The sequence below is a fragment of the Nyctibius grandis genome, chromosome 25, assembly GCF_013368605.1.
Source record: "Nyctibius grandis isolate bNycGra1 chromosome 25, bNycGra1.pri, whole genome shotgun sequence".
In the NCBI taxonomy this organism is placed as follows: domain Eukaryota; kingdom Metazoa; phylum Chordata; class Aves; order Nyctibiiformes; family Nyctibiidae; genus Nyctibius; species Nyctibius grandis.
The window spans coordinates 6,335,605-6,582,983 of NC_090682.1; the positions used below are offsets into that span (position 1 = coordinate 6,335,605).

Here is a 247,379-nt window from a genome sequence, read left to right on the forward strand (position 1 = left end):
CACCTGCAGAGATGAGCCCAAGCTTCCACCCCTCAGGAGACTCTCATTCCTGTTAAATAAAAGCCAGTAAAGGTCAGTGCTGCATGCCAGATTAGTTGGGTTGGAGACTGCAGGATTTTGCCCAGGAGTCAGGAGTTGACTTTGGGTCGCCTACGTTTGAGGCCAACATCCCAGTCCAGGCTTTTCTTTTATTCTCTGCTTTAAGTTTTGTTGAAACTCACAGTTAAACTGTAAAAACCTGTATATTTAGGAAAAAAACATTTTCTCAAGAATGTTCCAACCATTTCTATTTGCTGATTTACTAGCAAAGGGTTTTTTCACGAGATAGTAAATCAGTTTTAATAGGCAAATTGGTGCTTGGAGATTATCTGCACATTTTTTTTCTTTTATTTTGCATTCATGTCAGGCTTAACCATCGAGTCTGCAGAATGTATCACTGCTGCAATCAGAATACTTATGTTATTAAAAAAAGAGAGGGATTTAACTGCTAATTGCACAGAGCTATTCTGCAGTGTGCATCTCGCATGCAATTTAGATTAAATCAGCAGATAAATACGATAATAGGCTGTTTTTTATTGAACCAACAATCAAGAAAAGTCTGTCTTTAGGAGCTGGCTGCAAAGCTGTGTGAGCAGTCAGTACTCACTGGACAAGTATTAACCTGGCTGAAAATTTTAGGCAAGCCTCCAGAAATTCTACGTGAGAGTGTGCTATTCCTTGCTACTTTGGACATGTCTTTCTAGGTGTGACAATTTCTTGTTGCAGCCAACTTTATTTCTTCATGGTGTTAGCATTGTTGTTATCAACTGGGAATGGTGGAACGGGTGCCAGGAAGAGCTGCTCTTCCTTTGGACTCCATGGGTTTGGGCTCTCAGTGAAGGCTCAGGATATTTATCTGCTGCATGATGTTCCTAGGTGTACTGGGTACCACAAGAAGTCACCTTCTGCTGATCCCTGAAAAACCTTCCCTCACTCTGTTTACAGAAGAGACCAGCCAGCTTTCAGCTCCATTAGGTGAGCGAGATGCTCATGTTAGAGAGCTCTTTGGTAGGTGATTTCATACCATTCATTATCAAGGAGTAGGTGCTTTTGTTTAGAGAACAGGAGATCTGAGCTGGTTTGAAAGTCAGTTCCCAGCTCTGAGGCTAATTTCACATGTGGTGTTGGGAAAACCAGTGTCTCTTCAAACTTTTTGTTAAAATAAGACGACGGCAATAATATTTCTGCCCTTCACTGCAGGCCTGAGCCTACAGAGACCCGGGCAGGAATGATCCCACTGGAGGTCTATCAGTGCTTAGGCGCAGTAGGAGGTTTGGTGCTTTAGACCGCCGACTCTCTGTGAAATGGGCATCTTTTCCATTGTGTGTCTGCGCAGCACCCTGTGAAATGAGGCTTCAGTTTCCGCTGGGACCCTGGGCACTGCTGTTGTGCGACAGTCTGTAAATAGTGCAGAAAGCGTCCGTCTTTGTAAGGAACTCGTCTTCCATCCGCAGGGGAAGCTGCTACCTTTATTTTAATCCTGTTCCTCTATTAAAACTTCCCTGGTGCTCAGTTTGTTCATCATCAGCACCGTTCACCGTCGCTAGCAGGGCTCCTGTCTGGCTGCTAGGGTCTAATAAGGGAAGCGGGAGATGCTCTCAAGTAATTTTGCAGCACCCAGGATATCTCCAAGCATTCCTCCCTGTCTGCAACCTCTCGGGCTGCCTGTTCAGTTCACTTCACTGAAAACCAAACCAAATCCCCTTCCCCTGTTTTCTTCTGTCTCAGCTCTGCCTCTCTGTCACCTCCTCCTGCACCTGGGCTGTGGCTGTCAGAAAATGCCATTGATCCTAGAATCGGTCAGCAAATTAATCTACAGTGATTTCAATACCTTAAGCCACAGTCTGGGGCAAGTAGGATTGGTGCCCTGCTCTGACAGAGGCTTTTTCTGTGTTCTCTGCCCTGTCACTTAGTCTCTCTGTACCTTGGTTCTGCATTGGTGAAGTAACGGCGACGATCCTTTGTTCCTGCTGTAAGTGATGTGCAGATGACAGACAAGGCTGTGAGGCATTGAGATGCTATGGTAACTGCTGGATAAGTATCAGAGATGAATGAAAATTGCTTTAGCGCCGCCATTATGTGTTGGGAGATGAGATGCTCTATTTCTACTTTCCAGGTGTCCCTTGCCCATATATTCTAAAAAGAAATCTCAATAACATTGAACAATGCACGTAAGAGGCTACATGAATATTGGTAGCAGGTGTCAACGGGCTTCATTAGAGACGTACTTTTCTCTCAGATTAGGACTCTAAACTAGGGACTTTTGTTAACCCTGCCACAGTCCATCTCCACTCAGCAAACTGAGCAGGCCATCAGTGAAAAAATATCAGCTTGTTAAACCACTAATGTAACTAGTTCTAATTATAATTGCTGAAATGTGAAGCCGTCCTGCATAAGCAGGGCATATGTATGGTTTAAAGTCATCAGTGACTGCTTAGGGCACTTCTCTGCAGACACGTCCCAAACCACAGGGAAAGCAAGGAGGCAGCCCTCGAACCCCTGTTTAGTAAGTGGCTCTTGCTTTTATCGGTGGACTGTGGCACTGCAGACTGTGGCCCTTGACTCACCGGCCAGCTGATGCAGCAAGAAAGCGGAAAAGCCGTCAGATTTCACCAGCCATTTCAGAGGAAAGTGCAAAACCCTCTGCAATTGCAGGATTATTGAACCAGGGAACGTTCCTCCTCGCCCTGCTGGTGGAAGACTGATGTATGTTGAAGCAGAGAGGTTGCTATCCCTTCTAAAGCATCCAATTTTTCAATCGATTTTCAGAGTAAGGAATGGTGCTCCTCTGGACACATCATGTAATGTTCATTCTACGGCTTTGGCAGTTCCTGTTTCCCTCTTGCTCTGCTCGTCCTGGATGTGGGTAGTCCAATAATAGTTGCTGGTTTTTTTCTTTATCTCCATTTGGCTTTCCAACACCAGATATAAAAATCTCTGGCAGGATGGAAAGGGAACTAATCACTTAACAAGACCTAATTAGCAAGGGATTCTCACAGGGAAGTCCTCCCCCGGGTAATTGCTACTCATTTTGAGCTGTGAATACAGGAAGACAAAATAGTTTTAAGAAGCTTAATCAAGTCCTTGCAAAATACTGCTAGCACCCGGTAGCTGAACCACACTTGATCAGGGCTTGAGTGGAGAGGGTGAAAAGAAAGTACTTACAAAGAGTTCTTGAAAAGCTCGCTAAGTATTTAATTAGACAGATTTCCACTAGCAGCTCTCCCAAGACCTATTTTCTGGTCCTTTGGTAAATATTCAAAAACCAGCTGAGCGGTTTCAGCAGTTGCATTTTTGGGCAAGTTTCTTTCTTCTCCACTCCGTGGGGAGGATCCTTCTGGACAGAAAATGCCATCACCAGAAGCTTCAGGACTGCAGTCCAGGAGCCGTGGGGAGCAGCCTCCAGTCTGACCGTGGCTGTGGGCACAGAACAGTGCTGGGGAAAGGGCAGTCCTGCAGCAGCAATAAAGGTACCATTGCACCTGGAGCGTAAATGATGCAACGGCTGCACACGGAGCTTGAAGCTGGGTTTTGTCTGCTCTAATCCCCGATCTCAAATACCAGGCACCAAAGAGGCCGTTTTGGGGTGCTGGGCAAGGGCTACTGAAGGATTTTCCTCTGGCATCTCTTGCCCTCTGTGCTCATCGTGCAGGTGCCAGATGCTGCTGCGTGCTACAGCGTCTCTGGTGCTATAACACAAACCCCTTTTGTTTTGAAATGTCGCAGTCCGAATTGAACTAGCACCAGGACTGCTCCTGTCCTAGCATGAACCACCCTCCAAATGCCAGAGAGAGGCAACTGTGGGGCTGTATACAGTGTCTGGCACAACAGAGCCACTGACAGCAGCCAGACCTTTCCTGTTTGCTTACTGAGATAAGATATCCCACCTTTAAAATATTTCATTTGTGCTTCTACTCCCCGCAGAACAAACGCAGCAGCGTTACAGCTGCAAAAGGCATGTGTGCTCCTGCAGCTCATGCCTCTAACCCTGTGAGCGACTTATTCTGTTAGCATGATAAACACATGGTGTAGAGGCACAGCACTAATTATGACCCTGTCACCTTCATCAGCTCCCCCCTAATTGTTTTGCCTTTTTTTAATCTCAGTGCTTGGAGATGAAACATGATGTTTGGTTCTGAAAAGGGGTTGAAAAGAGAAGAAAGAATTGCATTTTAAAATAGAAGCATCAGGTAGAACTTTCTGTTGGATTTGAAATTCAAATGACAGAAATTATAACTATTTTTTGTGTTATTAAAAAAAGGCATGGGAATTTTTTTAGACCAGTATTTCTTGTACTGCCCATACTGACTCTTAGTCCATGTTGTTTTGTCCTCATATAGTGTTTCCAGCCCAGAAGAAGGGTTCTCTGTGTCATGACATAATAAAACTTTCCCAAATCTCTCCAGGCATTGTCAGGTAGTTGAGAAACCTTGCCAGCAATAACTCTCTTCCTAGGTTTTGAGGGTGAAAGGTGGTATCTACTTGTCATGAGCTCTGCGGATCTAGGAAGAGCAAGGATTAGGATTCAAGGCTGCAGGAAAAAACGCATCTTTTGTTCCTTCAGCCCCCCAAAATAACAAGTCAATGGAACGATCTCTGAATGGGGGGATACCTTTCTTCTCGAATTCATTGGCAAACAAACATTAATCTGGAGTTGAAGGTGCCTCTCAAGGCTCCTTACTGACAGTTTTGAGTCCTCATCCTTTGCAGCCATTGAGCACTGATTTAATGTATAGGTGTGCACTGCCACGATGCTGGGGTTTCATTTGCAAAGAGCAGCAGAGCAAACGTATCAGAGAAAGGCACGGCTCCCTCCGCCCTCGTGAGATTGAGTGTGGCAAATAATGACTTAATTGGTACGTTCAGGTCTTAGTACAGACACTTACATGTAAAAAAGTGCGAAGATGCCCATAAAGAAATGAAGCCAACTATATAAATTATGATGAAAAGCATAACTGTAATTGCAACCACTCGAGGGCCTGATTTCCCGTGGCTGCCTTGACTGGGTCCCACAAGCAGTTGCTTCAGTAGCCTGTGAGAGAAACTCTGCTCCATAAGCAAACCCAGCGTTATGCTGTTGTGTACGTTTCTGTTTTACCGCATGTTTACAGTCAAGAGGAAATGTTTATGTCTAGTGAAGTTTGCTTTGCAAAAACTTGCCACAGAGTTACCTGTTTCAGAAGCTCTTCCCCCTAAATGGAGGATGGGGATGAAAGGAGAGCGTGTTTCCTCTCCCAGGGATCTCGCAGTAAGGGGCACAAAGGTAACACGTACGAAAACGCGCTGCGCTACTTGTGCTGCTCTGATGATTTGTTACACGCAGGGCTGAGACTGGTTGTTTTTAGCTGTCGCAAGGTCCGCAAACAAAGGAACATGAGGATGTTGACCGGGAATCAGATGTGTGTCTCTGGATCAGGATCAGCCTGTGCTTCACGTGAGTTGGGGTGGTTTGGAGGCAGTCATGCATATACATGATTTGCTCTGCAACTGACGCACAGCAATCAAACGCAAACTCATTTATATTTTAAAATCCGGACTTTAATTGCCAGCCCACGTCTATCTGTGTGTGTAGGCAGAAGGGAGAACTCTTCACCCAGCTGCTTTTGGATGCTGCCTTTTTGGGAGGGAAAGAATTGCTAAGCGCTGCCTGCATCTAAGGCCAAAGCTGTTTTTACACAGAGGCTTGTGCAGAAAAGTCTGATGCCTAAAGGGAGCTCTGGTCTCTCAGGAATAATCTTCCATCTAGCTAATCCCCTTGCTCAGGCCATGAGCTATTTCGTCATGCCTCTGACTTTAAATACAGATTCACTGGCCTTTATCTCTCCAGTCAGTATCCCAGGCTACCTTGTCTTAAGGATTTATAATCACTTTTCCAGTCTTTAAGTCCCAGCACACACGTGCATTGCCCTTCCTGTCGCATGTGAAAGTATAATTCATCTGCTCTCTGTCACACACGTGTGCATGTGCACACACACTCTTACTTCTTCCTCCAGAGGCTCAGACGTCCTGCACTACGTAGACAAAGCTGGTTTCATGAAGCCGTTCTGCTAGAACCTGCCTGACACCATGTCGCCATCACCTCACACAGCCCAGCTCCAAACCAGTCTGAATCATATTAAACCCCAGGCCCATGGGCTTGAGTTGTCAGTAACACGAGAGGGAACTTGCAGACCCCGAGGGCAAGGGAGAGATTGAGTCATTCATGATTTACCATAAGGGGAAGGTTTAGAAATGACAGGAAACTGTGATAACTCGGGGGGAGACCTTGTCAAAGACTGATTACTAGAAAAGCGAGAGAAATAGGGCCCTTCAGAACATCACGTGCATTGTTAGTGCAAGAAGAGGTTCATTCTGCCCTGGAGCTCAGCTGGTTTTCAGTCTGATAGCAAGAGGTGGGTTCGTTTTCAAAGTGTTCATTAAACACTGCCAGGAGTTTCTCTCTGACCGTACTGCGCAGCCCCTCTCTCGGTCAGCACCATGGCTCTTGGTGCTCTCAGGCACCACCGAGCTCCCTTTCTCCTCCCCTGCTCTTGTGCTGGGCTTGCTCTGGCCAAGCTGTAAGACAAGTGTTAAATTTTGTGGTCACATATTTATATTTGTGAATGCACTAGAGATTTTGCTGAAGCTTATTCTTATGCAATGGCTCCCAATAGCTTGTAACATTACAGCGAGTACCTGAAAATTAACTTCTTAGTCACAGCCCTAAACCACAACCTGGACTTTTCTCTCTGGCTTATTGTTAATATTTCGGCAAAATATCTGAGCTGCCTCTCCCCAGCCTGCTTCCCTCTCCCTGTTGGCTCCTGGCAAATCAATGTGGATCTGCTCAGCACCGCAGGCGAGCCTCAGGGGGAGGGGAAGATTAATTGAAGACCTCATTTCTTCTATTTTCATTTGATTAGCTAAGTGGAAGAGGCATGAGTCCCTGCTTCTGTGCTACTGGAGGCCTCGTGTCGGCCGTGAATCACAGCTCCCAGCTGCCACAGTCTGGTTGCACGTCAGGTTAATTATGATGTTGTAGTAAATAGTCTTGCAGGCAGAGCCCATCAATTATAGCCCTCCACACGCAAGCTGCACAACTCATTTTCCATCATCCGAGACAATGCAAAGACGAGAAAAAGGAGCTCACATAAAAGTGGGCCGGGTCAGGGGTTTAGGAACGTGTCTGGCCAGAGGGCTGGGAGATAGGAACAGATCTGAAGGGTCCAGTTCTCCAATGGGCAGCAGCCAGCTGGAGCCAAAGGAGCCGAACACATTGGCCAGACTGTCTTGGGTACAGTACATAAATCCACGTTAGCAAGCAATCAATAAAATGAAATGTACTTGCACAAAGTCTTAGAGCAAAGCTAGATAATCCCAAACCTGTGAGTGACCAGCAAATGAGGAAATAGATTTTCTTTCTCCTCAGTCCTTCACTGGAAGAGCGTTGCAACCCTCACTTGAATTCAAATCCTGGGGGAAGGCAATGAGCCCGTACCCGCTCCATCCCTGACGAGAAGGCAGGGACTCCAGCTGGCAAGAGAAATCCAGGCTGAGAGCTGCCTAAGGCTTTCTTGGAGATTCGGAGTAATTACGGGGAACCAAAACCTTCATACTTTAAAATGTCAAGCAGTGTTTATCTGAAAGTCTTCCCAGCTAAGGGGAAATGAAGGAAGGTGCAGCAATAAAAAGGAGGAATGTCAAACCCGGCGGCCTGGAAACGCATGGGCTGGACCGCCAGGCTGCCAGACTGACCCCTGGGGCCCTGATCCACGAGCACCATCCGGCCCTCCCTGGGGTCACAGAGGGCCATCAGCACCCCGGCTTTCAGGGAACACCTGAGAGTCAGCGCTCTTACAAGTCTCTCTCTGCCTCAGTTTCCCTTTTCTGTGTGTGTAAGGTCAGAATCCCCCATTTATCCACCGGCATCAGAAAAATGAACATCTGTTTATCTGGGGTTTGCGAGGCGCCTGAGCTCAGCATTGCCCAGAGTGTACAGCAAGAACTTTTTAAAATGGTATTTATGTGGCAGGGGAGGTGGAGAGGATGTGGTGTGCGCGCATCACAAATTGATTTGATTTTTCTTTAGCAAATGTGTTTAAGTGCCGCAATTACGTGAATGCACTTCCTATGACTGTGCTCTACTACATGGGTGCACGTCTGGGAGAGCTGTACGTTCCCAGTACAGACACTTCGAGAAAGTCACGTTTGCTTCATTAACAAGACCATGAATTTCAAACTTGCACAAAGGAACGTTGCAGTTGGGATCCTGCATTTATTTTGTTTTATGTGAGTAATCTGAGTGCCAGGTGATTGGATTTGCACACACAGCAGTACATTGTGTTTTCAGCAGGTATATTTGCGTACGCAGCTGAATTAAGTGTAAGTGCAGCGATTACTGTGTGATCTGGCAGCGCGTTTGTCTCTACCTAACAGAATTTCAGGCTTCCTATCTTGTTGAACGGATCTAGCTGCTACAGGTCACAAGGAAGCAGTAACCAGATAGTAAGGTGGAGGTGCATCATTGCGTAACGGCAGCACACGAACACCTTGTTGAGCAAGAGCCCTGTTTGGTCAGGCGCTGCCAACACAGGCGTTTTGAGGCAGCCTGAAAGACAGGGAAGAGACGAGCCAGGGAGAGATGCACAGGAGTACAGCGATAAGCAGGAACAAACAATGGTTTTCTCTCTAAGTCTAAGGCAGTGTGGGGAGGAGAGTCAGTCTCTCCTAGCTGCTGTCACAGCGTGACCCAGGCCGCGGGTGCAGGAGTGCCCCTGGTGCTGCAGAGCTGGGCGAGGGCACGAAAGGCAGCGCGACGCCTGCGAGCGTCAGCTCCCTTTGTAGGCATTATTAGATGCTCTTTGTTAGGTGATTATATGGTACGGTATTTCTTAACCAGAGAAGATCTCATTCCCAGCACTGCCTGCATCTTGAATGTATAACTTTGAGAGCTCGATCATATTCTTTTCACAATGCCTTATGGTTTATATATATTTGGGGTTTTGTTGCTTTTTTGTGTTCACTCGTTTAGCTGTCAGTTTCAGCTTAATATTATTAAAATTGCTCTGGTTCGCTCTGCTTAAAATTCTCCAGTTACAGTATTTTTTAGAAAGAAGTGCTAAGTCAATTTCTTTCTCCTATTTTTTGTTTGTCTTTAATGACTCATTAGATTAGCACCTTTGAAGCTGTCAGCAGGAAGTAATCAGCCTGCTCTCAGGGAGAGTCGCGCAGAAGCCAGGGGCAGGGAGTTTTGCAGGTTCAGGGCTGTGCATTGACCTCTGGGCCGGGGAGCTGATCTTTTCTCAGGACACAAACGCACTCCAGAGACGTGTGACATAATGGGGTTCCTGAGGAGATGTTCCGGGGCACAGGCAGTGGCGGGTTAAAGCCAGCATCCCGCAGCCTCTCTCCTTGCACAGGGAAGGGCACAGGCTTTTGCTCTCCTTGCAAGGGGAAGGGGGTAAATCACCACTAGAGCCCCACCACCTTGCCCGGGGGGATCCCTGTGTTACTGTCAGGACATAAGGGAGCAACTGTGACTTCTGAAGGGAAGACAGGCAGGAGAGAGCAGCAAATGCCTGCAGGTGAGGCAGGTGGAGGGGCTGCTGGGATGCTCATTGCCCTCAGCTGGGGCAGGGGCTGTCCCTGGGCCCTATAAAAGGGGAGGGGGAAGAGCTGCTTCTCTTTTAGACGTGGGCTGAGCTGAGAGCAGAGGTGAGTGCAGGGGCTGTGGTGGTGGGTGCTCTGCAGGGCCGAGGTGGGTGCGGGGTCCCGCTGGGGGTGTGGGGGGCAGCAGGAATACGTAGTCGTACAGGCTGTGGTTTCTGGTCTCCTGGAAATGTCTTTCTTCAAAGGGTGGAAATAACAGCGTTCCTGTAACACCAGCTGCTACCTCTTTCCCTGGGGTGCTTGGGGCAATACCCAGCTCTGGTCTGTGGAAAACATGACAAATGTCAGAAGTCTTTGTTCGTTGCCTCCTTTTCATTTCGCAAACATTAACAAATATTGTTAGAGTGAAAAGGAAGGAGACGAATCTGTTTACAAGTAAAGGCAGCTCTGGGCTGCGGCACCGAAACCCTGCTGAAGGCAGAGTGCCAAGGCAGAGCTGACCCTGGAGCGGAGGCGTTGTGGTGGCACGCTGGCGTGGGTGGCAAAGGGACAGGGGCGGCCAAATCCATCTGTGCAGCTGCCTCTTTGCTGCACGCTGCCCCGGAAAAGAGCAGCTCCCAAAGGTGTCTGTAAGAGCAGATAAGGAACTTTTTTCCTTTCTTGCCTGCGAACATGGGGCTGGCTCATCATATCACAGATGAGAAAAGCAAAAATTTCCCTGGCTTTGGGAAAAGTGATGTTTTCTTGCATGTGTGAGCTGTCTCTTTGTAATGCTGGGGATTCGGTAAGAAAAACAATCTCTAGGCAGCAATAACAGCCAATTTGTTCCAGTGTTTTGTTAGGGGTGATGTATTGGCAAGCTGCTTTTCCGAACTTAGTGTCTTTACCGCGTGAGTTAAATATGCGTTCGTTAGCATCTAATTAAAAGGCGAGCCAGAGCTGGCAGCTGTGGTAAGCCGGGCACCCTCTTGGCACCGAACAAAAGCTGTTCGCTGCCACAGAGGATTGCCCCCTCCAGCCGTCCTGCAGTAGCGCCCGAGGGCTCCCGTCTCGGGTCATTGTTCCTTTGTTATGTGAAACAAACCGGGAAAAAGAGGATGCTCACAGGTGTAGTTTGGTTTCCTCCTTAACTCAGTACTTTTTGGAGTAATTATACAATAATTATTTGTTAATATTAAAATCTGAAAGAGGTTTTTAGTGCAATTGTGGTGTCATTACTAATATTGGCGGAAAATCTCAAATATCCGTTGTGGAACTATTAGTATTTTCTGAGGTGATGCGTTCCCTTTCCGCACCAGAAAGCGGTGTGAGGAGAGGCTGCAGAATAACACGCAGTAAGCCCTGGACCCTCGGCTCCTCCTGCTGAATGCTGTCCCTCGCGTGGTGTTTAAAGCAGAGGGCTGGTCCTTTTTGTCAGCCCGAGGGAGTCTGACTAATGGCATCTCATTTAAATGCTTAAAATCTAACTGCTCATCCAGCTCTAACTCGAGCCCATTTGCAAAGCTTTGTTACCAAACTCTGCCTGGTGAAACAAAGGTGCTAATTAGCCACGCTGGAAATAGGGTGGAAATAACAGCCCGTTTTTTCCGCGCTTGTGCTATTTCTGCCACAACAATAACTCTGCTTTGCTGCGAGAAAAGCTGAGGGCGTGTTATTGTCTGGACTGCGGCTTAGTGTTGCGGTGATGGCAAAAGATGTTTAAGATAAACAGCGGCTCGTGGTGCTAAAGCCAAGATGCAGATTGGATGGGGCTGGGAGATGCTTCACCCTCCACCCCCGAGACGCTTCTGATGGTGATGAACGTGTTTGTTCCCAGGGGAGTCAGGGAGGGAAGGGGAAAGCTGCTCATTGTTTATCCAGGGCTGTAGTTTATTGCTAATATTTGCCATCTGCATCTTGACTATTCCTGTCTCACCCAGATGTATCACTTAATAGCACAGACTCCACTTCAGCGTGGAATAGAGGGGCTCAGCTGCAAGCAGATGCAGCCGTGCACCTCGGGTGGATGGGAGGTCAGCAATTAGTCACATCCACGAATTGCGTGTTTCAACTCCAGACCAATTTGTTGTATGAAGAGTTTCCAGCTGACAGAGTTCAGTTCCTCATCCTCTTCTAGAACGATGGGCTTTTTTATCTCTGAAGGCTGTGTGTGATACGATTTCCCTTTCCCCCCTTAACTGTGCAGTGAAAAGGGTGAGGTGGGTGCCTCAGGAAAGGGGAAATATCCTGTACAGATTCCTTGCTGCAAACGAGTGCTTAGGAGCACACAAAGGGGCAATTCAGAGGGAGTCTCTGCCTCCAGAAGCCATCAAGATGGAAAAAGTCTAACAAGCAAAAGAAAGATAGCAATAGGAACTGTGAAGGCACATGGAGGTAGCCAGTGCCAAGGATGTTCCTTTGCGTAGAGAAACGTCCTTGCTTCCTTCAAGTCTTGAGCTTAATGAGAGCACTGACCTCTGCATAGTATTTTTTCTTTTGGAAAACAGCTGAGTCCTTTGTTTGAGAGGAGTAAATTGGGTTGATATGCATCTGATTTAATAATTATGTACTGCAGAAGCTCCAAAGTGAACCCCTTTTTTTTCCTTTCCCAGCTGGCACCCACTGCTCTGCACAGTTAATTCCCGAGCTGCAGAAAGCCTGCTTGCCCTGAGGAAGGCTGCATTTGCCAAGCTGCTGGCATGCAGGAGAATAGCAAGAGACAAGGGGCATTTTTTGCTTGAGTTTTAGGTGATCCCTCGGGGAGGAATGAAGGCCACTGCTTTACAGCAAAGTGCTTAGTAACTACCTCATATGGATTTATGTGGGGGAAATAAGTAAGGAAGGTGAAGGAAAGGCTACTTTGAAATTTTACTCCCCTAAATATCATGCCTTGGAGCATTGCTCTGGCCCTAGCACTGGTAAATGCTCGCATAAGGAGGAGCTCATTTCTGTGTCTAGATGCATTAGAGGTTTTTCACTTTGTAGCCTGGACAAATGCAGACCAAGGTTTTGCCAGGTTGTCTGTGCCCCCCAGTAATGCTCCTGGGCTCAGCCCAGGGGAGCAGACCCTGCTGGTGCTGCCAGAGGAACAGAGAGCACAGCAAGACCTGTCCTCACCATCTTTCTGTCCTCATGCCTGCTGCTTGCTTCTTCCCTCAATGCCACGTGGACTCTTAGCTGTGGGAGGACCTTGGGTTTCCTGGCTTGGCTGTTACTGAGTGGACTGGACCCAGGCAGAAGCTCTCTGAAGTGGTTTGCTCTTTAACTGAATCTATCCCTCAGAACAGCTTCTCATAATTTTGTAATTGCAGTCAGAGTGTTTATTTACAGAAGTAGGGACTGTAATTACAGTTAATTAAAATGTATAATTAGTTAATTAAGATCCATAATTTGGATTGAAAAATAGGCTGTATGAGTGAGCTTCAAGGCAGATGTGTTTGGTTAACAGCACTGGCCATGCCTTTGTGTCCCTCTGTTGTGGAGGGGAAGAAAATAATCCTGAGTGTAAAACCAGGAAGCAAGTACCAGAAAAATGATGCTGCTGGCTGAGGGAACCCTTTTTTTATCTTTTCCTACAAAGGAAGTCGGTTTTAGTAGCCTCTGACATCTTGCAAGGCAAGGCTGGCAGGAGTATCCGCCTGCTACCGGGTACACCTTTTTCTTGCTGAGTGAGAGGCTGCTGAGCTGAACAATGAATGATTTACACAGAATTCTGTCAAGTTAACTGCACAGAAAAAGTCACAGCTCCCCTGGAGTGCACGGAGTTAATTTTATCGGGTGTTTAGCAGGCTCTAATGAGAACCAAGAGACCTATACATCTTTGCAGGTGGATAACTTTCTGGCAGGACCTTGATTGCAACTAGATTTTATACCTTATAGACCCAAAGCCCTGCCAAGGCTGTATCCCCAGGGAAGCACAGGATGCAAAAAGGTTCTGCAAATGCAATACTTCCCTCCTTGGTCTTTGTAAAGAACCAGAAGCACTAAAACTAAGGAAAGGGAGAATGAGAAGAGTCAGGATTGCTTTGGAGACTAAAATCTGCTTACTGGTATGACATTTTACATCTCTGATGGCTGTTGATGGGAGAAGTCATGAGTTGTGTTAAATACAATCCAGTGAACTGGCAAAGGGCACTTTAACCTAATGACTCTCAACTGCCCCATCTCTTACACTGGGAAAGATGTTTAAGCATTTGCAGCCCACAAATGAGCCATGCAGTTGGCACAGTGGGCATCCTCTTCTTGAGAGAGTGGGAGTTGTGAGCAAGGATTCACCGAGTCTTTGTGCCCCTTATCTGCGCTTGGGCACCAAACAAAAGCAGCAGCCCACAGAGACATCTCATGCTGCTGGGCCAGTGACCCTCCTCTCTGCCTGCAATTTTCCCCTAGTCCCAAAGCCCACAAGCACAGAGCCAAGTGTGTTCCCTTTTTCTGTTCATTATTCAAAACATATTGATTCAACTCTTCAGCTTTGCTTCCTTGGGCATTTAAATTCAGCTCTCATGGGGGTATGTTGGATGCTACACATGCTTGAAAATCCATTGAAGGGTGGAATTTAGGGTGTCTGAAAAGAGTAGAGAGTTGAGTAATGACATGGAAGACACTGGAGATGGAAGGATGCAGCTACTGCTGCTGTGGGATTTACTTCTTTAAAATTGCTTAGATTTCATGACCTTTCTGCTGGGGGTGAACTCATGGTGGAAAGAAAAGGGTGGAAATTCACACTGGTGAATCAGTGTGGAAAAATGAACGTGCTGGAGAGGGCTGGGCTCTGAAAGAATGGAATCAGTCGTTGTCTGATTGCACTGAACAAATCTGACCCAAAAGGAGAGTTTTCAAAGCAGGTTTAACATATGGTGTCAGAGTCCGGGGGTACAATTTATGAGATTACTGCAATCTCCAAGTTTGTGGAGGGCATCTCTTCCTCTGTTAAAGCAACAGCAGGGAAAATAGAGCCAGGATGAGTGATTTAAAGGAATACTAAATACTCCCTCGCCTCCCTGAGCAATTGAGCTTCAGGAGGAAATGAAGCTATTTACAAATCCTGATCAAATTCCGGAGATAATTTTGGTCGGAGAAAAGAAAAGTTCATGTATTTAGTGACTAATGTTTGCAGTAAGTGAGGAGCTCTCAGTGGGTAAGAATAGAAGTGCAATGGGCTGTGAAAAGTTGTATCAAGCAGGATTGTCCCAGAAGATGCTAATAGCCTTGAAACCTCGTTGGACTAATGGGTCATTCATACTGAAGACAACGGATTCAACCTGGAAAAGAAGGGGGAGGAGGAATAGTCTCCTCTAAGCCTGGTGTGGTTTAGCTGAGTAAAATGAAAGCTGAGAGGAGAAATGATTGCAGGTTATAAATGCACTTAGAAGGACTAGAAGCAAAACAAATTCCACAGAGAGGAAAAACTCCTTGAAGGAAAAAGCTGTGCTGACACAAGTACACTCCAGAATAAAGCGTATGTGAGAAGAAAATTAGGATGTTAGGAAGCACCAGAACTCTAAGGCTCTGCTGCAGCTAACTGGGAGTCTGGGCAGTCAGAAATGTATCAATTTAAAGATGGTATTTGATAAAGACAGGAGGAGGATAATATGCTGATTAGCAGAGATAAGGCAGGACTGCACCTGAGCATACAGAAGGTGCTTTTCAGTCAAACCTTTCTGAAAGAAAGGCCTGTGTTGACCCCAGGGTGTGAGCAAGTTTCTTCAAGAACATTTTGTCACTCCTGTATCTGTGTTTCTATCCCTAAGCCAGGCATGTCTGCAATCTTACACTCCTTACCTCCTGTCAGTGCAAAGGAACGGCGGTATTATCAGTGCAGAGAAAGGCACTCCGTGCAGGCAGGTTCCCACGGCTGAAACTGCTCCTGCAGCCTCCCAGGAGCCTAAATTACAGCGTGCACAGGAAAGGAAAAAACCAGTATATACAATCCTAGTACTGCAGACAGGGGGGTTAAGGATGCTTTTAGGATCCAGATAAGTACATGTGATTGTTTAGCTGTCCTCTCCTGGGACAGTAGCACATCTCCAACTGCACAACCCATCCTGCTCCCTCATGGCTCTTAGTGCCATCTTACGAAAGGGTTTATTAGCTACACTCTGTCCTGCTGTAGTGTCCTTGGCTGTGCTGGGATAGCTGCTCTGTAGGGGACTTGCACACATCTGGGTTTCCTCTTCAGTCTTCTGCAAACCTTGCCAGGGCAGAGCGTGAGGATTACTTGTGTTTTCCCTTGGTATACCTCAGGCTAGTCAAAGTCTAAGAAATTGCTGAAAACTTCAGAGTTGGGGTGTTTTCTGTTGTTGTGGGGGTTTTTGTTGTTGTTTTGTTTTTTTTTCTTCCAGGGGAAGGAGTTGGCTAGAACAGGTTCAGCTCCCTGCCGCAAGCAAGACGATAGTGCTGTGCCGCAGCGGGCGAGACGCGGCAGCCCTTCAGCCACCGTTACATCAGCTGGTGACTTCATCTGGGCCGCCAGAAGGGAGCAAGCGGGCGCCGTATGTCACAGCGCGCGTGGCAGGCTCTGCGTCTGGGCCGGGCTGCTGCCGCTGGCTGGGACGCGAGGCCAGCCCGGGTCACGGCTCGTCTCTGCCCGGGCTCCTTCTGGTTCCCTCTCTCCGTGTCATCTCCAGTGGCAAACTGCTCCAGCTTGCAGGTGGAAATTATTGTGATGTGAAGGTAAAGGACTGTAAGAAAGCGTCCCTGATGTGCCTTGCTGAGCCAAACCGAGCACGGGCTGCTTTGGCTGGGCTCTGGGGGACAGGGCTTTCCATGCTGTGCTGTCACCCCGGTCCCTGTAGCGTTCCTCGAGCTGCCAAATCGGGTTCATCGTGCAAGAATCACCCAAAAAAAGAGTGGAAGTGAGGCCAGACCGTGGTTCAGCCTCTGGCACCGGTTCCTGCGTGGTTGCACAAATGCAGCGTAGCCTGATGGCCCGGCAACAGCCGAGCTCACGTTTCCCTTCTGCCTGCCCTGTCTCTGTGCTCCAGGGCGTCACCAGCAGCAGGTCTTCTGGTTCAGGAGAGCTCAGACCACAACTGAGGCGTTAGGCAGCAGCGAGGAGACCGGCACAGGACCAGCTGAGGGAGAATCGCCATCGAGTCTCCTGAAGGTGTCTTGCCCTTTTCTCTTCCTGAGATTTAGTAGGTCCTCAGCAACTTGCAAGGGCAGAGAGGCGGCCGACAAAGTGACAAAATGAACTATGTTTGGGAATGGAAAAGAATGAACATCATAATTATGCTCCTTAACAATTATTCTTCTTTGATTCATCTCCAAGAAGAAATCCCTTGGGGTATCTTTGCACTGGAACACGATACAGCTAATGAAACCGCTTTAACCCCGATGTCTTTAAATTCTACATTTACAAGGTGATTGATGAGAATCCAGGGCCCAGCCCTCTTCTGTCAGTCCTCTGAGGAAGCACAAAACCACAAGTATCAAATGTGCCAAGTTTAGAGTAATAACTTTTTACTCCATGGAAATGTCTAAATCGGGGTGGACATTTCTATGAAATATAGAAAGATGTGTGGTTCCATTAAACCGGGTAAATACAGGATGTAAACGACCTTCCTTCATGTCAATACATCCCACTGCCCGAGGTTAAAAAGAGTCTTGGTGAGTAATTTCCCATTACGAGGTTTGGGATATCGGCCTCTCCTGGAGACAAGGTGCGAGGTGAGAGGGGTGGTTGGTCAGATCTGGTCTGGCAGGTCTCATTTCTTGTGATGTGAGTGCGATGTTTCACGAGTCTGAGATTAAGCTCTGCCACAACTGCAGTGGTAGGTCTGGGGCAAGCTGGTTTACCCTCCTTCCAGAGAGATCTAAATCCTGCTTGAGGTGGTAATAAATGAGGATGGGGACAGGCAGAGAGTGGTGAAAAGGGGTTAGGAAGCCCTGGGGGGTGTGGGAGTTGAAAGGCTGTTTGGGAGGTTATTACTGATTTTTTTTTTTAATTTATTTTTTTATTTTATTTTTCGCCACAGCATCACTGCTGGGAAAACACAATCAGGCTGTCCAGGAGTCATTATCCGTTATGAGATTTGATGGCCTGCTACCAGGATTAGGCAGGTTTTAGGCTGCTGCTTTTGGCCATTTCTCTCATTACAGTCTTACAGCAGCTGCCTTATCTCACGGAGAAGCACTTTTATTAGATAGGAGACTACAGGGAGAAAGAGAAGAAATCAGGTAAGGAAGGAAAAGATCCAAGAGAGGGCAAGAGGCCCGGACAAAGTGATGTCGACTGCAGGTTGTCTCTTCCTGAGTTCCTCTGGGGTAAGAACAGGGTTTTTTTCAGGCTCCCAGGGTTTTGGCATTGGTAGTCTGCAACTTCACACTTCAGTGCTTCATATGTAAGAGCTTAAACACTGGATCTCCCTCAGAGCCCAAAACAGGAGCTCACATATTGGCTTTCAAAAGGCGAGCTCTCGTGGCACCTGGTAAGGAACAGGCACCTCAGCATGGATGCAGTCGGAGGCTTTGAATCCAGCAAATATCGCTGGGAGCTCCCAGCAGTAATTAAAAGCGAAAACCTGTTTTGTTCCTAGCAGGGCTGTCCATCTGTGACAGTCTGAACGGGAGAGCCCAGGGACTGCAGGAGGGATTTAAAAACGCCTCCTTGAGAAGAGGCAGAACCTGTATTGACAGGAGAGACGCTTTAAATCCTGATGAGCGAAACTGATTTTTTCCTAGCACTGGTTTGGAGGCTTAGGGTCCCTCTGGCTAAATCCCCAGGGAGGAACTCAGCTTATGTGTGGGAGAGGATGGACAAACTGCAGGCCAGCTCCTCACATGGCTGTGCGTACCCATGGCTTCCTCAGCTTTGGTGTTAGAGCAGCAGGAGCCAACATCTGGCTTGTTGCCCTGCAGCTGTGCTCTGCTTACTGCTTTCAGGTGGGAGAGGGAAGTGTGTTTCAAGGGGAATAAGTTAGAAAAATGACAGAGGAAATGTCTTATGCTCCACAGCATCTCTGCTGCCTGTCAGGTACTCACATAACACGGGCATTTCAGCGGCTGTCAGTGTCTGTGATCACTGCTGCTGCTTTTCTGGTTGATTTTCCTGAAGAACCACAGAGGAGTGGTGAAAACCAGGAGGAAAAAGCTACAAAGCTGTTTTCCTTCCTACCTTTTACATCTGTGTGTCAGTGTTTAATTTTGAAAGCGCTCTCACTTTAGTCGCTGTTTTCTTATTGCAGGCGAGCAGAATGGATAGAAATATTGATCTTCTTTTAATGACTTAAAAGAAAAAATGAGTGTGACTCAGCACAGCGAGGTAGGATAGACTGATTGATGTGTCTTATTTTTTAACTGCCAGCCATGTATCTGTTTGGAATTTGCTGTGTTTTATTGTTTTTTTCCCTGCACAGACTGATACGTGCTCGTTGTGTGGTTGCTTGCAGGGAAGGTGTTTGTGTTTCGCTGGCTGTGGTCACAGCCTGCATCTTCATTTAATTTATGCAAAGGTCGCCTTTCCAGCAGCTCCAGGGCGTGGGATGCTCGGAGGGGAGATGACCTGAGTGGGTCCTGCAGTGACCTTGGGCTGGTGCTGGGTAGCAGGGAGAGGTCTGGGTGAGCCCTTGCCCTCTGCTGAGCCCACATACAGGGCAGCTGCCAGCAAAGGATGCTCAGGCTGGTTCCTGCAGCCTCTGCTGCTGCCTCACGCTTCCCACCGGTGCTGCCTAGTCCTCCAGCACCATCTACAGCCCTCTGCAGGCTGAGCAGATGCTCCGGTGCCACCGGGTGCAGCCCAGCCGTGGCAGGGAAGGCTCAGGCGCTGAGCCAAGCATGTGATTTGGGGGATATTTGCGGCCTTGTCCTTTGCCTCTCGGCTTTCTGGCCTAATCGCTAAATGAGACAAGGGGTTTGGAGGAAAAAACCATCCAAACCAACCACCCCTCCCAGGTTTCACACCAGCTGAGTGGTTGCAAGGCACCAGGCTGTAAAAGGAGCCTGACCTCAACGAATTGCAACCGGCACCTCAGCACACTGAGATTGGTACTCTCACGTCTCCTGGAGGGGAAATTAAGCTTCTCACTCACTGAATTGGAGAAGGCCATCTTAGTGTTGCTGGATGGGGTATAGTCAGCTAGAGAGACAGCCAGCACTGCCCGTGAACTGCCTGCAACACAACCAAGGGGATCCTGGCGCCATCCCTGCCCAGTGCAGCGAGCCAGCAGAGGACCAGCAGCACTTGCCAGCCTCGGGCGCGATGGCTGCAGTAGAGGGTCAGAGGAAAAAGAGTGGATGCAGCAGCACAAGCGACTTCTGTTCCCCCTCTGCTGCAAGAGCTCTGTGTCGGTGAGAAAAGCACCTCATGCCCCAGCGTGGGAGAGCCAGCACCCAAGCCACAGGCTGGGAAGTCTTCCCTTCCCGCAGGGTGCCAGCCAGGCATCTGTCAGCAACAAGAAATTAGGTGGAAAATCAGAAGCTGGACTGAGAGCTGCTGTTTGACCTTTATTGCTCTTTGTCTGCTACAAAGACCGCAGGGAAAATGCAGCACCCTGGGAGGTGGGGCTGTGTCCCTGGGGGTCTTCGTGCACACGGGGTGGGGAGGGCCTCGCTGGGTGCCCACCAGCCCTGGCCAGCACATCCCTGAGGCAGCTTGTGGGCAGGACAGTTGTCCTTCACACATCACAGCTGGCAGGCACTTGGCTTAAGGTGTGAGGGTATAAAAGGCAGCTGCAGCCTGTCTTTTCTGACCTTGTCCCAGCTTAGGACACTTTGTTCCCCAAGGTTTTGTCTCCCTGAAGGTGTAAGGGCTAGAAATCAGGCAAGGAGGGACTTCACAGAGCAATACTGAATGAGTCAAGGACTCGTTCATACTGTGTTACTATAACCCCAACAGAATCCCCAGGCAACACTAGAAAACAAGCTCAGTATAAATAGTTTATTAAAGAAAACAGCAAATTACATTTCTGTGAACAGTCCACATGGGAGAAGTGGTGTTTTTCAAAATATGTGGGTTTTTTGGATTGCTGTGTGTGAAGGGGCAGGGCATCCCATGAGATGCCAGTGTTACGGGAACGCTCTGAGCCTTCAGATACATTCCTTGGAGGGAAACAAAAGGAAAAGCTAGTGTTTGAAGTGGCAGTCAGATATTGCTTCAGTATCTTCCCTCCTTGCTGCCTTCCCATGCGCTGGGCTCGGTCTAACTGCCAATGTGACTGCATTTGCCCCCGCCCTGTGCCAGTTAAAGCCAGAAACGGAAGGGTCTCCTCACCCCCTGCCCTGGCTGTGCTCGGCTGACCCAGGAGGTGGTTCAGTTCTGCAACGACTTCGGTGCAACGTGGAAGCCAGCTGCGATTCAGGCCCTGCACAAATGCTTGGACGTGACCAGAAGTCAGACAGAAGTGCAGATGAAAAGGATACAACAGTAGGTAACGGATTATACCATTAAACTCTGTGACTGAAACTTCTGTCAGCAGGTTGTAAGCATGGTAGGAAATACTTTGTTCCATGTGTGCAGCAACTGGCACTTTTTGGCCTCTGGGCTGTGTTTTAACAAATGCTCTTGGTGAGTTTTTCAGTTAAAAGAAATGTGCCTTTCTCAAAGTCTCAAACACAGCCTTTTGTAACTTAAAAGATAATGCTAGGAGTGCACACTTTGTTCCCTTTTTATATTCGTTTATATTTCTCTCATTCTTAAATGACAGAAAATTTACTACCAGAAGGACAACAATGCCAGACCTACCTAGTTCACACACAACCAAAAGGTGAAGGAAGGAGCTGAACTGGCTTCTACAGTTGGTAAGGTGAGACTGAAAAATTCTAAGTCAGTTCTAAGACCTTTTCCATGAGAAATAAAGCCGTGGGGAATTTTGCCACTTGTGCAAAACCCTGTGACTTGATAAACTGTTCACTCAGAACAGGATCTCCTCTCTCGCCCCCCTGCCCCTAAATTTTCACTCTCTTGAGGTCTGTTCTTCAGGGAAACCTGAGGTGGGAAAGAGCAAAGTTTGGCACTGCAGCATCCTTAGAAGGATATCAAAAGCTATCAAAGTCTCTGGGTTTCATATGTAATTTGCAGGGACAGAAGAGGTAAGACAGAAAGGGGCTGCATGCCCCCTGATGTAAAACTGCATAGATAAGATTCACTGCTGAGAAATAAAAATCCCTCTACAAGACCCTTAAGCAAGCTTGAGATGACATTATACAGCACCTTGCATGAGAGGCCCACCTGACAGCAGTGCCTGTTCTCACAAAGAGATGTTGGATACAAGATTTGATTTATTTTCCCATGCTGGGCTTAACAGGGAGACGAAATCCTAGAGAATGGAAATTAGCAAACATCACAGGAAGCATCCCCTCTTCACCAGGACTGTACACCTGCCAGCTGAGGAAGGAAAACTTGGATCTGGGCAGAATACCTCTGGGGAGCAGGCAGGAGATTGAATTTTCAAGCCCAAGCTCCGTCTGCCTGGCAGATGGAGCATAAGCAGTTAGTGTCCCTGTGTTACCCACCTTTGATTTTCTGGTCCCAGGCTCACAGAGCCATCCCCTTTGCCCGACAAACATTGAGCTAGGAAATGTTTCTTCTCCCTCAGTCAAGCCTCCAGGAAGCACTTACCTAATGCTAAGCTTTTTTATTACCAGTACAAATAAGAAGGGTCAAATCCAAAAAACATTTGAAAGACTCGGTTTGCTCTTGCTTTAACAGAAGATGCAACACGTAGGAGTAAACAGAGTTACTTAATTTTGGCCAGTGCTGCTGCTCTCCTGTCTGTGTTCTGGAACAAGGCTCGGATCAGACTCTTCACTTCAGCTGCGGAGAACTCGGCTGCGAGAGGCCCCTTCCCATCCGCCCACCTACGTGGGAGAGAAAGATCTTTATTTAACCAAACTGCACAGAAAGCTCATGGTAAAACAAGCCCTCCAAGCACTCATGACAGCAGTAGTAAGTCTGAAGGCAAAACAAACCCAGTTAACAGCCTATTAGCTGTAGGCAACTTGAGTCCAGAATTGTTTAATTAGGTACAGAAAGCAACAGGCTGTGAGGTGATTTTTGCACTCATTACAAACTGTCTTTTCCTTCTATAAAATAAGCCTAAAGCCTGTCTGCAAAATTCCCAGTCGCCTCCCAAACAACAGAAGAAAAAAATAAAGTGGTTTATGTCCAGGTGGAAGCAGAGTTGGGAACCTTTGGCGTCTAACACAGTTCCAAGAGCAGCAATGAGCAGGGTACAGAAAAGGAACTGCCTTCCTCTGTGCTCTCTCCATGCCTGGTACCTTTTCAGTTCAGCCTGCTGAGGACAGTAGGTTTTTCTGCCATTCAGACATATGTGCAAGGCAGCTGTGATCAGGGAATGTCCAGCTTCTGACAACTCATGCCAGCTACAGTAATAGAAGTAATTATGCAAATCCTCACGTAAAATTCAGATGAGTCCCCCTTGCCAGTTAAAAGAATCAAGAAACAGCATCCAAAAAGCAGAGGCCAACCATAAGGAACGATTGCAGAAGCAAGGCACAGCTAACATCCAAAGCAGCAGGCAAAATGCCAGGCTGCTTACTGTGAAATGCTTCTGAATTTAGGGCAGCCAAGGGGGATGCACGAGCACTCTGTGGTTGGCTCTCCCATGGCACTTCGTTTTTTTACTGTTGCCTTTTCCTTTGCAGGAGGCAGCTGAATATATGAGCAAGCTGGAAATGGACTATAAACACAGAGGCAAGAAACAGCCCCAGGAGCAGTTATCTGATCCTTATTAATGGTCATTGCCTTTCATCTGAGCAGAGTCCCCTGAGTGCAGCGCCCTGCTGCTGTCAGACCACTGCCCAGCTCCCTGTTACTGGGGTGAAGAATGACCTGAAAAGGACGAAAGAAGACACCTACTGATCTACTATTTCTTGGAGGTTGGCTTGCAAGATGATCATCAGCTCTTTGAATGTCATCCATTTCTGCACATAGACTGGAACTTCCTCTTGGTATTTCTTATTTCTGTCATCTTCAGGTAGTGGGGTGAAAACTTGGGGTCCTTCCTCCACCATGGTCCTGCAGAGGGAGTACAGCCTGTCTGCATCTTCGGCCGAGATATCCTGGAATTGAATCGTTAACAGGGGAGCAGTCAGATACACTTTTGGAGTGCCAAGAAGTAAGTGAAATGAAAAAAAAGTGGCTGTGTGCGTGAAGTTGAAAGCAGTGGTTTAGATCAGAACACTCTTTGGATGTAGACTACAACCAGAACAGATGCACTAACATGTTTCTATCATTTGCTGTGAAAACTTATTTTGATTAAGAAATATAAGAAGATAGTTGTACTTGACCCAAGGTAACCTGACAGTCACTTAAACACAGTACTGGGAGTCAAAGGGAGATTTAAACAGATAAGGATTTCAGTTTGAAATGCCCGAGGTATTTCAGCATCCAGTGCCTAGGTAGCGTGGAGAGGTTCATTAGAGATGCACAGATGGAAAATGTGTCAGAACAGATCGGGTTTGAGACCCAGTAACTCCTGTGCCCTGAATGAAGACAGAGAGATTGATTCACAAAACTTCTATCGTAGGAGTGACACACCTAAATCCAAATTAAGATGAAATCACAGCCACTTCCCTGACTCTCCCCTTGACTAGAGAGTCATGGAATTGCTGTAAGATCATATATGGTCCCAACTGGATGTGAGTTACTGGTACCTTGAACATTTCTCAGAGGCAGGACCACAATTCTAATTTTGATGCAAGATAACTGTTCCCCTGAAACCTGATCTCGGGAAGAACTTCTAGAGGTCCCAAATGCTACCTGTTCACAGCACCCTATCCCTGGCACGTCCATCTCGTGCAGTTACCTCTAGGGCAGCGATCCTAGTGACAATCTCCGTGAGAGCTGTGTTCAGCAACGTCCCCATAGCCTTGCAGTACACGTTCACTGGAAGGACATCTTGCCAGACTTTTCCCAGTCTTTTCAACTGATGCAACACCTGGAAGGTAACAGATATGTGTTATCAAAAAGAACACTTGAGAGAGGCACCACATAAGGTAACTACATACAGTCAGAAACTGGTTTGAAAGAAACAAAAGGCAATGCAGCATCCTGCTAGCGTAGAGAGCAGAGTGCCTGGGAAAAAATGCAATGTTTTCAGTGTGCATTAAGGCTCACCAAAAGTGTGACAGAGCTTTTCCCTGAAAAACGTAAAACGTTATAAATGTGCTATACGCAAAAGTTAAAGATTAAGAAGCTTTTCATTTCAACTTGGAGCAAGAGGAGCTGAACGCAGCATCCTTTAATTTTACAAAAAGACACAGCCCGGGGTGGGTGGGGGAAATCATGCCTGAAAATTGTTGTTTTGAAAAGTTTCACTCTGCTGAAACGCTGCACTCAGCTCAGGACTGAGATTCCAGACTGTACTTTCCCAAGGACAACATCTATAGGCAATGTGGATATTTAGCTTTGACTGCCTTGCTTACCTGCCTTATTGCTTTGTTTGCTGCACAGAAATTTTCCTCATCATCCATATTAGAAAAATTCCTGGCACTTGACAGCCTCTCCAGGATTTCTCCTTTCTGTACTCGCATCTGAGCCAGGAAACACTCCATCCCTTTAGGAGCAAAACCAAGCAGACAAAAGCAATTAGGCAATTACTAATTTTGCTCTGCCAATTTAGAGATTCTAAATGCTCAGTTATGACCTCACTATAAAAAGCAGAATTAACTGTGCATGACAGGCTCCTATTAGGCTCCTACAAGCTTCTCTCAGAATTTGTTTCCGTAGAATAAGCTAAAGAAAATATCAAAGGACTGAGCAGCAGATCCCAAAATATCTGAGCGCTGGAACTATATGCTGGACAAGAAGAGCTGGGTTTCAGAGAGTCAAGCCCCAAACAGCCATCTTGCTTAGAGCTGTAGTGCTCCGTCAGACTTCCCAACCTAGAACATGTCCTTGCTACTTGTCCAAAACTCTTAAATACCAATCCGCTGCTCGAGTCAGTAGCCACACTGACATTCAATCATGCAGCAATAAATGCCAGGATTAATTACCACGTCATCCATCGATACATTTCAATACTGAAAGGTAAAATTACCAAGTCTCCGAAACCCAGGTACCAGATCTACAAAAGTAGCTGCTCCGTCACACAGGATGTTTGTCAGGCGGTATCGGAACTGGTGTCCCAGGGTGAGCAGGTGGTGGGCAATGTACATGCAGTTGTTGTGGTGAATGGCTGCCAGCTGGGGGAGTTTCTGAAGGTTCTCCCTGTCCCGGGAAGGAGGAAGAGAAAAGGAAGAAATGTATTTATTTAGACCTGGCTCTGTTAAAAAAAATTCACCCTCCAGACACTCACAGTCTGTCTTGGATGTTGTAACTAACAGGGGGCAATGCCTGACAAAGACATCAGTCAGAGTGAAAGCACTTCACCTCCTGTCATACCCACACAAGAACTCACAGGAAAGGAGTTCCTTAGTTAGTGACATGGCACTGCAGGGTTCAAACCATGTGTTATATCCGCATTGTTTCAAGCAATGCACTTTCAAACAGGAGAGGACTTTGTTTTAGCGAAGCTATGGTGAGGAAAAGAGAGAGCAGTCCTTTTCAGTGACACCCCAGTGCTCTCTGACAGAACTGTATACCTGCAATCTTCATTACTGCTCTTTTTTACAGGAAAAACATCATGAAAAATCAGTGCATCAGACCTGGGGGCAAACTTAGCGTCTGGATTCAAACACAACTGTTCCCAGAACTGCACCTATCTCCTTGGGCGCAAGACGGCCAGCTCAGAAACTCTCCAGCACCTACTGTGCAGCAGGTACGATTTAATAATAGATTAAGAGCACTAGCTTTCTGCCGCTGGAGGAAGCCCTTAGTAATCTCTGGCTGTGGTGGACAAACTGGGAACAACTGGGGCTGTTCCCATAGCATTGCTCTCTCCCCATAACAGGCCCTGGGTGATACACACAAACACTTACTTATGGTATGTTGGCACCACGTCACAGAACAGCTGGAATATGTTCCGTACAGAGTAGAAGAGCTGTATACAGCTGCAAGGGAAAAAGGGTTCACGTTAGTTTGTCGGTGGAATTAAAGCCCTGTTCACAAGTGACCCTCGACTTTCTCCAAAATGAGGTTTTATGAGTAGCGAGGCACTGGCAGTGAAGTACTGGCACAAAGAGCAGATTGTCAGGATCAATTACAGCGATGTCAACAAAGGCAATGTTCTGGAAAATTTACAAAGGCTGTGATGACCTTGTGAGTTCAGTGGGGTAAAGACAAGCTTCAGACTGCATGTCAGAAGGGGGACACATGAAACCCTGGGAACAAAGGGGACAGTGTCCCTTCCCCACCAGCTGCGTGCAAACAGCCAGCCCTCTCTCTGCCACGGCACACTGAGGGGCACTCAGTACCCAGGCAACTCTCCTCCTTCAGGGTTGTGGTCTCCAGTTTTTAACGCAGACTGTATGTGGTTCCTCAAAACGTCTAATTGTTCTCTTGGAAGAGCCCTGCCAGATGCAGAGCTGGAGTTCTTTGCGTTCACCAAGCACAAAGCAAGCAAGAACTCCTCTCAGAATGGGTGCCATCACTGATCATTTGGTTTGAAGAAAAGAGATGGTTCTGATTTTTCTAAAAAAACTGACAGCTAACAGACGATAACACATCGATGTGAACACTGCGGTAACGGTTCTCCCCCCTAAAAGGCTGAAGCCACAAACTACATTGTGCACACTGGAGAGTTTACCATGGATTCACTGCTTTAATAGCTAAAATACAGTAAGTGTACCTGAAAGTTCCCTGAAAACATAATTCCAAGTGGCTGCTTAACCTGAGTGTTTCAGGGAACATGGTCCGCAGCTGTTCCTGCTGTACCAGTCTACTGCACGACCCCAGGGGTGCATCCTCCAGCCAAAACAGAGTAACTTTAAGGATTGATTCCAATTTTTAAGTATCTGCTGTACTTTTCAAGTTCTTTTAAGCTATTAATAGATGCTTGGTGCTGCCAAAGTCAGTAAGTATCTGACACCCAAGAGAGTTACCCACTGATATGCAATTCCTACCACTGATCTGTGCTGGCTGTAGCCTCCAACAGCGTCTGATAAGCCAGCTCCATCAGTTTCTCCACTGATGAACTGATGCGGCACGTGGGCAGAGAAAATGTGTACTGGCTCAGTTTAGTCTCATTCTCCAAATTCACCATGTCGTTACAGAGAAGTTGAGAAGTTTTTTGCATTTTTGAGTGATCTCTTGCCCCAGGATCAGGAAGCTTTGGTAAGGCTACACAGGAATCGGGTGTGATCTAAGGGAAAACAACAGAAAACATAATTTAGAACCCACAGAAAGGAGAAAAGCCTATGCAAGCAAACCTCGAGTAGGTTAAGAAACATCTTGTTAGGGAAATAACCCTCTTGAGCGCTACTGAAAAAGGTTTTGAAACTGTTGTTTGCCAGGATCCCCAAATAATCAAGAGTATTTAGTGCTCCACACACAAAAAGGACTCAACTGTTCTAGACGAGCCCTTCAACAGCTATTTTTCCATGCAGAAAAAGTGTATTGCAACAACAGTCACCTTTACAGTGTTGTGTATTTCTGAGGTCATCAGGTTTCTGGCTGCCACGATCACATCCTGGCACTTCTTGTTAGCAAAGTGGGAGTTGACATTACGGGCATATTTCAGTAAATCAGTTGTGTCTTCTTTCAAAAACTGCATGTTCTTCAAGGCTTTTTCAAATTCCTCTGTGGATTTAATCACCTGAGAAGAGCAGATGCATATTCTATATTAAGACAGTTTCCTAAAATCAAAGAACAAAATTGAAGTTGGGTATAAACCTTTCCTCTCAGCTGAAAGCAAAGGATGAAACTAGGTTTTAGAGGGCACAAACCATCCAACAGCTTTTCAGCAATCTTGTGGAAAAAGCTGGCTCAGCTGGGGGCCCTGATCGCACAATAATACAGTGTTTGAACTGCAGGTTTGTCCCCACTGACTGTGCTGGCAACCCAAATCAAAACCCAGAGGAGCACAATGATCAAATTTCATTACACTAGACTACCTGGGGCAAGGGGCCTGGGAGGTTTATCCTACGACTGCTTTTGTTTGAAACAGCTCCCTCCCCAGGAAAAGGAGCGTTTGGCATTCTTCGCTAGCAGTAAGTTCTGGTTTATGTATGTAGTTTTAAAAAAAATTACATGGCCCTCGCGGGAAAGCCATGTGATCATTGACAACAAATACAAAGATGACCAGAGCAATCGGTCCTCAGGAAGCCAGCTGGGCAAGCAGCACTGCCACGTCATTACCTTCAGCCTCTGGGTCTTAGCTAAACGTGGCCCAAGTTCCACAGATCAGAGCCCTTGCACGCCTTACATAACAGCAAACACAAGCCACAGCTTAACTGAGAGAAATACACAATTCTAGATGAGCAAAACACAGCTCTTTGCTCAAGCTGGCCATCTGACATTTCTGCCACATATATCTGAAAGAGTTTTGAGACCTACCTCTATATACTGCTCTAGTTTGCTGCTATTGGTTGGGATTGAATTCACCAGACAGTTCTGAATGAGGTAGTCAGATAACTCTTCCCATATCATATCACCTAGCAGTTCTGCGAGTGTAACTCTGCCATCCTTTTTGTCTTCCGCAGGCTGCTCAAGAGGCACATCTGAATTCAAGAGAACAGAAATGGATTTTAACACACCTGCTCCCTGGACCAGACCCTTCACCAGTTCATCCAGTCCTTCCTGTCAGCACAAGGTACTGATCCTGGTCTAATTCCAAAAGGGAGAAACTACCTACTCAGCAGATATTTGTGGAGAACTTCCAAAATAAGCTTGATCTTGTCAAAAACCTCCATAGGAGAGGAATGATCCAAGCTAGGCTCCTCGGACTTAAAACGCAGGATGAACACGTCTGACTGTTCCTCCGTGAATGGCTGAAGAGACGGGTAGGAAATCAGCGGCTTGAGGACGTATTTCAGCAACAACTGGCCTGAGAAATGAAAAAAAGATGTTATCCAACAGCTGGAGGCAGGCAGTTTGCTCCAGTCAGGCCCCACCGTGCCTGTTTTGGATGCAGAGATCCTTTGCATGAAGTGGAAGAAACACCCTCTTGATTAGCTGTATCAGGGAAGAGCTAATGAGGTAAAAGGCCGGGTTTGGTTTCACTAAAGACTATTTTAATCATGTAAAACGCACATGGAGGTGTAACGAAGAGCAGCATATTTAACGTAAAGTGAAAAACAACTTAAACAGCTGGAAGCTTAAAATCCTGTCCTAGTATCTGCCATACTACCTAGGTATTTTTAACAACACGTGAGAATGCTGAAGCCCAGAGACTGCCTGAAACCAACAGTCTTGCTCATGGTAGATGAGGAGGCTGTAACTGGAAAAACTCTTTAAACGTCAGACCATGAAGCCACAGCACCACAGATCAAAACAGCATACTAGAGTAAATTGACAGCAAAGGATAAACAACTCCACATAAATAATTTCCTATTAATAAGAAACAGAGCATTCACCTCACGCTGAGTGGGAAACACAGGCCAAGAGAGAAAGAAGCCTCCTAGTGTACTGCTGAAGTGAATTGGATCTCGATATCCACCTTAAAACAAGTCTGAACTCACATCCACTTGGGCTACTAAAGCTATGTTTATGTGGATCCACAGTTTGTCTTACCAAAAATTTTAAGCTTGGTGTGCAGCTCTCCTAGGACAGCAAATGCCTGCAGCACAGAAGCCACAGGCGGGCCAGCAATCTCCTCCTCTTTTGACGGCACTGTGCGTAAGTGCAGTTCTGAATGCATCGCTGACTCCAGGCTGCTGCTCTCTAAAGAAAGAGAAGAACCATCTTTCTGTCAGAGTGAGGTCTGAGATACAGCAGATCTGAGAAGCTACTGCATTCCTCGGGTAGCAGCTAAAGCAATATTCTCCCCCTCCCCGTTTCCACAAGACACAGTTCTTGTACGAGAGCGTCAGAAGCAGGCACAGTTTTCCTTGTGTTACAGTGCAGGACAATGGAACGAGACTCAGTTTCTTACAATGATCCAGAAGTCTCCTTTCAGTCACCTTGCAATTGAATGACATTTAGTGACAATTGCTTTCCTTCCCCTCTTCTCCCCATTTCAAGTCAAATCCAAAGGACAAGGTTTTTTTCTTTTCCAAAGGAAACTGTGAGTACCTTTGGAAGGAGGAAGCTTCCACACAGCCAATTTCTGCCATTCCTCTCCTAGATGATAGAGCAAGTTCTGTGTCTGCACTGTGAGCTCGGTGCCCAGTGCTTTCAGGATCTTCAGCTCAAAGCCCCTCCGGGACTCCAGCATTTTCAGGCTGCTTCGTGCCTAGCGGCAAAGATCAAACAAAACATGGGTAAGTGTTGCTCCTGCTAACGAAAAGCATCTTGTACAATTTGTTGAAAGTATATATGAACAATATTGTCATATGCTTAAGAAGTCATTATTACCTTTTCTAGCTGTTGAGCTGCTGCAACATACTTCTTTTCCAGCAATGCAGTATTGTACTCTTTAATAGCTGTATCAAACTGTAAGAAACCAATAGATTCACGTCACTGTCTATCCGCAATTAGACTACAATTTTTTACACAACATGAGAGACGGGAGCTCTAGACAGTTATTTGAAAGAGAAGACCAGAATAAAGCCAGAGACTGAGGAGCAGAGAGGATGACTGACGCTTAGTAACTTTAAGCTGCTCCCCCCCTGCTCCTCCTCACCTCCTGTAGCTTTTTCAGGATACTCAGAACCAGCGTGTCTCGCTCCAACTGCTGCTTCAATTCAGTAAATTCGGCAACAGCAACATTTAGGTCTCGCTGAACCTAAAATAACAAACTTTCCAGTTCATTCACAGCAAGTAAATGTTATCAGACACATTTCCTCTTGGAAGTGGTAACAATACGAGATTTAAAGTATTTCTGTTAGTAGAATAATTTGGTGAGGAGGAAAAAGGCTCCACGTGTTTTACTCCTTGCTAGGAAGATCCTTATAAGCATTGGATACACTTATAAACTAGTTTCTCTTTTAATACATTACAGGTTTTTCTACGGCACTGTAAGGAAACAGTCTCAAACGGCAGTCGAAAGGACTTCAGTGTTCCATTAACACAACCATCGAAAATGTAAGAACGCTTGAATTCAGCGGAAAGTTAATTCTCAATTAACATTGTTACAGAACTCTGGATGCTGGAAGATCAATCAAAGAAGCAAAAACCAGAGGGTGGGTCTGCGATCCAGCCTGCAGGAGCTGCTCACATTCATTCTCCTTAAAGACTTCAGTGAAGGTGCACAGGTATGATTTAGGCTCCCATTCTGCCTGAAATCCCTGTGGGACCAACACTCAGCCGGTCCATTAGTGTGTCACACCTTACCGCAACATACAAGGCTGATCCTTCCCTCCCTTCCGAAGGAGACACGTGTGACACGCTTTTCTAACTGCGCAACAGAGAGCAAACACGGCCGATGACAGCTTAATGACAGCTCTTTACTTACACCCTCGATGCGACACGCACCTCTGCAGCACGTGTCACTGGAAGGCATTTTTTTGGGGTGTATCACCCAGTGTTCTTAGGCAGGAGCCCTTGCAACACACCGAGATGGGGCGGGGGGGCTACGGGTTTGGGAGGAAACTGGCATGTCCAGCAGCCCCCATGGAAGCCCACGCTGTCACCTCGTTTTCGATGCCCGCTTTCAGCAGGTCGATGTTGCTGGAGAGCCCGTCCACCTGCGACACCAAGTCCTCGGCGCTCTGCATGCTGGGCAGGAACTCGTTGTACTTCTTGTTAATCATGTTGCAGACTTCTCCCTGAAGAAGGGGGACCGTCGGGACGCCGTCACTCTCGGGTGGGCCCCCACGAGCAGAGGTAAGAGACCCTCCCAGGCCACAGACCCTGCCAGGCCCTGGGGCACCCTGGGCCGAAACCGAGCAGCCGGGCTGACCCGCACCCTTCGCCCTGTGCCTCCCCCGGCCCGAGAGCGGCGGCTCCGCTCGGAGCGGGGCGCGGGTAACCCCGCAGCAGCGCCGGCCCCGCCGCCCCCCGGCTCTGCTCCCCGCAGCCCCCCGCCCCGTCCCCGGCCTTGCCTTCAGCTCCTCCACGCGGCGGGAGAGCCGCCCGATGCGGGTGCCCAGGTCCTCCTTGTCGAGGCGGCCCGAGTGCGCCAGCACGGCCGCCACCAGCGAGCCCGCCGGCGCCGCCATGGCCCCGGCCCCCGCCCGCCGCCGCGGTGCAGCACGGGGCGGTGCTACGGCGGCCGCCGCGGGACAGACTGCGCGGGGCGGCGGCGGCTGGCGGGGGGGGGGCGGGCCGGGGGTGCTGGGGCTCCACGGCTGCTGGGCGGGGATCTATGGCTGCTGGAGGCTCCCGTGGCTCATGGGGATCCATGGCTGTGGGAGGACTCGTTGCTGTAGGGGGACATGTGGCTGCTGGGGGTCTGTGGCTGCGGGAAGACCCCTGGCTGCTGGGGCACCCCTGGCTGTAGAGGGATGCGTGGCTGCTGGAGGTCCCTGGCTACTGGGTGCTCCCTGGCTGCTGGGGGGACCGCAGCTCCAGGGGGACACGTGGCTGTGTAGGAAGTTCCTCAGCTGCTGGGGCTCCGTGGCTGGTAGAGGCGCATGGCTGCTGGGGGACCCACTGCCTCAGGTCCAACTGTCCTCCCCTGCCCTTCCATGGGCGTCATGGCTGGGCCTGGGGTGAGGAGGCAGAGCCAGGGCACCTCAGACATCCCCCAGCTGCTGGGGGAGGGAGGCCCCAGCCCCCGGCATCCGGTACCTGACAAAGATCTGGGGGCGGGTGGTGCTTTTCGGTGAGGAGCTGTCTCCGCATCCTTTCCTCTGAGCAGGGGAAAGAGCCGCCACTGCTTTGTGCCATGTGGAGGGGAAGGGCCCTGGGCGCCTGGGCGCTCCTCGCCAGCCTGGCCGTGGCCAGCTGGGGTGTCCGAGGTAAGTCCCTGGTATCAGTCTCTGCCCGTGGGCTGCTGTGGTGCTGTGCCCCGTGGCTGAAATGGGGGTGGCGCGGTGCAGAGTGGCATGGAGGCCTCCGGCGTGGTGAGCCTGAGGGACCCCACGCAGACGGCGAGGCTGGGGCTCATCCCGCACGCTGCAGCGGGTCAGCAGCAGTGCCCCTTGGGCACTTGCCGTGGTCCTGAGACTGCCACCTGTATTGCTTATGCTGTGGGCATCTCTGTGGTGGCGGGAGGGTGGCTGGGAAGCAGGGCCCCGCAGCTTGCTGGAGCTGGCCATCGCAGCACCGTGGCGTGACGTTTGTCGATGGGGAGAAGGGAGCGAATGCGGGATGAGGGTCACGCTCATACAGTCTGAATGGAGTCCAGGTAGATGCCCGATTCCAATTAGTTTTCACTCTAAAGGAGCTTGGATCTCTGAACTCCCCAGAGCTGCATTGATGTAACCACCAGTTGAACACTGGACTGCTTTTCCACTGAGTACTCTGCTTTTTGCAGAGTAGTTTGTTTGTGGTGTCCTTTCTGCTGCTCAGGGGCCAGCCTTGTGTGATGCTCTCCACACTAGCCGTCTCTGTGAATGAGGTCTGTGAGCTCTGCACCACTGTGAGGGTTGAGAACTCCGCTGTGGAGCTCTCTCCTCTCCTTTTTTTTACAGGACAGAAAGTAATCGTGAAAGAAGCTAGTGGGAAGGTATTCCTGCAGTGTGTCACAGCCAGCCAACGGGAAGTTGAATGGCTGAAAGATGGGGACGTGATAGGAAACACAACGCTGCTGGACTTGGGTGCAGTTTACGATGATCCTAGAGGCACCTACAAATGTAGAACGGACGATGGAAAAGAAAGCCCTTCCCTCCAGGTGCACTATCGAAGTAAGTGCTACAGACATGGTTCTAGAGACAGAATTGCTTGGATTTTTCACTCAGGCAAATTTTTGAGGGAACTACTGATTTCCCAGAGTTTGAGGGTGGTTCCAGCAGTTTCTGGAAGTCCTGACAGCTCCGATGCTAGCCTGCCCTTGGGAACAGCCAAGCCACACGTTTCCCTGCACGTGGTGTCCCCAGGAGAGCTCTGCAGCCTCACTTAGTGCCATAACCTGGCACTCGTACTGCCTCATTGCTAGCCGCTCGCTGGCCCAGCTGTGGCCTGCCCTGAGTGCTGGGGACACGTGGCAGCTTGTGCCACTGCCTGGGGCCACACAGCCAGCCAAACTTCATCCCTGGTCTCTCTCGCCCTGGGACTGGAGCCTGGCAGAGCTGGCCGAGTGCTTTGGGCTCAGGCTGGCCCGGGCGACAGGGTGGAGGTGGCCAAGGGGCAGCGTCCTGGTCATGGCCCTGCTTTCACTGTTTGTGTCCTTTTGGGCTTCCAGTGTGCCAGAACTGCATCGAAGTGGACGCTCCCACCATCTCGGGGATCGTGGTCGCAGATGTTGTTGCCACCATCTTCCTGGCGGTCGCTGTGTATTGCATCACTGGCCAGGCCAAGGGACGCATGTCACGAGGTGAGGGAGAGCCCCGCTGGCTGCCCGCAGGTGGGGGTGGGATGTGCCTGGGCATCTCTGGGGGCTGCGTGGTACCGAGGGACTTTCCATCAGTGCCCACAGAGCTCAGCCTGCAAGCTGCAGGCAGCGCACAGTGTGTCTAGGGCAGGGATCCACGTGAGCACTCTGTGCACCCTTCCTGCCCCTAGCTCAGCTTCCCAGGAGAAGCCATCAAATGCACAAGGTTCACCAATACATCATCCCAGGGACAGCAGCTGGTGGCACAGGAACATCTGAGGCCTTGCAGGCGCTTTCCACCGAGCCTCCCAGAGGAAGCAAAAGTAGAGGGCTGAAAGCAGCCAGCTGCTTGGGTGGGTTTGCAAATGTTCACCATGCTGCCTGTGACTCCCCTGAGCCTTGACCGCCTTCTTTCTTCATTTAGCTTCTGACAGGCAGAACCTGATTGCCAACGAGCAGCTCTACCAGGTGAGTGTGGGCATGCATGGACTTTGGCAGGTCTGCGTGGCGTGGGGCTGCCTGGCCGTGGCGGTACAGCTGCCTCAAGGCACTGCGCCGTGTTGGGGCTTGCTCTCTGCTGGGGTGTTGGCAGCTGCCTCTCCCTGAGTGACCCAGAGGATGGGGCAAGCTCAGCTACCCCCTGCCTCTTGCTCACTGGTGTTGTTAAGCTCTGCGCGGGTGGAGAAAGCTTGGCAAAGGGAGCGCTGGGCCGGCTTCCCCCGTACCCTCCCTCCTAGGGCTGGACAGACACAGTTGTAGCTCATCTCACCTTTTTTTTTCTCCTAGCCCCTTGGCGAGCGGGACGAGGGACAGTACAGCCGGCTGGCACCTGCCAAGGCCCGCAAGTGAAGCGGGAAGACGCTGAGACCTGCATCTCCTTCACACCGGGAGCGACATGACAGCAAAGCCACCGCCACTGCCTCAGAGCACCGGTACCCTGCCCTGGCACTGCCTTTGTAAGCTCACAGCTGGCAGAAGGCAGTGTGGATTTTTGCCTAGAGAGCCCCCCAGCTCCTTGCCCAAGATGAGCTGCTTGTACACTCTGCTCTGTCCACGACCTCTTGCACTTCTGTATCCCTCTCATTAAAGATGAGCCTATCTCATAGCCTCCCTGCTCCGTCGGTTGTGTTGAGGCCTGGGGAGCCACGCAGTTGCTGGGGAAGGTGCGTGCTGGATGCAGCACTGAGCAGCGCTGCGTCTCCCCACACCATCCCAGCTCCTCCAGGCACGGTCCCAGCTCTGAGCAGAAACAGCTAATGTGGGCGGACTATGGCCAAAACGGGAGGCAGATGAGGCAGGAACAGCCAGCAGTTAGAAACCTCGGAAACCAGGTCACCCTCTGTGTGCCAGTTGCACACACCTGTACGTCGTGTTTTCCTGCTTTTCTAAGAATTTGGGTGACAGGCTTTAGAGAGCACCAGGCTGCGAATGGACTTGTGACTCAGTGGTATAAAGTCAGCACCAAAAGAGTCAACACTCAATAAAAGCTGGCCACAAATCTGTGACAGGTCTGACAGCAAACAACACACAGGCTGTGCAAAGGTGTTGGTGCACCCTGCGTGCCCTTACAGGAATCAGCGTGTGATCAGCCTTGCGGACAGCGAACAAGAAAATGACCTGTTTTCCCCTGGTGTCGGCTCTTTACGCAACAATGTTTTGCTCTTCACAGGAGCAGAATAATGTCTTTGTGGTTTTTCTGCTCCAGGCTGCTCCAGTGAAGGGTGAGCCTGATGTGGCCGTCGCAGGTAGAATATGCCAACACCCGCCTTTGGTCTGCAAAGGGATCTGGGTAGAACCTTATAAAAAAATGGCCAGCCGACTGCCTAGTTGGTAGCGCTTCCATCACCATCAGATCTCAAAGCAACGAGCGAAGGTGGCTAACCGCACCCAAAGAGCAGGAGATGCCCGGAGCAGAGTGGGTGGGTGTGCTCTGCACAAAGCAAAGCGATGGCAGAGGCAACATTTACAACTTGTCTATTTGCGAGAGGCTCCTCAGCACCTCACCCTTGGGAGGACAAAGAAATATTTCTGTGGTGCAGGTAAGCACAGAGGTAGAGAGGTGGTGTCACTGGATGGCTGCGGATCCCACTGAGATAAGGAGAGTGTGGGGTGGCACTGGTTGGGGCAAACAGTAGGCAAACGTGCAGCCCCATGAATGGTGGTAGAAGCACTGGGGTGGAGCTTGAAGCAAGATTTAGACCTTGTACTCCCAGAGTGGTCCAAGCTCACACACCATTCGTGGCAATGGGCTGTATGGCTGGGCTGAGCAAGCATCCCTGGAGTAGTGATGTTTTGCAGAAGCTGAGAGCGTGGCCCAGAGTGGTTTTAGAGCTGGTGGGGGTTAGTGCTCTTTTTATCTTGTAATCTCCCTCCTAGATGTGTAGCACCTTGTATGGTAAACCCAGCTGTGCTGCCTTTAAAACCACATCCTGCAGGGTAAGCACAGCAATCCGAAGCGTGAAACTTGTTGGGTGTTCATCTCCCCACACTGAAACTCAAGGGTTAAACCACCCCCCGCCCCCCTCGCTGCTGCTGTTTCCTTCCTTCAGAGCTGTTGCTCTGCAGAGCAACAGAAATGTGCCTCACTCAGCTGCTGTTAGACCAGAAACGCTCCCAGGCATCGCAGCATCTCTTGGGCCCTTCTTAAGTTACTCCCTTCTTAAGTTACTCCATTGCTGCTGCCTTGGAAACCACATCTTTTGAAATCAGGCAGATTTAAAATCTGTCTGTGGAGCACGTGGGAGCTCAGCTATCTCACTTGCCCCCCCCTAGGCAGCAGCCCCAGACCCACTCCCCAGCAAATGTACTTGTACACCCCTTAGGGTACAAGACACTCAGAGAAATGTGTTTATCCTAGACTATGCTATAGAATATAAGTGAAAATGGATACCATGAAGTCCCTAGGATGAGAAGGACGGCCTAGCAAAAGGGTTTGATGCTTTCTTGGATTTTGTAGGTCCTGGGCTTTATCTCTGTGGCCCCAGTGCATTCACTGGGAGCAGAGAGAGAGAAGAGTGAGGAGAAAGGAGGCCAGGAGCCACGAGTGAGGCTGTAGTCCTTTAATGAGAAGGGAAACGTCTCTTGCCAATGTGCTCATTTGTTTCTTCTCCCTAACGTCAAACCGAAGGCTGGAGGAAGATGTCAGGGTGGGACAGCGGATGGCAGCAGGGCGCCTGTCCTGTGTAGCCGTCCGGCGTACCCCAAAAGGCCCGGGCCTTGGCAGGCCTGCAGAGAACCGGTGCCGAGCTGGACACAAGTGCTTAGCCCCTCGGCTGCTGTCTTCCAGCCTGCCATCGTGGGAGTTTCAGAAGCCCCGGGGTTCCAGGCCTGCGTACACTTCCCGCTGGCCCTTCCGGATGGGCTGCGGGAACAGCAGAGATGTTAGTTTGGGAATCCTCATTAACACAGCCTCAACCAAGGCCAGGGGCTTGGTCCCCACGATACGTGGAGAGACCCAGAACAGAAAGAGCAGGTGCAGTGCTGCTCTGGCAGCGTGCACAAGGAGCTGCTCCCAACTCCCCGAGACAGCACCACGAGAAGGGGCTCCACCCTCATCACCCTCTTCCTCGCTCCCAGAAAAGCTTGGAGGTTAACTGGATCCTTCTTCACAGAAGCAAAAAGGATAAATGCTGCTGATTCCCAGATATCCCTCCCCAGCCAGCAAAGAGAGATGAAAAAAGTGCGGGTTCTCCATACCTCATAGTCCGGGTTTGGAACAGGGGGAGGACGCTGCATCTTCTGACCTGCAACAGAGGCAAAGAGAGGTCATCCTTGGTGGTGATTAATGTAACACAGCACGAGGGGCTTTCATGGACATAATCCCAGGGTAACGCATACCATGGGTCAACTTGTGTGCCTTTATTATGAGCTTAGAGCTTTTAAAGACCCAACTGCTGCAGGCAGAGGGCCTTAGGATCATCTAGGAGGAAATCTGCTTTCTTTTGGAAAGAAACCATGGCCTCAGAAGCCAGAAACTGAAATCTATACTTTTAATAACACCACGATTTCTAATCATATGTTCTGGGCCTGATTCTTGGTCTTCGTGCGAGACAGCAGCTGAGTGGGCCAGGGCCAGGCTGGATGTGCAGCTACACTTGCAAGCTGAGCATTCGCTGTACGGAGTTTGCTTCAGCCCAGCCTCAACGCTGCTGCACAGCAGCCTGTGAAATGGCTTCCCATGGGCCCGAAGCTTTTGACACAGCACGGCAGCTGCACCCGTCCTGTACAAGGAGGCAGCCCGGAGCAACAGATGGGGCGAGCAGGAGCATCGTTTGGCGAGGTCTTGGAGGCTTGGAGTGCTTAATTTAGTGCTTAGCAGACAGCAGGGAGAGCAGAGATGCCTGAAGAGGCTCTTACCTCGTGGCCGGCTGCCAGCACTAGTGCTTGCTCTCCCCTTCCTGTCTTTGCTGAAGTAATAGACCAGAATGAGCACCCCGAAGGTGATGAGAAGGTCCGCGGTGATGATCCCTGTCACTGCCAAGGCATCCAGCTCCTCACAGTTTGCACACACTGCCAGGAGGAGAGATGGAGGTGCTCTGAGATGGGCACCCTTCCTTTCCAGCAAGGAAAGGCCAGGCCTCGCTCATCTGCTTAGTGCTAGCAGAAAGGATGCAGTTCTGGGTGGGAAGGAGAATAGAGCAAATGGAAAGGAAGGGGGACAGCACAGGCCCTTCCATCTGCCCCCCCATTTCGGTCTGCAAACAGACACAGACCAGGGGCTGGTGCATGCAGCCTCCTTCGCTATCCTCTGCTGTTTGCATGGCCGGAGCCAGAGGGTGCAAAACATCCCCTAGATCATTGCCCCCTGCCTACGCTGGACTCTGTGTCCTGAATGCAGAGCAGCTGCCCAGATTTCAAATGGCTCCGACGCTTAAATCACTCTGCCAGGGTGGAGGTAAAGTGCCCCTGGTTGATGGGTCACAGAAGCCAGGCTGTGTGCTCTAGATGGGCATTTTCCACTCTGCAGGGTAAGAAACACCTCTGGCTTTTGTGACAGACACTACTCTCGCCTTGTAGCATGGCAGAAGCTGTATGATAAAAGATCACGATCTGTATATGTGGGGACCACTGACATGCAACCAGCCCGAGGACAGCGGAAGGGAAAGGCGCAGGGAGATTCTGTTTGCCAAGAATGTGCTCTTGGGCTCATTTACTGCCCGTACAGAGTGGGAAGGACCTCAGCAGCATCGCATTCACCCAGCCCAGCAGCACTGAAGATCAGGTCTCAGCTCCTAATATCTGTCGCTGAAATGTGTAGACTTCATCTTTAGCCCATAGACTGCGTGCTTTCCCACTTACCTCTGGCATTCAGGTACATTTCATACTTCTTATCGCCTGACGAACAACTCACGTTGGCAGGAGAGCTGTCGTGGTTCTCTATAACGTACTTCCCCTCATCGCCGGCAGGTTTTGTCCCAGTTAACCCCCAGACTATGCTGCCTTCAGTCAAGGGACACGTGATGGTCACCGTGGTTCCGGAAATCTCCACCAGGAATTCTTCATTGGAAGGTGGGTCAACGAGAAGGGAAACCAGCATTACAGGCGGCTTCTGGGCAGACTTCCCCCCGCCCCGATCCCACCATGACAGTCTGCAGTCCTTATATCACGCTAAATAGTTAAGAATGCTGGTAAAACACTTACCCCCCTGGGCTTCAGTATCGTCTGCAAAGGAGAGAATAGTAAGTGTTAACGTCAGCCTGCTGTTACCTTACTGATTGTTGCTTGGGGATTACTAGCAATAATTAGGGACGATTCATGACAGCCACCTTTTCAAATCAGTGAGATCAGTAACAGTTAATGAACAGAGTATTTTTCCTATTCCGTAATATTTGCAAAATTCAAGTATTTCTATTTGACTTTTAGTCCTCAACTGGGAGCTGTAGTTGCTCTTTTTATGGTACTAAACAGTTAAGAATGCTGGTAAAATACACTTACCCTGCTGAGCTGCGGTGCCAGCTACAAAAGAAAGAAACAGAAATGTTAAGCAAGGTAGCTGCTGATACCATACACCTCTCCTACTTCAAGGATATCCTTTCTGAACTCGCTGCTTGGAATAGGTGCTTATGCTCCCGTAGTTGTGCTGAACGTACCAGAAGCATTCTGTTAGCTAAGACAGGATGTTGTTTCAAGATGAACTCGTTTCCTTCAGAAGCCATTTTTAACACAGACTAATGCAGAATGGAAATTGGAACAATTTTCCGACCCAGTTTAGAAAAAGGGTTATTGCAAGCTGTACAGTTTTGATTTATTATGATGGACCAAAGACTGCTGGAAAATCATGCCTGGTTGCTGCAGTAAGAACCACTGTCCTCTGCGAGAGCGTACTCGCTGGAGGATTGGACCCTGACGCTTGATTTAATGCTATAAAGCAGTTTATCTATGTGATTTTTCTCTCTTGGTAGGAAACAAGTAGTTCCATTGAGATCTCTGGAGCTGGAGTATTATAGAAACAGTTTTTAGGAGGTCTGAATCAGGCTTGCGATTTGCTTTAAAGACATTTGTTGATAGAAAGTAACATAAAGGAATGGCCTGTACTCGTGTTCAGCGCAGTTGTCCCATCCCTGGTAACGCTTTACAATAGGAGTATTTGTAATACAATTGTAGATCTGCAATTCCACAGGCGTAGGGCTTGGCTGGAGAGAAGGTGATTCGATGCTTTTTTCTTTATATAAGATGAATTTAAATTTGAAAAAAGAACAAGCCATTGCTAAGCCAAATGTTTTCAGTCTTCTCAAAGAATAGCAGTTGGTATTTGCAGCACACTGGCAGAGCAGCTGTAATCTTATTGTAGTATCTTTTAATTATCTTTCAAACTTGCATCTCATAGTTGCCAGTTTCTTTATAGTCTTTACAGATACTCTGCACTTCATCCTAAACCAGCTTTCTAACTGCTGGTCAGTTCAGACTGGTGACATGGAAACTGCCACCACTCCCATGCTATCACAGTGAGCCTGAACGGAAGCTATTTACCCATGATCACAAAACGGTTTAAGAAAAGTGCATGAGTACAGCGTAAAAATAAAATTAAAACCAGAGACCCTTCCAGTGCACACTGCTGCAGAAAGCAGTGCATCAAGCTCCAACCCTGCTGCACGGAGTTTGGAGACCAGGTGTCTTAGCGAATTGGCTGGTAAGCAAAAATTCTGTAGGGACCCGGGGTCCTTTTCTCTGCCTGAGAGGGCTGGATTCCCGTTCCTCTGTCCCTGCGACCTGTGCTCTGAAGGGAACGCTCCCTCCGGAGAGCAGCAGCTCCGTAGGCACCGTACCTGCCACTTGTGGAAGACGTGGCTGCAGGTACTGTGCAAAACCAGCCGCTTGCCCCTGCGCTTTCTGCTCCACACCCCCGGGCAGGCACCCTCCTGGTCCCCGTGTACTCACCCACACCCAGCAGGAGGCCCAGAAGAGGCAGGGACCACTCCAACCTCATCCTCGTGGTCCTCCTCTTGCTCTTCTCTCCCACGTCAGATTGGCATCGCTGAGGCTGGCTGTGAGGGGAGAAAGAACACGTCGGCTTTTCAAGTTCTCGCTTACAAGAAAGAGGCCCAAGATTTTTTCCCAGAACTGGGTACAGCAACGAGCGGAGCAGAGCTGGGGAGACTCACTGTTTCCAGTGAAACCTGCAAGCAGCCAAGACAGGCGCAGAACACGTATGGCAAAACAAGCCCGTGTCAGGAAGTGCAGAGGCTCAAAACGTCTTCACAGAACGTCATTGGCAGCAAGGGGTGGCCTCCCTAGATGTAGATAAAGATGATGTCTTCTTTCTTCAAGACGGACTAGTTATGTCCTGACGGAATGTATCCTACGTACATCTTTAAGAAATTATTGAGTATAGATGCACCAAGTAAATGTTCTACCACGAATGTGAGTTTCACTACATCATCCTGATGGGCTGTATCCTACATCCATCTTTAAGCAGCTAGGAAGTACCAGCACACTGTATCAAAGGCAGACACTAGGGGGAAGGCTGGCTGTTCGGAGGAGGCTGCCATCCCTGCGCTGCTGCCATCCCTGCACCGCTGCCATCCCTGCGCCGCTGCCCCAGGCACTCGTCCAAAGCTGACACTGCAAAGCCAGCCAGGGCTCCCTGCTTCCACAAGGGTGGACCTGCCACACGCAGCTCAAGGGACTTCTTTTGATGCCTGGAAGGATGGAGCTGGCTTCTCGCTCCTTCTCAAGAGCTCACCATTTGATGACATGGATAATCACAACGCTGTGGGCCCTATCTCATTTGTTGAGGTGCCCACACGGCGGCACAGCAAGAGTGCCCTCGCTCTGCTCCGTAGCTCTGAGCTGAAGGGAGCCCTTCCAAACAGCCATCTGTTAGGGCATCTTCCTGGTCCCTGCCACCACTGCAAGGAATGTCAGCGTCAGCCACAACGAAAGCTCATGACCTGGGATGACTTCTGGGAACTAGGCTGTGCACCAGACACAAACACAGCCAGCAGCAGGTTCTGCTGTTAAAGTGATTTACGCTCTTCAAATGCAAACATCCTTATTTTGCCAACACGCGTGCAGAACTTGGTTTCGTGTTCTCACAACTGCCACACGCCACCAGGAAAATATTTTGAGTTGCAGTTCTACTGCAGGATGGCTGCAACCAAGGAACATCAAAATTATCGCTTTGTTTCACTGGAGGTATCTGCTGCCACAGAGGGTCTGGTTTGGGCTGCTGCTTTCGGATTGTTTGCAGGTTTTTGCCAAACAAATGGCCCACGTTCCTTCAGGCTACCTACAAACACCTTAAGGCAAATTTTATTTTAGGAGCAAAATTACCTCCCACAAGAGGGGAGTGGTTTCAAGTGGAAGCTGGGAGGAGGGATGATTGCAACACAAGAGAGCACAGGAATATGGGAGGCAGAAGAAATCAGTCTTGCCTTGGAGATCTCCCTGCTTTACACGCAGAAGTGATCTGTGCTGGCCGCACCTTGCCTTTCAGTGCAAGGGCAGGGAGTGCTCTCTGACTCAAGCAGGAAGGAGCGAGTCCTCCTCCGGGGACCTGGGAGAAAGGAATTTGCTCTACGGTGCCGGGAAGGCTTTGAGAAACTCATCTTTCATCTGGTTACCGAGAACCTGAAACGAATTTGTTTTCCCGGCACTGCTCAGCTGGTGGAGTACGGATTTGTCTCCCCGATGGCCGGCCCCAGCTGGCTGGGTGCTGTGCTCTTCCTTGGGGTGCAGCTCCGAGGTAAGGAAACCTGGTACTGCCTGGCCTCCGCTGCCGTCTGGACTTTGCTCTTCTGATCCCTTATTATCGTCCTCATTAAGGCAGCGGCTTTATAGGAGTCTCAGATACCTGATGTGGACGGTCGCTGCGATTCTTTCGGTGCGGGCTCACTGCGAGCGCCACAAAGCGATTGAGTTTCTTCGACAAACAGGTTTAGGTGTGTTCAAGCGGAGGAAGAACACTGATCTCATTCTCAGCTCTGGTTACACATCGTTTCCTCTCCTGCCAGGAATCTGGACTTTACTCCTAGGTGTTTTTTTCGCTGTCTTTGTTACTAGACAATCAAAGATTGTTAAGCAGCACTGGGTTTAGATCCTCTATGCAGCAATGATTCCAGACTGAGAAACTCACTTGAATTTTCAGTAGTTTACGTCAATATAGCTGGAATCCAAGAGCACCATTCCCAAATGCATCAGCACGTGGATACGCTCGGTAATCTGTCTTGAAAAAAAGAATTTTACACTTATTTCCCACAGTTGTTCTTTTAAAGGAGTTTAAAATGAAAAGATTTGATACCAAATCTTTAGATGAGAAACATAATCTCTGCCAAGGAAGTTTTTCAAATGTGAACACCTTCTATGTTTTGGCATTTCAAGTATTTGCTGCTTTGAGAAAAGAAACTATTTGGCAAGGAAGTCTTTGGTTATAAATTATTTTCAAATACAGGAAACGTATTGATTGTCTTTGTTATGAAGCCCTATTGTACAGCCCCAGATAAGCTTTTTTTTTTTTCTTGAATCACTCTGGGGTGAATGATTCACACCAGCAACCCTTCGGTTTTCCTATCTTTCATTTTTCCTTCTTGCTGTGTCTTGATGCTCACTTGCTGATGGTCTCTCTTTCAGGGTAGCATCGAGTTAGCGACGCTAACTTATTTTTAAAGTGGCAGCTGTGGTGGTTTGGTTAACAGAGGATGTTTCTTTGACAAACAAATGCTTACAGATTTACCTCGAGGTTTTCCTGTAAGGTTCCTCACCCTGACTGTATTTGACTATAGTTGTCCAGCTGGGCTGTCAACCTTCGAACAGGCACTACTTACATCAGTAAGAGCAGTTTTCACCATGGTGTGCATGGCACGCAGGCTGATAATACAAAGTGTATAAAGGAATGTCCTAGCATGGGGAATAACAATTGTTTAGTGGGGCTCAGCAGTTCTGTTTGAAAGGGCAGGACTGCTTTTCTGGAGAAATCTGCTTGGGGACTTGAGAGCAGTAGAGTGTAATCACTTGTGAAAATGTGACCTGGACAAGCACATGAGAAGCTGTATGGTATCTTTAGTGCCAGTCAGGAGCAAGTATGTGTCTAAGGAGGGGTAACATTTACAACTGCATTGCACCTCCTAGACGTCAAGTTTGCTCTTGCCTGAAGAGAGCCATTTCCCCCCAAAACAGAGCCTGTTGTCTCTATAGGCAAGCCCTTTGCAGTGGTCCTCTCTCAAGCAGTTCTCAGGTTTGTAAATGTTTAACTGTGCAGCCACAAAGCTACAAAGAAAGCACTGTTCCAGCCGTCCAGATGAATGCAAACTCCCTCGAAACCAGCACTGTGCAGCTTGCACATCAACTGAGAAAATCCCCGAAGCACAGGGGATCTCTGGGATTCTGGATCTGCAGGATCACTCCCCTCTAATCACATCTGCTCGTGACTGTCAGGTTACCCATTGACAGGGATAGATAAGGTAGGCTCCTGCAGAGGCTAAACACAGATAAGGATGATGAGCTTGCTCCTAGACAGTCATTCACCTCTAACCGCTGCTCTTTTCTCTGCAGCGCTGTGGCCCGCAGCAGCCGTGGAAGTTTACACATCCAAGGAGGTGGATGCTGTCAACGGCACTAACCTGCGGTTAAAATGCACCTTTTCCAGCAGCAGCCCTCTCAGCCAGCACCTGTCAGTGACCTGGAACTTTCAGCCCGAGGACCTGAGCGCTCATGAGCCGGTGAGTGAGGCCTTTACGCTCCATTTCACTGATGCACCCTTGCCCAAACAAACCGTTCCCAAAGCCCAGCGCTGAGTAATCCCAGCGACTACAACAACTCCAGGTGTGGGTAGGGGCAGGCACAGCCAGACAGCTGAGCCCAGCCAAACAAAGCCTTCAGCCTGAGCAGGACGGGGCTGGTGTGGCTGCTGGAACAAAGGCACTATCTTTTGAAATGGCCTCAGGGTTCATCCGAGAGCGACTGGACCCACACAGCTCTCCTCAGCTTAGGCCATGTGCCTCAGCCAGTGCCTCTCCCGTGCGGAGGGATGACAGCTTCCTCTCTTTCTTGTAGGTATTTTATTACCTGAAGGAGCCCTACAAGCTGTCTGCTGGACGCTTTAAAGAGCGAGTGACCTGGGATGGCAATATTGAGCGTAATGATGTTTCCATCGTTATCTGGAATTTGCAGCCCACTGACAATGGGACCTTCACCTGCCAGGTGAAGAACCCACCAGACGTTGATGGCACGATTGGTGAAGTGCGGGTCAGGGTTGTGCAGAAAGGTGAGATGCCAAGAACCCCACCTGAGGCCATGTGGATTGAGCCAGTGCGAAGCATTGGCAGGTCTTCCTCCACATTTGGGAAAATGTAGGGAAGAAAAGGGATTATAAAGAGAAAGCATGAGGGGAGTTAATGGATATAAGGGAAAAAGGAGCCGGAGGAAAGGTTATATTCACAGATACAGGTTCCCAGCCTCATACCGAGAGCCCCTGTGTGTCCCTCTTGTTCATCTCCCTGTTTCTCTCCATGCAGTGCATTTCTCAGAAATCCACTTCCTGGCGGTGGCCATCGGGTCTGCTTGTGTTCTAATGATCATCGTGGTGATAGTTGTGATTATCTGTCGACACCATCGGAAGAAAGCGCAAGAGAAGAGGGCCAAGGTGGCAGACACTGAACTGTAAGGACAGAGGAGAGAGAGAAAGGGCTCTGGGAAAGCTTGTCAAATATGTTTTCATAGCTATTCTGAGTCATTGGCTTGGACCCTACACTAAGTGTCTACAATGCAAAACGGCCAGCACAATTAGCAATAATTGGCTGCTTACGTGCAGTCAGAACAGAGCCCCAGGATGAAGGAGCTTTGGTGTCCTCATTTTGCTCTTGCCCTTCACAGTGGCTCCTCACTCAGAAGGACCCAGCTGTTGTGGTGGTAGTTGGCAGATGATCACTCTGTTCTTCCCTCCATGAACGTGACACTGTGGTCACCACGCATGTAGCACACTTGTTATCATATACCTTCTTGTTATGTGTTATGTATGCTGGATGTAACTCAGAACAGGACTCCGCTGCTCAGGATATCTGATGCTGATTTGGGCTTTTTTTTTTTTCTTTTTTTTTTTTTAATAACAGTAAAGAAAAGGAGTATCTGAAGATTAGAGAAGAAAAGGAAGCCAGTCCATTAGAAGACTAGAGGTCTTTGACGGTCTAGACAATGCAGGTATTCATTCAAACATTCTCTAATTAACGTCTCGGTGTTACTGCAGACTTTCTAAGACAGTTTTACTTCGGTATTTCACTTCTATTCACAGTCAACGGGCCACCATAGCCATGAACCAAAACTGAGATCACAGACACCCTTTGCTCTTGAGAAGCCTTCAGAGAGCCTCACAACTGAGCAGGCAGTGGAGACACAACTGCCTCTTAACTCTAGAAGAGGTTTCTCCACCCTAGTGTTGGGGATCATTTGTAGGAAAGCCGTTGTTGCTGCTTTCCGTGACATGCCTGCTTGGTGGATAAAGAGGAACAAATTCATTTCCTTTCACCAGTTTTGAGCCTGCTTTTTGATTCATTTAATCTTTATTGTTTTAAAATTGCTACAGGAAGCCTGAAACTGTTTCCAGATTTGCTGGCTTTGCTGAAACATTTCAGCATAATTTTTACCCACTCAGTTTCTGAGGTCAGTAGTTGCCTCTGGGATTTTTGTTTTCAACAATAACCTGAGTAATGAATCTGTTTTGTTTTTCTTATAATCTTTCTTCTTAGGTACTTCTAAAGCAGATGGTGAAAGCCTGTAATTTCGGATGTAGAACAAAGCTGAATTACAGACGCCTCACGCTGCGAGTGTGGTATCCCTGCTTGACCTGAAATTCTTGCAAGGAAAGAGAATGACATTAACATAAGCGGTAAATTTCCTTCATCAAGGCAAAGGAGAAGGAACTTGCCCCATGAACAAGGACCTTTCCCTAATCTTCACACCTGCAGAACGTGGAGACAGCTGCTCTGAAGATTAAAAAATGCCAAAAGGTTTGAACAAAATGCCAAGACAGCTGACTGAACACAGAGTTTCAAAGTGTCTGAGTGAGCAGACACTCTCTTGCGCCTTAAAAATCGCAAGGTGCGTTTGTGTTGCCCTATTTTTCCTCCCTCAAAATCCTCTTTGATGTCATGAAAAGAAAGACTGACTACCTGAGGGATCAGAGGAGCAGCCGGTTGCTGCGACATACTTTAACTCTCTTTGCTACTTTAAATAGGAAGTTTTATGTTTGGGGAATGTATGCTGTTTCTTACTAGGGATAACGTTTACCAGGGGGTGTGTTTTTCGTATCGATCTCTTGCAGCTTTGGTAAGCTTTGTGACTAAGGTAGGTGAGGACACTGCCTTCCACTGCACAGCATCCAGCCACGCGCTTTGGCAGCTCCCCTCCTTTTCCCACACTACATCCCACCACAGCCCTCCTTTCCCCGCGGCTCTCCAGCTCCGCTCCCCCCTTCCCTTGGAGGGAGCAGGACGCTGTTTTCCCCTACCCAGTGGCCTTACACCCACCATTCCAGGTACCCTGGAACTGTGGCTGGCGGCGGCTGCTGCGGTCCCAGCTCAGAGACTGCCCTGGGCAGTGATGCTCTGTCCTGCTGATGTCTGCTGGGCTATCAGCGTCCCGTGGCTGCTCGTGTGGTGTCCAACAACAGCCGCCGCCCCCAGCTTTCTCCGGGTGCCGTTTACGGCTCAGGCACCCACCAGCCTGTCTCAGCCCCGCGTTTGATGCGCTCACTTAGCACGTACCCTGTACTTCCATAGACTTAATCTCTTTAAGGCAAACGAAGCCCCAGATCATTGAAACCACAGAGCTGTTATGGTATTTAACCAGCACCAAATCACAACACCAGCCCGTTTGTTTAAAGAGTATCTTTATGGCTTTATAACTCCACTAGTAATGTACATTATCTGTTTGTATGTTTTCGTTATCAATCATGTGTGTCATAAATAAAGGAGCCCGTGGAGAGCAGTGACGGTGTTACAGAACTGCGGTGACCCGGGGGACGCGCGGTCCCACTGCGCCCTCGGCACCTCACAGCGGGGCGTGGAAAAGGACCGAAGAAGCAGCAAGTGGCTCCCCCAGAGCCCGGGGCCTGGGGGAGGCCGGGGGGCCGGTGCCCCGCTGTGGCCGGGCCGGACCCCCCCGCTGCCGGGGCCTGCGCGGCCGCCCCAGGTGCGAGGCCTCGCGTCGCCATGGCGGCGGGGGGGGGGGCGGCCATCTTGGGCTGCCCCGCCCTCACCTGCCTGCCCGCAGGTGCGCCGCCATGTTGCGGCCCTGAGCGCAGCCGGGATGCGGTGCGGCGAGGCGGCGGCGGCCGGCGGCGGCGGCGGCGGCTTCTTCCTCCTCCTCCTTCCGCGGGGGGTCCTGCTTCTGCTCGGTAACGGGGGCGCTCCGGGTGCGGGGCTTCCGCCTCCGGGGGCCGCCGCGGAGGCGGGGTGGGACGGGACCGGCCCGGTCCGGCTCGGCCTGGCTGGCGGTGGGGCTTGGCTGGGCGTCCCGCCTGGGAGCCGGGCTGGCCCCTGCAGCGAGGGTGTTCCGCGGGGAGGCGGTGGGCTCGGGGGCTCCGGCCAGGGCCGTTGCGGGGCGGGGGGCGGCCGCGGGCCGCGCCGGGCCCCGGCCGCGCTTTGCGGTGCCCGCGGCGGGCGGGCTGCGGGGAGCGCTGGCGAGGGCAGGAGCGGCGGCGGTGTGCCGGGGGTGAAGACAGGCCCTTCGGCAGGGCACGGCGGGCAGCCGGCAGCCTTCGGTTCCCCCCCGCCGCGGTCTGCCCGCTGCTCGCACCCGGGACGCGGGTGCCCTGCCGAGGACCGGCAAGCTGCGGTCGGGATTTCAGGGCTTGCGGTAGGTAGGAAAAGGAGTCACGAGCCCTGCATTTTGTATTGGTAGCTGTGGAACAGGCGTGCGGCGCCAGAAACTCGCATGGGAACTGGCAAATCTGAACAGAAGCCTGTGCCTGCTCCTTCTGAGCCTGCACAGCAGAGGAGTCAGCTGCGGCGATTAGAGCAGGACTGCACGCAGAGTATCAGCACGATAAATCTTCATAAGCCAGGAGCAGGAGCTTTGTGGAAGGGAGGATTTGAACGTGCTCCTGCTGAACGCTGGGCAGGCTGACCTCGTCCCTGCCTGCAGCATCATAGCAGGCGAATGAGGCAGGAGTTGCTGCACACACTGCGAACAAGAAGCACGAGTACTTGCTGCTGCAGGGTGACTCTTGAGCCGGTGCATGTGCAGTTCGCTGGCTGTATCACTTTGGGGCAAGACACCCAGAGCCAAAACTGCCTTGAAGGAGTGTAAAGCTGGTACTTTGCAACTCATCAGAGCACCAGCTGGTTTGGTTTCTCAGCTCTTTGTCTCCACATCTAAATATCTGTAGGCTCTTGGTGGTATTTTACAGATAAATACTTTATTTGGGGCTAGTTCCAATCCCACAGAGAACAGGTTAGGGAAGTTGTCTGCCTTTCTTTATGGGGGAGGTAGTCATTACTGTGCTTCAGTCTTTGCACTGTGGTTGACCTGCACGTGCATCGACACCTTTGGGACATCGTGACTGCCGCATCTCACAGATAACAAGAAACTAATCCTTGTATTCTGTGCTTCTTCCATCAGGTGTCTGCAATGCTCTTTCCCTGGAAATTAAAGCCAGTCCTAAAGTGAGGGCTTTTGTTGGCGAGCAAGTGTCACTGAAATGCTCCTTCAAAACCAGTTCTCCCATTACTGAGAGCCTGACGGTAGACTGGACATACCGGCCCCTCACAGGTGGTCAGATGGAGTCGGTAAGTGGAACAGGGAGTCTTTTTATAGCGGAGACTGACCAGGCCTCTGTGCATGCTGAAAAATTGATGTATTTTTTCTGTTTGCCTTGCTGGGGGTTCTTTCCTCTTGTTGCTGCGGTCTTTTCTCTCCCTGCAGAAGGGAGCAAGTTGGTCAGAATGGTGGTGGTGGCATCCAAGGCTGGTAGAGAAAAGCATTGGCCACCTGATGAAATGGGACTGACTCCGAATTATCAAACAGCAACTTGAAAAAGTCTCCTGTATAAGAAGGAGTCTTTTTGACTTCTTAATGTGTAGTCCTTTATGTTTACAATCCAAAAAGGAGTTTAGTTTGTTTTCTTAGATGAGTGTTTTATTTGTGCACTTACTGTCTTTTCCTCCTTTTAGATTTTTCATTATCAGTCTGTTCCATACCCAACAACGGTGGGAAGGTTCAAAGACAGGATATCCTGGCTTGGGGACGTTGCCAAGGGTGATGCTTCCATTGCTGTCCAAAGCCCAGCGATGAGTGACAATGGGACGTTCATCTGCAGCGTGAAGAATCCTCCAGACGTGTACCATAACATTCCCCAGACGATGCTGATAGTTACAGAGAGGGGTAAGCCTCCAGTTCAATGGCATGTCCTCATCCATGTGACACAGCTGCATTGCAGCTTTGTCAGCATCTTAGAAGTCTGAGCATCGTGTGTGAAATGGGTTCCCCACGTTAGAATTTCAGCCAGAGCTACCTTAGCCCTTTCTGAGCTAAATACATTGAGAACTGCTGAATTTAGTGGGGGCAGGAAGGGACAGAGGAAGCTGTGGTGATAGCAGAAATCAAGTGTGTATTTGTTCAGGAGTTCTGGTGTCCACGTATTGCAGCAGCAGAACAAGTTAAACATTTAGGAAATACTGGTCTAAGAATCACTGTCACATCGCGAACACTGGTTCTCAGTAATACTTCACTTCCTCATCTGCCCTGCCCAAACGTGCAGCTCAGGCATGCTGACAGAACTATGTCGTGACCTGCCTGCCTTTGTAGTTTTTGCACATGCAGCAGCCTCCTGTGTTGGATACGTGACAGGGGTCCTACAGATTCAGGGACAAGCTTTCAAATCTGCCAGCTCTGTGCTTTATACGAAAAGGCTCGCAACCTGTGTCCTGGGTGAACGTTTGTTACAGAGGCTTAAGCAAGCCGGCCTTTACTGCTGGTACAGCTGGGCTGCTCTTTGTCTTCCCTGCAGGCCTTCCCTTCCAGCTAACCTCCGCGGCACTGCTGTCCATTTTGGTATTTCTCCCTTCCATCGTTGTGGTCGTTCTGCTGTTGGTCAGGATGGCAAGAAAATTTGGAGTGCTGAAGGAGAAAAAAAAATCTGGCTGTAAGAAATCCTCCATCGAAGTGTCTGATGAGTAAGTTCTGGCTGCAGCCTAAAGCCTGTATTTCTACTTTGGTGTGTTGACCCAGGCCAAAGGACAGTTTGTCCCCCGTTTTTTGGTATATAGCTCTCAGTGTCTGTAGTGCAGTCACTGAAATCTACTTCTCCGTGAGAATAACTTAGCCAGCGGTCAGAATGCTTTGGAAAATCCCTCTGTTGGAGCATAAACTCTACATCCCCTTTTTGTGTCATTCGTGTGAGACCATGGAACTGAAGCAGTTCAGGGTTAGACAGTCTTTCACTTCTGTAATCAGATTTATTTTGGCCTAAATCAGCAAGATATTTTGCTTATGTGGGCTTTATGGGTTGCATTTTGGTATGAAGTATCCATAACAACAAAACGAACTGAATAATGGTAACTGTTTCCCCCATGATGACCTGAGCAGAGATACCAGGTGCTGAATGAACCTTGGAGACTGAAATCCCTTCTGAATGGGAGAGGATTCTGTTCTGGAAAGGCTCAGTAACATAGCACTGCAACTGCTGGAGCTGCACCTGCTTTTGCCATGAATTCAATGCTACAATTTCTTGCAGAATGGGTTTTTAATACAACTAGCAAGATTTGCCAGCCAAAAAGCAAGTCTTGTTGTATTCTTCACAGCACTTAAGTGAAATATCTGCCTTCAAAATAAGGGACCTGACATTCTTTAGTCCTTTTGGTTTTACTGTGCAGAGTCAAAGGCTTTTCATCACGATGAAAAGCTTTCAATTCAGTGTGGTAGAACCAGAATTCACAGTCCATAGGGGATACTAGTACGTGTGTTGGGGCAAAAGTCCAACCTAATCCTGTGCTTTTTCTGCAGGCCAGAACATGCAGAGACAAACTGCTGTGGGAAACTCAGAGACTGGTGTCTGAACTGTGTGGTAAGTGAAAGCTGGTGTTTTCATAAGTGGTTTTGTCACCTTTGGTGCTCAGAGGAGGTGTCAAGAGCAGCAGGTAGAGCTTGTCGTAACGCCTCTGGATGTCAAAGAAGTGTCCCAAATGGCTAGGCTTATGCTCCTTGGTGTTTGCCACGTGTGGCTATAGAGGCTGGGAACTGCTGGTCATACTGCATTACTGGTAGGGAAGTTGTCTTGAGATCCACCAAATTGTTTTTTTGTTTGACTATTGAAATCAAAGCTGACATTTTAAGATAAAATTCTGAATTTCAAGTGCTAGCTACTGTGCTGTGTAGTTTCTTTAAAGGCTCTGCAAAACTATTCTGGGGTTTGACAGTGCTACGATGGGGAACGGAGGCAGTGATGCCTCAATCCACTGTGTTTCTTGCCAAGATGGTAGTGTGCAGCCTTGTCTCTTTTTTGGAGATCTTCCTCCTTACACTGTTCTAGTCACAACATAATCTTGCTGAAGTCCTGTGGTTTGTTTCTGGCTGTTTGTTTGTTTTGTGAAGTGGTGGTTGTCCTCTAATTCTGCTTGTTCACTTGCTGCCCTGTTAATCAGATGTGTTGTGCTGGAACTACTGAATGATTTGCCACCTGCTGTACTTGTTCTGTAAAATGTGCCTCCGAGTTCTGTGTGCTGGCGTTAGCAGCCACAGCCGTAAGTGTGGCACGTCCCAGAGTAAGCTCACTAATATGCCTCATTCAAGAGTGTTTTCATTTTTTCCTGGTGTCCTACAGAGCAAGTTTACTTCAGACGCGCCTTGACGTCTGTTATAGAGTCAGGAAGTGTGTTAAGGAGGTTTTAAATATGTGTTGTTGATTCAGTATTCTAATGACATTTAATTCTAATTAAAAGGTACTAGATCCATGAGCCTTCACAGAGGTGTGTGCTGATGGTTTCTACACTTTATTAGATACAGAATGAAAAATGAGCAATTGTGCAAGTTACATATGGAATATTTACAATTCTACATAAGATACAGCAGTTACAATGCAGCAGTTTCAGGGAAAAAGAGTTTTGAGAGGCGCAGAAAGCAGAAGATGCTTCATGCAAAAGGGAGAGTTGCCATGGGAGATGGAAAGGCTGTTGCAAGCGACATGCCAGGGAGCAGGGAGGCACCATTGCTTTGCTGCAGGTGGAGAGATGCGAAAGGATGGGAGCCCAAATTCGGTGAGAGAAATGCTCTCAGACAGCTGGAGATTTTAAAAATGGAAAAATGTCTTCTCATCCTTTGAGGGAAGGCAAACTTGAACGCTGTAATCCTGCTGCTTTCATATTGAGTGTTTTGTCATCTGATACTGTGCTCTCTGATACCAAAATATTTAGCTCTGAGCATCCTGTCGCACTCACTTTAATGATTCTGCATTTTTGAGGCTTCTGTAATGTACTCTTTAATGCTTAATATGTTACCAAATAGTTGAAATTGCAAACCCAGTGAAAATCTGTTTGGACTTAGGACAGCTGGGAAGGTAGAGAGATTTCCCTTACAGAGCTGTTATGTTTGAGTTGCTTTCAAGTGGAGAGCTGCAGAGCTGGAACGTGGGGACGCCATCGAATGATTCCTGTGGTTAAAACAATAGATGATGGGGCTCTGGAAGTATGTGGTTGGTCGGAGCTGCAGGGCACCACCTTGTGCTGCTCCGAACCTTCTCTGTAGGGCCTGGTGGTGTTTGAAGATGGCTGTCTGCACTTTATGGCTCGTCTTTTGCTTGAGGTTTAGCTGCTGCTTCTCTTAAAACACCTTTCACGTGTCGGTTATACAGTGGCAAAGTACAGCAGACTCAAAGTGTTGTCAAACACATAACTTGGTTCATGTCTTCACACACAGTCTCAATTTCTCTTTCCGTACTCCTTGTTTAGGACACGGATGAGGAAGACCCATACTGATGAAAGGCCAAAGCTCTGGATAAAGAACAAAACCACAGCACTGAAAATCACGGTACAGGATAGGTGCAAAGGCTGCTGGATAACCAGTGCAGATTGAAGGACCTGCTGTAACCTTGGTAGACGGGAAGAATAATGCCGGTGGGATAACTCACTTTTATTTAAGCACAAAATAATGATTTTTGAAATCTTTCTAACTTATTGGGGGAAAAAAATCTCTTAACCTCACTTCTCCAGTGCCTACAGAAACCTCAGTGCCTACAGCTGCACAGCCTGTTTCCTACCAGCAGTCTGACAATGATTGATTCTTAGTTTACTTGCAGATTTGTTTCCTTTATTATTGGCGACATCCCTCCTTCCCTGCACCCTTGAAGTCGTGTTGCCCGAAGCACAGGCTACTCCAGAGGGACGTCAGCTCTCTGAGGTGATCATCACTGGGCATTGACAACGTTTTCTTCTCTTTTTTTTTTTGGAATGTATTTGCTAAGGACTTAAAATTGAGTTTGATTAAGTTGGTATGTGGCATCCTTTGTCTTGGAGCGAAGAGAACCTGCTGCTTTTTACTGTTTCTTGGTGTAATCTGCTGCTTAATCACAGGATCACCATTTTGTTCCTACTGTTTTCTGACTCTGTTTTTGAGTCGCCAGCTGCACAGTAGTGTTACTTTACATTGTTGAGTTTTATCTTTCCTTTTTTCATTATTTGTCCAACAGCTGCATTACTAGGTACCTCTCCTCCTCCTTGTAGAAATGAAGCACAATTCATATAAAACTGATTTTTTACAATCAGAAATGCAAATGGGGACTCTGTATCTGGGGAAACATAACCCCATCTACCTCAGCCATTTACTCAAGCGGTGTCCAAAAGAATGTTCTGTGTTCAGAAGAACAGTCACGTTCCTCCTCTCTTCTTCAGGTACCGTTTTAGGGAAGCAGCTAAACAGGCATCACTGGGTGGCAGGGAGCAGTGGAATTCCTGTCTGCTCAGTACCTGAACAGCTGCTGGTTCCTGCTTCCTCTCTGTCTGCGGCATTGGTCAATAGTCTCCTCCTACATATTTGTTATCAGTTTACTGTTGACTTTGATGTGCCATTGCCAATAAATTGCTTTGGTTCGTTCTGGGCTGTGGAGTTCTTTATTTGGCTAAATATGGCTAAATATAGTTGAACTCATAAAACTGCCGTCCCGAGTTGTTGCTTAGCTACAGAAATTGTCATATGATGATGGGTAGAGGTGTTTAGGGAACAGATTTAACTGGAAAGAGAACACGTACCGAGTCCCCCCTTTAGCAGCTCGGTGATGGCTGCCAAGTACAGGAATGTTGACGTTGCTGACTGCAGAGCAGGGTAGCTGTGGGTCTGTGTCTCCAGATGAGGACACACGTTTGTCTCCTGTCTGCTATAAAGTAATATTTAAAAAGCTTGTGCGTGCTGATGACACAATGTCTGTCCCAACCCAAACTTTCCTGAGAAAGGATGTTGGTGGGATATGCAGCCTAGAGGAAGTGGCTTTGGAGTTCCACTTTCAGCAGTAACATGTCACTCAAGTTCTTTGGGGAAATGAATGACTCTTGTCTTCTGCAAAACGTTGCCTTCAGCTGTGACCCCTCTGCAAACAGGGGGATGGATCCTGGGCAGATCTTTCTGGTACAAAGCTAAATTGCCATGTCAAGGCTAACAGCATTCTGGATTGTGAATGGTGTTGAGCATGAATAACACTTAACTTTCTCTTCCTTCGCTAGCTTTATGGAAGTTGCTTTGTGGACCATTAAAACCACTGATACTGGGGTAGAGAACAGTGATTGCTGTGGCACTCCAGAGGAAGAGAAAGGATGAAAATACACTTTCAAAGTGACTGGGGCAGGGGGGCTGGCTGCAAGCAGTCCATCTTGTATCTTGGATAACTTTCACAGCTGCCGACGCTGTGAAAAGCGTGTTGACAGTGGCCCTTTAGCCCATACGGTGCCTGCTAAGCTGTGGCCCCTGACAGTACCAGTCGTACTGCTCAGCAAAGTCACTCAGGGTCACTTGCTGCTGGTAGCCCATCAGGACAAGATCCAGTCTGCAGGAGTGGTGGCTCTGACCAGCTGTGAGCCCCAAAACCAAACCAGGAGGGAGCACGGGCAGCGAAAGGGTTGCTTGCCAAGGACCTCTCCGTTCTTGCCTTCTTGCATAACGATTGATCAGATCAATCTGCCGCGATGGAAGGACTGGGACTGAGCCACATCTTGTACCTGGGCAGTGTCGTCTCCTGATGAAGCTGCAGACCCATTGTCTGCTGTCAGGGAAAAGCATCTGTAATTCTCCTCACCTCTCCATAGCAGTCCCTTCTGCAGTCTGCTTTGTTAGTACCTCAATCTAGCTCTTAACTTCCTCCTGCGTGACCACCAAACTGAACCTGAAACAAGAGACTCGAAACCAAAGGCTGGTAAGTAAGACAGAAGTCTTGCACGTACAACCCCAGGACAATTTAGCAACTGCTTCTTTCAGATACTCCGATTTAGTCACGGAAGAACCCTTCGTGCAAGAGACAAGTTGACTGCCCCAGGCCACGCTGGGTGAGTATTTTTCACCGTAATATTTACTTTTTCTTTGTCTGTTTTTCCTGAAAAAAAGAACTAGGGAAACATAGAGGTGCTGAGGATTCAGATATCACCTGCAGAAGTAGGGAAATGTGAAGGCAGCAGGGTATCTATGTCTTTTTTTTTCCAATCTCTTTAATAAAGGCAATTATCCTGCAGCAGGATCTGGATGTGTCAGCACCGTAATACACATAACAGCCTGGGTGAGTGGGTGCTGTCTTCAGCTGGTGCACGCACAGCACCCGCTTGCTGGCGCGTGTCGCAGAGGGAGACCCTGCAAAAATGCGTTCCCAGGCAGGACCAGGATTTATTCTGAGAAACAGGGAAATAAGTCCGGGAAGGGTTTGATGGCAAATAAGGAGCAGAGCCGCAGTAGCTCAGCTACAGCGAACTTCTGACGTTCTGAGTGTGGATGTCCCGGTACACAGGCTGCGGTGTGCTCAGGACTTGTTTTTAAGCTGCCTCCTGTTTTGGGTCCTGCGTGGGGGTGGTCTTGGGAGGGTGCAGCTCTGCTCGAGTTCTGTGGCTTTTGGCAGGGCAGCTGGAAAGTAGGGTGCTGTGGCCTGTGTGCTGCACCAGCTAAGGGCTTTGGAGCTGAGCACGACTTCTGCTGTGTTTGTAGGTCATGCGTGCGCCAGTGCAGGTTGTACAGCAGCCTGGTCCGTGGCAGAGCTGCAAACAGCGGGGTCGAACCACACAGCTCCCCCTCCGCACCACCAGCCCCCTAAGGGGTCGTGTTTGCTGAAAGGCAGATCTGAGAGAATTCCAGAAGGCTCGCTGCCGCTTCTCAGGAGCTGGTTTGTGGAAAGGGGGGGCAGTGAAGGGTTCAGTTCAGCTGCTGGAGACTCGACCCCCAAACCACCGGAAAGAGGCATCACTTAGGGGAAAATGCAAAGGTGCTTCAGGCTGAGCCCTCCCCTCTGCTCGCTCTCTCTTCCTTTGCAGGGCGCAGAGCAGTCTCACAGCAGACGTCTCTGACATCTGTGCTGCACTGAGTTTCGGGCTCCCAGCTGGGGTAGTGGCTACCTGGAGAGGCTGAACATGCAGGCAGCACAGCCCGTGTCCCTCTCCAAAGGACTGAAGGAAGGCTTTTTCTGACCTTGGGGTTCAGTTCAGCTGCAAGTGGCCGCTGTCCTGCCCCAGGGGAAACTGATACGTGCGCCACTTCTGCTGTTCTTTTTAGAATCAGATGAAGGTGTTGCTGAGCCTGACGCTGGTGCTGACATGGCTGGGTAAGCTGTAAGTCATTCTGGTGGGTTTATTTACGTTACCTGCTTTCCCCCCGCCTTTGAAAGACCCACCGGTTCCCCTCCTGCGGTGAGCTCCCCGTGGGGGTTCGCAAGGGCACAGGGCTGGCAGCAGTCCGGGGGCTCCTGGGTACCAGGAACTCCTCTGTCTCTGGGTGCTCCATATTCCCTCCCTGCAGAGCTCACATATATATGGGCTTCAAATTGCAATGGCATCCCTGGATGGAGTCCTGTACTTATCCTGCCGGGCTCCAGGGCTTTGAAAGAAGTAGAACTGCTTTGCTAAGACTAAATACAGGGAAAGGTTTCCAAGGTATTGATTTTGGCTCTGCTTGAGGCAACTGGCTCCCTTAGTCTTCTCTGCTGGCAAATATTTGTCATTTTCAGCTCCCCAGCTGGCCAAGACCAAAGGAAACCTGTTTGGGAAGCTCTAGCACTTTGCATTTATTATTTACAGGGCATTAGACAAGTACTTGGTGCTTTGCCAGGGCCCAGCCCTCGGTGGCTTGCGGACAGGCTGGGCAGAGTGGCTGAGGCACCGGGAAAAGTCTCCCTGTCTGAGCAGCTCCCCGCTGAATCGGCTCACGGAGCTCCGGACAAGTGCCGGAGCCTCAGCGCTCGCCATGCTAGGTGCTGCCCGGGCAGACTCTGGACGTGCTGGCTTTCTCTTGACGAGCTCCAGGGGCATTTTCTGCCGGCCTTTTTCCGCTTCCCGCTGCGTCCTTCGTGGCTCGCCGTGTCGGCAGCTGCTCGTGCTGGTTGTGTCAGCTCTGTGCTCTTTGATGTTCCTCTGCTTTGGGGATTTTTTCCGACTGTCCCGCTTCTCTAGAAGCCCTAAGCAGTAGTTATGTGGCCAGACAAGTCCAAGCGCAGGTCAGGAGCCTGTGAGCAAGGGGTAAGGAAGCCAAATGGGCAGGTTGTGAGAGAGGAACTGAACTTGGCGTGAGGCGGTCGAATTGCCCCTGGCCAGGAGCAGATGAGAGCGGCGCTGGCTCTCCCAGCCCGTGACTCACGGGAACAGCCCTGCGGGAGCCGCAGCCCTGGGCTCGCAGAGGGCTGGGGTTGTGCTTCCCCACTTCCCTTCCGCGTGGCGCGTTGGGTGAGCGCGGCAGCCCTCGGTCTGGCGGCGGGGAGGATGTGCTGCCCCGTGTCCCAGGCACGCCAGAAGCGGGGCGCGGGGAGCAGGGCCTCGCCGTTGCGCTCTGGACTGGTCAGTGCCGTTAGCCCCGGGCTTATCTGGAGAGGAGACGTCTATGGGGACAGGCCGGCTGCATCGGGCCGTCCTCCCTCGGCTCATCCTGCTGTCCTTGTCCCTGGCAGAGCGGTGCAGCGGGTCAGCTGGCTGGGTGTTCATGGAGCCTCAGCTTCGGGCCAGCACCGGGGACTCTGTCCTGCTGCAGTGCCTCTTCCTAGACCCGGCGGCCACGAGCTGGACGATGGCCAAAGTGGACTGGCTGCGCGTGGCAGGGGCCGGCACGCAGAAGGTGGGTCGGAGCAGGGGGTGGGCAGCGGGGGCAGGTGGCAGGGGAGGACGGCGAGGCAGCCTCGCTGCTCTGGGAGGCTGCGGGGAAGGCCATGAGAGGAGGAAGGTTCTCCTGCGTGGCGGCGGGGCACCTCCACCACTGCCCGTGGCTCCGCAGCACTGGGTGCTGCGTCCTGGGGCTTTCCAGGTGAGCGTGGGGGTGCGCTGGGCTCTTGTGCGTGGGGAGAGCTCCGTGGGGAGAGGGACAGAGCACAGACCTGAGGGCTCCTGAGCAGGGAAGGCATAAGGGCAGTGTCCTTCACTGGGCTCCTTTCACCCGATGCTGTCTGTGCCCTGGCAGGAGGAGATGGTGTTTTATTACTACAGCAACCGTAGCATCCCCGTGGGCCGTTTCCGGGGCCGGGCGCGGTGGCAAGGGGACATCTCCCGCTGGGACGGCTCCATCCAGCTGCAGGACGTACAGGTGAACGACAGCGGCACGTACGTGTGTGAGATCCGGCTGCTCCAGCGCAGCAGCATCTTCAAGAACCACACGGTGCTGCACATCAGCCCCGTGGGACAGAGAGGTACGTGCCCTCTGGCTGCTCCCCTCTCCCATTGCCCCGTTCGGCCCCACGCAGAGGGGCTGCAGGGGCTCCGGGAGGCTCGCAGACCTGCCACCACGGTTCTTGGGCGGTAGGGCCGGGGTCCCTGCGTGTACCATCCCCTGCCTTGGTGTCTCCCAGCAGGACGAGGAGCAGCCAGCGCCCAGGACTCTGCGGCCCCGGGAGACGCGAGGTTTTGGGCTGTGGCCGTGGGCTGTGGCTGTGTGGCCGTCGTGCTGGCTTTCCTGGCCGGACTCAGCCTGAGGAAGAGGTACCGACGCTAGCTGTGGGTTTGTGGGGCTGAGCAGAGCGCTGCCTGCAGCCCTCCTGCGCTGTTCTCCCGGCCAGGCGACAGCCTGACCTGCCCTGAGCTGGGGGAGCCGCAGGGGGTTCATCCCCGGGGAATGGCAGTGGGGTGCAGGCTCCTGCTGCCCTCTAGTGCCACGCTGCCCTGGCCGGTCCCCCCTTTGCTCCCAAACCTCCTGGGCCCCAGCATGGCAGCCGCAGGGATGGCCTGGCCCAGGCACATGCAAAGGGATCCCAGGGTCCCCGGAGAGGGAGGGCAGGGACAGGAGGAGGAGGTGATGCTTCTCGCCCGAGATGACGCTGCCATTGCCTTCCCTCAAGGTCTGCAGCCACCACGGCCCTGGAGAGGACTGGAAGTGGCGGCAGCAAGAGCAAAGCAGAGGTGAGAGCTGAGGGTGAGCTGAGCGGAGGGGAGCGTGTGCCTGCGCTGCCCTGGGACACGGCCACGACCCGCGGGGACCGGCGAGGGGGAGGAGAGGTGGAGAAGGGGAGGGATGGGGCGCGCAGGGCTGGCGCCGAGCACCCACGCCTGTGCGCATACCGGGCCGTGCCCTCGCGTGGGCTGTGCCGTGCACAAGGCTCCTCGCTGTGCCGCAGCTGTGTGCGTGGGCGGGGGCTGGAAGGAGCCCCAGGCCCCGCCGTTCTGTTTGGCTCAGGGTTAAGAGGAGGCGCTGGTGGAGCAAATGCTCCCGCAGCAGCCGGGCGCCCGGGAGCCGAGGGGCTTGGTGGGGTGACGTGGGGTCCTGGGCCACAGCCTCCCCCTCAGGCTGAAGCCAGGGTCATCCTCACGGAAGATGGTTGCTGTCTCCTCACTGGTCAAGGCTGTGTGTCCTCAGGACGCAGCAGGATCACTGACATGGAGTGTATGGGGCTGGGGAGGCTGAGGGCGGGGATCCCACCCTGGCCAAGCCTGAGGTGCTGTTGGCTGCCCAGCCATGGCCGTGGCTCTCGGTGCCAGTCCTATGGCTGGGGTAGGAAGGCCCTCATGTATTTGGGGACTGCTCCGTGACAAGTGTCCTGATCTGCCTCTCGCAGGAAGCGCTGTACTCCTCCATCCCTGGAGCCGAGGGACCCAAGGCTGAACAGGACGCGGGGAAGAAGAGGAGAGCCGAGGAGACCTACATAACCATGGTGAGGAGGCGAGCAGCCGCCCGAGCTGGGGCAGGGAGGGCAGGGCAGCTGTAGGGCTGCTGTGACCCCCTGCATCAGCAGCCCCCCGGGGACAGCCAGGGCCGGACCCCTCGCTCCCCACACCGGACAGCAGCACCCCTTGCCTCCTGGCCACCCCAAAGGGCCCTGATACTCATGGCGAGACTCACGCCCTGTCCCTTGCTCCTTGCAGCATCCCTCTCCCTTCCGGGAGAACGGCGTCTACGTGGAGCTGGCCAGGAGGGTGATCCCGGCGGAATGGATGGGAGAGGGGAGACAGGGTGAGGGTCAAAGCGAGGAACCCTGCAGCAGACCCGAGGTGGCACTTCCCTGGGCTCCAGGGGGGGACAAACAGCTGTGTGGGGGGGTGTAAGCCCCTCAGCCAGCACGGGCGTGCGAGAGAGCTTTGCTCCGTCGGGCAGGGCAGCGTCCTGCTGCTGCCAGCCCTTCCCCGAGGAGCTGGTGCCGCTTCACCGCGTGCTCCGTCCCAGAGCCACTGCTGGGGCACGTCCAGCCCGGCTGCCTGCTGGGGACCAGGGGCGACGGGTCTCTCTGGCTCTTGTCTCCTGGTCTCTGGAGGGAGGCACAGCGGGCACAGCCTCCGCCTCTAGCTTTGGCCCTGGTCCGTGCAGCTCCGGGTCCTGAGATAAGGGTCTCCAAGGGGAGCCTGGCAGGGGGAGATGCAGATGTGGCAATGATATCTTCTGAGGATAATAAACTCAGGGAGTCTTCCCTGTTCCTGGCTTCCTTTTACCTCCTGCTTAAGCGTGTGATGTCCAAGCATGCCCCAAACTGGCCTGGGAGCCCCTGCACCCACGTGTGGCCCCGCACGTGGCACCCGCGCCTGCCCCACTGCTCCGGGGAGCAGTGAAGCCCAACGGGCCGCCAAGGGGGTCCCTTTGCAGCAGGAAGGGGTTCGCTGGGGCTGTGTGAGCCTCGCAGCTGCCCTGGCTCTGCAGGGGCCGGCGGGCAGCGGGGTACCCCACGTGCGTCTCTGCACCAGCCGCTCGCTCCTGCACCCGGGGCTCGCTGCCCTGGCCGGGGGAGCCCGGCAGCCCCACGGGGCAGCGTCCCTGGCTCCGCTCCGCGCTATCTATAGCTGTGTGACACCCGCAGGTGCAGGGGGGAGCCCGGGGACCCCGTCCCGGCCAGCTCGGGGACACTGCGGGCACGCTGCGCTCCCTGGGTTCACGTTGACACCCTCCTCGCTTTTCCTGCACGAAGCCAAGTAACGGGATTACGGCAGGAACCAGCAACCAGAGCTGGTTTGGGGTGTCGAGGGGGTCACGTGTGATCTCCGCTGCCTTTGTGGGGTCGTGGGACGCGTCGCAGCAGAGCGGAGGGGGCTGTGCCTGCCCAGCGGGGGTGGGAAGCTGTGCTGTGTGTGCAGTGTGTTTGCTGGGAGGGTTTGCTGTGTTCGCCCTGGTGCTTCTCTGCTGCCTTCTCTCCTGGCTGCCCCGTTTCCTCTCCCAAAGCTGGTCAGATAGTGGAGCACCTCTGCGTCCCTCCTGCCTCCCCATTGCCCCATCCCTTCCTCCCCAGGGCTCTGGTGCCCAGGAACTGAGAGGTGCTCTGGCTCTGGGGCACCCCTCGCGCTCCTCCTCACTGATGCTGCACTAGAACCAGGTGGCTGAGCAGGTGCTGTCACTGGCTTTCTGGTCTCCGTGAGGTCACATGCTGTCTCCTTCCTGCACCCATCTCCGCAGCCTGAATCCAGGCTTGGGGTCCACGACCTAATGGCTCCTTCACCGACGGTGCGAAGGGGACCAAAGACATTCTGCAGCCCTGGTTCTGCTGGGCAGAGCCTTCCCATCTCAAGGGCTGCCTCCGCCTGGGCACGCTGCTGTGCAGGCTGCTTCCCTGGGACCCTCTGCTCTTCCCAGGCTACATCAGTCCCTCTGCTCTCTGCCTGGCTTCAGGAGGGCATTTCTGGGGTTCCTGGGCTCCGCGGGGCTCTCGAGATGGAGAACTGCTGCTGTGAATGGGGCAAGCAGGGCAGAGGTGGCACATCTGCACGGCCCCACTGAAGTCAGGGGGCTGCAGGGGCCCATGGGAGCCGCTTGCTCCCATAGCAAGTTTTCCCGGCCAGAGGGAATCCTGGCATAAACCTGCTCCTGGGCTGCCCGGGGCTCTGGGACGCAGCCCCCGGCCGGAGCACGGAGCGGGAGCGCCGGGAGCGTTCGCCTCCTGTTCAGGGGAAAATTTTTGTGCCCTCCCGCTTCCCCTGCTGCAATCCACCAACCACAGCATTTACGGGCTGGGGCTCCAGCGCGGCTCCAGCCATATTGCGCCGGGAGAGGAGCCGTTACCGTTACCCGGCTCCGATGGTGTAGGCACCGGCCCCTAACCCGGCCCCCCGAAAAAAACAAACCCCCACCACCAAACACCTGCACCACGTCCTCTCCACACCCAAAAGTCCTTCAAAAATGAGCCTGGACGCTTGGCTCCCGCAGCCCACCTTGCTCCTCGCTGGCCTCAGCTTGCTCCTCTCGCTGGGTAAGTGCCGCCTGGACCCTTTGCATGCTCACGGCTGCCAGGGCAGAGCCCCAGGCTGGGCAGAAACAGCCTCTCTGGCCAGGAGCCCCCTCCCCACACTGCAGCCCCGAGAGGCCCCCCTGTGCCTGGGGAAGCAGCGAGGCGGCGAGAGATGCTGTGCCGCAGGGACGGGGACGGAGGTGGTCCTGCGGCAACCCCCCGGCCAGGGCGCCCTGCTTTGGGGCAGGGGGGTGCGCTGCAACGGCATCTTCTCTTTAAAAGCCTTGCCCCCTGCTTGCTGGAGGTGCTGGCTGAGCGCAAGGCTGTCTGCATGGGGCAGTGCTGGCTTTGCCTCGCTGCGGGGCTGCGGGTGGCTGGCGAGAGTCCTTTGGCGTGTGGCTGGCTGCCGGGGCAGGGCTGGGGGGGACCGTGGGCTCGGCGTTTGTGCCCTGCCCCGGAGCCAGCAGCGTGTGTCAGCAGGTTTGGGTCTGTATTGATTGGTAACGGGAACGCATCACCCCTTTGAAGGGCTGTTCACGCTGTCCGGGAGCTGCTGGTGGGTGCCTTTGCCTTGGGAGAGCGGCCAGGAACGGAGGATGAGGGGCCAGCAAGGGCTGCCTGAGAGGCCGCGTGTGATTTCACCTCCCGAGCCCCGGGGGTAGCGTGACAGAGCGTGCGGGAGCGTGCGCAGCACCGAGGGATGCAGCCTGCGCCGCTGGTCCCAGGGCTTTCAGGGGTTTCTTTCCCCATCTCTGTCATCCCCCGGTGCTGGGTGCCCAGGTACTGGCAGAGTCTGGACCCACACACACAGGTGCTCCCAGGGCACGTGCCCGTCGCTGGCTGCCTGCGAGGACCCTCTGGCTGCGGTGTGGTCCTGCCATACCAGGTGGCAGGGTGAAGCGAGGGACAGCCAGGCTGGGTCACCAGCTCAGGCCTGGACACTTCATTCCTTGGGTGCTGCGGCTCATCCCCGTGCGCCAGCTCTCCCCATCCCCGCGCCTGCCAGCACCCTGCGGGGAGCCCTCCCTGCGCTGGGCTGGAGGGTGCTCACCGGGGCCGAGCAGGGAGCCATCCCCAGGGGCTTGGCCACATCTGGGGGGCACCCCTCTGCCCCCAGATGCTGCTGGCTCACCCCTCGCAGCCATACCCACGCCTTGGAAAGGGCTCTTCTCCCCGGCTGCGGAGCCTGGCCCCCCTCCTGCCCTGCCTGCAGACGGAGCAGCCTGCACGTGCCCCCAGCTCAGCCGCAGGGCTGGAGGCAGGAGCACCTCAGGAAGAGGATTTGAGAGCAAAGAGCAGCAGCCAGAGGGGAGAGGTGAGGTGACGGGCAGAGCCCCTGCTGCCAGCGTCCCCGTCCCTGCCCGTGGGGTGCCGCAGCCCCCCTTTACAGCCTCGCCCCCGCAGGGCTCTCTGTCCCCGTGCTTCTCGGGGCTCAGCCTCAGAGCTGGCAGGCCGATGGCTGCCCCGGAGCCTGCCTCGGTGTGCGCACCCTCCCCTCGGCAGGCGGGGGAGAAGGTGCTGGATGCAGGCGCTGGGCTTTGGGGGCAGCCAGCAGGCTGGGGGAGCCGCGGAAAAAGAGTGGAAGAGGGAGCAGGGCACAGACACCCCGTCACTGCCCGTGCCCCAGGTGAGCCCTCCTGCCCTGCGAGCTGCACCGGGTACTGCCCCGTTTCTCTGCCACAGCAAGGCCAGAGCGCAGGGACCGTCCTTGTCCCCCCAGGCGCGACTGAGGTCTTGACTCTGTCAGTCCCAGCTTGGAGGATCCTCGCGTGAGGATGCGCGGTGCATCCTGCCGGGAAGGAAATCTGCTGAGCGCAGCCATACATCTCCCTGCGGCTGTGGCGCCGAGCCCTGCGCGCTGACACTGCAGCCAGCCCTGTGCACAGCGGGACCGGCTGTGCGGCACGAACGCCGTGCTGCCGTGGCGAGGAGCGGGGCTCGCCTGGCGCCAGCAGGATCCAGCGCCGGGCGCAGTCAGGCTTGGCACGGCGGAGGGGGTTCATCAGCCCTTGCAGAGCAGGGCCAAGGGATGGTGCCAGGGCTGGGGCTGCTCCCCCCTTGTCCCCAGTCACTTCTGCGCAGGGAAGCCCTGGTCCTGCCTGGCTGCAGCGTGGTCTGTGTGTGGATGTGCCTGAAGGGCGATCCCAGGGTGAGCCCTGTGCAGCCCGCCGGCGTGCGGGGAGGGACGGGGAGGGCACCCCAGCCAGCAGCGTGCCTGCTCGTGCCCCGTTCCCAACTCACCCGCGTCTCTGCTCTTCTCTCTGTGTTTGTGGCAGCGCCCGCGGGACTGGGCATGGAGGTCATGGCTCCCCCCATCATCAACGCCTTGAATGGCTCCTCCGTGAAGCTCTCCTGCACCTTCAACTCCTGCTACAAGGTGGAGAACAAGCAGTTCTCCCTCAACTGGACGTACCAGGAGTGCAGGAACTGCTCTGAGGAGCTGGTGAGTCTCGCTGGGGCTGGGGGTATGCTGAGAGGTCCTGGGACCAGCTTGAAGTAGTCATGTGTGTTCCTCGGGGTCCCGAGCCTTCTCCTTCCGTGTGCTCCTACCATCCAGCCCTCCTCTGCCACGGGGAAATTAGGGACCGGCGGGCAGAGCTGAGCGGGGACGGTGCTGCTCGTGGAGCGAGCGTGCAGCGTGGGCGCGCGCCCGGGGCGGGACGTGCCGGGGAGGGGGGTGCCTGGCCGGGGAAGGCGAGCGCACGGGGTGCCAAACGCTGTCTCATCTCCTCTCGCCCGCGGGCCGCCCAGTTCCTGCAGTTCCGGATGAAGATCATGAACAAGCAGCTGGACCGCTTCGGGAACCGGGTGGAGTTCACCGGGAACCCCACCAAGTACGACGTGTCCTTCACCCTCAAGAACGTGCAGCTGGAGGACGAGGGCACCTACAACTGCTACGTGCTGAACCCCCCGGACCGGCACCGGGGCCACGCCAGCATCAGCCTGAAGGTGCTCACCCAAGGTAAGGGGCAGAGCGGTCCCCTCTGCTGCCAGGCACCCGTGGGTGCTAGGCTGGCTCTCTGCTCTGCCTCACCCCGTGGTGGGAGCGAGCCCGGCCCGTTCCCCGCTGGCCGCGTGCCCTAAGCCTGTGCCCTGCCTCCCCAGAGCCCCCGAAGCACGACTCGACGGTGGCCGTCATTGTGGGCGCCTCTGTGGGTGGCTTCTTGGCCGTGGTGATCCTGGTGCTGATGGTGGTGAAGTGCGTGCGCCGGAAAAAGCAGCAGAGGCTCAACACGGACGACCAGAAGACGGAGGAGGAAGGGAAGACGGACGGCGAAGGCAACCCCGACGAGGGCACCAAGTAACGCCGCCCTGCCCGCCCCTCCCTCTGCACCCCTGTACAGCGTGACCCCCTCGGTGTGCTTCCCAGAGCAAGGGTTTCTGTCTCCCTAGAGCATCCCCCCTTCCATGTAAATACCCCAGCCAGCCTGGAGCAGGGCGCGGAGAGAAGGTCCCCGGCGCGTGGCCGCGGCGGGCAGGGCTGGGGAGGGGGGCTGAAGCCATCGCGGCTGCCCCTGAGGCTCAGCTGGCACCGGCGTGTCTCGCCGGGCACCTCGGAGTGCCAGAGCAGTGCCTGGGCCACGGGGAGGTGCTGGGACAGGGGCAAAGAGAGTGGTCCCCACACCCGGAGGGGCTGGGGGTGCCAGGAGGGGCAGAGGGGGGCCGGGCAGCCCCGTGCCCAGATGTCTGCGCCCTGTCCCTGTATACAGAGCGAGCAGAGGCCAGCAGCCGTGTGCCCTCGGGGCCACGACTCACCCCCAAGGGGCTCCTGCTGTGCCCGGGGCACGGGCACTGGTGTACCCATCCCCGAGGGATCCCCGAGGGCTGCCCCTCTCCTCCTCGCAAGTCCTGTGTGCCCGTGCTGAGGGTGCTGTGACAAGCAGCTCACGCTCCTCGGGGACGGTCCCGGTGCCCTCAGCAGCCGATGGCCGTTAGCCCGTGCGCTGTCCCCGAGCTCTGCCGGGTTTGGAGCCGCTAATGGCTCCTGGTGGGTAATGGACGTACCCTTCTGCCTCTCAGGCTATTTTTGGGCCTGGGCATCTCAGCCAAAGGTGCCGGGCTGACTTTTCTGTGCTTGTTTCCTTCCTGGGGAGTGTAATTTTACTGGGAGATGTTCTGCTGCTGTGCCAAACTGAGGTGGTGGGGTGCGGCTGCTGGGGATGAGGAGCTGCTGGGAGGAAGAGGAGCTTTGGGCACTTGCTGGGGAGGACTGGGCACAGCCGCGGGCCCAGAGGCAGGACGGCTCTGGAAGCCCTGAGCAACCCTGTGATGCTGAAACTGCCTCCCCCAGCCTCCCTGCAGAGCACTGCCCGATCCGTAACTGCCACGGCCACGCACTGCCAGCTCGCCCAGCCCCTGGCCCCGGCTGCCGCCTGCCTCAGCCTGGCCGTGGCCCAGCACCTGCCCTGCTTGCGGCAGCTCCTCCGTGCACCCCGGGAGCTGCCCTGCGTGCTCTGGCACGGGGATGTCAGGCCCCGGGGACGGAGGGGCTCCCTGCTCTGCCCCCAGCGCTTTCTGCCCTCCTCACCCCTCGGCCTCGCTGGGCTCCACACCACTCCCCGTCCGCAGCAGGAACGCGCCGTGTCTCGCTGCGTGGCTCCCCCCTCTCCTGCGGGCTCTCCTGCCTGGGGAGGGCTGGGCTGGGGCTGCCTGCCCCCGTGCACCCCCTGCCCGAGGGCTCCCCCCGTGCGGTGCCAGTGGGGAGCCGGCTGCCGGGCTGGTTCCCCGGGGCTGCTCGAAGCTGGGCTGTGAGCGGCTCCGCGCGGGACCGAGCTGGCAACTTCGTGGCCAGAGGCCTCTGACTGATGCCCGTGGCCAGCCTTGCGTCTGCCTTTCATTTCTTTTGTGCACTATCCTTGGGTTGCAACTTGCCAATGCATCTGTCTGTACATAGCTGTACACAACGGAGAGAATCTCTAAAATATATCTGCGTACACACACGGGAGGTGCCGTTACGGGTCCCGACTGCGGTCTTGGGTTTGCGCCTTCTGAGGGGTTTCTCTTGCCAAGCGCTGCTGAGCGCGGGATGTTTTTATTGCTCTTTGTCCAGTCCAACAGACAAAAGAACAACAAAACGCAAACTCTGCGCTCGATGCTGTCCCACCTCGCAATCCAGCAGCGCCGCGTGGCACAGCTGGGGCACAGCTAATAGGCACATCCATCAATTCACCCACCGCGGGGACACGGGGGTGCGGGGAGCTCTGGCAGCCACCTCAGTCGTGCCTCTCCCAGCTGCCCTCCGACCGGGGCCGCCGACTGCCTGCGCACCCCAAGTCCGCACACGAGCATGGGCTGGCCCTGACGCACCCGCAGAGACCGCCTCCTGCCTGGGCTCACGCTGCCAGCCCGCCCTGCCGGCCCCATCCCCAGCCACCCGGTCGGCTCCTGCCGGGGAAGAGCCTGGCAGGCTCTGTGGGGTCACGGGGGAGACCCCCACGGGACACGACGAGGGGGAGTTTTCATTGCCGCGAGGGACCGAAGGCAGCGACTGCAACCCCCCCAGCGCTGGGGCTTCCCAGACCCTCCAGAACCGGGGACAGTCGCTTTTACAGACCACATCATAAATTTCCTTGGAGCAGGTGAGCTTAGAGGTGCTGAAGAGCAAGAGAGCAGCTGGGGAGATGGCGGGGGCCTTCCCTGTGCTGCGGAGAGCTCTGCTCAGGGCCGTGCAGAGAGCCACGGGGCTGCTGGGGTGCCCGGGGGGGAGCCCAGAGCCACTGTCCCCATCCTGCTGCCTGCAGCCTGGCCGCCCTGCTCGTGGGGCTGGGGAGTAACAAGGGGGGACCTGGCAAAGGGGACAGCCTGGGCAGCGAACTCCGGGGGGCTGGGGGGGTGTTAGGGCAGCACTGGAGAGCCGGGGGGTCTGGCAGAGGTGGCCTCATGCTGGGCTGGGTCGGGAAGAAACTTTCTCCTGGGACACAGGACGCCTTAGTGCTTCTTGCAGGTGCCTCTGCAGTGGCTGCCCAGGGACACTGCTCCGCTTGCCCTGCTCCTGTTAAAGGGCCTGTGACAGGGGCCGAGGGACGTGCCCACCCCGGAGGGCACCCAGCTCTGCCAGCGGGTGCCAAGGAGGCAGCGGGCAGGACGGCTCTGTGCGGGGAGAGGGGAAAGCATTGCTCGGAGGGAGAGCAGCACGCAAGGGAGGGCTGGGGATGACAAAGGCAGCCGAGCACTCACCCGCAGTCCGTGTGCCCGGGACCTCTCGCTCAGCTCCCAGCCAGGACAGTCCTGCAGAGCGTCCGATCCCTGCGGGTGCCTCCTGCCAGCGCCGGGCTGCCAGCCTGCCTCGGCTTTTAAAGGTCACGGCCAGAGGACCTTGCAGTAAATATCAGGTGCTGATGGGAAGCTCTGTTCCAGCGTCGCCACCTCCTCCATCGGCAGGAGGGCTCTGCCTGCCCCTGCTCCGGGAGCCCGGTGTCCCCTGGCCCGGGGAGCTGTGGCAGTGGGGCCGGGGTGTCCCGGCAGGATGCTCCAGGGCAGCCGGGGCCAGCGCAGCGCCTGCTGCATTGAGCTGGGAGGCTGCAACCCAACTGCTCTGCTCAGCCCTACCCCGCTGGGTACCCACGTGGAGGGACGCAGGAGCCCTCCTCGGAGAGCAGCCTGGCATTTTAACCCTCCCAGCTCCGTTAGTGCAAGGTGAGAGGCAGAGAGGGGTACACAGGGGCCTGGCAGCCGCTGCGACCCCCCCGGCAGGCTGTGAGCCAGCTGGCAGGACCCTGAGCCCTTCTTCCTGTCCCCTCGGGGAGGTGACAGTGTCTGAGCAGGGGGTGCTCGCCTTCCCTGAAACCAGACACGGCAGCCTTGTGCTGGACTCAGCAAAACAAGGTTCCGCTGAGCCGCAGTATCCCCAGCTCCCACGCCGGACATCTCAGCATCGTGCCAAAATCCCGGGGCCAGCTGCTGCGAGTGCCCTTCCCTGCCACGGCACACGGTGCTCAGCGAGGCTGTGCTGTGGGCGAGCAGAGCCTTCCCCAGGCCCACGGCAGCGGCAGATGTCTCAGGAGATCAGTCGGCCGAGGAGACCAGCCAGAGCTGCCAAGTGTGACAGCTCCATCAGGCTTCTGTGACAGGCAGCGTCCCGCTCCGAGCTGTGGGGCCAGGAGGGCATGGCTGGCCCCGGGCACACAGCGGGAGCAGGCAGCATGGCTCCTGTCTCAGCACACCGCTTGCCTGGTCGCCAGCCCCTGTGGCTGCCCTCACCTAGCCGTACCCCTCACCTAGCCGTACCCATCACCTACCCATACCCCTCACCTAGCCATACCCCTCATCTAGCTGTACCCCTCACCTAGCCGTACCCCTCACCTAGCCGTACCCATCACCACCGCCCGCAGAGGCACTTTCTGCTGCATCAGCAGGACTCTCCGTGCAGCTCCCGCAGCGCTGGCTGCCAACGCTGCCCAGCCTGCTCTGCCTGTACTTTTCCTGTCTCTGTTGCCAGCTCTGCAGCCCTAACTCCTCAACCCACCGGGACTGCTGACATCCTCTCAGGGTCTCCTGGGATGCCCCTGTGCCCGGCGCAGCCTCCTGCTTTCCCTCTTCCCTCCTGCTTCATGTGCCTGGCCAGGTGGGAAGGAGAGCGACTGCAAAGCGGGCTGGAGTGGGGCTGAGGAGCCTCTCCCAGTGCCCTGGAGCTGCCAGGCCGTGGCACCCCGGACAATCCTGTTCGGGGAAGCCATGCTGCAGTGCTGTACCCAGCAAGGGAGGTACAGCCTCATCCAGCCCCCGGGGTGGGCTTTGCCGGGACATGTGCCTTGTGCCAGCAAGAACTGCAGCCTGGAGAAAGGGCCGGTGCTGTTCCCACACCGTGGGCACGGCAGCACCTCCTCCCCGTTCCCACCACGCCCGTGCTCAGGATGCGGCCCCTCCAGCGAACCGCTGCTCTGCGCCGGGGTCTGGTGGACCTGGGCATGGAGGTGAAGCTCTGTGCACACCACGTCCCCGAGGGCTCCATCAGGAGGGCCCCCGCCGCCGCCGGCTTGGATGTGGTCTGCTGAAGGTCAGGGCTAATGGAGTGACGGCGAGGAAAAGATTGGGGAGATGTGAACTTATGTGCAGGCAATTATCCTGGAACAAGCTCCTGGGGAGAAAAATAAGTTTTCAGAGCGTTCTTGTTGGCACCGGGCAGATTCCCCCCGCGGCTTTGCCCATCAGCGTTCGGCTCTGTGTCCCCGTCTGCGGCTGCAGAGCTGCCTGGTGCCTGCCTGGGGCTAGAGGGGTGCTGGTGGCTGCCCGGGGGCGGAGGGCAGGGACACTTGGGGTGTCCGAAGGAGAGCTGAGCCCCAGCCCAGGCCGGTTGTGTTGTCCCCCCGGCAGTGGCAAGAAGCCACCAGCCTCAGCGGGGCTTTGCCCCTTTGCAAAGGTGGCCCCGCGGGGGCAACAGCTTGAGGGCACCAAAAGGGGCAACCTCGGGGGCTGGCGAGCTGGGCTGGCCCGGGGGCGGGCGGGGGCGCGGCGGGACAGCCCGGGCCGAGCCCCCCGCGGGCGGAGCAGCGGGAGGATGCGCGGAGGAGGGCGGAGGGGCCCGGAGGAACGCGGAGGAGGGCGCAGCGCAGCCCGGCCCCGCCCGGCGCGGCCCCGCTCGGCGCAGCCCCGCTCGCCCTCCGCGGGGGCGGCCAGAGCCGGGCTGCTGCGGGCGAGCACGGACCGCCCCGCACCGCCCCGCGCCGCCCCGCGCCGCAGCCATGGCCCCGGGCTCGCCCGCCGCCGCGCCGCGCCTGCTGCCAGCGCTGCTGGGTAAGGGGGGCCGGGGGGCACCGGGGGGGCTGCGGGGACCCTGCGCTGGGGGCCCGCGGGCTGCCGCCGCCTTCCAGCCGCCCCCCCCCGTCTCCCCGAGGCGGGGGGGCCCCCGCTAAGCCGCGCTCCCTCCGCGCTCGGCCGCTATGCACCCGCCCGCCCCGCGAGGAACCGGAGCTGAGCCCCCGGCGCTGTCGCGATTGCCGCTGCTCTGCCGACGGGGAGCCCGCAGCGCCGAGGAGAAAGTGACTTGTCCAAGGTGACTTCGCAGCCGAGCCCCGGCTCCAGCCCCCGCACCGGCCGCTGCCACCGCCTGAGCTTTGTCCTGCGAGCCCCGCACCCCGCTTTGCCCCGCCGCTGCCCGGGGGCCGGGGGGATGGCCGGGGGGATCACCGCTGCGACAGCCGCCAGCTCGCCCGCCCGCAGGTCATTCTTCTTACAGTTCGTGTTGTCCAACCATTTGCATGCGCTTCTCCGCAGCGCGGGGGTGGACCCGTGCTGCCCGGACCGCGGCGCCCGGCCCGGTGTCGGGGTGCCTGAGCCCCCCCGCTGCAGCCCCCGGGCCACCCGCATCAGCCCTCGCTGCGCTGCTGCTCGGGTGGGTGACCCTGGTGGCGATGGGAGGCTGGAACCAGGGGCTGCCTTCGCAGCACTTGCTGTTGGGAAACTCCCTGGGGAGGCGGTTCAGGGGGCACAGGGGTTAAGTTTGTTTTAAGCGAGCTGGAGACACGAAAAGACACGTAAGTACCAGGCTCCCTGCAGGGTTTGGGTGCTGGTCCCTGGTTCAAAGTGCCTCCTCAGACAGATGCAGTGGAAGCTGCTCTCGGCACGGGGCTGGCAGTGGGGTGGTAGGAGAGACTCGAGACGACCAGGGCACTTGGGGGTCTGGGGTCCCGGGCATGGAGGTGGGCTGGGAGCCAGGAAGGAGAGAGTTTCTGGGCAGGGCTCTGTGTCTGTGTGAGGGATGCTGTGCTCTCTGGGGAGCCGCAGCGGGCTCCTGCCTGCACCCGGGAGCCACGGCACAGCTCCTTCCATCCGCGCCCACGGGAAGGGGAGGCTGGGTGTCCTGTGCCTGGGCTCAGGGTGGCCTGGGACATCCTCGCTGCTAACCTCGGTGGAGCGGAGCGTGGCCAGCCCGCCAGGCGTGGCTTGTGTGTGTGCCAGGAGGCCGCAGGGATTTTTATGGGCAATGAAAGTTTTTATGGAGCAGCTTTCTTACAGATGGTGGGGGCGTCCCGTGGCTTGTCAGGTGTATCCCAGGTGCCCTTTCCATTAGGGCTGTGGTTCCCAGGCCGGGTTCCTGATGGGCTGCAGGAACGGGGGGGCTGCCACCATCCTGTGGGGGGAAAGGCTTGCTCTGAGCCCTGGCCCGGGTTGGAGGGTTGTCACTGCTGCCGCTGGGTCCCGGTTGCACACCCAGCCCTACGGCACACAGCTCGGAGGCTCTGGGACCCCTCCTCGGGGGGCTTGCCCTGGGTGCTCACCCTCTCCGAGGGCTCTGGCAGCGGCAGGAGCGGCTGCTCCCCGGTCCCCTTCCCTGTCTCTTGGGGACAGCTCGTGCCTGCAGGCACGGGAGGTGGCCTGGAGCCCCGGAGGGGCTTGCCCTGCACCCTGGAGGTTGGGGCTCTGGCCGTACAGAGTGCAGCAGCTTCGGGTGTGTGGAAAAGCAGCGGTGGCAGCTGGTGTGGCAGGTTCAGGCAGTGATCTCCAGCCCCCCGGTGTGTGTTCCCCTGTGCTTTATTTAGTGGTAACATAGCACTGCTGTCTTCCTGAGACCACCGTGTGACAGGAAGAAGATCAGCCTCCGTTTACCCCACACATTCAATTCAGGGTACGTTCGTGACATTATAAGGGTGGCAGACAGGATTAGAAGTGTTGGAAGCTGTGAGGAATCGTCTTTCCTGTGAGTAACCGTCCCCTTGCAGCACCTGCCTGCCCAGGCATCCCTGCAGAGCCAGGCATCCCTCCTGGCTCCCTCTGCTCAGTCCTACTCCAGGTAGCAGCATCATTCCCCTGGGACGCTCCTGGCTGTGAAGTCCCCTCTGTAGTGTCTCCAGGGCTGGTCGTTGAGCCTGACACTGGGGGAGACCTCCACGTGCTGGGACCCGCTCCCTGGCGTTAGCTAAAGCCTCTCAGGCGAGAGGAGAAGTGCTGCTTTGTCAAGTTAAGTAACTCCTTCCCTGCAGCGCTTGCAATGCAGCACTGCAGCAGGGCCCGCAGCCCAGGCTGCAGGGCTCGGGCTTGGCTCGGGCTGCGGCGTGCCTGGGGACCGGGTAGTGGGGGAGCAAGGCAGCAGCTGAGGCGGCTGCAGGCAGGCGAGTGGGAAGCTGAGGGCAGGGTATCCCAGTGAGGGTGTCAGTGGAGCTGGGAGCAGCGCGTGGCTCTGGGAAGAGCTGTGTGCCCTTGTTGGGGTTGTCAGGGTGCCCAGGGAGAGCTTGGGAGGGATGGCTGGGTCCCTTCGGAGGCTGAGGGCTGGGAAGGGGGGACAGTGCTCTGCTGGGTTGTATGGCATCTCGGCCACACCACGTCACACAAGCGGGACAGGGTCCTGCTGTGATGGGGAGTGGGGCTGCTCCCCTGGCCCGGGGCAGAGCACCCCTGTGCCCCCTGGAAAGGGTTCGTGCGGGCAGCGCCGGCCCAGCCTGGTGCACAGGGGTGCAGTGCCGGTCCCCTGCCTGGCACCCCAGGGGCTTTCAGGGATGCCCTTGTACCTGCTCCTCGGCATAGCTCTCCCTGCTAACGGGAGGAGAGGGGCGGGAGAGCTGCGTTCTGCAGCGTGAAGGTCGTCTGCCAGCCTCAGCAGGGCACTGAGCGAGGCAGCGTGAGGGGCGATGCTCGGAGGGGTGCGCGGGCTGCGAGGAGCCGCTGCGAGAGCCCTGGCCGGGCCACCGTCCTCCTCCCTGCCCCGCAGTGCACGTCCGCGGCAGAGCCTGGCAGCGGCTGGGCTGCCCCACGGCCCCAGGAGGGACCCGGCTGCAGCAGTCTGGGCTGTGTGCCCACGCCGTGTCCTCACCCTCCCCTCCGCTCTCCCTGCCAGGTCTGCACGTCTTCGCCATCGCCTTCGCCTTGGAGGTGTCCGTGGGGAAGACCAACACTGTGATGGCTCTGAATAACTCCAACGTCCTGCTGCCCTGCACCTTCACCACCTGCATAGGCTTTCAGGACCTGGTCTTCACGTGGTATTTCAACTCGACAGAGATGGTGGGTGGCTCTCCGGGCTTCGCCTCTGTGTTCCCGGCAGGTCCCTTTGTGCTTTCCCAGTGCAGACCAGCGCTGCGGTTCTCACAGAGCTCCCTTTCTCCAGCTCAGGGGGGTGACGGGGTGTGCAAACAGGGTGACTCAAATGCCCTGGCACGTCTCTGCTTCTGGCACAAAGCTCTTCTGAGTTTTCTGCTGCCCACAGGCTCATTTCTTTTCATAAACTGGTGACAAATTGGCTGTTCAGGTGCAAAGCTGCACTTTGGGCAAAATATAGTTAATTTTCTCCTCCTGCACTTGCTGTGAAATACTGAAGGTGGAGATGTGCTTTCTGCTGGGAGCAGCCTGCTCGTCAGCTGGTTTGGAGCAGGTCTGTCCTCGCAGGCTGGCCAGCCCTGCACGGCCCTAGAGCAGAGGGACGCTCTCTGCCCTGGGCTTCTCCTGGCTTTTGTGTGGCCTTGACATTGCTGCGAGGCAAGTCAGCCTGATCTGTGCCTCAGGTCCCCTCCATGGCCGCCCCTGCTCTAACAGGGTGTGCTGGGACACGTGGCCATGCGCGTGCAGAGGTGGGGCAGGAGAGCTCGAGCCTTTCCCTCGAGGGGCTGTCGGGAGCCCGGCTGACCCCGCGTCCTGCGTCCCTGCCTCTGCAGATTTACCACGGCAAGATCAAGAGCAAAGCCTCCGAGCCCGTCCTCGTGGGGCGCAACCCCCGGGTCGAGTTTGTCGGCTCCACGACCGGGAAGGAGAACAACATCTCCATCGTCCTGAACAACGTGGAGTTCAGCGATACGGGCAAGTACACGTGCCACGTCAAGAACCCCAAGGAGAAGGACGCGCAGCACAACGCCACCATCTTCCTCACCGTGGTCCAGAAGAGTAAGTGCTGGCCAGGGCTGCCGTGCCCTGCGAGCGACACCGGGGCGGCAGGGACACAAACCCACGCTGACCCCACCGTGGCTCGTGGTTGTGGTGGTGCACGGGGTGTCCTGGCTTCTCAGAGGTGGTTGGCATCCCTGGAGGGCAAGGCTTGGCCTCTGTCCCGTGGGCCAGCGGCTGGTGGAGGGGTCTCGTGGCTTTTCTGGGGGGGGCCGTGCAGCCGGGAGCTCCCTGCTCCCCTCCCGAGCCCCCTCAGCACCTTCTCTCCTGCAGTGGTGGAGAAAGACAACACGCTGACGCTCATCATCGTGGGCGTCGTGGGGGGGCTCATTGGCCTCCTCATCCTCTTCATGCTCGTCAAGAGGGTTGTGCTGTTCATCATCAAGAAGACCCAGGATGGGAAGTGAGTGCGGGCGCTGCCGCGGGGCAGGGCTGGGGGGTTCGGGGGGCTGTCTGCTGCCCGTGTGCTCTCCCCCAGGAAGGAGTGTCTCGTGAGCTCGTCGGGGAACGACAACACCGAGAACGGCTTGGCCGGCTCCAAGGCGGAGCAGAAGGCACCCCCGAAGGCATGAGGCGGCTGCGCCCCGCGCCCGGCCCGCAGCGGGGAGGGCGCGGGGGGCACAAGCCTTCCCCTGTTGGTTTTTTTTCCCAAACTGCCAACGCTTGAGACATGTTTCTAGTACACACGTGCCTGCGACCCGCACTGCTTCTCGGAAAAGGCTGCGGCTGCCACGCGGACTCGGAGCTTCTCGCGGACGTGGGCTGGGACGGCGCCGGGGCTGAGGGAGCTGCCGGCTCCGGTGGGTCCGGCACAGGAGGGGGGGAGGACACGGGGCTGTCGCGACGGGGCTTGGCTTCAGCTCTCCTCTCACGCACGCTGAGAACCAGACCGGTGGAAGGCTCGTTGCTGTCAGGGCTGTCACCTCCCAGCCGGGTGCCACGCTCCCGCGGGGCAGGCTGGCCCCGAGGCGCCCCGGTTCCCCCCGTGGCGGGGCCAGGGGACCAGCGGCCGGGGCTGGCCGTGTCCCGGGGTCACCGCTGGCCCGCGGCGGGGTGAGGCTCCCCGTTGCACACTCGCTTTGCCCCTGCGCAGGGCTGTCCCCGGGGGCAGCGGGGGGCTGCTCCCCCAGCCAGCCGCCTCGGGGGCGCTCCCTGGGTTTGTGCCGCGCTGCCCCTGCTCCTCCTCCCCTCTTCTGGGAGCTCACGCTCAGAGCAGCGACGCTTTCCCTGCCGGCTCGCCAAGGCTGAACTCGTCACGTGGGTGTTTTTTATATTAGACTCCAGTGGGAGAACGGCACGTTGCGTTTCCCTTTCACCCGAGGAACACTGTGGCACTCCGTCCGCGGCGCAGGGAGGGAGCACGGTGGAGCCCTGGCGAGGGGCGCCGGGCTAGGGCCACGCCAGCCCGCTGGGTGACCTTGGGCAAGTCGCTCTGCCTCTCCGTGCCTCAGTTTACCCATCTGTAAAATGGGGATAATACTACTGCTCTACCTCACAGGGGTTGTTGTGAGGCTTGCTTGGCTAACGTTGGTGAAGTGCTTTGAGATCCTCGGATGAGGGGTGCCGCAGAAAGCCAGAGGGTCTTTGTGAAGGTACCCGCAGGGGGCACTCGGGCACCCCGGCTCCTTCCCAAGGGCTGCAGCAGGACGCGAGACGTGAAGGGAATGAGCTGATCCTAGAACTGAAGTTGACAATGTCCTTTACAACGTGTTTTGTTCCCCATTTCTCCTTACTTGTGGGTGTCTGTCGGTGGGGCTGCAGGACAGGCAGCTCTCCCGGTCCCACTCGAGACTGGGAGCCACTTGGCTGCTGGTTAGATGGGCAGGTGGGAGTCAGGTCCCCGGGACCGCAGTCCCGTCTCTGAGGATCCGTGGGACCCTCAGGCAAATCCCTTGACTTCTCTGTGCTTCCGTTTCCCCGTCTGTAACGTGGGGACAGTCGATCTGAGCTACCTCACAGGAGGTGTGAGGCTCCCTGCATCACTTTGCAACGCGCCCCGAGGTCCCGGGGCGAAAGGCGCTCTGTAAACACAAAGTATTGCCAACGTACCATCGTCAGCGTGAGAGCCTGGGCAGGAAGGGCTGAGACCTCCCAGCCGCCCCCGGAGACCCCCCAGCCCGTGGGAGGAGACCTCCCGTGGGAGAGGACAGCGAGGGGAGGAAGGGTTTTTTTAAAGCAGTGTTTTTAGCTGTCCTACCCCGTTGGCCTTTTTCAGTCGGTATCTGGACACAGCTCCACTTACCCCAGGGTGTGCAATGCCGCACTGTGCATGGGTTACTCCTCTGGCCTGATGGAATAACGCACCATAACCAGGTTTTGCAACGTTAACTCTACGCACGCATCTGTGGTGCCGCACGGGAACGGGCTGGCCGGGGGGCTTGTGCCGGCTCCTGTGGGGTCCCTGCTGTCACAGGGGCTTTGGGGGTCCGCGGGGGGCACGGGGGGAGAGGGCCGTGCCCGGGGCTGCGCCAGGCGCGGGTGTGTGTAAGCGTGTATCGATACCTGTAGGAGATACGTGCGTGGAAGCAAGGGGTGCGTCCGATGACTTACAGCACACTTTTGCACTGCAGAGGTTTAGTTAGCTTTGCCTTGGATGAAATAAAGTTTGTTTACTAGAGAAACACGCTCTAGTTTGGGTCGCTGTGGGTGCGTGCTTAGGCTGACCGTGAACACTGTGTTGCCAGCCCTGCGGTGAGGCGAAGAGCAGCGGCGTTGCCCTTGTGTGCCAAGCTGGGCCGTGTCCCTTCTCTGTAGCTGCCTGTCCTGGGGGGCTGCCTGCAGCTGCCCTGCTGCATCTGGGTACCCCAGGGCGAGGGCTGGGTGCTGGGTGCCACTTCCCGGCGCCCAGGGGTGTGCATTGCCCGCTGCAGCCCAGGGGCTGTGGGTGCCTGGAGCCAGCCCAGCGTGGGCCACGGGATGGGGCTGCGGTGCTGCCTCTGGGAAAGCAGCTCCAGCACATGGCGGTGCGAGAAATACCCCTGCGAGCAGGAGGGACGAAGCCTTCGGGGGCCGCGTGAAAAAACAAATACTTTCTTTTAATGGGGATGCTCTACAGCACAAACGTCGTTTCCCTCTGTCTGACAGCAGCCAGCAAAGAGCGGCTCAGCCCCACGGGAGCCTTCCTGCCCCAGCAGGGTCAGCACACAGCAATAAATTAACCTCTCTCCGGAAGGGAGCTGGAGCGGGTCACATTCCTTCACGGTATCGGTGGCCGTCGCTCCGAGCTGCCCTTCGCCTCCTTGGCTGGCCTCTGGCGTGCTAAATCCCAGCCTGCCAGCGAGGGTTCAGGGGGCACCGCTCACCTCCCGCGCCTGGGGATCCACCAGCTGCTGCCGGAGAGGAGGAGGGAGGCTGGAGGAGAGGGCAGGGACCTGCCTGGCGGCTCTCAGAGCTCCGACTGGAGGGAGAGAGAGAAGAAATTGTAAGCTGTGAAAAGGCAGCCGAAACCAGGAGGAGAAGCGAGCGGCACTGACCCTCCGGACGGCGTGGATCCAGCCGAGGTAGGCGCGGACGCTGGTGTAGACGCCGGGCGTGCTGGGGGTGCCGCAGCCCTGGCCCCAGCTGACGATGCCCACCACCTGCCAGCGCCCGCCCGCGTAGAGCAGGGGCCCGCCGCTGTCCCCCTGCGAAGGACAAACGGCCTGAGCGGGGCTGGGGACCCCGCAGCCCCCAGCGCGGTGGGGGCCGGGGCTCACAGCTGCAGCACTTCCCCAGAGGGCACCTCTCCCCTGTTCTGTGGATAGGTGCGGACCCCCCCCTCCTTCTGGCGCAGGGACCCCCCACCTGGCACGTGTCCACCCCGCCCTGGGGCAGCCCGGCGCACAGCATCCTCCCGGTGACCTCCCCGTGGTACGCGGCCAGGTTGCAGCTCTCCTGGTCTATGAGCTTCACCTCCGCCTGCTGCAGGGTCTCCGACAGTTTGCCTGCGGGCAACGGGGCTGCTCAGCGGGGCGAGCGGGGAGCCCACCGGCCCCATCCCCTCCGCGAGTGGTGCTGGGGGGCTCTGCCCTGCTCACCGTGCTCCTGCGTGTACCCCCAGCCTATCACCCACAGGGATGTGCCCGGCACCAGCTCCTCATCGAAATAGGGCAGGCAGATGGGCTTGCTGCTCTCTGGAAGGGAGAGGTGGGCGCAGGAGGTGTCTGGGGGGCTCACCCTGCTCCCCACCGCTCACCCGTGGCCCTTTGCCTCTGCGAGCCCCTGCCCCGAGGAGGCGCGAGCCGCCTCTCACCTGAGACGCGCAGGGGAGAGCGCAGCTTCACCAGCGCGATGTCGTTGTCCTTGGGGGACGCGGGCGTCACCTCGGCCAGGAAGACCTTCTCCACGGCGAGGGTGGCGGGGCCCCAGAGGAGGTCGGAGCCGGCCTTCACGCGCCAGCTCTGGACGACGGGGTTGTTCCTGGGCACAGACACGGCTGTCACCGCTCCCCTCCGTGGCTCTGCCGCGGGGACAGGCAGCAAAGCCCTGCCCGCGCGCTGCCCTGCTCAGCATCGGGAGCTGCGCTGGACCGAGGGGCACAAAGCCCCGTGCGGATGGGTTAATTGTGGGATATTTAAGCAACATGTGGCTTAACCCCGGAGGGGCTCAGCCTGGCCTCGAGGACCGCCCCAGCCCTGGCACGTCGGTGCCAGAGGCGGGCGACTCACTTGAAGCAGTGCGCTGCCGTGAGCACCCAGCCGGGGTCGATGATGCTGCCGGCGCAGACGTGCTCCTGCCTGTACTGCAGGCTGACCTGCCACGGCCAAGCCTCGATGGCGGCGGGGCTGCCGCCCAGCACGCGCGGGGCCCTGCTGCTCTCCCCGCAGCCCTCTGCCAGGGGACGGAGCGGCGACAAGGCGATGCGTTAGCTGGGGTGGTGGGGAGAGAAAGAGCCCCTGCTCTGCCCCTCTCCATCCTCGGGGCTGAGCGGGGATGGAGGCTCCCGCGCCCAGGTCCCTCACCCCCGTGACACTGCCTGTCACCCCTTTGTGGGCCACTTGCCACCCCCCTTTTGTCCTCTGCACATCGTCCCCAGGCTCGCTGAAATAGGTTCACCCATCCCTTGCCTTCTCCAGCCCCCCAGATGGATTAGTTTAATTGGGGTAATCCATCAGCAAAAGGAACCCATCCAGGCAGCTGGTCCAGCCTCCCTGAGGTGTTTCATTTCGGGGAGGTTTATACTGCCTTAACAAGGGGGGCAGTAATTAAATCCAGCTTTTCTTGGTCAAACAGTACGGGAACCAGGGACCAGAGCCGAGCTCTTGGAGCCACAGCACGGCACACGGGGCCGTGCCGGGAGCGAGGACCGGGAGCAGCAGGAGGCCCTGCGTGCCCGCAAGCTGCAGACAGCCTCGTGATACTCACTGGAGCAAAAGAGCGAAACAACCAACCCAGAGAGGCATTTCCTGGAAGAGGGAGGAAAAGGGCTGGAGGTGGTGGAGGAGAGACTCCGCGGGCAGGCATGGCAGCTCCCGTGCGGGGCGAGGGGCACGGCAGCCCCCCTGCCCAGCCCCACCACTCACCTCCCCGGCTCGGGCAGCTGGAGGCTGCCGTTGCTCAGCACGACATCGCGGGGAGGCAGGGGCTGCCCCGCGCCCACCTCCTCCGTCGCCCGGAAAGTGGGGGTGCTGAAAGACATGGGGGGGCACGGGTCAGGGAGGGGTGCGCAGCGCCAGGCACGCTCCCGACGGGGCACGGGGGCTGGCAGAGGAGAGGTTTGGGCTCCGACTGAGGGGAAGACGGGATCACCCCATTTGAAAACTTTAGGGACTGAAGCGGTACAAATAGGTCCTAAAAGTTTGCCCGTGTCCCCAACAAAGAGCTGGTGAGACAGGCGGGGTGCAGGAGCTTCAGAAGGGAATGTGGAGCCTGTGCCAGGGAGCAAGGGAAAGACCTGGGCTCAGCGCAGGCTCCTGGAGGGGCGCAAACACGGGAGCCCACCTTCTCCCTGGTGTACCCCTAACTTCCCTCAGAGCCTCCCTTAGTCCGGGGCTGGCCCCGAGCGCGCAGGGCCGGCCCGCTGCTCCCCCGGCTCGGCTTTAGCCAGCCCCGCACACCCGCTGCTGGCCCCGGGCTGGGTGCAGGTGGGTCGCATCGCGCTCCCCGCAGGTGCGGGCAGCCAGCCCTGCCCGCAGCTGTGCCGCATCCCCGCCCGGCCCCCGGGGGCTTTAAAAGGGGCGTGCGGAGCCCGGCCCCTCCCCAGAGAGCCCCGTGAGCAGGGAGGGTCCGGCCGAGCTCCGCGTGTGCCCCCGGAGGGGCTGCCCCGGCGAGGTGGGTGTGTGTGCCGTGCGGGGGGTGAGGGGAGCAGGGCAGGGGGCCCGGGGGCTGGGGCACAGCAGGGGACACGGGGCACGCTCCTGTGCTGGCACGGGAGGCTGCCAGGGCTTCTGGCACAGCAGCCAGCTCCTGGGGACGCGCAGCGTGCTGGGGATGGACTGGGAGCACCAGTGCAGAGCTCCGGGGGCTTCAGAGCCCCCCTGGAAAGGAGCTTTTGTGCGAGAGGGGTGGACAAAGCCGACGAGAGAGGCGTGGGGAAGGCAGGCGGGTACCTCCTGTAGCCCATCTGCTCGCAGGTGGCTTTCGCCAGCGCCAGGCTGAAGTGGTCGTGGCAGACGCAGGACCAGGCGCCGGTGCTGCTGTCGAGCACCTGCAGGATGGATCTGTCTTTGGAGACGCGGGCTGGGGACAGACACAAAGTCAGCTTTGCCCCGGGGGACCGGAGCAGGCGGAGGCTGGCAGGGTGTCCCCGACTCACCTCCAGCCGGTGGCCCCTCAGGGACCCACTGGGGACAGTCGGCCTCGTCCTCGCCCTGCAGGCAGTCCGCCTGCCCGTCGCACACCTGCTGCAGCGGCACCAGCTTCAGGGGCTGTTCGCAGAAGAAGTAGTGGTAGTCCAGGTAAACCTTGACTGGGGGGAAAGGGGGAGCTCAGCGCTGAGCTCGGGCTGCTGGGCAGGCTCAGCGCCTGCCTTCGGGGGCTCAGCAGGGAGGCGGCTGAGCCCTGGCTCCAGAGCTGTGTTGGCCGAGCTGTGGCCATGCCCGGCAGCGGCAGGAGGAGAGGGCAGAGGAGAGCAGGAGCCGTACCCAGGAACCCCACCGTAACCAGGCAGGCTAGGCTGAGCACCGCTGCCAGCACGGGGATGCCGATCCGCCTGAAGGACTCCAGCGCCGTGGGGGCTTTGCATCTTCTGCTGGGACCTGCAACGCGGAGGAGCGTGGCCCTGCGTCACCCAGCCCGGCAGCACCCGCACCCCTGGCTCCCGTGGGCATTACCTCTGCCGTTCAGCCGCTCGGAGGCCAAATCCTGCAAACCAGAGGGGAAAACCAGTCACCGAGCTGGAACTCCAGCTCAAAGGCAGTTGGCAGGTGGGGAGGGTCTGTAGCAGCGTGGCTGGCTGGCCCCGTGGCGATTCCCATGCCAGGCGCACAGCTAACGAGGTCGGGCACCCCTGGAAGGGTACCCTGGGAACGTAGAGGGTCAGCTGAGCCTGGGCAGGCACGGAGGCTGCTGTCTCCTGGGCTTGCTGGAGAATTAGCAGGGAACCTGCCCCAAAAACCTACGGCTGGGATTGCTTTAGACCTGCTGGGGATGGAGGCGGCAGCGGGGGGGGTGGCACGTCCTGGTGTGGCAGCACTTGGCTCTGCTGTCACCCGGCATCACCGGCTGCGTTGTTCCCGTGTTCGATGGGGGCTGTATTTGCCTGGCCCGGTGCGGGGTCAGAAACGGAGTGGCACAGCCCGAGCCCTCCCCGACAGACTGCTGGAGCGGCTGGAGAAACCAGCCTGGCCCGTGGGAGCGAGTGCTCTGGGGCGGGGAGGGAGGCTGTGCCGCTGCTAGGACACGCTGTAAACACAGCCAGGGAGCAGCCAGCGCCGGGGCGAGGGATGAGCCAGGCGTTGATTCCACCCAAGCTCTGCAGAATTGTTCTCCTGTGATAGCTTCTCGGATGAGAGATGCCCACTGCGGCCGGAAAGGTGCCGTGAGCTGCCCCAGCCGCTGCTGAAGGAGCCGTCCCTGTCCTCGGTGGGTGGGTTGGTGCTGGGCAAAGACCAGAGCCCCTTTGGGGGGGTTCGGGTGGGCACAGCACGTTTCTGGTGCCCTGTTCGGCAGCCGTGCCAGTGGCACACTCTGGAGCTGCTTCCTGCGCCGTGGCAGCGTGCCCCTGCCCTGCGGAGGCTGCCGGCAGCGCCCCGGCTCTGCCCTCGCACGCCCGTCCAGCCCCAGCGAGCGCTTTGCCTCCGCTCTTGCCTCGGGACTCTGCCACGACAGGTAGGACGAGTTTTTCTGCGGCTCCTGTGCCCAGCATGAGCAGAGGGCAGGGCGATCAGGAACGCTGCAGAACCCCCCCAGCTCCAGCAGCGTGGTTCGGCAGGGTTTGGGGTGCAGGAGCTGTGGCTCCTTTGGCTGCCCAGCTGCGGAGCAGGGCGCTTTTCTCTGGGCAGCAGAGCCCTGGAGAGGGTTGTGTTCATTGTTCCAAGCGAGAGCCCCGGTGCCATGGCAGGGCTTGGCGGCTGGGGACGTGGCCAGGCTGCTCCGAGGCTGGCAGGAGGGAGCGGCGAGCCCTCCCTTGCCCGGTCACGGCTTGGGCATGTTCAGCCGCGCACGAACACTCCACCAGCAGGATTTTACAGGCAAGTGCGCAGCGATTGTTTGCATGTTGAGGCACAAAGATGGCTTGGATTTATGTGCTGCCCCTCGCCCGGCCAGGAAACGTTGCCCTCCCCATCAGAGCCCTCTGCACGGCTTGGGCTGCTGTTTTCGGCTGCTCCTCAGCCTGGGAACAAGGAGTGACCTGCGCAGGAGAGGACCGAACCAGATTCTGCCCGGTGCTGGCGGGGCTGTGGGCACGTGGCTGTGCCCCAGCACGCAGCCGCCTGGCTCCTTGGGGAAATGCCAGGGACCTTCCTCTGAGCAGCTGGGCTTGTCTGGCGCCGAGGCCGAGCGTGGGCAAGTCATGGTGGGCACCCAGCCCTGGCTGGGCTCTGCACAGCCCCTCGGGTCTTTCTGGCTCCTGTGAGGACGCTGGGGTGCTGCCAGGGCATCCCGGCTCCAGAGCAGCTCCCGGGGGCACGGAGCCCAGCTCCTGCTGGCAGGGAGTCAGGGAGCAGGAGGGCAGGGTGGGAAGGGGAGCGCATCTCCTGGGCTTCCCACCTTGGCTGCCCTTCCCGAGCCGCTTCTCCGCAGCGCCGGATGCCTGCAGGAGCCCTGGGAGGTTTGTGATGCCGGCCCGCCTCGCTCCCGAACGCCGCCTACGTCCTCCAGCGCAGCCAGCCGAGGGCACGTGCGCCTGGTCCTTCCTCGTGCTGACCTCTTGTGTTACCGTGGGCCTGGGCCGGGCATCACCCTGATAATGGGTTCCTAACGGTTCCTTGCGGGAACGGTCCCAGGGCCCCGCGGCGCGGCTGCCCCTGCCTGCCCACGAGCTGCCCGTGCTTGTGCCCATCACGTCGTCTGGCGTCGGGCTCCTTCTGACAGGTCTGGTGTGGACGCAGGTGATGATGCTGTGGTGCTGGCTGCCTTCCCACCTAGAGAAGGTGTTGCCCACTGTTGATTTTTTTCTTTTTTTTTGGCGTTTTCCTCAGTGCATGAACATCCTCCGTTTCAGATTGGCAGCTCGGAGCTGCCCAGGGGCTGCCTCTCCATGGCTGCCTGCTTGCTCTCAAAGCCGTGCTACAAGCAAGAGCTGCACTAGTTAAACTTGAAGCAAAGTGAGGGCTGTGCCAGCTCCTGCGTGGAGTGGACGCACGTGCTTTCCTGGAGGGCTCAAGGCTACCGTGACTAATTGTTCTCTGGGAGCACGTTAATGCTGCTACAGCCACTCCGTGCAAATGCCAGCCCGTGAGGCACGGACTCCTGAGGAGCTTCTGTACATGTGCCATCGGAGCAGGCTTGGGCACCCGGGGCTGCAGCCGGGCTTGCCACGTGCCCTCCGGGGCACACCGAGGTGCTGTGCCAGCTGCTCCCGGACCAGGGGAGGCAAACCCCAGCCACAAAGGGTGCGGGGTGCCCGGATCCCGGGCTGACTCCTGGGCTACAGGGGGTTTAACCCATGGGTGTGTGCAGCCGTTGCCCCTGTGCAGGGAGCGAGTTCCCCAGCCCGGAGGGGATGGTGTCCCGGTGCGTTGCTGGTGGAGGGTTTTACGGTGCCCGGTGAGCTGGGCCGTGCGTGGCTGCCCTCTGTTAAGGAAGCCTTCTCCTGCGAGGGAGGGACTGCATGCCAGGCTGGGGTTTGGTGGCCATGGCTTTGCTGGCAAAAGGCACTGCAGGAAGCCGAGGCGAGTGTGTCCCTTGAGCTGAGCAGAGGGATGGGCAGTCCCGCAGCGGGGCAGGGCACCAGGCATTGCCGAAGAACCAGCCCCTTCTCGGGGGGATAAGACGCTCCAGAAGGGCACATTCCTCTTGGCAAGCAGACTTGCGAGACACACTGACTTGCTTGTCTGCCTCCCTCTCTGGGACACGGCCAAGGCGAGCCACGGAGAACCGCGGGAGCGAGAGCTCGTGGGGACAGCCAAGCGCCGTATCCAACAGCCAAGCGCCGTATCCCACAGCCACAGCGGGGTGTTGAGAGAGACGGGTGAAATCCCTCCCTGCTGGGATGCTGGGGGGGCCAGGAGCAGCAGCGCTTGGGAGCCTGGGCTGCCTCATGGCCAGCAAACTGCTGCTGGCGGAGCTGGGCTGTGGTTGCAGCGAGCCGTGGGGTGTGCGGGGTGCCCGCTCCTGAGGCTGGGGGCTGGCGTGCAGGGAGGGGGCAAAGCTTTCGGTAACTCACCATGTTCATCCAGCTCTGAGGTGCCTGCAGAAACCTGGCAAATCTCCTCCGGTCTGGGGCACAGGGAGGCCGGGGGTGCCCAATGCCCAGGGAGCCGGGGCTGGTGCTGCTCCCACCGCCCCGTGCCTGCGCCGCGCTGCACCAGCACTGGGCCAGGACCGCCCCAGCGCTCCTTAAAACCCACGGCAGGAGTTGTGAAACAGGATTTATGATTTGTATGGTAATACAACACCGCTCTATCAGCAGCACCTGCAGCAATCTCGGAGCATCTCCCACTGCAGGTGACTCACCTCAGCGGCTGTCACCGCACGGCTGATCAGGAGGGAGCTGGCTGCCGGGCAGGACGGGTCCTGCTCCCCTCCCGGTGCTAGAGGAGCCGCGGCCGGCCCGCTCTTCGTCTCTTCCGCGTTGCACAGGGTTGTTTTCAAACAGAGGGTTTAGTAGGTGGAGGAGGAAAGGAGAGTTTATGCGTGAGGTCACGGGGCCGTTCTCTGCTCCTGTCTGCCGGGTCACTCGGTCTGTGTGTCCCTGGCAGCCCCAGGGTGAAGGGAAAGGCGAGCGGGTGCCCGTGGCAGGTTACCCCTGGGGGTGCAGGCGAGGGGAAGCACGTGGGAGCAGCTGGTGCTCTGGGCAGGCTGTACTGTGGCACAGCAGTGCTGCCTGCCCGTTCCTACCCCGCTGGGATGCTCCTGGGCTGCTTGTGGAGGTTTACAGGGGCTTGATAACCGTGCTCAGTGCCGAGGCCGGGTCGGCAAGCGGGGGACTGCTGTGCGAGCTCGGGGGTGGCTGTGCCCTGCTCTCACAAACGCGTCCGCTGCAGAGCGGCTGCCCCGCGTTGGGTCAGCTCGTGGATGTTGCGCAGGATGGGGCTGGCAGGGGCAGGTGGGGAGAGGGGCTCGTACAGCCCCGGGAGCTGTGCATGGCTCCAATGTGAAGCCAGACTCCACGTCCAGGAGCAATCGCCGTGGGATGAAGAGCGGCTTGCTTTAGCCTGCTGCTGGCAGCGCTGCCAGGCACGATGGGCACTGAGGTTTGGGCATCCCGGACCTGCAGCTCCTCGGCCAGGGAGCTGTGCCATCTCTGTGCCACCTCACCCCCGCCACAGCAGGGACCCTGTGCTCTGGGGAGAGCGGGCAGCGTAACCCAGTAGCCTGAGCAGGGATCCTGGCATCTGCGGGTAAGGGGCACTCTACCTGTACTCACTGGTGAGGATCCAGCCCCTCTCGGGAGGGTGCCCGGCGCTACTGCGGTAGCTTTCAGCCTGCAAACTGGTGTAAGGGGCTGCACACACAGCGGGGATGGGCAGAGGCTCAGTCCCATGAACCCAGCCCCACGTGCGCAGTAGCAGCCCTGCGCCGTGCCACGCAGACCCCCTCGAGGCATGGGCAGCCCTCCCAGCGCATCCCAGTGCCAGCCCACGCGCTGCCCAGCCTGACCCTGCTGCCACGAAGGGAGGGCAGCCCAGGAGCGTCCGCGGGGTGGGAGGTGGCGCGGCGTGGAGCAGCTCTCCCTCCTCGGAGGCGAAGCGAAGGCTTTGAGGAAGCAGCTGAGGTTTGCAGATGTTATGTCACGGCTCCGCCGCCTTCGGGGCTTTGCTTCCTGGAGAGCGGCTGCGTTTCCAGCCCGTCACCCTTCTTTGGCCTCTCACACGCTGAGCCCTGGTATGACGCAGGCACCCCGGGGAGGGCTGCGGGGGGGCCCGGCTGCTGCCCGGGCTGCTTGCGTTGGGGCACGGCACGGTCAGAGGCTGTGCCTGCAAAGCGTGCCCCAGGAGGAGGTTTCCAGGGAGGGAGGGAGGGGTTTTGCCCCTGGCTGCCCGGTTTCCCAGCTGTTAATGGTTGCCCCTGTTTGCTCCCTTCTACCTGCAGCCACGGCAGACGGTGCCCCCTCTCTCCGCAGGCAGGGAGGCATTGCCACCAACCCTGGGGCTTTGAGGAGATGATCGAGTGCAGCCGTAAGTGCATCGCACCGGGGGGTGTCTGTGACTGACCCCCGTCACCCTGGGGTCCTGCCCTCACGTCGCACAGGGCCATCCCCTCCGTGGGCATCCCCAAAGCCCACGCCTGGGCTCTGCATGGGACCTTGCCCTGCTCCCGGCCGCTGCTCCTGGCCAGGAGGTGGCAGTGGGAGGACGCAGCTGCTCGGGCACCTTGCCAGGGCTGGACACCCGTGTCCCCAGCGTCCCTGCCCCTCTGGTCCCGGTTCAGCCTCTGCCAGGGTGCCTGTCCCTGCCTGCGTGGCAGGCATCGCACCCGCCCCGTGAGGCTGGGACTGGGGCACCGGCCACGTGCCCTCCATGGCAGGAGGGGTGATGTCTCCTGGCGCTCCTCTGCTTTCTCCCCGGGAACCAGTTGAACCGGCGGGCGAGGAGCGGAGCGTGGCCTGGCTGCGGCGCGGGCGGTGAGGCGGCTGTGTCACCGGGGCAGCAGGGGACGCGCAGGACGTGCCGGGCTCCAGCGCGCACCGGGCTCTGCTGCAGCAGCTCCCAGCCCAGGACAGCCCCGAGAGCCTCTCGGCCAGGACATGGACCCCCGGGCAGGTGAGTAGGTGCTGTTATCCTGCCCTTGTGGAGCGCGAGTGGGGATGTGTTATGGCGCAAGCAGTGGCTCGGGAACCTTCCCTTCCCCTCTGGAGCTGGGGCTTGGCTGTTGGGGTGGCCGTCCCTTGAGCTGTGCTGCTCGGGGGCACCTCGCTGGGACGCGAGGCCGTGTGCTGCCGAGGGTGTCGGGGCAGGGAGCGCCTCCCACGCGCGGCACGGGGCCGGGCACGGGGCCATCACCCTCCCAGTAGCGGTGGGCGTGGGGAGAGGGCAGTTTCGGCAGGCGGCTGATTCAGGGAGGCTCCTCCTGTCCCGCAGCTCCTGCTGCCTGAGTCACCCCGTGGCAGACTCCCTGACCTCACCCACGCCGGCCTCCGCCACGGCCGGGGGTCCCGGGGCTCCCGGCTCACCCTGGCCCCGCGGGAGCAGGGTGCAGTGGCTGCCAGGCCCTGCCGTGAGGGCCAGCAGGAGGGCAGGGCAGGCGGGTGCTGCGGCGCGGGAGCTGGCAGCGCGACGCTCTGCGGCTCCCCGGGCGCTTGCCCGATCCCGTCAGGTAGGGCAAGCGCTGCGGCTTGCAGGGCAACCTGGGACGTGGCTCGCTGTGTAAACACTGTGACCACAGGGGAAATGTTCTCACTCCACCGGCATCTGTCTAAATTTAGCTGCTGTTAGGTCATCCTTTTCCGCTGCCTCCTGACGCTGCAAGGCACTGTCCCTGTCCCTGTGCCAGGCACTCGCCCCGAGCAGGGGAGCACCATGGGGCTGACCACGCTCCAGGGCAGTGGCCAAACCCCCGCTGTCCCCTCCTGGGCATGGCAGCCCCCAGAGCTGTGCCCACCACCACCCCTGCCTGCGTTTTGCTAATGGGGCGCACTGGGACTGACTGGTCAGCTTACTGGTCAGGGAGGCCCCGTGGGGGCGTGGGGATGCTGGGGTGCAGATGGGTGTGCGAGAGGCTGCGGTGCCTGTGAGATGGGCTCACGCTGGAGCAGAGAAGGGTCTGGGATGGCGTGCGTGCAGGGGTTTGGGAGAGCGGGAGCTGGGAGCAGCTGGCAGGAGGTGTGATGAGCAGCGCGGTGCTGGGCGGTGCGCAGGGTCTGCTCCGCACAGCGGGGAGCCTGTTGTCAGCAGGGAAACGGCTGCTCCTCGGCTGCGCTGTGCCTGGGCACGTTGGTGAAATGCTTCCTCTAGAGGGAACTGCCTGTCCAGAAATGGGGCTGTGCAGCTGCGCAGGGATGGAGCAGGGCATGGCACTGGGCGGCTGTGGGAGCAATGGGATAGCTGGCACCAGTGCCACGGCGCTGGCACCTGGCTGCTCTTCTGGTGTGGGGCTCCTGCTTGGGGGCAATGGAAGCTCCTGTTTACAGCCGTTCCCTCCCTGTGCCCCAATGCTGAACAGCCTCGCGGAGCGCAGCCCCTCCATGCACAGGGTGGAGGGATGCACCCCGGCCCCACAGCGGTCCTGTCCCCCCGGGGATGATCAGAGCCCCCGGCCTCCCAGAGGCGTTTGTCTGCAGACCCCTCCCTCTGCTTTACAGGACAGGAGCCCATCAACGTGCTCGGGATTATCCTGGGTGTTGGACTGGCCTTGCTGCTCCTGGTGCTTTTGGGCTGCGCCTTGGTCCGGTGGTACCAGAGGGGCCAGGGCTGGCGCCGTGAGTGTGGGCAGGGCAGGGGATGGGCGGCAGGGCAGGGAGAGCTGCAGAGGTGGGGAGCACCCCTGACATTTAGCTGGTCCCCGGGGGCTGGGGAAACCTGCGTGGAGGGTGGCTCTCGGGCAAGATGGGGGCATGCAGAGACCGAGGAGGGGGATGCACGGTGATGTCCCTGCGTGGCTGGGTGTCCTGCCCATCCCCACGCTGCTGCAGACTCGTGGCATGGCGAAGGTGAGTTCCTGGCACCGCACGGCTCTCTGACACCTCTCCTTCCCCCCTCCCCAGGGCCTGGCTTCATCTTCAACCTCTACCATGTCTGGTGAGTGATGAGGAACAGGCTGGGTGCCCCCTTGGCATGGGGCCGAGGTGTCTCAAACCCTCACCAGCCCCAAACCCACCATGTCTGCTGTTTCTCTCTGCCCTCCCTGCAGCGGGCTGGGGTCGGTGGCGGTGGAGCTGGTGCCACCAGTCAGCATCAGCGGCTCGCTGAGCGGGGCAGGGAGCAGCTACGTGCCCTTCCAGGACCGGGGGCCGTGAGGTGCAGGTAGGACATCACCCTGCTCCTCCCCGCTGACGATGGGTGAGTGGGTCCCCGGCACAGCCCCCAGCAGCCCCGTGCGGGTCCCCTGCGGTGCCCGGGATGGCCACAGCAGCGGGTGCCTCTGCAGGGAGCCCCGGCGCTGTGTCCCAGAGCCTCGTGGCCCCTGGTCATCGCAGCTTTCCCTGGGATAGCCCCAAGGTTTTGCCTGAAAAAGTCCTCCCAGCGCCTGCGGGGCACTGGGGGCTTTCCCTGGGCTCTGGTTTTCTTTCCCCTCGTGCAGGGTTTGGGTTGCGTGTCCCTTCCCATGCCCTGCTGTCCTCGGCCTGGCTCTGGGCGTGCAGGCAGCTCGGGGCTGGGGCTGGAGCCCGTGTGCTCCCCGCGCTGCTTCCCCAGCTGCCTCACGCCCACCTCCCAGCAGCGACAGAAAGAGCAACCAAAACCAGCCGTGGGGGATTTCCTCTGCTCTTGCTTCTTTTGAAAAACAGTCCCTGAATGTGCTGGATTTCTACCGAAATTGGAACGGTGCAGTTTCTGTTTTTGAGAGCTTCTCCATCTGCTCCCCGCAGCTGCATGGCTGTGGCTGGCCCTCCCTGGCCATGGGCAGCACTGGCAGGAGCCTGGGGCTGGTGCCATCCCTGTGCAGGTGCCATCCCCATGCCAGTGCCCTGGTGCAGCCTCCCCTTGCTGGAGATGGAGGAAGAGGAGCTGCCTCACCCCAGGCATCCTCAGCACGCATCCTGGGGAGAAGAGACGCCTTCCCCACGGACCCCTACGGCTCAGAGACACCCCGGACCTCGGGAGCAGCCGGCTGCGAGCCCAGGAGACCATGGGCCAGGCTGTTGGCAACCAGGGCAGTGGGAGTACGAGGAGCCAGCTAAAAGGATGGCAGTGAGCCACAGAGCTGGATGGGTTTGTGCAATGGGGGAAAATGCCATAAGGAAATGAGACTGCTCAGACTTCCCTCCTTGGCCAAGTATCTGGACCCATGTGGAAATTTGTCCTCCGCACGGATAGCGCAAGCAACCGCCTCAGAAAGCCCCTGTGTTCCCTTCAACCCGGGCAGAGTGAGCCGAAGCGCGTGGTCTGTGGCTTCCCAGCAAACTCCGCGGGGTTCTGTTGAAGGGAGAGCCGTGGCTGCTGGTGGAGGGGATGGAGACGCCACCTATCCAGGCTCCAGGTGCTGCCCTGGGTGCTGCTGGCTGGAGCCTTTCGCAGCGAGCAGGAGCCGGCAGCACCCGGCACCGTGCGGGATCCGGCCGCAGGGCTTGACGTCAGGAGCGTTGAAAAATAAAAAAAAGAAGTCACGTTTAGTTTTCATGAGTCTGCTTTTCAGAGGAAGTGGAAAAATAGAAAGCAAAAAGCCCCAAGCCCCGAAATGCCCAGAGGGGGTGGCGATGGAAGGGCAGGAGGATGCCCACGGCTGGCACCAGCGGTGCCCACCACAGCAGGTGCCCAGACCCTCCGTGCGACGCGGGGAGCGAATCTGAGGTGCGAGGGGTGCGACGTCAGAGGTGGCAGAAGGAAATGCAGCGATGCACCAACAACCCTTCTCCTGCCTGCACTGATTCATGGTTTCACCTGACATAAAGGACTCCCCGAGCCAGGTTTCCACCGGCGGTTTTAACGGGACTATCCCACCGTGACGGTTCTTGGAAAGCGAGTGACTTCTGGAATAACTCTCCAGTGACCTGGCAGCACCCAAGCGTAGCCCCTGGTAAGTCGTTCCCAGCTCACCCTTGCTTCCACTCTGACACAAACTCTTCCCCCGCCGCCCCGGTTCGGCTCTGCCCTGGGGTGCTGCTGGTGGTCCCCACGCTGCCACCCACCCAGTGCCACCCCTGTGAAATCACTGCGTGGTTTTCCCTGCTGCTCCCCGGGCACGTGCTCCCACCACACAACGCTCGCTGGGGACCACCACCCTCATCCCCCGGTGAGTGCGGAGCTCTCGGGGGGCTGGCTTTGTTCTCCTTCCAGTTGGGATGGGGAAATGCTCTTCCCGGTGTGAAGGCAGAGGCGTGCTGCCCTTTGCTGCGGGGGAAAGGCCGTATCTGACCCTGGAAAGTGCACAGCTTGACCTTAGGAGGTGACGTACGGATAAACGGATCAAATAACACCACATCCTTTCTGTATTTACAAATTAAATAGAATAAATAATGTCTGTAGGCAATAGTGGCGGCACACGGACCATGGCGTGGGCAGGGCTGCCCTGGCTCGTGCTGGGCTCGCGTCCTGTGCCCCACCAGAGGCACCCAGCACCGTGGGGCTCTGCCGTAGGGGTGGACGCCGAAGGGTCTCTGTGGGGTCAGGGAAGTCCCTCGCTGCCCCAGTGAGGTCAGCGCTCCCAGCAGCAGGGTGGCTGACGTCAGGCTGCTCTCTGCTTTCGGTGCCCGCGTTGTGAAAGGCTCAGACGGCCTCGGCGTGGGCGGCAGCTGGAGGAGCGCGGGGCTCGCCAGGGAAAGGGGGAAGTGGGGAGGGGAAGCGTGGGGCTGGCCCCGAGGGTGGCCCTGGGCCTGGGGGCTGCGTGCCCCACGCTGGGCTGCCGGGGAGGGCAGACGAGGCAGGATCGCCCTTTGGAAACATCCTCCCGTGTATCCTTGGGCTTCGGTGGTCAGAGGAAGGGGGTGAGCCCCTCCAGCGCAGCTCGTCCCCATGTCTTGTTAGCGTTACACTGGAGCCTGGCTGGAGGACAGGTGGTGGGGGCTGGCCACGGCAGTACCAGGGCCAAAGCAGCCCCAGGGGTAGCTCAGCTGGTGCTTCTCGGCGAGTGTCAGCCGGGGCACTGCTTGGTTTGACGTGTTGGCCTCCATGGGTTGGCGGTAGCTTATCGGAGGAGCTGCTCCCCGCGGGCAGGGGCCAGAAGAGGTAGTTGGGTTCGTGCATGGGGCTGGTGGGCACCCGCTGCCCAGCACGGGGCCGGCTCACAGGCGGCTGTCCTTGCTGTCCCTGTGGAGCAGGCTCAGGGGATTCATTGGCACCGTGAGCCACTCGTTGGTGCCGAGGCCGGAGGTGAGGGGCAGCGTCCCCAGGAGGTCAACGTTGAAGATGTTCAGGTCAAAGGGACTTTTCAGGAGCTCGGGGCTGGCTTTGGAGGCCAAGGGAGCACCCGGAGCCCCACAGCTGAGCAGGGTGGGCGCTCGGGGCTCCACCTGGCTGGAGAAGCCCCAGGCAGTGGGCTCCCAGGGGCCTCCCCATGGAGCACAGTCCTGCGCGTGGCTGTGGGGACGCTCAGGAGGCGACTGCTTCAAATACCCTTTGGCCACCGCCAGCTCGGGGTGCTCCATGTCCAGCACCACGTCGGTGTTGCCTGGGCGCTGCGGGCATCCTGCACAGCCCGAGCTGGGCCACCCCTTGGCTGGGTCCTGCCTGGGCTCCACCATGCCCTGGGACTGCTGCAGGTACCCACAGAACCCCACGCTGTGCGGGCTGTCCTGGCCGGCGGCCGGGGGGTGGCCGAGCTCCTCTCCGTGGGGCTGCGGGCCCTCCCCGGGGCTGGCGTGCCCGCTGCTGGGGGGGCCTGAGGGGTGAGGGCTCTCCAAGCCCGTGCCGCTGTCGTCGCCGGTGGGCAGCTGCCGCTGGTAGCCCCGGGGCTGGGGGCCCGAGGAGCAGCTCAGCTCCGGGGAGGAGGCGTGCAGGCAAATGCCGCTGTCGGTGCTGGCGCAGCTGCTGTCCCCGCTGCCCGCGGCCCCTGGCCCCAGCAGGCACAGCGGGTCCTTGGGCCACACCGGGAGCCCCCAGCCCTTCTCCAGGGGCAGCTGGGCCGTGCCGGTGCTGCCGCCAGGGCCGAGGTCCTGCTGGGGCTCCTTCTGGCACAGGAACAGCTGCTGCACAGGGTCTGCGGCCGGGCTGCCCGAGGGCCAGGACTCCTGCTCCACCCAGAGCGAGCCCTGCTTGATGAAGGACTTCTGGGAGGGAGAGAAAAGACCGGGGTGAGCAGTGCTTCGTCCCTGCCTCTGCCAACAGCTCCCCAAGCCTGCACCCCGCGCCGGCTGCCAAGGGTGCCGCGTGCCCGGCTGCCTTACCAGGACGGACGGCGGCCTCATGGGTTTCTTTACGTAGGTGCATGCCAGCAGAGCCCCCAGGAAGCCCAAGAGCAACAGGGTGATGAAGGAGGAGCTGATGATGTTCAGCTCAAGCTCTGCGCTCCCTGCAAGAGAAGACATGCCCAGGTGAGGGGGGAAAGGCGGAGCCCTCGGTAGCCTGAAGGCTGCGCAGCGGGGGCACGGAGTGGCTGAGCTGGTGTGGCCCCACAGGGCCAGGAGGCTGAGGAGAGTCCGCGTCCCGCGAGGCCCCCCTGGCACTCACTGTCTCTCTGGCCGATGGCGAGGCACTGCTCGGTGGTGCGCGTGGCGCGGGCGTGCCGGCTGGCCACCTCGGGCTCCACGCTGATGCAGTACTCCGTGTCCCAGAAGAGGTTGTCGATGCTGAACTCCGGGGTGGTCTCCACCACTTCGTACTGCAATGAGCAGAGCATGGGCTAGTACCCGAGAGCCCCCAGCTGCTGCAGCGGTGCAGGGCCCCCGGGCTTTCCTCCCTCCTCCTCCTCCATCCCCGGGGTGCTCAGCAATACTGCTGGAGGCAGCTAAACCCAAAATCTCAACACGAGTTGAGGAACCTACTGCAATAAAACATGCAGAGAAATCTCTCCGCAACACTGTGGCTGTGAGAAAGCTCAACGTGAAGTTTTACAGATAAAAACGTGGGTTTCAACTCGAGCAGCAGCGCACAGGAGAGATGGGGACAGCGCGGGACCGGCCGCTCGTCTCACCGTCCGATTGTCCTGCGCCCTCCGGACGTACACCCGGTACCGCCTCGCGTGCCTCTGGACGTCGTCGTATCTCACGGTGAGGTTCCCCACCCTGAGCAGCAGCTGCAGCTGCACGTGGACGCTGTTGCCCGTCACGGAGAGGCTCTGCCCCGACAAGCGCAGGCTGGCTGGAGACAGTGGGAAGAGCAGTGAGGGTTCCCTCCTCTTGGCAGCTGTGACTGTCCCTCGTAGCCCGGGCCGCCTGTCCTGGGTTTGTCCCGTCCCATCCCGGCTGCCCCCCAGGAAGGGATGGGAAGACAGACACCCCTGCTCCCATCTGTCCCCAGGCTCTTCCCAAGCAGTCTGGCACCCTGACCCCTGCCGCCCCGAAACCTCCTGCCCCCAGCGCAGGGTGGAGGCAGGCACCCGACCTACCTTCCTGCGGGGAGAAAGCGTTGGTCCTTTGCCACGGGGACGTGTGGTTTCCAGACACGGCCCTGACCCGTGCGTAGTAGCGCAGGGCAGGATCCAGGGTGTAGTATGTGAGGTCGCAGGAGTGCCCCACGATGCCCACGCAGTTTGGGATGGGTGTCCAGGAGATGTTGGTGCCGTAGCTGCGGGGAGAAGTGCCTGGGGTGAGAGCGGTGCGGGCAGGGGCCGGGGACTCGGTTGTCACCGCTGTCGGTGTCAGACCCTGGGCAGGGGCTGGACCCTGTGGCTGTACTCACACTGTGTGCTCCACCTGGTAGCGCACGTCCCGGGGGGGGTCGTGTCCCGGCTCCCACCGCAGCAGGTGATGCGCTATCTCCGCGGCGAAGCGCACGCGCCGGGGGCTCGCCAGCTCCTCACCTGCAGGACCAGAGGCGAGCGTCAGGCGAGGCTGGGCATCCCGTCCCATCCTGCAGGAGCTGGGCAGAGCTCCTGCCCATCGCCTCCTCGAGGGCTCACCTGGAGCCTGACTCACTGTGCTGAGCACCTGCCTGGACAGCGCGAGGCTTTGCCCCAGCCTGTCCCACTGCCGTTTGCTCGGCCCCTTCTTTCCCTTCCTCTGTTTTCTGGGAAGAGCCCGGCTCAGCCCAGCCCAGAGGGTCTCGGTGCCTTTCTGGCCCGAGAGAGGAGCCTGCTGTATTTGCATCCCTGACCACCCCGTCATCTGCTAGCAGCCTGTGTGGGTTCAGCTCTCCTGTTTGGGAGAAACAGCCTTTTTCACACCTCCTGCCTGAACTTTGGTATTGTCACCTGGTAGCAAAGCACCGCTCGATAACATCTGCCACCCTTTCTGTGCTGGTTTCCTCCGCAGCCGCTGCCTGCCGCCAAACACCCAGCCCTGCGGCTGTCAGCCCAGCACCGCGCCGCCACCGGGGCACCCGGGGGGAGAGAAGCAAGGCTGATGCCTGAGGAGTAACGCAGCCTGTAGGGTCCCCAAGAGGGGAGAAAGGTGAGTGGCGAGCAGGGAACCCCAGGCCATGTCCTGCTCCGAGCAGGCAGGAGCCTGCGGGCACTGACCAGCCAGCACTGGTGCCCGAGCTGCGGCTCCGAACCGCAGCAGCTCCGCTCGCCACCTGCCCCCCGTGCCTGCCCCCAGCTCAGTCCCCAGCGTGGTGCCAGGGTCTTGGGTGCAGAGGGGAGCGGAGCAGCCTGCCAGGAGCCGCGGGTCTGAAGGCCAGTGTGGTGTGGGCAGGGGAGACTCACCGTCCGTGGGCCGGGCGAGGAGCAGTGCCAGGCAGAATGCCAGGGCCGCGGCGGAGGGGGCCATGCCGGCTCAGCATCCTCTGCAGGCGCCGGGCTGGGTGAGCAGGGTGCCGTGCTCTGCCCTGGCCGGCTGCCGAGCGCTGGTTTTTCCTCTGGGGGCTGGCTCGGTGACGTCTCGGAGGCGTTAGCGCAGTGGGAGGAAAGTAGCTGTGCGGCGACTTCCACTTTTCTTTACCGTCCACCCACTCACCCGCAGCTAATCTTGCAGCCCAGGCCGGGCATTCCCTACGAGCAGCCTCGAAGGAACAGCTCTGGGGGCTTTTCTGAACAAACAGTACACTGCTGAGAAAGGGAAAATAGGAGTAAAGCGTGTGTCTGCCCTTGCTGCTGCGTTATTAGATGAGGTGTTGGAAGCACAGCATGTGGGTGAGCGTTAGCACCTAGCACGACCCGTCACGGGGGGTCTGAGTGAGCACAGCAGATGGAGAGCAATTTGTCTCCAGAAGAGGAACTTCCCACCAGGGAATTAGTGGCAAGGATGTAGATTAAAACTGCAAGAGAAACCCAGAGTGCTCTGGCAGCCTCAGAGCAGCCCCTGGCTTGGCAGGCGTAGAGGTGCAGGACCTCAGGTCCCTTTGCCGCAGCAGAGTGGCTTCCCCAAGAGCCACCTTAAGTGCCTGAAGTGGGAGATTTCTGCTTTTTTCCCTGACTCTGAGCAGTCCATCCCCTGACTCACCCTTCCTGCTGGAGCCCACGGGCTTCCACGAGCCCACAGCCTTGCCAGAGCACCCGCAGCTTCCTCAGCTGCAGGGGGGGGTGTCGTGGTGCCGCTGAGCCCGGCGGCAGGACCTCGGGCAAGGCATGGTGGCATCCCCTCACTGCCTTCACCTGAGCTTGGCTTTAGCCTCCCCTTTTTGGGAGCCCAGCTAACGTCCTGTCACTCTGCCATCACCTTCTGAGTCACACCTGGCAGCCACTGAATTTGGGAGTCCTGAGATGAGGCGCAGCCCTTCCCACACAAAGCCACAGCTCGTGTTTCGTGTAAAGGGGTGAAAAGCAAAAGCAACGGGACCCAAAACGAAGAAGGAGGAGGGAACCTTGTGGAAAAGGCACGGCGGGGCTGGTCCCGCAGGTGAGGCGGTTCAGAGGTTTGGGAGAAACGCTTGGCAGTTTAGGGGAAAAGGAAACGGGCTGAGGAGAAATGACGGTTCTGCTGCACGCTCGGAGTGTGAGCGGCACGGCCACCCGCAGCCCTGTCCCACAGCCATGCGCTGTGTGCGGCACCCCCAGCCCCGGCACAGGGGGGGACCCGCCGATAACCACAGCCCAGCTTTGCACCGGGTGCTGCTGAAGCACCACGATAAAACCAGAGCATTGCAGAAAAGAGTAGCCCCACGTTTTCAGCGTCGGCAGGAGAGGTTCTGAGTTCACAGGTCAAAGCAGCCCTCGAGAACAATGCCGAGTTTCCTTTTCATTTTCAAAATAATTGACTAATCTTTGAATAGGAATAGCCGTGCTTTTAATAACCTGGAAACCACCCGAGTCACAACCGCGCAGCAGGTCTTTCCCCAGAGCCTCTGCAGCTTCTCTCGAGGGCAGCGAGGGCTGGGAGCTGCAGCCACCCCGGCCCTATGCCTGGCTTCTGTCAGGACCATCCTGCTAGCCAGCTGCTAGCCCCTGCACCCTCTCCGTGAAGGGAGCTGTTGTGCATGCATGTCATTTCACATCAGGTTGCCGGGCTCAAGCCCAGAGACACGGTTCTGTGGAACTTGCTTTCCGTAGGTGGCTTTGTAGAAACACCAGCGAGCGATCGTTCCTGGAGCTGCCACCTGGAGCGACTTTCTGAGAAGCCCTTTTCAGGAGAGGATGTGGCAGCTGGCGCAGGCATGCAGGCAGGGCCAGCTCAGGGCTGCCCAGGGACCCGGCTCGCTGCCTGGCCAGCCCCGGCCTCCCTCCACCCCTGCACCCCGGCGCGGCAGAGCCCTCAGAGTGACAAGGCCTCTAGAGAAACTAGAGGGAAGCGGCGTTCCTTTTCCCTTGGAGCAGGCCGTTCTGGACTTCTGGGTCACTCGGGGTGCACGAGAGGGGTTTTGCTGGCGTTGGACGTGGCTGCGCATCCCCCCCTCTCCCATCCTCAGCTGATGCTCGCAGCCCTCGGCCGGGGCAGCAGAGATGCGGGCGAGTGCGTGGCAGGCACGCAGTGGAGACGGGGGGGCGGCGAGGAGCCCGCAGAGCCCCCAGGGTGCCGCTGTCCCCCGGGGCCAGACCTCACCTTCTCCCAGGCCTTTGGCCGCAGCCCCTGCCCCGCATCGCTCAGCGCCTGGCTGGGGCGGCCGGCAGCAGAGGCATGTATTTTGCTGGCTGGGCCGGGAGCAGTTGGGAAACAGGCCGCGGCGGAGCCGGGTGGCAGGTTGGACTGGTTTTCCTCCGCGCCCGACGCCGGCACTGACGTACGAGCCCGCTCGCCAAACAGATCCTGCCCCGTCCCCGCGGACCTGCCGGCGCTGCGCAGCGAGGGATGGCGGTGCCGGAGCTGTGAGCCCAGCCCAGCCTGCAGCGGCCCATGGACGGGGAAGCCTCTCGGGTAAGGTGTGGGCACGGGGGCTGCTCCGTGGCCGTACGGACCCGCTGTCCCCGGGGTTTGGGGGAGCGCCCGGGCTCTCCCTCCTGCTCTCTGGGGCGTTGCCTTCGCAGCAGCCTGTTGCTCCCGGCGGGGAGGAGGACCCGGGGTGAGCTGCCCGGGGGGCTGCTGCCGCTGGCACCCCATCGGCACACGGAGGGAGGAGGGCCGCAGCCAGCATCCCCGGCAACAGCCCCGTGCTGGCACGGGAGGTGTCGGGGCCCCCCGGCCCAGCTGCTTGTCCACGCTGGAGCGGATTTGGGAACCAGGGGGACCGGCTGGCAGAGCAGGATGGTGCTGCTGGTGGGAGCTGGTGCCGCTGGGCACCTGTGGGGCTGCCCACTCCTGATCCCTCCAGTACATCCCGCAGCAGTGCCATCGCGCTGGTGGTCCCAGTCCCCCCCGCTCTCCCTCACCCGCTCTTCTGGTAGTTTTCCCCGTGCTCTTTTCAGGTTGGGTTGGCCAGGGCCTGCTCGGTCCTGGCCACGGGACCTTGCTGAGCATCCTGTCATGAGAAAAACATCCATCCCCGGATGGGCACTGGGCTCAGCCCGCCCGGGCGAGGCAGCGGGTAATTAGCACGCCAAGCGCTGCCGGCTGTGCCAGCGACGTCCGGAACGTGCAAAGTGGCAGTGACGGGGTGGATGGGGCTCGAGGGGAGGCAGGGCCAGCTGTGAAAGCCACCCTCTTCCTGGTCCTTGGCTGGCGGGTGCCAGGAGAGTGGGCTCGTGCCAGGTCCTACCTGGGTCCCAAGGGACGGGCAGCCCACCCCAGCACGGCTTTGCAGGGTGATCCCGGCTCTAGATGACCCTGTAAGCAGGCAGCAGCACCGTGTCTTGGTGAGAGCGGGGCAGGAATTGGGATGCCCACGTGTGGAGACAATTACCCCATACTGGGTATCCCTGTGGCCCACCTTGGCCTTGTCGCTTGGGTTAAACGGGCCATTCGGGGTCCCAGGTGCCACCCTCGGCTCTGCAACCGCAGGAGAGTCGCTTTATCTGTCCGTGCCTCGGTTTGCCCCTCCGTGGAATGGGGTGAGCGGCGATTGCTCACCCCCCAGAACATTTTCTGCTCTCTGCCCGAAGGGCTGCTCAACACTGGCATAGGGCAACCTGTCCCTGGCCGGATCGGGCTGACTCGATCCACACAGCTTGTCACCTGCGCTTGTAAAATGTCCCTCACGTGCTTTGGGATTTCACTTCCCCGTGTGCTGCCCCTTTATGGCATGCGGGTCTCGGCAGCCTCCTCCCACAGCTCCTGCCCGGTTTGTCCCCGTGGACCCCCTGCGTGGACTGGGGCTGTGCCCCCTCCCCGGGAGGCACCGCCGAGCCCCCGCTCAGCCCTGGCACTCCAGCAGGACAGGTGGCACAGGGTGGCACAGAGGCGTTCACAGGCTCCGGAGGGTTTTGTCCCAGGGGAGCTCGAGGACAATGTCGCTGCTGTGTGCTGGCTGAGCTAATCTGCCCTGACAATCAGCGCTCCACAACAGGTGAAGGAGCTTTGGGCAGGAGAGGGATGGTCGGGGCGCGCTGCCAAGCTCAGCTGAGAGCCATGATCACCCGCTTAGGGAGCTCCCTCCAGCTTATTTAAGCCCGGCTGTCTCCCTCCCCTCTTGCTGCTCCCCACTTTGGGGAGCTGCCGTGTCCTTCTGCTCCTCCGAGACACCGCTGGGCCCTGGCTCTGGTTGCAGCAGCCCAGGTGCCACCTGGCTCCTTCCCCTCGGAAGCTGTGGGTGCCCGTTGGCTGGTGTCCCTGCCTTCCCTCCCCGTCACAATGGGTCCTGAGCCTTGCGCCCAGCCCGGGCCGCCTTCCCCTGGTGACGGCCGTCTGCTGGCACGGATTTGGTGCTTTCCCTCTGCGGCAGGGTGTCGAGCTGGAGGTCAGTGCGCGGGGCAGCTCGCGGTGCAAAGGGGGTGGGCTTCTCCGTGCTGCTGGCTGGGGCTTCGGTGCTTTTGCCAGCCCTGCTGGGAGCAGAGCGAAGCAGCGAGGTGGTGGTAGGCTCATGAGAGGTTTAGCAAAGGGCTCCTGCTGCAGGCAGGCACTGTCCACCATCCCGCAGGCAGCCTGGGCCGGGCGTGGGGTGAGCAGAGCTGGCCAGGAGTCCCCCGGGTGCCCCCAGCACCCCTCCTGCCCTGTGTCTGAAGGTCAGCCCTGCCAGGGGAAGGAGCTGGCTGTGCTGCCCCAGCAGCTGCGGCTGGCGCAGCATTGGCAGAGGGTGTCAGGAAAAGGGCTCAGACCGCAGCTGCGCATGCGAGGAGGCCTGGCTCCGGGTCTGACTTTTACTCAAAAGCCAGCAAAGGATGAGTAAAGGTTTTGTGGGCAGAAGTCGCAGCTCGCTCACCGGGGTAACGCACGCTCCCTAACAGAGAGATCTTCATATGGCAGCTGCTGTTTGCCCTCTGCTCTGGTGGCTGTGCGACAGCAACCAGCTGTGCTGGTACCCAGGAATCCACAGTAAAAGTTTTGTTAGCTTCTGCGATAGACCTAAAAAAAAAAATACTTGGACTTTAGACTTTTAAGGAAATCAGTAGCTAATAGTTCACCTGGGTGTAAGAAAGCACATGTGTTTCCTGCTGAGGAATAATAAAAGCAATTTAAGCTATGGTGAACTTAGGTGGTGTTTGGAAATGCTTGCACACGGGAGGTAGAGATGCTTCAGCATCCAGCACCGCGCTCGCGGGTGAAGCCGGGCTGTGTTTTCTAGCACAATGGAGCAGTTTGTCCTTAACAGCACTGTAATTGTGCTGAGCTGATAACCGGAGGGTGGAAGGGTTGCGCTTGCTGCCGAAGAGGACATGTGGAGGCAGCATATGAATGCCGAGGTAAACGATACTGTCTGGGTACTTACAAAAACCTCATTTACACCTGAGAAGGGTGAATGGAGAAGGGGAGCCCGCAGCAGGATGGCTGCTGTGAAATCCAGGCGTGGGGAAAGCTGGCCTTGGCTGCAGGCGAAGCAAAGTCAGGCTGGTCTGGCAGAAAAGGGGTGAGACGGGGCGGGTGATGCTGTGAAACAGAAACTGCTTCTGCTCCTCCCTGTGCGTGCAGGCAGGGTTCAAGGCCGGGCTGGATGGGGCTGGGAGCAACCTGGTCTGGTGGAAGGTGTCCCTGCCCATGGCAGGGGGTTGGAACTGGATGGGCTTTAAGGTCCCTTCCAACCCAAACCATTCTGTGACCCTGTGACTCAGGGGATAATGCCCAGGAAGTTACACCATTGCATTGCGAGAAAGGGCACAGCCGTATTTACAGAGCACGAGCCTGATCAGGCTCCTGACGTGCTCATTAGGGCTCCAGATTCCCAGCAGGAAACACGAGGGCACAGAAAATCCAGCTGGAAGGAGGCGACGCGGCGGTGGCAGCTCCTGCTCTGCCGGGCACCCCCCTGGGTGCTGTTGGCTGGCTCGGAGGGAAGGGATGGGGTGTTTTCTGGGTGTGGGAAACGTGCTCTCTGCCAGCTGCGGGGCCAAAAATCAGACAGGTCCTCTCTGAAGGAAAACGAGAGGCTCTTGCTCCTGCAGCCGGTCGAAGGCGATGGAGCAGTGGGAAGAGCGTGTCTTGAGGAAAGGAAACAAATACATATTCTCTGGCAAATTCACGGGTCGGGAGTGACACAACTGCAGAACAGCATTCCAGGGTGCAGGACGTTTCAGGGCTTGGAAAACACCGATTATTAAGTATTACTAAATAACAGCTGGAAATTGCGCTCTATTTTTTCAAATGGCTAATTAAGGATAGATGCATAAATTGGGGCACTAGCCCCGTGGAACTGGGCCACAGCGTGACTGACCCGATGCAAATAACCGGCTGATTGCTCCCATCAAAGCAATTGGTTTGGGAGATTTGGCCTGCAGCCACCCGGAGGGGAAAAGCTGCAGCCAGGAGGGTTTCAGCTGTTCCAGGTGGGATGTGGCTCGGGCTTCATGGTGCAGAAAGAGGCACCGCGGGGGTAACTTGCAGTTCGTGGTGCTGTGGGGGAACAGGCACCAGTGGCAGTGCTGGCCGTGCCGGGGAGCTCGGGGCCGTGTCCCCTTTGCCTTTGTGGCTGCCCCGGGCGGTGGGGTGGCAGCTGCGGGGACTCTCCGGTGGGCACCGGTCGTTGCCAGTAACGGTCTTCCCTGCTCGCAGGCCACAGCATCGCCCACCAGCGTCCCTCCCAGCCTCCATGCCTCCATAGTCAGCAGCATCTTCGGTGCCCGACCTGCGCAGCCTCGAGAAAGCGTCCTCGGCGTTAGCTTCAAGCCCTACAGCCCAGAGTCCGGCCCGGCCCCGGCCCCCTGCGCGACCTGTGAGAGCACATGTAAGAGGATGGTGCCGAGGGCGGTCTCTGGCCACCCTGGCCCCGGTCCCACCTAGGGTGAGCAGGGAGGGAACCAGGGGGGGGCATGGGTCCCTGTGCCCACTGCTTGCACAAGCCTCAGACACAGGCTGGTGTTTCCTTGGGGGTGTGAGTGGTGCTGGGGGCAAGGGAGAGGTCAGGGACCACGGCAGGATGGGGGGATGCCACAGGGACGCGTGGGGTGTGCATGGCCCTGCTCCCCACCGTGGAGCTCCTGGCACGTCCCGGTGGGCAGCAGGGTCTGGGCGCCCTGGGGAGGCAGCTGCTGCCCCTGACCCTGCCTCTGCCCTGCTGCCAGCTTCCTCCATGTTCAGAGCTCCCTGCATGAGCCACCGGCGGCTTGCGCTCATCTTCTGCATCTCCGTCCTCATCGTGCTGCTCGTCGCCCTCATCCTGCTGTGTGAGTGGGGTCCCAGCCGGGGCTCCCTGGGGGGGAGCACCTCAGAGGGGCTGGGGGTCACAGAGGCTGGGGATCCTCGTAACATGTAGCTGCTGCTTCTCCAGCTGCTGTAGCTGGTGGTGTTGAAGGATTTGGTGGGCTGAATGCAGCTGAGCTGCATGCTGCTGGGCTGGCACGGGGGGCTGCTGGGGGCTGGCATGGGGGATGCTCAGTGCTGGACAGACCTCCTGCAGCTCTCCAGTCCTGGCTCAAACGGCAGCCCTGCACCCAAGCTCACGCCTGGTGCTTGGGATGGCCCCTGCACGTGGCAGACCTCCTCCAGGCTCCTGCCTGGGTGGGTCGCAAGCCCCTGCCCCCAGCCCCAGCCTCACCACGGCGTGCGCTTTCTCCCAGTTATGTTCTGGCGGTCCCAGACCGGCATCGTGTACAAGGAGCCCGCCGAGAGCTGCAAGGACAGCGCCGTGCGCTGCGACGGCGTCGTCGACTGCTCCCAGAGGAGCGACGAGCTGGGCTGCGGTGAGGCACCGGGAGCCGGGGCGGTGGGAGCCCGGGGAGCCCCGGACACCACTGACCCACTGGCTCCATCCCTGCAGTGCGCTTCACGTCCGACGAGTCCTTGCTCCACGTCTACTCCAGCGCGGAGAGCCAGTGGCTGCCGGTGTGCAGCAGCGCCTGGGACGACTCCTTCTCCAGGAAGACCTGCCAGCAGCTGGGATTTCAGAAGTAATTCCCCGGGGATGGGTCGTCCTGCTCGGGCGCTGGGGCCCTGCCAGTCTCCTGGGTGCTGCTCCGGTCCCCCTGCCCTGGCTGGGTGCACGGCCCGCTGCGCTCCCCCCCCAGCAGTGCTGTTCTGCAGGGAGGCCGCATCCCCACGCTGCGCTGGGCGATGCTGTGCGTCCCCCCAGGTTCAGTGTGCGGAGCCTCTTGGACAGGGCAGGGACCGGGTGGGCAGTGCCCAGCGAGGAGGGACCTCACCGCCTCTCTTCTCTCCCCTCCCAGCGCGTCGCAGACCGAGTACGTTCCCCTGCACGTCTCCGGCAAGAGCCTCACGGTGACCGACGAGCGCGAGACCATCCAGCAGAGCCTCAACAGGTACCGGGCGGTGTCGGCTCCTGCCCTGCCCCTGCCCCGGTGTCGCAGGGCCGGGGCTGAGGCTGCGTCCCCCTCTTCTCTCCCGCAGCTCGCTGTGCCTCACGGGAAAGTACGTCTCCCTGCGATGCACAAGTAAGGGGGCTGGCTGGCAGGGCGGGTGAGGCCAGGCACACGCTCGGGACCCCTTTCCTCCTTCCTTTGCACAGGGTTGGGCAAATAGGGCGTTTTCCAGTGAACCTTCTGGATAATAGAATACTATGAAGGTTTTTCCTTCGTCCCCACGGCCCCCACTGGCCCCTAGGAACTCCCGAGCGCTGCCGGTGCCAGCGGGTGCCGGGGATGTCGTGTGCGTCCCCCCCCAGCCCCACTCTCAGCCCCGCTCTCCCTCGCAGCCTGCGGGCAGAGGATTTCTGGCCGGATCATCGGAGGAAAGGAAACCCTGGTGAGCAAATGGCCCTGGCAGGTCAGCGTGCAGTACGGGCCCATCCACATCTGCGGCGGCACCATCATCGACGCGCAGTGGGTGCTCACGGCCGCCCACTGCTTCTTCATGTGAGTGGGGCCGCTGCGAGCCCCGGGGGCACCGGCTGCGGCCGGCAGCCCCCGCACCGGTGCTCAGCCCAGCCCCGCGCCTCACTGCTGGCTGCTCCCACCTCTCCCTGCCCAGGAACAGCATGAAGATCCTCGACGACTGGAAGGTGTACGGCGGGGTCTCGGACCTGAAGCAGCACGCAGAGGGCGTCCCCGTCTCCCAGGTCATCATCAACTCCAACTACAGCGACGATCACGATGACTACGACATCGCTCTCATGAAGCTCTCCAGGCCGCTGACGCTCTCAGGTGAGGTCTCTGGGCTTGCTGGGCTCGGCTGGGGATGGTGTTCGGAGGGGACAGAGAGAGCCTGGGGATGGGCAGGAGCAGGAGACAGCCTCGGGGCCGTCCCCTGGGCTGCACGGGGCTGCTGCCAGCTGGAGCATCCCGCTCTGTGGTGGCCACGCTGCTTTCTCCTGGGTGACTTACGCCTCGCCCCTCGCCTGCTTCCATCGTGTCTCTCTCCAGCCCAGGTCCGCCCAGCCTGCCTCCCCATGTACGGCCAGCGGTTCCAGACGGGCAGGTCCTGCTTCATCACGGGCTTCGGGAAGACGAGGGAGAATGAAGGTGAGGGAGGACGGGGGCTCTCCGCAGGCAGCTCCTGCACGGCCCCACCGACCGAGGCAGCGTGCAAGAGGAGCGAGCACGGCTCTGCTGCCATGTTCAGGGGCCATTCCTGCAGGGGTGACTTAGGACCATAGAATCGTGGCTCTGCAGAAATAAAGCCTGCGAGGCACCCCAGCTGCCGCAGAAACACCCGGTGCTGCGGAGGGGCTGGGGGGCGGCAGGGGGGACGATGCTTGCCCTGCCCCACGGCTCCTCCTGCCTTGCAGAGAACACGTCCCCGAAGCTGCGGGAGGCCGAGGTGAAGCTGATCGACTACAAGATCTGCAACAGCGACAAGGTGTATGAGGGCTACCTCACTCCGCGGATGATGTGCGCTGGGTACCTGCAGGGAGGGAAGGACGCGTGCCAGGTGAGCCGGGACACATGGTCCCTGCCAGGCGAGGTGCAGGGGACAGGCAGGGCTGCCCGTGGTGTCCCCTGGCTGGGTACTGGCATGGGGGCATCTTCCCTCCTCACCGCTCTGCCTCTCTGTGCCAGGGTGACAGCGGAGGGCCCCTGGTCTGCGAGGACAACGGCCGCTGGTATGTGGCCGGGGTGACGAGCTGGGGGACAGGATGCGGCCAGAAGAACAAGCCTGGTGTTTACACACGCGTGACAAAGCTCCTCAGCTGGATCTACAGCAAAATGGAGGTGAGGTGGCACAGCAGGGCTGTGCTCGGGCACGGAGACTTACCAGGTGGCCCCGGGCGCACTGACAGGGGCCGTACACCCCAGCCCAGCCCGGCACCTCACCCTCACTCTCCCCTCTCCCTTGCAGAGCGAGAACGACTAACGCCGGGACGGACGCTTGCCCGGGCTGTGCCTCTCCGGCCGGCGCGGGCCCCTGCCCTCGGCTGCTGCCAGGGCATGACGCTACCCCCGGACCCCCGCAGCTCTCTCTGGACTGCCCATGCAGCCGGGGGCCCAGCGCTGCCCAAACCTCTGAAAACACGGCGCCTGCCAAGTGACTCTGCGCTCGCTCAGTGCCTCTGCCCTCGCCCAGCGCACGGGAGGTGGCCTGGCCAGCCAGCCCTGGCCAGCAGCGCGCGGGGGCAGCAGCCCGTGCCGGCGGCTGGCTGTGCCAGCCGGGACGTGCCTCCTCGCCCGGTGTCTGTGGTTTTCCTCGTGTAAATAGACGTGTGCGGACGGGCTCCGGCGAGTGCTTCCTGGCAGGGCTGCGGCGGGCGAGGGGCTGCCAGCCCTGCCCATCCATGAGGAGGCGAGGAGCAGGAGAGCCGCGTGTGCCCGTGGCGAGGGAGCCCCGAGGTGCAGTTACAACACTGTCTGGGAGGAGCAGTGTTTGCCCTCGTGTTTGCAGGCAGGTTTAGGAAGCGCCTTTTAAATGATGTTCCACCCCGTGAGAGAAATACCCGTTTGTTTGTTTTTCTGTGCCGTGGGTGTGCTCTGAGCAAGCGCTCGCTCCCGGGACCGTGGGCAGCCCCTCTCGGTCCCCCCGCCTGCCCCGATGGGGAGCTCGGCAGCTCGTGGGGCAGGTCTGTGCTCTGGGGGTGGCTGTGGGACGCGTGGCAGAAGCCAGCAGCAGCCAAAGGCCAAGGAGGAGCGTGATGGTACGTGAGTGCTGGGCTTTGTGTGGGCCCCACCGCCTGGTTCCTGACGCCGCTGTCTCCCTGGGCTCGGCGCAGGCCCCGCACACAGGGTGCTGCTCCAGACCCGCACCGAAACGACGAGAGCTGTTTCCTTTTGGGAAGCACTGAGTCAGCCTGACCTCGCGCGGCTTTTCAGAGAAGCAGCCCAGGAACCTCCCATGAGCCTCCGCCGAGGGGCTGTTTTCACTGTGCTTTATAACGTCTTTGCTGCTCAGTGAGTTCAGGGGGAATAACCTGCTGCTGGCAACGGGCTGCCTGGGGCTGGGGCTGTGCCTTTGCAGCCGCGGTGCAAACCCTGCGCCCCGTTGTAACCCGCGAGGAAGTGCAGAGCCGCGGGGTTAGTGGCGGAAGGGGAGAGCGAGCAGGGCAGCGGGCTTGGTGACAAACAGAGGCAGCTGCGGTGGGGTGAGAGCGGGGGCCCCACGTGACTTCCCCCTTTTCTGTTGGTCTGGTTAAACTGTGAATCCAGCGGGTCTGAAGTTACAGACCCAGCTTGTCCAAAGGCTCTCGGGGTTTCTGCTCACGGGAATCGTAGCGTGCAGCCCGGAGCGGCAGCTCCTAACGCTTTATTATGGCGTGCTGGAGAAGCAGGTCTTCTGAGAAAGAATAAAACAACAACTGGAACCTCCTAGGAGCTGATCTTGCTGGCACCGTGCTCCGGTAGCAGTGCTGTTTCAGCGCGTGGAGGACCTGCTCCTCTGCTGTGGATTTCACCTCCTCTGAGGTTATTGCTGTTCTGCTCTCTCAAATAGCCTCTCAACGCAGAGAAACGATTTCAGCCCCTCATACAAATTTATTTCTTCTAAACCTGGCATCCAGTGGTCTCTCCCCCCAGGCCCACACAAAGGGACGCGGTGTTTTCCCAAGGGCTGAAGGTCTCTTACCAGATTAGAAGCGATTCGTTTCTGGTGAAGCTGCCTGGCCACGGCTGTTGGGCTCTGCCGTTCCCAAAGACATCGCCGTGCAGGTGAAGCACACGTCTTGGACCCTGCTTCGCCTCTGCTCCTGGAGTCTTTGAGCAAAAGGGTCCTGCTGGCTGTACCCCTGGGGAGCATGGCCGTGGTGGGCGCCAGCCCGGCCCCGAGGAGCCTCCCGGGACCAGCCCAGGCATGCTCTTGCCAAGCCCCCCGTGCTTAGCACCCCCCTCGCTTGGCTGCATTCTGCTCTGGAGCATCTTCTGAGACAAGGGGTGCTGAGCGTGGCCCCACGTCTGGCCAGGCTGGTGCCATATTCCTCTGTGCTTTGGAAATCGCAGGCCAGCGTCCCCAGGAACATAAATCACCCCAACCCAGCTGGGTGGGCACCACGTGAATCACCGCCCATTAGCGGTGCTTTTCCCAAACTCTCCTTTTATAGCTCTTTGTTCTGTTGTGTCAAAACTGATTTGTTTATATGGTTTCACAGAGGATGTTTCTCTACAAAAATGTTTTTCCCGTAGTTTCTGATTGGTTCCCCTCCACGGCCGGTAACATCATCGCTTGGCAGGCGGTCGCTGAACTCCGGCTTGTGCAATGCCCTCGCTGGCTGCGCTGGGCTAGCGATGATGGTCCCCAGCCGCCGCGTTGGTGTTCGCTCTCAGGGCAGTTCAGAGCACGAGGCATGACTTGGGCTCTGCAGACCCCAGGGCACGGGCATGGCGTCAGAATATTTTACTGTGTGCAGTGGATAAAGACAGCTGAGGAGTGGGTAAGGTCAGAGAAGCCTGAAACTCGATTAGAACTGCTTGATCCCTGCCTCACTCACTGCAGGGTAACAGACAGCCTTATCATGTTAGCCCCAGGCAGTAAAGAGATTTGATGCTGTCCAGCTCCTCTGTGTTGGTCTGTATCTCTTGACCCTACTGAATAATTGCCTTGAAATGCCAGTGCTGGTTTATTTTCTTTTTATATTTTACTGGAAACTGGGCAATGAATGTACAATGGGCTATGCGCTGTTAGTGTCTGATTTCTAAGATGTTTTTGAGTTATTAGGGAAGGGCCAGCTCAGTGGTGACAGCATTGCCAAGGTGTTTTTGGAAGAAGAAATGTCTCTCCGGGGCAGCAGCAGGAGCCAAGCAGACACGGGTGTGCCAGCCTGGCCCGAAAGGGAGCGGTGCCCCGTGGCACGCGGCAGTCAGCCGCTGCCCAGTGTGGCTACCACTGGGCTGCTCCCTGGCCACAAGCAGCTGGCCAGGCCCAGGCGTTCCCTCCGGGGACTGGGCCATGCTATATTAAACACGGCTCTCGCTCCCAGAGCTTGCTCCACCCAACATGCCCAGCTGTCCGATGGGAACAAACTGGTCGCTTGCCACAGAGCTCTGTGACGGGGCGTTCGTTCGCAGCACGGGTGGGCCCAGCCCTTCTCTTTCCATTACACAGCGTTTTGCCCTGACTCTCTGAACCATGTGCTGGTTTCTCGCTCGGGGCAAGACGCAGAGGGTGTATTTTTCTGCAGCTGCCGAATGCTGGGGGTGCCAATGCGGGCAGCGGGCCCTGAGCACGCCTGAAACCAGACCAGGCGCCACCACCCAGGGCTGGCACTGTCCCTGCTGCCCCCTCCCCAGCTGCCCTAGAGAGCCTAAGAGCAGCCCTGGGACCCGGGCCCCCGGCAGGCAGCGAGCGAGCCAGGCGCGCCCCCGCGCCGTGTTTACCGCTTTATTTACGCCGATTTCGGGTTTCCCCGCCCCAGCCCGGGCGCACGGGGCGGGGCAGAGCCCACGCCCGGGGCCGGGGGATGTTGTTTCCCAGCCGGGTGTCAGCGGGCGGAGCACACCGGGGCGGGGTCCCGGCCCTTTGCGGGGCGCTCCCCGCACGCACTGTCGGGCTCTCGGGGCGCGGCGGCCCCAGCTCCGCTCGCCCCTCGCCCATCGCTCCCCCCGCCCCGGGGCCGCTCGCAGCACCGCCCCCGCGCCGCCCCGCCCGCCCCCTCCCCTTTGTGCGCCAGCTCCGCTCCGCGCCCGCACGGCACCGCCCGGCCCGGCGGGACGCCACAGCCCGGCCCGCTCCGCTCCGCTCCGGCCCGGGCAGCTCAGGTGGGTGCGGCCGACGCGGAGCTGCGGGAAGGGGCGGGGGGGGGGGGGAAGAGGAGTGCCCCGGCACCGGGCGGCTCGGGGGGTGCTCGGCTCGGGGGTCCGTGCCCGGCACCAGGGGGCCTGGGGGGTGCTCGGCTCGGGGGTCCGGGTACCGGGGTGCGGCGGTGCCCCGCCGTGCCCCAGCCCGGTTCTACGGGGGGAGGGGCGCGGGGGCACGGCCCGGCCCCGCGGTGCCCCGGGGCATCGCCCTGCGCCGCATCCCCGGCCCCGGCGGCTGCCATGGCAACGGCGGGTACCGTGGTTTCCCTCATCCCGCCGTTGCCTGGTTACGTGCCCCCCGAGCTGGGAAGGATGCCCCGGCGGAGCGGCCGTGTCCCCCCCGGGGGCCGCGGTGCGGGGACCTCGGGCCCGCCCTGCCGCTGGCGGTGATCCCCGGGCTGTGTGCGGCGTGGGCAGCTCGGGAACGGGGGGGGATCCTCCCCGCCGAGGGTCTGGCAGAATTCTGCCTTCTGTTGTTAAATATTTTAGTAACGCCGTAGCCATGCATAAACAGCGAAGCGCTTCATCCCGGCAAGGCGTACCGGAGGAGAGGAAGAGTGCGTCTCTCCGGGTGCGTAATTAATGCTTCCTGAAGAAACAGATACCGGCGTCCATGTGGTGGAACTTGGATCTCGCAGGAGTATTTCTGTAGGAGGGAAAGTGACAGGTGGTTTGTGCGGATGCGAATAAGCTTTGCAGCGTGGAAGAGCAGCCTCTCGGGAAAAGCTGCGCCCATTTCAGCGAGCCCACAGCGGGTCCCGGTGGGATTTTTAGTTCCCCTGGATGGTTTTACTCCTGGTTTGCAATGAAGACGAGCCCAGAGAGCCCCTGCTCACGTGCAGCAGGAGCGGGGTTCCGAGGTAGCGTGAGGTGGAGTGATGGGGAGCGTGTGAGGGAACGCTGCCGGTGTGACGTGTGGTCGCTGCAGAGCCAGGCCACCTGTTAGAGCAGGCTCGGGGGCCTGCCGGAGGGTACCCCCGGGCCTGCGAGGCGTGGGGCTGGCGGCACCTTCCTTTCGTGACGCTCGTGTTTCCCACTTGCCTTGGAATTTTGGCTGTCTCCTTGGAACTTACCTGTTCAGGTAACACGCGGAGAGTCACGGTTTTGCCGGGAGTTTAGCCTTGGCTGATGGGGACAACTCCCCAGCACAGCGAAGGGGCAGCTTTGTGTCTGGTTGTTCCTCTGTGTTTGCCTGTCGGGCTCTGTGTGTGTTCCCAAAGCGTGAAGAGGGCACCGAGCCCTGCTCGCAGCGGGCAGCACGGTGGCATCCCGCCGAGGGGCTGTGCCTGGCTGTCCCTCCTCGCGGCGTGCGGCCGCAGCGGGGCTGGTGGGGACAAGGGCCGCGGCTGGTGGGGAGCTCTGTTCGTCTCCTGCTCGGCGGTGGTCATGAGGGATGGCAACAGCGAAGGAGAGAACGGAGAAAATGTCCGCTCCCTGATGCTCTGCTGAGCGTGGCAGCACTGTGGTACCTCGGGACACGTGGGAGTGTGAAACAGCCTCTCTTACGCTGCCATTTCAGTGTTTCCTGGTGACCTGGATTTCTCTCGCCAGGTAACCTCTGCTTTTGACCGACCTGTTTATTCCCATTGCTGATGCCCGGCCGTGCCCCGTTCAGCGCGCAGAGCCTGGGGTTTAGCCAGCGTGCGGCGAGGGCTGGGGGGAGCTGGGTGTGGTGGGAGGACGCGGCGGTTCACGTGGGTGCACGGGTTAGGTTTGCAGCACCCAATGACCTGGTAAGCAGAGGAGGAGAGAGCAGGAGCAGCAAAGTCCTGACGGGAGGCGGTGGTGGTGTTCACTGCTTCCCCGGAGCCAGGGGCTGGGTCCCTGCCTGCTCTCCCGACGCCATTAGCTCGCTATCATTGTGCCGGAGGTTTGCCTCAAGCGAGGGGCTGGCCTCGCTGGTCCATGCCTGCCACGTGTGGGTCTTGTTTAGGGCTGAAGTCTGGGTTCCTGGGGACGCTGGAGAGGGTTTGAATATCCTCTGCTTCGGGGAGATCTCTCAAACCTGGTCTTCTATCTGGTCAGTCTTTGAATTGGTATCAAATTTGGGAATTGCTGTCTGTATCGGGATGGCGAGGGCTGGGAATCTCTCATTTCAGCACATGAGGCACAACAACAGGCGCCTTAATAGCCAGAGTGATGCTGACGTGAGGTGGCAGAGGAGCACATCTATGCAGCGCTGGAAACGTCCGTTCACACGTGCACACTCTTCGATGCCCCGGGCGACCGAGCGCTGCTGTCACCGTCCTGGGGGCTTTGCACAGAAACTACAGATCTTAACTAGGTCTGATCTCCAGGAGATGCCCTGAGGACTCCTGACGGCAGGAGGAGGCTGCCCAGCGTCACGCCGTGATGGCTGAGAGTCGACAGGGCAGATCTGTGCTGAGCAATGAAAAGGAAAACGGGACGTCAGGATTCGGCGCCGTTACAAATTCACCTGCCTTGCTCTGGCCTGGTTTGCCGTGTCACGGAGAGCTGATGAGTGGGTCTGCCCTGATTTCCCCCCGCTCCCCTGTCGCACACACACTCCACGCACACGCCAACCCGATGCCATGCAGAACTGCAAGGAGCCGTGCTGCGGGGGCAAGCCCTCGCCACGGGCAGGGCCAGCCCTGCCTGCCTCCGTGGGGCAGGGTTAGCCCCTCAGCCTGCTCCCAGCCCCATCCTCCCAGCGAGGGGTGCAGGGGGGGCACTGGCAAGCCCCAAACAGCAAAGGCCACGGACTCCCTTGGTCCGTGCTTCCTTCCCCAGGAGCCTCTCCCAAATGCCTGGTGTCCTCCTCCTGGCGCCTGCTCAGCCGTGCAGATAGGGATGGGGGGGTAAACACTTGCTTTTCCCTCTTAAAACTGCAGGTTGGGTGGAGGCGAGAGGGAAGGAGAGCTCCGGGCACCGCTGCCCCCCTTCCTGCGCCGCTCTGCCTCTCTCCATGTTTGGGCAGATCTGGCGTTTTAACAGGAAAAACCCCATGTTTTGATTCGAGTGGCATGCGCGGTTTGTACAGGCGCGTGGCTGCAAACTTTGTGTCCCTGTTGGGGAGAAGACAGGGATTTCTGTGTCCCGCGGCGTGGGCGAGGAGCGGGCTGTGCGGCCGGGCGCGGGGCTGCTGTTGTTGTTCCGCTGCCTTTGTGCAGAGGCACGGCTGGATTCAGCCAGCAGGGCAGACAGCAAACCCTTCGCAGTGTTTGCTCTCCTCGCTTTATTTCAGCTTCGGGAAGCAGCGGGCGGGCCAGCTTGAAACAACCCCAAAAACCCGTAGCGCTTCGCAAAGCGTGTGCTTCCTTGGAGGAGAACGGGGCTCGTTGGCACTCCGGAGGGCTGGGGTTTGTTTTCCGAGCGAGGACGCTGCCAGTCCTGATGGTTGACTTCTGCTGGGAGAAGTTTCAGTGTGTGGGATGTGTGTGGATTGTAGGAATTCGGAGAGACAAAGAGCATACGTGCGCTGTGTGCTCGGCTGGGCGAAACAGCGAGCAGCCAAAAGCCGAGCAGAGGGCTGGAAACAGCACGTGTGGCTGAGCAGGGCCCCAGCGCTGGCCCGCTGCCCCGGGAGGGCTGGAGCGGGGAGCGCCCGAGCCGGGAGATGGTCCCGTCTGTGGGTGCTGGCACAACGCACGACGGGGCAGGGACGGCTGTGAGTGATGCAAGATTCCCCGGGTGTGTTCTGCGGGAGATGTCACCGAGCTGCTGCTGCAGCGACAGCCACGTAACGGCACAGGAATAGTGCAAATCTGAGGAAGGATGTGGCCAAAAAATAAAGGCATCGTTAATATGCTCCAGGAACCAATTAATACCGATCACCTAGCGACGGCGCGTGCTGTATTGCTTCTCCTGGTGCACACACAACACCCTCATGTCTGATAACGACACTGATTTTGCACGGGCAGCCTCGGTAGTGAAGAGATAAAGGACGTGAGGTAGAGGGCATAGGAAAATGTGCAACTAGAAGTTACTGTGTCACCAGCTGTTGGGTTCTTTGTACACGTTTCCAAGAGCTGGTAATTACCCGGCATTATGTGCCTGCGCAAACGAGAGGGCTTGTCTGGGCACACGCTCCAGCGCCGAGCGCAGCCCCCCGCTACACAATGGCCGCGGCAGCTGCAGGCAGGAGAAATTAAACCCTCCCGTGGGCAGATGAAGCACGTCTGCTTCGCAGTGACAGGGCACGGAAGGGGAGGGAAGGACGTGAATTATCATGGGACGCGACTTGTGATGGATAAATGGGGCTCTGGAAACGTGGTCCCTGCGTTCGCGGGGCTGAGCGTGGTGCTGGGGCGAAGCTTTGTGGGGTGGTGGGCGCTGCTGGCCCTGCGCCGGGTGTGCCGGTCCTGGGCACTGTCCCAGCACAGACTGGGACGGGGGGCTGTGGCGGGATCTGGGGGGCCCTGGGGAGCCGGCCCTGGGCGGGAGGTTGCATCCGAATCAGGTCAGGCACTGGAGGGGCTGAACAGCAGCGCGGCAGGGACCTGCATCCCTCAGCTAGCTGAATTCCTGCTCTGCCGAGGGCCCCTTTCTTATCGCGCCCACCCAGCGCAGCAGCTGCGGCGGCTCCGTGGCGCTCGGTGCTATCAGTGCTGTGCAGGGCGCCCGATAACCCCCCGTTCCCCTCCTCGCTCTCCCACGCCATGTATGGCCACCGGGCCCTCTCGTCGGGGCGCTCCGGGGGTGCCTGCCCACAGCAGCACCCGCATGAGCAGAGCCCAGCGTGGACTCCCACGGAGGAACCCTGTCTGCCGAGCCCTCTCCTCCTGGCAAGGGGTGGCCGGCTCCGCGGTGCCCAGTGCCAGCTGGCAGGACGGAGGGCAGCTGCTCCCCACTGGAGAAGGACAAGGGACGCTCGTGCCGGCCCCACTGGGCTCGGGGCCACGCAGTAGGTACCGGGGTGCTGGCAGGGCCCTCGCTTTGCGGAGCGGTGGTGCCTGGTGTTGGCTGGTCCCTGCAGCGCGGGCGCCCATCCCAGATGGGACATGGAGACGTGCAGCCCTCGCCACAGCGTTGTGACACCCGGGCTGGCATCCCCTGAGAGGGGTCCGTGCCCTGGCTGGGTGCCCCTCACAGGGGCAGCGTGTGGTGCTGGAGAAGGGGCAAGGGCAGGCTCAGCTGGGGCTGGGCACCGAGGGGTATTTATGCCGGTGAGCGTGGGGAGCGGGGGGGGGGCAAACATGGCTTTGAGCTCATGTCCCACTGGCCTCCTTGTAGGAATGTGCTGTAATTGCTATGCTAATTGGGACAAATTAAAGTATGCTCTGGGTGAAGGGCACAGTACTGACCTTGATGGAGAGATCACAGCCCTGGGGCTGGCCCCGTTGCCTGCAGCGCTGCCTTGGGACTGCACCAGTGCAGAGGTGGGTGAACACGTACCACAGAACCCTACGGAAAGATTGTCTGCTCGAGCCCTTCCCCTCCTTTGTGCCTGGGAGCCACCACGTCCCAGCCGTGGCCCCAGGTATCGTGGCCCCCGGGTGTTTCCCAGGGCCAGCCCGGCTCCTTCTCATGGCGCAGGCTGCGGGGGCTGTGCAGCCCTGCCCGCCGTCGGGCACGGGTTGCCTGTTTCCCCCCATGTGCCCCAGCCCCGTCGCAGTGCCCTTCATGAGCAGCCCGGGCGCTGACCCCCCTCTCTCCCCTCTCCCGCAGTGGCCATGGAGGCAGCGCTGATCGTCCTGTGCTCCCTGCTGCTGCCCGCGGCCCTGGCACACGGTAGGTGCCACGCGTGACCCGCGTGTGGGAGGTGGCAGGGAAAAGGCTGTGGGGCCCGGGGGGACTGGAGCGGGGCGTGGGGCAGCCCCAGGAGCCCGCAGCCCCAGTGGGGGGCTGGGGGGGGCTCAGCCGGGAGGCTCTCTCACCTCACCCCCCTCGTCTGCTTACTTCCAGTGGCCACCCAGGAGGAGGAGAAGGAGGAGGAGGATCCCTTTAACTATGGTGAGTGTCGCCGTGCGCGGGGACGGGTGTGCTGGCAGGGATGTGTGTGTGACGGGGAGCAGGGGGGAACCCCCCTCCCTGAGCCCAGCAGGAACAAGCCCCTGTGTCTCCTCCCCGCAGATTACCAGAGCCTGAGGATCGGGGGGCTGGTGTTTGCCGTGGTCCTGTTCACCGTCGGCATTCTCCTGATACTCAGTAAGCTGGGGGCCAGGCGGGTGCTGGGCGTGGGGGCTGGTCTCACGGGGGGCAGCCGCTGGGAAAGGCCATGGCCCGTCCCCACTTTGGCCACGCTCATGGTGTTTCTGTCCCCTTGCAGGCAGGAGGTGCAGGTGCAGTTTCAAGCAGAAGCCCAGGTGAGTGAGGGCAACATCTCTCTGCCCTGCGCTCTGTTCTGCCTGGGCTCCCTCCCGCAGCGGGCTGCCCTCTCTGAGCATCCCTTTGGGGTGCAGGGTGCCCAGAGCCGAGGGGTGCTCTGCTGCAGGGCTCCAGGGTGGCAACACACGGCTGTGCACGCTCCCAGGGCACCTTCCTCAGTGTGCCCCCGCGCTCCCGGGCACCCCATCCCCGGGATGGGGCGCAGGTGCCGGCCGCTCTCACCCTGCCCCTCTTCTTGCAGAGCTCCGGGGGACGAGGAGGCTCAGGCTGAGAACCTGATCACCTCGAACGGTAAGGTGGCCCGTCCCGCGCCGCGGGGGCTCGGCCCCTGCTCCTGCGCCGCACCCGCCTGCCCGTGAGCACGCAGCGCGGGGCAGGGCTCGGCCGGGCGCTGCCAACCGCTCTGCTCTTCCCTCCGCAGCAACGGGAGCACCGAAGGCGGAGAACTGAACCAGAGCCATGCGGTGAGTCCCTGGGTGGTGGCGTCCGGGGCTGGCACAGCCTCAGCGCTGGGAAGGAACCGGGGGGCGGCTGGAGCTGGGGAGGGGGGTGGCTGCAGGGCTCTGAGCAGCCCGGTCTGCTGGGGCTGGGCAGCTCTGCGTCCCCAGCACGGCGCTGGGCCAGCACTGGGAGCCTGGCAGGGAACACGCGGTGCTGACGAGGCACAGGCCGTCCCGTGCTCGGCCAGCCCCGGGCAGCCCGGCAGGAAGAGGAAGCGTCTGTCCGGATTCTCTCTCGCGTTGCATTTCCTTTCCTTGTGCTCCTCCACCCCAAGCGGGTTTATTTTTAGGGCCCCCAGAGAGCTGAGTGCGAGTCCCCCGGGGCGTCTCGCTCCTCGCCCACAGACTCCCCAGCCTGACCCTCCGCTCTCCTTCCCGCGCAGACCCCGAGGACAGACGCTCGCGCTGCAGGTGCCAGTGGCCCGCGAGGGAACGGGGATCGCAGCGACGGGCCCCCCCGAGGAGAGGCGACGCCGCCGTGTCTGCGTCACCCTGCGTCACCCCTCAGCACCGGTTCTCTCTGTACTAACCCGACTAAACCGCGCTCGCCGTCCTCGCTGCCTCCGTGGTGTGTAACGTTGCTGTGAGATGACCCTTGCCTCTAGGGCTAGTCCTTGCTGGTGTCGTGATAGTGACTTTCTCCTCACCTTTCTCGTGCTGTGCGTGTGATTCGGGCTGTGTACGACGGGCTGCAGCCCCCGGGGAGCCCTGCGTCGCCCTGCCCTGCCCCGCGCCCGGAGCCAGAGGCTTCTGGTTCACCCTGTTGGGCTCTGGGCAGGGCTTGGGGACCAGGCCCGGGGTGTTTTGGGGTCCTGCCCAGCGTGACTCTGGGTCGCACGTTGCCGTTTCAGCAATAACCCTCCCGCGTGCCCCCAGCCCAAAGGCAGCCGCGGTGGGGGCGTCCCGCAGCTCCTGCCCTGGGTGGTGGCACCTGGGTGGCTGGGTTTCGGGCTGAAGGGAGCTCCCCTTCCTCCCCTGCTCGGCACTCCCCGTTTGTGTCCCTGGCTGAAACCACACCGTCTCTGTGGGATGCTGGTTGAAACACGAGGACATGCTGTGGCGGCAGAGAAGCCCGTGAAATCCCCCAGCACGGTGACACTGTGAAAGCGGGCGGCTGCACAGCGGTGACCCAGCACAAAGCAGCTCCTCACCAGCGCTCTGCCCGCCCGTGAGGCGGAGGTGGGCACGCTGAAGGGCCTCTGAGGGCTGAAGAGAAACCCGGACTGACGTGGAGGTCCTGTCCTTGCTTGTCTCTGGCTGGGAAGGGGCAGCGGCGTTCCCTCCGGGTGCTCCCTGCCCTTCCTGACGCCGTGTCGCTCCCTGTGCCGTGGTCCGGGTCATGGCCACCCGTGTCAGTGCTGTGTGTCGTCCCGTGGCAGTTACGTGTTGTCAGCCCCCCGTTGTGACCTGCCCCTTCTCCCCGTGGAGCAGCAGCCAGCGATGCTCGGGGGCTTTGCACGCCGGAGCTCGCACAGGGCCATGCGCCGGCTCTAGAGGGGCTGAGCCCAGAGTCCGTCATCACCTTGAGTCCGTTCGTGGGTCGGGGGCAAACCTGTGAGCCTGGCCCCTTCCCCAAGCCCGTGGGAGTGCAGAGCCGGGGCTGGGGCTGGGGGCTTGGTCGTGGGCACCTGCCAAGGCAGGGTCAGCCTGGGCAGCAGTGGGGGATCCCCAGGGTGCACTGAACCACGCCAGAGCACCCTCCACACGCCGGGAAGAGCTCCTTGTCCTCCAGGATGGTTGTGCGAGGAGTTTCTGCTGTGCCCACCCCCCCGCAGTGTCCCTGCCTCCAGCGTAGGCTGTGTCCCCGTGTGCTTTGCATCCCTTGGTGGCCCTGGCACGCTCTGTCCCATCTGTGCGAGGCGGAGGGACCGCGTCTCCCGTACCCTCGTGTCCCTTCCCGTCCTCGTGGCCCCTGCAGAGTGCTCTGCTCGCCTCCCGCAGCCCAGCCCCGAGCGCCAGCCCTGCGTGTCCCGCGTCGCAGTGCCCGTGCTGTCCGTGGTGTGCCGTTGGTGTGAACACGGAACAAAGACATCCCTGTGCTGTGTAGAAATGGCAAAATCCCGACTGTTGTGAAATAAACGGAGCTATTGTGTTTCCTTTTAAATGGGCGAGTGTGCCGCTGTGGCGAAGGACTGGCGTGTTCTGTGCTGTGACCTAAGGGGGGAAAGGAATAAAGTATCGTGTCTATCCGTGCCTGGCTGCGTCGTCTCGAGGGCTGTGGTATTTCTAGGGCTCGGGGGAAGGCTGCGGGGAGCAGGCCAGGGGTGCTGCAGGGCCCTCCGGGACAGCTCGGCACGGGGCTGGGAGGAACTGGCCCGATCCTTGTGGGGAGCTGCGGTGCCAGGCTGCGGGGACGGGGCACGCTGCCCGCTTCTCTCTAGCCAGAGGCAGTCGCAGCCCGTCCCTGAGCCCGTCCCTCTGCTGCTCGCCTCGCAGCGGGAGGTAGCCCAGGTGGCCTGACGTTCGGAGGGTGTGCTGCCCCCCTCCCGGCTGGCACAGGGACCCCCAGGGTGCCCAGCCCTCCCTGCCAGCTGGCACGGTGGGCACACACCCTGCCCTCCCCTCCCGGGCCTCCTTCCCAAAGGCGGGCGGCAGCCCGGTGCCTCCCCTCGTGACTGCGATAACCATTACACCGAGGCCGTTAATGTTTAATGAGGTTTGTCTCCCAATTAACGTGCTTTCCCGTGGGCGCCCGCTCCCAGAGCGAGACGCCTGCCGGACGACACGCCGACACGATGGGTGATGGTAAGGGGAGCGGGGTGGGTGGCAGGCACCCGCGGCCACCCCCTGCTCGGCGCTGGGGGGCTGGCACCTTCAGGGGGCACCTCCCAGGAGCCTGCGGGGGGAAGCTCTCGCGGAGGATTCGGGGGGAGACACGGGGCTGAATCCCCAGAGCTCTGCAGCCCGCTGGCGCGTCGGTGCCGGCTGGTGTCGGGCTTCCCAGGGGGGTTTCTTCCTCCAAGCACTCCTGGCAGAGGGATGCGCAGGCAGGTAAGGGGGCTCGGGCAGTGACACGCGGCCTCAGACACGGAGGGAGGCTGCCTGAGCCAACAGCGACCGGCTGCTGCGAACAGCCGAGCCGGGTCCCTGCCTGCAGCTTCACCTGGGGCTCCAGAGGCTCCGCGCATCCTGCGAACGCATCCTGCGAATGCACCGTGAACTTTAAACTTCTGGGGTGAACAACAGCGATTCGGAAATTCTGTCCTGGCTCGGCTACACCTCAAGGAAATCGGAGCGCTCTCGCTTGCCGTCCTCGTTCCTGCTCGTCCCCACTCGCCTCCCACCCAGGCGCCCACCGCCCGCCCAGGCGCCGCCTCTCACTGGGGTTTCTCCTCTTTTCCAGAGCAAGCGCCCGAGCAGGGCCCGGACAGGTTCAGCTACGGTGAGTGGGTGCCCGTGCAGGCGGGGGGCTGCGGGCAGCGGGATGCCAGCCCCCTCCCAGCCTGCCCGCGGGCTCTGCGCTGCGGGCTCACGCCGCGCCCCGGCCGGGCTGACGCCTGCTCGGCTCTGCTCCTCCCCAGACTATGAGACCATCCGCAACGGGGGGCTGATCTTCGCCGTCGTGGCTTTTGTCATCGGGCTCCTCATCATCCTCAGTAAGTGCCGGGGAGGGCTGGATGCCCCCCTCAGCTCTGTTCCCCTGTGTGTGTCCCCTTCTCCACTCACCTCCCTGCTCGCCCCGGGCTGGGTGCTGGGGGGGGTCTGCCTGCCCTGCCCCTCCACGCGAGGGCTGAGCATCGCCCGCAGCCGGGGCTGCCTGGGACATTTCTATCTAGGCGAGCTCCCAACAGAAGCGTGTTGGGAAGGAGACCACGTAAATATTTAGCGTTTCCCTGGCAGCGTCGAGGCTTCCGAGGGAAGGTCACTCATTAAAAATAGCAGAGAAAACGCTGACATTTCCAGAGTGAGGAACCAGCTTCCCCAGAGCCCTCGGACCTCGGCAGCTCCCAGAGAGACCCTGCCCGGTGGTCCCTGCTGAGGGGACGAGCCCACGAGCAGGACTGCTTCATCGGGGCAGACAGGGGTGGGTGAGGTGGGGCGGGGGGGAAGGCTCCAGCCACAAGCGTTGCTCCTCTTGCCCCCAGGCCAGCGGTTCCACTGCGGAGGGAAGAAGAGGAGGTGGGTATCGCACGGTTTTAAGGCCGCCTCATCCCTCCTCCCTGCCCTAGTCCTGCCGGCCGAAAGGGCTCGTACCCCCTCCCATCCTAGGCACGTTGCCCGGTGTAACACGTCTCCCCTTGCCTTTTGCTCCACAGACAAGGAACCGAGGAAGACCTGTAGCTGCAGGTAGGTCGCAGGAGGAGGCAGCTCCCTGGGTCTGCCTGTGCCGGGCAGCGATGCTTCGAGGCACCCGTGCTTCAGGGGAGTACCTACGTGGGGGTTCGTCTGGGGAGGAGAGGAGCTGGGACACGCTGGCCTCTGTGGCCGTGTGACCCTCCGACTCTGCCTGGTTTCAGAGCTGCCATGCCGCCGTGGAAGCAGAGCTTCATCCCAAGCAGAGAAGTCCTTGCCAAGGGCCACCCCTTACCCCGCTCCAGTGGATCCATTACCCTGCTCACCCCAGGCAAGGCCAGAACGCAAATTGCCCTCGTGCTTTCCCCTCTGTTAGATCCAGCAGGAGTTTCTTGGCTAATAAAGTGCAAGCTGAAAGAGGTTAAACTTTGTGCCCGAGTCATTTGAATCGCCCACTCTCCTGGCCTGGCACCAATGACTTTTCTGCCCTGCAGACATCTTCCAACACAGACCCAGCACAGGTTTCCGCTGGCTCCCCCGCACACCCAGGGCACGGAGCCGCCTCCACGCCGGGTTTGCTCCTGCTCCCGGCCGCCCTGGCTGCTCCAAAGCAGCACCCCTCTCGCCCAGCGTGGCTGCTGGCTGTGGGTGCCCGAATCCTGGGGCACGTGCCGCTCCCTGGGATGCACAGTCGGGGGTTCACACAGCCTGGGATGCACAGCCAGGGGTTCACACAGCCCCCTGCCCTGCAGCCCCCCTCCCTGCACGCTGGTCCCCGAACCAGATGGAGGAGGGACCAGCTCACCTGAGCCCTTTGGGGTCCCACTGAGGTCAGACGCTGACAGCAAAATAGGATTAGCCGGGGGAAGGTTATTAGGCAAAATCCATGCAATTGGTCTAATCTGAGGTGCTTATTTGACACAGTAAAGGGATTATTTTGAAATATAATTCTGACTTGATGCTGACCCACTAATACAGACTCGGTGCAGCTTCGCACAGCTCACACAGGAACCAGGGTCCTTCGGCAGCGAGAGAAAGGTGCCCGTCGAGCAGCACAGAGCAGCTGGAGGGTTTGCTGCCAGCAGAGCTGGCCCTGCCCGCTCTCTGCTCCGACCCCCCGTCCTCAGCAGCGAGGGGTGCGCTGGGGTTGCGTCCCCCTAAAGAAGGAGCTGCGGGGCACGGCAGCCGGGAGGGCAGCGGGCACGTGCAATGAGCCCGTCCTCAGCAGGGTCTCACGTCCTGGAGGGCCAGGGCTCCCCGCCTTCCCCAGTGCCCGACTGTGCCAGGGCTGAGGGCACAGGCATGCCCTTCGGGGTCGTGTCCCCTGGCCCCCCGGAGAGCCCTGCAGACAGAGCCCCTGCAGCTCCACGGGAGGAGATTACGGGGAGCGAGAAGCCGTGTCCGGCTGCCTGCGCGGGCGGATCTCGGCCTCGGCACCAGATGGCATTAACAGCTTTATTCTGCGCGGCCGGCGGGCACCCGCCTGTGCACGCACACCCGCACAGCCCTCCGCACCCCTGCCCGGGGCTGGGGCGGGCACACGGACAGGGAACCTGAAGCCTTGCACAGGGGGCTGCATTGGGAGGCCAGGCTACGATCAGAGCTATCAGATCCCAGCTGCACCCCCTCTGGGATGGAGCCAGGGAACGGGGACCAGGGGAAAGGCACCAGCAAATTATGCGATGCGTGGTGAATGTGGGCTCGCTGTGCCAGGGGCAGCCCCTGCTTGCCCGGCCTCCGAAGCAGGGCTCTCTGCTCCTCACCACCCCTCCACAGCCCTCTGCTCTGGACGCTGAGCCCGGGAGCCGTGGGAACGGGAAACTGGGAAGAGAACAGGGAAAGGCCACCTCGTCTCCGCTCAGCTGCCTCTCTCCTGCTGCTGCCCCGGTGAGAGGCTCCTGCTCTCCTCAGGGCCCGGGCGGGGGGAGTCGTGGTCCCCGTCGGAGGGTGCCCCGCAGGACGAGCCCCAGCCCCGCGCTCTTTCCCTGCGGGTCAGCTGGGAGCTGTGACCTCGGCGAGGAGGCGTTCGTTTTCTCCCCTGAACCAGGCAATCTCGGAGGATTTCTCTCACAGCCCCTTGAGCCATTAATCTTCTCAAAGTAAATCTTTTCTGTGACACAAAGGGGATTGGGTAAATAATACAGTGGACAACTGGAGTGCCCTTTTCCTCTGGGAAGACTTCCAGTTCCGAACAGCTTCCCCTTGGCACTGGCTATTCACTGTTTGCTTTGCCAGGCTCTGGACGGACAGGTACAAGGGAGAGGGGCTCCGGCTGGCTGTGGCTTGGTCAGCTTGTGCTTAATCCACGACTGAATGTGGGGATGTGAGGCTCTGGGGCAGGACCAGGAGGAGCAGCAGCCGGGGAGGCTGGCTGCTCAGCTCGCCCAGCCTGGAGCCCGCCAGCGCTGCTCCGCCATCTCCGTGATGCCAGGGACGCGCTTGGCCCACGAGGAAATGTGAACGCAAAATGTCTCCTCGTTCGTTAAAACGGGAGAGCAGCAAATGGTGACTAATGGAGCCAAAGAGGAACACTCGACGAAGCGGAGAGATGGGGCCGGGCTGGCGGGGAGCCAGCCACACGCCTCGTGCTCCTTTTGTTCTGCTCCCGAAAAGGCAGCGCATCCATCAACAGCAACGCGTCTGCCAAAACGGGAGCGCTCCACGGTCTTAAATTACCCCCCAACCAAAGTAAATAACATTTCAGCCCTCCTTGCCATGTCACACGTGCCCCAGGCAGTGGTTATTAGGAAATATCTGCTCACGACAGGACGGACGTCTGCCCCGGCTCCGTGTCGGGGTCGGACGGGACGGACGGGTGTCCCCCTGCTCGCAGCCGGGAGCGGGGCCAGGAGCCCCGGGGGGCCGGGGCGAGGGCTGCCGGCAGCGGGGAGCCGAGCCGAGCCGAGCCGAGCCGAGCCGCGCCGCCGCGGTGACACTAGGGGGAGGCAGAGCCACGGCTCCCGCCTGGAAGGAGCTCCGGGCACGGACTGGACGGGCACCCGGGGCACCCGGAGCCCTCCCCGAGCCCCGGGGAGGCCCTTAGGGACGCGCAGCCGCTTCTGTCGTGCAAATGACCCACGGGGCTCGAGGAGAATCCCGTTCTCGGGCAAGTTGACCTGCTGGCATCTGCCTGGCCACGAACTTGCCAGCCCCCTTTACCCGGGCACAAGCCCCCCACCCCGTCCGGGACGTTCATCCTCCCACCGCCCCGTGTGGCAGCCGCTCGCTCCCCTCTGCCGCTGGGGAAACTGAGGCATGGAGCGGGGCTGCAGCGTGCCCTCAGGCAAGGGGGGGGACCTTTCCCCGCAGAGGGCCAGCCTTGGGCGTGAGGGGCTACTGCCCCTTGCCCGGGCTGAGGAGGGGCGCAGGGGACCGGAGGGGGACGGTGCTGGAGGGGACCATGCCTGGGGAGGCAGCCCCCGGGCCTGCCCTGCCCCCTGCGCCCAGGTGCGAGCACTTAGCCCGGCAGCTAGCCCGGCAGCTAGCCCAGCTGCAACCCATCCCGCAATTACCCCAGAGGCTATTTATGCCTCCGCCCCGAGGGCCCTCCCTTCCTGGGCGGTGTTGGGCCCGGCGGGGTTGTGGGTCCCCCCTCGGCTCCCGCGGGGCAGGGGCTCTGCTCGCCGCGGGGGAGCTGCGGGGCTCGGTGCGGGACTGCGCGGGGAGCGCTCTGCGGACCGGGCTGGTGCCGGGTAAGTGGCCCTGTTTTTTTCGTGATTTCTGGGAGGGGGGCCGGGGGGATGCTCCTGGGGGGGCCGGGGGGCTGCTCCTGGGGGGGGGGGCGCCTGGGGCTGCCTGGAGCCCCAACAAATGCTGGGGAGGGGGGTTAAAGGAGGCTGGTTGGGTGAGAGGGTTGTGGCTGCCCCTTGCCCTCGGGGAGAGGCAGGAGCGTGTCTGTACAGAATGGGCTGGTAAATGCGCCTCTTTTGTGTCATAAATGCTCTGTCGTGGGAATGAGCCTGCTGTGTGCTCTGGGCTGCGTGAATTGCGGAGGGTCCCTTCTGAGGGAGCTGTAGGGGCTCAGAACTGCCCATGGGCTCGTGTTGCTGTAAGTTCTCCTGTGTCTTGCGTGGAGTTTAGGACAGGGAAATAATTCCTTAGTGTGAGCTTCACCTTTTAGCTGGCTGTGCAGCTGGGCTCGCTGCTGGCTCTGGCAGGTTACCTGCTCCCCGTTAGCAGGTCAGTGGCTGTGGGGAGTGTGACATGTGCTTCACCCAGCGTGCGAGTGCTGGCCTCGCGTCCTGGGAGCCTCCTCCGTGCTGCCAAAGCGCAGGTCGGGGCTGCCCAAATAATTAATGTGGCGATTTCTCAGCCCTTCCTGATCCCAGCTGCGTGAAGCACATGTCACAGTTCCAGCCTGCTGACGGGATGGATGTTAGCAGGGCACCAGCTTTCCGGGCTGAGCACTCATGCAAATGCTTCCTGTGCATATTCAAATGCGGGAGCTGCTGTCCCTGATGGGTGGCTGCGGGGCAGGAGCTGAGTCCCAGGTGGGGGCTCGCAGGAGCCAGCTCCGGGGAGCGCCTGGCTGCCTGCCCTCCACTGCCAGACCCGCATGTGCGTCTGGGCGCTGAAGGCTGACAAATGGCCTGGGCTGAGCAGTCAATGGAGGAGCAAAAGGGGCCGTAATGAACGGCACAGACAGCTCAAGGACTCCCCGTGGCTCCCTGAGCGTGCCCTGGGGCTGGTCATCCACCCTGTCAGCCTTTAGTTGTCTCTCCCTGTGCTGCTTCCCATCTCGCCAGCAGATGCTGTCCTGTCCTGGAGGCAGGAGCTTGGGCAGGGGAGGTTTGTGCTCCTGGTAGAGGCTGATTTCCCCGAGTGAGGGATGCTGAGGAAACTCACTGGAGGTGCTGACAGCTAAGGGAGCTAAAGACAAACCACTGAGTAGCATTTACTCCCCCTGTACATGTGCCTCAAATGGAGATCTGTGAGGTGCAGTGCAAGCAAGTGCCCTGTGCACCCATTTCATTCGCTGCTGAGCGTAGGAGGGTAGAAACTGCACCCGAGTCAAACACATTGCGTGCTGGATAGCGAAATGCTGTAGCAGGTTTTGTGGCTGGAAGATTCCTGTTAGCAGACTGGCCTGTGCCGCCATCCTGCAGCAGCTGCCGAGGAGGGAAAGGGGGCAGATGCCTGGCACGTGGCTCCCCAGAGCCCGGGAGTTGCTTGTTGCCTTGGGTATGGGTATGAATACCAATTTCCTTGCCAAGTATCAGCTAACATCTGTATACGGATGTAGGTGGCAATTGAAATGCACCTCGGTTCCTAGCGGGATGCGTGGGCACCGGCTGTGCATCAGCTGCTGCTTCATCGCCTCTCGGGACGCTGATGGCACGGCCACGGTACGAGTGAGCCAGCAGCGAGCGGCGCGGGGCTGGGGAGGAGCACGTGGATGCGTGGGAGGGCTGTGTGCTGGGGACACCCACGCACCGTGACAGAGCTGCTGAGGCGGCCTGGGAACGGCTGAGTAGGGGTGGTGACGGAGCTTGGCAGCACCGAGGGGAGGCACATCCTCGGAGAGGAGGAGGAGGAGGAAAGGCCGTGGTGTGTCAGACCTGCACAGCACGGGCACAGCGGTTGCTCCCGCCTCTGCTGTTGGCTTCTTGGGGCTGAGGTCTGGGCAGGTGCATGCGTGTGGGTTAGGTGACAGCTGGCCTCGTTGTGCCCATCACTACAGCGAGGGTGTCTCTGCTGTGGATGGCCTGGAGCAGGGAGGGGAAGGGGGACACGGGGTGGGGTGCAGGAGCCTCAGCCCTGCGGCTTCTCCCTGTCCTTTGGCTCTGTCCCTTCTTCCTGAAGTGGGGATGGCTCACCCACGCTGTGCAGGTGCCACACCTCGGTGGTGTGGGCGAGCTCTGCCAGGGAACTCCCAAGGGTGGGGAATTGCAATGAGCTGGTGCGGGTTGAAAGTGGCCAAGGAGCTGCTGTTTTCTGATGTATTCACTGGGTGAGGATGGTTAGGTTTGCAACTAAATCTAAACGGTGATTCTTTAAAAATCAGTACATCCTGTTTTTTCTGCTCGTTTTGTTTGCAATCATAATGCTTCCATCTTTCTGTTTGTTTTCCAAGAAATTGGGACTGGAAAGGCTGTTTTGGAAAGCAAAGAAAACCTGCTATAATCACTTCAAGAAAAGACATTCTGAGCTGCTCTAATGGTCCAGGCAAATTGGCTTTGGTGTGACTAAGTCCTGGGCAGCAAGATCCTAGGCTTGAATTAAGCCTTAGATAAATACACCCCAAAGTAAAGCATTAACTAGTGTTTATTTGTTATTTGCTGGCTGGAGGGATGCATGTGCAATGAAGTCTGCTAGGCCCTGTCTTGCTTGGGTCCCCTGCAAGGGGAGCAGCACGCTCTGGGGCTGTTTGTGTTGTGAAAACCTGATTTCTGTCCTCGGGCTGCTGAAAGGTGTCCAGGAGGCCCAGGGAGGAGGAGTGCTGCTGGCGGCAGGTCTTAGGTGGCCGAGGCGCGCTGGGGCAGCTCTGTGGCCAGGACATGGCTTACCCCAGGGGAAAGCCGCCTTGGTGCAGGCGAGGTGCAGGTTTGCAGAGGATGGAGAGCGCGTTAGCTGGGCTGCAGCTCCCCGGGCTGCAGCAGAGAGCTCGGCTTTATGGAGTGTGACCGGCACAGCCCAGCTGTCACTAGCCCCCGCGGGCGCACCTGCGGCCGGAGCTGTTTGCCCAGGTGCGAGCCCGGCGCTCGCCTTGGCGGTGCCCACCGGGCTGGGGAGAGGGTGCTCGGGAGCGCAGCCCCTGCTCGCACCGGGGGAGGAGGAAGAGGAGGAGGAAGGGGAGGCTCGCTCGGCGGGGGCTGCCGGCCGGCGGGGAGCGGGGCGCGGGGCGCGGGGGCGGGCGGTGCGCGGGAGCCCGGCCCACCCTCCCGACGCCACTCGCCGGGAGCGGGGAGGAGGAGCGGCTGCGAGCCGGGCTCTGGGCACCGCACCCTGGCCGGCAGCGCGGCGGCAGGCAGCGCGGCACGCCGGGGGCACCGCACCCACCGCAATTGCGCCGCAGTCCCGGGCCGCAGCTGCTCTTTATGGCATGTGGCTGGTAACTTTTCTCCTGCTGTACTCTTTGCCGAAAGGTACGTGGCTCCCGGGGCGGGAGGCGCCGGGCACCGGACGGGCGGCGTCGGGCTCTGCCGGGAGCGGTGCCCCGACCGGGCGTCCCGGGCTGCCGGGGCTCGGTGCGCCCCGCCGGGGCAGCCGGCTCCGGGGCTCTCGGTGCGCCCGCCCGAGCCGTCGGGGTGCCCGGAGCTCGCCCCGGCTCTCGGAGCGCTCGCCCCGGACGGCGCGGGGCCGGGGCACTGGAGCGATCGCGGAGCCGCTGCTCGGCGGGGCTGCGGGGGGGTGAAATCCCGCAGCGTGCCGGGGCCGGTGTTGGGGAGCGAGGCTGGCAGCGGCACTCGGAGAGCTGCGCTCCGCGTCCCTGCTTCCCGGGACTGCTGAGCGCGATGTCGCGATCCCGTTAAACAGACTAACCCGGCGATGCCGTGAAGCTCGCATCCTTCCCTCGAGGAACGCGGTATTAAGTGTAACGCAGCGGCTTGATATAAATCAGACTGGGGAGGGGGGGGGAATCATGAAACAAGTCTGTCAAGGAGACGCATACTTAAAGATTAGAGATTAATTTAAAGTTGGAGATTAAGTGAATGCTGTCCAAATGTATAGAGGTAATACTCTAAACCGAGTCTCTGCTATAGATGCGATTAAGGAAGCCAGCCAGGGAGCTGCACGTAACACGGGCAGTTAAATCGCCGAGCGTTTGTTACAACAATCAATCGATGTTACATAAAGGAGTTGCCTATTTCCGATTCTGCGGGCATTTTTGATTATGTTTCTGTAATAAATTGCCTCTTTGCACATGAGCCGATCTGCAGATGCGGCGATGGAAGCGCCCACCTTTTGGAGAATTGCCTGCTTGGAGGATGTAAAATGGCATTTGCCCTAATTATCTTTTTTGACATTTGAGAACAGCAAGGGGGAAATTTTAGGAAATGAGGAAAGTGAAAGGAAGGACACGGAGCTGCCTCCTTACGCAAGACTCCTCTCGCTGCCTATTACATTACCCGTTCATCTGAAGGCTAATCCAATGAAAAATATTTACGGAGGCTTAATAGGGCATCCTGTCCAGTTGTGTGGTGATGATCAATTATTCCATCAGTTATTAATTATGGAATAGCTGCTTTATTAAAGCTGGAGTAAAGCTGCATTTGGGAGCTTTACCCCAAATCGCTATTGTGCTCAGGATCTGCCGAGCTGAACGTGCCAGCATCTGCTTTGCTTACATTTGCATTTTTTACTGTGCTAAAAGGAAAAAACAAACCAGAAACCAAATAACCGTCGAGGATGCTACAATTTGTTCCCTCCCAATAGTCCAAATCCCGAAGAGCTGCACTGGGTTTATCGCTTTTGCGCTTTTCAGCCCCAGCTTCTTGGAAAAGGGATCTCTTCCCACAGAGCGCTCTCTTCTGAGAAGAGCAAATTAAAAGCCTCCATTAGCACAACTCCTCGTGGCCTCATTTTCTCTCCTTTTGAGAAATAAAATGTATCTTCGGTGTTGAGCAGCCCTGGTGATGGAAGGTGTTAAAGTGAAACGGTTCCAAAGAGAGGACAGCAATACAATGGGAGTTTCATTATAATAGGATAAAAAAAAATGAATTGCTTAATGCATGATAAACCTTTCAGATACTTAATGTTTCTGGGCATCGAAGCACATCCTTTTAACGTGTTTCTGCTGTAGAACAAGAGCTCAAGCAGAAACTGAAAGCAAATAAACACTTGATCTGGGGGACCGCTGAAGTTTAGAAATCCCTGGATGGGCTGTAGCTGCTTATTTATCCCCTGTTTACAACATAAATGAAAAGAGGTGGTTGGCAAACGAACAAACAGGGAGTTGAGCAGAAGGATGGTCTGGCCGTGTGAGTGAGAGCAGGCAGAGGAGGAGGGGAGGTGAGTGGTGTGATGAAGAGCATACTGGTCAAAATTGAGAGGCTTGGAGCTGGGAAAGCATCTTGCTGGATCTCTGCCGCCTGATTTATATTGGCATTATATTTACATTATGTTCCTGGATTGGGTGCAGTGAACTATGCAGCTTGCGGGTTTTAATCTCCCCATCTCGGCCCCCCAGCGTGGCACAGCGCTCGTTTGTCTCTGAAATGAAACATGGAAGCCTCATTAAATGCGCGGAGGAGAAGCCTGCAGTGCCGAGCTCCTCGCCGTGCCCGGTGCCTGGTTATCCTGCGGATAGCCAAAATTGCCCAGCACAAGGAGCCACGGTGGCGACTTGCCCGGAGCCCTTATGGGCACCTGGCGTGGGCTTAGGGCTGCTCCTGCCTTTGGATGGGAAAATCGATCTGGGCGACCCGAATGTTGCCTGGTGCATTTGCTCTTGGGAGGGATAGGCTGTGCCTCGGCGACTGGCAGGTGCCAGGGACGTGCGGTGGAACAGCCCTTCCTGAGATGGGGGCTGCCCGGGAGCTGTCACCTTAGCTTTGGGCAGCCGTGGCACAGGGCACTGTCCTGCTGTGGCGCTCGGTCTGTGCCCAGCCGGCCCCGAGGCGGAGGGGTGGGGAGTGCTGTCCTGCTCTGCGGCAGCTGGCGAGCCGAGGGCAGGAATGAGCCTGGGAGCCTCTCGTTGTGGCAGGAACTCTCCTGCCATGGCAGCACGCGGGTTCTGAGCTGCGCCTTGGATAACGTGGAGTCATCTCTCGCCCAAACAAGCAGCCTGTTAATGAATGCGACGTCCTAGGAGGGCACGAAGGAGGAAGATGTTCAGTTGTTGCAGTCGCTGCGACTCGTGCTTCACTGGGAGGCTTGTGCAGCGGCAGGTTTGGGTGCAGAGCGTTCCTTGTCTTTGAAATCTAGATTATAGCCAGCTCTGTATTTTTACACAATCGTGATTTTGTGAGTTACCCCTTCCTTGCTTGGAGCTCCTTCAGAACTAACCCCTGCCATGTACAATCTGTATGTTGCCGCCATCATCTGCCAGCAGAGCTGTACCAAATATTTAGGAAATCCATTTCCCGACTCCTGCTAACGCTTGCTGCCTGCCCCAGCTGCTGCCTCTTGGAAAGGGCTCTGTCGGCTCCTCGCCACGAGAGAAGGGAGCAGGCACAGCTCAGGGGGAAAAGGAGGTGAGGGAGGTTTCAGAGCTTGCTCTATTGATGTGTTCCCAGCGTTCCTCCTACCTGTTGGCCGTGTGGTGGAAGTCCTCACCTCTGCCTCGTAAAGCGAGCGTGCGGGTGTGATGTGCTGGATGGCATGGACCGGTGGCTCTGGAGAAAGCCTGGCAGCAGGCGGGCACGGCCTCTGGTGTGGCCCCTTGTACCTGCTCAGCTTGGCCCTGGTCTCCCCAGGGGAACCTTGCTGTCCCCCCAGCTCGTCAATGTCACCAGACGTCCCCTTGGGACTCGGCTGCAGCTTCTCAGGCTTCGTGTTAGTGTGGCTGAGACGTGCAGGTGGGCTGTGGAAGGGAGAGGCTGTTGCCTGTGGTCCCTGGCCTTGTCCCTCAGCCCCTGGAGCAGAGGGTCCCCGGGGGGGCTTGGAAGGTGATGCAGAGCTGGGGGATGTCCCACTCTGGGTCAGCCCCTGTGCGGGGGGGGTGGTGAAGCTGGTGCCTCCAGCAGGCTGACGTGGGAGGCTCGAGGGCCAGGCAAATCATGGGGAGAGCTGTTTTTGTTCCACGCAAGAGTTACAGCCTCAGCCTGGGCACTGTCGTAATAGCTGGAGGTGGGTCAGGCCTGAATTTCCACGCAGATGCATTAAGGAGCAGGCGGCTAAGCGTGCTTGAGCGGTGCCCTTACCCAGGGAGGAGCAGAGGCAGCGTTCTCCTTCGCTCTCTTTGTGGCTCATGGTGACGGCGGCTGCGTGTTGGGAACGGCCATGGTGCTCGGGGCAGAGGGGCTGTGCCGCAAGGGCGGGACACTGGTGGCAGCCAAGATGCAGCACCAGGGCAGGGAAGGTGCTGTGGCAGGTGCTTGCGGTCGCTGCCCCAGCGCTGGGCATCAGCTGAATGCCCCAGGCCATGCTCGGTGCTTCCTGCTGCTGTTTCCACCCTGGTCCCTGAGGGGCACAGCATGGGGGGCACTGGAGTCACGGCTTTAACCCTTTAGGCTGGAAAGCTGCCCCGGTGGGGTGGCATCCTGCATGGCTGTGCTGTGCGCCTGGCAGGGCGTGCATGCCTCTTGTGCTCTGCGTGGGAGGGAACCAGCCTCGTGTGTTCCTCCCCTCGTCTGAGCTGCTCCTCTCCCCATCCCTTCCGCGATGCTCGGAGATGTCAGGGGAGGTTCAGGTTGGACATTAGGAAGCATTTCTTCTCAGCAAGGGTCATGAGACACTGGAAGGGGCTGCCCAGGGAGCTGGTGGAGTCACCATCTCTGGAGGGGTTTAAGAAAAGACTGGACATGGCACTTAGTGCCCTGGTCTAGTTGCCATGGTGGTGTCAGGGCAATGGTTGGACTCGATGATCCCAGAGGGCTCTTCCAACCTCATTGATTCTGGGTGCTGTGCACCTGCATCACTGTCTTCTCCCCAGCAGAAACTGTTCCCTTTTGACTCCTCGAGCCTCCTCTTTGCAGGTTCGTGTGAGTTAATGCCCTCGATATTTAGGTTAGGGTCAGCACATCTGACCAGATGTGAGCAGTGATTTCTGGTTTAAAAATATTGCAGTGCTATTTCTAAATTTTTAATCTCCCTCGGTGATTTGGAGACAGTTTTATGAAACGTGGAATTAGGATGGTGCTCAATGCTAAATGGTAAAGGAGATTAGAGGGATTTAACTCTGTGCGTCTGTCACATAACTATTGCCAATCCCATAACTTCCATTTTCTATTAAAAATCCCTTTCCCCCTTTGACCTGAAAAAGCTTTACGGGTAATCTGAATTTCTCTGCTTATGAGGTATTTTTCCACTCTCCACCCCAGCCCCTCACCCGTCCGTCTCTAAACCTCGCTGGGCGCTGCCGGGGAAGAAGCTGTTTCCCTGTGTGGCTGTAGATGCTCTCCAGGCTTTGTGAGGGCTGGAGCTCCTCAAGCCATGGTCTGGATGTGGGGTGGGGATGCTGGACGGAGCCCGGGGTGGAGACGGGTGGGTGATGGGGTGCCATGTGCCCGGGCTCCAGCCATCTTCTGCTCTGCTCGTCGCCACAAATAGCACGCTGTCCCTCCCGCTGCCTGCGAGCGCGCGCTCTGCTCTGCCGGGTATTTGGGAGAAGCACCGCGCCGTGCTGGGAAGGGAAATGCTGATTCACGGCCACGAACCAGGCTGGAGATGTCACCAAATGACGTGTGCAGGGCCGGGCGGTGGCCCCGTAGCTCTGCAAAGCCGGGCAACCCTGGAGCGCTTTGCTCCTCTGGTCTGTCGTTCTTGTGCTTGTCAGTGAGGGGGGGAAAACAAATGGCTTTGTCCGCTTCTACCTGCGTGTGGACACGGGGAACTGGGCGTGCTGGTGCGTGGGGAGATGTGGAGCTGCTTTCTTGACCTATAAATCCATTTTGTGTGTGGTGGCAGCGCTGGACCTCGCTAGTCAGCTGATGCGTTACGGGGATGGGTGTGCTGGGCAGTGCCCCTGGTGTGGGACAGGAGGGCTTGAGTCACAATGTCACTTTAGGTGATGGTTGAGTGCAGAGCACGGAGCGAGCAAGGACCTGGTGCTCTCACCTGTGGTTTCATGGGTGCTGAAAGACAGGATGGAAGGACTCTGGGAAGGGTGAGGTGTTTTGGGGTTTCCCACTCTGACAGGGCTGAGGACGATGTGGAGCAGGCTGGCATGGCACTGAGCCAGGCGAGGCGTGTGCTCACCGTGCCGGAGGAGGCTTCGTGGGGAGATGCGAGGGTCTGTGGGCAGTGGCCCTCCACCAGCCTTCGCTCAGAGCTGAGGCACGGCTCTCCGTACAGATGAGACTGCCCTTCTACCCCGGCTCCTGTCCCCTCCTCCCCAAGTTAAGGAATCGAGGTCACGGAAGGTCCCCTGTGAGTAGTTTTGCACCGCGGCTCGGTACTGATCTGCTTATTGGCTCTGCGGCACCACGAGCCAGAGCTATTAATACACCCGCCGAGGGCCGCTCGCTCTATCCCTGTCCTTCCGCCCACTTGGAGGGAGCGTGGCTAAAAAAAGAAAGCGGATCTGAATGACTGGGGGCTCCTCGTCCTTATTTATAGGCAATCTTGCTTTGGTTGGGAACGGGGAGCTCGTGGTCCTGGGGAGTGGGAAGGAGAGACTGGAGGAGCTGGGCGAAGAGGTCCCTTCCCTCGTTGTGAAGGGAATTACTTTGCCGCAGTGCTCACGGTGCCCCGGAGAGCTGCTCCCGGGCGTCCGGGTGGCTGCAAGCTCGGCCTCGGACTGTGCCCTTGAACCCTGTGTGTCTTGGTCTTTGCTCGGGCAGTGCAGGGACGCCAGGCTGCAGCTCGGGCTTAGGGCGGGTGGCACTGGGCTTCCTCCAGCTCTGGGAGCGGGGAGCAGCACTGAACCCAGTTTTCCTGCCCCTCTCCAGGGGTGACGGCAGCAGGGTTTGGGGCAGTGGTAGGGTAGTGGGAAGGGTCTCTGCCCTGCCTGGGGGAGGCTGGCCCTGGGTGGGCTGCAGCTGCAGGCGCGCTGGGCAGCCATGAGGCGTGGGGGTGCTGGCTGGCTGCGGCTCCGGGATGGTGGGGTTTGCAGGAGAGGTGGTGTTGGGTGGTTGTTGCAGACGGGTGTCCTGGGGTCTGTGGGTTCGGGGCACGGTCGGACCATGCACTGAGAGCCATCTGGGCGCGTGTGGCCGCCTGGGGAAGCCTCGAGGGGGATGCCCTGGGTACCCTTCCTTGCTCGCGCAGCCCCGGGTGGCCCTGGTGAGGTGCCTGTGATCCCTGATCCGTGCTGCGGGAAGAGCGCTGGCCTGTGAAGGTGGCCTTTACGCTTCCAGCCCGTGCTCTGATGATCTGCCGCGTGTGGGGCCGGGCTGGGCTCCAGGGCAGCTCTGCTGGGGGGGTGCTCGCCGTGCCTGGGCTTTCTGTGCTAACCCCCCGCCGCTGTGGCCTCTGCTTTCCCCGCAGCACGTGCTGAAGATGTTGGAACCAGCCTCTACTTTGTGAACGACTCTATCCAGCAGGTCACCTTCTCCAGCACAGTGGGGGTGGTGATCCCCTGCCCGGCCGCGGGGTCACCCAGCGCTGTCCTCCGGTGGTACCTGGCCACAGGCGACGACATCTACGATGTGCCCCACATCAGGCATGTCCATGCCAATGGGACTTTGCAGCTCTACCCCTTCTCGCCATCAGCCTTCAACAGCTTTATCCACGACAACGACTACTTCTGCACCGCGGAGAACTCGGCTGGCAAAATCAGGAGCCCGAACATCCGTGTTAAAGCAGGTAGGAGCTGCCTCACAGCATCACATCTGTCCGTGATGGGGAGACTCCCACTGCGTCCCCAGCCCTCCTCGAGCCTGTTCCCGCTGTAGCATCCGCCCCCAGCACGCCAAGGCTTATTAAGCAAAGAAAAAAGGAGGAATATGGCAAGGAGCTGCTTCCAAAAGCCATTATAGTAAATTATTGACCATGCTGAGGAGGGCTAATAGCCCAGGAATGGCTTCATTATGTAACCTATTAAAAGTGGGGCTAGCAGAGGGAACACGACAGAAGTGACTACAGGGTTTTTTAATTTAATACCTTGTACTGGGGAGTAAATTGGTATTAACCCCCTTCCGCAGAGTGAATTATTTACCAGCGCTCTGAGGTTACCTATAAACCACAGCTCGGTGGAGGAGGGATGGCAGCAGACGGGGAGTAGTAACCGTGGATGGGCAGCATGGGGCTGTTGCCCTCCTCGTGCTGGGACCACCGGCTGGGTTTCCCAGGGGCAGTGAGAGGCCAGAAGCTGTGGTGGCAGCTGGTTCAGAGCCGGGGCAGTGCCCAGTGTGGGACTGGCTGCTGGGGCCTGTGGGTGAGGTCTGCCTGGGCTGGGGCAGTCGTGGCAGTGGTGGTGTGTGCAGGAGGCTGGGCTGGATGCTCCTCATGGTCCCCGCTGGCCTTTAAAGCCCGTGAATAAACCTCCAGCTCCGTGTGATTAAGGAGGCTTTTGCTAGCTAATCTGCTCTGGCTCTGCAGCCCCTTTCTGTGGTAGCTTCTCCCCGTGTCCTCGCAGCCCCAGCCCTCGTCCTCCCTGCCAGGGCACCGGGTGGGTAACGGGAGCGAGCTGGGGCCACTCCGGCCCCTCTCCCCTGCTTTCCCTGGGGCAGGGGGCTGTGCCTGTGGCGGGGGTGGCGGAGCTGCAGGCTGAGGGCAGGCGAAGGCGTTCAAGAGTTTATGGTGTCCCCATGTGCTACTGGGCATGGCGACATCCTTCTGTCTCTCTGAAGGGGCTGGGGTGGGCCCAGCTTACCCAGCGAGTGCTGCTGGGGGGCTGCGGCACTGCGGAGTGCAGTGGTCCAGGGACAGGAGAACCGCTTCCATCCCCAGGAGAGCGGCCCACGTGTTCTGGAAGGGAGCAGTGTGTTGCTGGTGGGTGGGTTTGTTGGGGAAACGTGGGACTGAAGCGAAAGGACGCGTGTGTGCTTCCAGCACTGTCACGCTACCAACCATCTGCTCTTCTCCCCAGTTTTCAGGGAGCCGTACACCGTTCGGGTGGAGGACCAAAGGTCGATGCGTGGAAACGTGGCTGTTTTCAAGTGCCTCATCCCCTCCTCAGTGCAGGAATACGTTAGCGTCGTGTCCTGGGAGAAAGACACCGTTTCTATCATCCCAGGTAAGAGAGGAGCCACTGTTTCTTGGACAGTCTGTCCGTCGTGGGGGGCCCTTTTTTGACTTGTCCATACCTGTGCTGCCCGAGCAAAGGCTTTTGTTGATGACCATCTTGTGGCTTCGTACGGGGAAATGCTGGTGGCGGGAGCAGATGTGATGTGTTTGGGGTCTCGTTGGTGCGTGGTGTATTTCTGAGCTCTTGGATGTTTGGTGTAAGCGTGATGGCGTGTGTGCCCTGTCCTGGCTTCTCCTGCTTTGGGTACTGGCAGCTGGGGCTTGGCAAGAGAAGAGCCTGCCTGTGCTGTCCATGCCCTGAGCCCTGCACTCAGAGCTGGTTTCTGTGTCAGGATGATGCACAAGGAAATATTCCAGCTTCTCTGGGAACTTTTCACACCTGTTTCTGCCACGGGGAAAGGAACTCGGTAAAACAGGCATTGTGCACCTCTTCCCTGCGCTGGTGCCTGGAAGCTGCTCGGCCTCCCTGTCCCCTGTGCCTGCCTTGTGGGACGTGTCCTGCTCAGCGCTGACTTGGACCCATGGGAAGGGGCATGCGGAGGGACAGCAGTGCCTGTCTCTGCAGGGACCCTGCAGCTCTGGGTGTTTTGCCTCTGCAGCCAGGGTCTTTGCGGCGGGGAGGAGCGGTGGCCAGAGCAGTGATGGGACGCAGCCCCTGGGCAGGTCTGCAGCTCGACAGGAGGGGAGAGGACCCAGGCAAGCAGCTCGTGGTGCGGCAGTGTCCGGTGCTGTGGCTCTGGCTCCTGTGCCCCTGCCCGGCTCCTCGCAGGCTTTGAAGCAGCGCGGGACCAGCCCTGGGTCCTGGGGTGACCTTTTGGCTCCCTCCTCGGAGCTGGTATTGATGGCAGCGCTGGCTGCCCCGCACAGCGTGTGTAAGCTAGTAGTAAAGCAATCAATACCGCTTTCCCCAGGGTGATCCAGAGAGAATTAAAGGATTTTGCCCAGAGTGACTGCGCCGTGCTTGATATTTGCTCACAGGTCAGCAGGTCCCGATGCTCCCCCGGGGCCGAGTGCTGCTATGCAGGAGGGCAGATGCTGCCCGGAGCGGGCGAGAGCCTGGCGCTGGCTGGGGCAGCTGCTAACCAAGCAGGAGGGGTGATTTGCTCTAATCCTTCTTGCAGGGATGTCTCTATTGTAGGGAGCTTAATGAGCAAAGTGCTTCACCTGGAGGGGGATGACGGGTTCTCCCGAGGGCTGTGGTGGCTCTTGCCAGTGGCTCTTGCCTCCTGAGAGCAGCTCATGTGCTGACTCGGCACAGCCCGTACGCTCCGAGGTGGGCGAAGGGAAGCGGCGTGCTGGGGCTGGTGCTGGTGGGTGATGGCCCCCGGGGTGTGATGCAGCGGCAGGGTCTGCGTGCAGCCCCCGGCGTGGTAGGGGAGCCGGGCTGAATGATTTCTGGGGAGCACGGGCACCCCTCCCGACTGGCTGTGCCCTTGCTGGACTCGTGTCTGTGTGAACGAGGGAGCGCAGGATGGGTTTCTGTGCCGCCGACGGGACCGAGGGGCTTGTGGCACCGTCCCCTGGGGCAGTGAGGCGCTCGGGTGCGATGCTGTGCCCCCCCCAGCCATGTGCCGTTTGGTGACCAGGGCACGGTGAGGTCCATCAGCACGAGAACCTGCAGTGCTCGTTCCTTGGCAGTGCCATGCTGGCTCTGGCAGCCCTCGCTGGGCAGGCTCGGGGTGTGGGACGGAGCAGAGCGGGGCTGGTTGGCTCGGCAGCAAGTTTGTCAGCCGTGCACTTGCGTGGTCTTAACCAGAGCTGTTCTCAAGTTTGCTGTGGCAGTGGATTTTTTAATATGGTGATTTAATTAGGGTGGAAGGATTTTAACATTCTAAAGCAATAATTACCCTAAAGACAGAACATATAACTTGTGTTACAGTGCAGAGGCAACACAAGCAAACATGTTTCGCCGTTGGATTACAAATATAGTGTCTGCCTGAAGCTTGTTTTTTTTATTGCTTTTGTGTTGGAGCTAAAACTGGCTTTGCTGTTCCCAAAACCATGGTCTTGTCTTGAGCTCCAGAGAACCTCTGCGTCTGTCCTGGCTCTCAGCAGCTGTGCAGACACCGCGCTGTGCAGCTCTCCCCCGGCCAGCCTCTGAAACGAAGAGGTGTGTGGAGGCACCGTGGCTCTTTCGGAGGTACCTGCAAGCCAGGTTTACAGCTGGCTGGATAATGTGGTTTTTTTTCCGGACTTAACTGTACCAAACTCGTGGCTCTTCCTGGAAGTTTCCCCTGGTGCTTCCTGCGGAGGGCTGTGCGTCTCCCTGGTTCAGCAGGGATGAACGCCCCTGATGCGTGGGAGCAGGAGAATCTCCGTCCAGACCTCTCCGGGGCAGAAAGCTCTTCTGAAGTGACTGTTTTCACAGTAAATACCCCCTTTCCTTAGCGTCCCTGGTTTTCCACCCGCCGAACCAAATATTTTGTAGCTCAGAAACGGACAGCGAGCTCTTCCCCTGGGGCTGCTGTCCTCGAGCTCAGACCTCTGGCTCCGTACGTGGGCTGGGTGGCTCTTTTATCGGTTTCCTTGGGTTCTTTTCATGCTTAATTGGGATTACAGGGCTCCCACCCGTTGAGATGTGTCTTTTTGGCCAGGCCTTGCTGCTCTGCGGATGGCTGGTGGGTGAAGGAGCTCTGGCGTCACCAGCACTTGCAAGAGGCGCCTTGCTGGCAGAAAGCCCCCCTGGAAGGCTGACTGCTTTGCGGTGGAGGTGTCTGGGTGAAACCCTCCATCCCTGGAGGGGTCCCGGGGTGTCCTGCTGCTGGGGGCAGGCTGGTGTGGTGGGACGCAGACGGCAGCAACCCGCACGCCCCAGGGAGCCTCGGGGGTGTGGGGCCGTTGCTCGGGTCGCTGCTGCTCTTGCCAGCCCTGGGGCTCCCCTTGCACAGCGTGCCTGTGCCTGGCTTTTAGTTGTTCCAGTTCCTGGCAAGGGTGTCTTCTCGGGAGTACCAGCCGGGTCTGTGCTGGAAGAGGTATCGAAGGAACGGCAGGGAAGCGCCCTGTCTGCGGGGCCCTGCTGCAGCGGGGGGTTTGGTGGCGAGGTGCATTACTTGGTTAACTTGGCAAGACTGTTACTTACCCTGAAATCAAAGCTGAATTCTTTATGGAAGGTTATCCCGCACATAAATCATCATTAGTGCGGCTCATTTTTGTCTAATGCCTACCTAACTGTGCTGGAGTCTAAAAATGTGTGTTTAGTGAAGTCAAGGGTTGCAGAGAAATTATAGGGTTTTCAAAAACCCATTTGCTTTGCTGGTGCTCACATCGAAATCAATCTTGCCTGGCGTTCTCAGCCTTGTTGCAAACACGCAGGGCTGTGGTGTTTAACGTGGGCTGGTGCTTACGGGAGTAAAGCAGCAGCGCTTACGGAGCGGGGACTGTGTGTAAGATCACGCTTCACACCCGGGCTGTGCTTTCAAACTCTGTTGCTATTGATGAATCTTGATATGTATCTGAGGGGGAGTAACAGGAGGAGGATGGCAGGGCTGCAGCTGAGCACCGTGTTTCACAGACCCCTCTCCCTGCTCCGCAGGGAAAGAGGGAGAAGCTCCTGCTGCAAACTGGTTTAAGAACAAAATGTGGTAAACAGCTTTTTGTTATTTTTAAAGCACCGTCGCTAGGCTGGGTGATGTGAAGGCTCTGAGGCACATGCATGGTTTGGATTTGTATTGGAGGAGCTAGTTGCACGTGTGACTGAGGCTTCAGTGTCATGTACTTGATGATGGTGTTGGAAAAAATCTGAATACAGCACTTGTCAAGGTACAGACATTTCTAAGGGTGCTGCTTTTCTCAGCAACCCCAACGCGTGTCCTTTGAGGGCTCGCAGGTACTTGGATGTCCTTAGTCATTGCATAGCCCCAAAGTCCTGTCTCTGGAAAGCAAAACGTAAAGCCTGCCGGAAGGATGGGACTGGAAAAAACCTGAGTTCTGTGAAGTTTTAGCTATGTTTTTGTGTATGTTCTGGATTGAACAGTAGCCTTGTAGGAGTTTCAAAAATATCTGAGCTAATCTGTCTGCGGTGGTTCAGATGTGAACATAATTTGCCCTGAGTAGCGCTTTCTGTCCCGTCCTCTGCGGTGCCGAGTCTGTTTGTGGGATTCTTGAACTTTCTCGTGGTTAAATGTGGCTGTTCACCCCGAAGATGCTCTTCTCTGGTGCACCCTGCAGCACCTGCTGCCCATCACACTCCTCTTGAAGACATCAGGAGTGTAACCGTACACAAGACCCATGGCAATACATCTCCAGACACAGTGAGGCACCCAGCGAGGATGTACGGGTGTCCTGTGTGCCGGGGGGCATGGAAGGACGGCCCGGGAGGCAGAAGAGCCAGGACAGGGATAATTTCAGCATTGTGCTCTTGTCAATAGGCTTGTTCTGGGGGACGTTGGTCTGCTGTTACTGGAGAAACGCTGGAAGCTGGGACGGTAAACACGGCGCGGCGAAAGGCAGTCCTTGCGTGTGTTTGTCTTCGTTGGGATGGTTTGGGGCGAGGAGGGCAGCTACTGAGGACCGGCACGGGCTGCTGGCGTTGGTGTTGGGTTTTGTTTGGATGTGGAACAACTCCTGGCCTGGGAGGAAGCAGCCTGCGGGTCTGAGCGCGTCAGGCACGAGGCCATGCTGCTGCCTCGTCCCCGGTGTCACCCGCGGTGGAGCACAGGGCTGGTGGCTGCCACCGCCGCGTCCCCCCGGAGCGGAGGGAGCCCAGGCTGCTGCTGTCGCCTGCCCTGCTCCCTCCCCGTGTGTGCACGGAGCTCCGAGGTGAACGCTGTGCCCGCGGGCAGAAGGCTGGCCAAGAGTTGGCCTTTTCAGGTGAATTTTGCAGCTTCTGCCTGGGACGGGTTGACTCGCAGCGTGGAGCGGCCTGATGTGATTTGAAGGAGCGTTGTCCTCCCCTACCCTGACTAGGGGGGCTGCAGAACCTTTTCCCCTGTCGATCCCGAGATCTCTAAAGGTGTCCTGGCTTCTCCCCCACCCCTTGCCACCCTCTCCGGCTGCGACATGTGCCCAGACCTGTTACAGAGGGAAGTAGCTCCAGGCGTTATTCTCACCAAGTGGGGTGAGATTCTGTCTGAAATCGTTTCATCCTTCCCCAGAGACTTGGCGTGAATTTTATCTAATCGCCATGGCAACAGATAAAAAAAGGTGTGAGCACATCTCCTTTTGCTGTGATAATTCAGATTTATATATTCAGATCAGATTGGAGTCGGAGATTTTAAAAGGCGCAGATGCAGCAGAAGGTGCGACTGCAAATAATGTGGCGAGAACGTTTTGATGATCCTGCCCTTTAAGAGGGGAGAGCGCTTCCCCGCAGGTTTTTGGGGAGTGTAATTATTCCATCAAATCCACTCTAACAAGGACTCATTACAGCCCTGATAATGCAGAGTCACGTCGGAGGCGATCTCACGCACGCCAAAGGAAGGGACCACAACAAGTAAACACGACGTGTGTGAGCAGCGAGGTGTGAGCGCCCTGACTTGCGGAGCGGGCTGGCTCCAGTGCCGTCACCCGCGCAGCAGGTCGCAGGGGCAGAGCTGCCCGAGCTCGGGCCATCCCGAACGAAAGCTGTTTGCTGCTCTGGCTGCGCTGCTGCAGGAGAGAAGAGTAGGTCTTTGGCTGCTTTCTCAGAGAAGTGAGGATGCAGAGGGTTTTGGAGAGGGAAAGGTGCAGTGGATCTAGTGCTCGCCATCCCCGTCCCACGTCATGTCCTTGCCCCCGCTCCAAGCCCTGCGGGGTGATGGAGCACGAGCCAAATAGGGCACGACGAGCTCCCAGGCATGAATTACAGCAGAGCAGCTGTTCCTGGAGCTGCCATCTCTGTGTACCTGTAAGCGTAGATCTTTGGCCACCCCAAGGAGCGGTTGTGCCGCAGGGAAGGGAGAAGCGGCGTGTGGAGGGTGGGATGGACAGCTGGGGGTCTGGCGCAGAGGCAGGAGGGCTGTAAATCCCTGCCTGGCACCTAACCTAGACCCAGCCAGAGATGTGTCGCCTACACCGTGCCGCTGGCCTTGTATCTGCCTGAGCTGCTGAGGGCTCAGGGTCCACATTGAGCTCCCAGGAGGTGGAGGTGAGGGGGTGAGGAGCACCAGGGAGGCCCTGCCACATCCCTGGGGTAGGTTGGCGCTGCCTGAGCTCAGCGCACAGACCCCCGGGAAGCACGAAGGGTGGTGGGCGTCCCCCGTGTGCCTCCATGGCCCCTTTGCAGGGGGGCTGCCCGAGGAGCAGGAGGGTGCCTTTGTGGGGACAACAGCCGTGGCACCTGCTGGGCACAAGCCTTTAGCAACGGCTCTGGCGTGAGGGTTGGGGTGGTGTATGAGAAAAGAGTTAGTGGGGTGCAGAGAGCGGGAGGAGGCGCGTGGAGGAGCAGTCTGCTGGTGGCAGCCAGTGGGATGGGTTGTGTGGACTCTCTCGAGTCCCAGGGCTTGGAAAGCACCAAAATCCCTTTGAAAATGCCCAAACCAGCCCCGAGAAATGCGTTTGGAGGGAGAGGGTTTGCTTCACCAGCTGTTTGCTGGCATGTTTGTGTTCTCCACCCTGCCTGAATCCTTTTCCTTTTATACCTCCTCTCTAATTGTCCTCTGATGGGGTGAAGGCGGTGCTGGCAGGGGTCCTGCTGCCCCAGGGAGCTGCGCCTCCCAGGGCAGCACGGCAGGAGCTGCCGCAGCGAGGCCCAGCGACGTGACAGCTGTGCAGGTCAGAACTCTGCAAACCCTGTGGGTTTATGGGCTTGAGCCACCTGCCCCCGGGGCCTCGTGCTGGGCTGTGGGTAGCAGATCTGAGCTCATCGCCGCTCCGTGCCATCGCCGCCGAGGTGTCCAGCGGGGAGGCTCGCACGTGCCTGGCCAGCTCCTCTGGCGTGGCCAGGAGCAGGGCCGGGGCGCTTGCCCGTGGGGAGGGCGGCAGTGGTGGTGTGGGTGTGCGTTCGCCTCCCCCCTCCTCCCCGCGTGTACACAGATGCAGAAACAATCACGGCCATTATCCCTGCCATGGTGACAGTGACAGTGGCAGGGATGCCAGCTTCCCAACACAGACGGCTTTATTTCATCTCCGCTGTTTTTCAAAGCCTCTTTCATTTTGTATGAGGAGACAGATGTGAAGGGCTGCAGGCTGATAAATTCTGCTGCCTTATGAAAAGAGAGGGTGGGTTTTTGTTGTGGTTGCTTCTCTTCCTCCCTCCGCGGCCCCCTCCCGGCAGCGCAGCGGCAGCCGTTCTCTGCGGGGTGCTCCCTGCTCCTGGCGTGGGACGCTGTCTGATGGGCACCTCGCTGGGGCAGCGAGGGCTGAGGTCCCTGCTGAACCTCCCAGGGGCTGGGTTTGGGGTGAGGACCCTGGCGCTGTGGTGATGGGCACCTGGTTAGAAGATGATGAGCACAGTGGTGCAGATGCCTTCCTGAGACGCATCCTGGTGCATGCTGAGATGTGACTGTGGGCTGCTGTGGTCTGTGCTGGCGAGAAGCAGCCCCCAGGATGGGCCACGGAGAGCCACGCAGCCTGTGCCCCTTCGGGGGCGGGTGGGAGCAGGCTGGGCGCGGGGCTGCTCCTGCCAGGCACGGTTTTGTGCCGTACCCAGTGGCATCTGCACCCGGTGTGCTCCCCGCGCACCTCCCCTTCCTCCTCTGCTGACGATAGCTCTAGTTTAAAAATAAATTGCGGTTTAAATAATTGCTTCATTTTTATTTAAATGTGGCTCTGTAAGGCTCGGAGAACAATTAGGAGAAAATACAGGGCATTGCTCTGGTGCCTGTGTTCAAGCATATAATTAATTTTTTTTATTATAGTGATGTTTGCCGAATCTGGAGAAAGATCTTATTGTTCCTCTTGATTTAGTCACGCAGAAGATCTCCAAATACACCAGCCATTTCAGGCCTCCGTCTCACAAGCCGTGCAGCCTGGGTGCTAGCTGCAGGAGGGCTCCTCGATCGCGAGCCCTTGCTGGGTGTGCCATGATGTGTTAAACCACGGTGCTGGGACCATCTGCAGGGGCTCTGCACTGAGGCCTGGGCTGGTGGGCACAGCCCAGGCTGGGGCCGTCGGATGTGTCCCCATCCCCTTCTCAAGGCTTTTGGTAGCCCTGGTGCTGGGGGCTGCTGCTGCAGAGCCCAGAGCCTGCGCTGGGGGCTGGCTGGGGTGAGAGTTGGTGCTTTTTGGTGATGAATGGCATCAAAAAGCTAATAAATGACTGGGGGATGTTGGGTGAGATCTCTGAAAGGCTCTGAATGACCCAGGGAGCTCTTTCACGAGCGAGCGAGCCATTCAGGAATATAAATCTCATTCAGAGTCGATAGGGATTAGGTTCCTAAAGTGCTTCTGAAAATGTTGCTTGTTAGAGGGTTGCGGAGGAAGCTGCGTGTGGTCTGGCGGGCTGTGAGCTTATCAGTCAAAGGTGCTTTACTTGGTGACAGAAGCCACTTGTGGTAAACAAGCTGCTGGCCCTTTGGACTCCTGACAATCTTTTAACCATTTATTAAAGCAGCCATGAACTCTTCTTGGAAGTGAAATCTTTAACAGCGAGCGCGGCAGAGCTTTCTCACAGATGGCAGCACTGCCAAAAGCAGGCATTCAAAAAAACATTCATCAAAAACATTCATTTCTTTCAAAAAGAAATTGGCGTTTATAGCACAGACAAATTTGGGACTCATTTGCTTTGCCTTTCAGTTTCTGAATTTTTGGAGGTCACGTTTTCCTGCACCTTCCAGGGGTAGAAACTGCTGCTATTTTTAACTGGGAGCTGAGATTCCTGTATAGCCACACGGCACCGAGAAACGGGCTGTGTGACAAGGCTGGGTACGGCAGGACCCCGTGCACGGCTGGGGGGGAGGCGGGGGGTCCCGGGGGCTCCAGCCTCTGCCCAGGCTCCTGCCCTCCTGCTTTACACCCCTCCGCCCCGCTCGGCACCGAGTACCGTCTTGCCTCTGATAAAACCCATTTCTGTTGCAGGGCCAGGGTTGTGTGTGAGGACTGTCCTCGGGGTGGTGGTGGGTGCTGGGCTGGGCCCTCCTGGTGAGGGGCAGGGTGATGGCAGGGTCTGGGACGTCTCTGAAAGGCTCTAAATGACCCATGGAGCTTTTCCCAAGCTGTTGGGGAGTATGGCTCTGCTGGTGCCGGCGGTGGCAGGATCTGTGCGGGTGCTGTAGTCCGCAGCGTGGTCAGTCTGAGGGCTCTGGTTGTCCGTGGCTGTGGGGTGAGGCGGGGAAGGACGTATGTGCCCTCTCCCCTTAAAAAGCCAGAAATTCCCTTAAGAGGGAGCAATTTGTTTGCGGCTCATCTCCATTTCATCTGAAGGCTGCACCATGCTGGGTTTCAGCCTTGTTATGTTTTCTCTTGAGCAATACCTTTTATTTCTGCAGTGTTTAATATTCCTTTCCAGAGCCTCCGTTGCTTGTTCTGGGTCTTTCCACCAAAAGCAGCTCTCAAAGTGTAAATTGTTGTGGCCGAGCTGTACCTGTTGTTTGCATGTCACCGCCAGCTGGTTCCTGCCTGCTCGGGTGCTGTCCCTGCACCCCCTTACCCCTCCCTGCCTGGCATCCCCCATGCAGGGCACCCATCACGGGCAGCATGCAGCTTGGCATGCAGCTTGGGCTCACAGAGGAGCCCTTTTTCCTGCCAAGCCAGCCTGGGGCTTGGCGTTGGGCACCGGGTGTGCAGGGCTGCAAGTGCCATCTCAGGTCTGGGGCAAGCGAATGCCCATGGTGCCAGGAGGAATGGTCACGTCCTCTCGTGCTGCTCCAAGTCAGGGTCTGGCATCGCAGCAGAGGAGCCGCCGGGTCCTGGGGAAGCTGGTGAATGGAGCGGGGCTGATGGCAGCGAGCCCTTCTGTGTGGTGGGCGAGGGGAAGGACGGGTCTTTGTGTCCCCATCGCTGGGGAACTGGGATCGCAGCTGGGATGAGCAGCTTCGTGCTAGTTATGGCTCTGCGCTCGCCGGAGCCTGCTTCAGAGCCTGACTGATTACTTGGAGCTGCTTCTCCCTGCAAACCAGATCTCATTTGCATCTTGGAGGAACAGTGTGCTGCGGGCAATGAGAGCTGGTGCCACCACCGGAGATTGCTCGTTGTATGTCATTTAATGTCCCTTTGACTCGCGTCTCCTGCGTTTCGTTTGCAGCGTTGTACTGTGAGCTCAATGGTGTCATGTGCTCAATGGGTGCCTGGAATTATAGCACGTGGTTTAATGCTGCAGTTCTCTATGCTCAGGAAGGATTTAAGGGAGTGTTTGTTTCTACACCTTGTTTTCCGTGCTTGTACGTGAGCTCCTCTCACCCCTGGGGCAGCTGGGCATGGTCCCTGCCATGCCACGCTCGCCCTCCCCTTGCCCCTGGGCGAGGGCCAGTGATACTCAGGTGGTGGGTGCCCAGCCTGGCGTTCCCAGTGCCGCTGGGCAGGGTGCGAGACACACGGCTCCTTCCAGGGGAATTATTGCTGGCTTCCCCAGGAGCTCGGCTGTGTGTGATCGATCAGACATCGTGGCACGTCCCCTTGCTCAAACAAGAGCTATGGCTATTGCACGCGATATACGTACAACACGCGTGTGACGGCGTCAGGAATTAACTTCATAATCGTCTCCGGGATCTTTCTTGGCAGAGCTCTGGCATAACCTGTCATGTCTTATCTAGCGATTGCGGGTGAGTTATCGCTACCTCCGTCCCGGCGCTCGGGATGAGATCGATGGCGGGGGAGGTTTTAGGATGCCTGTGTCAGGATTCCTCCCCCCCGCCCGGCACAGCTGCAGCCCCCTGACCCTCGGGGTTGGGTCGGTGTTGAAGCCTGTCTCCCTGGTGGGACAGGGTGGTTTTGCTCTTGATTTTTGGTTTCTGGGAGTTTTTTGTTTCCTTGGCAGAGGGAGTGTGTTAAAGAGAGCGGCTGTAGGGAGGGTGTGCAGGTGAGGAGCTCATGGGAAAGGCTGGAACGCTGCAATTTGTAGCTCTGGTGCTGAATTTTCTCTTTATTTATACATATATACACGGTGTATGAAACAAAGAAGGTAAAAATGATGGATTGCAGCTAATGCTGCTGCGTGATGGAGATAAGGGCATAATTGTTTGTTTGGGCAGCTTAAATCAACACCGAAAGCCTAATGGAGAACAAAGCGATGGTTTAAATCTCTCTGTGTGGGTCTCGTGGGCTGGGCGACCAAGCGTGAACTTACATCAGAGGCTCGCGTGGTTTCTGTGCTCGTGCGTGGTTACAGCAGGTGATCTTGGTGTCACGCTTCACGTGCCGCCCTCGGAGCACGCCTGGGCCCGTGGCTGGGGGAGCGCAGTGCTTTGTCCTGAAGAAAAGCCTTTCAGGGGAGGGAGGAACTGCTGAGGAGAGGGACTGGTGAATCTAAGGGTCACACTGGAGGATCTGTGGAGGAAAAGCTTTTGCATCCTGCATTACCACCATGTATTTATACTTCGGTGCAAAGGGGAAAAATGCACATATTATCAAATGATGCACTTTTTTATCTTCCTTATGGCTTCTAATGCTATAGCTGGTTTTTTCAAACCACTAAAAGCATAAGCATTAAAGCAATTTTCCAGAGTAATATAGCAAGAGGTCTGAAGAAGCTCTGCAACATTTGATAATAGTTGCCATCTTCAGCTGAAGATAATGATGTTAACAAATGTAATGGGAGTAATGAGTGGAGATTCGAAAAGCAGCTTTTGTTTAATTTTTTTGTGATGCAAATGAGGGTGAGAATGAAGGAGAAGAGCAGAAAATAATGAAAACTTCATTTGAAATGAGTCTTAATCCTTGCAGCCAACTGCTGGGGGGGCAGGAGAGGGGCTGGGCTGGCTAAGGTGGGCAGGAGGAGAGTCACTTGTGTCACTGCTCCGTTATCACCCCTGGCCTGCAGATGGGGTGGAGAAGGCTGGGCCCCAGCAGGCGTCATCGCCTGTGGTCCTCAGCATGGAAGGAGAAATCTCTGTGCAGAGTTTCTGGGATCTCTCCCATCCCTGAAGAGGAAGGGATGGGGGAACGGGTGAGCAGCCCGGCTCCTCGCACGCCTGGCTCTGGGGCTGGCTGCTCCTCTGGCACAGCTGCTTTGCAGCAAAGCCAAACTCCCTTCCTCGTGCTCCTGGGAGGCTGGAAATGCTGCGCCTTGTCTTCCTGCAGCACCTTCCACTTAAAAACGCCGCCGCCTGAGTTCAACCTTGTGACAGCCCAGCGACTCCCTCTCCCCATCAGAAGGAGGGAGTTTGCTTTATTTAGATTGACTCCCCACCAAAGTGATAGGTGCGAGGCTGGCAAATAAGCATCCTTGTGATGAGGAGTGGCACTTATGCACGGGCGGAAGGCTCAGGTCTGTCAGCTTGTGTCAGCTCGCCTTCTATGGAGTGTTTAATCTCCTCACCCTTGGCCAAGAAATGCATTAAGCGATGTGTGGCAAGCAGGAGCTCGAGAACGGAGGGAGGCTGCTGCCTGCCCCGCTGCTGTGAGCCTGCCTGAGGAGCGATGGGCAGGGGGGAGCAGGAGTCAGATCAGGTGCTGTGTCTGGGGCAGAGCAGAGGCAGCGGAGCTGGGAACTGGGAGGAATCGGAGGAACCGAGTTAAACCTCTTCTTCCTCAGCGTGGCTCCAGGCTGAAAGCTCGTCTTGAAGGGACAGGCCATGCTATAAAAGGAGAGGCCTTCATGTTCTCCTCATCTTCCTTTTTTTTTTGGGAGGGTGAAGATGTGAGTTATCGCATCTGGCTTTGCAATTTACAGCTTTTAATTACTCTGAAATTTCAACGTAGATTTTTACGATGAGCAGAGGCATCTCTGCAAGCTGGGGAGGAGCCTTAACGATGATCCAAGGTGAATCTGCAGGATGAAGTATCAGTGCAATAAACAAGGCTATATAAAACAGAAATGCAAAATAACAAAATGCTCGAGATATCAAAGCAGTGATCTACAAACGAGGTTGCGTTTTGGAGCCCTTCCCTGTGGCAGCCAGAGCGGTCCCTCTGCGTGGGCATTAGCTGCCCTCGGCGATGTCTGGGCTAATACAGGAGCCGTCTTTTTAACCACGTGTTGGGTTTGCAGCGGTCACAGCAGAGCTGTTCTTTGTGCCAGCATGTAACGACGACGAAGAGCGATGAAGGTGCCGTGCAGCTCTCATGCTGGTGGGCTTGCCCTGGGTGTCCCCTGGGTGCCCTTCTGCGTGGGTCCAGCAAGCTGCAGGTGCTTGCCAGGGCACCGAGAGGTGGCTGGAAGTTGGGCTTGCTCTCGCCCTGTTTTTCTTTCTGCAGCTTTCAGAGTGGTGCATTATCATCTGTTTTCCTTCTCCAGCCACGTAAACTCTGGGAAATTGCACTAATGAAGGGTAATGATACAGTGTGGGGAGCAGGCTTCCATTTCAAGCTGTATAAACAGAAGCAGGAAACATGTATTTACAAATATCTGCTTGTAAAAAAAGAGAGGGGGAGAGCAAGCTCCTCTTGTCTCCATTAGACACATCCTCTCGTTCCGGGAGCCTGGCAGCACCCGCCGGTGGGCTGGTCAGCGTGTGCTGGGCTGAGACCTTCGGGAGGGGAAGGCGATGGGGTGGGTGGGAGGAGATGCTGCCCAGGGTGTCTGGGGTGGCTTCTCCTGCTGACCCTGAGCTGCACACCCCAGACCTGGTGTCGGTGGCAGTGGTGGTCCCTCCTTCCCCCCAACGTGGTGACGTGCCTGAGGGCAGCGCCTGATGGGTCCACAGGAACTCGGGTCCTTGTGGCGTGAAAATCTCCCTTGAAATGCAGGTGAGGGCTGAGCCGGGGATTTGCTTTTAACATCAATATTCAGAAATAGTGCGTGTGAATAATTGATGGTCCTGTGAGCTGGGGCTTGGCTGTCTGTCGCAGCAAAGCAGAGGTGACAGAGTGACAGGCTGGGGTGGGGGGAGACTCCCGTCCCCCCAGGGGCACCACCAGGGAGGGGCATGCACGGGGTGGGCTTTGCCTGCACCTTGGCGAAGGCTGCTGGGCTGCCTGCGGCTGTGCCAGGGTGCCCGGCGGCGGGCAGGGCTTCTGCCCATCGCCGCGGTCCTGCTCTTGGGCAGTGTCACCCCGTTCAGCGGTGGGGGCTGTGGGGCTGCCAGCAGCTCCTCCAGCTGTTCCTGGGTCCTGCTGGGCTGTGGTGGCCGAGCCACTGAGCGGGATGTTTCAGGTGAGAAATAATCTGTCAGCAGGATTTGCCTGACCTTAAATTAGCTCTCACAAGAGGAGCTTAACCCTCATTGCTCCCTCCCTCGGTCAGTGTCTCCCCTCTCCCGAAGCCACCCTGGCTGTGGGCTGATGTTCCCCTCTTTTTTGGTGTCTGTTTTTATTCCTCCTTTTGGGTATCCTTTGTCTGTAGGGTGGTTACACAGGGTTGGCTCTGCTCGGAGCAGGCCTCGCAGTTACCCCTTCAAAGCCTCCAGCGCTCAGTGCACGAAGCAGGGGGAGGAAAAAAGTCCTCCCGCAGCAAAACCCGCGAAGGAGAAGCGAGAGCTGGAGCCTTTATTGCAGGAACGGGAGGGAGGAGCAGGGCTGGAGCTCGGAGCTGCTCCACAAACCGCCTCCCAGCTTGGCGAGCGAGGTGCAGCGAGAGGTTTTAGAGTTGTGACCTTAGCAAATGTGTTAGGAGAAAAGAGCTTTTTTTTTTTTCCTTTCCCCCGTTCTGGTGTCAGCGTAGCCGTGGCTTTTAAACCACATTACACAGGCTTGTCATCCAAGATAAAACGTTATTAAGATAAAATGCTACAGAGGGAGCAGTAGGGGACTTCCCACCGCCGTAATTCAGCGCAGCCGTCGCATTGCGAGCCCGTGCTCTGCTGCTGGAGCCCTTGCCCGAAGCTGGGCGGCCGGGGCTGGAGCCTGCGCTGCCGTGGGTCCCTGTGGTGGGGCTGGAGCGGGGTGCTGTGTCCTGCGGTGTGCTGAGCCAGCCCAGCATCACGCTGCCTGGGTCCCCCGCCCCTTTGGCTTACCTGACAGCACGTCGATAATACTAATGTACCCCAGCCTGTTAAAGCCCACGATGAGTCTCCTGCCCTTCGCCATCGCGTCTCCCACGCCGGACACTTGTGCCGTGTGACTGTGACATTGACCTGCTGCTGGGCTGTGCTTGCAGCAGTCGGCGCGAGAGGCCCCCGAGCGCAGGGGCAGGCGGGTGGTGGGTGGATTTCGGAGAGCTTTCCAGGCCCAGCGGCAAAGGCGTTCAGGTGAATCCTTGAAAATGACTTGAAAAAAGCAGTGCTGCGGTGCCCGGCTCCTCAGCAGCTACAGGAGGAGAGGGCAGGAGGCATCTCACCTCTGCTGGAGCGGAGGAGGGACCCCGAGGTAGGCGTGTGATCTGCAAGCAGAGCACAAAACACAGCGTGGAGAGGGAAGCGCTGCTTTGACCTGACCCCGAGGAAGAACAGAGAAAGGGAAGAAGAGGCGAGCTGTAGTTACACGGCTGGGTAATCCCTGCGTTGAGCCCGGCGAGTGCTGGAGCTGGAACGTTACCTTGTCCTGGGCATGTTCAGCTTGTACCGGGGATGAATGTAAAGGCAACGCTGTTAGCTGCCTTATTAAAGGCTCGGGTCGAAGTCAATGCGCGCATGTCCCGGGTGGCTCAGTGCTGTAATTCCTGAAGCTTCGCAGTTCTTTGCCAGCACTTTTCGCTTGGAGGTTCCTTCGTGTCATTTAAACCCTCCCACCCCGTCGCTGTCCTGGGTTTTCATCTCACGTGTGGGGAGACGATGGACTGGGGAGAGGCTGAGAATCCATCTGAGCACTGCCAGCACGTCTGGCCCTGGCCGTGGGTCTCACCCCAGCCCCAAGCACTGACGGTGCCTGGTCTGGGACAGCGCTGGAGGTGGCAGTGCCAGGGCCGCGCTGTGGTGTCACGGCTGGTGACACGTCCCTGGGGAAGCCAGCGTGGTTTCCAGCCGCGTGTGTAAAACAGGGCTGGGACGTGCGGTCCCGACCCCCGGCGTGCAGCGCCTGTTTGATTGCAGAGCCCATGTGATGAAGCCATAACCACATCCTACAACCTTTGGTCCCTGCCCGACTTGAGAAGCCGCCCGAGCGCGTGTGATCGCGTGTGTGAGGCTGAGAGTCTGACCCGCGTCTGCTGTGTCTGCGCTGGTGAGCAAATATTTGCAGGCAGGAGGAGATAATCCCTGCTGATACAGGTATTTACCCGTCATGTTCAGCTGCTTTCTGCCTCCCTGCCTGCCAGGCTGAGCGAGGGACCCGTCCTCCCTGCCCACGGGGAGGTCCCCTCTGTGGGGACAGCAGGCTCAGCCCCAAACGGGGGGTCTGGGTACGGCCTCACACGGGATTGCACCGTGTGGGCGTTTGCCACTTTTCTGCCACGCTCCTGACCCCTTCCATCCCCAGTCCTCCACGTGCTGCTGAAAGCTGTCCTGTGCCCTGGCAGGAGCCATGCTTCAGTGCTGTGCTGGTCCTGGGTGCTCCTCCCCGGCTCTTTGGGAGGCTTGTGGGGTTGGTGGCCCTTGGAGGCAAAGCCCACTGATGTGGTGCCATCCCAGGGCAGTGCTAGCCCCCATGGGTGCCTCCAGGGCGTGTTGTGTGGAGCAGAAGTGACGCTGTGTTTGTTTTAGCGAGAGCAAAAGGGTTTGTGGGGACTGGGACAAAGAGGTATGTGGTCATGGGAAAAGCTGCCCCGCTGAGACCCGTGTGCCTTAACGCTGCAGCAGACAGTCAGCACTAGGCATGCCCTTCTCCTAAGTACTGGGATGTCCTTTTAACCCAGAGATGTCCCTTAAAGCTGATGAAAACACATATTAGTGCAGACTGCTTCCGTATTTGTGTGATCTTTCCGTTTGCCCTTGAGTGTGACTCAGGCGTGGGTGTAAAAGCCCCCGAAGCACAGACCCTGCACCCCAGCCTGCCGAGGAGCTGCGCAGACGGGGAGGGGGGGGTGCTGGGCTCTCGGGGGGGGGGGTGCTGGGCTCTGCGGGGGGGTGCTGGGCTCTCGGGGCTGATGGCACACGTGCAGCTGGTGCCGGGGAGCTGAACAATAAAGTAGCCACTCTGGCCTGATTGGGCTAATCCGTGCTGCAGACCATGGCCTGTTTTCATTACTTTTCCCCGATCAAATTAGATTGCCAGACGACAGATCCTATTAAGGGAGGGGAGACCTCCAGCATGGCGTGTCCTGCTGGCCCTGGGATGCTGGCCATCGCCGGCTCCCGCAAGGGAGGAGGGTGCTGGTGATGCGGCTCATGGGTGTGAGGGTGCCTTTGCCCTTGTCCCCGGAGCAGAGTGGGGACCATCCCTCGAGGACACGTGGCTGTGACCCTGCCTGGTGCCATGGCAGAGCCCCAAGTCCTCTGGGGAGAGAGCTGCCATCCCTCGCAGGTGCATCATTCCCCATGTCCCTTGCACAGAGCGTCCTCCTGGAGCCTGCACCGAGCTGGCTCCTGGCCTGTGTTAATTTAATTTCATTTGTAGCTCTCTCTCCTCACATGCAGGGCGGCCCCAGCTGCGAGCTTTGGCACGAGGCTTGGGTCCTGTGTGCCCCGAATAGCAGATTACGCTGCCCTTAATCCGGCTGCGCGTGCGGGGACCCGGCGCTGGGGTTTGACTGGAGAGACCCGTAATGGGATTGGGGCCTCCTTGAAATACACTTCCTAGCAGAGGTGATTGATGGCTCCATTGATGAACTGCTATTGATGAGCCTTACGTGGCTTTGAGATGGGCTGCAGCCTGCCTGTGATCCATCAGTAATTACTTCGTCCTGCCAGGAGATCGTTTGCCATGGAAGGATGTGCGTGGGGCTGGGGGTGCAGCCAGCTGTTTGTGTCCCCAGGAGCATGGCAGTGCCCCACAAGTGGTTTGTACACCTGTAAAAGCTGGGAGAGGGGCTGGGGAAGGGCGGTCCCCGTTCGCCTGCACCCCTGGCTCGAGGCTTTCGGGGCAGAGCTGTGCCTGCGGCACGGGTTTGGGCGTAGCGTGGGGTTTGGGTCTGTCGGAGCCAAGGGGGGATCGCTCTGCGCTGGGGTCGGGCTGCACCTTGCCTGGAGTCTTTGGGAAGGGTTGAGGCATCAAGGGGGAAAGATCTTGGGTATGTGGGACCTCCTGTCCCCGTGAACCACCTCAGAGTCGTGGCTGTACCAGTGTGGAGGGTCTGGGACTGGCTGGTTTTGGACAGGAACTTCTGGAACTTGGTCCCTCTTGCTTTGAAACTGTAATTTCATCCCGGTGCTGGGATCAGACCTGTTTTATTCAGCTGATGTTTCTGCTCCCTGATCGAAGAAAGAGGCAGTGCCGGGGTGAGACAGAGTTCCTGGCAAGCGTAATTAGTAGCAATTTCACCGCCTTGCTTATTGATTCATCAGGGATGTACCTCTTCCAGGAGGATTTCCACTGTCACATTCGTGCTGTTACTTTGTCATCTCTGTGCTACAACGCCAGGTCCAGTTTGGTACGGGAACACCCGCATCAGAGCCGCCCGTGGGCCTGAGCTGATGGCACAGGGGTGTGCGGGGGTCCAGGCTTGCCCTGGCTCAGCTTTGCCCGTGGGCTGGGTCTGTCCCAGCCCAGGGCTGCCCACGAGGAGGTGTGGGGCCAGGGCGCTGGGCACGGGCTGCTGCGGGGGGCTCACGCCAGCGCTCGCTCCAGCTCCCCGCAACGCCGGTGCTCTGGGTAGGTCCGTGTTTCTGTTGTCCTATAAATAATGGAGTGAATAAAGATGTTGTGTAAGTGGTGCTCTGGGGTTTGCCAGAAGGGATGGAGTTTGTGGGGTTTTGGTGTGTTTTGTTGCAGGTTTTTTTGTGCTTGTGTTTTACCACCTTTTTTTTTTTCTGGAGTCCCACAAAGCTTCACTCGGGGGACCTGAAGGAAGGCAGCCCCTGCTGCAAGGGAAGGAGAAGGTTAAACTGTTGAAACGAAGTAAATCAGTTCTTGTCGGTGTGCTTGGCAGTGCTGTGACACCGCGGTGATGCTTCCCTGTGCCCAGGAGCGCTTTCAGCAAGTGGCTTTTGCATTGCCTGTGTCCAGAGAAAGGAGGTGAGGGGCAGCTGGTGCAGAGGGCAGTGACCAGCTGCACTCGCTGGGCTCTGTCCATCCCCTTGGGATGGGCTGCAGCTGGGGCAGGGAGGGGCACCGGGGCCAAAAGCCGGGCTGCTGCCCCAGAGCTGCCCTGTGCTCCTGCTCTGCGTGGAGTCGGCACCCCGGGGTGGTGAGTCCTGAGTGTGTCTGTGTGTGAAGGGCTGGTGGAGGTGGTCCGGGGTGCCCTGCTGATGTCCCCTGGCAGCACCGCCTCGTGCCTTGGCAGGGAGAGCAGTGGCTGAGCGATGAGGGCTTCTGTGGTTTGGCTGGTACCGCTCTCCACGCGTCCTGGGTTTTGTGTGCTCAACCTTGGTGCTGCTGCATCCTCATTTCTGCTGGCCACGGAGCCAAGGTCAGCCTCACTGTAAATCCTGCCAAGCCCTGCAGGCCTGCGGGCAGTCTGTCTCTGTGCTCCTCTGGAAACGTGAGCTTTACAGAGCTCCCGGGGAGGTGCCGCCCAGCCTGTTTCGGCTGTGCCCGGGGAGCGTGCGGGTGCCCAGAGCTGGTGCTGGCAGAGCTGAATGTACAGCTCCCAAACCCCCCCAAAGGTGTGTGTACACGAGGGAGTCTGTTGTGCCCCTGTGGGCGTGGGTCTGTGGACCAGTAGCTGGGGCCAGAGGAACTCGGGGCAGGGCTGTGGCTGTACCGAGGGGTTTCCATCGTGCCTGGTGTGGCTGGCTCCCAGCCCTGGGTTAGGGCCCTTGAGTGTGACTGGAATAGATGCTCTTAAAAGTAATTACCCCCAGGAAAAAGATATTGTGTAATTGCGCCTGGTAACATCGTGCTGTTGGAGCCAGAAAGCCCAGCTGCGGGCTCAGGATGGCTGGGAGCGAGCGGGCGAGGCGGGGGTGCTGGTAAGCGGGGCAGCCTGCTGGTGGGGTGCAGAAGTCTGAGGAAAGGGGGAGAGCTTGATTTGCTGTGCCCAAAGAGAGCCAGCAAGCTCCACCTGGGGTTTTATTTCTCATTGTGTACCAGCAGCGATGAATGGTCCTGGGTACCGCAGGGCAGCTCCTGCCATGAGCCTGTTGTGCTGCCTTGGCTTCCCGGGGCTGGTTTTCCTGGCTGTGGGGTCGGGGCTGACTGGTTTGGTACTTAGCGATGCACTGAGCAGTGTCTGCCTTGCTGGAGGTGCTCTCTAGCAGGGGGTGGCTGGAGGTGAAGGATACTCGGAGCAGTTAGGAGGGACCATGGGTTTCAAAGGTGCCTGGGTGCACAGAGGTGCTCCCAGCAGCTCCTCCTCCTCCTCCAAGGGCCTGGGGCAGGGAGCAGGCTGTTCTTCCCTCTCCTGAGGGCCAGGGGCTCTGCGGACCACCAAGCAGCCTGGAAGTCAGTGGGGGAGTGGATTAGGAAGGGGCTTTCCTTCTCTGGGAGATGAGCTTTGAAGCACTGGTGTGGGAGGGGTGAGCTGTGCCCGCCCAGGCACCCCCGGCACCATGCCAGGTTTTTTCTGGTGCCTGGCGCAGGGGCTGCACGCTGGTGATGCTCGGGCTGTTTGAGGGCTCCCGTGCGGCGGAGGGAAGGAGTTGGGTTGTGCAGGATGGACCCCAGGGCGCTCTGCAGGGAAATGCATTTCCCCTCTCTGCCAACGCTTAGTTGGGCTGCAACTTTCTTGGCAGTTGTCACAGACGGTCCCCGATCCGCGGCTCCGACACACACCGCTCTGGCAGGCGTCTCCCCGGGCGCTTTGCCCCTGCTCCCCTGGCTGCGTGGCTCCGGGGTGGGCGCAGGGCGCTGGGGCTGGCACGAGGCAGGCTGGGGGGCTCGTCAGCCGGCGCCGGACCTTGCCGGGCTCTGGCCTCCATCACTTTCTGTAGGACATCACTTCACTTACGCAGATGCGAGCGTACAGGCGCGCTGCCGGCGGGCTGCCCTCCTCTCCCCCGCGAAGCCCCGCTCTCTTACGCAAATCGCTTTTCACGCTCCCTTAATTGAAACTGTCAGATGGGCTTTACCTTGGTTTTTTTTTTTGCGGCGATACAGACGTATTAATTCCACTATGGATACCCCGGCAGCCAGGAGAGATCAATACAATGAGGTTGCATCTGTGACATATATATTACAGGAGCGGCACCGGCAATATTTCATCGGGAAAGCCGAGCCAAACACGCACGTGCGGAGCCCCGTCGGGCATGTTGGGCTGTGTGAGAGGCAGAGTTATTGACTGGCTTTGGGGACACTGGGTTTGTGTGGCACGGCATGGGAAGGGGCTGAGAGGCGGCTGCCCCTGCCCCCCTTTTGTGTCTTTGCGCACCTCCCGTCCCCCAGCCGTTGGACCCCGGTCTGGTGCTGTGGCCCATGTTATTTTTTGGTGTGCTCTGAGTTCACTTTGGTCTGGGCTTGAGGGTGCTGGGGCGCGTGGCAGGGTGCTGGGGCCACGGGGATGGTGGCACTGGGCTGGGTGCGCCGGGTCCTGCCGCTGCCCGCCCCCCACTCGCTCCCCTCCAGAAATCCCCGCGGCGGGGATTTGCGCTTTGATTATTTTCAAATACCGGTTTGTGTAAAATTTGATTTGAGGAAACATTTTTCTCCCGCCCGCTGTAGGATTGAGGGCGTGTAATCCCCTCTAAATCGCCCGGACGAGGTTTGTATTGCAATGCCGGTATCAGAGCGAACAAAAGGGGATTAGACGGGAAAATTCTGCGTGAAAACCTGCCGCTCTTTGAGGGCTTTTAGTACAAAGAAGATAAGATAGGTAGAGCAGAGCCATTTTTAACCCAGTTTTTAATGCACTCAGTGCCTCTCCTTTCTGAGGCAAAGGAGAGGGGAGATGACATTCATTTTAACCCTTTCCCTTCCTCCGAGGTGCCGGCTGATGCTTTCCCATATTGAAGCAAAATCCTGCTGCAGCAGCAGTGCTGGGGGGCTGCTCTGGGAGGTGCTGGGCAGCAAAGGCTGCGGGGGGATGCCTGTGCCCCGTTCCTGTTCCCCAGGGCCATCGCCAGCTCCAAGGCACGGTGTGCTCTGTGGCCACGCTTTCAAAGCGGGTGGGGGGGAAGGTGGGAGCCCCGTGGAGCCCCCGGACCCTGGGCTGCATCGGCAGCTCCACGTTGAACTGCGAACGCTGACTGCGCAGCTCCCAGCCCCTTCGTGCCGCCCAGCCTGGGAGCAGAGCGCGCTCCCGTCTCGCCTGGCGCCGGGGCTGCGTGTCCCGGGGCTGGGTGGCTGTCCTGCCGTCCCGCTGCCTGTCACATCGCTGTCAGTCAGGAGGCAGCATCGTAACGGAGACAGTTGTCGACCTTTGTGGGCAGATCGCCTCCCGCAAACGTATTACAGGAGCTCAGCAAGTGCCAAGGCGCATCAGGCCGGGGGAGGAGATGCTCTGGGGAGAGATGAAAGGATCCCTTCAGTGGAATTCATGTGGAATAAGCTTTCCACAGGAGATATTGCCTCCTAATCCTCCTTAGCGCTCAGCTGATGCCTTGAAGCATCAGGAGTTTATATGCCTTTTAAAAATTCATTCTCTGCTGTAACAGCAGGTGTGTGCGTTATCAGCTGCCGTGCCCGGGCCCCTGTGACACCCGGCTCTGGGACCCGCGGGCGTCCTGCTGCCGTGAGTTCCGCGGGTCGTCTGTGCGCCGGGCGGGAGCAGCCTCCCCCTTCTGATGGTGTGCGTGTGCTTCCCTGGCAGGGTGGGGGTGAGCTGGGTCCGGGGGTTTGTCACGGTGAGTCTATGGAGGGTGAGTGGAAAGGTGGTCGTGGGCACCCGGCACCAAGCACCAGCTTGTGGGGTGGGAAAATGCCCTTAGTGCTGCCTTACCCCTATCCATCTGCCCCTGCTGGTTGCAGCTGGACTTAAAACGTAATATTCCACTTCTCTGGTCAAGGCGTACGTGGTCCTTACTATAACTGATTATCACTAAAACCCGTCTGATACCCGGATTTACGGCGTGGCTGGAGATCCAGGTGGTGTCCAGCGCCGAGCAGCCAGGATCTGGCAAGCTCTTCCAGCCAGAGCCATCTCTGTAGGCGTTTGGCCAAGAAAAGGTAAATGCTTCCCCCTCCCCTAACAGGCAAGAAACAGCTCTGGAGCTGCCCATTGCCACTCGGCCGCGCCAGTGCTGCAGCTCGGCACCACTGAGCTGCCCCACAGCCACTCTTCCCTCTGCGTTTCTCGTCTGGAGAAACTGTGGTCACGAAGGGTCACACACCACGAAGTGTTGGGCTGGGGTGGTTTAGGGTCCCGGGCAGGCGAGGGCAGCGGGGCTGTGAGAGGTGCCAGGTGCCAGGCTGTCTTTATTCTGCCATCTGTGCGTGAGCGGTGGCGGGTGCCCGTGCGCTCAGCCCTGTGCTGGGATACGATCCTGCAGATGTGCTGGGTTCGGCAGCGAGTGCTGTGTCAAGAGACCTGTCATCAATCTGCTGCATGTTAATAGTCACCAGCAGGTCGGACTCTGGGAGGGGACATTTTCCGAGTGACTGAACAGAGAGCTTTCCTGCTCTTGATGGGGATGTGCCCTTCTGGACTGCTGAGAAATCCCCCGTGGCTCTGGGAGACGTGCTGTGGCCCCAGAGGGTGCTCCCTGTGCTGGGGGGGCCTGGGAGGTGGTAATTCTGCTTGGCGCGTCCCTCATACCCGGCGTGAAGCGGGAGCTGTAGGGAGGGGTGTGCGGTCCTGCTGGGAACCAGGCGTGTCGTGGTGAAGGTGTCCGGAGAGCCTGTGCGAGGCACAGCGGCGGCTTCTGCGGCCCGAGGCTCTCGTGGTCTGCATGAACGGGGTGGGAGGAAGAGAGGAGCCCCTGCGCCTCCTCATCGTCGCAACAGCTCAGTGGCTGCGTGATAAACAACTTGACAAGGTGTTAAAATCCTGAAGGCGGGGCTGGCAGGGGAAGGAGAAGAGAGGTCATAATTGCACGGGAAAATAATGAACTGCGCTCTTCTTGGAATATGCAGTGGTCTAACAAGAATCAGAAAATTAATTATCTTCTGTAATTAGCGTAATGCCCTACACTATTAGAGGTTATTTACAGCAGGAATAAAACTTCCCCCTATAAATGTCAGGCTGTGCTGTTGGCATACAGAGGCTGGAGCAAACCCTGGAGGCAGGGCAGGGCACTGGCCACCGCCGCTCAGCCAGCCCCGGGGCGCTGGGGACCAGCCGGGGCCTGTCCCTTGCAGATCCCCCCTGCATCCAGCACGGGTCCCGCTGGCAGCTCTCCTTCGTCCCAGTGCTGGGCCAGGCTGGCTGCGTGCTCCCTGCTGCTTTGTGTCACCTGGGCTTGGTCACCAGTTCTGCTGCTTCATGGGGACTCACCCCCCTGACCGTATCAGGGCCTGTCTCGGGTGGCCTTTCCCACCCTGCGGCTTGTGGCTCCTGAGCTGCCCATGCCAAATAGTGTTTGTCTCTCTCTGGGGTGCTGCTGATACTCAGACCTTCCCGTTACCCCGGCCAGGCACAGCCTGCTTTCCCCAGAGCTGCCCGTGCCGGCTCTGGAGAGGCCTTTTCCGTGCCGGAGGCTCACGCCAGCTGCGCCTGCATGGCTCAAAATGGAGCCGTTAGCCTGCTGTTGTGCCTCAGCCCTGAAGCCTTCGCGGCTCTAAGCCTGTCCTTTCCACGGCCGGGATGCACGAAATGGGTCTGTGCAGCTCACTGCCCAAGGAAACACTCGGTAGCTCGGGTGGGTTGGGGGCGTTTGGGCACGGCTGCGCCGCACAGACCGGCATCCGTGGGGGAGGCGGTTGGGGTTGGCTCTCGGAGGTACCGGCCAGCTCTGCTTAGCCCCTCTTTTTCCTCTGATCATGTTGCCGCTTGAACACCGGCCGGGCTCCTGGCCCGGGTGCTGCGTGGGGGCCGAAGGGGTCCCCCGGGAAGGCAGCATGGCCGTGCCCCGGGGTGCTGCCCCACGGCGCTGCCGGGCGCCGTCTGCCGCGGAGCAGATGGGCGCTGGTGGTGAGCCCTCGGCGCCAGCGAGGACGGGTAGGGCGGGGAAGAGTTCTGCGCCTGGCGAGGGTAACCTGAGAATTACTTGACATTTTAGCGTGCAGGATCATGGCTCCTGCATTATTAAAGATGCGGTGATGAAATGTCTCACCTGTCACTGAGAACCTACATCAATAATTCAGTTTGGCACCTGGTGATTAAAATGAAATAAGCACTGGCCCAACTCCCTGAGCAGGGTCAGCCAAGCCCTGCGTGGCCGAGGGTCTGTGGGGTGCCCGAGCACTGAACGGGGATGGGGACGGGGCTGCCTCTGTGACACTTAACACCTGATGTAACCTCGTTGTGCAAACAGAACAGAGCGGGGCTCTTGAAACTGGGAGCATATTCCTTCCAACAGACCCTTAATGTAATTTGAATGTACAATCAAGGGTTTTTATAGCTTAATATTCCAGTGTTTGTGGTGCATCCTGGAATTTAAGGGTCTTAAACGTAATTATTGTTAATTGCTCACACGATTCTATAAAGTCATCCAATTAAAAAAAAGTTATTAACTTTATAAAATATCGCAGGCGTCCCACAGTGCAGTATATTTGCAGGAAGTAACAGCTCGAGCAGGCAGAGCTGAAATGCAACCCACAAGGTGAATCGGTGACACCTCGTATTCCTCCCCCTCTTCTCCCTCTCCTTAAAGTGCTTCGGAAATGTGTTGTCTCCTCACTCCTGAGGCCGTTCATGCCCTGGGCTCGGTTTTTGTACGGGGTGTGAGCGGAAGGCTGTGGCCAGCAGGGTGCTGAGCCACGCTCTGTGGTTTGGGAAGTGGCCTCCGGTGCTGTGCTGTGGAGCCAAGCAGGAACCTCGCTCCCTCTTTGTGCTGAAACCGCCCTGGGGAGCAGCCGGTGAGGTTGGGGAGTTCCTGAGGTGGGGCACGAAGTGAACAGGAGTCCCTGGGGAAGATGAGCAGGGCTGGAAGGCTGTTGGAGGGAGAGGGTCTGCCCCGCATCCTCCCGCTCCCTGAGCTGGGGGCCAGTTGCAGCCGGCCAGGGATGATGGTTATAATCTTACAGTCTAGTGCCAGAATTTACAACCAGGGATTTATTGTCCCCTGATTGCTCTGCGCTGCCATTTAACTCATGCCCTGGCAGAGTTATTTAATGTGCAGTGAGTGGAGTTGTGCTAATGCTGCCTTCTGCACATACGTCTTCTCCAACTCCTCCTCTTGTCTTCCTTACGGGATTAAAATCCTGGGTGCTGGGTGGTGTGGATACAAGCTCGGTCGGGCACAGTAAGGTTGTGGTTGCAGCCATCCAGCTTCAGGAAGACTGGATGTTTCCCCTCCTGGGTGCCTGCTGCCTCTCGTGTTGGCTTTGCCCGAAATACCGCTCGGGTGAGAGGTAATTGAATCCTCCCGGGGAGGAGAGGGATCTGGAGGGGTGTGCTGGGCAGGATCTGCCCGCTCCCCGTTCCTGCTGGCCCGGGTTAGAAGGTGTCTTTTGCCCTTTCCATCTTACTGCTTTTCCAGTAAAGAAACAAATGGTCTGTAGGAAGGAGAAGAGGTGGGGAGAAGGGAAACTTTCTCTCAAATGAAGACAAAATTGAATTCAATGCGTGACCGAAATGAGAAATTTCCACAAAAGCTTCATTTTGGTGAAGAAGTGCTTCCTATGGGATTGCTTCTGTGCAAAAGCCTTGGCAAGAAGCTATTACAGCTGGTGAAATGCTCTCTCTGAAAGCTATTCGTGATATTTCCCTTCTCCGTCTCTATTTGCATTCCTCGCTGGAATCGCTCTCCCCGGTGCCGGACAGGGCAGGGGCAGCCACGGGCCAGGGTGGCTTGAGCTGCTGACATGAGAATCGGTGGCAATTAACCCCTCCCTTACACAGCAGGATTGTGCAGTAGCTTTTCCATCTGAGGTAGCTGGTGACGTCGTGGCTTCTGGGACAGTGACGGGCTGACGGAGGGCAGGCACGAAGCAGCGTTTGTCAGATTGATGAGGCAGCATAAATTATATCCACAATTTTCTCTTCCGTTTCCCACTGCCTCCTCCTGACGCTGGCAGGGAGAGAGGACCGTGCGGAGCCACTCCCGAGGTCCCATGGGGGCTGGGGATCTCTGCCCAAGCACCTGTCTGGGTCCAGGGCGCAGGCATGGCCCCGTCGGGTGGATCAGGAGGAGAAAAACGCAGGCGGTTCCCCGGTTTCGCTGGGAAACCTGCTGTAACTGGTATTGATCTCTCTATTACCTCTGTGAAGGGCAGCTTCATTTTTTCAAGCAAAACAATCTTTGTATCTGAAATATAGAAATTGATTTTGAAGCGGGGCTGGTGGCGTTGGCGGGGAGGGGGCGGATAGCGACGGGTAGGATGAGGCTGAGCTGCAGAATGAGAAGAGTCTCTTTCCAAAGTCAGGAGACACATCGGGCTTGTCTGATCGTATTACCTGCCATCCAGCATGGAAATAATGGGGTTTGGAAGTCAGCAAATAAACTTGGCTGAAGGTCCTTTCGTTTTCGCCGTGGGAAGCAGTGGGGGAGGCGAGGGGTTGGCAGGGTGGGGGACAGGTTTGGGAAGAGGCCTGTCCCTGGTAGGGAGGTGGCAAGTGGCTCCTGTCCGGGGAGCTCCTTGCTCTGTCGTGGCAACGGTGTGTTTTGCTGTAGCACGGCACCGAGAGCTGGGCTGCACTGGGAGAGGGTCTGGGAGCAACCAGGGCTTTGGGCACTGTGGGGAGCGCGCCCGCACCAGCTCTGCCAGCGGCTTGGGCCCAACTAGGCACGCAGCTTCGTTGTAGGGTTGTTACGGTCCTGCTTAATTGGCTCTCGAGCTCCCTGTGCAAGGCGTCCAGTGCATCTTAATGAGGGATTCTCAAAGCCTGGCTTTTTTTCCCTGGGACTAGATTGAGGTGGTGTTTAATATTCATGTGTAGCTCTGCTCGTTTGAAAGGTAACAAGGGAGTTAGATTCCCTGCTGCCAATGAATCGTAAGGGGATCTGGGCTCCTAAATCACCTGCACATCATGGTGCTGCATCTTCCTGGAGCGGGCTGGGCTGGAGGCGGCTGCCCCGCAGGCACGGTGATGGTGAGGTCTTTGGTGAGCCAGCACGGCGCTCAGCACGGACCGAAGGGTGTCCAGGTCAGCGCTGGCACCGGGAAGTGCTTTTCCACGCCGCTCGTGGTCGGGATCTGGAGTATCTTGCCACAGGCAGTCACGGAGGTTGAGTTCTTAGCCAAAAGCAATGGGATGTTGCAGTGACAGGGAGGCGCCACAGAGGGAGAGCGGTTACTGACACACGTTCTGACAGAGCTGTTAAAGCCCTTGCTGCAGGCAGGGCTTGGGCTGATCTTTGACTGTCCGGGTTAGTCCACATAGTGGGGCTTTTGCTTTCCATCTGCTCCCCTCACTTTACTGCCATCCCCATCTCACCGAGGTGTGTGAAGACGGGAGGGAGGAGGTGCTGGGCATGTGCACGTGTCGGGGAGGGCCTCTGGGCATCTCCTGCTTGGCCAGACTGTGTGTGTACAGCAAAATGGGGGCTCCTGGAGCCCTTTCTGGGGGATAATTCTGTGAGCGGATTCCAGCTGTGCAGAGGTGACCAGCCCAATGTCATCTGCACACACTGCCCATATGTGCTGCGAAAACCCCTCGCTTTCAGCCTGCCCCGAGCATCTCTGTACAAACCTTTGGAGCCCTGAGCAGAGCACTTGCGCCTGGCTTGCTGGAGAATCAAACTCTTGTTTATGGAAAAGATGTTTTCCCCGTTTCCCTCTTCCTCCCTCCCTCCTGCTTCCTCTCGTGGTTTTAGCCTAGATTAAAGAAAATAGGGTGCAGCGCTGTGCGCATGTTCCGAGCGGTGTCTTTTCACAGTGCTGTACTGATGCCAAGCGATAATGACAGGTTCAAGCTTTTCTGCATCACAAATGAACTGCATGCAAATGGCTAGTCCTGAATGGAGAATAATTGTCAGCGCGGAGAGTCCTGCCTCCGCCGATCCAGCTCCACCTTGCTTCGGAGGGGAGAAGGCTTCAAACGGTTAACGGCGATGGAGACGTGGAGATAGCGGGGAGCTGCCTTTTCCACTCTGCTAGAGCCGAACCTGTTAGTGCAGAGCTGTGTGAAGAATGTCAGGGATTTGTTCCAAGCGTTATCGAGATGTGGCTTTACATCTGTAAATCCTTTTACGCATCGCAGCTCAGCCGTGAGGCTTCCCCACGTGACGGGCAGCGCTCGCTGCCTGGCCCGTGCCAGACCGGCAGCGGTGCCCGGGCAGGGGCGGCCGCCGACACGGGCTGTGATGGTGCTTTTGGGGCCCACCACGTGTGTGCTCTGCTTTGGGGTGAAGCGCCCACAAAACGTTGAGGTTTTTTACCTAACTCTGGCTGCAGATCAGCTTGTTCTCATGTACTAAACCATCTCTCTCCAAGTCACCTCGATGCTTTTAATATTGCCCATTAGCATCGTACCAAACGCGCCGTCTCCCTCTCTTGCGCACGTTGATTTTTTTTAGTCGGGATTGTGTCTGCCTGAAGCAGAGGCTGGGAGGGACGCAGCTGGTTTTAGCTGACCCTTGGGGAGCTTTTCCAGCTTCTGTCAGCTGAGGATTTGACTTAGTGCTACTTGCTTTTCTACCAAAATACTACCAGCAGAACTGGATTTAGCAAGTGATTGTGACAATCTCCAGCACCGTCAGAAAAACATGCTCTATCATTCACTGTGATGTGTGCTGATGAGGGGGGAAAAAAAGGCTTGTTCATCCATCAGAAATTCAGTGCTGCTGTCTCTAGGTGAGCAATTTGCCAGCATTACCTGGTGTCACTCATTAGACACAAGATGTAACAGTCTCATTTACTCTTCGGGCTTCCTGCCACTTAGTTCCTTTTGCACTTGACTTTGTGTGTGAAACTTAAGTTCATTTTTAGCCTATGTCGAACTCTGCTTTCGAATTCTTGCTCATTAAGCCCAGTCCCAGTGTGTGGGCTCCATGCACAGGAGAGAGGGGATTGGAAACCAAAAAAGTACCCTGGTGCCTGTTGCCAGGAGGCTTTGTCGAGCAGCGTGTGTGTGTGTGTCAAAGACAGAAAAGGAAGCAGTTTTCACTAGGGCTTAACTTCCCCAAACGCCTTGGCTTTGGCTGCATTTTAGCTGTATTTTTTACAGATATGTGGCCTTAACTTTTTAATGCATCTATGTTTTTACATCGAATTTGATTGGTGCTCTTAGCCCATTTAGGGTTGGGGTTTTTTTATTTGTTTGTTTTGTGGTTTTTTTTTTACTCAGACATAAAAGAAGGGGGGCAGAAAGTGCAAGGACCCAGTTTCCTCTGAGGAAGCAGAACCAGGGGCTTGAGTGGGTGTTTTGTGGCCAGAGCTTTGCTAGTGTCTGGGAGCAGAGACACCCGAAGATGCAGGTGGGGGCATGTTTCAGTACCGAACCCAGGTGTTTCCCTTCGCTGCTTGTCTCTGCCTCTGTGTTTATACGGTTTTAGCCACTCCTCTGGCTGGACATAAGGTGTGAGAGCGGGGTGGGGGAAGGTGAAGCTGTGGGTGCTGCTGGCTCGTGTAGCTCCCCTACATGTGGGGATGGGGCAGCTGCTGCCATTCCCTCAGCTCCCCAAATTTCCTGTGTCCGTCCGAGCTGTCAGGGCTTGCAGCTGACCAGTGTCTGTCGTGCAGCCGTGGTGGATGCTTCAGTGGCTGTCACAGTAGAGCTCGTTGACGTCTGTGTCTTTCCACCCTGTTTCTGTGGACAGGAATGGTCCTCTTTGTTTTTAAGAGAGTCCCTCCTATTCGTCCGTCCCTTATTGCGTCATCTAAACTGCATCCTATCCTTGCTGATTTACATGCACTGGCTTAGGATGAATTTCAGGCGTGACATAGGCAAAGGACCAAATAACTTGAGCAACATTAAACTGATTTCTTTACCCGGAGCAACAGGAAAGCCCATGGTGTTTAATGTGGTATAGAGCTTGTACGAATCACAGTGGAGGGACTGGTGTTGAGAAATGCATTACAGTGATAACTCTGCAAATTCCAGAGCATTAGTGTTATTAAAATGTCAGGCTGATATCTTCCTCAGCGTTAAAACCCTTAATGCACTTTATCCTTTCAAACTCACGGTGCTCCAAGTTAAAGCGTGAGAAAAAGGTGGTTACAGAGCAGAGGATTACCAGGAAAGAAAAGGGGGATGCCCTGTTGCAAAGCTGCTGTGCAAATAGCTTCCTTTAGCGCTTGTGCTGTTCAGTCAGGTGAAACTCCAGCAAGACATGGTCACTTTTGTGACAACAGTCAGAAACTTGCTCGCATTGCCCAAAGGGAGTGTTAGCAGCAGTGCTGTGCTTTTAATGTTGTTGGAGAAGAGCTGCTGTGGGTGAATTTGCCCAGTAGTCCCAGGCGTGTGCACAAACTCGTCCTGCCCCACAGCCAAGTGGCAGGAGGAAAGCTCTTCTGTACCTGCAGGTACAAAGCTGGCCTGGCCTTGTGGCCATTGGTGGACTTTTGCATATATATAGGTGATATCTCAGGGGAGAAGCTGTTCAGGAAAACGAGAACTACTGATCGTATCTCCTCACATCCGTGGTGCATGTGCTAGGTGGTTGTACCGCTTCTTCAGACCATCTTGGATGGCACTTCCTACTCCTCGGAGCTTCCCAGGGAAGTCACTATATCTGTGGGTGGAAATACATGCTGGCAGCTGAAAGGTTTTTGCAGGGGAGATGAGAAGCTGCGCTCTTCCTCTGCCGCGCTGGCACGCTCGGAGCCCCCAGAGTGCAGAAAACCTCTCGAATATCTTCGGCATAAAGTACCTGTTCCTTTCCCCCGTGTGCATCAATAAGTCAATAAGCCCAAAGCACGTCTGTGGGTGTCGGGGGGTCCCTGTGGGCGGTGCAGGGGCTGGGAGTGCCCAGCCCGGGCGCTGTCCGCGGTGCTGAGCGGCCACGGGGCCGGGCGCTGTCCGCGGTGCTGAGCGGCCGGCGGGGCCCGTGGCCGGGTGGTGGCACTTCGGTGTTTGCGATAGACGCTGCCCCCGCGGAGGTGGCCGGGTTATGCCACCGTCTGCGGCTCCGTGGTGTGTAACTGCGCTGCGTCTCCAGCCCTCCCTGCAGAACGGGCAGCTTTGCCCCCTGCCTGCTGGGGGGGATGCCAGCTGAGCTGCCGAGCCAACCCGGGCAATGCCAGGTGACGTGCTTTCCAGTTTCTGCCATCTCTTATCTTTATTGCCTTTAAAGCTATTCACCTGGAAATCTACACTTTGCTACTTGTCCTATACCCACGTGACTGGCCTTTCTCGTGCCCTTGTACATGCCCTTTGCACCTCCTTACTAATTTTCCGCAATGGAGTGGGCTCTTCTTAAATATAACTCGCTTCCCGCACAGCGCTGCTTTCAGTGCCTCTCCTCATACGGCAGCAGAGAGGAATCTAGTCCCCAGGCAGCGAATTAGGAGGTGGTAGCTGCTCATTTTTCATCTCTGTGATAAAAAAATCTAATGCAATCATCAAAAAAATAAAGCTGCGTTTTTCATGTCTTCGCCATTAGGAATGTCTCTTGCTACTGCTCTTTTCCCTCCTACCCCCAAATTATTGAGGTCTCAGCAGTGTTTAAAATCTCATGGAAATTTGCTTTCAGATGCCAGCAAAGGGGGTGGGAGTTTGAGTAATCTCTGGGGCCATAACATTCCAGAAGCATTGTGTTCCCTTAGTAAAAACATTTTTTATTTGGGAACATGAATGTTATTTTTCCAAAGGCATCACCCTGAATGGGGCTATTCTTTCTTGTCCTTTAGCTTAAGATATTACAGCTCTTGGGAGACGTTCTCCTGGTTTAGCAGCCATAACCTTACATTTATTGCATGTGTGGCCACAGCAGCCCCCTCAGATAATTTTGTTTAGGCCTGTGAAATTTGCCTTCAAAACTGAAATTGAATCCATTCTCCGCTTTCAGCGGCGTGATGGGTTTCTGCGTGTCTCTCTCTCCCAAGGATGTTTGCAGTTATTGATGCTGAGTGCAGCTATTTATCACAGACAATACCGAACAAAGAAGAATTTATTAATAAGTCTCCTGTTCCCATATGCTTTCCTGAGGAACCTGAGGCATGCTATTTTCTCCTCGCCCCATTTATATCTACATGGGTTTGCTGCTGTCCAGTCAGATTAAATGCCTGCTGAGGACAAGAGGTTGCTCCGTAGCGCACGGACGGGTGAGATTCAGTGCACCAGGAAGGCTCCGTGGGTTAGCGGCTAGCAACAAATAGGGGAAATAATGGGGAGTCCCACGAGCCTGAGACTAAGCTGTGACCCAGAGGCACGGGCCTGCATGCTGTCTCGGTGGCCCCAAGCAGCACCAGGGCTCTCGGGGATTGCTCTGCTCGGCTTTTGGCACGGGTTAGCGTGCATCAAAGGAGGAGGATATCCCCAGGCAGGAGTGGTGCTCTGTGTCTTGCCGGTGGCAGGAGCGATCTGGGGGGCAAGCAGCACGTACTGTATGTCTTTGGCCCTTCTCTTGCCTCGCGTACAGTGAGATCTTGTGAGCACCCGTGGTGGGAGCCAGGGAACTGTGTTTGCCCTTCCCTTGCCCTCCTCTTGGCCTTTCTGGGAGGTGGGCTCAGGGGCAGTGCAGGCAGAGAGGGCGAGGAGGTTTTGTGGGAGCTCCTGCCTGAATTATTAGGCAGGGTCACTGACGTGGGGACACTGTGATTCCTGCTGCCCTTGAGAAAGAGAAGGTGCCCAGGGAAGTTCTGGTGGTTTTCTTCCCCCTTGTGCCTGCTTATGCACTAATTAAAGGTCAGTCGCCATTTGCATTCACCGTGTTTCTCTCCTTCCCTGGGCGGTTGCAGCGGCAGAGGGCTGTTTTCCACCTGACCAAGCCGTGGCTGCAGCGGTCGCCCCGGGGTGAGAGTACCCCCTCCCACATTGGGGCGTCCAGCGGAGGCCAGCGTGCCTCAGGCTGTATCATTGCTGGCGTGTGCAGGAGAGAGGAAGAGAGCCCCTCTGCTGCTGCTCCCTCCCTCCAGCCCCACAAGCCGAGCGTTAGGCATTTATAGGTTGTTCTCCGTGGATACATACGCAGGCACGTTGGTAAAAATATACACGCGCACGAGTATATTTATCTGTAGTGCCGCGAAAGCAGCGCGGGCTGCGAGCTGATTCCCTCGGGTGAAACACCATCCTTCCCTCCGAGTGCTTTCAAAGGGGAGCTGTGCTGATAATTAGTGCAAATATTTTGAATACTGAACTCATCACGGGCCTTTGTCATGATGACAGGCAGTGACCCGAGATGCATTTCTCCTTTCTTAATGTACTCGGAATATGTAATTAAGAGGTGACTAAAGGATTCTTCATCATTCTTTGTTTTCTCAGGCGGTAGGCTGTTAGGAAATGCTGCCCCCTCCTCCCGTGGCTTGCAGTTCCCCATGACAAATGGGGGGATTGATATTGGCTCTGCTCTTCAAATCGCTCTGAGATGGTTCCTCCGCTTCCAAGGCACCGTACCCGCCTTGCGTTTGGCCCTTGTCTTTAAAAGTCAGGACTGCCAAGGAAAAGGCAGGCAACTTGCCTGAGAGGGGCTGCGGGTGCCGGGGGTGCCGCTGGAAGGGCGCAGCAGTGCTGTCAGTTGGGTCAGTTGGTGCAGCAGTGCCGCTGGCACCGAGGCGGGGGGGGAAGGAACCTGAAGGCAATCGGCAGAAATAAGCCTGAAATGCAGGGCAGAGAAGGCAGGACGGTCACCGCAGAGGGGCTAAAATACCTGCAGCAATATCTCGCTAGCTCCCGCCACCCCGAGCCGTACGATAGCACAGATCTGGGCTGGCCCGACGTGACGTGCGCAGTCAGGCTCGGGCGCGCTGCGGCAAATGCAGCGTGACAGCACCTGAGCGAGGCTACGTGCAGAACAGATGTCTCCTAGCCGGGGCGGCAGCACGTCGTCGTTTCATCAATTATATATCGCTTCCCTGGCCATGAGCAGGCGCTTCGAAGAGGGATGTTAAAGGAGACATAATGAGATTTGAGAGCCAAGGAGCAACTTGTGAGGAGGGAGCCCAGTATTTGGGCTGGTTTCTTGTCTGGGAGGTGGCGGAGGGCTGGCGGTCCCCTTGGTTGCTCCTGGTTGCTGCGCTCTTCACCACTGTGCTCTCAAACTTCACGTCCCCTCGCGCGTTTCCCCAGTGGGATCCTCAGCCCTCGCAGTGATGGGAAGGGACGAGGGCTCCTCCTGCCCCTCACCGGGGGTCTCGAGCCTGCGGGGCCGGGTCCTGCTCTGTGATCCCAGGGGGCTGCGGGAGCCCAACAGCCTCCCGGCACCACCAAACCCCCTCGGCTTTTACTCACCTACTTATTTGTTTGTTTAACTGCTCCAGCTAGCTGCCTTTACCCGGCAATCCCGCTTCATTAACGGGAGCGCAGGGCCTTTATTATGACCGGAGAGTGTCGTCTGGTGTTTTCACTGAACGTATAATTTGCCATGTACGAAAACCATTTCCAGAATTAATTTACCTGCTGCAAACAGTTCGTATTAATGAAAATGCATTTTTCGTGTGGGTTTGCTGGAAGAGCTGGCTGGAGCTCAAGAGCTCACTTGATCCATCCGGCGTGAGTAGGAGATGGAATTTGTTTAAAAATGAAATAAATAACACAGCCACCCCCCATTTTTAATACAATATGGCCCAGCAATAATCTCCGAGGCAGACTGCAAAGGCTGCAGAAAGCTCCATCTGTGGCATTTTAATATGCAGCATTGTCTCCCTTTTTAATATCCCCCCTTCCCCGGCTCGTGTTTGTGTAAGTGAGACGCGAGATGCTGTCATCTTCCCGGGTCACATTTTGATGCTCGCAGTGAACAGAAGCAGAGATGGATGCAGCCGTGGAGCCCTTCCCATATTAACACGCATATTTTAGAATAATTGATGCTGAATTCATTTTGCAGCCTTGTTTCTCCTCAGCCTTCCCCCACCCCCTCTTTCATACATGCATGGAAAAAATCCTGTTATCCGTCCAGATGGCAGCTGGGCGCTCGCCGCTCAGCTGGGCCCCACTCTGTGTTCCGGAGGCTCCTCCTGGCCGGGGAGGGAGCAGGGGCCGGAGGTGGGACGCTGACCGCCTGGCAGCGTTGGGCAGCGCCTGCGCCTCGCGTCGCAGTGCTGGGCACAAGTGTGGGAGGGCTCTTGCTTAGCTGCCATCCCGCTGCTGCTCTGCTGGCCTTGGGATGTGCTGGGGTGCGACGCCGGGCATCCCGCGCCTGCCGAGCGCCCGGCACGTGCGGCTGAGCCCACAAATAATCCTTTGGAGGTCAGTGGATATTTCATGTGCCCAAGGTTAAGCTTGTGCTTAAGCATGAGCAGGACACGGGCTAGTGAGGTTGGTGCAGTGGCGGACCTCCGCGTGCCACCCTCTGCGCCACGTGTGGGTGAGGGAGGGGACTGGGGACCCAGTGGTGGGGAGGGGAAGGGACCCCCCGGGCAGGGGCAGTGGGGGTGAGGTGGTGGGAGCAGCAGGCACGTTGCCAGAGGCAGCAGAGCCCTTTCTGGATGCACGCCGGTGCCCTGTGCCATCCGAGGTGTGGCTTTTAAGAACTGTAGCCGTGCTCTCCCCCGCAGCGGGCGTTTGGAGACGGCGGCTCCCTGGCTGAGCACCGTTACGGTGCGCACGTGTCACCTGCCGCCCCGCGCCTGGGTTATGGCAGCCCCACCTCCGCGTTCGGTCTGTCTCGTTGCGGGACCGCTGTCGGCAACGCCACTCTAGGCATAAACTTAATTATATCTCCTCGGGTAGCAGCAGGGAAGTGATTTATTGCTGGCTTTTGTTTCCATCCCCCCCTCACCTCTCTGAGATTGTGCTCCGGAAAATGTGCGCTCCCGTTTGCCGCTACGGAGACGGTAACGCTCGTCTGCGACTTTGCGGGAGCTGTAGAGCCCATGTCTGAAGGATGGTGTTGGCTGGAGACATGCATGGTGGCCACAGGGCTCTGTCTCGGTGGCCCTGTCCTTGCCCCTGCTGCCCCCACCACGGCCCAGCAGGGTGGCACAGCGTGTGGGGTGGTTGGGTGTGCAAGGTGGGAGGTTCCCACGCTAATGCTGTGGTGCTTTTCCACGCCATGTGAGTGGATGGTTTTCTTTTAAACCAATTAGTGTGCAAAGGCAAGAATCCCCTGGCTGAAGTGCCTCCTCTGGAGAGACGTGCTGGCTCTTCAGTGCCTCTTCAGCCAAAAATGCTGCGGTTTGCTGTCCAGCCCCCTTGAGCCAGCCGGTTCTCTCTCACTCCTTTCCCCCTCGGGGTGTGTACTGACAGAAGTGTCCCCCGAGGAGGCTCCTCGCTGCCCTTGGCTGCAGTGCTGAGCCCTGCACCAGGACCAGCCCCTGAGGAAAGGGAAGAAGTTTGGGAAAAGGTTTCCCTCCCCACACCATGTTCCAAGGCCCCTGTTCTCGCTCTCTGGGGAAAGAGAAGGTGCTTTAATTATTCCTGTCTTACAGAAGAGCCGAGGTAATTAGCAGTGCTGCGGAGAGCAAGGCCTGGCCGGGTTTCTGAGCGCTCCAAGGAGGCAGGAGCTCCTTGCTGCCTTTTAAAGGCACCTCTCCTGTGAGGTGTAGCTGTGCCAGGCTCGGCTCAGCCCCGGCTTCGGTCCGTGCACAGACCTGAGCACGGAGCGGCTGGGGGGAGCGAGCGCTGGCCGCTGGCACCGAGGCAGGGCTTGGCACCGAGGTGGGGGGTTACGGCAGCCGCAGCCTGCCCAGCCGGGCTGCTCTTGTTTGTGCTTCAGAGTACAGCAGAAAAAGAGACACAAAGGGAGCAGAGTGTCCTGGTTCTGCAGGGATAAAATTTATAGAGTGAATTTTCTCTTCCATTTTGCTGTAGTTTGTGGCCAGCTGTGGGCTGGTGATGGAGGCCATCAGCAGTGAAACCCAGGGCAGCTGCCCCAGGGTGCCCACAGGTGTGTGCTGTAACAGTAACACCAGGGTCACTATAAAAGGGAAGGCTGCTGGGGAGGGGGCTCTTGGCTCTGCTCTCCTCTCCCTTCTCCTCTCTTCACAACGGTTACTATGCCTGGAGGAACTTGCCACCACTGAGCTAAGTATAATTTTGTCTTTTGTATTAGTGTTGATATTGGTTTTCTTATTTTATCAAATCTGTTTAAATTTCAGCCCACGAGTCTCCCTCCTTTTCCCAATCCCCTTTCTCGGCTGGGGAGGGGTCTTGGGTGATAGAGCAGCTCGTTATTGTCTAGCCCTGGGTGTGGGTTAAAGGGAGGCACTGAGCAAAGCGAGGCTCTCCCCCCGTGCACCCCGCTCCAAAGCGGGGCCTCAGCGCACATCTGTCCCCTTGTGCCACCTCTCCTCGTTGTGTGGGGATCAAGATGAAGTCGGTAAAGGGCAGGCACGTAAATTATATCTGAAAGGGAGTAGAGTTGCCTTTTACTGTGGGATCCCCCAGAGGGGTTTTAATGTTCGCTGTCCTGTATGGGGCTTTGCTCTGCTGCAGCTGCAGTGTGGCACATGCTCTGCTGCGAGGACCGGGAAGAGGGTAGCTTAGTGCTTCCTTGTCTCCTGGCCCTGGCTGAGCAACGAGGTGAGCAACGAGGTGGCTGTGGCTGACGTGCCCTGGATGCCTCTGCTGTGGGGCTGGGCCATGCTGGGGGTGCGGAGCCAGCCCACTGCAGCCCTGCAGCGAGCGCCTGTGCCGGCACCCTTGTCCTTGCGGGGACGAGCTGTCGGTTTTGGTCCAAGCTCCGTGTGAGATGGGGGCACTGCCCTGTCGGGCACCTTTGCTGGGGGTCGGTGGGAGCTGCAGCCCTGGCTCTGGGTGTCCAAGCGCTGTGCCTGCCCTGGCCCGCCTGCCTCGAGCAGCTGGGTCCAGTCGCTGTGAGCCCAGCCTGCCAGCAGCATCTCTGCGAGCACGGGCAGCCGCGTCTGAGCGGGGCCCGAGCCGGCTGGCAGGGGTGGGCGCGTGGGTGCGCTGAAAGCGGTGCCGGCTGGCGGGTGCCCGTCACATCCAGGCTGCTCTTTTGTGTGTGCCGGGGTTGTATCCGTGCAGCAGCCCGGCTGTGCGGGACGTGCTGACGCCGAGCGGAGCGCTGCCGTAGCGCACCCAGGGATTTCTCCGTGTGGTTTTGAACAAATTGCTGATTATTTTTCCCCTCATTATTCATCTGATAGAGGAGCAGGTTGAGTAATTAGTGAACGTGCGTGAACTTTGCAGCGTTTTCGAGAGTAAAACCTTTGTGAATCGGCTGGGTGTTGGCCCTGCTGCTGTAGCCTGTGCACTCGCTAACGTGTGTCGCCGAGGAGCATGGCCAGCCCGTCCCGTGCTGCCCTCCCCGCCGCCCGCCCGCGAGAGCTCAGCTCCTGGTAGCGACAGCATCCTCATCATCCCCAACAGCGGCTCAGCTCTCTGCTCTGCTTGTGCAAACTGAGCTCACAGCACCCGCCTTGTCACTCGTGGATGAGGACCCTCCTCGCGTGGCTTTGTACAGGGGCTGTGCTGTGCCCCTTTGCTCCCAAAATCACCCGCTGTCCTGCCAGCGTGGCGTGTTGGAGGCAGCAGGCGCTGAGAACGGCGGCCAGCGAGGCTTGGATAGCAGCTGGAAGGGGTGACTGATGCGTATCCTGTCAGTTCTGTCCCTTTGCACCCTGTGTCCACGGCTCCCGGCTGTGCCTGCCCTCCTGGGGCCACCCAGCCATGGTGGCTTCCCGGCATGGGCTGCTGCCTCGCCGTGGCAGCCGGCTCTGCCAGCTCCTTCAGTGTTGGGGCTGGCGCTGAGGCCTTGGGCTGCCCTGGCACAGCCCATGCTGTGCAGGCACCACTGAAGCGTGCAGACCAGGAGGGAGCCTTGGGCAGAAGGCCAGTGGCCGGGAGGTGTCCCCCAGGCCGGTGACAACAGCGTCCACACTGTCCTCGTGTCCCTCGCCCCGAGCGATGCTCTGACCTGGCACGGGTGGGGGTGGGCGCCTCTCGAGCGCCTTTGCCGTGTGCCCGAGCTGAAGGGATTCATCCTGAGCGTCACTGCAGGGAGGCAGACTGGGGGCAAGAACAGGACAGAATGAGCTCAGGTCTCGGATGAAACTCTGTGTGCGTGTGTGCTGCGGGTGAGTGAGATGCAGGAGGTCACACTGGAGGCACTGGCGAATTATGGGGTCCCAGTTCCCGGGAACTGAACACCCTGACCTGAGCGGAGCACGGCGTGGGCATGGGGGTGTCCTGCGTCTCTGTGCTGTCGTGGTGACAAGCAGCCATTCCTCTCTGGGGGGAGAGCGTGCCTCCAAAAATAATGGGTGACCCAGCAGCTCTGCCCGGGGGTGCCAGGCCTCTGTGTGCCGCTCGCCCAGGTGCAAGCTGAGGGACTGCTAAGAGCTGGGGGGTGCCAGGGCATCACCCTGTGCCCTCCGGCCCCTGGGTGCTGCGAAGGCGGATGAAAGCGTGTCAGAACAAAACTGTGTTGCATCTAAGGCTCTGCTGTAAGCTGCCCCAGCAGCCTGTTCCTTGTTGCTAGGAAATTGCATCTTATTTCAAGGTTGAATTTGCCTAAGTTGAGCTCCTGGGCTGGGGATACTGTTGTGCCGCTGTGAGGAGGACACGGGATGGCTCCTGGGCTCCCTCCTCAGCGTCCCGGTCACCAGCCCTGCTCGATGTCGTGGCAGAGCAGCCGGTGGCCTGCCTTTGTCCTCGGAGAAGAGGGTCCCTGCTCGCAGGGCGAGGGAGCGTGCAGCCCTCCAGCACGGCGGGGCTCGTAGCCCGGCTGAAGGAGCCAGGGCAGCGCTCGAGGACGCTGCTATGAAAGCTGCAGCCTCGTGAGAGCAGCTAAGTGTGCTGGCGATGACAGTGGCAAGGTGGCCCTGTAGCACGCTCTCATCCTCGTTCGTGGTGGAGGAGAGCTCTCCAGCGGGATTACAGCTGGGACGCAGTCACTCGTGCCGTACTGGTTTGCAGAGCCGGCACCTCTGCTCCTGCTCCCAGTGCTGTTGAGCGAGCGCTGCGGGTCAGCCCGCTCTGCTTGGCACAGCAGTCATCTATGGTCCAGGTGCCCAACCCGTACACAAACTGGGCTAGATGAGCAGGTGCCAGCGTTCTTCCAGGCTCGCCTGGCAACATGCTCATCCACTGATGTGCACGCTCCTCTCCCGGGGTCCGCAGCAGGAGCAGGGCTGGGCGCAGGTGCTGTGAGGACCACGGCACGTTTTGTGTGCTGCTATCTCCTCTGGCCTGCGGTGCTTTCGGTGTTTCTGGTCCTCGCGGGGTGCTGGGGTTAATGCTGGGGCTCCCACAGCAGCCAGAGAGGCCTGTCTCTGTCAGAACTGCTGGGTGGTTGAAGCCGCTGTGGCTGGTTTTGTTCTTGGACCTCTAACTAGGTCAGCAGATATTTGCCTTGTCTTAATAATTATTGATAAGTTGTGTTGGGTTGCGTGCTGTGCAGGAAGGGGGCTGCTCCTCCTCCCAGCCACGCTGCTGTCGCTGCAGCCCCCGCGTGTGGGAGGGGTGCTCGTCAGTGAGTTAGTGCCGTGCCTCTGCCGGGGATCGACGCTGATGCCGTGCGAGGGTCGTTTCCCCCCGTGACAGCACGTGGCTGCCCAGTCGCTCTCTGAACCTGGTCAGCACTGGACTGTGGGGGCATGGAGAAGGGTTCTGTGAGCGAGGGGAAAGGCAAAGAACAAACCTAACCATCCTTTCCAAGCCATTCCGACTTCAGAGCTGAAGAGGAGGTTGTGTCCTGGGGATCTTTTTTTCTGTGGCTTTTCCAGCACTAATGAGCGGGGAGGAAGTTCTGCTCTTTGTTCGAGGCACATTCACGGATTTTTTTTTTCCCCTGGTGACTAGTAGGGAGGAGAGGAGGGGACGCACTGCATGGGCCTGTGTGGATACGTGGGGCTGTGGCAGCGAATGGCAGCGTGGGGTCATTCCCCTTGACTCCTGAGTAAAGGCACCAGGAGTTCCTTCTGTGAGGCTTTTGGTTGTTCTCATCACAAGGTCTTGGCTTTAGCAGGATTCGTTTGAGCCTGGTGCAGGGCAGCGATCTGCAGCTCTCTTGCAGTTTCCCATGTTGCAGAAGGAGCTTTCTGGCCTCCAGACTGCCTGGCGCAGGCTCTAGGGAGCTTCTCGCTCCGTTTTCTGGAGAGCCAGAGCACCCCCAGCATCCCCAGTTTGGCCTTTCCCATAGCTCTGTTTGTGCCATCGTTGCACTGCCAAGGGTACCGGAGAGCGACGGGTGCTGCCGCCTGCCCTCGCCCACCCCAGCGCCGACAGCCCCTCCGCCGAGGGCTCGGCACAGCTTCATCGTAATGCGGCATGAATTGCATTAGCTCATTTGTCTCTCTGAGCCCGGGGATAATTTAATCCAGAAGTGGTTTACGAGGAGGAGCGGGGTTTAGTCTATGAAGCTTAATGACCCCCTCTGGCTGCCGCTGGGCCGGCCGGGCTGCGGGCTGGGCCGTGGGGAGGCCGTGGGCTGTGCATGGGGTTCGGTGCGTGGCTCCGCACCCTCCCCAGCTCGTTACACAGATTTCGTGGCGTGAAGTAACGACGGGAGCCGCGGCGCGAGGTTTGCACGGACGGCTGGAGTGAGGAGGTCGGGCAGGAGGAGATGTTCCCTTGCACATGCATCTTCCTTTCCCTCCGCCTAATCAAGGGAAGGTTTACTTAGCACGCTGCAAAAAATCATTACATATGCTGCTAGTGGCCTGGTTAATTAAGATCTGCAGTTCTCTGGGTAGGAAAAGCCGACCTATATTTACTGTATGTAGGAAGACATCTGTCAGCTCAAGCGCTAGATATCCCAGCGCAGGTTCGTCCTGCTTCCTGCAGGCTCCGAATTGCAACTGTTTGTGAGCTCTGATGCAGCCCCAGTTAATTTTAAGATGACTGTTACTATTCTAAACATAAGGAAGGGCATATTTAGCCTCTCAGTACTCAAGAAGGCAAAACCCCTTGCATGTTTCTAGTAATTTTTCCCTAACAGTTTGCACAAAACAACAACAACAAATCCTATTTGCTTTCTGCAAAAGAATATGTTCGAGGCTGATCGTAAAATAGATTATTTTTAAATCTGCAGATGGTTTCCACATATTCCTCCTCAGCTCACTGCAGCTTTCCACCTCAGTAAACTGGTTTGTAATTTAGCCGAGGGCTGTGGAGCAAGCGTTCTGTCGTCTTGTTTTTCTCGTTCGCCTCCTTTCTCCCCCTCCCTCCCTTTTCTGCCCCTTTGCTCTTTGGTTTCCCCTTGCTTTCCCTCGCCGATGGGTGGTCGGCGGTGGGACGGGTCCGAAGGCATGGCTTGCGGTGGGCGGCCGGACCGGGGAGGTCCCGGCACGGCTGGGGGGCTCGGAGGGCTGAGCCGTGGCATTATCAGGAGCTTGCCTGGCTGCTCGGGCCACGGAGAAAGGCAGTCGAGGGTTTCTTACCCCTCGGATGAGAGATGTGTGGCCCTGGAGAAGATAATTAGAGAAAGGACGCGCTTTCGGTCCTGCGATGGCGGTTCCCTCCCCCTGCTCCCTGGAACACAACACCGCTTGTTTTATTTCTTTGTTCCTTCGTGGTTCGGCATTATAATTATTGAGATTTCACCGCAGGGCAAGTGATCATTTGACAATGGAAGTGGGGAAAATGATTCTCGTGTTATCCAGCAGCCTCACGCGTATTATAATTACGGCGAAACTCCTGCAGACTGAAGTGGGGGCAAAGAATTTCCTCCCATGCGGGTGTTTGTCTTTTCAAGGTCTGATTGCAGATGTGAGGATTTCTTCCCCTCCCATATTTTTAATAAGCCGAGGTTGTTGATGGATGGCAAAGGACTGAAGTACCTGTTGTTTTCTCCCGTCTTTTCATTAGGCATTTTCCATTCCTGTCATTCTCTGCGTTTGTGATGGATTTTTATGAGCAAATATCTTGGTTAGAGCCCTTCGGAGTTGTTTGTACAGCAGCATCTACAGCGGCAGCAAAACCCAATTAAGAAATGAGGGGAAATCTGATGAAACGCTGCAAATTAGCCCCTCTCAAAATGGGGGACAGTGACTGCTCGGTCTGTGCCGCTGGTTTCTGCTGGGCAGCCGGTGCCAAGGCGGGCTGGGGGCAGCTGCGTGTCTGGTGGGAGCCGGTGCCGTGTTTGTGGCCGGGCAGAGCCGTGTGTTCACCGTGACCTTGGTGTGGGCAGGATGGGGCTGGGCACCTCGCAGGGCTGTTCGGGGGCAGAGCGTGGTTACGAGGGTGTTTGACTGTGGTACCACGAGGCTGCTGCGGTGTCGGCTTCCTCTGGGTGGGCACGTGTGCCCGTGGCGTTGGTGGGACCACTGGAGAAGGCTCTGAGGTGTGTGTCCTTTGTGGCAAAGCCTTCCCGGGGGAGCGGGTCCGCTGTGTTCCCTATGCCAGCCTTCGTCCCGTGCCGCCAGCCTGGCCCGCAGCATCCCTCCCAGTGCCACGGCGAGGGTGGTGAAGGAGCCCGTTGTCCCCTGTTGCCCCGGGGCTGATGGGAATGAGCTGACAGAACAGAGGCGGCATTAGCCTAATTATGGCCACACGCGCTACCTCGGCGCTGGATTTTCCTTTCTTAGCGACTTCCTGTTTGCCTCTTTGAGATGCAAATTTTTGCACAGTCCTCGATCCAGATTCTCTTCTCATTAGCATGAAGTCTGACTAGTTCTGCGGTTTTTTTAAATAGCAAATTAAAAAAAAAATATTAAACACTGCGCACACAGTAGCAGCGGAGCCCCTGTGGCTCTCGGGGCAGAGGGTGGAGGGGCTGGGGGGAACAGGCTGTCGTTTTTCAGGAATCACTAAGCCACAGCGGCAGTTTGCCTCCGCTTTGCTCCTGCAGAGCTGAACAGGAGATGGGTGTCAGCTCAGTGGGTGCCAGGCGGGCAGAGCCCCTGCCCCAGCTCCCCAGCCCCCTGGGCTGCCTCCCCGAGTCCCCAGCCCTCGCTGCAGCCTCTGCTGCTGCTGCCGGAGCAGAGGCAAGCGCAGATTCAACGTGCGGACAGAGCCTTGCGTTTTGCTGCCTCCTGGAAAATGAGGCTCGTCGTAATAGGAGGTTAAACCAAAATTACGTTAGAAAACTCATTTTTTGAAGCGAGCGTTACCTTGATGGATTTTATATTTTTTTTATGCCTGCCGTAATCTCTACCCGCCGCAGCTCAGCGCCGGGAGAAGGCTGGTAATACATCTGAAGCAGACGGCACTATTTTGTGGTAAATGCCGCTCTAGTAATATTTACTTCTCTGTGGAAATAGAAACACAATTCTTGCTAAAGGAGGTGCGGCGCGGTGGGCTCCGGGAGCCGTGGTGCTCCTCTGCCAGCCCCGGGATGCCCTTTGCCTGGCGTCGCCTTTCCTCCCCCCCTTCGCAGCTCCTCCTCACCCCCTCGCTGCTTCCTGGCACATAATGAGTTTGATACGAAATTGTCTCGTTAACAGGATTAGCCATGGAAATCTCTAGTCCCCTCCTATTCATTTTGTAATGCTCTTCATCCTCTTCGGTAATTTTCTGCTGCTATTAGACGGCTCTGGACCACCTCAGGAGATTAATTCCGTCTCCTCCTCTGACAGTGCCAGGGCGGTGGGTGCTGGGGGCCGCTCTGCGGGCAAGCCCTGGCTGGGGTCTGCGGAGCAGCCCCCCTCCCTGGGGAATCCCTCCTCCCGGGGTTGTTTCAGTGAAAGTGTGTTGTTTTCAGTGTAACACACACAAACAAACGCGAGTGTCCCCAAACACTCATCAGTTTCCCTGTGCCTGTGAAAAGCTGCCAGGACTCAGAGGCAGATTAAAACCTGGAGAGGCAAACTCTGCTCTCGTTTATGCCCGTGCAAAGCCAGTTCTGGGGGTAGCGTAGGTCTGGGTTTCCTTCTAGGAAAATGACTTACAAGGCTGGCCTTGTGATTTCCCTCCCCAAAAACCTTCCTGGGCACAACTGGAGTTTTTCTTATGCCTTCGTTGCTCAGGGAGAGAGGAACGCAGATGGCAAAGCTGTTGCACTGAGAGTAAAGTGACAGAGATGCTAATTGTTGCGTGGACTGTAAGATTTCGGGAGATAATGTGTCCTTGAGGACAGGGAGAGCAGGGGCGCTGCGTGGGGGGCGGCTCGAACACGGCGATGCCCACCCGGCACGCTCCTTGCGAAGGCAGTAATTTATTCGCCGACGTTCGCTCCCTGCGACGCGCGTCTCCGTGAACAGATTAACTTCCTCTGCTTCGTTGGAAACTATTTGTCATGCTGCTGGTGATTAATTTTTGCGGTGGGGATTGCACCTGAGCAGCTGGCGAGAGCTGCGAGGTCTGGGAAGGGTGGGTCTGGCCGCGGTGCTCTGCTTGGTGCTCGTGCCAGCCGCGTGCTGCCCGCTCGCTCCCCGGGCAGGGGAGCAGGGATGCTGATGGAGTAGCTGACTTTACTGATGCTGTATTTGTTTCCATGTGCGTTTTCCTAAGCCTGGCCAGGAAAACCCCTGGATCTGGGGCCCGTTTCTGCCGGTAAACCTGGCCCCATCGCAGCAGCTGCCATCGGTGCCCCTCAGCTGGGACCGTGCCCCAGCGCAGAGGCCCCGGTGCCCTCCCGGGACACCCTGTCTCTGCAGGGCAGGGTGGAGATGCTTGGCGCTTACCTGCCGTGTGACAGGTAATTCTGTACTGCATTAGGAGCTAATTCCCCCGAAAAGGATCCGCTGCTGAGCAGCATGGGCTGTGCCAGGGGCTGAGCGAGCCGAGGGTGGCCCCGTCCCCCCCAATCCGCAGGGGCACAGGGCTCGTCCCTCGGCACTGCGGGTGCCAGGCAGCAGTGTGACAGGGAGGTGGCAATGACATCCTCCTTTTAAACCTCGCCTGCTTTTTCCTTTTCTCTCTTTTTTGTTTCGTCTCCCTCTCAGAAAAGCCATTTAAATGCAATTCCATTCTTAAAACCTCTCCCTCATGCATGCCTAATGAGCGCCAGGCAGAGGCGCCGGCACGGGGCCGAGTAGGATCCAATCTTGCCGAGTGTCGACAAGTCATTTGGAAGAAGCCCTGGGAGCGCGCCCGGTTTTATTACAGCGTAATTAGAAATAAAATCTTGTTGCAAGAGGAGAATAAGAGACGGGTGTTAATCCTGTAACGGGAGGAGATGGAGCCGCGCTTATAAAGGAGATTAAGGAGGGGAGGCGGAAAGCCTGTCACGACTGCCCGACTTGCCCCCTCCTCCGCGGCTCCCCAGGCTCCGGCAGGAGCAGGCTGGTGTGCCTGCCCGTGGCCGGGAGAGGGCTTGTGGCGGGTGTGCCACAGGTGCCCATGGACCTCCTTGGTGGGCACGTTTGGCTGGGCACGGTGGCTCGGCTGGTGCCTTTGGAAGGGCTGGGGAGCGGTGCCTGCCTTGCGCCTCCCCGGGGAGCCCGACTGCAGGCAAACATGGAAATAAGTCTCTCAGATATCGTGCGGCTCTTATTAAATTTGCATTGGGCTAGAGTTGCAGTTCCTCTTCAGCATCTCCGGGATGGATGGGTGGATCTTTAATCTCAGCACCCAACCCAGGCCTCCTTTGGGCATTGGCTGTGGCACCGAGCTGGGCTCAGCCTCCCGAGACCAAGGGCAGCTCCGGTGCACGGCCGCTGCCTGCCAACCCGCTTCTCTGCCCCGAGTCCCCCCCCTCTTGCTGCTTGCGTGGTGCTGGGGTGCAGGAGGTGCCTGCAATCCATCCAACGGGGCGAGCGGTTCTGTGCCGTGTGGGCAGGGGTTTCCCTGCAGGCTGGGTTTGCTGGCCCGCCCCAGGGAGGCTCCTCGTCCCCGGCTGAGCCCCACGGCAGGCAAACGGCATCGTGGAACAGCGGCCGCAGCAGCAAAGTGCGTTACAGCCGCGGTGGAAAATCACAGGCTTTGTTCTTCGGGGCTTCCCCCTCCGTGCCCTCCCCTGGGAGGCGTTTGTCACTTTAACCGGGGCCAGAAATAGCACCAAACATTTATTGGATTTGTCCAGGACGCCTTGGGATGCATATGCTCAAAGTATGGCTAATTCATAAACGCTGGCACCTATCGATTCCCTAGCAGTTAAAAAGGGCTGCGTAAGGAAATATTGGCCCCGGAGTGCCAAGGGAAAGTTCTCTCATTAGTCTTATGAACTATAAAATGTGCTCTCTCCCGAAGCCCTGACCCCATTGTTTTTATAAATGTGTATTGGATGGAGCAGTAGCTGGTAACCTGTATCGACTGCAATTTTTCTCCTGCAATTGGAAGGCCCTTGGGACTGATGCCGCAGCTCCGTGGCCGCCGCAGGCAGCGGGTGCAGGAGGGGATTTTGGTAACGGCGAATATTGTGTGTGTGGGCGTGTGTGTGCACAGCGAGAGACCCTCCTGATGTTTGTGCAGGAGCCCCCCTCTCGTGCTTTGCCCTGGGCGAGGGGCAGGCCCCGGGGCTGACGGGGCTCTCGGCTGCCCGGCTCCTCTCTTGCAGGGTGGGCGAGGGGCGCAGGGGCTTGGGCGAGGCGTTTCCGAAGGCAGCAGCTCGAGTCTAGCGGGAAGAGTTATAGAGGCACATCGCTCCCGTCTGGCCATGGGTGCACTTAATCCTCTGCTTCCCGTCGAGCTTTTCCACCTCCTGGCAGGCAGAAAGATCTGATTTTATTCGGCGACCTTCGGTGTTAATCTCGCTAGCAAACTCGGCAATCAGTCACTTCGCTGAGGTCTCTGTCGGAGCCGTTTACATCAATTACTGCCCCGCGTGTCTCCCTCGAAGCAGCGCAGCGCTCCTTGGTGGTGGTGTTTGCCCCTTTTTGAAAAGGAAGGAGCAGAAGCCGTGCTGTCGGGCTGCGTAGAGCTTACGTTTGATGTGCTGGTGTCTTTAAAGCCAGGGCTTGCAAGGGGCAGATGCCTCCTGTCGCTGCACCGTAGAGGTGGATGCTAAAACCTGCAGATCTCCTGCATGTTCCTGTCTCTGGGGGGATGCTCTGGCTCGAGCCCCATCCCGGAGCCTTGATCTCGGGTGCGTGGGCTGTAGGTGCAGGCAGGGCTTGGTCTGCAGTCCTGGCCAGCAATGCTCTCGCCCTGCCCGCTTGCACGTGTCGCTCTCCTCGTCACCTCCCGCTGCCTGGGCAGGAGCTTGGGGTCCGCTCCCCTTCGCCTGGCAGTTAGGCTCTCGTGTGCCCCACTGCTGCTGCCCCAGGTCCTGGGGGGGGGGGGCCTGCAGTGCCGCTGCTTTCTGCTCCTCCGCTGGCTCCTAGCACGTCGCTCCGGCTCTGACGAGACTTTATTTCGCAGGGAGGAGCATGGGGTGCCCGCAAACAGGGCTGTGGTTGGGCACACACGGATGTGTGGGGGGGCAGTGGGGGCTGCCGAGCACTTTGCATAATACAGCCCCTGTTATCCTGGGAACCGTCTCCCCCGCCTCCAATTCCAGCGCGGCCGATATTCTTCGCTTACTGGTTTGATGGGAGATGAAAAATTAATGTTTGATTTGCATGTTCTTTCAGCTGCGCCGGCGGGACTGCTCCCCCCTTCCCTGGCATGGAGGCGTGTAGGAACCCCTCGATGGCTGGGAGCACGGGATGCAGCACCGTGCTGCTGCGCAGGCGTTGCCGGGCCGTAGTGCGGAGGCAAAACTGGTGGCAGGGGGTGGTTTGGCTGGCAACATGGTGCAGCCGAGCAGAGGGACCACCCTGTCCCAAAGGCCCCACAGAAACTGGCGTCGAGGGCTCCTCTCGCTGTTAGCACTGGTGGTGGGACAGGGGCACGGGGTTTTCCAGGCGGGCAGGGGTGCTTCTCCGCAGTGCCTCCACTTACCCTGCTCTCCACGTAGCTACTACGCTGTGCCACAGTGCAGGTGTCTCTATTCGTGTTAATCGCTATTAATATTCATGATGAATTATAGGGGTCAGGCCAGTGTCATGAGCGAGCCAGACTTCTTTCCACATGCATGCTGGTGTGTGCCAGGCTCCAAGCCCTGCGGGCGGAGGGGGCTGCTCCGGCAGCGCTGCCCGGGGCTGAGCCGCTCTCCTGCCATCCTCCCCCAGCGCTCAAAGAGCAGCTCAAGCCCTTATTTGTTTTCACTTGCTTCTAGGTAAGTTAAGCTAATTATTAACTCAGCGGGACGGACTCACTTTTAATTGCCGCGTTGCTGTGCAGCGTGTGGCACAGAGCATCGTGCTGGCAGAGGATGGTGCCATGCGCTCTCCTCTCCCTCCGCAGCCACCCCAGAGCTCCTTGTGCCAGGCGGGAGGGGAGAGGGCTGTGGGCAGGCTGCCCTGGCTAAATCCCCTGCATCCAACTTCAAGCCAGAGACCTCACCCTGGTGCAGTCATGGTGTGGGGAGGAGGAGGGAGGACCCCCTTTGCCTGCCCGACTCCTGCCCACAGCTCCGGTGCCTGACCGTGGTGCCCAGAGCCTGGGAGATGATGCGCTGGCTCGGGGTTGTCTTGCTCATCCTCCTCCCTCTCCCTTTGTGTCTCCAGAAAATAGGTTTTTTATTACTTCTTACGGAGGTTTGTACATATCGGACGTGCAGAAGGAAGATGCCTTGTCCACCTACAGGTGTATCACCAAGCACAAGTACAGCGGGGAGACGCGGCAGAGCAACGGAGCCAGGCTCTCGGTCTCAGGTGAGCACGTGGATGCTGGCGGGGGAGCCCCGCAGGGCAGATGTGGCTCCTGTGCCCGTGGGGGGGTCCAGCCCTGCCTGCCCACAGCAGTGCCCGTTTCTCCGGGGCGCAGGGGAGCAATGGCATCGCCACCTCCCATCCCTGCAGCGAGAGGCTGTCCCAGTGGGGGAGCAGGAGGTCAGGGCTGCACAGGGGGTCCGTGCTGCCCGCCGTGTGCCCCCGAGCCCGCAGCCTCCCCGGTGCTGGCCACGGCGAGCGGCAGTGCCGCACGGCACCCCGAGCGCGAGGCGACGGGGCGCGAGGCGATGCGATGTGACAGCCCGCGATGTGAGCAGCCTGACGCGATGTGACGAACGCGCAAGCGATACTGCGGCGCGGGCCGGAGTGCCGGCTGTCTCGGGGCGCTGCCGGCTCTGCTCGCTGCCCAAATTACTGCACTCGGGAGGCAGTTCGCCCGACTCGCGGCCGCGTCGCCGCTCCTGCCACTCAGCTCTCTGCCATATGCTTTTTCTGTCCTTGGGCTGTGGCTCCGGCGCTAGCTCCTCGAATTAACCCCCCAGAGGCAGGGAAGGGGTCCGGGATGGCCGCGCTGGGGCTGGCCTGACCTTTTCCCAGCCTCTCGGAGGCCAGAGGGTCCCGGTCCCCGCCGTGGCCGTCCTGCCGCACAGCCCCCAGGCATTCTCCCGTGTACCATCCCCTCTGCATGCACGTTCGGTCTGGCCCGGTCCCCTTCTGGTCGCTGTCGTTATTTACACGTCACGGCGTTTTACTTCTGCTTGGGAGTAATGAAAGAGGTTTCTTTCCCCTGGAATTTAATTTCACGCCTGAGACTTGGTGATTAATTCTCTCCTTTCCCAGCTGCCTGATGGGCCCCTTTGCTTGTAAATTTTGAAATGTGCCACAGAATTTGTGTATTTTGCACCAATTAGGTGTCACCTTGAGTAATTCCTCCGGTGCTGAGTCTATTCATCCCATCAGCTAGTACGATGTGTTTCCCTCCCACCTCCCCGCAAGCCTGCTGCCCCGGCCACCGAGGGCCATGCTGGCTGTCCCGGGTGGGACAGGTCCCCCCGTGCCCAGCAGAGTATGTGGCTGGTGTCCTGTGCTCGTGCCCAGCAGAGCTGCCGGCTCATGGGGATGGCGAGAGCCGTTCTCTCCTGGCTGACACTGAGGGGACATGGTGGTACCGGTGTCACCATGCCAGAGGCTCTCCTGGCATCCCTGCGGGGAGAAGCCTTGTCTCCTCCTCTTCTCTGGGTGAGCCTGTTTCCTCTCCGCACCCAGACCCGGCGGAGTCCATCCCCACCATGCTAGACAGCTTCCAGTCCGGGGAGGTGAGGGCGGGCCGGCTGGTGGAGCTGCCCTGCATCGCCTCGGGCTACCCCAACCCGGCTGTCCGGTGGATGAAGGACGGGCGCCCGCTCCCCGCCGACAGCCGCTGGACCAAGCGCGTCACGGGCCTGAGCATCAGCGACCTGCGCGTGGAGGACAGCGGGACCTACATCTGCGAGGTGACCAACACCTTCGGGTCCGCAGAGGTCACGGGGACCCTCACAGTCATAGGTGAGAGCTGGTGGGTGGGAGCGGGGAGACCTTTGTCCTGCTGCCCAGGGCCCGCCTTGATAAAGCCTTCTTAGATATAAAGCCTTTAGAAATATAAAGCCTTAAAGGTTTAGGACGGGCTTAGCAGGGAAGGATGGTGCGGGGACCACCTGCCTCACTGGGCAGTGACGTTTTACATGTACTTGGGCTGGTGCTTCCAGGGCAGGAGAGGCAGAGCACACAGTAATGACGAGATGCCTCCCACCGCGCTGCCCAGCACCGCCAACGCCTCGCCCGCTCTCGCCCTTTCTCGCACAGACCCTCTGCGTGTGACCCTCACACCAAAGAAGCTCAAAACGGGCATCGGCAGCACCGTCATCCTCTCTTGTGCCCTCAGCGGGTCCCCCGAGTACGCCATCCGCTGGTACCGCAACACGGACCTCGTGGTGGTGGATGACTACATCTCCATCCGCGGCATCAGCAACGAGACCCTCCTCATCACGGCCGCGCAGAAGAGCCACTCCGGGGCCTACCAGTGCTTTGCCACCCGCAAGTCCCAGACGGCGCAGGACTTCTCCATCATCATGCTGGAGGGTGAGCTGGCTGCCTTGGGGTTGGGGCTGGCGGGGGCTTTCCTCTGCCTCCCTCCGAGCTGCTGCGTCCCCGGGGTGTGCTGGGATGCTTTGGGCATGGCTGGAGGGGTGTGAGACCTGCCGGGGTGGGGGCTCCTGCGGCCAGAGTGCTCCCAGCCAGCTTCCTGGGCTGCCCGTGCTGGCTACAAGCCACTCAGGGACACGGCATGGCCAGGATGGGGAAGGACCAAATTAAGGGTTGACTTGTCTGTCCCCAGCCCCTGGGCTGAGGCGATGCCTTTCACCAGGAGTCCCCTCCCTGATCCGGATCGCTGGACGTTTGGGCAAGGGATGGGCTCTGCCGAGCCAGGTGTCCCCTTGGGCCACTGTCTGCATCCACCCCCGTGCCCGCTCTCGGCACCTCCCTGCTGCGGGGGCGCAGGCACGGCCGTGTGCGTGCTGCCGACCGGGGCTCCCTCCCCGCCGAGCCGGGGTCCCCAGCCCGGGTGGGAGCTCAAAGCTGTCTGGCCAGCGGGTGGCTGCTGCTCCCTGTGGCTGCCGCTCCCTGACCCCCCTCCCCCGGGTGCCCCCCAGATGGGACCCCCCGCATCGTCTCCTCCTTCAGCGAGAAGGTGGTGAACCCCGGGGAGCAGTTCTCCCTGATGTGTGCCGCCAAGGGGGCCCCGCCGCCGACCGTCACCTGGGCGCTGGACGACGAGCCCATCCCGCGGGACGGCGGGCACCGCACCAACCAGTACACCATGTCGGACGGCACCACGGTCAGCCACATGAACGTGACGAGCCCGCAGATCAAGGACGGCGGCGTGTACCGGTGCACCGCGCGGAACTCGGTGGGCAGCGCCGAATACCAAGCGCGAATAAACGTAAGAGGTGCCTGTCTACTTTTAAATATCAGAATAGGACTTGGACTGGGCTTTTGGTTTTGTTCTGTTCCCTGGCCGGCCGCTCCTTCTCGCCTCTCCCTCCTCTCCCCAGCCGCACGGCTCTCCCTGCTGTCCTGACCCTGAGCGCCCCGCTCCTGCCCCGCTCGCTCCCGCGCCTGCCCACAGGGCTGAGACTCCCCGCCATTAAAGCAGGGACTTTAACGACGTGTAAAGCAGCTCTGGAGCCCTGGAGAGCTGGAGCTTGGCTTTGTCGGGGCAAAAGGGCAGTACTGTCCTCATCAGGGTCTGCTCTTGCCCCACCGAGCCCCCTCCTCGGGGTCTGCGCAGGGTCGGCAAACACCTCCCCAAGGGACCCCACGCACGGGAAGGTGGTGGCGGGCACAGGAGCACCCTGGGCCCCCCATGCCCTCCTCCATGGTGGGATCCCAGCTCCCTGGCAGCCCGCGCGCCCACCGACCCGGGGATCTACACGACAAACGATGATGAGGCAGCACGTGGAATTGTGGAAAATGAGCTTTGATTTGTCACGTCTGTATGTTCTTTGTCTGCTAAAAGCCATGGCCACGTTAATCACCGCGTTATTACAGCTGGAGCGTGTGCTTGGGGTGTTGCAGGGAGCGCTTTCAGGCACAGGGTATGGCATAAGCCCCCGCCCGGGACTAATCCCCAGTTAAAGCTCCCAGGCGTACAGGTGGGAGCGAGACAGAGACCAGGTAGCATTTATTTGTCTACGGAGAACGAGGGTTGAAGGGCTGTGTTTGTCTGTGTCTCAGGTTTGAAATGTATCTACTGGCTTCTTGGCTGGGATCCCGGGAGACTCTGGATTTTGCTGCTAAATTTGGAGCAAGTTCATCCCTCAGCCACGAGAAGCCAGAGCAGCGTTTTCAGTGAGGACGTTCCCTTGTCTCCCTTTTTGCTGCCTCTCCACCCTTGACGGGCTGTCACTAGATAACATTTGGGGTTTTTTTGCCCTGGAGTGGAGCAAGTCCCTCAGACAGGCCCAGGAGATGGTTACAGGGCAAGATGCTGATTTCTTTTTCCCTGCTCCTTTTCTAAACGTGTCCTGGTACGAGAAACGCCGTCCATCAGCTTGGCCTGAGTGGCTGTTACGCTGTTATCCTTCTACGCCCCTAGGATGAGGAGTCAAGGTGGGGTTAATCTCTAGATTAGTTTGCTGTTTTATGCAGTGGCTGGAAAAACAGCGTAATTATTGATGCATGAAACCTCTCGTTGACACACTCACCTGCGGCGTTCTCCCAGTCCTTATGCCAGCACTGGAGCCAGCCACAAACTGGTGACTGTCTGGCTTTCTGGCAGTACTCAGGTTGCCAGTGGGAGGCAGAGGAAGGTGTATTTTAGGGGACACGAAGTGCATTTGCCAATGGAAGGCAGGTTCCCATAGCAGCCTTTGTCGAGGACATTTGACACAGGCAGTTTCCTTCTCAGAGGCAGAGAGCGGCTGTGACCACGGGAAGCGTTCCCCACCTCTTCTCCGGTCCCTGTGCCCGCAGGCGCTGCTGCCTGCACAACTGGGGTGGGATTTGCTGGAGCGTGGCCGTGACCAGGGACCGCAGCCCCTTCCCTAGCTGTGCTGTGGTAGACGTGTGCGAGTAGCTGTAGCTGGAGGGTGCAGCTGAAGAGCAGCTTTCCCCCCACGCGCTCGCAGAGGAGCCCGTGCCCGCTCCTCACCCACACCAGGCTGGGTCCCGACCGCTCTGGTTACCTCCTGTGCCTGGGAAGCTCGCTCTGAAGTAGCAGCAGATCTGCATGCAGCCAAACTGCCCTTCGGAGTTAACCTAGCCTGCCTCTTCCTTCCTCCCGCATACGCAGGTCCCCCGAGCATCCGGGCGATGAAGAACATAACGGCGGTGGCGGGTAGGGACACCTTCATCAACTGCAGGGTCATCGGGTACCCCTATTACTCCATCAAGTGGTACAAGGACTCCCTGCTGCTGCCCGATAACCACCGCCAAGTGGTCTTTGAGAACGGGACTCTGAAGCTGATGGACGTCCAGAAAGGCATGGACGAGGGAGAGTATCTGTGCAGCGTGCTGATCCAGCCCCAGCTCTCCATCAGCCAGAGCGTCCATGTCACGGTGAAAGGTGAGCGGGCAGAGAGGCCGTCCAGGTCGCGTTGGGGACATCTCTGCTGTGGGATGGAGGCAGAGAGGTGTCACATGGGGACTCTGTGGCCAGGCAGCGGCCGTGCGCCTCCAACGCTGCGCCGATGGGAGCTCATCTCCCGCCACAGCAGCCCCTGGGAGCTGGCTCAGCTCCTACCAGAGCGGCTACCTGGTCCTGCCCGCAGCCACCCCAAGCCACACCGTATCCATTTCCCAGTACAAGCGGTGGAGCAAGGATTTACGGTGTAAACACAACGTATTAAAGCATCTAACCTTTGCTCGGATCACCTTCACCGATGTTTTTCTGTGTGTGTTAGCTTTTAAAAAAATAATCCTCTCGGTCCTCCGAGCGCACAGAACATCTTAAAAGCTTCTCCCGGCCATCAATTATTCAGCCCCATTGAGGGAGCTATCAGTCCTAATGAATTGAGCCGGGTGCACTCGCTCGCAGTGGCTGGCTGAGATTGTGCTGCGAGCGTGCGGGCTCCCGGATCGCCCGTCCTCGGAGCTGCCGGCTCGGCTCTGCCCGTCGCCAGCGCGGTGTTTGCAGTAAATCATCTAGACAAACCCGGCCGCGCTGGGGACGCAGCCGGCCAATTGTCTCTCTGCCTCACCCAGCAGGGTATTTAGGGACTGGAGTTTGCTCCGAGTCCCCTCCCTCCCCTCCCATCCACCATTTTCTTATTAGGAATCAGGGTAGCAAGAGAGCGCATCAAGCTGATTGTAGATGCTGCCACTTGATTAGCTAACGCTCTTCTCCAAGGCTTCGCAGAGGGCAGAGCAGGCTGCAGATAGCCTGTGTGAGGGCGGCGTGGGGAGGGCTGCTCTCCCCGCGGGTCTGCAGCGCAGGGCACGGCCAGCCCTGCGTCCCGCACCTCCTACAAAACGCTCATCTGCTGGGAGTCCCAGGGCTTGAGAAGAGGCCAGAGTTTGGCGGTGGTCTGGGACGACTCGGACAGGCAGGGCTGGTGTGGAGAGCACCTACAGGGATGTGTGTGTGAAGTTAAATAACGGGAGTTGCTTTTGGTCGGTCACCGCACACGGGAGGTGCCCTTGGAGGATGCGGGATGCTGCAGTTCAGCTGAGGAGCTGTATGTTCTGGGGAGCAGCTGCTAGCGAACCCTTCCCAATCTGAATTTATTGCCTCGATGGGTGGCCAGTAACAGGCAGAGGAAGGCGAGCGGGCGGCAGCGTGGCGCGGGCTGGTGGCACAATGCTCTGCCATGGCCAGACGTCTTCGGTCCGCCTGCAGCGCAGCTGCTGGAGCTGTACACCCGGCCCAGCTCGCTGGATTCCTTGTTTGCTCTGGCCAGCACATAAAAGGCCTGTGGAAAGGAGTTGCGAGGGCCCTGGAAGACCGTCAGAGCTTGCTCCGCGGAGCAGAGTAAATAAACATAACTGTGCAGAGGGTGGCGTGGAGCACCGTAAAGCTTTTATTGCCGTGAGCGCCTGGCGACCACATTAAGTGCCACGAGTGAGTTATGCGGGTCTTTCCGAGCACAGTAAAGCTCTTTATGGCTCCCTGGGGAGCAGGGATGTGTGGGCAGCCCCCAGCTCTGCTCCCCGTCTTGCGGTGAGGGAAACTCCTGCTTGGTTTAGCTGCTGCTGCTTAGCCTGGGGACCCCAGGCTGGGGACCCCTGGGACTTAGCAGCGGGCACCCTGGGCACAGAGACCCTCGTGCGGTGCCCTGGGCTGCGGCCGTATGCCCGGCTCCTGCTGCAGCTGCGCAGGAGAGTGGGGAGGCCGTGGAGAAAGGAGGATTGCAGTGGGGAAGGAGAGGTGAGTTGCAGGCTCTGGTTGTGGGGAGCTCGAGCGGGGTGAGCTCTTCTGGTGAGGGAGCCTGTCCTTCGCCCCACGGCTCGGCAGCGGCTGGTGGGGCGTGTGCGGTGAGGCGTGGATCCACAAGCCCATCCCTGCTCTGCAATAGACTGCAGTGCATTCCAATTAATTATTCATTAATTATGGAAAACAGGCAGCTCTGGCTCCATGGGTCCGGCAGCTCGAGCCATGTCGCTGCAGTGGGCGAAGGGGCAGGCCAGCCCTGCCTGTACCCATGTGCCTGCCAGCAGCGGCTTGTAGCCCAGGGGGGCCAGGAGCAGCCCCCCGCTTGCCCACAGGGCTACCTGGATGGGCACAGGGCAGAGAGCAGCACAGAGACCCCTGTGATGCGCTGGGCTGGGCGTGGGGTGGGGATGGGAGCCCAGGGACGTGTGCGGTGGTGCGGGGAGCTGCTCCTGTGCCCGGACGAGAGGGCAGCTTGTTTCTGCTGAGGGGACGATTGGCAGCCTGGTAATTTAATTATGGAGACTGCAGAAAGAGGATCTCACCTACCAGGTGCTGAGTCTTGTTAAGCTAATTGTCTCCCTCTCTCTGCTTTCTTCCCCCTCCCACATTGCCGGAGATGCTGCGGTTGCCTAATTAAGTTATCAGAAAGATAATGGCTCGTTCTGAATCCAGTGTCTTTAAGAAAAGCATCCATCTAATAATTGCTTTACAGCGAGCAGATAAATGCTGAGGGGGAATTGCGGCTGGCGTGTGCTGGGGGTGGCCAGGGCTTCCCCCAGAGCAGGGCTCGCTCTGCGTGGGAGGCTGGCGTGTCTCCGTCCTGCTCCTAGGGTGGTGGCCCTGCCAGGCGGGAGACATCTTCCTGCTGTCTTCATGGCAGCACCTTCCGCTCGCCCTTGGCCGTGTTCCTGCTGGAAACCAAAGCTGGCCCTCGTTTTTGGGCACTGAAGCTGGGCTGCTTCTCCCCCCGGGCCAGCATCTCCCCAAGCCCTGCTGTGGCCCGTCCCTGCTGCAGGAGGGCTTTCCCTGGCCAGGCTCTCCAGCGGGCTCTGCCTCTCCCCCTCGCAGTCCCTCCGCTGATCCAGCCCTTCGAGTTCCCACCCGCCTCCATCGGGCAGCTCCTCTACATCCCCTGCGTGGTCTCCTCCGGGGACATGCCCATCCACATCACCTGGAGGAAGGACGGCCACGTCATCCTCTCCGGCTCCGGCGTCACCATCGAGAGCAAGGAGTTCATGAGCTCCCTGCAGATCTCCAGCGTCTCCCTCAAGCACAACGGCAACTACACCTGCATCGCCAGCAACGCCGCGGCCACGGTCAGCCGGGAGCGGCAGCTCATCGTGCGGGGTGAGCGCTGCGGGGCCGGCCCGCTGCGTCGGGCTCGGGAGGGTGGGCAGGGACGGAGGGGCCAGCACATCAAGGAACAGAGAGAAGTTAGCAGGTTGGAGGGAGATAACGCTGTCCTGGGTGCAGGAGCAGTGCAGAAGCGGGCAGGGAGGGTGAGGAGCAGGGCTGAGCCGGGGCAGCCACGTGCCTGCAGGCAGGGAGGAGCTGCGAGGAGCTGATGGGATTTTTGCCACAGTAACTGTCTTTTCTCTCAACTTACTCAGTGCCGCCTCGTTTTGTGGTCCAACCCAACAACCAAGACGGCATTTACGGTAAAGCCGGGGTGCTGAACTGCTCCGTTGATGGGTACCCCCCTCCGAAAGTCATGTGGAAACACGCAAAAGGTGAGAGACAGCAGTGTGGGGGAGAGTCCTCTTTCGGCACTGCTGCCCTGGCACCGAGCCTCGCAAGAGCCCCTCTGCCTCGGCTGAGCTCCGTGCCTCTGTGTGCCCTCCTAGGAAGCGGCAACCCCCAGCAGTACCACCCCATCCCCCTCACGGGCCGCATCCAGATCCTGCCCAACAGCTCCCTGCTCATCCGCCACGTGCTGGAGGAGGACATCGGCTACTACCTCTGCCAGGCCAGCAACGGGGTGGGCACGGACATCAGCAAGTCCATGTTCCTCACCGTGAAGAGTAAGTAGCCAGGGCTGTGCTGGGCTGGTGGTGGTGAGGGGCTGGGGACCTGCTCCCGGCACGGCTGCTGGAGGGGAGCAGAGGTGGGCACATGCCCCTGCATGGTAGTGGTGGCTGTGGGGTGGGAGCTTGTCAGCAGAGCCTGCTCCGGCGTGACCCCCTGCTCTGTGGAGGAGCCAGCCTGGCTCTGCCCTCGGCACCGCGCATCCCCGTGATCGATGGGGCACGGGGAGGGCATCAATTCCCCTCCTCCAGGGACCCGCTTCCCTTCTGCTATTAAACACACTTTGTCCATAATAAATCGGAGCAATCAATCTACATCATGCAGGAGGGAAGGAAATAGCTGGGCTAATTTGACAGGGATGGGCCGGGAAGTGTTGTTAGACACAGTGTTTGAACAGCGCTAGCTATCGGATTCCTCTCCCGTCGCTATCAGCAGAATACATAATCTCCAGCTCCTCCGTGTTTATTTTGATTGTTGCTGCATTCAAACCCACGAAGGGGGTGGTGGAGGGGGACCAACCCCATCACGCTCAGTCCTGCAGCAGCTCCCGTGTGTCCCCTGGGCAGGGTGCTGCTGGGCAGGGGGGATGCACAGCCCTCCCTGGGCACCGCTGTGTCCTGGTGAGGGTCTTGTGCCTGGGAAATGGCCTGGGACAAGGCAAGGAGAGAGTGGGTCTGGCTCGGGCGGTCCCCTTGCTGCCTCCCCTCCCCAGCCACACGCTTTATGTTCTGGCATCATCCGCGGGCGATCCTCTCGGGGCTTCTCCCCTCCCCACCCGGCCTCTGCTCCCCTCCCTGTCATCTGTTTAATTTATCCTGCTGCCTGATGAATCGGAGCGAGCGACTTCAAACGCCGCACTTCAATGAGGCGCAGGTACAAAGTCGAGGCGATTAATCCCGGGCGAGCGCGCAGGAGTCTCGGAGCCTGAACTGCTGCCTTGTCCCCGCTCTCCGCCGTAATTGCATCCCAGGACAGGTTGCTCGCTGACTTGAATAGCACATAACCTTATTATGCGTGTGCCTTTACGTTTCCTGGAGCCCCCGCAGCCTTTGAAAAGGTTTGGATGAAGCGGCAGACGGAGCCCGCAGCCAATTAAGCGTTCTACGGGGCTGCGTGTTTTGTTTCAGTTTGGGGTTTTTGTTTGTCTGGTGAAATGTCAGGCCAATTACGGGAGATAAGCGCCGGCTTTCCTTGGAAGCCAGGCCGCTGCGGACGGAGTTAAACGGGAGTTGATCAGAGCCCAAACAAAGCGTGCTGGCGGTCAGCAGGGCAAGCCCGCCCGCATCTGCGCGTCCCCTTCCCTGATACCAGGGCGATGGGCTCCGGGGGCGAGCGCAGGTGAGGAGAGCGCCGGGGCGTGCTGAATGCCGTTAGCACACGGCTGCACGCCTCGGCGGGCGCCGGGAGCAGAGCGTGTGGGACGGAGGGGTCCTGGCCTCGGGGGTCCTGCGGGCTGTGCCGGGGCTGGCGCAGCGCTGGGAGGGGGCTGCTCTGCTCCATCCTCCCCGCAGCGCGATGCCAGGGTGAGGGGGTCCCGCGGGATGGGGGGGGCAGCTGCCTGCACGTCGCGGGCACAGGGATGGTGTGTGGGGAAGTTGGCTGCTGCATGTGAGAGCATAGCTGATTGCTTCCCTGCAATTGGAATTAATCTCATGCTTCAGGTGGAGCTCAGCTAATCAGTGTAGAAAGGAAGCTGGAACGGGTGCAATCAAATTAACATCACGGAGCTGGCTCTAAACAAGGAAGGGGGGGCGAGGGAGGCAGGCACAGCCCTTGTCACCGTTGTCACCAGCGGGCTGCGGAGCGGTTCGTGCCCCAGCCCGGCGCGGGCCGGCAGAGCGTGCCGGGGGCTGACGCCCCCCTTTGTAGTGAGCCTTATCTCTGCCCAGCAAGCGGGACGAGCCTCGTGTCGGGGCTTGTTAACAAGGCACGGGGGGAGCATGGCTGGGTGGAGGAAGGTGTCAGAGGCAGGCTCTCCTCGAGGGAAGCCTGTCTGCACAGCAGCGCTCACACGGGGCTCTGGCTATTGCTCTCGTGGGCAGAAAGCAGCGTTACTGGTGTCCCTGCACCCAGGGAGGGGCCCTGGGCCAGCCGGGAGCAGCCCCCAGCAGCCCTCAGAGGGTCCCACGGCCAGTCCCGGGTAATGCTGTCCCTCTGCAAAGGGCAGAGCCATGTCGGGCACCGCTGTGCAAGAGGTGCCATCCTGCACCCCAGACGTGCTCTCTGCGCCATTGGTTGGGGTTTTCTTTTGATTTGTTTTGCTGCTTCCCCTGCTCTGGGCTGCGCGCCGCTCTCCTGGGACCCTGGCAATTGAGAGGAGCTGAGATGTTTACATCCAAGGAGCTGCTTTTAATCAAACATCAATAAGTGCAGTTCAGCGAGGCAGAGCCTGACACAGAGCTCCTCTCAAGGGGGCTGCTGCCTCCACAGGGCTCTCCTGCCCCTCTGCCCTTGCCCTGCCTGCACATGCCCTTATGCCGTGCCGTGCACGCTCAGAGCCATGGCGACTGGCCTTGGGCTTGGGGTGGGCACAGGAGCCCCCCGCCATCCCTAGGCTCTGCCTCTGCCCTGCTCTGTGCCACGGGCAGCCAAGGTCCCCTCGGGCAGGATGGCCGTGGGGCGATGCCAGCGGCCGCCAGCCTGGGCACGGCTCCGTCCCAGCCGCGGGGACACCTGCCCTGCACCCCACGAACACGGCAGCTCGGGAGGAGAACTTTCCTTAGCTGTTAATTGAATTACATTGCCACGGAAAGCCGAGGAGTCGTAGCTCGTTAGAGCCCCTGGTGTCCCATTAGAGCAGCGTGTGTTGCCTTTGCGGATTGCCATTATCGTATATTACTGCGGGACTCGGCGCCGCTGTTTGTTTACGTGTTACACTTTGTTCTGCTTACCCAGGCTGCCCTCGCCCCCCCAGCCCGCTTCTCCTGCAGGCTCTGGGGAGCTGCTGGGCTGCCGAAAGCCCGGCTCCTCTCCCGGGGTGGCACCGGGGCTGCAGCCCGGCCGGGTGGCACGTGGGGCCTCCCCACCGTCCGTGTTGGCATACTGGAGCGGCGATGGAAAAACCCCACACGTATCCCTGGCATTGCAAGGCGGCCTCGCTGATGTGAAATCGCGCTCTGTATTCTGTCCAGGTTTAGACGAGTGAATTATGCAAATCTGTGATGGAAAACATTCTTCCTCTCATCCTCGGGAGTGTAAAACCTTAGTCAATAATTCATACCCGCACGTCTCCGACTGGAGGCTTTCTCTTCATTATAGTGTGTGCTTGGTTATTTGTCTTTCGCGTTTTATTGTCTACCCCGGTGTAATGCTATGCATTATAAAATTTATCTGCTTCATTATTTTATGATCCTGAGCTGCATAATGCACCAAAACGAATCCACTTCGGGCTCACTGAGACCTGCGTCCTCCTCCTCCCCGGTGCGGTCTGTGGGCTGTGCCAGGGCTGGGCAGCTGCGGGTGGCACCCAGCCGTCCCCGGGCACACGGGTGACCCCCTGTCTCCCCGCAGTCCCGGCCATGATCACCTCCCACCCCAACACCACGATCGCCATCAAGGGGCAGACCAAGGAGCTGAACTGCACGGCCCGGGGCGAGCGGCCCATCATCATCCGCTGGGAGAAGGGGGACACCGTCATCGACCCCGACCGCAACGCGCGCTACGCCATCGCCACCAAGGACAACGGCGACGAGGTCATCTCCACCCTTAAGGTTAGGGGTCTTGCACCTGCCTAGGCTGCGGGCTGTCTTGCTGGGGTGATGGAGGGGCAAGCAGCACAGGGGGTGCCTGGTGAGGGTGTCGGTGGTCCCCGGTGGGTGCTGGGGAGGCTGGCGCTGTGCAGGGCTCCCAGGGTGGCAATATGGAGCCCAGCGGGGAGGGGTGTTAGAAAATCCGCTGGAGGGGTTGTGTCTCCAGCCATCAGCACCATGTGCCATTTGTGTACGAGGGGCTGTAGCTGCAAAGGTGTTCTGCAGCACCAGGAACGTCTCAGCAGATCTGGTGCAGGAGACAGGAGCTCTGGAGGGTGACCTGCCTGCACAGGCACAGCTCCCGCCGGGGCGGTGGTGGGAGCAGGCTGCGGTGGTGGGAGCAGGCTGCGATACCGGGGCACGGCGCTCAGGGTAGCGCAGTCTGACGTGGCTCCTCTTCTCTCCCGAAACACCTGTAGCTGAAACCAGCCGACCGTGGGGACTCGGTCTTCTTCTCCTGTCATGCCATCAACTCCTACGGCGAGGACAGGGGCTTGATCCAGCTCACTGTCCAAGGTACTTCCTCCCTCGTGCATGAGCTCTGGGTGCAAAGCCTCTCCACAAGGGTCCCCCTGCTCCCAGGGGGCTTCTCTCCCTGTCATCCCTAACCTGCCCGTGTGTCCCCAAGAGCCCCCTGACCCGCCGGAGCTGGAGATCCGCGAGGTGAAAGCCCGGAGTATGAACTTGCGATGGACGCAGCGGTTTGACGGCAACAGCATCATCACGGGGTTCGATATCGAGTACAAGAACAAGTCGGGTAGGTGACGGCTGACCGCTGCCTCCCCTCCCCGTGCCACCGCGGCCCCGGCGAGCGGCGGGGCTGGGGGCTGCGCTGGGGCCGCTGTGTCCCGGGGCCGGGCTGCGTGGGCAGGTGCGGGGCTGCCCCACTGCTGCCTCCAAGGGGATGTCCTGCAGCCTGGTTCCTTCGAGGAGGAAAGGAGAGAGCAGCATTAGCGAAAGATGCTAATTTCTGGTGGATGGGAGTGTTTGAAAGGGAATATTAAAAGAGACAATATTTGCCAAAAGCCAAACCCAGACTGCACAACAGGGAGGAGGGGGAAGCAGGACCTCTCTGGGGGGGGGGCAGGGATGAGAGCTGGAGGTGCTTCGTGGTCCCCTTGGTGCTGCGGAGCCCAGGACACAGTCCGGGTGCTGACCCTCCTGTCTGGCTCCTCTGCTTTTCCAGATTCCTGGGATTTCAAGCAGTCTACGCGCAACATCTCCCCGACCATCAACCAGGCGAACATCGTGGACCTCCACCCAGCCTCCGTGTACAGCATCCGCATGTACTCCTTCAACAAGATCGGGCGCAGCGAGCCGAGCAAGGAGCTCACCATCAGCACGGAGGAAGCAGGTGCGGCGCGGGCACTGGGGTGGCCACGGGCAGCGCGGGGGCTGCAGCCTTGAGCGAAGCTGGCTGCGACAGAGCGCTCTGAAAGCTGAGCCTTTTCCTCACGAGGAGGTCCTGTCCCTGATGCTTCTCAACATACCCTTTTGGGTCTGTTTCTCCGCAGCTCCCGATGGGCCTCCCATGGACGTCACCTTGCAGCCAATGACGTCCCAGAGCATCCAGGTCACCTGGAAGGTGAGCGGGGCTGGGGTGGTGCGGGGGCTTTCCCTGGCCACGGGGCCTTGGGCAGCACCAAACATGATCCCAAGCCTCTATGGCAGCAGCTTGTCCTGGGATGTGCCGTTTCATCAGTGGCACAAGGGCCAGGAAGAATTTCCCAGGCAAAATGAAAACCTAAAGGTGGGACGTGCAGCTTGGCTGCGTCGCACGGGGTCCTTATTAATCATGTTTTATAACCACCTCATTATCTCATAGGATGTCCGTGGGGGGCCATGGGCGAGAGAGGATAAATATGTGAAAACCAAGACGCTGGGTTGCAAAGTAGTTGAGCAAAGATCAATACAACTTAGAATCAGATTTATTTTTCCATAGGTGCATAATGAAAAATAAAATTGATTATGAAGTTAGGACTTAGGAATGAACTGGCAAGTCAATAAATTTAGGGTTCCAGCTTCTTTCCCCCTCCCCTTAAGCGCTGAAAAACAGATTGATGGAAAATAAGATTAACTTCCAAGATAAGTCAGTTCGTTTTAGGAGTATTTCAGTGAGATGGATTGCCCCGGCTTTGTGACATAAATTTGTAATCAACCCTATTGATTTCTTAATGCTTCAGAGAAATATTGTTAAGATTGATCTCAGCCTGCCCTTGTGCATTTTTAAGGCCTTCAGGCTCAGGGTTTTTCCCTCCTTCCATTGAGCTGCTCCAGTCAGGGAATGGCACTGACCAGGCATGTCCCACTGCCTGGCCAGCGCCTTCCTCTCTGGTGGCCTCTGAGGACCCAGGGGACCTTCTTTATTGCTCTTCTGCCACTCAGTATGTGCGTCCAAGTGCTGCTGTGGGGCGAGAGAACTTAAAAGTATAGGGAAATGTTGGGGCAAGGGGGTCCTGCGAGCCTTCCGGCCCCGGGACATGCTTGCTGGGCAGCGGAGCCCTGCATGACACGGCTCCGTCTTGCCCCCCTCCTTCCTCAGGCCCCCAAGAAGGAGCTGCAGAACGGGGTGATCCGTGGCTACCAGATTGGGTACCGGGAGAACAGCCCGGGCAGCAACGGGCAGTACAGCATCGTGGAGATGAAAGCCACGGGAGACAGCGAGGTCTACACGCTGGACAACCTGAAGAAGTTTGCCCAGTACGGGGTGGTGGTGCAGGCGTTCAACCGTGCGGGGACGGGACCGTCGTCCAGCGAGATCAACGCCACCACGCTGGAGGACGGTAAGGCTGGCCCTGGCTCTGGTGCTTTTCCTGCTCCCCGGTGCCAAGGGACTCCCAGCCCTTCCACCCTCAGTGCTCCCTGTCGTCCTCTTCTCCCGGGCAACTAGTGATAGGACAAGAGGACACAGCCTCAAGCTTCGCCAGGGGAGGTTCAGGTTGGACATAAGGAAGCGTTTCTTCTCAGCAAGGGTCATTAGACATAGGAAGGGGCTGCCCAGGGAGGTGGTGGAGTCACCATCTCTGGAGGGGTTTAAGAAAAGCCTGGACATGGCACTTAGTGCCCTGGTCTAGTTGCCATGGTGGTGTCAGGGCAACGGTTGGACTCGATGAGCCCAGAGGGCTCTTCCAACCTCATTGACTTTGTGACTTTGTGACTTTGTGACTTTGTGACTTTGTGACTTTGTGACTTTGTGACTTTGTGACTTACTTTGTGACTTTGTGACTTACTTTGTGACTTTGTGACTTACTTTGTGACTTTGTGACTTACTTTGTGACTTTGTGACTTTGTGACTTACTTTGTGACTTTGACTTTGTGAATCACTCAGGTTGGAAGAGCCCTCTGGGCTCATCGAGTCCAACCGTTGCCCTGACACCACCATGGCAACTAGACCAGGGTGTCCAGGCTTTTCTTAAACCCCTCCAGAGATGGTGACTCCACCACCTCCCTGGGCAGCCCCTTCCAGTGTCTAATGACCCTTGCTGAGAAGAAATGCTTCCTAATGTCCAACCTGAACCTCCCCTGGCGAAGCTTGAGGCTGTGTCCTCTTGTCCTGTTGCTCGTTGCCTGGGAGAAGAGGCCGACTCCCACTTCACTACAACCTCCCTTCAGGTAGTTGTAGACTGCACTAAGGTTACCTCTGAGCCTCCTCTTCTCCAGGCTAAACACCCCCAGCTCCCTCAGCCGTTCCTTGTAGGTCAGACCCTCCAGACCCTTCCCCAGCTTGGTCGCCCTCCTCTGGACTTGCTCCAACACCTCAACATCTTTCTTGAAGTGCGGGGCCCAGAACTGGACACAGTACTCAAGATGCGGCCTCACCGGTGCCAAATACAGAGGGATGATCCCTTCCCTAGACCGGCTGGCTACACTATTCCTAATAGAGGCCAGGATGCCATTGGCCTTCTTGGCCACCTGGGCACACTGCTGGCTCATGTTTAGCCGGCTGTCGATCAGCACCCCCAGGGCTCTTTCTAACCACTCTTCCCCCAGCCTGTAGCGCTGCATGGGGTTGTTGTGGCCCAAGTGTCAGACCCGGCGCTTGTTCCTGTTGAACCTCATGCTGTTGGTCTCGGCCCATCTATCTAACCTGTCCAGATCCCTCTGTAGGGCCTTTCTACCCTCCAGCAGATCGACACTCCCACCGAGCTTGGCGTCATCTGCAAATGTGCTGAGGGTGCACTCCATCCCTACGTCTAGATCATCTATAAAGATATTGAACAGCACCGGCCCCAGCACTGAGCCCTGGGGAACACCGCTAGTGACCGGCCGCCACTTGGACTTTTCCCCATTCCCCACCACCCTCCGGGCTCGGCCATCCAGCCAGTTTTTAACCCATCAAAGACTCAAGGGTTAGAAGGGTGTCAAGGTGGATTTAGACATTGCTGAGGTGCCAGGGAGGTTTCTATCTGTGAGGGATCACTGGTGGCCTTGGTTGTTTCAAAAACAACGAGAAGAAAAAGTTTTGCGGTGCGTTCGCTCGGCAGTTTTTCATACTTAATTAAGGCTCTTGTTAGCCTGTCAAACCGTGCTCATTTCCTGGCTGCATTAGCACTCCTCCTGGGGTATTCAAGGGCCCCTCTTTTAGCAATAGTGTCTTTTCCATAATTATATTACCTTCATTTTATTCAAGCGGACTATCTGTGTTAGTTTATTATACTCTGTCCCTAATTACATGGTGCTTATATTTTTGCACCTAAGTAATATAAAACAATAATAATTTTCAAAGAGGATCATTACACTGATGTATTATTATTTAAATGCTCATAAAAATAAGTGTTACCTCTTAGGGGGCAATGGGATCTAATTACTTCGCGTGCAGCCAGCTCTCCCACTCTCCCCTGGCTGGGAAGCACAGCGTGTCCTGGTGGCCCCCCTGCCCCCTTGACCGTGGGGGCTGCACCCACCTCAGTGGTCCAGGAGGAGTAAAACTGCACGTCGGAGGCGGACCGCTGTGTTTGCCTGGCCCTGGTGCCCCACATGCTGGGCAGGACCAGCTCCAGGGGCTTGAGCAGGCAGGGGAGGGGGTCAGGAGCGTGGTGGGGCCCCATGCGGATGCAGTCAGGGCAGCTGACCTGTGGGACACGGCTCCTTCAGCCTGGTGTGTGCTGGGCACGTGCTGCCTCTCCATCCTCCTGCTGATTGTCCTCCCCGTCTGTCCCCTCCCCAGTTCCCAGCCAGCCCCCCGAGAACGTGCGGGCCATCTCCATCACGTCGGACGTGGCCGTGATCTCCTGGTCGGAGCCCCCGCGCAGCACCCTCAACGGGGTGCTCAAGGGATACCGGGTCATCTTCTGGTCCCTCTACATGGATGGAGGTGAGTGCTCGTGGAGAGCAGGGGACTTGGCCAGGGGGTGGCATGGGGTGACGGGCCCCGTCTCCCCGCAGAGTGGGGCGAGATGCAGAACATCACGACCACGCGGGAGCGAGTGGAGCTGCGGGGCATGGAGAAGTTCACCAACTACAGCGTGCAGGTGCTGGCCTACACCCAGGCCGGCGACGGCGTGCGCAGCAGCGTGCTCTACATCCAGACCAAGGAGGACAGTAAGTGGGGCACTTGCTCGTGCCACAGCGCGTTCTGTCGCTGCGCTGGCAAGGGAAGGGCTGGAGGGGCTGCGGGGGCACAGGGGAACCCCCTGTGTACAGCCACGGGCAGCGCTGTTCCCTTTCTCTGTTTTTCTTCTCCTTAAGTGCAGATATTTAACTATTTCCACCCCTGCCTGCCCTACTTGAATGCCATTAATTCGGGAGCAGAGCGTTTCCCGGGCCTGTGGGCTGGCGTTGCTGCCTGCCCATCCTGGGCAGCGCCAGATGCTGGGCAGGCGTCTGGGCAGGGTGAGGCTGAGCCACTCCGGCAGATTAAGGAGACTGAGGACACGGCCATTAAAAGCCAATCACGGTTTCTAAACTGGAGTCTGGGCTGCAATTAATCCTCCTGCCTCCGGCTTGGCAGGGGACCCGAGCCACCCGCGGAGAGGTGTCCTGCAGGCAGTGGGGTGATGGTGGGGTGGCCGCTCCCCTGCAGCCCTGTCCCTGCTTGCGCCTGCCCAGTGCTGGCACAGAACCATCACTGCAGCTCGTCCCCAGCGCACGGTGGGGATGCCAGCCCTGCAGTGGGGCGTGCCACCTTGCTGGGCTGGGCAGAGACCTCAGAGACCTCCTGGTGCCAGCTCTGCCACGCTCGCCCTCCTTCAGTTCCAGGTCCCCCAGCCGGCATCAAGGCCGTCCCGTCTTCTGCCAGCAGCGTGGTGGTGTCCTGGCTGCCGCCGGCCAAGCCCAACGGCATCATTCGGAAGTACACCATCTTCTGCTCCAGCCCCAGCTCGGGGCAGCCGGTACGTGCTGGGGTGGGGACGGGGACAGGGCTGGGGAATCGCTGGGGTGTGCCGGGGAACGCTGAGCTGGCTGAGCAGGAGCGGGAGGGAGAGGGATGGGAGGTGGCAGCAGCAAAGGTCTCTTGGGCCACGTCTGTGCACTGCAGAGTTGCAAGGGCACCCGTGGGCACTCTATATCGGGGCATAGTCCCATAGTCACACAGAATCGCAGCTACAGGCTGGGGGAAGAGCGGTTAGAAAGCGGCCCGGATGAAAGAGACCTGGGGGTGCTGATCGACAGCCGGCTAAACATGAGCCAGCAGTGTGCCCAGGTGGCCAAGAAGGCCAATGGCATCCTGGCCTCTATTAGGAATAGTGTAGCCAGCCGGTCTGGGGAAGGGATCGTCCCTCTGTGCTTGGCACTGGTGAGGCTGCACCTTGAATCCTGTGTCCAGTTCTGGGCCCCGCACTTCAAGAGAGATGTTGAGGTGTTGGAGCGAGTGCAGAGGAGGGCGACCAAGCTGGTGAAGGGTCTGGAGGGTCTGACCTCCGAGGAACGTCTGAGGGAGCTGGGGGTGTTTAGCCTGGAGAAGAGGAGGCTCAGAGGTGACCTTACTGCAGTCTACAACTACCTGAAGGGAGGTTGTAGCGCAGTGGGAGTCACCCTCTTCTCCCGGGCAACCAGCGACAGGACAAGAGGACACAGCCTCAAGCTTCGCCAGGGGAGGTTCAGGTTGGACATGAGGAAGCATTTCTTCTCAGCAAGGGTCATTAGCCATTGGAAGGGGCTGCCCAGGGAGGTGGTGGAGTCACCATCTCTGGAGGGGTTTAAGAAAAGCCTGGCCATGGCACTTAGTGCCCTGGTCTAGTTGCCATGGTGGTGTCAGGGCAACGGTTGGACTCTATGAGCCCAGAGGGCTCTTCCAACCTCATTGACTTTGTGACTTTGTGACTGACTTTGACTTTGTGACTTTGTGACTGACTTTGACTTTGTGACTTTGTGACTGACTTTGACTTTGTGACTTTGTGACTGACTTTGACTTTGTGACTTTGTGACTGACTTTGTGACTTTGTGATTTTGTGAATCACTGAGGTTGGAAGAGCCCTCTGGGCTCATCGAGTCCAACCATTGCTGTGACACCACCATGGCAACTAGACCATGGCACTCAGTGCCATGTCCAGGCTTTTCTTGAACACCTCCAGAGATGGTGACTCCACCACCTCCCTGGGCAGCCCCTTCCAGTGTCTAATGACCCTTGCTGAGAAGAAATGCTTCCTAATGTCCAACCTGAACCTCTCCTGGCGAAGTCTCTCTGTTCCCTCCCTCCGGCACCTGCCCTGCCCAGCACTTGCTCCAGAAGGGGAACTATGCCAGCAGCTGACTGAAAAACAAATAGAAATCAAACCTGGCCCCATCCCTCCGTTGTGAGGGAGAGGATGATGGGAGGTCTGCAGACTAGTGCTTATCAAAAGCTCCTTCTCAAACTCATTTCACTATGTGAGCCTCTGGTTTCCAGGGCAACATAATCTTTTCATCAAAGCAACTGGTAAAACCGCTGGGATCTGATATTGTTTTCTTGGCGTCTTGTCAAAACTGTCATTTGGGCAGCAAAAATTATGTCTCCTGTACAATATTCATATAGGTGTGTGCTTGAGGGGTACGTGTCCACCTGTGGGCCCCACCAGGGCGTGTTTGGGGACAGTGGATGCGTAGATCCCTGTGTACACAGCACTCCCACACCCACCCCGTGCAGCGGGGATGGCCGAGCTCCCAGCCCCTCGCTGGGGCTGGCACAGTGGGGCAGCACTGGCAGGGCTGCGGGTGCTGGGCAGGGCAGCCCTTCCCCACACAGGGTGCTGGGCAGGGCAGCCCTTCCCCACACAGGGTGCTTGGGGCAGGGCGGCTTTGGCCCCGATGGGCTGGAGCCGGGCTCTGGTGCTGCAGCCAGACCCCTCCAGAGGATCTCTCCTGGGTCGGGGACTTTCACTGTGGGTGATGTGGGAGATGAACCCACACAGGGTTTTGGGGAGCCCATGGCTGTGCCCTGTGACCACAGAGGGCTTTGGCAGCCCGGTGGGGCTTGCCTCGTGCCTGGTCCCCACTGCAGCTCAGCGGGCAGCCAGGGAAACGTCCTTTCCTGGGAACAAACCACACCGTCGCAGCCATCTGCTCCTCGGCTCTGGCCCGGGTTCCCTGGAGAAATGACGACACCAGCTGGTTTACACTGGCATGGAGAAACACCAGGCAGGGCTGGATGCTGCTCGGGAGCAAACCCCAGCACCCCAAGGAGGTGGCTGCCAGGGCGGCCATGCACCCTTGGAGAGCAGACAGATCTGCGGGGGGGTGATGGGGACCCATGGACCTCCTTTGCCAGCTGGGGACGAGCCTGTGGGCAGCAGGATGGTAGGGGTGCCCTGGGTCGGGGATCCTGGGGGTGATGGGGCTGCCCAGGTGCAGGCAGCTGGCCCACAGGTACCTGCTTCTTGGTGACAGCTCAGGAGCTGCTCTGGCCTCTGTTTTGCCGGGGCCGGTGATGGTGCTGGGGGTGAAGGTCTCACGGAGGCTGTACCTTCTCACGTCCCCCTCTCCACAGGCCCCCAGTGAGTACGAGACCAGCCCTGACCAGCTCTTCTACCGCATCGCCCACCTGAACCGCGGGCAGCAGTACATGCTGTGGGTGGCTGCTGTCACCTCCGCCGGCCGGGGCAACATCAGTGAGAAAGTCACCATCGAGCCTGCTGGGAAAGGTACGGCGGGGGCTGCCAGCTCTGGGGGGCACGCACCATGGCTCTGTGCCCTGCCCCGGGGTGGCTTGGGCTGCTCTGTACCAGCCTGCAGCAAGGGACAGCGGGGGAGACGCATGCCTGGGGCAGAGGAGGGACAGCACGGGGGGTCTCAGCTCTCATAACACATCAGGGGGTCCACGCACATGGCCTGCTCGCCAGGCTGACCTCCTCCTTGCCCCCAAGCCCCTGCCAAGATCATCTCCTTCGGAGGCACCGTCACCACGCCGTGGATGAAGGACGTGAGGCTGCCGTGCAACTCTGTTGGGGAGCCAGTCCCTGCTATCAAGTGGACCAAGGACAGGTAGCGAGGGGGGCCGCCAGCCACGCCGCAGCCCGGGCCAGGGGGCTGGTGCCCACTGCATCCCCCTTGCCGCGTCAGGCGTGGCTGACGTGCCCTCTCCTCTCCGGGCAGCGAGGACTCCGCCATCCCCGTGACGGTGGACGGCCACCGCCTGATCCAGGCCAACGGCACGCTGGTGCTGCGCTCCGTGAAGGCGGAGGACTCGGGCTACTACACCTGCACGGCCACCAACACCTGGGGCTTCGACACCATCATCATCAACCTGCTGGTGCAAGGTGAGGGGCAGTGGCGGGGGGGGCCATGGTTGGGGGCAAGTGCCCAGCCCGGACACGCTCTGCCTGCACGCTGGCTTGGCTGCTCACGAGCTCTGCCCTCCTGCCCAGTGCCCCCGGACCAGCCCCGCCTGACCGTCTCCAAGACCTCGGCGTCGTCCATCACGCTGGCCTGGATTCCCGGGGACAACGGCGGCAGCTCCATCCGAGGTAGGGCTGCTGCGAGCGACAGGGCCAGCACCGCGGCACCCGTCCTGGAGCCGGGGGCGCTTCTGTCGCTGTGCCTCAGTTTCCTCCCCCCCCTCTCTGAAATGCCTTGGAAATGCTCCAGAGTAAGGCTGATGCTTCTGAGCTGGTAGGAGGGCTGCTAGCCCTAACGAGGGGGCTCATAAGGGGTCTAGGAGAGGAGACTGAAGTGGCTAATGAAGGGCATGTCATTAATTGCTCAGGTGCTGGTGGCCAGGGCCAGCCCCTGTGGCTGCTCCGTGTCTCCCAGCATCGGTGCGACGCTGAACCTGACAGGGCAGGATTTGTCCCCCATCCCCAGCAGGCTGGGGGCTCCAGGAGGGCTCCAGGAGCATCCCTGCTTTCCAGAGCCTCCTTTCTGCTCTGATTCATCTCATGAATTATACGTTGAAACAGCTGCACACGGAGGGGGGAGCGAGGAAGGAGACCTCACTTACAATTAATTAAAAGCATGGAAGTAATTACAAGCGAATCTCCCCAGCCAGCAGCCTTTCACTCCAGCGGACTCTGTTGATAAATTTGGTTATAATTGGATTAGAAATATTAAAAACATGCTGCAGGTACAAAATAAATCAATAACCGGTGGCAGGCACCAGGGTGCCGGGCGCTGTGGGCAGCGCAGGGGTGCTGGAGCTGGCGTTGGCAGGACTGGGAATGTGTGTGTGCCCCCGGGAAGGTCCCGGTACCCCCCTCCTCTGGCCATCGGGAAGCCTTGGTGGTGCTGGGCAGGGGTGAGAAGCCCCCTTCCCTCAGCACTGCACTGCCTGAGCCAGAGCTGGGCATTGGCACACGCGTGCCTTTGTGTGAGTCCTTGGGCGTCGCCGCACTGGTACCCGGATGGCGTCGGCTGCGTTGTGCAGCTGGGGGTGCACGTGCAAAGGCAGCCAGCCTACTCTTCTCTGCTATTTTTATTTGAGAATTGGCAAAATACCCTGTGAAAATAGCCTGATCTATCACTGCGCCAGGGAAGTTTGGGATGTTGTATAGCCAGGAAGGTCGGAGCAGTGCGGGGGCAGAATGTGCTGCCCTGGGGGCACTGATGGACTCGGTGGCACATCCCTCAGCTGTGTGCGTGCATCCATCTCCCTGGGAAACCCTGGTGAGGCGCCTTCAGACATCCCAATGATGGCACGTAACAGGCTTGCTCATCTAGGACACAGCGTGCTTCCTCATGCTCCTCATCACGGGAGAGTAGGTGGTGTGCAATGACAGAGGCAGCTTCCGAGCAGCTTCCCTCGGGAGCCGGTTAACTCTGGCTTTCCCGTTACAGCCTCGTGCCAATCGGTCACGGTTCACACTCCTGTGCCAAACCAAGCCCTGGGGGCCGTGCTGGTGGTGTGGGAAGCAGGCGATGCGGAGACAGGGGAGCAGATACGGGGGTGGGTCATGGGGCAGTGGCCAGGGGGCTCTGGGCCAGCACTCGGGAGGTGGCTAGCTGCTGGGGGTGCCCGTGTGCCTCTTGCCCTGCGGCTCCTGCCAGGGCCTGTGTGGCAGGCAGAGCAGGTAGAGGAGTTGACCTCTGTTCAGGCCACCTGCAGGGTCCAGGAGGGCAACAGCTGGCCCCTGCGAATGGTTGTGAGCTAACTGTAACCCGTGGGGGTAGTGTAGGAGTAGAGCTGCATCTCCAGCACCCTTCCCTGCGTGCGGTTGGGCAGGAATCGGTGTGTAAGGGGGGCCCTGGCACTGAGGGCCGCATTGGACTTGGCCGTGGGACGTCCCCGTGGTGGGCTCAGGGTACCCCACAGGCTCTGTGTGCCAGCAGTCGCCCCTTCTCTCGCCCTGCCTGGGTGCTGCTGGCCTCCCCCCGGCCCCCTGCGTGCCCGGAGGTGACCGCCCCGTCCTCGCTCCCGCAGGCTTTGTGCTGCAGTACTCGGTGGACAACAGCGAGGAGTGGAAGGACGTGTTCATCAGCTCGGCCGAGCGCTCCTTCAAGCTGGAGAGCCTCAAGTGCGGCACCTGGTACAAGGTGAAGCTGGCGGCCAAGAACAGCGTGGGGGCTGGCCGCATCAGCGAGATCATCGAAGCCAAGACCCACGGCAGAGGTGAGCCCGCGCCACGGGCTCCAGCCCCGCCGGGACGCCGCGGTCCCCTCCCGCAGCCGCCCCCCTGACGGCTCCTCTCCCGCAGAGCCCTCCTTCAGCAAGGACCAGCACCTCTTCACCCACATCAACTCCACGCACGCCCGGCTGAACCTGCAGGGCTGGAGCAGCGGGGGCTGCCCCATCACCGCCATCGTCCTCGAGTACCGGCCCAAGGGCAACTGGGTCTGGCAGAGCCTGCGCACCAACAGCTCGGGCGAGGTGTTCCTCACGGAGCTGCGCGAGGCCACGTGGTACGAGCTCCGCATGAAGGCGTGCAACAGCGCGGGCTGCGGCAACGAGACCACGCAGTTCGCCACGCTGGACTACGACGGCAGTGAGTGGGGGGGCTGGGGCGGGGGTGAGGCGGGGGGCTCCCGGGAGGGCTGAGTGCCCACCCACCCACGCTCTGCCCTAGGCACCATCCCCCCGATCAAGTCTGCCCAAGGGGAGGGGGACGACGTGAAGAAGCTCTTCACCATCGCCTGCCCCGTGATCCTGGCCACGCTGGGAGTGGCCCTGCTCTTCATCATCCGCAAGAAGAGGAAGGAGAAGCGGCTGAAGAGGCTTCGAGGTGAGCGGGGCGCAGCGGCGCAGCACGTGGGACTGGAGCGCAGAGCTGTGCCCTCCTGAAAGGGCTTGTTCTGCCTGAAGCAGCTCTCCTAAAACCAGCCTCCTTCTGTTTTTTTTGTCTCTCACACAGATGCCAAGAGCTTGGCTGAAATGCTGATCAGGTGGGTCTCAGCTGCAAGCGGTTGGCAGTGGGTGGGGAATGCTGGGTGGTGGGCTGGTCCTGGGGGCTTTTAAGCCTGGGTTCAGCCCTGACTTAGGTTCAGACCTGCTTGGCCTCTCTGTAGCACAGCAGCCTGGTGCTCCTGCATGCCGGAGGGGGGAGGCAGGCGGGTCCCAGCACCCTGGCTGGAGCTCGCCTGGGGGAGAGCGGCTTCACTGGAGAGCTGAGCCCTGCGTGCTGGCCGGCAGCAAGGCCCAGGCCCTGCTAGGCGCCAGTCATCGCCAGCTCTGCGTCCTCTTCCCTCGCAGCAAGAATAACCGCAGCTTTGATACGCCGGTGAAGGGCCCCCCCCAGGGCCCCCGCCTGCACATAGACATCCCCCGCGTGCAGCTCCTCATAGAGGACAAGGAAGGCATCAAACAGCTGGGTAAGCCCCACACTCCACCTGCCTGGGGAAGGAATGAAACCAGCACCCCTCGGGCCCCGAGAAGCCTGTGGTGGCCTCAGGCTGTCCCCTTCCTGCCCTGCGGTGGAGCAGAGACATACCTCTGGGTCCCACTCCCCTAGTGTTGCTGCTGGCTGTGCAGCACCCCCAGGAATCTCCTTGGCAGGCTCTGCCTAGGGCAGCGGTGACTGTCCCACTGCTGCCCAGGCTCGAGAACAGCCAGGCTAGTCTCCTGTCCCTCACAGAATCCCAGAATCAACCAGGTTGGAAGAGCCCTCTGGGATCATCGAGTCCAACCATTGCCCTGACACCACCATGGCAACTAGACCAGGGCACTAAGTGCCATGTCCAGTCTTTTCTTGAACACGTCCGGAGATGGTGACTCCACCACCTCCCTGGGCAGCCCCTTCCAATGGCTAATGACCCTTGCTGAGAAGAAATGCTTCCTGATGGCCAACCTGACCCTCCCCTGGCGAAGCTTGAGGCTGTGCCCTCTCGTCCTATCGCTAGTTGCCCGGGAGAAGAGGCTGACTCCCACTTCACTACAACCTCCCTTCAGGTAGTTGTAGACTGCACTAAGGTCATCTCTGAGTCTCCTCTTCTCCAGGCTAAACTCCCCCAGCTCCCTCAGCTGTTCCTCATAGGTCAGACCCTCCAGACCCTTCCCCAGCTTGGTTGCCCTCCTCTGGACTCTGAGGGAGCTGGGGGTGTTTAGCCTGGAGAAGAGGCGGCTCCGAGGTGACCTTAGTGCAGACTACAACTCCCTGAAGGGAGGTTGTAGCGGAGTGGCAGTCGGCCTCTTCTCCCGGGCAACCAGCGATAGGACGAGAGGACACAGCCTCAAGCTTGGCCAGGGGAGGTTCAGGTTGGACATTAGGAAGCATTTCTTCTCAGCAAGGGTCATTAGCCATTGGAAGGGGCTGCCCAGGGAGGTGGTGGAGTCACCATCTCTGGAGGGGTTTAAGAAAAGACTGGACATGGCACTTAGTGCCCTGGTCTAGTTGCCATGGTGGTGTCAGGGCAACGGTTGGACTCGATGAGCCCAGAGGGCTCTTCCAACCTGGTAGATTCTGGGATTCTATGTCCTCTTGCCCTATTGCTGGTTGCCCAGGAGAACTAGTCCCCATGTGCCCCAGAGCGCTGGTGGGGGTCCCCGCAGCAGGGAAGCCGGGGGATCCCATGGGTGGGCTGGGGGTGGGCTGGCGGTGCCTACAGCCAACGCCTGGCTAGAGAAAGAGGTCTGAGCTCCTGCTTCTTCCCGCAGGAGAGGACAAAGCCACGATCCCGGTGACGGACACGGAGTTCAGCCAGGCCGTGAACCCCCAGAGCTTTTGCACCGGTGTCTCGCTGCATCACCCCGCTCTGATCCAGAACACGGGGCCTCTCATCGACATGTCAGACATCCGCCCCGGCACCAGTGAGGGGCTGCGGGGGCGTGGGGCTGGGGGAGGTTGCTGGGAGGAGCTCTGCAGGGAGCTGGGACAGAGTCCTGGCTGGCTCTGGGAGCGACCCGCTGTGACTCAGTCACCTTTGTGCCTTAGACCCCGTGTCAAGGAAGAGCGTCAAGTCTGCGCACAGCACCCGCAACCGGTACTCCAGCCAGTGGACCCTCACCAAGTGCCAGGCGTCCACCCCCGCCCGCACCCTCACCTCGGACTGGAGGACAGTGGGCTCCCAGCACGGCATCACGGTCACCGAGAGCGACAGCTACAGCGCCAGCCTCTCTCAGGACACAGGTAAGGTGGCAGGGCTGGAGGCAGCCCTGGGGCTATTGCTAGCAGGGCGCTGCCCATTTGGGGTCTGTGGGTTCACTGGTGGTGACCCCAAGTCATTAGTTGGGGGAGCTACAGAGGCAGAGTTGACTGGTAGTCAGTGGGATGGGGGAATCGTGACTTCCACTGCAAGAGCCACTTGGTGTTGGCTGAAAGCAGCACCTTGAAAATATGTGCTCGAGCAACCAGTAAAAAAATGACAAGTAGTACCATGACTGGGACAGAGGTGGGGAACAGGCCTGTGGCTCTTGTGCCAGGCCTGGCCCCCTCTGGGAGGTGCAGGGGGTGGTGGCTCTGTCCTGCACCCCTGGACTTGCCGTTGCGTGGTGTGGAGAGGAGCATGGATGGATGTGAGCTCAGCCCAGCCTGGCCTCCGTGGGGCTGGGGCTCCGCTCTGGGTCCCCTCCAGAAGCTCTGGGGACAGATGGCCAGGGGCACCTCAGCGGGGACAGCGTTGCCATTTCTGTGATGACACCGATGTGGACAATGCTGGGCAGGAGCAGGTCCCAGGTAAGTGGTGTGTCCTCTCCGGCAGACAAGGGCCGCAACAGCATGGTGTCGACGGAGAGCGCCTCGTCCACCTACGAGGAGCTGGCGCGCGCCTACGAGCACGCCAAGCTGGAGGAGCAGCTGCAGCACGCCAAGTTCGAGATCACCGAGTGCTTCATCTCGGACAGCTCCTCCGACCAGATGACCACGGGCACCACGGACAACGCGGACAGCATGACCTCCATGAGCACGCCCTCGGAGCCGGGCATCTGCCGCTTCACGGCCTCCCCGCCCAAGCCGCAGGACAGCGAGCGGGGCAAGAGCGTGGCCGTGCCCATCCCACACCGCGCCAGCAAAAGTACGTACCCGCGGGCGGCGCGGGGGCTCTGTTCCTCTGCGGCACACACGCGACAGAGGCGGCGTGCGGAGGGCAGGGACGGGAAGGGAGGATCTCCTGCACCAGAGAGATAAATGTCACTGATGAGCCCGTGCCCTCTGCTCCTGCCACACCTCCCCTGCGCTTGCTCCCTCCCCTCCCAGGCCAGGGCTGCGCTGTCCAGAACCCTCGGGATGGGGCCTTGGGGCTCTGCCCCACACAGCCCCGCCCCCACCCAACCCCGCCCCTTTCCCTGCCAAGGCCAAGTAACGCCTGCTCCCTTGTCCCGAGTAACACCCCTCCCTTGTCCCCCTTTGTCCCGAGTAACGGCCCTCCCTTGTCCCGAGTAACGCCCCCCCCCTTGTCCCGAGTAACGCCCCTCCCTTGTCCCCCTTTGTCCCGAGTAACGCCCCCCCCCTTGTCCCGAGTAACGCCCCTCCCTTGTCCCCCTTTGTCCCGAGTAACGCCCCCCCCTTGTCCCGAGTAACGCCCCCTCCTTGTCCCGAGTAACGCCCCCTCCTTGTCCCGAGTAACGTCCCCCCCTTGTCCCGAGTAACGTCCCCTCCTTGTCCCGAGTAACGTCCCCCCCTTGTCCCGAGTAACGTCCCCCCCTTGTCCCGAGTAACGCCCCTCCCTTCTCCCGAGTAACGCCCCCCCCTTGTCCCGAGTAACGCCCCTCCCTTGTCCCCCCTTGTCCCGAGTAACGTCCCCCCCCTTGTCCCGAGTAACGCCCCCCCCTTGCCCCCCTTTGTCCCGAGTAACGTCCCCGCCTTGTCCAGAGTAACGCCCCTCCCTTGCCCCCCTTTGTCCCGAGTAACGTCCCCCCCTTGTCCCCCGCCTTGTCCCGAGTAACGCCCCCCCCTTGTCCCCCGCCTTGTCCCGAGTAACGCCCCCCCCTTGTCCCGAGTAACGTTCCCCCTTTGTCCCGAGTAACGTCCCCCCCCTTGTCCCGAGTAACGTCCCCCCCTTGTCCCGAGTAACGTCCCCCCCTTGTCCCGAGTAACGTCCCTCCCTTGTCCCGAGTAACGCCCCTCCCTTGTCCCCCCTTGTCCCGAGTAACGTTCCCCCTTGTCCCAAGTAACGCCCCTCCCTTCTCCCGAGTAACGCCCCCCCTTGTCCCGAGTAACGCCCCTCCCTTGTCCCCCCTTGTCCCGAGTAACGTCCCCCCCTTTTCCCGAGTAACGCCCCTCCCTTGCCCCCCCTTGTCCCGAGTAACGTCCCCGCCTTGTCCAGAGTAACGCCCCTCCCTTGCCCCCCTTTGTCCCGAGTAACGTCCCCCCCTTGCCCCCCTTTGTCCCGAGTAACGTCCCCCCCTTGCCCCCCCTTGTCCCGAGTAACGTCCCCGCCTTGTCCCGAGTAACGCCCCCCCCTTGTCCCGAGTAACGCCCCCCCCTTGTCCCGAGTAACGTCCCCCCCTTGTCCAGAGTAACGCCCCTCCCTTGCCCCCCCTTGTCCCGAGTAACGTCCCCCCCTTGTCCCGAGTAACGCCCCCCCGTGTCCCGAGTAACGTCCCCGCCTTGTCCCGAGTACGCCCCTCTCCGTGCCCCCCCTTGTCCCGAGTAACGTCCCCGCCTTGTCCAGAGTAACGCCCCTCCCTTGACCCCCCTTGTCCCGAGTACGTCTCCCCTTGCCCCCCTTTGTCCCGAGTAACGTCCCCCCTTGTCCCGAGTAACGCCCCCAGCCCTTGTCCGAGTAACGTCCCCCCCTTGTCCCGAGTAACGCCCCCCCCTTGTCCCGGTAACGCCCCCCCCTTGTCCCGAGTAACGTTCCCCGTTGTCCCCGAGTACAGTCCCCCCCCCTTGTCCCGAGTAACGTCCCCCCCTTGTCCCGAGTAAACGTCCCCCCCTTGTCCCGAGTACGTCCCTCCCTTGTCCGAGTAACGCCCTCCCTTGCCCCCCCTTGTCCCGAGTAACGTCCCCGCCTTGTCCCGAGTAACGCCCCTGCCCTTGCCCCCCCTTGTCCCGAGTAACGTCCCCGCCTTGTCCAGAGTAACGCCCCTACCCTTGCCCCCCCTTGTCCCGAGTAAGCGCTCCCCTTGCCCCCCTTTGTCCCGAGTAACGTCCCCCCCTTGTCCCGAGTAAACGCCCCCCCCTTGTCCCGAGGTAAACGTCCCCCCCTTGTCCCGAGTAAACGCCCCCCCCTTGTCCCGAGTAACGCCCCCCCCTTGTCCCGAGTAACGTTTCCCCCTTGTCCCGAGTACGTCCCCCCCCTTGTCCCGAGTAACGCCCCCCCTTGTCCCGAGTAACGTCCCCCCCTTGTCCGAGTAACGTCCCTCCCTTGTCCCGAGTAACGCCCCTCCCTTGCCCCCCCTTGTCCCGAGTAACGTCCCCCCCTTGTCCCAAGTAACGCCCCTCCCTTCTCCCGAGTAACGCCCCCCCTTGTCCCGAGTAACGCCCCTCCCTTGCCCCCCCCTTGTCCCGAGTAACGTCCCCCCCTTGTCCCGAGTAACGCCCCTCCCTTGCCCCCCCTTGTCCCGAGTAACGTCCCCAGCCTGTCCAGAGTAACGCCCCTCCCTTGCCCCCCTTTGTCCCGAGTAACGTCCCCCCCCTTGCCCCCCTTTGTCCCGAGTAACGTCCCCCCCCTTGCCCCCCCTTGTCCCGAGTAACGTCCCCGCCTTGTCCCGAGTAACGCCCCTCCCTTGCCCCCCCTTGTCCCGAGTAACGCCCCCCCCTTGTCCCGAGTAACGCCCCCCCCCTTGTCCCGAGTAACGCCCCTCCCTTGCCCCCCCTTGTCCCGAGTAACGTCCCCCCCTTGTCCCGAGTAACGCCCCCCCCCTGTCCCGAGTAACGTCCCCCCCCTTGTCCCGAGTAACGCCCCTCCCTTGCCCCCCCTTGTCCCGAGTAACGTCCCCGCCTTGTCCAGAGTAACGCCCCTCCCTTGCCCCCCCTTGTCCCGAGTAACGTCTCCCCCTTGCCCCCCTTTGTCCCGAGTAACGTCCCCCCCTTGTCCCGAGTAACGCCCCCCCCCCTTGTCCCGAGTAACGTCCCCCCCTTGTCCCGAGTAACGCCCCCCCCTTGTCCCGAGTAACGCCCCCCCTTGTCCCGAGTAACGCCCCTCCCTTGTCCCGAGTAACGCCCCTCCCTTGTCCCGAGTAACATCCCCCCTTTGTCCCGAGTAACGGCCCTCCCTTGTCCCGAGTAACGCCCCCCCCCTTGTCCCGAGTAACGCCCCCCCTTGTCCCGAGTAACGCCCCTCCCTTCTCCCGAGTAACGCCCCTCCCTTGTCCCGAGTAACGCCCCTCCCTTGTCCCGAGTAACATCCCCCCTTTGTCCCGAGTAACGTCCCCCCCTTGCCCTCCCTTGTCCCGAGTAATGCCCCCCCTTGTCCTGAGTATCGCCCGGCCCCGCCCCTCGAAACCACGCCCCCTTTTCTAAGAATTTTTCTAAGCATTTCACTGTCGAAACCACGCCCCCTTTCCAAGCTCCGCCCCCTCGAAACCACGCCCCCTTTTCTGAGAATTTTCCTGAGTATTTCATGTCGAAACCACGCCCCCTTTCCAAGCTCCGCCCCCTCGAAACCACGCCCCCTTTTCTAAGAATTTTCCTGAGCATTTCATGTCGAAACCACGCCCCCTTTTCAAGCTCCGCCCCCTCGAAACCACGCCCCCTTTTCAAGCTCCGCCCCCTCGAAACCACGCCCCCTTTTCTGAGTATTTTATTTGGAAACCACGCCCCCTTTTCTGAGTATTTAAATGTCGAAACCACGCCCCCTTTTCAGGCCCCGCCCCCTCGAAACCACGCCCCCTTTTCTAAGCATTTTTCTAAGCATTTCACTGTCGAAACCACGCCCCCTTTTCAAGCTCCGCCCCCTCGAAACCACGCCCCCTTTCCAAGCTCCGCCCCCTCGAAACCACGCCCCCTTTTCTAAGAATTTTTCTAAGCATTTCATGTCGAAACCACGCCCCCTTTTCAAGCTCCGCCCCCTCGAAACCACGCCCCCTTTTCAAGCTCCGCCCCCTCGAAACCACGCCCCCTTTTCTAAGCATTTTTCTAAGCATTTCCCTGTCGAAACCACGCCCCCTTTCAAGCTCCGCCCCCTTTCTAAGAATTTTCCTGAGCATTTCCATGTCGAAACCACGCCCCCTTTTCAAGCTCCGCCCCCTCGAAACCACGCCCCCTTTTCTAAGAATTTTCCTGAGTATTTCATGTCGAAACCACGCCCCCTTTTCAAGCTCCGCCCCCTTTTCTAAGAATTTTCCTGAGCATTTCCATGTCGAAACCACGCCCCCTTTTCAAGCTCCGCCCCTCGAAACCACGCCCCCTTTTCAAGCTCCGCCCCCTCGAAACCACGCCCCCTTTTCAAGCTCCGCCCCCTCGAAACCACGCCCCCTTTTCAAGCTCCGCCCCCTCGAAACCACGCCCCCTTTTCTAAGCATTTTTCTAAGCATTTCACTGTCGAAACCACGCCCCCTTTTCTGAGTATTTAAATGTCGAAACCACGCCCCCTTTTCAAGCTCCGCCCCCTTTTCTAAGAATTTTCCTGAGCATTTCCATGTCGAAACCACGCCCCCTTTTCAAGCTCCGCCCCCTTTTCTAAGAATTTTCCTGAGCATTTCCATGTCGAAACCACGCCCCCTTTTCAAGCTCCGCCCCCTCGAAACCACGCCCCCTTTTCTAAGAATTTTCCTGAGTATTTCATGTCGAAACCACGCCCCCTTTTCAAGCTCCGCCCCCTTTTCTAAGAATTTTCCTGAGCATTTCCATGTCGAAACCACGCCCCCTTTCAAGCTCCGCCCCTCGAAACCACGCCCCCCTTTTCAAGCTCCGCCCCCTCGAAACCGCGCCCCCTTTTCAAGCTCCGCCCCCTCGAAACCACGCCCCCTTTTCAAGCTCCGCCCCCTCGAAACCACGCCCCCTTTTCAAGCTCCGCCCCCTCGAAACCACGCCCCCTTTTCTGAGTATTTAAATGTCGAAACCACGCCCCCTTTTCAAGCTCCGCCCCCTCGAAACCACGCCCCCTTTTCAAGCTCCGCCCCCTCGAAACCACGCCCCCTTTTCTAAGAATTTTCCTGAGTATTTCATGTCGAAACCACGCCCCCTTTTCAAGCTCCGCCCCCTCGAAACCGCGCCCCCTTTTCAAGCTCCGCCCCCTCGAAACCACGCCCCCTTTTCTAAGAATTTTCCTGAGTATTTCATGTCGAAACCACGCCCCCTTTTCAAGCTCCGCCCCCTTTTCTAAGAATTTTCCTGAGCATTTCCATGTCGAAACCACGCCCCCTTTTCAAGCTCCGCCCCTCGAAACCACGCCCCCTTTTCAAGCTCCGCCCCCTCGAAACCGCGCCCCCTTTTCAAGCTCCGCCCCCTCGAAACCACGCCCCCTTTTCAAGCTCCGCCCCCTCGAAACCGCGCCCCCTTTTCTAAGAATTTTCCTGAGTATTTCCATGTCGAAACCACGCCCCCTTTTCAAGCTCCGCCCCTCGAAACCACGCCCCCTTTTCTGAGTATTTAAATGTCGAAACCACGCCCCCTTTTCAAGCTCCGCCCCCTCGAAACCGCGCCCCCTTTTCAAGCTCCGCCCCCTCGAAACCACGCCCCCTTTTCAAGCTCCGCCCCCTTTTCTAAGAATTTTCCTGAGTATTTCATGTCGAAACCACGCCCCCTTTTCAAGCTCCGCCCCCTTTTCTAAGAATTTTCCTGAGCATTTCCATGTCGAAACCACGCCCCCTTTTCAAGCTCCGCCCCTCGAAACCACGCCCCCTTTTCAAGCTCCGCCCCCTCGAAACCGCGCCCCCTTTTCAAGCTCCGCCCCCTCGAAACCACGCCCCCTTTTCAAGCTCCGCCCCCTCGAAACCACGCCCCCTTTTCTAAGCATTTCACTGTCGAAACCACGCCCCCTTTTCAAGCTCCGCCCCCTCGAAACCACGCCCCCTTTTCTGAGTATTTAAATGTCGAAACCACGCCCCCTTTTCAAGCTCCGCCCCCTCGAAACCACGCCCCCTTTTCTAAGAATTTTCCTGAGTATTTCATGTCGAAACCACGCCCCCTTTTCAAGCTCCGCCCCCTTTTCTAAGAATTTTCCTGAGCATTTCCATGTCGAAACCACGCCCCCTTTTCAAGCTCCGCCCCCTTTTCTAAGAATTTTCCTGAGCATTTCCATGTCGAAACCACGCCCCCTTTTCAAGCTCCGCCCCTCGAAACCACGCCCCCTTTTCAAGCTCCGCCCCCTCGAAACCACGCCCCCTTTTCTAAGAATTTTCCTGAGTATTTCATGTCGAAACCACGCCCCCTTTTCAAGCTCCGCCCCCTTTTCTAAGAATTTTCCTGAGTATTTCATGTCGAAACCACGCCCCCTTTTCAAGCTCCGCCCCTTTTCTAAGAATTTTCCTGAGCATTTCCATGTCGAAACCACGCCCCCTTTTCAAGCTCCGCCCCTCGAAACCACGCCCCCTTTTCTAAGAATTTTCCTGAGTATTTCATGTCGAAACCACGCCCCCTTTTCAAGCTCCGCCCCCTTTTCTAAGAATTTTCCTGAGCATTTCCATGTCGAAACCACGCCCCCTTTTCAAGCTCCGCCCCCTCGAAACCACGCCCCCTTTTCTAAGCATTTTTCTAAGCATTTCACTGTCGAAACCACGCCCCCTTTTCTGAGTATTTAAATGTCGAAACCACGCCCCCTTTTCTAAGCATTTTTCTAAGCATTTCCATGTCGAAACCACGCCCCCTTTTCAAGCTCCGCCCCCTTTTCTAAGAATTTTCCTGAGCATTTCCATGTCGAAACCACGCCCCCTTTTCAAGCTCCGCCCCTCGAAACCACGCCCCCTTTTCAAGCTCCGCCCCCTCGAAACCACGCCCCCTTTTCTAAGAATTTTCCTGAGTATTTCATGTCGAAACCACGCCCCCTTTTCAAGCTCCGCCCCCTTTTCTAAGAATTTTCCTGAGTATTTCATGTCGAAACCACGCCCCCTTTTCAAGCTCCGCCCCCTTTTCTAAGAATTTTCCTGAGCATTTCCATGTCGAAACCACGCCCCCTTTTCAAGCTCCGCCCCTCGAAACCACGCCCCCTTTTCTAAGAATTTTCCTGAGTATTTCATGTCGAAACCACGCCCCCTTTTCAAGCTCCGCCCCCTTTTCTAAGAATTTTCCTGAGTATTTAAATGTCGAAACCACGCCCCCTTTTCAGGCCCCGCCCCCTCGAAACCACGCCCCCTTTTCTGAGTATTTTATTTGGAAACCACGCCCCCTTTTCTGAGTATTTCATGTCGAAACCACGCCCCCTTTTCAAGCTCCGCCCCCTTTTCTAAGAATTTTCCTGAGCATTTCCATGTCGAAACCACGCCCCCTTTTCAAGCTCCGCCCCCTTTTCTAAGAATTTTCCTGAGCATTTCCATGTCGAAACCACGCCCCCTTTTCAAGCTCCGCCCCTCGAAACCACGCCCCCTTTTCAAGCTCCGCCCCCTCGAAACCACGCCCCCTTTTCTAAGAATTTTCCTGAGTATTTCATGTCGAAACCACGCCCCCTTTTCAAGCTCCGCCCCCTTTTCTAAGAATTTTCCTGAGCATTTCCATGTCGAAACCACGCCCCCTTTTCAAGCTCCGCCCCCTTTTCTAAGAATTTTCCTGAGCATTTCCATGTCGAAACCACGCCCCCTTTTCAAGCTCCGCCCCTCGAAACCACGCCCCCTTTTCAAGCTCCGCCCCCTCGAAACCACGCCCCCTTTTCTAAGAATTTTCCTGAGTATTTCATGTCGAAACCACGCCCCCTTTTCAAGCTCCGCCCCCTTTTCTAAGAATTTTCCTGAGTATTTCATGTCGAAACCACGCCCCCTTTTCAAGCTCCGCCCCCTTTTCTAAGAATTTTCCTGTGCATTTCCATGTCGAAACCACGCCCCCCTTTTCAAGCTCCGCCCCCTCGAAACCGCGCCCCCTTTTCTAAGAATTTTCCTGAGTATTTCATGTCGAAACCACGCCCCCTTTTCAAGCTCCGCCCCCTTTTCTAAGAATTTTCCTGAGCATTTCCATGTCGAAACCACGCCCCCTTTTCAAGCTCCGCCCCCTTTTCTAAGAATTTTCCTGAGCATTTCCATGTCGAAACCACGCCCCCTTTTCAAGCTCCGCCCCACGAAACCACGCCCCCTTTTCAAGCTCCGCCCCCTCGAAACCGCGCCCCCTTTTCAAGCTCCGCCCCCTCGAAACCACGCCCCATTTTCAAGCTCCGCCCCCTCGAAACCACGCCCCCTTTTCTAAGAATTTTCCTGAGTATTTCCATGTCGAAACCACGCCCCCTTTTCAAGCTCCGCCCCTCGAAACCACGCCCCCTTTTCTGAGTATTTAAATGTCGAAACCACGCCCCCTTTTCAAGCTCCGCCCCCTCGAAACCGCGCCCCCTTTTCAAGCTCCGCCCCCTCGAAACCACGCCCCCTTTTCAAGCTCCGCCCCTTTTCTAAGAATTTTCCTGAGTATTTCATGTCGAAACCACGCCCCCTTTTCAGGCCCCGCCCCCTTTTCTAAGAATTTTTCTAAGCATTTCCATGTCGAAACCACGCCCCCTTTTCAAGCTCCGCCCCTCGAAACCACGCCCCCTTTTCAAGCTCCGCCCCCTCGAAACCGCGCCCCCTTTTCAAGCTCCGCCCCCTCGAAACCACGCCCCCTTTTCAAGCTCCGCCCCCTCGAAACCACGCCCCCTTTTCTAAGCATTTTTCTAAGCATTTAAATGTCGAAACCACGCCCCCTTTTCTGAGTATTTAAATGTCGAAACCACGCCCCCTTTTCAAGCTCCGCCCCCTTTTCTAAGAATTTTCCTGAGCATTTCCATGTCGAAACCACGCCCCCTTTTCAAGCTCCGCCCCCTTTTCTAAGAATTTTCCTGAGCATTTCCATGTCGAAACCACGCCCCCTTTTCAAGCTCCGCCCCTCGAAACCACGCCCCCTTTTCAAGCTCCGCCCCCTTTTCTGAGTATTTAAATGTCGAAACCACGCCCCCTTTTCAAGCTCCGCCCCCTCGAAACCACGCCCCCTTTTCTGAGTATTTTATTTGGAAACCACGCCCCCTTTTCTGAGTATTTAAATGTCGAAACCACGCCCCCTTTTCTGAGTATTTAAATGTCGAAACCACGCCCCCTTTTCAAGCTCCGCCCCCTCGAAACCACGCCCCCTTTTCTAAGAATTTTCCTGAGTATTTCCATGTCGAAACCGCGCCCCCTTTTCAAGCTCCGCCCCCTCGAAACCACGCCCCCTTTTCTAAGAATTTTCCTGAGTATTTCATGTCGAAACCACGCCCCCTTTTCAAGCTCCGCCCCCTTTTCTAAGAATTTTCCTGAGTATTTCCATGTCGAAACCACGCCCCCTTTTCAAGCTCCGCCCCTCGAAACCACGCCCCCTTTTCTGAGTATTTCATGTCGAAACCACGCCCCCTTTTCAAGCTCCGCCCCCTCGAAACCACGCCCCCTTTTCAAGCTCCGCCCCCTCGAAACCACGCCCCCTTTTCAAGCTCCGCCCCCTTTTCTAAGAATTTTCCTGAGTATTTCATGTCGAAACCACGCCCCCTTTTCAAGCTCCGCCCCCTTTTCTAAGAATTTTCCTGAGTATTTCATGTCGAAACCACGCCCCCTTTTCAAGCTCCGCCCCCTTTTCTAAGAATTTTCCTGAGCATTTCCATGTCGAAACCACGCCCCCTTTTCAAGCTCCGCCCCCTTTTCTAAGAATTTTCCTGAGCATTTCCATGTCGAAACCACGCCCCCTTTTCAAGCTCCGCCCCCTTTTCTAAGAATTTTCCTGAGCATTTCCATGTCGAAACCACGCCCCCTTTTCAAGCTCCGCCCCCTCGAAACCACGCCCCCTTTTCTGAGTATTTCATGTCGAAACCACGCCCCCTTTTCAAGCTCCGCCCCCTCGAAACCACGCCCCCTTTTCTAAGAATTTTCCTGAGCATTTCCATGTCGAAACCACGCCCCCTTTTCAAGCTCCGCCCCCTTTTCTAAGAATTTTCCTGAGCATTTCCATGTCGAAACCACGCCCCCTTTTCAAGCTCCGCCCCTCGAAACCACGCCCCCCTTTTCTGAGTATTTTATTTGGAAACCACGCCCCCTTTTCAAGCTCCGCCCCCTCGAAACCACGCCCCCTTTTCAAGCTCCGCCCCCTCGAAACCACGCCCCCTTTTCAAGCTCCGCCCCCTTTTCTAAGAATTTTCCTGAGCATTTCCATGTCGAAACCACGCCCCCTTTTCAAGCTCCGCCCCCTCGAAACCACGCCCCCTTTTCTGAGTATTTAAATGTCGAAACCACGCCCCCTTTTCAAGCTCCGCCCCCTCGAAACCACGCCCCCTTTTCTAAGCATTTTTCTAAGCATTTCACTGTCGAAACCACGCCCCCTTTTCAAGCTCCGCCCCCTTTTCTAAGAATTTTCCTGAGCATTTCCATGTCGAAACCACGCCCCCTTTTCAAGCTCCGCCCCCTTTTCTAAGAATTTTCCTGAGTATTTCATGTCGAAACCACGCCCCCTTTCCAAGCTCCGCCCCCTCGAAACCACGCCCCCTTTTCTAAGAATTTTCCTGAGTATTTCCATGTCGAAACCACGCCCCCCTTTTCAAGCTCCGCCCCCTCGAAACCACGCCCCCTTTTCTGAGTATTTAAATGTCGAAACCACGCCCCCTTTTCAAGCTCCGCCCCCTCGAAACCACGCCCCCTTTTCAAGCTCCGCCCCCTCGAAACCACGCCCCCTTTTCAAGCTCCGCCCCCTTTTCTAAGAATTTTCCTGAGTATTTCATGTCGAAACCACGCCCCCTTTTCTAAGAATTTCCTGAGCATTTCCATGTCGAAACCACGCCCCCTTTTCAAGCTCCGCCCCCTCGAAACCACGCCCCCTTTTCTGAGTATTTTATTTGGAAACCACGCCCCCTTTTCAGGCCCCGCCCCCTCGAAACCACGCCCCCTTTTCTAAGAATTTTCCTGAGCATTTCCATGTCGAAACCACGCCCCCTTTTCAAGCTCCGCCCCCTTTTCTAAGAATTTTCCTGAGCATTTCCATGTCGAAACCACGCCCCCTTTTCAAGCTCCGCCCCCTCGAAACCACGCCCCCCTTTTCTCAGAATTTTCCTGAGTATTTCATGTCGAAACCACGCCCCCTTTCCAAGCTCCGCCCCCTCGAAACCACGCCCCCTTTTCTAAGAATTTTCCTGAGTATTTCCATGTCGAAACCACGCCCCCTTTTCAAGCTCCGCCCCTCGAAACCACGCCCCCTTTTCTGAGTATTTCATGTCGAAACCACGCCCCCTTTTCAAGCTCCGCCCCCTCGAAACCGCGCCCCCTTTTCAAGCTCCGCCCCCTCGAAACCACGCCCCCTTTTCAAGCTCCGCCCCCTTTTCTAAGAATTTTCCTGAGTATTTCATGTCGAAACCACGCCCCCTTTTCAAGCTCCGCCCCCTTTTCTAAGAATTTTCCTGAGCATTTCCATGTCGAAACCACGCCCCCTTTTCAAGCTCCGCCCCCTTTTCTAAGAATTTTCCTGAGTATTTCATGTCGAAACCACGCCCCCTTTTCAAGCTCCGCCCCCTCGAAAACCACGCCCCCTTTTCAAGCTCCGCCCCCCTTTTCTAAAAATTTTCCTGAGTATTTCCATGTCGAAACCACGCCCCCTTTTCAAGCTCCGCCCCCTTTTCTAAGAATTTTCCTGAGTATTTCATGTCGAAACCACGCCCCCTTTTCAAGCTCCGCCCCCTTTTCTAAGAATTTTCCTGAGCATTTCCATGTCGAAACCACGCCCCCTTTTCAAGCTCCGCCCCTCGAAACCGCGCCCCCTTTTCAAGCTCCGCCCCCTCGAAACCACGCCCCCTTTTCAAGCTCCGCCCCCTCGAAACCACGCCCCCTTTTCAAGCTCCGCCCCCTTTTCTAAGAATTTTCCTGAGTATTTCATGTCGAAACCACGCCCCCTTTTCAAGCTCCGCCCCCTTTTCTAAGAATTTTCCTGAGTATTTCCATGTCGAAACCACGCCCCCTTTTCAAGCTCCGCCCCTCGAAACCACGCCCCCTTTTCTGAGTATTTCATGTCGAAACCACGCCCCCTTTTCAAGCTCCGCCCCCTCGAAACCGCGCCCCCTTTTCAAGCTCCGCCCCCTCGAAACCACGCCCCCTTTTCAAGCTCCGCCCCCTTTTCTAAGAATTTTCCTGAGTATTTCATGTCGAAACCACGCCCCCTTTTCAAGCTCCGCCCCCTTTTCTAAGAATTTTCCTGAGTATTTCATGTCGAAACCACGCCCCCTTTTCAAGCTCCGCCCCCTTTTCTAAGAATTTTCCTGAGCATTTCCATGTCGAAACCACGCCCCCTTTTCAAGCTCCGCCCCCTTTTCTAAGAATTTTCCTGAGTATTTCATGTCGAAACCACGCCCCCTTTTCAAGCTCCGCCCCCTCGAAACCGCGCCCCCTTTTCAAGCTCCGCCCCCTCGAAACCACGCCCCCTTTTCAAGCTCCGCCCCCTTTTCTAAGAATTTTCCTGAGTATTTCATGTCGAAACCACGCCCCCTTTTCAAGCTCCGCCCCCTTTTCTAAGAATTTTCCTGAGTATTTCCATGTCGAAACCACGCCCCCTTTTCAAGCTCCGCCCCCTTTTCTAAGAATTTTCCTGAGCATTTCCATGTCGAAACCACGCCCCCTTTTCAAGCTCCGCCCCCTTTTCTAAGAATTTTCCTGAGCATTTCCATGTCGAAACCACGCCCCCTTTTCAAGCTCCGCCCCCTCGAAACCACGCCCCCTTTTCTGAGTATTTCATGTCGAAACCACGCCCCCTTTTCAAGCTCCGCCCCCTCGAAACCGCGCCCCCTTTTCAAGCTCCGCCCCCTCGAAACCACGCCCCATTTTCAAGCTCCGCCCCCTCGAAACCACGCCCCCTTTTCTAAGAATTTTCCTGAGTATTTCCATGTCGAAACCACGCCCCCTTTTCAAGCTCCGCCCCCTTTTCTAAGAATTTTCCTGAGCATTTCCATGTCGAAACCACGCCCCCTTTTCAAGCTCCGCCCCCTCGAAACCGCGCCCCCTTTTCTAAGAATTTTCCTGAGCATTTCCATGTCGAAACCACGCCCCCTTTCCAAGCTCCGCCCCCTCGAAACCACGCCCCCTTTTCAAGCTCCGCCCCTCGAAACCACGCCCCCTTTTCAAGCTCCGCCCCCTCGAAACCACGTCCCCTTTTCTGAGTATTTCATGTCGAAACCACGCCCCCTTTTCAAGCTCCGCCCCCTCGAAACCGCGCCCCCTTTTCAAGCTCCGCCCCCTCGAAACCACGCCCCCTTTTCAAGCTCCGCCCCGTCGAAACCACGCCCCCTTTTCTGAGTATTTAAATGTCGAAACCACGCCCCCTTTTCAAGCTCCGCCCCCTCGAAACCACGCCCCCTTTTCTGAGTATTTTATTTGGAAACCACGCCCCCTTTTCAAGCTCCGCCCCCTTTTCTAAGAATTTTCCTGAGCATTTCCATGTCGAAACCACGCCCCCTTTTCAAGCTCCGCCCCCTTTTCTAAGAATTTTCCTGAGCATTTCCATGTCGAAACCACGCCCCCTTTTCAAGCTCCGCCCCCTCGAAACCGCGCCCCCTTTTCAAGCTCCGCCCCCTCGAAACCACGCCCCCTTTTCAAGCTCCGCCCCGTCGAAACCACGCCCCCTTTTCTGAGTATTTAAATGTCGAAACCACGCCCCCTTTTCAAGCTCCGCCCCCTCGAAACCACGCCCCCTTTTCTGAGTATTTAAATGTCGAAACCACGCCCCCTTTTCTAAGCATTTTTCTAAGCATTTCACTGTCGAAACCACGCCCCCTTTTCTGAGTATTTAAATGTCGAAACCACGCCCCCTTTTCAAGCTCCGCCCCCTCGAAACCACGCCCCCTGTTCAAGCTCCGCCCCCTCGAAACCACGCCCCCTTTTCAAGCTCCGCCCCCTTTTCTAAGAATTTTCCTGAGTATTTCATGTCGAAACCACGCCCCCTTTTCTAAGAATTTTCCTGAGCATTTCCATGTCGAAACCACGCCCCCTTTTCAAGCTCCGCCCCCTCGAAACCACGCCCCCTTTTCTAAGCATTTTTCTAAGCATTTCACTGTCGAAACCACGCCCCCTTTTCAAGCTCCGCCCCCTCGAAACCACGCCCCCTTTTCTGAGTATTTTTCTAAGCATTTCCATGTCGAAACCACGCCCCCTTTTCAAGCTCCGCCCCCTCGAAACCGCGCCCCCTTTTCAAGCTCCGCCCCCTCGAAACCGCGCCCCCTTTTCTAAGCATTTTTCTAAGCATTTTATTTGGAAACCACGCCCCCTTTTCTGAGTATTTAAATGTCGAAACCACGCCCCCTTTTCAAGCTCCGCCCCCTCGAAACCACGCCCCCTTTTCAAGCTCCGCCCCCTCGAAACCACGCCCCCTTTTCAAGCTCCGCCCCCTCGAAACCACGCCCCCTTTTCTAAGCATTTTTCTAAGCATTTCACTGTCGAAACCACGCCCCCTTTTCTAAGCATTTTTCTAAGCATTTCCATGTCGAAACCACGCCCCCTTTTCAAGCTCCGCCCCCTTTTCTAAGAATTTTCCTGAGTATTTCATGTCGAAACCACGCCCCCTTTTCAAGCTCCGCCCCCTCGAAACCACGCCCCCTTTTCAAGCTCCGCCCCCTCGAAACCACGCCCCCTTTTCAAGCTCCGCCCCCTCGAAACCACGCCCCCTTTTCTAAGAATTTTCCTGAGTATTTCATGTCGAAACCACGCCCCCTTTTCTGAGTATTTAAATGTCGAAACCACGCCCCCTTTTCAAGCTCCGCCCCCTCGAAACCACGCCCCCTTTTCTAAGCATTTTTCTAAGCATTTCACTGTCGAAACCACGCCCCCCTTTTCTGAGTATTTAAATGTCGAAACCACGCCCCCTTTTCAAGCTCCGCCCCCTCGAAACCACGCCCCCTTTTCAAGCTCCGCCCCCTCGAAACCACGCCCCCTTTTCTAAGAATTTTCCTGAGCATTTCCATGTCGAAACCACGCCCCCTTTTCAAGCTCCGCCCCCTTTTCTAAGAATTTTCCTGAGCATTTCCATGTCGAAACCACGCCCCCTTTCCAAGCTCCGCCCCCTCGAAGCCACACTCCCTTTTCCAAGTTGTATTTGTCACACACACAACACGTGTCCCGCAACGTCCCACACACACATGGCACTTTATTCCCGCAAAGTCCCACGCACTCAGGACACGTTATTCCCGTACAGTTCCATGCACACACAGCACGTGTGTCCCGCAAAGTCCCACGCACACATGGCACGTTTGTCCCGCAACGTCCCACGCACTCAGGACACGTGTGTCCCGCAAAGTCCCAGGCACACACGGCACGTGTGTCCCACCAAGTTCCACGCACATACTACACGTGCATCCCGCAAAGTCCCAGGCACGCAGGACACGTGCGTCCTGCAAAGTCCCACGCACTCAGGGCACGTGCATCCCGCCAAGTGCCACGCACACACGACATGTTTGTCCCGCAACGTCCCACGCACTCAGGGCATATGTGTCCCGCAAAGTCCCACGCACACACGACATGTGTGTCCCGCCAAGTCCCACGCACACACAGCACATTTGTCCCGCAAAGTGCCACGCACTCAGGGCACGTGTGTCCCGCAATGTCCCACGCACTCAGGACACCTTATTCCCGCAAAGTCCTACGCACTCAGGACACATGTGTCCTGCAAAGTCCCACGCACTCAGGACATGTTATTCCCGCAAAGTCCCACGCACACACGACACATGTGTCCTGCAAAGTCCCACGGACGCACTGCATGTTTGTCCCACATAGTCCCACGCACTCAGGGCACGTTTGTCTCACAAAGTCCCACGCACGCACTGCACATTATTCCCGCAAAGTTCCACAGACACACGGCACGTGTGTCCCGCAAAGTCCCTTGCACTCAGGGCACGTGTGTCCCACAAAGTCCCACACCCACACGGCACGTTTGTCCCGCAAAGTCCCAAGGACGCACTGCATGTTTGTCCTGCAAAGTGCCACACACACATGACACGTTTGTCCCACAAAGTCCCACGCACACACGGCGCGTTTGTCCCGCACAGTCCCACGCACACAGAGCACATGTGTCCCGCAAAGTCCCACGCACACAGAGCACATGTGTCCCGCAACATCCCCCACACTCAGGACATGTTATTCCTGCAAAGTCCCATGCACTCAGGGCACGTGTGTCCCGCAAAGTCCCACGCACACACGACATGTTATTACCACAAAGTTCCCCGCACTCAGGACACGTGTGTCCCGCCAAGTCCCACACACTCATGGCACGTTATTCCCGCAACGTCCCACGCACTCAGGGCACGTGTCTCCCACGCACACACAACACGTTATTCCCGCAAAGTCCCACGCACACATGGCACGTTTGTCCCACAACGTCCCATGCACTCAGCACACGTCCCACAACGTCCCACGCACTCAGGGCACGTGTGTCCCGCTAAGTCCCACGCACTCAGGACACGTGTGTCCCGCAATGTCCCACGCACTCAGGGCACGTGTGTCCCGCCAAGTCCCACTCACACATGACATGTTTTCCCGCAAAGTCCCACGCACTCAGGGCACGTGTGTCCCGCAAAGTCCCACTCACACACGACATGTTTTCCCGCAAAGTCCCACGCACTCAGGGCACGTGTGTCCCGCAAAGTCCCACTCACACACGACACATTATTCCTGTAAAGTCCCATGCACAAAGGACACGTTTGTCCCGCAACGTCCCATGGACGCACTGCATGTTATTCCTGCAATGTCCCATGCACTCACAGCATGTGTGTCCTGCAAAGTCCCACGCACACACGACACATGTGTCCTGCAAAGTCCCACGGACGCACTGCATGTTTGTCCCACATAGTCCCACGCACTCAGGGCACGTTTGTCTCACAAAGTCCCACGCACGCACTGCACGTTATTCCCGCAAAGTTCCACGCACACACGGCACGTTTGTCCCGCAAAGTCCCAAGGACGCACTGCATGTTTGTCCTGCAAAGTCCCACGCACACACAACACGTGTGTCCCACAATGTCCCACGGACGCAGGGCACGTTATTCCCGCAAAGTCCCAAGGACGCACTGCATGTTTGTCCCGCAAAGTGCCACACACACACGACACGTTTGTCCCGCAAAGTCCCACGCACTCAGGGCACGTTATTCCTGCAAAGTCCCATGCACTCAGGGCACGTTTGTCCCCCAAAGTCCCACGCACACACGGCACGTTTGTTCCGCTAAGTCCCACACACTCAGGACACGTTTGTCCTGCAAAGTCCCACGCACACACGACACGTTTGTCCCGCAAAGTCCCATGGACGCGCTGCATGTTATTCCCACAATGTCCCACGCACTCAGGACACGTTTGTCCCGCAAAGTCCCATGGACACACTGCATGTTATTCCCGCAAAGGCCTATGCACTCAGGACACGTGTGTCCTGCAAAGTCCCCCGCACTCAGGGCACGTTATTCCCGCAAAGTCCCACGTACACACGATACATTTCTCCAGCAAAGTCCCACAGACACACTGCATGTTTGTCTTGCAAAGTCCCACGGACGCACTGCACGTTATTCCCGCAAAGTCCCACGCACACATGACATGTTTGTCCTGCAAAGTCCCACGCACTCAGGGCACGTGTGTCCCGCAAAGTCCCACACGGCACGTTTGTCCCGCAAAGTCCCAAGGACGCACTGCATGTTTGTCTTGCAAAGTCCCACACACACACGACACGTTTGTCCCGCAAAGTCCCACGGACGCAGGGCACGTTATTCCCGCAAAGTCCCAAGGACGCACTGCATGTTTGTCCCGCAAAGTCCCACGCACACACAGCACGTTTGTCCCGCAACGTCCCCCGCACTCAGGACACGTGTGTCCCCCAAAGTCCCACGCCCACACGACATGTTATTACCACAAAGTCCCACGCACTCAGGACACGTGTGTCCCGCAAAGTCCCACACACACACGGCACGTTTGTCCCGCGAAGTCCCACGCACTCAGGACACGTGTCCCGCCAAGTCTCAGTTAGTTCCTGCTCTGCCGTCCGTGTGCTGTCCCATTCCACGGCCGTCCTCCTCTCTCCTCTCCCGCCGCGTTCCTTCCCCCTGTCCCGTATTTATTCCTGCTGATTCTACGGCAGCTGCAGCTTTTGTTCCTGCTGAGGGCTCAGTGTTCCTCCCTATGCCGGAGTATTTATTCCTGCTCATGCCACAGCTGCAGTACTTTATTTTTCCCCAGTCCCCGGCCGTCTTTCGCCTTCCAGAGTAGTTATTTGCATTCCTTCATCCTCTCTTCCTTGCCTTCCTTCGCATTCCTTCCCGTTCAGGACCTTTGTACCCCTACAGGACAGAGTAGAGCAGAGCCAGTTGAGGGCTGTTGGTCATCAGCAGTAACGTGCACGTACAACCATTCCCCCCCAAAGCCGTGCGTGGTGACACCCCCGCGATGTGCCAGTGCCACCCGTGTAGCCCCAGCGTGAGTGCAGTGCCCCTGGGGGAGCCCAGCAGGGCCGGGCCCTGTTCCTCACCGCTCAGGACCACAAGTGCCATTTACCTGCAGAGACACGGCGCTCGTCTTTCCCCAGCAGCGACGATGCCCTGTAGCTGTCACCTCACCACCATTCCTCACCCCTCGCTTTTAGCAGGAGAGCCAGGACAATACAATACCGCCCTGCAAAACATTCCTTCCCACTTACAGTGGTATTAGCACACGGGAGTAACTACAACACATCAGACAATGGAACATCTTCTAGATGTACAGTACGAAAACAGAAGAGCTAAGCAACCTCGTATTTCACACTAATACATTACATATCTATTGTTCTATGCATACATCTGTTTGAACAATACCTGTGATAACTGAGAGTTCATTTTTATACAGAGTAACTTCTATAACATACAGTAATACGAGTATAACAACGCCGTATCATATATATACACATAAATCCTTAAAGGAAAGGACTACAGATGTATATGACATTGCATAACACAGTACAACATCTTGTTTCTTGTAGCACATGCACTATTTACATCAGTATGTAGAACACGTAACATCTAACAGTGATGTGTAGTGTATACCATAACAGACATCGTGGATGTAGTACAAGCATTACACAAAATACATCACAGCATGAAGTGGGGTATGTGCCAGCAGCGATACCACACGTTACACACATTACACGTGACATTATGCAATGCATTACAGATAATTCAGTGTAGTACATACATCGGACAATGTAACTGGTTACATTTTATAGGGAATAGCCAGTCATGTTGTTATTGTGTTGTTTTATTGCCGTGTACACGTGCTATTACACAGTATAACACTTTCCAGGACAGGTTCTACAAAACACGGACTACTGTAGCTCGAGATGCTCCATGCCTCGTGTTGCACAGAGCACGACAGCTTAGAGGGTGAGGATAGTGCGTGTTTTATATAACTTCACCCTACAGAGCCTCACCCCCCTCCGCTTCCCCCCGCAGGCGACTACTGCAACCTCCCGCTCTACGTCAAGTCAGAAGCCTTCTTCCGCAAGCCCGACGCCCACGAGCCCTGCCCCGTGGTGCCGCCCCGGGAAGCCTCCATCCGAAACCTCGCCCGGGCCTACCACGCGCAAGCCCGGCACCTGACGCTGGAGCCCGGCAGCAAGCCCCTGGCCCTGCCTCCCCCCGCCTCCGCCGCAACCACCTTACCTCAACGGACTCTCCCCATGCCCGGCACGACGAGCACCGCCGCCGCCCCCGCTGCCAGCGCCGCCCCCGCGCCCGCCGCCGCCGAGGCCCCCGCCGCTGCCGAGGCGCGGGTGCCCGCGCACTCCAAAGTGGGGGGCTCCAGGGACTCGCTCCTAGAAATGAACACATCGGGTGTCGGCAGGTCTCAAAAACAGGGCGCCGGAGCCTACTCCAAGTCCTACACGCTGGTGTAGAGCTCCAGCTGGAGACCCAAGAGACACCGCTCATTTCCTGCACCATTTCTATTTAATTAACAAACTTGTACATAACGAACTCTTTTGTACAAATGAAGCTATTTTCTTCTTCTCCAAACAGAAAAAGAAACCAGGGCACAAAGAATTTGATGCTACAGATTTAAACAAAATATAATATATATGTAAACATATATATATTTCACATCAGTTTGAAAGAGGCACAAGGAAAGACTCAGCGACCTTTTTTTTTCCCCCCTGATCTTGTTGGTGGTTTTCAAAAGGAACGTCTCCGAGACATCGATTGCATGCTATTTTACTGTTCTGAAAACAGCAGGAGTTGCTTCGATTTGCAAATACTTACGTGTTAATACCTTTTTCTATGAAAAAAACCCAGCGCTGTGTGCAATAAAGGTTATGTTTATACACAGGCGTCTGTTGAGCGAGCAGGGCAGGAGCCCGTGCAGGGGCTGGGGCAGAACGGCCCGGGGGAGCCCCGGCACGGCACGGTGTTGCTCCGGCAGCGCGGTGGTCCCTGCTCGCAGCCGAGGGTGATGGATCACAGCAGAGCAGCACAGAGCAGGGTGCAGCCCAGTGAGCCCAGCGTAGGGCCATGCATCCCAGCATCGCTGCCTCCTGCCGTGGTCAGTCGCAGCACAGGACAGTACAACCCCGCACAGCTCTCCGAGGACGCAGGGTATCACAGCACAGCCACTCACCTTGGTTTGTTCTCGATTTCCTCCTGGTTTTTCCCACCAGCCATAGCAACTCGCCCCCAAAGAAGTGCAGGTTGTCCCTTCCCCTTTCACCCGTGCACATGTGACAGTGAAAACAAGAGCAGTTGCAGCCAAGGCAAGCAGCCCAGGGCCAGCAACGTCCCTTACCTGTTCTGCTGCCCAAGGACGACCGAAATAGCCAAGACAGACAGTTATTAACAGTCACTGTACTTACCCAAACTAGAACTTACCTTCCAGAGGAGGTTCTGGTGCTCTTTGAGGTCCAAGTAACTGCACTTCTGTCCGTTTCCTTATTTTCCGTAATTTATAAGCTAGTATTTTCATCACTCCTCCATCCACACTTGCTTGCTTTCCTTAGGGACAGGTCCCGTTTGCTCCTGGTGAGCCAAACCGTGCCAGGACATTGCATTGCCTCTGCCTGAGGCGCTGCTCGAGCTGCTCCGCCTCTGCCAGCGGTTTCCAGATGCTCGTCAGCAAGAGGAGCCCGGTTACTGCCTGCATCTGGAGCCGTCGGTTTGGGTGTGCTGAGAGTTCATGTCCAGAGCAGTCAGCCCGGCTCCAACTCCGTGCACCAAACAGGGTCAGCCTTCAGCAGGACTTACCTTGGGTTCTGGTCTGGAGAGCGTTTACTTCTATGCACAATTTTTCTTATTCATCCAATTTTAAGAGGTTTTTGGAGACAAAACCATGGCGGGTTTCCAGTTTAGCACGCAGGCAGCGCATGGGTGTTGTGCAGCATTTATACATGGACCATGCACAAGGCAACTGGATGCTGAGGATCCCAGCACACAGCTCTGACAGGGTCTCTGAGCCAGGAGGATCTTGCTTAGCTTCCCTGAAAGCAAGTCAAGGGACAATACCAAGGGGTCAGAGAGGCTGGGGGATGTGCAGCAACCCGTCACGAGTGACTCCACCTGTGGGCAGCACCCACAGAGCCCAGGGAGCCTCCTGGGTGCCCGTCCCCTTGGCCCTCCCCGGCAGGGACAGGCTGAGCACCCTCTCGCTGCTCCAGGGCACCCACCGGTCCCACAGCAGCGTCTGCACGTCACAGCCTGCATCAACTCATCCCAAAACTGTGTCTGTCTTACACCAGTTAGTGTTTGCCTTCCACCCAGTGAAACCAGTGTTACCCCTTCTGTCTCTCCCCGAGATCAGGGGAAAATGCTGTCAAGCAAACTAGCATTTCTCAAGCATTTTTCTAAGGCTTTCAAAAGCAGTTCAGTGCACATTAGACTTCAAAACCTTTCCATGGTACAGATATTATACAGAGCCCAGTGCTCACCCCCACCTCAAAGCAGTGTCACAGCCATGCAGCACCTCCCAGACACCAATCCCAGACTTAAATAGAAGGTGCAAGAAGTGACAAGTGTGTTCTCAGATCTGAGAGTAAGTGGATTAGCAAGAAGAGGAGAAGAATAGATTAACACCAATTAATACATCTTTATTGTGGTTGGCTAGGGCAGATTGCCTTCTACATCTTAGCCACATTTCCCCCCTCCCCCTCCCCAGCAGGTACCATCCCTGGCTTTGCACAGTTTGCTAAGACAGCCCACACATGCAGCACTCACCCATGAGAGCCCAGCATCCCCCAGCAAGCCACCGCCCTTCACCGTGGCCGTGGGCTCTCCCCCCAGTGCAGCACAGACACAAAGCAGGAGGTGCAGGAATACAGCCCATCCCAGCCACACCATCCCAACTCTCCCCTCAACTGGAAACAGGCTAAAAACCCCGGCGCAGGCAGAAGCCAGACACCAAACCCCAGCACTCACAAGCTGAAGGTCAGCAGGGGCGGCTGGGGACAGAGCCCTTGTAAGAAGGGCTGGGGACATTTGTGGCTGGGGAGGACAGACAGGGCAGCCTGCGAGCAGTCAGGGCTCCGGGGGCACAGCTCAGTACTCCACACACAAAATCCCTGCTCCTTCCCCCTGAGCACCCAGCACCTCCTCACCAGCTCCTCACAGCCTCCCTGCTCACCACAAGCCTCCTCCTGGTTCTGTGCTGGCCCAGAGCTCTGTGCCTTCATATTCCCTCTTCCTCAACAACTCTGCACCCTCCCAAAGCTGACACTCAAAACCAGGTGCTAAAACCCGAGCTAAGCCTGGGGTCCTGCCCCTGCCAGACTGGGAGCAGGGCTCTCTTCAGCTGTGCTGGACCAGAAGACATAGGGCTGTCTCAGGAAGGAGCCTGGCTCTGCAGAGAGCAGGTTCAACCTCAGTACACGCAGCCACAGCAGACAGAGTCCCACCCCATCCCTGCTGACACCAGAGCACCCCAACAAAGGTAAGAACAGCTCCCAGGCTGCTCTTGGCCCAGCTCATGCTCCCTTCCCTACCTGCAGCTCGTTCCCTCGGTGACGTCCTGCTCCAGCCAGCTCCTGGACACCATGCTCAGCAGCTCTGCGAGCCGGGAGCAGGGCACAGAGGCAGTTGCTCAATCCAGTTCCAGAGGCAGAATGAAGATGGAGGCACGGGGAAGGGCTTTTATAGGGCCAAGCGAGCCCCAGCTGGGCAGCAATGAGCCAGCCCCAACCGCTCTCAGCTGTGCAGGGCCCCACTCCCAGCAGCACAGCTGCGGGGTCTCAGCAGCTCGCCCAGCCCCACAGCTCAGGGTGCTGCTGCCCAGGAAAGGCTTGTCAGTGCTGCGTCACTCCTGGGTGCTGGGGGCCAGTCAAACAGTCCCTCGCCAGTTGTACCACGAGGCAGCGCTGCCTGGGGAAGGACTGACCAGGAAAGGGATCACTCAGAGCAGCAACCAACACAAACGGCAGGGGATCTACAGCTGCGAACACACCAGGAGCTACACATCAGGGAGCGGGTTCAGTCACCACGGCCATGAACCTCGCTGGGGTACAGGACAGACAGGAGGGGCAGCGCAGGGCACAGGCAGCCAGCACGTCTACTTCTTGTCCTGCTTCTGCTGCTGGTATCTCCTGAAGTGGGTCTGGATGGTGACGGCCGCTTTCTCAGAAGGGTCGCTGAAGGACTTGCTCTCGCTGCTGGTGTCAGGGGTCACGCTGCCTACAATGACAACCAAGCATCACCGTGAGCACAGGCAGTGCCAGCGGCCCTGGACAGGCTCCACCAAGCAGGGCAGGGCTCTGGCATCATCCCTGTGGGGTCAGAGTGGCCTCTGTGCACCCCAGGCTCCCTGCAGAGCACCCAGACAGGGGGGCTTTTCTGCATTATGGAAGGGAAAGAGGCTGGAGAGTCCCCAGCGTGGCACCCCAGCTCCCCCAGCTCACAGGGGGCATCCCCGGGCAGAGGGGGATGGAACAGGGAGCAGCCCAGCCTCCCTGGCAGCACCGAGCCCTCCGCTTACACAGCTTTGCTCCCAAAGCCCTCGGCTCCCCCACGTTTGATCACCAACTATGGTACTCGCTCACTTCCACACAACACAAATAAGATTAGAAAAAGCAGCCTGGCAGCGCACAGCACTAAAGCTCTCACGCTGACAGATGGGAGCCCCCCCACCCCACGCCTAATGGGGCATGGGGGAAGTGTTGTGAGAGGGCCCAGGAGCCGAATCAACGGCACTCGGCAGCGCTCCTCGAAGCGAGTGTCACTGCTGAGCACCCCCCGAGCAGCCATCAGAGAGGCTGGCGCCAGATGCTGCTGGATAAACTCACCCCTGGTATCTGAACCTACTTTTACTCACATCCTAAAATAAACTACCAAGTAAAAAGACACATAAAGGGAACGGGCTCCCTCCTGCCCTGCTTAACAAGGTACGTGGCCAGCCATGAACAGTGTGCTGTTGTATATCCAGCTGGGCAACACTTCACTTGCTGGTACTCCAGGTGCTACCAACCATCTCCCCATGCTGTCCCTGCTCACATGCCATCCAGGGTGGCAAGAAGGGCCCTGGCCACCACCCAGCCAACCAGCCATAGGCTGAGCTGGGGGGAGGGCTGTCAGAGGGCTTCCCTCCCACAAAGCTGACTTCCAGAGGGCCTCTTAATAACGTCACAGATTGTTTGGAAGGAGAGGCCAAGAAGGGTCCAGGTACTGCACTGGCTGCTCTTCTGTTGCATCCCACAGTCACAACCACACTTTTCCCCGAGAACTTGGGCAGAGCTATCTACCCACCTGCTCCGCACTCACCTGTCTCTCCAGAAACAGAGTACATGCTGTTGTGCCGAGAGCTCCTGCCTTTCTGGAAAGGTAGAGAACAAAAACCCAGAGTCAGTTATCCATCAGGCAGGGGCCATCAGAACAGTCCCTTTGAGGCCAGCTGGGAAGCCCCAGAAGGGACAGGGCTGGCCTCACGGAGCTTTCCACCATCCCTTCCCTTGGGGGAACATGAACCTGCTTACTGGTGGTCCCTTGAAGGGCACTACTGAGCACCAATTACTTAATTAGCTTTGGTGAGAAGTCCTCCCAGGAGGAGCAGAAGAGCGCTTTGTATCAGACATCAGACCTGAGGTGTGCTGGCAGCACCCTGGGCTGTGCATTGGCACAGGCTGGCCCCACTACATCTGCATTTCAAATCAGCATGGAACCACACTTGCTGGGTTTATTTCCTCAAGTCCAGCACCTACCGTGGTACTGCACCACCCAGCATGCCAGGTCTGCTAGGGGATGTTTTAATTCATGAATTTGTCTACAAATACCTCTCCTACATTTCCCAGCTTGTCCTGCCTCCTAGTGTTACCATTTTCTGTCTTTCAAAGGAAAGAGAAAAATCTCTCCGCGCTGCCCAAGCCTCCCGCTCCAAGCAGCCCGTTTGCTCAACGGCCAGGCCCCGGGCACTGCCCTCTCCCCCAGCCCTGCTCCCCCACGGCACAGAGAAGCCAGCCCTCACCTCGCTGTCCCGGCTCGTGCGGCGGCTCTGGGTCACGCACTGGATCTGCCAGGGCAGCGGCTGGTACACGAGGTACGGCAGGGGCTCCTCACGGCACAGGCTGGTCCCGAGCTGGACACAAAGGATTGGCAGCAGGTGACAGGAGAGATGCAGGAGAGCAAGAGCTGCTCCTCCCTACACACCACCAGCGATCGCAGCCCACGGTGGCCTCGCCAGCTGTGGTGATGCTCCGCGTGTCTTCCCGCAGCGCGCTGGCTAGCCATGCTCATCACGAGGCAGGGGGCTGCAGAGCTCGTGGGGCTGCAGAGCTCGTGGGGCTGCAGAGCTCGTGGGGCTGCAGAGCTCGTGGGGCTGCAGAGCTCGTGGGTCAGGCTGAGGCCATGGGGCTCTCCATCAAGGATGGGTGGCCAGACCTCCTGCCCAGCATGTCCTGGTTTAGGGAGGCACTGAGGGCCGTACCCACCAGGGACTTCTGCCTCCTCTCCCTGCCCCAAGGTGTTTTTGGGGACAGGGAATTGCAGAGGGCAGGAGCTGGTCTAGACTGCAGGAGAGGCAGGACTCAGAGCTCTGCTGCTTGCTGGCACCGTGGCACTGTGATAGTCACTTCCCCCCCACAGCATGCCAGGCAGCGGGGCCAGGGCACGCTGCTGTGGGACTCTTGGGAAGGAGCTACAGAAGCCAGAGGCACAGTCAGTGGGACCAGGAACAACTGCTCGTCCTCGAAGAGTCAGCCAGGCTGGTGACGCAGCCCACAGCCAGCCTAGCAGGCGTTTCCACCTTCTTCCCTCTCCTCAGAGGGCAGCCGTAGACAGAGGCGGGTTTTCCTTCTCCCCCAGCCCAAAGTGCTCCAAGACTCAATGTTGGCAGCACTTGCTGGCCAGACTGGGAAGCCCAAACTTGCTTCCTACATGCATGGACACACCAGGGGCCTGCGCTCTGCAAAGTGTTCTGAGGATGCGCAGACACCGCTGCAGGGGTTCACGGCACAGCCACAGCCATGCTGGAGGGGCAGCCAGGGCATCCCCAACCCCTAGGGGTGGCCAAGCCCACATTCCCCACTGCCTCCCCACCTTCCCAGGAAGATAATCCATGGACAGTTCTAGAAATAAAACGGCAAGCCGTGAATCCTACCTGCTGTCAGGGCAGCCCAGACTCACCTGTCCAAACGCCCTCACCACAAAGAACAGCGCTGTCATCAGGGTCGCCAGCATGGCTGGGGTGACCCAGGGGCTCCCTCGGGCCCGGGAAGTCAAAGCTCTGGGAGCAATGCTCAGGGCTCTCCAAATGGCCAGGGACTGACCTGTCCCTTCTTCGGCAGGCAGAGGCCAAGCCCCTTAACGAGCTTACGGCTCACGTTCATCTTGGCAGAGTAATCGTGCGCTGTCCTTTTGCTCTTCTAATCGCCGAGGCTCTCCAGCACACACAGCGCTGGCGTTCCAGGAAAAGCAAATCCTCTTCTCTGCGTTCATACCCAGCCAGTGCGCACAGCCCACGAGCCGGGGCAGGCCCCCGCTGCTGGCAGGATTACAGCACAGCCGCCCACAGCTCAGGTGGGGCTTGGGACTCATCCGAGCCGCCCGGTGCTCTCTGCACAGCAGCTGCCTTCGGAGCGGGGTAGGGGACCTGTCCCCACAAGTACCTACCTGGGTAGTGTGTGCTGCCGGAGACGTCCTCCAGTAGCTCTTATTGCAGCTTTCCAGCGGGCAAAGACACACAAGTGCAGATCATACACAGCAAGAACTGGGGCTATCCAAGGTTTGTGCTTTAAGGATGCACATCCATCAGCCCCCATTTCTGCAGGGCCAGCTGATCCACACGCTGCTCCTCCTGTGCTTCATCAGCTCTCCAGCTCCAACAGCTCTCCTCTGCCCAGCACGTACAGCAGGACCACGCTCCTGCCTTTCCAGCCCTCCCTGCACGGGCAGGGCACAACTGTGCGCGGCAGCATCCCAGTCCCTGCGTGTGTCCGTGTGCCTCACGCACCCACCGACCACACTCAGCTCTTCTGTGGCACCAGTAGCTCAAATCACATCATGATCACCCAGTGTCCACGATCACCCAGTGTCCCCACAATGCCCACGATCACCCAGTGTCCCCACAGTGTCCACGATCACCCAGTGTCCATCCATCTGCACCTCAGATTTCCAGCGAGCGAGGTTCTG

General features: G+C 58.0%; 15 protein-coding genes across 26 annotated transcripts; 11 read left to right on the plus strand and 4 right to left on the minus strand.

Annotated features, from left to right (window-relative positions):
• Positions 1-22,163: 22,163 nt before the first annotated feature.
• On the minus strand, positions 22,164-32,714 carry ZW10 (zw10 kinetochore protein). The gene is made up of 16 exons (XM_068418249.1): positions 32,587-32,714; positions 32,176-32,310; positions 31,227-31,328; positions 30,959-31,036; positions 30,677-30,836; positions 30,176-30,325; positions 29,298-29,489; positions 29,000-29,163; positions 28,077-28,259; positions 27,568-27,806; positions 26,485-26,556; positions 25,605-25,774; positions 24,991-25,121; positions 24,372-24,503; positions 23,423-23,625; positions 22,164-22,401 (listed from the first exon to the last, which is right to left on the minus strand). Exons 1-16 carry the CDS (start codon positions 32,701-32,703, stop codon positions 22,281-22,283), a joined length of 2,349 nt encoding a protein of 782 aa, XP_068274350.1. The 5' UTR covers positions 32,704-32,714; the 3' UTR covers positions 22,164-22,280.
• Positions 32,715-32,844: 130 nt separating this feature from the next.
• CD3D (CD3 delta subunit of T-cell receptor complex) lies at positions 32,845-36,046 on the plus strand. Its single transcript, XM_068418372.1, has 5 exons — positions 32,845-33,444; positions 34,120-34,332; positions 34,830-34,961; positions 35,383-35,426; positions 35,745-36,046. Exons 1-5 carry the CDS (start codon positions 33,372-33,374, stop codon positions 35,805-35,807), a joined length of 525 nt encoding a protein of 174 aa, XP_068274473.1. The 5' UTR covers positions 32,845-33,371; the 3' UTR covers positions 35,808-36,046.
• Positions 36,047-38,055: 2,009 nt separating this feature from the next.
• On the minus strand, positions 38,056-71,554 carry CD3E (CD3 epsilon subunit of T-cell receptor complex). The gene is made up of 8 exons (XM_068418108.1): positions 71,359-71,554; positions 42,336-42,442; positions 40,893-40,913; positions 40,599-40,619; positions 40,257-40,454; positions 39,315-39,467; positions 38,655-38,701; positions 38,056-38,319 (listed from the first exon to the last, which is right to left on the minus strand). Exons 2-8 carry the CDS (start codon positions 42,382-42,384, stop codon positions 38,263-38,265), a joined length of 546 nt encoding a protein of 181 aa, XP_068274209.1. The 5' UTR covers positions 42,385-42,442; positions 71,359-71,554; the 3' UTR covers positions 38,056-38,262.
• On the plus strand, positions 44,088-47,058 carry MPZL2 (myelin protein zero like 2). The gene is made up of 4 exons (XM_068418394.1): positions 44,088-44,142; positions 45,948-46,114; positions 46,449-46,659; positions 46,910-47,058. Exons 1-4 carry the CDS (start codon positions 44,088-44,090, stop codon positions 47,056-47,058), a joined length of 582 nt encoding a protein of 193 aa, XP_068274495.1.
• On the plus strand, positions 49,601-55,727 carry MPZL3 (myelin protein zero like 3). The gene is given in 7 exon segments (XM_068418150.1): positions 49,601-49,693; positions 49,695-49,785; positions 51,012-51,178; positions 51,563-51,773; positions 52,399-52,564; positions 53,394-53,454; positions 55,334-55,727. Coding segments are annotated over 7 exon segments (816 nt in total). The 3' UTR covers positions 55,361-55,727.
• Positions 60,338-63,408, plus strand: LOC137673362 (myelin protein zero-like protein 2). The gene is made up of 6 exons (XM_068418106.1): positions 60,338-60,668; positions 61,008-61,233; positions 61,396-61,522; positions 61,879-61,939; positions 62,593-62,688; positions 62,900-63,408. The coding sequence occupies exons 1-6, from the start codon at positions 60,438-60,440 to the stop codon at positions 63,077-63,079; spliced, it is 921 nt and encodes a 306-aa protein (XP_068274207.1). The 5' UTR covers positions 60,338-60,437; the 3' UTR covers positions 63,080-63,408.
• Positions 64,943-70,122, plus strand: SCN2B (sodium voltage-gated channel beta subunit 2). The gene is made up of 4 exons (XM_068418107.1): positions 64,943-65,202; positions 67,458-67,624; positions 67,933-68,143; positions 68,287-70,122. Exons 1-4 carry the CDS (start codon positions 65,133-65,135, stop codon positions 68,484-68,486), a joined length of 648 nt encoding a protein of 215 aa, XP_068274208.1. The 5' UTR covers positions 64,943-65,132; the 3' UTR covers positions 68,487-70,122.
• Positions 71,555-73,836: 2,282 nt separating the features above from the next.
• Positions 73,837-80,609, plus strand: SCN4B (sodium voltage-gated channel beta subunit 4). Of its 4 annotated transcripts, none has more exons than XM_068418299.1 (5): positions 73,837-73,914; positions 76,952-77,115; positions 77,763-77,988; positions 78,262-78,391; positions 78,467-80,609. In XM_068418299.1, the coding sequence occupies exons 1-5, from the start codon at positions 73,863-73,865 to the stop codon at positions 78,558-78,560; spliced, it is 666 nt and encodes a 221-aa protein (XP_068274400.1). In that variant the 5' UTR covers positions 73,837-73,862; the 3' UTR covers positions 78,561-80,609. The 4 variants fall into 4 exon arrangements, with proteins under 4 accessions (XP_068274400.1, XP_068274401.1, XP_068274403.1 ...); XM_068418300.1 differs by lacking the exon at positions 73,837-73,914 and adding an exon at positions 74,071-74,340; XM_068418302.1 differs by lacking the exon at positions 73,837-73,914 and adding an exon at positions 75,711-75,745.
• Positions 80,610-81,272: 663 nt separating this feature from the next.
• TMPRSS4 (transmembrane serine protease 4) lies at positions 81,273-88,744 on the minus strand. The gene is made up of 13 exons (XM_068418151.1): positions 88,736-88,744; positions 85,239-85,269; positions 85,050-85,163; positions 84,722-84,874; positions 84,516-84,645; positions 83,490-83,594; positions 83,332-83,372; positions 82,635-82,797; positions 82,220-82,386; positions 82,005-82,100; positions 81,772-81,911; positions 81,462-81,611; positions 81,273-81,317 (listed from the first exon to the last, which is right to left on the minus strand). The coding sequence occupies exons 1-13, from the start codon at positions 88,742-88,744 to the stop codon at positions 81,273-81,275; spliced, it is 1,344 nt and encodes a 447-aa protein (XP_068274252.1).
• Positions 88,745-90,555: 1,811 nt separating this feature from the next.
• SMIM35 (small integral membrane protein 35) lies at positions 90,556-95,639 on the plus strand. Of its 3 annotated transcripts, none has more exons than XR_011049736.1 (6): positions 90,556-90,689; positions 91,087-91,274; positions 92,813-92,929; positions 93,215-93,248; positions 93,361-93,473; positions 94,037-95,639. XR_011049736.1 is itself a non-coding variant. In XM_068418206.1 (5 exons), exons 1-4 carry the CDS (start codon positions 91,259-91,261, stop codon positions 93,464-93,466), a joined length of 273 nt encoding a protein of 90 aa, XP_068274307.1. In that variant the 5' UTR covers positions 90,937-91,258; the 3' UTR covers positions 93,467-93,473; positions 94,037-95,639. The 3 variants fall into 3 exon arrangements, 1 of the variants encoding a protein (XP_068274307.1); XR_011049737.1 differs by lacking the exon at positions 90,556-90,689 and having other exon boundaries at positions 90,937-91,274; positions 94,037-94,958; positions 95,060-95,639; XM_068418206.1 differs by lacking the exon at positions 90,556-90,689 and having other exon boundaries at positions 90,937-91,274.
• Positions 95,638-99,970, minus strand: IL10RA (interleukin 10 receptor subunit alpha). Its single transcript, XM_068418201.1, has 7 exons — positions 99,907-99,970; positions 98,943-99,063; positions 98,650-98,828; positions 98,236-98,402; positions 97,773-97,923; positions 97,490-97,614; positions 95,638-97,372 (listed from the first exon to the last, which is right to left on the minus strand). Exons 1-7 carry the CDS (start codon positions 99,968-99,970, stop codon positions 96,389-96,391), a joined length of 1,791 nt encoding a protein of 596 aa, XP_068274302.1. The 3' UTR covers positions 95,638-96,388.
• A 2,425-nt stretch (positions 99,971-102,395) lies between these two features.
• On the plus strand, positions 102,396-111,773 carry TMPRSS13 (transmembrane serine protease 13). 3 transcript variants are annotated; one of them, XM_068418202.1, is made up of 13 exons: positions 102,396-102,490; positions 106,652-106,823; positions 107,161-107,262; positions 107,656-107,778; positions 107,856-107,985; positions 108,262-108,354; positions 108,443-108,486; positions 108,747-108,906; positions 109,022-109,194; positions 109,414-109,512; positions 109,779-109,921; positions 110,050-110,202; positions 110,330-111,773. In XM_068418202.1, the coding sequence occupies exons 1-13, from the start codon at positions 102,470-102,472 to the stop codon at positions 110,342-110,344; spliced, it is 1,428 nt and encodes a 475-aa protein (XP_068274303.1). In that variant the 5' UTR covers positions 102,396-102,469; the 3' UTR covers positions 110,345-111,773. The 3 variants fall into 3 exon arrangements, with proteins under 3 accessions (XP_068274303.1, XP_068274304.1, XP_068274305.1); XM_068418203.1 differs by having other exon boundaries at positions 108,747-108,873; XM_068418204.1 differs by lacking the exon at positions 107,161-107,262.
• Positions 111,774-113,862: 2,089 nt separating this feature from the next.
• FXYD6 (FXYD domain containing ion transport regulator 6) lies at positions 113,863-124,377 on the plus strand. Of its 5 annotated transcripts, none has more exons than XM_068418104.1 (8): positions 113,863-114,168; positions 119,836-119,898; positions 120,073-120,120; positions 120,241-120,315; positions 120,437-120,473; positions 120,737-120,786; positions 120,917-120,959; positions 121,379-123,182. In XM_068418104.1, the coding sequence occupies exons 1-7, from the start codon at positions 113,871-113,873 to the stop codon at positions 120,943-120,945; spliced, it is 600 nt and encodes a 199-aa protein (XP_068274205.1). In that variant the 5' UTR covers positions 113,863-113,870; the 3' UTR covers positions 120,946-120,959; positions 121,379-123,182. The 5 variants fall into 5 exon arrangements, with proteins under 5 accessions (XP_068274205.1, XP_068274204.1, XP_068274203.1 ...); XM_068418103.1 differs by lacking the exons at positions 113,863-114,168; positions 121,379-123,182 and adding exons at positions 118,634-119,071; positions 124,339-124,377; XM_068418102.1 differs by lacking the exons at positions 113,863-114,168; positions 121,379-123,182 and adding exons at positions 118,634-119,071; positions 121,286-121,372.
• On the plus strand, positions 123,632-125,654 carry FXYD2 (FXYD domain containing ion transport regulator 2). The gene is made up of 6 exons (XM_068418109.1): positions 123,632-123,740; positions 124,339-124,377; positions 124,517-124,591; positions 125,081-125,114; positions 125,252-125,282; positions 125,453-125,654. The coding sequence occupies exons 1-5, from the start codon at positions 123,647-123,649 to the stop codon at positions 125,274-125,276; spliced, it is 267 nt and encodes an 88-aa protein (XP_068274210.1). The 5' UTR covers positions 123,632-123,646; the 3' UTR covers positions 125,277-125,282; positions 125,453-125,654.
• Positions 125,655-132,270: 6,616 nt separating this feature from the next.
• Positions 132,271-239,683, plus strand: DSCAML1 (DS cell adhesion molecule like 1). Its single transcript, XM_068418293.1, has 33 exons — positions 132,271-132,313; positions 139,260-139,577; positions 140,803-140,949; positions 191,175-191,321; positions 192,606-192,884; positions 193,182-193,457; positions 194,030-194,326; positions 196,171-196,443; positions 199,318-199,596; positions 199,860-199,979; positions 200,094-200,270; positions 203,785-203,984; positions 204,443-204,539; positions 204,652-204,780; positions 205,210-205,377; positions 205,538-205,608; positions 206,566-206,806; positions 209,191-209,337; positions 209,409-209,564; positions 210,216-210,355; positions 212,929-213,082; positions 213,305-213,422; positions 213,534-213,697; positions 213,806-213,904; positions 215,794-215,982; positions 216,068-216,355; positions 216,437-216,592; positions 216,722-216,752; positions 217,060-217,178; positions 218,461-218,613; positions 218,738-218,932; positions 219,504-219,815; positions 239,241-239,683. Exons 1-33 carry the CDS (start codon positions 132,271-132,273, stop codon positions 239,681-239,683), a joined length of 6,126 nt encoding a protein of 2,041 aa, XP_068274394.1.
• The last annotated feature ends 7,696 nt before the right edge of the window (positions 239,684-247,379 follow it).

What these genes read in the sequence shown, in the direction of transcription:
- ZW10 (XM_068418249.1), bottom strand. Translation starts at nt 32,703, where the DNA reads ATGGCGGCGCCGGCGGGCTCGCTGGTGGCGGCCGTGCTGGCGCACTCG. An exon ending in CACCAAGCTTAAAATTTTTG is followed by an intron (nt 29,490 to 30,175) that starts GTAAGACAAACT and finishes TTCATTTCTCAG; the next exon opens with GCCAGTTGTTGCTGAAATAC. An exon ending in AACTAGAGCAGTATATAGAG is followed by an intron (nt 28,260 to 28,999) that starts GTAGGTCTCAAA and finishes TGCTCTTCTCAG; the next exon opens with GTGATTAAATCCACAGAGGA.
- CD3D (XM_068418372.1), top strand. Translation starts at nt 33,372, where the DNA reads ATGTGGAGGGGAAGGGCCCTGGGCGCCTGGGCGCTCCTCGCCAGCCTG. An exon ending in CCTCCAGGTGCACTATCGAA is followed by an intron (nt 34,333 to 34,829) that starts GTAAGTGCTACA and finishes TTGGGCTTCCAG; the next exon opens with TGTGCCAGAACTGCATCGAA. An exon ending in CAAGGGACGCATGTCACGAG is followed by an intron (nt 34,962 to 35,382) that starts GTGAGGGAGAGC and finishes TTCTTCATTTAG; the next exon opens with CTTCTGACAGGCAGAACCTG.
- CD3E (XM_068418108.1), bottom strand. Translation starts at nt 42,384, where the DNA reads ATGAGGTTGGAGTGGTCCCTGCCTCTTCTGGGCCTCCTGCTGGGTGTG. An exon ending in GGGCCTCCTGCTGGGTGTGG is followed by an intron (nt 40,914 to 42,335) that starts GTGAGTACACGG and finishes TTTCTTTTGTAG; the next exon opens with CTGGCACCGCAGCTCAGCAG. An exon ending in CGATACTGAAGCCCAGGGGG is followed by an intron (nt 40,455 to 40,598) that starts GTAAGTGTTTTA and finishes CTTCCAATGAAG; the next exon opens with AATTCCTGGTGGAGATTTCC.
- MPZL2 (XM_068418394.1), top strand. Translation starts at nt 44,088, where the DNA reads ATGGCCGGCCCCAGCTGGCTGGGTGCTGTGCTCTTCCTTGGGGTGCAG. An exon ending in CCTTGGGGTGCAGCTCCGAG is followed by an intron (nt 44,143 to 45,947) that starts GTAAGGAAACCT and finishes TTTTCTCTGCAG; the next exon opens with CGCTGTGGCCCGCAGCAGCC. An exon ending in ACCTGAGCGCTCATGAGCCG is followed by an intron (nt 46,115 to 46,448) that starts GTGAGTGAGGCC and finishes TCTTTCTTGTAG; the next exon opens with GTATTTTATTACCTGAAGGA.
- LOC137673362 (XM_068418106.1), top strand. Translation starts at nt 60,438, where the DNA reads ATGGGGACAGGCCGGCTGCATCGGGCCGTCCTCCCTCGGCTCATCCTG. An exon ending in CAGCCCCGTGGGACAGAGAG is followed by an intron (nt 61,234 to 61,395) that starts GTACGTGCCCTC and finishes GTCTCCCAGCAG; the next exon opens with GACGAGGAGCAGCCAGCGCC. An exon ending in GCAGCAAGAGCAAAGCAGAG is followed by an intron (nt 61,940 to 62,592) that starts GTGAGAGCTGAG and finishes TGCCTCTCGCAG; the next exon opens with GAAGCGCTGTACTCCTCCAT.
- SCN2B (XM_068418107.1), top strand. Translation starts at nt 65,133, where the DNA reads ATGAGCCTGGACGCTTGGCTCCCGCAGCCCACCTTGCTCCTCGCTGGC. An exon ending in GGAACTGCTCTGAGGAGCTG is followed by an intron (nt 67,625 to 67,932) that starts GTGAGTCTCGCT and finishes CGGGCCGCCCAG; the next exon opens with TTCCTGCAGTTCCGGATGAA. An exon ending in CCTGAAGGTGCTCACCCAAG is followed by an intron (nt 68,144 to 68,286) that starts GTAAGGGGCAGA and finishes CTGCCTCCCCAG; the next exon opens with AGCCCCCGAAGCACGACTCG.
- SCN4B (XM_068418299.1), top strand. Translation starts at nt 73,863, where the DNA reads ATGGCCCCGGGCTCGCCCGCCGCCGCGCCGCGCCTGCTGCCAGCGCTG. An exon ending in CCTGCTGCCAGCGCTGCTGG is followed by an intron (nt 73,915 to 76,951) that starts GTAAGGGGGGCC and finishes TCTCCCTGCCAG; the next exon opens with GTCTGCACGTCTTCGCCATC. An exon ending in ATTTCAACTCGACAGAGATG is followed by an intron (nt 77,116 to 77,762) that starts GTGGGTGGCTCT and finishes CTGCCTCTGCAG; the next exon opens with ATTTACCACGGCAAGATCAA.
- TMPRSS4 (XM_068418151.1), bottom strand. An exon ending in CGAGCGGCTGAACGGCAGAG is followed by an intron (nt 85,164 to 85,238) that starts GTAATGCCCACG and finishes TCCGCGTTGCAG; the next exon opens with GTCCCAGCAGAAGATGCAAA. An exon ending in GGATCCACGCCGTCCGGAGG is followed by an intron (nt 81,318 to 81,461) that starts GTCAGTGCCGCT and finishes CCTCTCCGGCAG; the next exon opens with CAGCTGGTGGATCCCCAGGC.
- SMIM35 (XM_068418206.1), top strand. An exon ending in GAGGGGCCAGGGCTGGCGCC is followed by an intron (nt 92,930 to 93,214) that starts GTGAGTGTGGGC and finishes CCCCCTCCCCAG; the next exon opens with GGCCTGGCTTCATCTTCAAC. An exon ending in TTCAACCTCTACCATGTCTG is followed by an intron (nt 93,249 to 93,360) that starts GTGAGTGATGAG and finishes CCCTCCCTGCAG; the next exon opens with CGGGCTGGGGTCGGTGGCGG.
- IL10RA (XM_068418201.1), bottom strand. Translation starts at nt 99,970, where the DNA reads ATGGCCCCCTCCGCCGCGGCCCTGGCATTCTGCCTGGCACTGCTCCTC. An exon ending in CCTCGCCCGGCCCACGGACG is followed by an intron (nt 99,064 to 99,906) that starts GTGAGTCTCCCC and finishes CTGGTCCTGCAG; the next exon opens with GTGAGGAGCTGGCGAGCCCC. An exon ending in CGCTTTCTCCCCGCAGGAAG is followed by an intron (nt 98,403 to 98,649) that starts GTAGGTCGGGTG and finishes CACTGTCTCCAG; the next exon opens with CCAGCCTGCGCTTGTCGGGG.
- TMPRSS13 (XM_068418202.1), top strand. Translation starts at nt 102,470, where the DNA reads ATGGACGGGGAAGCCTCTCGG. An exon ending in TGGACGGGGAAGCCTCTCGG is followed by an intron (nt 102,491 to 106,651) that starts GTAAGGTGTGGG and finishes CCCTGCTCGCAG; the next exon opens with GCCACAGCATCGCCCACCAG. An exon ending in CGTCGCCCTCATCCTGCTGT is followed by an intron (nt 107,263 to 107,655) that starts GTGAGTGGGGTC and finishes GCTTTCTCCCAG; the next exon opens with TTATGTTCTGGCGGTCCCAG.
- FXYD6 (XM_068418104.1), top strand. Translation starts at nt 113,871, where the DNA reads ATGTTGTTTCCCAGCCGGGTGTCAGCGGGCGGAGCACACCGGGGCGGG. An exon ending in CTCCGGCCCGGGCAGCTCAG is followed by an intron (nt 114,169 to 119,835) that starts GTGGGTGCGGCC and finishes CCTCTCCCGCAG; the next exon opens with TGGCCATGGAGGCAGCGCTG. An exon ending in GGAGGATCCCTTTAACTATG is followed by an intron (nt 120,121 to 120,240) that starts GTGAGTGTCGCC and finishes TCCTCCCCGCAG; the next exon opens with ATTACCAGAGCCTGAGGATC.
- FXYD2 (XM_068418109.1), top strand. Translation starts at nt 123,647, where the DNA reads ATGAGGTTTGTCTCCCAATTAACGTGCTTTCCCGTGGGCGCCCGCTCC. An exon ending in CGCCGACACGATGGGTGATG is followed by an intron (nt 123,741 to 124,338) that starts GTAAGGGGAGCG and finishes CCTCTTTTCCAG; the next exon opens with AGCAAGCGCCCGAGCAGGGC. An exon ending in CGGGCTCCTCATCATCCTCA is followed by an intron (nt 124,592 to 125,080) that starts GTAAGTGCCGGG and finishes TCTTGCCCCCAG; the next exon opens with GCCAGCGGTTCCACTGCGGA.
- DSCAML1 (XM_068418293.1), top strand. Translation starts at nt 132,271, where the DNA reads ATGTGGCTGGTAACTTTTCTCCTGCTGTACTCTTTGCCGAAAG. An exon ending in GCATCCAGGTCACCTGGAAG is followed by an intron (nt 205,609 to 206,565) that starts GTGAGCGGGGCT and finishes CTCCTTCCTCAG; the next exon opens with GCCCCCAAGAAGGAGCTGCA. An exon ending in GCCCCAGCTCGGGGCAGCCG is followed by an intron (nt 210,356 to 212,928) that starts GTACGTGCTGGG and finishes CCCTCTCCACAG; the next exon opens with GCCCCCAGTGAGTACGAGAC.